Source organism: Myotis nattereri, assembly GCF_964212035.1.
Source record: "Myotis nattereri genome assembly, chromosome: 4".
Lineage (NCBI taxonomy): Eukaryota > Metazoa > Chordata > Mammalia > Chiroptera > Vespertilionidae > Myotis > Myotis nattereri.
Genome location: NC_138079.1, coordinates 984,275 through 1,205,000, shown reverse-complemented (window position 1 = coordinate 1,205,000; position 220,726 = coordinate 984,275). Strand labels below are relative to the sequence as shown.

The window sequence follows — 220,726 nt, the reverse complement described above, 5'->3', positions numbered from 1 at the left end:
ACGCTGAGTCCTCTCGTCACGCTGAGCCCTCTCGTCACGCTTAGCCCTCTCGTCACGCTGAGTCCTCTCGTCACGCTTAGCCCTCTCGTCACGCTGAGCCCTCTCGTCACGCTGAGCCCTCTCGTCACGCTCAGTCCTCTCGTCACGCTCAGTCCTCTCGTCACGCTGAGTCCTCTCGTCACGCTGAGTCCTCTCGTCACGCTCAGTCCTCTCGTCACGCTGAGTCCTCTCGTCACGCTGAGTCCTCTCGTCACGCTGAGCCCTCTCGTCACGCTGAGCCCTCTCGTCACGCTGAGTCCTCTCGTCACGCTGAGCCCTCTCGTCACGCTGAGCCCTCTTGTCACGCTGAGTCCTCTCGTCACGCTGAGCCCTCTCGTCACGCTGAGCCCTCTCGTCACGCTCAGTCCTTTCGTCACGCTAAGTCCTCTCGTCACGCTCAGTCCTCTCGTCACGCTTAGTCCTCTCGTCACGCTGAGCCCTCTCGTCACGCTGAGTCCTCTCGTCACGCTGAGTCCTCTCGTCACGCTTAGCCCTCTCGTCACGCTGAGTCCTCTCGTCACGCTCAGTCCTCTCGTCACGCTCAGTCCTCTCGTCATGCTCAGTCCTCTCGTGGCCGTGGCTTCCGCTAAGGGGGTTGCTCAGCAAAAAGGACAGGTTGGCTCCTAGTGCCTGGGTGGACTGTGGTCTCTTCTGGATTTTATATCAAAGCCACCAGAGAAGCAATGGTTTTTCCGCCTCATGTTAACGTATGTCTACCCAAACGTAGCCCTAGCCTGTTTGGCTCAGTGGATAGAGCTTCGGTCTGCGGACTGAAGCCAATAATGAGTCTCTCATCATTGATGTTTCTCTCTCTCTCCCTCTCCCTTCCTCTCTGGAGCATATATATATACTAGAGGCCCAATGCACGAAATTCGTGCAAGAGTAGGCCTTCCTTTCCCCGGCCGCCGGCAGGCACCCAGGACCCGGGCTTTCCTCGCAGCCCCGGCTTCATCTGGAAGGTCATCTGGAAGGACATCCTGAAGGACGTCCGGTCTAATTAGCATATGACGCTTTTATTATAGATTTTAACATATGTAACACTCAGAAGAGCCCTTCTGTGCCCTGCTCCCCACATCTCAGCACACCCCCAAATGCCTCTGCCGTGTGCCCCGGCAGGTCTGAAAGGCCTGTCATTCTCAAGCCAACTGAGGGCTCAGCGAGACCCCACAGCCTCCGGGACCCGAGCTCAGTCCCCAGGAAACAGCTTCCGAGAGTGGCCCACGGAGAAGGGACGGGTCAGGGCCCCGCGGGAGGAGGGAGGCAGGAGACGCACTTGCCGTGTTTGAGCTCTGGGCGCTGGCTCGTCACCTCCCGCCTTTTCCAGAGACCCTGAGCCTCATCCAAGAGGAGAATGGGGTGTGGGATGTGGGAACCAGAGTCTGTCCCCCTTCCCGCTGCTTTTCGTCGGCAGAAGCTGACGGCCTTGCCTTCGGGACCAGGCTGGGCCAGTCCCAGGGGAGGGTGGCACCTGCCCTCAGAGCCTTCCACTCCCCCGCCACCCGTCCTCTCCTGCCCTCACCGCTGTGAGAACCACATGCAGCATCCGGAGACCCCTGCCACCTGCCCTCCCCCCCATCCACGCTTAGCCATCCCTTGTCGGCACTCAGTGCCGTTGGTGGATTCCACCTGAAGGACTCCGGGGACAGTCAGGCACTGCGTTAGGCGGGTGCCATGTATCTGTGCGGGGAGGGCCCCGCTTCTCAGGCTCCTCACTTCACACCCTCCTGGGCCTGTTCTTGCAGGAAAGGGAGGTCCCAGCGAGGCCCCAAGGCCCAGGCATGGCCCTCATGGCACCACCCGCCCGGACGCCGGGCCTCCTGTGACACGAGGTTGACTCTAGAATCCCCCGGGAGGACACGCCGGGAGGCCCCGTGGGGAGGAGAGAGTGGGTTCCCAGCCCCAGGAGCCTCCGCTGTGCAGGCTGAGCTGGACGTGCAATCCCTGAGGCCGGAGCCTCCGTCCGCAGCCCTCACGCGGGAGGCGCGGGGAGAAGGGTGTCCATGGGAGAGGGTGACGGGACAGGCTTTGGTTTTCCTTCTTTGGGAAGACAGTTGTCCGCTGGAGAAACGAAAAACCGTGGTTTCTCTTTTTTGCCTAAATCCCATCATTTGACGATTCGACCCCGAGTTCTTCAGCTTTTGAGAAAATGACAAGCAGGAGAGTTCCTTTCCTAAAGCAGAGACTGGATCTCAAAGTCACAGGATAACAAACAGCAGTACACGTTTCACTGTAACTCTCACTGGTCCGCACGTTAAGCCGATCGATTTAAAAACATTAAAATATCCCCAGCGGTCGGGTTTTTAAGCGCTAACTTTCCATTAAGTGACGGTCGGTCTTAACTCCGCGCTCCGTGGCGTGCTCGGAGCTCACAGCCCCCCTCCTGTCTCGCAGGGGGATTCCGGGAGCCCCCTGATCTGCGAGGGCACCTTCCGGGGCGTCACGTCCTTCGGGAAGCCAGGCAAGTGCGGGGACCCCCGGGGCCCTGGCGTCTACATGCTGCTCTCCCAGAAGTACCTCAGCTGGATCAGGGAGACGATGCGAAGGGCGGCTTAGGTCGCTGACCGCCGCTGCACTTGCTGCCGCGCCTCAGTCCCGCCATCAGTAAAATCACTTGCGCCCTGACTGGTGTGGCTCAGTGGATAGAGCGTCGGCCTGCGGACTGAAGCGTCCCGGGTTCAATTCCGGCCAGGGGCATGTACCTGGGTTGCGGGCACATCCCCACTGGGGAGTGTGCGGGAGGCAGCTGATGGATGTTTCTCGCTCATTGATGTTTCTAACTCTCTATCCCTCTCCCTTCCTCTCTGTAAAAAATCAATAAAATATATTTTTAAAAAAAAAATCACTTGCACGACTGCGCCGGGTCCTCGTCTGTCGCTCCCGGGGGCAGGTCCCCGCCGGCGAAGCGAGGCAGGGCCACAGCCTGGCCGGGGAGGGGCCGGGGCGGGCAGGCACCCGTGTCACCCGTGTCACCCACGTCTCGGGTGACACACAGAGTCAGGATTGGAAATGGCCCAGACAGCCACCCACAGGAAACTCGGCCGCGGCTGTGCGGCTGTGCGATGGACTACGGCCCAGCGATGGAAGAGGGCGACTCCCGCCGCAGGCAGCGGCATGAACTGACCTTACAAACGTGATGTTGAGCGGGACAAGCCAGACGAAAAAGGTGGTATTTTCTGAGTGACTCCATTTCTCTGAAGGTTGGCATAAGGCAAAACTAACCCAGGGAGGCAGGTTAGAATCGCAGAAGGGTGCCGAGTGGGAGGAGGGGTGAGGAGGAGACGGAGGGGGCAGGAGAGGGGAGGAGGACAGGAGGGGGGAGGGAGCAGAGAGAGGAGGGAGAGGGTCAGAGACGGGTGTGGGACACGCCACGGAGGAAGCAAAGCCCGTCCCCTGAGCGAGAAGCTCAGAGCCGCACCCCCTCGGAAGGCCCCTCGTCCACTGGACCCTCAGCACCCACGCGGGAGACGGGCCACACCTCACTGTCGCTTAGACGTGGGCGCGGGCGCTCAGGGCCAGGGCTGGCAGCAGCGCCCCCCACAGGCCGGGCCGTCCTCTGCGGCCGTGCCCGCAGGTGTCTGGGCTCAAGGCCAGGCAGCGCCCAGCCTGGTGGCCGGTGGGAGAGGAGGCTGGTGGCCACTGTCCAGCTGGTGCTGAGGCTGGGAAGCCGCCGGGTGTGGCCACGGATCCCTCCCAGCCCCGGGCCCGGCGGAACCGCCGCCTCCAGAGCCGGCCTCCTCCGCGGTGCTGAGCCGTCGGGGACCCGGCAGCGTGGCCGGCCTAAGGTGGCGCTTGTCCCCCTCACACCCGTGTCCTGTGGCTGCCACACCGACGTGCGCACATGCGTGGCTTCAGCAGCAGGCATGTCCTCCCTGCGGGCCCTGGGAGCCAGCAGGGCCTCCCTCGGGGCTCCAGGCCCGCCCCTGCCCCTTGGGCTCCTGCAGCTCGGGCCGCCCTTGCCCTGTGGCCACAGGCTCAGGGTCGGCCCCTGGAGCCACAGGCCTCCTCTTCCGGTGTCTCTTGGGAGGACACTTGTCGTTGTTTGACGGATTCGACGTATCCATGTTTACAGTAAGTGCCTACGAGCAGTCCGCCATCCGTGCCGTCGTCCTCGTGCGTAAACAAATGCGTGCTCCTCGTGCCCCAGCAGCACCCAGGAGCCTGCTGAGCGTGAGCACTGCACACGGAGCTGCCACTGCATGAGCCCCGTGTGGGTGGGACGCCGTGCGGACAGCAGGCCGAGGCCCAGCTGGCTCCTCCAAAATCCAGCTGCAGGTGTCGGCCAGAGCGCGGGACGCATGACGCCGTTTCAGCGTCCAAGGCCTGGTCTGCACAGTCACTCCCGTCTCACCGAGGCCCCGGGCGCCGGGTCCTCACGCCTGGCTGCCGGGAGCAGCGTGCATCCCCGCACCTGCTGGGACGGGCTTGTCTCTGAGCCGTCAGCCTGCGGGGAGCCAGGCTGCACCCCCCGCGGTCCTGGGGGCCCTGCCGATCCTCGCAGGTGATGGGAAACAATGAAGTAAAGACAGTGGTCGTGCCCTGACCGGCTCAAGGGATAAAGCGTCGGCCTAAGGACTGAAGGGTCCAGGGTTCGATTCCGGTCAAGGGCATGTGCCTTGGTTGCGGGCACATCCTCAGTGGGGGGTATGCAGGAGGCAGCTGATCAATGTTTCTCTCTCGTCAATGTTTCTGACTCTCTGTCCCTCTCCCTTCCTCTCTGTAAAAAAATCAATAAAAAAAATTTAAAAAGACAGCGGTCGTCTCGATGAAACGGAGGGTCGGTTGCAGAGGGAGAAACAAAGAGGACCGACCGCGTGTTAGTCTGAACCCACGCTCCCACGAGAGCCCGTGGCCTTGCCTCAGACAGAGACTCGCAGGCCAGGCGGGGGCAACGGCGGATCCTGTGGGGAGACACGAGACGCCGCCTCACGCGCTGGGCATTCCTCCTGTCACATGAGGTTGTAAAGCCGAAGACACGTGTGCGATTCTGTCCGCCACATCAGCACCGCCGTGGGCCTGAGCCGACTCGGAGGCCCGTCAGTGAACACGGATCCACCGCCTTTGGCCCTTCTCGCTGCTCCTGGCGGGCGGCCCCCCGGGACTCCCTGAGGTCGGGACCGTATCTGGGGTTCAGTTTCAATTCTCATCAAAACACCCCAGCGACGTCAGACCACAGGCCACAGCCTTCTCATCTCTCGGCTGAGAACGACACGATCTACAGGAACTGAGCCCACCCCGGCGCCCCGCGGGCCCCTCGACCGCAGCTGAGCAAAGCGTGATCCCGCGATGCTCCCTCCACCAGGAGCAGCTGCTGGGCGGCCGGCGGCACCGGGGCACCTGCAGGCGTGGCAGAGGCGAGGCTGTTCTGGCACCAGACTCTGCCAGCAACGGTTCTACAAAACTCAAGTAAAACTTCCGGTGTGAAATTAGAAAATCGTAAGGGTGTGTTTACCGTGTTGCATATTTGAAAGTTGTTCAGAGAGTCGATCTGAAAAGTTCTCATTGATCCCCCCAAAGAGGAAACACTTGGGTAGAAATCTAACAAAAAGTGTGCAATGACTGTGAGGAAATGACAAAACTCTCATCAAAGAAAATTAAATAAATCGGTGGCCGTCCACGTGCGTGGATGAGAAGACCCAATACTGTCAAGATGGCAGTTCTCTCCAAGTTGATTTACAGACTCAGTGCGATCCCGGTAAGTTTTTTTTATGGACAAACAGATTCTGAGGTTTATCTGGAGGGAAAAGTGCCAGAATGGTCAACACAACCCTGAGTGAGAAGCGCCAAGGTGAGGGACCGGCACCATCCGACGTCACGGCTGGCCAGGGACTGTAGGAACCAGGGCAGGGCGGGGTGGCAAAGAGGAGGCACACGGGTCAATGCGATGGACAAACAGGTCCGTTACTCGGAGGTGCCCAAACTCGGAAGCAACGAGGACGTGCTTGAGCAGGTGAGTGGATGATAGACGCGATCCATCCGGGAGATGGGATATCATTTCAGTGCTCAGTACAGCGAGCGAGCCCTGGGCAGACATGGAGGCGCCCTAATACGCACGAGTGCAGGAAGCCACTCTGCACAGCTCCGGCTGCAGGATTCCAACTGCATGCCGTTCTAGCGAAAGCAAACCATGGAGACAGTGAGGAGTCTGCAGGGGTGGGAGGGGGGTGGGAGGGATGGGTGACGTACAAGGGGCCCTTAGAGCAGACACTGTCATGGCGGATGCTTGTCACTCCATGTGTGTCAGACCCACAGCATCTACAACCGAAGACTGAACCCGCTGCCCACGTGGCTGGGGTCACAGTGACATATCACACAGGCCCGTCCATTGTGACGAACGCGCCGTCTGTGTGGGGTATGGACAGTGGGAGGCCGGGCACATGTTGGGGGGGAGGTAGGAGAACTCTGTCCTTCCCCTTCATTCGCTGTGAACCCAAACTCCTCTGAAAGTAGGAGGGAGAGACAGGTAGGTAGGAGGGTAGGCAGATAACCTCCTAGGACAGTGGTCGGCAAACTCATCAGTCAACAGGGCCAAATATCAACAGTACACCGACTGAAATTTCTTTTGAGAGCCAAATTTTTTAAACTTAAACTATATAGGTAGGTACATTGTTATTAACTTGATTAGGGGACTCCTAAGCTGGCCTTTGCTAAAAATGTCCTCAATCTGATGGAGGTACGTTCGCTGAGGTCGACCCCTTCCAACTCTCCCATCCACACTCGTCTTGTATACTTGTTTCGTCCATCTCCTTTCGTTCATCCTCTCTATCTGTCCAAACCATCTCCACAAACCTTTCTCAATCCTCGACACTGCATCTTCTTTCACTCCACAACGTTCCCTAAAATTAACTTAATAAACTTTACTTAAGGTTTTAAGTCAACTTCGCACTGTACGTGCGCGCCCGCACGGGGTATTTTGTGGAAGAGCCACATTCAAGGAGCCAAAGAGCCGCATGGGGCTCGCGAGCCGCGGTTTGCCGACCACTGTCCTAGGTTATCAGAATACTAGGGCACAGTCTCTCCGCCCTTTCACACGTGCTTCTCCTCCTGTGTCAGATACTCCCCATCTAATAATGCGGAGTCAGTAACGAACGGCGTGCGGACGGCCCGGCCCCAGGGGTGGTGGGTGTGGCCGCAGCGCGGGCGGCGCCCTGTGGACGGGCGGCTCATCCCGGCGTTTGGAACTGCTGTCCCAGGCCCACCTCCCGTCCGGGAAATGCCTGTCACACAGTTTGACGTGACGCGAGCGCTTATTAACAGAGAGGAAGAGGGAGATAAGAAACAAGACAAAGGAGGGAAGAGGGCTGAATGACTCGATGCTCCACGCACATCGGCCTGGCTTGTTTACCTCGAGAGGCACGTCGTGCTGGCACTAAATCAGGAGGAATTCTGAGCACAGAGAACGTATGGGAACCGCGAGGGGTTGAAAACAAGGTCAGGAAGTAACAAAATGCAATAGGAACACACACATCTAATAGCAAACAATCTGATACAAATATGTGGAGGGCGAGGGGGGGACCCCCCACATCCCAGGAGGGACCCTGGGGACACCTTGAGGTCGAGACAGAAGTCGCCAAGATGACCCTTTAGCACCCTCGCCGGTGTGGCTCAGTGGGTAGAGCGTCGGCCTGCAAACTGAAGGGTCCTGGATTCGATTCCAGTCAAGGGCACGTACCTCAGTTGCAGGCTCCACCCCTGCCCGGGGCCCCGGTTGGGGCTCGTGCAGGAGGCAACCAATCCCTGTGTTTCTCTCACATCGATGTTTCTCTCTCTCTTCCCCTCTCTCTGAAATCAATGGGAAAATACCCTCAGAAGCATGGAACAGAGTGTAGAATCCCAGCGGGAAGGCGGGGGGAGGGGGGAGGAGGTGACCAACCAAAGACCTTGTATCCACATATGCATGGCCCGTGGGCACAGACAACGGGAGGGGGGGGGAGCCTGGGGGAGGAGGAGGGGGAGGGGGTGGAGAGGGGTCAATGGGGGGAAAGGGGGCATCTGTAATACTTTCAACAATAAAGAATTATTTAAAATAAAAGAAAAAGGTGAGGATTAACAACAACAATGACCCACTGGCTCCCAGGCATGTGTCCCCAGCCCCCTGCCCACCTGCCACGGCCACAGCCCCACACAGCGGCGGCCGGTCACGAGCCATCGACGCCAAGGTCTCAACACTCAGCTTGACCGTGATGGCCAGTCCCTCTCCTCGCGTGAAACTCAGCGCCTCCTCTTCCTGCCGGGCGTGCGGACCCTTCAGGCAGGTGGTCCAGAGACCGTGTCCCGCCACCACGCTCCGCGGGGCTCAGCCCTGTCAGCCCCCCTCCCTCCTGTCTGGCCACGGCCACGGCCACGGCTGCCCTCACGGGCTGCGTCTCTTAGCGTGGCTGGCCCGGCAGCCAGCCAGTGGCCCTTCCGGGTCACATCAGGATACACCTTAAGCCCCTTCCAGCGATTTCTTTTTTATACACACTAGAGGTCCGGTGCACGGAATTCGTGCAAGGGGCTCAGCCCTCGCAGCCCCAGATTCGTCTGGAATGTCATCAGGATGGTCGTTCAGCTGTTTGGTCTAATTAGCATGTTAGCTCTTTATTATATAGGATATTTTTTATTTACTTCAGAGAGGAAGGGAGAGGGAGAGAGAGAAACATCAACGATGAGAGAGAATCATGGGTCGGCTGCCTCCTGCACGCCCCACACTGGGGATCGAGCCCACAACCCAGGCCTGTGCCCTGACCGGGAATTGAACCCTGACCTCCTAGTTCCTAGGTCAGCGCTCAACCCCTGAGCCACGGCGGCCGGGCTGCCTGAGCTTTCTAAGTATTTCTCCCATCGCGGGAGTTTCCAGTCGCCCCACGGGAACCCAGGCTGCGCGGCTGCTTCACCTCGGGCTGTGAGCCTCCGGCCAGTGTCTGCGGCATCATCTTGGCCTCTCCAAGGCCAGGCTCTGGGTCCCTTCCTGCGAGTTCCTGGAATCTATTGTAATGATTTCATCAAAATAACCCCCGTCCGTCCCCACCTCCCGACCCCCCCATCCCACCCTCCCCCGCCCCCCCACCCCCCCCACCCCCCGCGCTGCCTGGGGACAGTCAGCCTCTCCTCCTCCCTCAGCCAGGGCCCCTGGGGGATGGTCGCCTGCCCCGTTCATGTTCACGTTCTCCAGGCGACCTGTGAATTCACTGGGGGCTGGTTCCTGGGCCCACGCGTGCACAGCCTGAGGAGCTGGTTGCCATACGCGTGTGGACCAGACATGAGACACATCTACCCCAGGGGCAGGGGCACTCCAAGGAGGCCTGTCGCTCTGGAAACCAAACAAGCGCGGCCTGACCTTTCTCAGGCCGAGTGTGCACCTGCCCTGGGGCGTGAGGCCTGGGGGGCTGGGGGGCCGAGGGGCGGTTTCTCCCCAGCGCCGGGTGGGCAGTGCCAGGCCCCCGGCCCCGGCAGCGAGGCAGGAAGCTGCTTGGCCGTAGGAGACAGGCCTCGAGGGCCCATCTTCACAGAAAAGAACAGCCTGTGGCCAGTGGGCAGACGGTACAGGGAGGGGAGGGCAGGAGAGCGGTGTGACAGCAGCACATTCTCCAGGAAGGTCCCCAGCAAGGGGAGTGGAGACAACTAGAAAGGCCTCGACCCATTTAAAACAACAGCCCAAGGCAGGAGGGGAGGAGTAAATAGCCTGTGATCAATCCATCGATTGATCGCTGCTCCGCGTCCCGCCCTCAGACACCGGCTCTCGACATGCATTAAAGGTCTTGTTTCCGCCAGGCCGCATGTCTCCCAGCCGTTGCTTGAATTGGGACAGATGGGGGTGGGGGGCGTGCCCCGGTTCTCACAGCGGGGTTCCAGGAACCCTGCTGCTCAGTGGCTCGGCCAGAGACCCCGAGTGGAACTGTCACAGTTGCCGGGTGATCGTGCCGGATACACTTTTGTTCTCTGCTGGAACTGTGTTCAGGAGACAGAGCTTCTGTTGTAGCCGCTCCTCCCGGGCCGCGAAGCAAGTGGCGTTGGCTCTGCCCGGCTGCGCTGTGGGCTTTGCTCAGCTACCTCCACGTGCCCCACGGAGGCGGAGGCAGGGCCGGCGTGGCGGGAAGGGCTCCCGTGGGGGCAGCCAGGGGGGGACAGAGATGAGAATCAGGCAGCTGGAGGCTGCGCCCCAGCAGCGGTGCCTTCTCGGTGAATTATCTGATTTGTTAAATTCCGCTTCCTTACAGAGTCCGAGGTTTTCTCACCGACAGGTCGCAGCCCATCGGTGAAACGTGAAACCGCCTTCAGAACTCAGTGCTCCAAGGTGCCCCTGAGCCGGGCGCATGGATGTGCGAGTGGGAAGTGGGCTTCGCGGAGCTCCTCGGCCACCTGTTCGACGGCAAAGCTCATTTCCTACCGTCGGTCACGACCAAAAACATGGAAAACAGGCACTGCCGTGTCCTTTCCGGCAGAGGAGGGTTTTAAGCCATCGTTTATCATCCACTTACTTCTACTCTGTCCACCGGCATGGCCTTCGCTAGGGGAGGTCGGAGCAGGAGCCTCTCAGGGGTTTTATCATCAATTCCTTGAGCTCACAGAGCGTGTGCTACATCCACGCCCGTCATGTGCCCGCCCTGCGGTCCCAGGTCATGTGCTCTGGGTACCCAGCCCTCCGCTTCCCAGGGACAAGGGCGCCACCTGCTGGGGGAATCATGTCTTTGTTGGGCGAGCGAGGGAGCTACCAACCACGTCCTGACTCCTGGCAGAAGGTGCAGATGGCATTACACAGCCCCGGGAACTCCAGGGCGGCCTCCCCGCCTCCGTCAGAGGAGGGCCGCCGGCTCCGCGGGTGGGCGAGTCCGAGTCCGTCCTCCGGGTTTTCCATGGAACTGGGTTTGGGGTTTCGAGTTTCAGCTCCTCCTCGAAAGCCATCCACTGGGCCCTCCCTCCCGATCCTCCATCCTCCAAGATGGAGCCTCTGGCGGCGCAGCCCCTGCGCTGCTCGGGGCCGAGGGCCAAGGTGCTGGCCGTGCTGCTGTGCCTGGCGCTGTGCGCGGGGACGCTGCTGCTGCTGCAGCTCAGGGCCCGCCCGGCCCCGCCCGGCGGCTTCTACGGGTTCGAGGTGAAGGACGCCGCGGGCAGGCCCGTCTCCCTGGAGAAGTTCAAAGGCAAAGTAAGTCGCTGCCTCTCTGCTTTGCCACGTGTGCTCCCCGTGGAGTCGGTTTTCTCAGTCCAGTGGCCGGAGGTTATCATTTATAGCGAAGTGATGTCGTCAGCATGTCCCGTCAGCCATCAGAGCTCACAGCTCACCTACTTCTGATAAACTCACCATCTTAACGGCTTTCACTAAAACGCTGCATCGATGCTTTAGGTTGTTTAGGACATTCTGGTAACTGTGATGTGACTGTGGAGACATCAGCATTGGACGCACTCTATCGATGAGCATCTTTCTTAAAACACCCTCCTGAGCACCTGGTGCCTTTAACGGGGGGGGGGGGGGGGGGGGGGGGGGTCTGCCTGCGTCTCCACGGGGCATCCAGGCCCTGGGCCCATCCGGGCGGGAGTGCCCAGCTGTGACATAGCCCTCTCTCCGGCCGCGTTCCCCGGGTTAGGGCTTCTGTCAGCGGCTGGCAGAGCCCTTTTCTGGTCTCTTCCCTGCTTCACTCTCTGTTCGGCTGTTTTCTCTTCCCGGGAGGTCACGCTAGTTGCCAACGTGGCCAGCGACTGCCGGCTCACCGACAGCAACTACCTGGCGCTGCAGGCGCTGCACCGCGAGTTCGGGCCCTTCCACTTCAGCGTGCTGGCCTTCCCCTGCAACCAGTTCGGGGAGGCCGAGCCCCGGCCCAGCAGGGAGGTCGTGTCCTTCGCGAGGAGCACCTACGGAGTCACCTTCCCCATCTTCCACAAGATTAAGATCCTGGGGCCTGAAGCGGAGCCCGCGTTCCGCTTCCTTGTCGGTGAGTGTCTCCCCTCCGCCCATGGGAAGCCGTTCCTTGCTTTCATTTCGAAAACAGGACCACTGTCCGACCTCATGTCCTATAAGGCCGTCAGAGCGCCAAAATGCCCTCCTTTCGAGCCTTCTAGAAGTTAGGCCTCCCTGAAATGAACGCTTTGACTTCTTGGATGACGAACAAACCCATCCCACTGTATCTTATTCCTTGTGGTCATTTCACTGACCATGTTGCTTGAGAAGTGGCCACGGAGTCCCCTGGTCTTGAAGTGGGCTTTGGGCCGGCCCCTCCCGTGAGCAGTGCACAGCCCTGTCGTCCGCACTTATGTCCGCGCTGGACTTCACGTTCCTCAAGGAGGAATAATACTCAGTTTACCGGGTCTTTGCTAAAATTCAAAACAGCATAGAACCCTCTTTTGGAGGAAGCAGTGCTGGGCCGTGTCTGCAGTCGGGCTGGCGGCAGGAGTCAGGGGCAGAAAGGCAGTGAGGGTGAGTGACGGAGGCACAGGCTTTGGCCCAGCGCGAGCCCCGGCCTTTGCTGTGCGGCTTCAGGCACATCGCCGGCCTTCTCTGTGCCTGTTTCGTTTGTAACGTGAGATGATCACTGTGTGTGTCCACCCCCTCAGGTCGCTTGGGGGATGGGTTAAGGTGAGCGTGAAGGACTGTCCCCTGCCTGCCCGGCCGACTCAGTTCCTTCAGGTGCCGTCCTCTCATCCAACGAGGCAGCCGGGTCCTCGGCTGTTTTCCCTGCAGGTCACTGGGCCCCGTGTGCAGAGCAGACACCGAAGTGACTACGGGCTGCACTGTATCACCGTCACCTAGGCGCCCTCGCTGGCTCTCCTCCAGCACAAAGCACAGCGTCTCCGCCTCTGAAAGCTGCTCCTCCTGCCGCCGCCTCCTCCTCCTCCTCCGTTTCTGAGAGGAGAGCCAGCCCCTTGTCTCTGCCTCGTCCCTCCACTCCCCTCCCTGCTCGCTGTGTCCGGCTCTGTCACGCCCCTGCTGACCAGGTGGTCCCGCCTCCTCTTCCCCCCTGCAGCGTCCTCCTTCCCACCCACCCTCACCCTGCTGCCCCCCGGGATTCGCCTGAAATCACGTGGGCTCTTCCTACCCTGCCCTCTCCTGGGCGAGGTCGGCCTCCTAAGCCAGAAGCCTCAGGTCCAGCTCCTCCTCCCATCGGGTGTCGCCTACGCCCGGGTCCTCCCCCAGCCGTCGCTCCGGGCTCCCCCTCACTGGCCACGACACCTGTGCGTGGACCTCCACTTTCCTCATCTGCAAAATGGGCAGAATGACGCCGCCCACCTCCCAGGGCTGCTGGAGAGCGCACAGGCGGTCCATTTAGAGCACCGAGTGGCTGCCAGGCACACAGCAGGCACTTGATAAATTTCAGTTATGTTTTTTCTCAGGCCAGTCAATAACAACGCGCATAAATCCAGGGTGATATAAATGAGAAAAATCTACATTTCTCATGTAAATTAAAAAGCATCAAAAGCGTGTCACAATTTCTCAAAATATGGTTATTGTAAATGTCTTGCCATTTTCAGCTATGTAATAGGTAACAATATGAAAAACTTATATTTAATATGAAAAGTACCCTACACATTCCCTTTACAAAGGACTTTTAAAATATCATTTTATCTTTTAAAATGTTAAGAAACTGAAAGCTTTGAGCTGGTGACAAGGTGATTTTTTTGTTTAGATCAGCAGATCTGAAATCAGTCACTTTAGCTCAGCGGGGCGTTGGTGGAGTCGCCGACTACAGAGGAATCAGGTTCCTCGGGTCTCGCGTTGGCTTCGTTTGGCGCTTTGCTTTTTGTCTGTGACATGATGGCAACCCTAGAGGCTGATTCTAAAGTGGGAAGGTCCTACCAGAACTGAAAATCTGGACAAAAATTGAAACCACTCCTAAAAATGAAAATGTATCCTTATCTTTCAGATTCTTCCAACAAGGAGCCGAGGTGGAACTTCTGGAAGTACCTGGTCAGCCCCGAGGGCCGCGTGGTCAGGTCCTGGAGGCCCGAGGAGTCCGTGGACGCCATCCGGCCTGAGGTGGCCGATCTGATCCGGCAGATGATCATTCGAAAGAGGGAGGACCTCTGAGAAGGCAGGAGTCGCCGCCTCGCACAGTCCGAACCCAGTGTCTGTGTCCTCGGCGGGCGGCGCGGCCCGAGTGCAAACCCGGGCAGGCGGGCACTGCGGGGCCTTCTCGCGGCCGTGCTCGTGATGAACGTCCCAAAGCAAACACAGGGCGTCCGGGGGTCCCGGGGCACACACTAGGCCCTGTGGCCGCACCAAGCATGCAGGACGGCCCCCACGTGTGTCATGTCCTGTTGCTCCACACTCCCTAGGCCCCTCCTGGACGTGCCACACAGACCACCGAGCGCCAGACACCGTGCGACTGAACTGTGTAACTGTAAATGACCGTTTTATGTAATAAAACACAAAATAAACGTTATAAAGTACATATACATTTAGATCCAAACCCTTATATTTGGGGGGTTTTTTTCATGTACTGAATTTTTTTTTTAATGTACAAGTTCATAGTATGTTTTAAATATATTTTGATTTTTTTACAGAGAGGAAGGGAGAGGGATAGAGCGTTACAAACATCAATGAGAGAGAAACATCGATCAGCTGCCTCCTGCACACTCCCCACTGGGGATGTGCCCGCAACCAAGGTACATGCCCTTGACCGGAATCGAACCCGGGACCCTTCAGTCTGCAGGCCGACGCTCTATCCACTGAGCCAAACCGGTTAGGGCAGTATGCTTTATTTTTTAATTCTTTATTGTTGAAAGCATTACATATGTCCTCCTTCCCGCCCAACTGACCCCTTCCAGCCCGCCCCTGCTCCCGCCCCAGGCCCTCAGCACACAGTATGTTTTATCACATCTGGCCAAATAGTCATTATAAATGACATTATCATCATAGTATCTGAAAAGGCCTTCATCACTTTCAATGTTTCACTATTGTTTTCCAGGAGACACTCAAATTCCATAAAGACAGGATTAACAGTTTGAGTCAGTGAAAGCCCCAAGTGTAAGGAAAAAGCCATGAGTTTCTGGTCATTTCGGTTGATGCTGGTCGCTAATCTGTAGACCGGCCACTTGGGAAGAACTCACTGTGACATCATCTGACAGTGGACATCGTGCGCGTCACCCCCGAGCAGCGCTCTGCGCAGAGGGGCGCCTGCAGGGCCCAGTCCAGCACGGGCGACCGGTATCCTCAGTCACGCCGTCCAGTTCTGTGAGCCTCGACGTTATCGGTGAGGCTGCCACGCTGGTGAGGTTAGTGGCTGCGCCCTGAAACACTCATTTCGTGAGAGAGATACGGAAGCAGGAGGCCCGGCCAGCGTGGCTCAGGGGTTGAGTGTTGACCTAGGAACCAGGAGGTCAGGGCACAGGCCCGAGTTGTGGGCTCGATCCCCAGCGTGGGGCGTGCCCTGACCAGGCATCAAACCGTGACCTCCTGGTTCCCAGGTCAACGCTCAACCACTGAGCCACACGGGCCGGCCTCATTTCTTAACTGTAGCCCATACAGCATACACCCAGCGGCGGCTGGTGAGTGACTCGGTGTGTCTGCAGCACGTGCACATACATGTGTGCATTTCCCAACTGTAATGCCCGTGACATCCATGCAGTGGGGCTGGTCACGGTTGAAGAACCCCCTCTGCATCTGCCCGTTTCCCTGGTGCCAGTGCTCCCACGTGCCAGTCTCGACCTGCCCACCGCTTCCTGACTGGCGGGCAGAATTCCTGTGAATTTCACAGCTGGTTCTCGGAGCCGCTGCGAGCAGCCTCCAGCTCACCCACAGGTTCCACCAGGCCCTCCGGAGGGAGAGCTAGGGCCACAGCGCCGCCACGCTTCATGTCCACCCTCACTGGTGTTTATGGGAAGAGCTGCTGGCAACACCCGCGTGTCAGGCTGTGGCCTGAGGACCTGGCTGACTGTCCGCAGGCAGGAAACGCTGCACCAAAGGAGAAGCAACAGCCGCTGACCCCCAGAAACAAAGCTCTGTCTCCGGAGGTACCTCCCTAAGTCCCTTCACTGCTCTGAAAGCCTGCCTGGCACCCCCTAAACCAGCCCTGGGCAAACTACGGCCCCGTGGAGCCCTAAGAGCAAGAGAGGGGGGTCCTCTTGCTCTCCCCTCCGCTCCTTCACCAGCAGCAGCGTGAACATGGCAACGTCGGGAAACACGGCCGCAGCTCCTCCTTCTGAGTCCAGTTTAAGAACCCACTGTGGCCGGCGAGTCGGAAAGTGTGCCCACCCCTGCCCACGCTGGCGAGCGGTCCCTGGACCGAAGGTCACGCTCCCTCCTGCTTCTCGGAAAGAACCCGGGGGGGAGGGGGGGCCTCTGGGCGGGGCTGGAGGGGAGCGCTGTGCACACTGATTCCCGCAGCGGATTTCATCTGCGCCCTGGAACTGATTACCCGTCCCCACTCTCCCCCACTCCCCTCCCCTCCTGGCAAAGGCCACGCCTCAGGGGGAAGCTTTCCTCTGCGGGAGAATAAAGAGCAGCGGGGAATCAGGAGCCCTCGGGAGGGTAAGGGTGGCGGTGAAAGCACAGGGCTGCCCAAAGAGAACACCCCTGGGAGATAACACTCCCCTTCAGCAGGGCTTCCCCCTCCTCCCCCCTTCCCCCTCCTCCCCCCTTCCCCCTCCCCCTCCTCCCCCCTTCCCCCTCCCGCCCCCTTCCCCCTCCTCCCCCCTTCCCCCTCCCTCCCCCTCCTCCCCCCTTCCCCATCCTCCCCCTTCCTCCTCCCCCCTCCTCCCCCCTCATCCCCCACCCCCTCCTTCCTCCTCCCCCTCCTCTCCCTCCCCCTTACCCTTACCCTTCCCCCTCCTCCCCCTCCCCCTTCTCCTCCTCCTCCCTCTTCCCCTCCCCCTCCCCCTCCTCCTCCCCTTTCCCCTCCCCCTCCCCTCCTCCATTAAGCTACCTCCTCCTTTTCCTTCAGGGTCCCAGGTGTGCCTCCCTCTCTCTCCCTCTCGCTCACAGGGAGACATTTCCTTGTGAACTCATGTCCTCATTCTCCTCCTCACTCACGCTCTCCTCCATTTCTCTTCATTGGATTCCACGTTCCCTCCTTTCTCACCATCTCAGTGTGCAACTGAAGAGCAACTGGAAACACACATTCTCTTTATTCAGGGTAAATGCTGGCATTTTACGTTCGGCTCTTTAGTTGACAAAAATTAAACCACAAAGGCCAAGCCTTCTGAATTGAGTAGGTTTTATTTTATCAACAGCTCAGTGACTTTCTATGAAAAACAACGTGCTGCCATTTCACCTTTAAGAAAACAATACTCACGCGGACGGGCTAGTTAAACACACAGATCCAGCAAATGGAATGATATTGGACAAAAAGAGGGTGAGATTTTAGAGCAGCAAAATGCACAGGAATGAAATCACAGGCATCTATTAACCCACGGTTCTAGAACTGTTTACATTTAAGTAAGAATAAAGGTTATTTTACCAATGACTTATAACCAGCACAGTAGAGAATGTGCTGTGTTTCTCAGATCTCACTTAGGGGGTACCCATCGCCCGGACCACCGTCAGTCCTATGAACACCAGCCACTGCCCACGTGCGCGCCCTGCACGGCTGGGACCCAGCACAGCTTGGTCCCGCTCCAGGCCTCAAGGGAAGGAGAAAACACAATCATATGGTCTGCTCAGCGCTTCCCCCTCCACCAGCCACACCTCTGCTCACGTCCAAACACGAGTCTGAGATTTTACAGAAAATGAAGACAAAGTTGAGGCCTAAAGTATTAGGGCCTCCACAGCATGGCCTGGGATTTGTGAGGACTCGGAGTAGCTCTCTCCCACATGGATCTCTCTGTTACACTGCGTAACTGAACAGCAATAGTGAGTCCACTGTGCTTATCTGCTGGGTCGTGGCAAGAGGCCCACACACCTTCCAGGCTCAGTGACGCTCGATGCTGTGTACGCGCAATGAGATAGCAGTTGCATGTTAGCTGATGTCATCCACACCGACCAGCTAACAATACACTGCCAGCCCATCACACACAGGCCAGCGCGCGGCGGCAGCCAGGAGAATGTACCCGAAGCAGGTGGCAGGGCCATCACGACTGCTGAGTGGGCCCCACGCAGCCACTAGCCAGGCACCGCCCGCCCGCCTCCGTCCCACTGCTATTCACGGCTGTGAGGTCACTGGGGCTGAATGTCGTGGAACATGGGCAGAACTTAAATCCTAACAGTCACATTGAAGAAAGCATAGAAAACGTATTCCTCCACAACCGTTGCAAGAAACAAAACCAATATTTCACTTAATCTAATCAAAACTTATAAAGCTTTCAAAATGCTTACACTTTAGGTCTTCCAGATTAAAAGCCTGGATATGGGAATAGGTCACTGGAGTACAAATGAATTTTAAAAGTTATACTTAACTATATACAGCTTTTCCAACTACTTCTCTTTGCCAAGACCACGGTTGCCTGTGTTAGGCAGTGAAGCTGGCCCAGGACGCAGCTCAGCTCGGGGGGGGGGGGGGGGGGGCGATATTAACGTATTCAGGGGATTGAATAACTTCCATGGTACCTGTTTGCTCCCATCACAGAGGCATTCATCACTGCGTTCTGCAAGTGCTCGCTTTATAGTGTCACCACTTATAGAAAAATTATAAAAAATGGTGCTGGGTTGAAACTATGATCTGTGTGTAAAGATGAAAGGGGTGTGAACTACTGGCCTGGAGAAGTGAAAGGTGGAGGGATTGAAAGCACCTGAGGCTGGTTTATGTGGGAAAACGTGAGAAAAGGGCACTCGGGTGTGTCTTCTTACTCGCCGGTGAAAGCCCTGCACTGGATCAGCTGGGAAATGAACGCCGTGCCAACGAGGCCGTGGGTGACGCCACGTCTCGCCACCAGGTGGCACCATCCCCGCTTTGAGGCTGAGCTGTGGGCGCGGCAGAGGGGCGCGCACGCAGCCGCTGTTCGGAGGAAACGACAGCCGCTAGCGATGCACTGCCTGCCTGGCGCACCCCGGCGGCTTCTCGCAGAATCCTCGTTAGCGTGTAGTTAGAGTTAGACCCTCCGGTCCCTGCCACCACAGAGCAGCCCCCGCCCCACACGCCTTCAGCGAGAGCGAGTGTGCGCGAGCTCAGAGCTCAGACAGACACACAGACACGCCGCGCACCCCTCGCCCCCGCCGCGCACTCACCGGGGAGCCGCGGCCTCTCCTGCTTCTGCCTCGGGCGGCTCCGCGTGACCTTCTCCTATGGAAACACAAACACGTGGGAGAGAAACTGCCCGGAACATCCCGGCGGCGGGGACGTTTCCAAATCCGCCCCCGGAACGCAGCGGTCACCCCGCGAGGCTGGGGTCGCGGCTGGGCTGTGCGCCCGGTTCTACCGGGAATCACCAGGCGCCTTCGACACGGCCCCGGGGGAGCGGGGATCACATCCCGACTCACCCCCAGCGTCTCCTCCGCGGCGGGACCCTCCGCGGGGCGGGCAGGTTGGGCTCCACCCGGGGAGCCGCCGGCCCCGGGCGCCCCGGGTCTGCAGTGTGGACGCCTCGCTCACGCCTGTGGCGAGTCTTGTACCGGGGCCCCCGGTCCCCGCACCGGCCCCGCCCGGCTCCCAGGACGGGTCCCGCCAGCGCCCTTTAAAAAGCCGGCCCGGCGGCCTCCGGCGCGGGAATCCCCGCTCCGGCGTCTCATTGGCCGGCGCTGCGGTGACGTCAGAGCCGGGAGGGCTTCCCCCGCGGGCGCCCCGCCCCCGCCCCGCGGCCGGGTCCCAGCGCGCCCTCCGGGCGCCAAGCTTTGCCGCGGGCGCGGGCGCGGGGGGCGGGCTGGCCGGGCGCCGAGGCGGGGCCGGCGGCGGGGACGCGGGGCCTGGCGGGCGGAGAAGCGGGACCTGGGGGTTCACGCTCTTCCACGTCCGGCGGCCAAAGCGTTCGCGCCGGCCTTCCCAGCCCCGCCCACCCGGAGGGACGGCCCCGTGCGCGCCCCCGCTCTCCCTCCGTCTGCGGACCGGACCCCGGGCTGACGGGGCGCGGCACCGACACCCGCTCTCCGCCGCGCTCGCCCCGGGCGGCTCCTGCCTCTCCCCCCAAAACCCGGGGCTGGGGGCGGGGACGGGAGGGCTGGTCGGGAGCGCGGAGCGGCGGGGAAGCCGGGCGGACGGGGCTCCGGGACCGGGAGGGGCCGGGACCGGGAGGGGCCGGGACCGGGAGGGGCCGGGACCGGGAGGGGCCGGCACCGGGGCTGCGGGCGGGGTGCGGGGAGCGACAGGGGCCGGGGGGCCGGAGCGCCTTCCCCCCGCGCCCTCCCGCTGGACTCGGCGGCGCTGGCTCTAAGGCAGCGCGTGCGTCTGCATTTTCCTGGGGAAACGCGTCCGGGGTGCCGGCATCGGAGAGGTTCCCTCCGAGCTCTGCGGGCGCGGAGGCGGCGCGGGGCCGGGCTGAGACGGCCTCCACCCTCGGACGCGAGGAGGGAAGCGCTGCGGGGGCGACTTACCCCTTCACGGGCCGGTTGTCCACGTGCTCCGGAGCCGGCACCGGAGGGCGCCCCGTGTCACCCCGAACCGGCGCCCCTGCGGTGCGTTAGGGGGTCCCCGGCCCGGCTCCCAGCCAGTCCTTGCGGCAAACGTCCAAGGGAAGTAAAGTGAACTGTCCCTGGGTGAGAGTCCGCCCTACTGTTCATTAAAGATCAGTTTTGCAAATGTCAGCTAAAAACAGCGACACTTTGGCGCTGATAGTGAAGACTTTTCCTTCGTTCTGTTTCTAAAGACCATTTTACATTTACCCATTTGTAAGCCCAGGTACAAGGAGCAGTAAAGCCCAGATCCATTAACGGGCTTGGACATCCGTGCCAGTTGAGATTATTTTAGAGTCCACGTTTTCACAAGGACTAAGAATAGCAAATCGCTCGTTTAGAATTCAATTATCGGTAATACACGCATAAAGTCCAATTTAGCTGCTAATTCCACAGCATATCGCACAACTTCCAAATGCCTTTTCCCTAAGGGAAAGTAGAAAAAATGTCCAATGTCTCCATTTAAAATGTCACTGTGCGTTTAAATATTCAGAATAAAATTGAACACTAGAATGATGAAATCAGAAAAAAACATCGCCATTTGGCAAACACCGCAGCGCGGCTGCAGTGGGAACCAGGAATGTGCTGGAACTCCGTGCAGGCGGTGAGGACACCTGCCTCCTTTGCTTAAACAGAAAAATCACAGCTTTTCAGGGCACCAGGCAGCAGACACCACCTTCACCAGGTCACCAGGCAATGTCGCCACAAACGACACAACACGCTGACGCTGTGTGCCCCTGGGTACGATGCATACATCATTCTTGTATTTTTTTTTTTGCCAGAAATACATAAACTGAGTTTAAAATTGAGAAAATACTAAGCAAACCCAAATTAAAGGAATTCAAAAAAAAATAAGTGGCCAACTGTACCCTTCAAACGTGTCAATCATGAATATTTGTCACAGATCAAGAAACGAAGTACTTGTGACAACTTGATCCCTGGCGGGGCCCTGGACTGAATCCTGGGCCGGAACGGGGCATTGCGGGTAGTGTAGGAGCTGGGGTGACAGCTGTAGAGTAGCTAGGAGGGTAGCGCTCATTTCCCAGGTGTGATCAGTGTGCTCTGGGTCGGTTAAATGTCAGTATTTAGGGAAGCTGGGTATGTGGCGGGATTCTTTGTAACACGTTTGTAGCCTTTGCCCAAGTCAAATTGTTTCAGAGTGTGAACTTACAATTAAAAGGCACCGAACATCCTGGGGGCACATGAGCACTAGGAAGACCTGTTGCGAGAACCTGGAAACACAGGAGCTCCTTTATGCAGATCGGCACCAGCTGAGTCCCGTCCACCGCCCAGGTGCGCGGAGGGGCTCGCTGCCCTTTGAGGAGGTTGCAGGGGGATTGGGCCTGAGGACCGGGAAGCCCCGGGATTTTGAGAAAAGTGAGCGGAGAGGCCGCGCCCCAGGAGGGCGGGCGAGGGGCTGCGGGCAGGTCTCCTGGGCTCCCCCGGGGGGCGCGGAGCCGGGTAGGTCCCCTAGTGACGGGGACCCGGGGGACCCAGGCCTCCCAGCGCGAGCTTCCTGTCCATCGCGGGGTGACGGCCTAACTGATACTATGGGAACCGTCTCTGCGATGCCCGCCGTCCCCGTCCCCGGTGAGCCCGCCAGCCCGCCCTCCCCTTCCCGCTCTGGGTGCCCCCCCCCCCCGCCCACCTACAACCGGCGCTCACGGGTGGGCGGGCTGTGAGCCCGAGAACCACCCGCAGAAACGGACCTACGGGCTCGGGTGGCGGCCTGCTGTCTCTGCTCCCCGCGTCCGCCGCTTTTCCGGAGCCGCCAGCCCAGCTCCCCGCACCCCAAGCGCCACCAACGGCCGTTCGCGCGCCCCCCGCGCGGCGGCTGCTCTCGCTGCGCCCCGTCCCGCGCGCCCACCCGCCGGCCGCAGGGACCGTTGGCCTCTCAACCGTCCCCCTGGCACGCGCCCGCCAGGAGCGGGTGGGGGTGGGGCCCGCGCGGCGGGATGGCCGGGCTCCAGCGCGGGTGGGACCGGAGGCTGGGCGCGGAGGGCGCGAGGAGGGGGGACCGCTGATCCTGGACTCGGCACCTCGGAGCCTTCCGCCCCGCAGAACCCGGGCTCTGATAGCGCTGGGAGGGAGGAGGGAGGGGTGGGTCCCCCTCGATCAGACACCGGCCTCCCCAGCCCGCGCCTGGGAATTGAAGTCCCCGAAGTAACGGCGCATCCTCTCCGTCCACAGGGCCCGTTTCTTCCGTCAGAGGGGTCTCCCTGGACGCTCACCCTCCTGCCTGGCCCCCAGGAGGATCGGGCCTGGGTGCGTGTCCCTCTCACCCCAGTTAAGCGGGAGGCACAGCCGGCCCCGCTTACAGGGTAACTGGGCGCTTCGCCTCCAAGCCCGCATCTTCCTTACGCGCTCCCCCTCCTCCTGCCCCGGGGCTACCGCAGGCCCTCCCGCCACGTTGGGGAGCGGAAGGCGAGCATCAAACTGGAATTAGTGCAAACCTGCCTGATGGACGAAGGGGTGGGGAACTGCGGGTTCCACAGCCGCCGCCCCTCCCCGTCTGATGGCGACCCGCACGCCCACTGGGACCAGGAGCCCTCATCCCAGCAGCTCGGGAGGCCTCCCCCCTCCTCGCTCGGGTCACCTCATCTGACCTGCGCTGGTGCCTAACCAAGGCTTCATCCTATGGGTGTATTGTAAGTACCAAAAATAGGTGATCGCTGAATTCCGTGTTGCACTCCATGGAACGGAAACTTCCTCATGAGACGGGTTCAAGGAGCGCAGGTGATCAAGGGGGACTGTTAAACCTCTTGGAGATAAACATGGGTAATGTATATGTGAGGCTCTAAGTACCATGTTCCAAAGGAAACTCAATTAGAAACCATTCACTTCTAATCAGTTTTTAATTGGAGTTTGAATCACAATGTCAAAGCCCACATGTTGGGTTCTGCACGGAACGCAGCCCGGCGGCGAGCATCAGCGCAGACAGCGGGGTGATGAGCAGCTAACCTAAGGGGCCTGACCTTGAGGTCCTTGGCCCCGCCCCATCCCGCAGGAGCTGGGTGAGCTGCAGTCTCTCTCCCGCAGGGGGCGCTGTGAGCGCATCTTACTCGGGAACCTGCCTGGGGCGACCTCCTGGGGTTCCGCCAGTGCAGGGGATACGGGTCTGTTACCCAGATGCCTTCCACCCTCCTCATCGCTCTTTTCCCTCCATTGGGATTCTCCCTCCCCCCTCGGGGGAGTAGATCGATGGCCTAATAAATGTATTGCCCAATAAACCTACTGTAACTGCACCCTTTAACTTGTTGAGCGAGTTTTCATATTAAGACATTGTTTTCCTTTAAAAAGCTAACAGCTAAGGTGTATTGAATGTTAACTACGTCAGCCCCTGCACCAAGCACTGCATACACTACAGTGTACTTTCACACAAACTTCAGCTGCGGAATAAAGAACGGAGCGATTTTAAAAGAATATTTGGCGCTGGCTGGTGTGGCTCAGGGGATAGAGCATCGGCCTGCGGACTGAAAGGTCCCAGGTTCGATTCCGGCCAAGGGCACATGCCTGGGTTGCGGGCTTGATCCCCCCAGTAGGGGGCGTGCAGGAGGCAGCCAATCAATGATTCTCTCTCATCACTGATGTTTCTATCATCTCCTTTCTTCTCTGAAATCAATTTTATATATATGTGTGTATATATATATATATATATATATTAAAGGACATTTGGCTCCCACAACTCTACTTACTTGATTTTGCTAGGGAAATTACGATAAAGTCATTTCTCTGTTTTTCCCCCCAGAAATCACATGTAAAGAGACATAATATGACGTTTGCCTTTATTACCTGGAGACTTGACTAAAGAACAGCCTTCCTGTACCTGCTACCAAATAGGAAGATTCACCCCAAGGACATGTTCTGTTTCCTCTTAACACCAAACACCCCTCCCCGAATCAGACCTAGTTTAACAAGACACGAGCCACTGACGTTATTTTGTCACCAAGCGTGAGAAGCCACGATTCAAACAGCCTAAAAGTTTGCAGTTACCTTACTGCTCAAGGGGCTGGTAAGACTTCCAAGAGCCTTCCAAGTGTGGCCAGCGCAGAGCTCAGGGTGTGCTGTGTGCCAGGTGCTACCAGTCTGAATCTCTTTAGAGATTTCACAGCTTTAGCTCCTAAATATTTCATCCAAAAAATGGTCAGAGCCCTAGCCAGTTGGCTCAGTGGACAGAGCATCGGCCTGCGGACAGAAGGGTCCTGGGTTTGATTCCCGTCAAGAGCACATGCCTGGTTGTGGGCTCCAACCCCAGTAGGGGGCGTGCAGGAGGCAGCCGATCAATGATTCTCATCATTGTTGTTTTTATCTCTCTCTCCTTCCTTCCTCTCTGAAACCAATAAAAATATTTTTTTAAAAGATGCCAGAAAACTTGCATTGAACCTCTTTGTGGAGAACTTGTCCCTGGGTTGCAGGACTGTCCAGTCATCACGCCTAAAGGAAACACTGCCAAACATGCTTGCCCAGTGAGCAAACATACCTGTGTACACACGGAAGCAGCCAGCCACCACTTCCTACGGCTCAACTGAGCAACTGGGTCAAATTTCCACACAATGTGTTTACACTTTGGTGACATATACACATGGACTCGATTTACTAGAGTGAGGCCGTGAGGAGCTGTCCGTCCTCCAGGCATAGACACAGAAGCACAGGTGCTCCCAGGGGCTCAAGGGGCTCCCAGGGGCTTCCAGGGACTCACAGAGGCTCCCAGGGGCTTCCAGGGACTCACAGAGGCTCCCAGGGGCTCCCAGAGGCTCCCAGGGGCTCCCAGGGGCTCCCAGGGGCTTACAGAGGCTCCCAGGGACTCCCAGAGGCTCCCAGGGGCTCCCAGGGGCTCACACTCATATGCTGGCATTTATAAAAATCAACAGAGTGACTGTGGGCAGGACTGACTCACTGCTCTCTCTCCCTTTGAGATGCCGTAACTACGCTCCACTCCTGTGCAGTCATGTCTCCTCACATGCCCTGCTGCGGGGCGGGGTGGGGCAGGGCGGGTCGGGGGGAGATGGAGCAGTGACATCCTGACATCCTGCTGCCTCTGTGGCTCTTGGACCGAAGTGGAGAGGAGACACGCATGATAATGCTAATACTGACAGGCTGGGAGAGCGAGGTGATGAGAATGCTAGCGGATGGGACATTTTTTTCTGGAAGTAAATCTAACGATAGTCATCTGTAAGCTTTTGCTTCTTAAGATTAAATCATTGCAATTCCTATTTCTCAAGCCGTTGTTTACTGCCCTCCAAATCCTCAGGTTTTCATCTTTATCTTCGACTACGGGACTAAAAACTCTGCCATTTACAGGCCCCAAAGGCTGGATTTTGGAGTTAATGCCTGGCTTCCCTTTTTCCTAGCGTTTTGTTCACTTTGGACTAAGTGCAGAAATGTTCATGATCCCAGAAGATGTCTTAAATATCCAGCCACTGGCATGGGTTAAATAAATCACTCCACATCTATATAGTAAAATGAAGTCAGTGCAATATTTAAGAAATAAGAGTCATAAAAGAATCATAAATACTGTCAGGTAGGAGAATGTGTGCACAGTGCCATATTCCTGTTCTTTTGCGTATGTATGTGTGTGTGTGCACACCGAATGTCTGGAAGTTTCCATCAAAGCGGAAGGAATGTGTTTATGTTACTCCTTCTGCTTGCAGTTATTGACTTTCCAACAAGAAAAAAAAATGCTTCATTTTGTAATAAAATTTTCACAATTAAAGCAAATTTTAGAATCTTTGTTTATTAGCCTAAGAGGCCTAACCTAAAGGAAAGTGTAAATTATTTCTTAAATAATTTCTGACATCTTAGCAGAAATTAGTGAGAGTCAAGCAGGGATAAGGCCAGGCACATGAGTGACAGGCAGAGAGAGGGGGACAGACATGTGTCCCCGCTGCTCAGAGCGCCCTGAGTCCACAGGAGGCTAAATGCCCCAGGACGTGTGAGCAAAGTAAGAGGATTTGGGGAGGTCGGAGCTCTCTGCACATAACAGCTACCATTTGCGCAAGGTAGCTGCCCTTGGCCCAGTGAGCACATCAGCTAGACACAAATGCCGTCCTCCTGCTATGCCGGGGCCCTCAGAAGCTCACATTTCTTTATGCCACAACTCCATGAAGCGCCTTCCCCAATAGAGCTGTTTTCATCATCATTTAGCAACTTGCATTCACTTCAAAGTCCTTGTAAAACAGTAGTTCTCAACCTTGGCTGCACATTAGAATCAACAGGGAATCTTTTTAAAATCCTGATTTCTGCCCTAACTGGTTTGGCTCAGTGGATAGAGCGTTGACCTGTGAACTGAAGGGTCCCAGGTTCGATTCCGGTCAAGGGCATGTACCTTGATTGCAGGCACATCTCCAGTAGGGGATGTGCAGGAGGCAGCTGATGGATGTCTCTCTCATCCATGTTTCTAACTCTCTATTCCTCTCCGTTCCTCTCTGTAAAAAAAATCAATAAAAAATATTTTAAAAAAATAAAATAAAATAAAATCCTGATTTCTGGGCCTCCTCCTCCGGAAATTCTGTTTCTTGGTTATGGGGTGGGGCCACAACATTAGTCACAAAGAAACAGAATTCCCGGAGGACGAGGCCCAGAAATCAGGATTTTGAAAAGATTCCCAGGTGATTCTAATGTGCAGCCAAGGTTGAGAACCACTGTTGTAAAGGGAATGTGTGGCTGCATTTCCTCCCCCTGCTCTTGGAGCCCAGCTGCCCTCACGCTCTCCTGGCCCCCAGGGGCCGGCCTCCAGGCCCTCGCGTGCCTCAGGCTAAGCCGCTCACCTCGGAGTGTTTACTCTAAGCCTGGGTCTCAGCAAAACTTTCCAAATTTAAACACAAACATGTCTCGCTTTCAGGCCAGAGACAAAAGAAGTTAAAGCTGGAGTTTCTGTAAGCAGCAACACCTGTGAGATCTTTATTTGTTGTTGGGCTTGAAGTTTTACAGTTTGTGCAATACTGGTGCTCACTGCTGGCAAAGTAACCTTCCGGTTTTCCTGTTTAGTTTTGCTAAGTGGTCCTTTCCTAAGTCACAGAAAACCCAGCTTCACTCTCTCCCCTCTGGTCTGAAGGGTGTTTGAAGGTCATTCTCCAAACACAGGAGATGTTAGAGGACTGAAAGCCAGCGCCTGGCTGGTGTGCTCAGTGGTTGAGTGCCGACCTAGGAACAAGGCGGTCAGGGCACATGCCTGGGCTGCAGGCTCGATCCCCAGTAGGGGGCGTGCAGGAGGCATTGGCTGGGCCAGGTTAGCCTGTATGTAGGGTGTTAGCATTTGTGAAGTTGATTTGGATCAATTTCCAAGACTCGTGTTGGAAATTTTTCCTTGATTTTATTTTTGTCTGAGATTCCATGAGATGCTCAAACCAAGACAAGGGTTTGAAGAGCATCTGTAAGAGGACACCCATTTTATCCAGCAAATTCTTGGACATTAAGAGGGAAGGCATGGCGTTCCTTTTACTTAACAGGAGGCCGGAAGCAGCGCCCACATCGCACCTGACTGGCTTCCTCAGCTCACAGGAGACCTTGAGCTAAATGATCCCTGGTGTTTACCTGTCAGTTTCAAACTCGTACCTGCCCCCCCTCCAAATAACAATTATTTATTCTATTGGATTAATTTGACTTGAAGGACCATTTCTACATGTAGCTCTTGAGGTGAAGATGCTTATAGATAAGCATTTCCCAGGAGCCACCGGGGTTCCTAACAGAAAGTTCTTCCTCATCCCACTGCAGAACCCAGAGCCAGCCCAGACTTCCCCACGGGCATCACTCCCCAGGTGAGCTACTCCTCTCCAGGTGAGCTACTCATTCCCAGGTGAGCCACTCCTCCCTAGGTGAGCTACTCCTCCCCAGGTGAGTTACTCCTCCCCAGGTGAGCTATGCCTTGTGTGGCCTTGAATGCCACACACAAACTGCTGTTTCAGCTGCAACCTCTCCCCTGAATTCCAGGTTCAACCACCAGAAATCAGAGCATGGACATCCTTGGGGGACTGCTGTTCTACCTGCCACCGCCATCTTGGCATGACTCAGGATTATCCCTCACCTCTCTTATCCAGCTGTCCTCAAATGGGTTCTCTGCTTCCACCTTGCTCTCCATGCCCACCCCACTCCAATTGTCCCAAAGAAATCAGAATACTCCAACTAAAATGGAAATATGATCACATAAACCTTTGGCCAAAAGCCTCTAATGGTTTTCCTCTCAGAACAAAGTCCTCATTGCTCTGGTAGCTCAGTTGGTTAGAATGTCATCCCTATACGCCAAAGTGGGTTCCGTCCTGGTCAGGGCACATACAAGGTTCCACCGATGAAGGCATAACAAGTGGAACAACACATTGATGTTTCTCTCCCCCGCCCCCCGCCCCATCCTCTCTCCAGAATCAACTTTTAAAGAAAGGCTTTCTCTTCTACCCAATGTTCTCATTTCCCCTCACTCACTCACTCACTTCTAGCCACACAAGCCTCCTTGCTTTTCTCAAACGGTCGGGCGCGTGCACACACACACACACACACACACACGCACCTCTGCCTGGACACTGGACCCTGAGACACCAGAAGACTCATTCCCTCGCTTCCTCGGGTCACTTCTCAAGCGTCTCTTTGTCAGGGGAGCTTCCCTGAGCCCACCCTACCTACCACATCACCTGCCCCTGACATCCTCTCTGCTGAAACCCTAAGGCTTGTGCCCCGAAAGTCAGAGGTCAAGCCCCACCCCCAATGTGATGGTGGTTAGGGTTAGACAGGCCCTAGGGTGGAGTCCCCATGCTGGGCTGTGCCCTTCCAAGGAGAGGATCCTTCATCACAGCCCCCGAGCCGGCCTCTGGCCTGTGCTTCCAGCACCTGGATCTAGGAGAATAAATGTGCTGTTTAAGCACCAGCCTCTGGGGTTTCGTTAAAGTCGCCTCCGCTGAGAACTCCCTCCCTCTCCTTCAGGGGTTTATATATTCCTTAGTATTTCTCTCGCTGTTTCCTTAGTATCTGCTCTTTCCTTCGTATCTGTATTAGCGAGATTCTCAGTAACATGCAATGGATGGACAAATCTGATTTTTAAAACTCAGCTACAGCTAAATAATGCAAAACTGGTCATTTCTGCCACTAGTTCACAGGAGAGCTGCTCCCCACGACGCCCTGCCCCCCAAGAAATGGAAGATGCTTAAGCAGTGGAGCTGCCAATGGCCAACATAACAATTATAGGTCTGTAATCTAAATGGCAGCAAGAAATGTGTTTTTAAAAAATCCTGGCATAAGGCAAATAGAAAACATGCATATAAGATTTTTAACTTTTCAATCACTGAAGTTAATGCATTGTGGAAACACCAATCAAGGAGTGACAAGCTGAGTGTTTGTTTCTTGGGACAAGGTAAGGACTTTTTTTTTCCTAGTCCTGAACGTGTTAACATTATAGTTGAGCTGATATGAATTCTGAGCCATCCAGTGTGTATTTTAAGTTCATTTGTTAGACAAAATATGAGGAAATGTGGTCTCTTTTTATCACTTTTCCTTCTGAATGGCTAAATACAGATAACAGCACTTGGGGTGAACTGGAGGAGCCGGTTCTGCCCCTGCCCAGCTCCCGTCACCTGAGCCCTGTGCTCAGTGGGCAGCTGAGCCCCAACACAAGCACCCCCACATTAAGAACTGGGTTACACGGCTGCTCACATCATTTCACAACAGAGAAGGAAAAGGAAGCCACAGAAGAGCAGTCACAGGGCAGGCGCTGCCTGGCATGCATGTTTTTCTATGAAGGGGTCACAGCAAAACGGGTGTTAGGTGAAGGCCTGCCCCACTCTACCCATGGGGTCCATATAGCTTTACTTCTGCAGAGATTTCCACTCTTGGTTTCTGGCCAAAAATATGAACACTTCCATGTGGGATATGCACGTTCTTCAAACAGCTTACGTTTCTTAAAGTTTCCCTGTGGCTCTTCTGTTCAGACAACGCTGTGTGTAAAATGACCATAAACATTTACCATCGACGTTCCAACCAGACGTGTGGAGCCGCAGGCAAGTGGAGGGGGCGCTCCTCCTCCTGTTCCGGCCTCCAGACAGAAGTGCCAAACGTCACAGAGCCTCGGCGGCCGGGCTGAGTCCCAGGGACCCGCATGGCCGGCGCTCCGTCCCGTTTCCTGATGAAATGACTTCCCCTCGGAGCCTCCTCTCCCCTCACGAAGCCGGGGCACCTTCTCATTAGAAAACAGCCACGTGGCGAGGCCCCTCCGGCTCTAAAGCGCACAGTGTCACCGGCTGAAGCTGCTCGGCTGCTGCGCGCGTGTTCATGGTCGCACATCCACGCACGAGGCTCGCTGTGGAAGGGGCGGGACTAGAGCTTCTGCACCAGAACTCTGCAGCGCGCCCGCTCCTGCGGAACGAGGCTCAGCTGGGGACCCAGCGGAATTTGTAGCCCCCGCTGGCCGTCCGGATGGTGAAGGCGTTGCCCTGGGGGAAAGACAGGGTGCGGATGGTGCCGTGGCTGCGGATGGGGGTGCAGAAGGAGCCGCCCTCCTCCAGCTCCCCGCGGCTGCAGTCGGTGCGCAGCCCCCGGAAGGCGCCGTGCAGGAGCCCGGGCCGGGAGGCCAGGCCCCCGGGCTCCGGCTGCAGGCGGAGGCGCTTGGGGTCGCGGCTGCGCAGAGCTTCCTCGCAGCGCTCGGAAAGGTCCCGCAGGAGGGCGTCCACGTGCGCGCAGTCCGGCCCCGCGGCGCCCAGCAGCTCCTCCAGGCTCCTCTTGGCTGCGGCCTTGGGCAGGCAGGGCTCCCCGCCCTCCGGGGCCTGCGTGATCATCAGCTTCTGCAAAAGACGGAGGGGCCCCCTGGGGCCAGCGTGCTCTCCCGGGCCGGCTCGGACAGCTGGGGGGCTGCCCGGGGCGCACGGCACCTGGGCGCACCTGTGCCCCCGGACAGGGATTCGGCGGGCTCCCCACGGGCCTCTCCGTCCCCCACCAGCCGGGCCAACGCTGGAAGCGGGGCAGGTGCACAGATCGTCCCGACCGCCCGACCGCGGCGCCCGCTCTCGCGCCGCTTACGTCCAGCACCGACGCCAGGTGCCGGGTCCGACTGGCAAGTTCCTTCAGCCGCACGTTGCGCTCCCGGAGCGACGCGATCTCCTCCTGCTTCTGGGTCAGCGTCGCGTGCAGCTGCGGGAGGGGCCCCGGTGAAGGCGCTGCGCGAGTCCACCCCGGGGCATTCACACGGGCGAGAAGCCGAGTTCTCTGCTGTGACTCTAACATATTGCGCTCTCGGCCCCACGCACCTCCGCCCCTGGGCGCGGGCAGCTCCGACGAGCCCTTCCCTCGCCGGCCAGGACTCGCTCAGCGAGGGGCACTGGACGGGGACACCCGTCCTGCACAGGGAGGCTCCCGAATGCCGCGGCCCTGGAGAGCCGGGCGGGGCTGGACACTGAGGGGGAGCCCAGGAGCAAGAGCAGCCCCGGGAGCCGCCTGGGCCCCGGTCCCGAGGTCCCGACACATCCCCACCCTCCGCCCGCCCCCAGGGTCGTGGCCGCCGGCTGGCCCTACTTGGTTGTTCTCCACCAGCGCGTCCCCCAGCGCCCGCTGGTTCTGGTCGGCCAGCTCCCGCCAGTACTGCTCCGCCGCCCGGGGCGCGTCCCCAGGGCTAGGCAGGGGCGGCGGCAGGGCCCGCGGGTCCGGCGGGGGCGAGAGGCAGGGCCCGAAGGGCAGTGAGTCGCCCGGAGAGCAGGGGAGGTCTCCGCCGGCCGGGGGAGGCGACATCCAGGGGGCCGAGCCTGCGGGAGAGCGGGAGCTGGGCGCGCAGCCTCGGACGGCCCAGCTGGGGCCCGACGGGGGCCGTGCCGGGTGCGGGGCGCCGGGGAAAGCGGCCGCGCTCCGCGTCCTCCCCTCCCCACCCCGGTGCACACGGGCAGGTGCTCACGTCTGCTTCCCGAGCGGGTCTCGCCGGGGCCACACACCCCGCAGCTCTGCGCACCCCGTCCCTCTCCCTACCGGTCACCTCGCGGGCGGGGCCCCTCCCAGAACCCACACGCGATTCGTCTCCGTGGCAAGGCTGCGGCCCCCAGCGCCCCGGGGCCCGGACCTGTGTGCGCTGGGGTCGCCACCTCCGGACCAATGTCTGCACGAGGCTGGACGGGTGGGGACCCCGGGACCCCCCACCTATCGAAATGCCCGAGACGCCACGTGCCTGCGATGAGCTCGTCCACCGTCGCCCTGAAGTCCCGCAGGTCCCAGTCCGCCGCCTGCGGGCCATGGCTCTGCAATAAAGCGGAGGCGGGAGTCCGTGTCGCGAAGGCGGACGTGGAGCACCGCCGCTGTCCTCCCGGCCCGCGGGCATCTGCCCGCCCTCGCTCCCACCTGAAAACCAAAGCCCGACCCGAGGCGCAGGGCCCAGCAGGCCTGCACCGCCGCCATGGCGGGGGGCGGGGAGCGGGGAGCGGGGAGCGGGGAGCGGGGAGCCGGGAGCGGGGACCGCCAGCAGGGGCCGCAGGGCGCGCACCGCGAGCGTCTGAGTCCGGCCGGTCCCTCCGCGCTCAGAGCAGCGGCCCCGCCCCGCCCGTCCGCGCGCCCTCATTGGCCGGCCGCCAGCCAATCAGCGGCCTGCGCGCTCCCCGCGCCTGGGAACTTCCGCGCGGACTCACCCGGGACCCGCCTGGGGGCCGCGCTCCAGTCCCGCGGCCGCACCCGACAGCCAGCGCCGGGGGCCTCACGGGCCGTGACTCGAGCCCTGTTTCCCGCCGAGGCTCGGTCGCAGCCAGACCCAGCCCCGTAAAGGGAGGGGGAGGGGCGCTGGGACGTGGGCGCCGGAGATGCCGCGGAGCCCGGCCGCTTTCCTGTCCTGAAAAGTCGGGGTTGCCTCCCCCAGAGGCGATGCGCCCCAGCGTTTGAACTGCTCTCCCCGTGGCTCCTGCTGTGCGCGGGGCGCGGGCCGGAAGGGGCCCGGCACCTCCCCGTCACCTTAATCCCGAGCATTGGACTTGATAAAACGCCTCGCGCCACGTGGGAAACGCGGGGATGTGCCGGCTCCGCGATGCAGGGGGAGGCCCTGAGAGCTGCGCTGCCGCCACCTGCTCCGCGGGGGACGTGCGGCCGCGTGGGAGGCGGGCGTCTCCGTCCTCCTCCCTCCGCACCCCCAGCCCCGGCGTCCTAAGGGCAGCCTGGCGGAGGGGGCTGGTGTGGCGGGCGCCCGGGTGCCCGACCCATGTGGCTGACCGACAGGTTCCTTTACTCGGGCGTGGTCTCCCTCCAGCCCTTCGTGGCGCCATCAGGGCGTTTGTGAGAAGAGGAACTTACTCCGCCCGGACTTTGCAGACGGATCCAGAGCCAGGCTCCGCCGGGAGGAGGGGAACAAAGCCCATTGACAAGTCCTGACCGCAGAAGCCTGGAGGCTAACAGGAGGGGGGGCGGGGCGGGGGCAGGAGATGCCTCCGCTGCGTGTCCAGGTGTGACCCCTGCAGGCCTCCAGCACTCAGCACCCGTCTCTGTGCACGTCCCCCAGCAGGAGGGGAGGAGGCGGCCTGGGAAGTGTGAGGGGGCCTGGACGGGCCAGCGTCTCCCGAGGGGACCTTCCCCTCGGGTCCCTCCCCTTTGCGTCAGCTCCGTCTTCCCCAGGAAAAGTGCTGGACCTCCTGGGCGATGGGTGTGAGCTCTGCCCTCAAATGTTGAGTCCTAGCTCCCCAATGAGATAAAACCTGGCATTTCTCCACGTACAACAGCAGCACGCCCCCCCCCCCCCAACACACACACACAGACGGACACAGGACATGACATCAAGCGTGAAGCTCTCTCTGGGGGCACAGATCCAGGGGAGCCCGCTGGGCTCCCGTTACCCGCAAAGTAAACACCTGGAGGGAGGGCTGTGTCGCTCGGGTCAGAGGAAAGGAGCCCAGACTGTCTTTCCTTGTTGGAGCATCTTGATCTCAAAAGAACCGGGACCGGCCTCCGCGGGGCCAGCCCGCTCTCGCCTTCTGCCTGGGGCACCCACACCCAGGCCCCGGGCTCTGTCCCTCCGCGGAGGCCTGGGAGCTCTGCTCCACCACCTGCCCCAGTTGTGGGCCGTCCTGTCTTCGGGAGAGTCCTGTGCTGGGCCTGCCCACGGGCCCCTGGTGCGGGAAGCTGGCCTGGCACCCGGCGCTGCCTGCAGCCCGGCCTGCGGGGTCCTGGCGCGGCCTATCCCCGGGGAGCAGGCTGCCGCCGCCGCCAGGGCAGGGCCGGGGCGGGCAGTGTCAGCCCTGGGGAGCAGCAACGCGGGATGGAAATAGAAGACAGGTTTTGGGGGTAAAAGAAAAAAGTCAAACGCCTCTTTGTCCCCTGTGGGTAGGTAACGCGAGCCTTTATGGGGAGGAAATATTCCAGAAGCGCCCAACTGCCCCCGGCAGCCTCTGCAGAGTCTCTGAGTCTTCGGTTCCTCCGCCGCTTCCAACTCCGATAAACTCCCTCCCATCTCCATCCCGCGCGCTCCCCCCTCCACGCTCCTTGGATGCGGGGAATGAGATGGTTCACGGGAGGCCGCAGGGGACCGCGGGGTGGGGGCGGCGTGTCAGACGCCCAGCGAGGCACTGTGCCCCCCTCCCGCCCGGCCCCTCGGGGATCGGTCACCCCCTCCTCTGTCGCAGCTCCAGGGGAGGATGGAGGAAGAACAGAGACCCGAGGCGCGTCTGGAGCAGGAGCCCTGGGGAGCCCTGCCCTCGGGGAGCCCTGCCGGAGCCAGTGCGGCCCTGAGAACGGCCGGCCGTGGAGGCGCATCGGGAGGACGGGCGTTCCGACCCCCGAGGCCAGAGTCCGGCCCGCGCCCCCTCCCCCGCTGGCCAGACGGGCCTGCGCTTCCCCCGCAAGGGCCGGTGCGGGAGCGAACCTGTAGTTTGGGCGCCGCGGGCGGCGAGGGGCCCCGCTCGGGAGGGAGGTACCTGCGAGGCGGCCGAGTCCCCGGCAGGCGGCGCGTCGGGCCGGAGGAGCGAGCAGTCGGCGAGGTCCTGCAGGTCGATGGTGGTGAAGGCTGCACGGGACCGGGACACGCGGGCGGACCGTGAGCCGCGCCGGGAGGCGGACCCCGGGACGCAGCTCCTCCCCGCCGCGCGCGCCCACCGCCCAGCAGGGGAGCCCCCGGGGCGGGGCGACGGGCTCACCGGGCAGCGCCGCGGGCTCGGCGCCCGGGGGGTCCTCGTACACCGGCACCGGGCCGCCGCCGCCGCCGGGGAAGAACTGCCGCGGGGGGACGAGCTAGGCGGGCACAGAGACGGTGAGCGCGGGCCGGCCACGCAGCCCGGGGCCTGGGGACCCGCCCGCCCGCCCACCTTCCTCTCCGGCCGCCCGGGCTTGGCGAGGGCCCGGCCGCGCAGCTCCTGCATCCGGTTGGGGCAGATGCTGCCGAAGGCCCGGCGTCCCGCCGCGGCTCCCTCGCGCGCCTGCATCCCGCCTGCCGGCCCGCAGCCCGCGCTCCGCACCCCGCGCTCCGCTGGCTCTGCAGGGCCCGCGCGGCCGGGTGGAGCCAGGGGGACGGGGGTGCGGGGGAGGGAGGGAGGGAGGACCCCGCGCGGGAGGGGCGGCTCGCGCCGGAGGTGGCGCCGTCAGCCCCGGACAATCTGCCGCGGGCGGAGGCGTTAAACCCGACCCGGCGACGGCTTCCCTCGGGACCGCGAGCGCGGGGCCCGCGCCCGCCAGCGCCCTTTTGGCGAGTGTTGGCGCCGCCGCCTCCAGGCCGCGCCAAAGGGAGGCGGGAGGCAGGGTTCCCGGCGCGCGCGCCGCCTTCCCGCCGGCGGCGGGTGACACGCGAGGGCTCTTTCCCGTGTCCTCCCCACCGGCCGCGGAGCGGGACCTAAACGCGGTCTCCGGAGGCGGGCCCCGCTGCAGGGTTTGTGGGAGATGGGACCCCAGCGGGAGCCCGCCCATCACAGCAGCCCCTCCCCCAGGATCCGGAGGGAGCGCTCAGGCCTCGACGTGCGCTCACACTCGGGAACGGGTCAGAAGCTTAGGGCCCCACCCGCACCCCTGGCCCCGCACCCCCTGGCCCCGCACCCCGACTTTCCTGGCAGCAGCGCCTGAGCACAGCCTTTGAAGGGGGGGTCAGTAATAGAAAAGTGACACCTACACATTCTCCTCCAGTTTCAGAAAACGCCTCTGCGGGCAGCCCCTGCGCCTCCCGCCCAACCAGGCTCCAGGGGCTCCGCTGCAGCCCCTGCCCCCCCCCCCCGCCCCCGCATCTCCAGGTCCTTGGGTGAGGGGCTCTCTCGGGACCACTCTATGCATCTAATTTGAACAACTGACTCCTGTTGGGCACCTTGTGTCTTACACCTGGTAGTCTTGACAGTGAACTATCCTCTTTATTTGCACCTGTTACCTGGATTAATAAACAGGACCCCTGTTATTAGGGCCTAGCGAAGCTAGCGAGCCACATGCGGCTCTTTGGCCCCTTGAGTGTGGCTCTTCCACAAAATACCACGTGCAGGCGTGTAAGTACAGTGCGATTGAAACTTCGTGGCCCATGCGCAAGAGTTGGTTTTCGGCCTGGGCGAGTCTATTTTGAAGAAGTGGCCTTAGAAGTGGGGGGTGTCGGTTGGGCGTTGGGAGACTGGGGGGGGGCATGGGCGAGTTGAGTGAGCCAGTCAGTCAGCAGTCTCATTGTGCAATAGTTAGTGCTAGTCGCCTCCGCAAATCGCCCGCGGGTGACAAAAGATAGGAAACAAGTATACAAGACGAGTGTGGATGGGAGAGTTGGAAGGGGTCGACCTCAGCGAATTGAGGACGTTTTTAGCAAAGGCCAGCTTAGGAGTACCCTAATTAAGTTAATAACAATGTACCTACCTATATAGTTTAAGATTAAAAAATTTGGCTCTTAAAAGAAATTTCAATCGTTGTACTGTTGCTATTTGGCTCTGTTGACTAATGAGTTTGCCGACCACTGGCCTAGCGGGATGGAGAGTAATAACAGGACCCCCAGCGGGATGGAGAGTAATAACAGGACCCCCAGCGGGATGGAGAGTAGCCCAGGCAGAGCTGGGATAGACTTAAAGACGCTGGTCCCTCTGTAGGTGGGGGCACCCAGCTGGGGAGGCCAGTCAGCTGGAGTCGGGGTGATGTCCCTGGGGACCAGCCCTGCCTTTGGGGTCAGCGCCTGGGGATCAGAACCAGGCTCCACCAGGTCCATGAGCCAGTTGTTTAGGGAAAACATGGCTGACTTCAGGAGTGTTGCTGTGAAGTTGTGTCACGTGACTGGTGCTTGGCGGGATGGATTCATGTTGTTGTCTTAGGAGCCTTCCAGCTGCGCCTCAGCCTCCCACAGCCTGGTCCAGGCTCTGTCTCCTGAGCAGCCAGCCACTGGCCAGCCCATCCCTGCTCCCCTCCTCACTCCAACTTCCAAGCCTGCAAAGTAGGGGGGCTCTTAGCTAAGTTTCAGGGTGATCTCTACACATGGAGACCATCACCGACTTTCCAAAACAGGGTCGTTTTCCACCAGTGAGTTCCAAATCGGGGCAGAAAAATATGGGCGTTGTGCATGGACCATACCCTAGAGCAGCGGTCGCCAACCGGTGGTCCGCGGGCCACTGGTGGTCCCTGAGGTCCGAAAGGATGGCGGCCGCTGGTTTAAGGGAACCTGTGGCAACAGGACCTGAAGAGGTGACAACCTGAGTCCCCGCCTGGAGGGTTCTGGAACCAGATCACACAGACCTTGGCTGCGTGGTGGAGTAACGCTGCGCGGACAGCTCCTCCCCATCACACCGAGAGCCTGTCCCCTCCGCCACCCCCCTCCCGCCGGGCTAGGCGGGCGCTTTGGAATTTGGAGATGATATGACTTTATCCACCTGCTTCTTAATGTCACAGACCAGCCTCTCCTCAGTCGGCGTGGGATCACCACCTCCCTCTCCCCAGCCGAGGAGGGGACCCCCCTGCAGAGCCTGGTGAAGGGGCTCATCAGGAGGGAGGGGTGCTCCGAGGCTCAGGGCGAGGGGTCCCGACTGGGGAGTGCTTGGGGGCCTGGTGAAGAGAAGTGCAAGGAGACTAACTTTGCTTTGAGTTTGTTTGCATTTTATTTGTGCATATTGATCATGCATTTAGACTTCCTCTAAATGAAATAGAAAGTCTTTTTCAACCAGAAAGAAAATGGGAATAAACAGTATCACGAACAACAGTATGTTCACCTCCGGGTGATCAGGTTTTCCTGCACCTGCTTTATCGCTGTTTCTGTCTCCACGATCCCCTCCATTCACTGTGCAGGCTGCCCCCAGCCTCCTCGGAGACTTGCCACCTGCTGGGCCCCTGCTGGGGTTCGCCTGGGCCGTCTCATTCACCGCAGGCCTCCGCCCTGCACACAGTGCTACTGTTTCCCCCTTTTCACAGAAGATACTGAGACACAGTGATGAGACTTGCTTAAGGTCACCCAGCAAACTGACCCCAGAGCCCACTTGTGTAACTGGTACTTTATACCCACTGCCTCACAACCACCTCACGTAGGCTTTAAGCAGCCTGAGAGCATGAGTGTGTGTGGGGGGAGGATGGGGGTTTAATAGGGGGGATGAGGACACATTTGTAATACCTTAACTAATAAAGAATTTTTAAAAAATAAAAAAACAGCCTGTTAGAGGAGTGCAGCCACGCCCACTGCAGCCTGTGCGTGGGGAGCTGAGCTAGCGGCTAAGGGGGCCTGGAGGCAGATCTCCTGCCTCCTCCCCACCTGCCCCACTACTCACCCCTCCCTCTGCAGCCAGAGTCCTTCTCTGAAAACGAGAAAGGAGCCGCTGCCTCATGGGATTGGGCTGCAATAGGAATGCTGAGCACAGTGCCTGACCCTAAGCGCCCAGTGGTAGCCATGGTTACCAGGGTTACCATGATGCCAGTTAACCTGGCCTCACACATAGCAGGTGTGAGAAAAGCCTGGTTGCAGGCAGCAGGGCTGGGTTTGTGGTGGCCATTACTGCCCTGCAAAGCCCTGATTTCTGGCACCTGTGAGGGCGGGAGCGCTCCCTGCCCTGTGCGTGGGCCTGTCCAGTCCCAAGGCTTCCCAGACGGGCACTGTCGGCACCAGCATGTGCACCCTCCCCTTCTCCGCAGCATGGGCGGCTGTAGGCTCTAGTCTGCCGTACACCCCACCACACCCTCTGCACCCCTGGGTGAGCCATCCTCGTTCTGCGACAGGAGGGGGGGGGGAATGGAAATCACAGGGTCTCTGCCTACCAGTGACTGACTCACCTTATAACCGGAACCAGGTCATTTGGACCTCTGGTACCTGGTGGGGTTCTTATTGATTTTTGAGAGAGGAAGGGAGGGGGAAACATCAACGTGAGAGAGAAACAGCCAGAGGTTGCCGCACAAGGAACTGCGACCCAGGTACGTGCCCTGACCCCTGACTGGAACCGGCCAGCATGTGGTGTATGGGGGACGCTCCAACCAACCGAGCCACCCCAGGCTGACCTGGGCTCTGGTACAGACATGCCACCTGGAGCGGAGCTGGAGGGGGGGGGACCCAGATTGCTGTCTGTTGCCCAGGCCTTCACCATCCTCCTGGGACAAGCACGTGTAAGAGGGACATTCAGACAAACCAGGACAGAGACAGTGGCCAGACAGCCTGTTTATTGGAGAAAGGCGCTCTCCCGGGCGCTCAGTAAAATAAATAAACAACCAGACACAACCATGACGATCCTACACTATTTACAGCCCCACGCTCCGTGGGCCAACGCTGCATGCTCGCCCTCAAAGCAGAGGCAGCGGCGGCCCGCCCGGCCAGGGCACAGGAGGCCAAGGGCGACCTCATTCCCAGCTCAGCTGGGGCTCCGGGACAGGCTGCTCTCGCCCCAGGCCTGGAGGCGCAGCATGTGGGCGAGGGGCGCGCCGTTGATGGCCACCAGGAGCCGCAGCTGCGCCAGGCAGTCCTGCAGCTCGGGCTCAGGGTGCCCGCCCAGGCCCAGGTCCACGGGGCGCGGGAGCCCGAGCAGCCGGTCGGCCAGCGCCAGGCAGCAGATGGCGAGCAGGGAAGGGGCGTAGCTGCTGAAGGCGTAGTCGGCCAGGCTCAGCTCGGCCACGGCGCGCGCCAGCGCCTGTGCCTCCAGCGCGTGGGAGGCGGGGGCCTGCCCGGCGTCCACGCGCGCGTGCGTGAAGTGCTCCAGGAAGAAGCTGAGGGTGGGCGCGCCCAGGCTGAAGCTTAGCTTGTGCAGCACGATGCGCTCCAGGTTGCAGAGCTGCTGCCGCGAGAAGGCGCCGCCGCACAGGGCCAGGAGCTGCTCCACGCGCGGCGGGTGCACCTCCACCTGCAGCACAGGGCGCTCAGCCCCCGCCGCGGCCTCCAACCCGGGAGAAACCGGGGCCCCCTCCCTTCTAGCGAGATGGCCGTGACTTCCACGTGGTCACCTGGCCGAGCTCCCAAGACCTTCTCTACCTGCCGTCCCGCTGAGAAACGGGCGAGGGAGCGAAGGGACTAGGAGGGCACGGGCCGCGGGGACGCGCGCAGCCCAGCTCAGTGGGGGCGGGGGCGGGGGCGGGGCTAGGGCTGTGGGGTGCACCGGGTGCCGGCGTCTGCCCGGAGTTCAGGGAGCCCCGCGCGAAGCCGTGCGCGCCGGGAGAGCCCGCAGCCGGGCGGCCCGGGCCCCGCGGGCAGGTACCTGTTTGCAGGCGATGAGCAGCGCCGTGACCCCGAGCAGCTGGAAGCAGTCGGCGGCCACCGGCGTGGTGGCGAGGAAGCGGTCCAGGGTGTTCACCGCCAGGCACAGCGACTCGAAGGAGAGGCCGAACCGACGGTGCACGGGGATCAGCCAGCTGAGCAGCTTGCAGCGCGACTCCGCCGTGACCTGCGGGGGAGCGGGGGGCGGCGGAGCTGGGCGGAGAGGGGCTGGGGAGGCGCCGAGCGGGGGGACCGGGCAGCTCCGTCCCCCAGGAAGGCAGGGGGAGGAGGAAACTGCTGAACGCGTGTCAACTGGGAGCCCGGACCCGCGCCCGCCCGAGAGCAGCAGGCACCGCGCCGCCGTCTCGGCAATCCCGGGGGCGGGGGGCGGGGGGGGGGCGCCTCGCAGATGAAGAATCCAGCGCAGGATCGGTAAGCAGCTCGCGGGGTCGGCAGCCGCCCGACTCCCCCTACGAACCGTCTTCATGCCCCTGCCCCTGCGCCCCGCTAACCATTCGGGTCCCTGAAGCCGGCTCGGCCCCCTTCGCTCCGGCAGCAACTGCAGCCCCTTCGCTGCGTCGGGGCAGGGCCCGGCGGGGCAGGACCGGGGCTGGCGCGGGCCAGGGCCCGGGGGAGGAGGGCGCCGCCGGAGGGCTCCACCGACGCTCACCTGCGGCTGCCGCGCCAGCGCCTCCCGCGCGTGGAAGTGACTCTCGCGCGCCTTGCGGAAGGCGTAGCAGCTCTGCCCGTAGTCGCGGAAGGTCCGCAGGTCCAGCTGCACCGGCTGCCGGGCCGGGCCTCGCGCCCGGGGCGCCGCGGGGCTGCCTGCGCCGTCCGAGCCGGAGCTGGGGGACGCGAACAGGTCGCCGACGCCCGAGTCGCCGGGGGGTGAGCGCGGGCGCAGCGGCTGCTTCCTCCGAGGGCGCGGGCGCCCGAGCTTCTTCACCGGGGCGCGCGGGTACCGGCCCTTGTCCCCTCTCCCTGCCCCGGCGGCGGGGCTGGCGGGGCACGGGCTTCCCATGCTGCGGCCGGGCCCCGCTGCTCTGGGGCTGCGGCGGGCAAGGAGCGCGGGCGAGGGGCGGCGAGGCCCTAAGTACCGCCCGCGCCTCCCTCCACCACGCCCCCCGCCTCTCACTGGCTGGGCCCGGCGACCGGCAGCCGCGCTTTCCCGGCTAAACTACCGCCGGCGCCGACCGAGAGCCCAGGAGGAGGGGCCGCCGCGCCGCGCACCCGCCCGCGCGTCCCGCGTTACCCGGGCAACCAGCGGGGTCGCGGCAGGAGGCGCCGGCGGGGGGCGGTAGTGCCGGTGGAGAGAGCGCGCCAGGTGAGCGCAGCATCCCGCTGAGCGGCTGCGCGGCTCCGGAGAGGAGATGGTCCCGGGGACACCTCCCCGCCCGGGCCGGGGCTCCGTCCCTCCGGCCCCGGTGGTCCGGCCCCTCCCGGTCGGATCCAGGTGGTAATTTTAAGGTCCGCCCAGGAGCCCCACGCGAAGGCAGCAGCGACAGACCGTCGCGGGAGTTTTCTGCAGGGACCGCAGTTCCCCGATCCCGCTGCGTGTATGGTTTGGTGAAGGCAGGACCCGCGTAGCCTGGTCCCTGCCAGCGCCCGGCTCTGCCCGGCTGTTGTCTGGCGGCCGGTCCAGCCCGAGGAGCCTCGGACCGCGTCCCCGCACTTTGCACCCTGCGCCCGGAGGCTGCAGCGGTTTAGAGACAGCATTGTCCGAGGGCTTTACCGAATGGCCGCCACCTCCTCCTCCGCCCCGGCCGGCCTTTCCTGGTTCCTCCTGCTTCCCGTCCTGAGCCTTCGGAGGGGCCGGGTCCTCGGAGGAAGTGGCCCTCCCTGCAGGGGCGCAGAGCTCAGGGGTGGGGGCTGGGGGCGTCTGGTGCGGGAGGGACCACTGACCCCCGTTCCCTGGGCCCTGCTGGCTGGCCCGCAGCTTCCGGGCCTGGGAGAAATTGGGCCCTTTAGGAGACGGGCACTGGTGGCCCAGGTAGCATCGGGGAGCCGTACAGGCATGTCCCCGGGCAGAGCGCCCACCGCCATGGCCCCCCCCCTCCCCCCCGGAGGCGGAACCACTAGGTGCCTTCCTCCCCCTCCCAGAACAAAGGCTGCCAGGTGCAGGTAATCAGAGTGTAAATCTTTGCGCCCAATGGAGTAGGTGTGAGGTGGTACCTTCTGGAGATGCAGCTGAAAGAAAAAGGACCCATCGGGCTCTGGGCAGTGTCACCCCATTTCCCTGTAAGTCTCCAGACCTCAGAGTGTGGGTTGTAACATGCGAGCTGAGCTAAGAATCACCTGTGTTTCAGAACAGAGGCCTGGGCTCCCTCCTCCTCTCAGGCTGTTGTGGGGACCTCTCGCTGGGGAGCCATGGAGGGAGGCACCCTTACATGGGTGAGGAGGGAGAACCCGGGATTCTGACTTTCCATTCGGGGGATGGCCAAGCAGGACAGTGGAAAGAGCGCAGAGGCCACGGTGAGGTGGGAAATGTCCCCCTCGTGGCCTTCAGGGAGCTGCTCCCTGGTAAATGCAGGTGTCAGTACTTGCCTGGAGAGACAAGTGCTATTTGCTATCGTAAACGCAGTCCTTGGTGAATGTGAAATGGTGGGGCCACTAAAGCTGTCCTCGGGCAGTGAGCACTGTTCCCCCTGGCGAGAGCCCGCACAGCACAGGTGCCATCCTGTAGCCCCCTGTAGGCGAGGCTGGGGGCCTTGGGGAAAAGGCCTTGCTCCCCCAGTGTGTGCCTGTGGCTCCAGTTAACCCCCAACGGGGTGCCCAGCTCTGGCCGGAGGAGCTGTTTCCAGGACAGACACTGGTTATATTGCTCTTTGCTTTGTTGCGCGTCACAGATGTTTCGTTTTCACAAATTGAAGGCAAGACCTTTCACCAGCAAAAAGATGACCAGGCGGGCCGGGTCAGAAACAGCCAGCAAGGCCGCGTGGGCCCTGCCCTCACAGAGCGGCCAGGCAGTGGGAGGCAGACCGCTCGTCATGTTTTTTCAGTGATTAATGGGCGGTAAGGACTGTGCTAGAGCAGTGGTTCTCAACCTTGGCTGCACATTAGAACCACCTGGGAATCTTTTTAAAATCCTGATTTCTGGGCCTCATCCTCCGGAAATTCTGTTTCTTTGTGATGGGGTGAGGCCACAACATTAGTAACAAAGAACCAGAATTTCCGGAGGATGAGGCCCAGAAATCAGGATTTAAAAAAGATTCCCAGTTAATGTGCAGCCAAGGTTGAGAACCACTGTGATAGAGGCTCTCCTGGGTGTAGGGGTGACATACCATACTGTACAGGACACCTGTTCAGCTCAAGTGAGAGATGGAGAATAAACGTTTAGTATGTTCCAAATACCGCATGGGACACATTATACTAAAATTATGTTTTTCTGAAATTCAGAGATGGCATGGGGCATACTTCCACCCAAAGGTTCTGTTGTTTAGCTGACATTCGAATGTAACTGGGCCTCCTGGCACGTGGCAGCCCCGCCTGGTGCCCTGGGAGCCTGGTAGAGCTGCTGGCCCGGGCGGGCGGTAGGTTCCCAGCTCAGTGCAGGTTCCGCTAACACAGAGTGTGGGGTGGAAAGAGGAGGAGGGGGATTTGGGCGGGAGTGTTCTCACAGCGGAAGGGGATGTGGGAGGTCAGAAGCATGGGTCCTGCGGCCGGCCTGAGCACAGGCCTTGGGCGGGAAGCAGGGAGATGAGAGCTAATGCTCAGGCAGACTTGCTGTGCCCGGTGCTGTCATGCTCTGTATGTGCATTGTGCCCACTGACTCTCCAGACTGTGCTCTGAGGTTGACTCTGTCTTGTCCCCATTTTACAGAAGAGAAAACGGGGGCTTAGAGTCACGTGCCCACGGGCCCGCAGGCAGTAGGGCAGAACTGGGCTCCTCAGCCAGCCTGCTCCCCGTCCCATCACCGCTGCCCGTCCCATCACCGCTCCCCGTCCCATCACCGCTCCCCGTCCCATCACCGCTGCCCGTCCCATCACCGCTCCCCGTCCCATCACCGCTCCCCATCCCATCACCGCTCCCCGTCCCATCACCGCTCCCCGTCCCATCACCGCTGCCCGTCCCATCACCGCTGCCCGTCCCATCACCGAGGTGCAAGTCCTGAAGCCCCAGTCGCGCAGAGCCTTGTTTGCTACAGTAGATGTTTGGACTTCCCCGAAGCCATGCAGGCCAGACCCGGGGGGGGGGGGGCGATCTGTCCTTTGCTTTTAAAGATCCCTGTGGCTGACCAGCCGGAAATGGAGTGGAGGGGGCAGGACGAGGCCGTCTGCGTGCAGTTTTGGTGGTATGAACAATGCGGCCCAAGTTAAGGGCTTTTTCTTTGCCCTCTGAAAGGTCTTTAAAATTAATTCCTGTTTTCTAATCTCTCTGGGACCTGGGCCAATGCACCGTAAAGGCAGTAGGTAAACCTAAAACACTTAAAAAATGTCAAACCTAATTAAACCCAGGCTTCTCTAATGAAAGCTGCTTAGCCCTGGGCCCTGCTGCGTTTCAGGTGCGAGCTAGGAAACCTGCCAGGGAATTCATATCATGGAACCAAGGTGCCTTTTGCTTTCTTTCCCAGTTTGGCACTTCGGTTTCAGCCGAAAGCACCCACCCGGCCTGAACAGGAAGAATGCATTCGCTGACAGTACCTTTTTTTTTTAATCAAACAAAACACGTAGGTTGCTACCTAGATGTGGACAACTTTGTTAGCACCTCAAATGATCCAACTCAGGTTTGATTGCCACTAAAAACTGTATTTACTTAAGACTGTATTTTCTATTGATGTACTTAAGTGCCTAAGTTGAGAAGTATTTAAGGTACTGGAAGTCAGACTAGTTTTGCTGGTATTTAGTAAAACAAAGGACAGGAATTTTCAGCACTTTCTTAAGGGCAGACATTTGACTTACGTCTAAATGTCCGCCCGAATCCACGCCTGGGGAAAGGGCCATCTCTGTTACCTGCCACTTTGCCAAGTTCATCATGGGTTCAGTAGACACGCTCAAGACCATTGCTTCCCCACCCCCATCCCCTCCACACACGTGCTCCCTCTCCAGGCTCACACCACCTGTGGCAGTCTGCCTGGCACAGGTGGTGTCGTGTGATAATAGGGCCCTCAGCTCTGGAGCCAAACTCCTTGGGTTCGAATCCTGGCTTTAGAGCAGCCAAGCTCCATAAACTTCAGCAAGTTACCCGTGACACAGTTCTGAGGGCTCGACAAGGCAGGCCATGTGCTCAGCGTGGTGGGCTGCTGCTGCCGCTCTGCTTTGTCCGGGCAGATACGTCTCCTTTTGGGAAGAATACCTGTCTCTCAGTGCGTTGATGAGTCAGTTATTGGTTAGCAGACAAGAACTTTAAATAATCATAAGTATGTTAAAGAAAACACAGGGCGAGGTGGGTAAAAAGGACAGAAAGGTAAGAATTGCATCAGAGACTTGAAATCTATAAAAAATCACCAAATGAGCATGTCATTGAAAACCATATCATCATAGCATAGCACTCACTGGATGGCTTCAACAGCAGCCTGGGTACAGTGGAAAACAGCATTAGCGACACCAAGACAGACCAACAGAAACTGTCAAACCCGCCTCACAGAGAATAGTGGGGGGAGGGGAAGTGAAGAACATAGAGCAACATGCATGACTTCGGTGTTAGACCCTATCTTAGTGATGGCGAGCCTTTTGAGCTCGGCGTGTCAGCATTTTGAAAAACCCTAACTTAACTCTGGTGCCGTGTCACATATAGAAATTTTTTGATATTTGCAACCAGAGTAAAACAAAGACTTATATTTTTGATATTTATTTTATATATTTAAATGCCATTTAACAAAGAAAAATCAACCAAAAAAATGAGTTCGCGTGTCACCTCTGACACACGTGTCATAGGTTCGCCATCACTGCCCTATCTAGTCCCTCAGCCGCTCCATCGGCCTGGCTGCCCTGGCCCCATTTCCCTAAGTGAGCATGTTCTGTCAACCCTTTCAACGGGGCGGTCTCTTTCATTCCAGGAGCCCATGTCACGTGAATGCAAAAAGCACCCCTCTCCACCTTCTCTGCTGCCCTCCCCACGGCCTTTCCGCTTGGTGCCCATATTCTCCTTCAGTCCGTGGTTGGGTCAGGGTCTGCGCTAATGTGATCCTCACTCTCTGCTGGTTATTTCTCTTTAGTCTGCAGATGAGTGAGGGTCTTCCCATCCTGAAATACCTATTTCCAACCTGTTGTGCTGTTTCTTCATCACATCTGTAACTGGTACTCTACCTTTGCATTTGTATTTGTTCCCTACAAGTCATGCTGTGTGACTGGGAGTTAACACAGGCCTCACGGCGAGGTCTTGGAAGGCCTGCTTGTGAGGGGGCTCTGGGCTGGAGCTGGAACTGGCTCTGGAGGCGCCCCTAGTTTTCAGGTAACTCTTTTGCCTGCTTGGGGCGCTGAATGCCTCCCTTCCTCTGGGAGTCTGGAGTTTGCATAGCTACGGCTTTGGTCTTTGAGCCTCAGGCGGGCTTCCCTGGGCAGGCACTGCATGTGTAGGAGCCTCTGCGTGGGTTCCTTCAGCTTCCAGGTGACGTGGCTTCTCCCTGGTTGATCCTGTGGAATATCCTTCCTCTGGTCCTCCAGCCAATCACTGACTGTGTGGGCAGCTGTGGGACCCGACAGTGTCCCTCCTTAACACCCTTTGTTCAAACTGCTCCCCAAAGGCTGCTCTGCTCATTAACCCCGTAGTCTTTCTTCATCCACAACATCTGTCAGTGATCTCACTCCAGCTTTCCTCCTCCCCCTCCTGCGCTCATTCAGCAGGCCTTGCCGAGTGCCTGTGGGCAACTGTGCTCTGGCACATCAGTGCGTGTTCCTAGCAGCACATGGTCTGTGGGGAAGACAGGAGGAAGCAGATGGTTCACGCTGACGGAGTCCTGTGCTGTCGGCGGCATTAAAGGGGCGATGCGCTTCAGAACGGTGAGCGTGAGTCAGGAGGGAGGCCTGTGGAGGAAACATCACAGCAGGAGGTCGTCTGTTTGGATAAGAGCCAGAAGCAGTGCACCCAACAGAGAACAGCTCATGCAGATGTGTAAAAAGCCACTGGGCCCTGGCAGTGTGGCTCATTGGTTGGGTGTCATCTGTACAGGGCGAGGTCTCCAGTGTGATTCCTAGTCATCCGATGCCCAGTAGGGGGCATGCAAGAGGCAGTCCCAGCAGTAGCATCTGCCCCCAACAGCACCACCACCTCTGAGCTTGGTGACAGGCTCTGGGCCCGCTGGTGTCCATGAACAGTGCCTTTCTTCAGTTTTATTTTGAGTGTCAAATCCTCAACACTCACTTCTCCTGTTGTTCCTTATGGAGCTTTACTTCCAGCTGGTGTGGAGCTCATTTTCTCTGCTGGGCAAAGGCGTCTAAACGCTCCAGGCGGCAGCGACTGAGGGAGGATGCGGTGGGACCCAGGGATCATCACGGAGTCGCACACGGCCCTGCCGAAAGGCACAAAACGACGTGGGAAACATGGGTGGCACCAAAGAATTTATTGTAAATGTGGTGGCAAGTACAATGGGGACAATCGTCATTGAAGAGGAACTAGAAAATTACGCGTTTAAAGCTGTGCTTTTCCCGCCACCTCTGCCGTGGCGAGCACCACGGTCTACGTCCTGAGAACCTCCCGGGACGGTCCGTGTTCACATCACTTGACGGCTGTGTCTTCATCTGACATTTAAAGCAGTTAACCATGAACTTCAGTTTCAATTATTCTCTGTTTTTATCAATTCCGTAATGATCTGTAGAATCTTGTCATCTGAGTGGGAGAAAAACACCATGAGCAAATTCATCACTGGCTAGTTTTCCAATGTATCCACAGGAAAACCACAGGTATCCCTCATTAAAAAACGCCTTTACATTAAAATACAAAATGAACACCAGCAATATTCACTATGAAACTACAGATGCCTATGTAATCTGTCGCCCTTCAAGTGCTGTTTGAATAACTGCCATGCTTATGCTCAGGCCAGAAGAGATGATGTGATGCGCTCAGTCCTTCCAGAGGCCTCACTGACCACAGCTCCCTGAGACAAGGCTGCTGGCTGTTTCCCTGGCTCAGCGCGGAAGCTCCCGTGTCTGCATGTTTATCCCAGGACACCGCACTCAGGGAAGCCCCACAGAGGTGCCAATGGGAGTGACAGACCCGCTACACAAGGATCCACATTCCAGGGAACGAGACAGACAAGAGGCCACGGTATTTGCTAAGGTTTTGTTAACAGCGGCTTCTCCGAGCAGCTGTTCTGATGTTGTGACTTCCGAAGACTCCCAACCGCTCTCTAGGTAGCTAAGGTGACCCTGCGCAGACAGAAATGCTCTATTCTACTAGACGCTTCAATATGAGAGGGCGCTGGGTTTGATGGCTGCAGCGGGAATTCTGATAATGGGGCCCAGGGCCTGCCAGTTAGGTTCCTGGGGAGCGGTTCTGGGGGGTTCAGAGGCATAAAAAACCACTCACTTGATACAAGGGGAATAGTTTACACAAGAGAATAATTAGGTTTGAACAACTGTTTATGAGTCAGATGGAATTCAGCATTAAATAAATTTTATTAAACTATTTTTAATCACCTGGAATTTAAGACTTCAATGTGCCACCCAGTGTACGCCAATACTTAAAAGTATACTGTTTCCTACCTACATTATAATCACACACTTACTTTCAAGGGACATCTTAGGATTTTCAAGCTTTTTTCTTAGAACAGAATCAATGAGAACTCTCAGCTGCTTGAAAATGACAGCTATCTTCACAGGGGCCTGTTGGGAGGAAGTGATAAATTGGACAGAGTTAATCCTGGGAGCGTGAATGTGTTTACATAAATCAAGATAAGCACGTATACCTTCCGCTCTGCTCAGCACATCCTGACTAACATAGAAAATTATGGGAAAAACACAGGCAAACCACTTCCTGTGGCTAAACTATGCAAACTTCAGTTTCCTTGTTAAGTATCCATAAACTTGATGGAAATTTTAAAAACAGCTTCACTGAGGCACAGTTTGCAAACCATCAAGGTTCACTCCCTGTTGAGTGTACTATTCATTCCGTGACGTCGGGGAGCCCACAGCTGCGCCGCTGTCACCAGGGTCCCGCGGCAGGACATCCGCCGCCTCGGCCTTGGCGAACACTGCACACCCTTTCCAGGCTGCATTTACCATGTACTGGCTTCTCCGGTCTTAGACTAGCCGCTGCCTGGCACAGCACAGGAGAAGGTCGCTTAGTTTAAACGGGTCAGTGCTGACGGGGTCACGGAGAAATAACCTTATTGCTGGGAGCATTGGTAACCCTAGTTTTTCCAGAGAATGCGACAACATGCAGTGAAAGCCATGAACCTCTCTCTTCATAGGGGGTGCAATGCAGCGGGAGGAGCGGGGGGCTGAGGACCAGGCTCTGGTTTAAGTCTTCTCTACAGCACCATCGTGCCATGTAGGAGGTCCCTGACTTCTCCCTGAGCTCAGGTGCGGATCCTCAGGAAGGGAACTGGCCAGGCGAGGAGGCGTGCTCTCTGGGCGCGTCCACGTAAAGGCAACCAGTGAGGCGCACGCCCGGCAACTGTAATCGTTACTGAGGATGGGCGCAGTCTGTGAGTTCCCAATTTAACAGATTTAAAACCAGACAGACAGGATAAAATAATCTTAAGTCAAATTATAGGAAAAAATGATGCAAATGCCAAAATTTAAAAACAAATCCACCTCAACGGCACAGAAGCAGGACTTGAGTGCGGCCAGCGCGCTGGCGTGGGCGTACCTGGAAGTGGATCCAGCCGTCCACGGAGAGGAGCCGCTCGCGGTGCTGCACCTCGATGTCCCCGCCGAACAGCAGCACCGGGAAGGGGCTGATGAGCGTGGTCTCCCTCAGGTACACGCGGGCGTACCTGACCTGCACACGAGGGAGGAGGGAGCCGTCACAGCTCACGCCAGCATCTATGCACCTGGTTCGCATGAACCCTTGTCATAATGGGGGCACATTTTCAGTTATAAGTTTTGTGAAGCTGCATGTTTACTTTCTCATGTGCATCCTTTGCCAACTGTATAGTAATCGCAATCACCCCTGTGCACTTAGCCCCTTGAAGACATTTTAACACTAACTGCAGGGCCGAGTTACAGGACAGGCAAAAGTGGGTCTACAGCTGTGCGTACGCGAGTCACAGGGCTTATTCTTGTTATTACTTACTTATCGTAGTGTTCTCCATTCAAACTGTAACCCTACCTTTGCTCCAGCCGTGTGCCTTGGATAAGTGCAACTATCAACGAGCAATTTTATAAGGCTAATGCTGTCAAACAATTAATTATGCAAAAATGAAATGATTAAGTTTCAATGTTCAGCTAATGCCATTGTTTTACATTAAGGTCAATGATATGCTGGAAGTTGTTAAGCCAGTACTGGATCCTCGCTACTTGAACAAGCTTGGCTTCTGTCTTTATTTCACGTAGAAAAGATGATGCTGATCACGTAGAACCTTAATGTTTTCTTTCATTAACGAATAAGAAATGAACAGCTCGAACAGCTTGATGTGAGAACCAAGTATCACACCCATTGGGCGCCCTCACTTGTTATGACTGACTTTCAGCACAGCGCCCTGCGTGCTGGCGGTAAGAATGAGCACCCACCTTCTCCTGGTATAGGAGCCACCCGTAGGTCTGCAGGTCCCGGTTCACGGAGGACGGGTGCACCTGCGCCTTGCCCTGGGCCGTCTCCACCATGCAGGCCAGCTTCTCGGTGACGTCCACGGACCTGGTGCAGAGGATCTTGCCCACGCTGTCCGAGAGCCCCGCGGCCAGCACCGCCTTCAGGAGGGCGACCTCTTGGGAGGAAAGGGTCTGGGTGGCCTTGCTTCCTTCCCAGCCGTTAGAGGTGGACGCCGAAAACCCTGCTGCCTTCACCAGCCTGATCAGTTCCTGCTTCACGTCCTAGATCGGTGTAGGTGGAAAAGAGACGTGATCAGACCTGATTAAAATAGAGACACTGCCAGATAACCTTGGAATTCACATTCCTGTTTCCTGTCAAAACCGAGAAGATGCGAGATGCTTTAGTTTACTGCAGCCCAGATTACATTAGAAAGAAAAAAAGATCCTGGAAAGTCAAGGATCAATGAGTCATCTGTTACCACCACCCTGGGACCTGAGTCATAAACACATGCATGTCTGCCTGGGACTGTCCCCTTCACTAGTGATTTCCCTCCGATGCTCCCCCGTGAGGACGGTCACACAGAGAACAGGAGGGGGAAGCCTAGAGGAGCCCGGACCCGAGACTGCCTGGGCCTCTTCATTTGTCTCTGGGAGCCTCACCTTCATTCCCTAAGAACTTCGACTAAGTTTATTGATGGCAACTTCATTTCATCTACAGCTGTGACCTACCATCTTTTTCTACCTTTGATAGTCCAATCAGCTAAAATTCTACAGGAAGATGAGCACTTTTCAAAGCAAACAGGATACAAGTGATTAAAAGGTGACGTTTACATTTAGGATTTCCTTTAGGTTTCCGGTTTGGGCCCAAGGGACTTTGCATCTAGGGAGGAAAGATCAACAGACAGCTGCGGTCCACGCAGCCCAGGCGGAGAAGAAAGGCTCTTGGAGGAAGGAGGCGGAGGCGGAGGCGGAGGCGTGGACACAGACCAAGCAGAGCTGCGGGCTCCCGCACCCTCGTCCCCAGCCTGGCTCGGAGGGGCTGTGACTTCAGTTACCCCTTTCTCCGCTCCGAGAAGGCTGATTCCACAGAGGAAGTCCCTGCTATCACCCCTGCAGTGAGGTCATAAAAAGTGACTGCTCAGATTAATGGGAAGAAATGTTTTTAACCATTTACAGTCCGAGCACAGAACAGAGGAACCAGGTGAGGCACACCCACAGGTTACTTGCCTGATGCTTTTACGGCGATGGCACTAAACACCATTCCCCAAGGGCCAGGAACAAAAGGTAAGCATGTGGAGCCCTGCCTGTCAGCATCACCTGTTTTTTCACTTTCACTGCACACGCGTTCTCTCTGTCCTCCCACACAGTCCAGCCTGAGCCTCTCTGCTGCTCTTTCCCAAGAGCAGACTGACACGCCTGCTCACAGCCAGCGTGGGCACACGTTGCCCAGGTGCCCTGCCACGGACAGCATCCCACACTGTAGCCAGGGAGCTGCTGACAGGCAGGGACATGTAAGAATTTCATCTCAAGGAGCCAGAGCTCTTAGGAAAGTGAATGCTTCCTAGCCCGGAGCATAAAATGCACGTCATCCCCAAAACAAGGAAGCACAAAGTCTGCTCAGGCTGCGTGGCCAGGACTCGGGAAACCTGAGGGGCGCCCCTCTCACTGTCCGAAAAAGGGACAGTCTGATTAAAAAGCACCCACAGAGGCCTGGAGCACGGGAACCATGTAAGCCACCAGCTTCATGACCTCTATGAGAAGCAGCACTCCCCGATCACGGGGGAAATGCTGGGAACTGGCTCGTTACGGAAACTGCCAGGTGAGGGAGCAGCAACCTTCACCCTCATGTCCCTGTACAAACGGTGTCTCAGGAGCGGCTCAGGGGCAAGTGCCAGCTCTCTTCTAGGCATTTCTTCTTCCAAAACAAGCGGTCACTCAGCCATGCCCCGAGTTAGACCTGCGGGAGACTCACCTCCAGGGTGAGCAGGGATGTTCTGTTGAGAAAGTTCCTCCGGCAATAAGCCACTTCAGAGCGAGGGCCGCCTTCCTGCCGCGCTTTCTTCCACCTACACAACAAAATGACCAAGGGCACATGTTTTCCTTGCAAACTCTCCTTCTCAGAGGTACTAATCAAATGATTCTTTAAATTAGAATCATTTAAGAAGAGGAGGAGTCTTGCTTGTAGGAGCCACCAACTGTACTTAAGAATTTTGACTTCCCAGTTACATGGCTCAGTGGTTAAGCCTTGACCTATGGACCAGACGGTCACGGTTCAATTCCCGGTCAGGGCACATGCCTGGGTTGCAGGCACGATCCCCAGTGGGGGGTATGCACGAGGCAGCCGATCAATGATTCTCATCATTGATGTTTCTATCTCTCTCTCCCTCTCCCTTCCTCTCTGAAATCAATAAAAATATATTTAAAAAAAATGTGACCAAAAGACATTGTTTTCTGTTTATGCATAACAATAAATTAATTTCAAATACAAGGTAATACACATATATTAATATGAAGTACATTGTTCTTAAATTTTTGAAAGGATTATAAAACTATGAATCTATAACGTAACTAATTATACCTTGAAGGATGATATAACTAAAAATAAAACTTTAGAGATGGATTTAAATCCTTTTAATTAAAGGCTCAGGCAAATTTCTAAAAAGGAAATCGCCCCAGGCTCGACAACACCCCGAGCAGCTCTTACCCTAGATACGCATTGTAGATGGTCAGGTGGTCGGAATTGGCTGTCGCCAACGCCGACTTGGCAAGGTCCGCTTCATCCTTCCTGCCGATGGGCGTGATAAAGGGAGACTTCTCGGTCATGACTGCGGCTAGCGTGGCCTACCAGAGAGCAGACCAGCGTCACAAGGGAGCGCCTCACAGCGGTCTGCGAAGGGGCACATCTCACAGCCGCACTGCAAGTGCATGTGTCCTCTTTCCAGTGCCCGCACGCCCTCCAGTCCCACAATCGCTGGCACACTTCCATTTTAGCTGCTTTTGTTTCATTAGATGGTGTTAAAAAAAGTCACTGAACTTGTATGCAATCTCTGTGAGGCAGTATCACCAGAATCAGAGATAAAAGAAATGGAATGGTTGAGTGATCTGTGGCTGTCACAGTGAGAAGCGATCCCAGAATCACAGCTCACACATCTCGACTTGAGCCTGCTGAATGCCCACTGCCTGCAACGCTCCTTAAACACAGGTGGGGCAAAAGCAGGTTGACAGCGGTTCGTATGGGAAACGACACAATAAAAAATAACACAAGAATAAACTCTGTTTTACGTACTCACAACTGTAAGCCTACTTTTGCCCCGCCCTGTACTTTTAGGATAACGGGGCTACAGGACAACCCACTTGTTGTTGCAGCCCTTCAGGTCGGCTATGGGCCCTCAGCACGATTCTGGTGAGTTCCCACCCCTGATCCCAGAGAAATGGGACAAGAGGAAGTCAGCTCCCTGTTCGGAGAGCAGTCTGGGTGAGCTGTCCAGGGGCGGCGCAGCTGGAGAAAGCTGGAGAGCTGGAATTGCCCGGAGACAAAGGAGCCCAGAGAGTCCAACACAGACACGAATCTGGTCAACTCAGGGGCAACTCGAGAACGCAGAGCTGTCGGTAACGCTGGTGCTGGGGTTACAGGCTGCACTTTAATCTACAAAGTGTGATGCCTGTGGCAGAGCGAAAGCACAGAGCCATAACCAGAGAGGGAAGGGAGACAGCTCCTGATTTTATGTAGGGAAGTCCAATGGGTCAGAGCTCCCAAGAACTGTCGGGACACAGCGGTTTTCGCCTGGGGCACCGCACGGAGGTTTACACGTTCTTAGCCGGGCACTGACCTTCCCCACAGATCGTCAAATAAAAATGACAACAGCCAGCACAACAGCCACCTGGTGGGAAGAGATCAAAACCCTACCCATCCTCCGTCAGGCCAGCACAGTACACTGGGTGCCGCCAGATTAGTGATTACTTTGTATGTGCCAGGAGGTGAACAAGGCTGAGAACCACGGGTCTACGACCGATTCAATTAAATAAATACCTCCAGTGGGATGTTTCATAGACAAAGTTTAGACAAGCCAAACCCACGTATAAAACAGTGCCTATAGCGTGTGTAAGTGGATGGATAAGTATGTTTTCTTGTATGTAGGTTAAATATTAAAGTCTCATTAAGTCTGGTCAGTGTGGCTTAGCTGGTTGAGCATTGTCCCATGTACCAAGAGGTTGGCGGCTCGATTCCCGGTCAGGGGACGGGCCTGGGTTTCAGGCTCCATCCCCAGGAGGGACTGTGCAGGAAGTAGCCGATCGATGACTCTCTCTCGCTGATGTTTCTATCTCTCTCTCCCTCCCCATCCCCCCCTCTAAAAATCAATCAAAACATATTTAAAAAATTATCATTAATCATTCAGACCTCCTGCATTTTAATGTCAGTACTGACATTCATAATTCAGTTAAAAATTAAAAGTTAAAAATTATTCCCAAACTTCATGATTTCTCTGCCAAAATGATATTGAAAGTGAAGCAGCAGCAGCAGCAGCGTCGTTTTTCTTACCACTGGGTCCAGGCAGCCGAATATGGCTCCGAAGATGAGCATCTTGCCAATCTTGACGTTCACGGGCAGAGCTGCGAGGTGCTGGCCCAAGGGAGTCAGTTTCGGCTCCGTCAGTTCACAAGCCCCAATTTTTCGGAGCAAGTTCATTGCATTGCTGATGACTTGGAGCTGAGGAGGGTCTAAGGCTTTGGAGAGGAAATCTTCAGGAGAACCCAGATTGCATTTCTACAGATTGAAAACGAGCGATAGGGTTTACATGAGCCAAAGAGGTCAGACTGGAACTGAGTTATGTGAAATTCTAAGAGAACAAATGCCTGAGTAAGGACACCCTCCTCTTTTTTAATAATTGGCAGTGTGTGCATGAGAGTTAATGGGTGGGCATGTGGAAGAGACCCTCCAGTCCATATTTTTAGTTTCTTCATTCCTGATTTTTATAGTAAGAAATCTAAGAACTAACGGTATTACAGACCTTTCAGACTAGGAAGCCCTTCGTTTAGGTCAGGTTTCTGAATGTCAGCCCTGTTGCTGTTCTGGGCCAGACCATTTCTGTTTTAGGGGCCTGTGCTGTGCACTGTAGGTTCAGCAGCATGGCGAACTTCTACCCACGAGATGCCCATAGCATGGCCTACTCTCCCCCGAGTCTGACAACCAAAAACGTCTGTGGACACAGCCAACTGTCCCCAGGTGAGAACGACTGGTGTAGGATGTGAGGCTGTGTTTAATCCATACAGTACAAGGGCCTGTGGCAGAATTAAAGCACAGGGGCCTCTTTATGAAAAGGTGAGAGAGGGTGCATTTAAGCCAGTGGTTCTCAACCCTCTGGCCCTTTAAATACAGCTCCTCATGTTGTGACCCAACCATAACATTATTTTCGTTGCTACTTCATAACTGTAATGTTGCTACTGTTATGAATTGTCAGGTAAATATCTGATATGCAGGATGGTCTTAGGCGACCCCTGTGAAAGGGTCGTTCGACCCCAAAGGGGTTGAGAACCGCTGATTTAAGCAGAACATCTGGAGCAACACAAGGAAGGTAAGTTTAGGTCTTCATTTCTTTTCTAGAAGGTGGTGAAGAGTAAAAAGCGGATCTGCGTTCCTGAGGGATTACCATGACGTGAAGACATAATTCCTCCAAAGGCACACGTAAGATTTCAGGGACGGAATACTCCATAAAGCCTTCAAATCTAAAAAATAAAATCACAGCAATCACTTCCCGTCACCGGCCATGCCGCGCTGCCCCGACCTGCATGTCTCCACATCCCGGGCTGCGCACGTACCTCTCTCGCGTGTACATCCGGAAGCAGAACCCGTCGCGCACCCGCCCGGCTCTGCCCTGGCGCTGCAGAGCGCTCGCCTTACTGACAAAGGTCTCCACCAAGGAGCTCATCTGGCTGCTCTCGTGGTACCTAAAGGAATGCGTGCGGTTGAGGAGATGTATGTGGATAACTGACTTAAGTAAAATCTGAAAAAGCCAAAATATTTGACTCTTAAAACTAAGTTGAAGATAGGCTAAAACATGTCCATTATCATTGTGGACCAATATTTTCCAACTTATGTTTCATATTTATACAATTTAACAAGCATCACATACTAAATCTCATACTACCAAATTAGAACTCGGCACAAGAGGAAACGCTGCTTAATTTACCCTTTCCCAAATTAACCTGACCATGGAATACTTTCTCTTTTAGTGGAATGTCTTTTAATTATGCACAAGAATTATTTGAAGTTTGAGAAATGCCATTGTGAACATAATTCACCTTACTTTTCACAAGATATAGTTAAACCCTGAAAATACTTCCTCTACAGCTTAAAAATCAAGGGCTCTTTGCCGAAACCGGTTTGGCTCAGTGGATAGAGCGTCGGCCTGCGGACTGAGGGGTCCCGGGTTCGATTCCGGTCAAGGGCATGTGCCTGGGTTGGGGGCACATCCCCAGTGGGAGACGTGCAGGAGGCAGCTGATCGATGTTTCTCTCCCATCGATGTTTCTAACTCTCTATCTCTCTCCCTTCCTCTCTGTAAAAAACCAATAAAATATATTAAAAAAAAAAATCAAGGGTGCTCTCTCTCTCTCTCTCTCTCTTTTTAAATATATTCTTATTGATTTCAGAGAGGAAGGAAGAGGAAGAAATAGAAACATCAATGATGAGAGGGAATCATTGACTGGCTGCCTCCTGCACGCCCCCCACTGGGGACCGAGCCCGCAACCCGGGCCTGTGCCCTGACCGGAATTGAACCCAGGACCTTTGAGTCCACAGGCCGACGCTCTATACACTGAGCCAAACCGGCCAGGGCTCAAGGGCTCCCTTTGTGCTGGATAGTCACACCCTTTCCAAGCAGTGCCACAGCTCCTACCCTGAGGGACAGTGTCTCCAGGGTCCCAGGCTGCTGGGCGTCTCATGCACAGTCTGATGAAGAGTCAGCACAGGGTGCTTTTGTGCCACTCACTGACCCAGGCACTTTCAACCCCGAGATTTCCTTTCCCCACTCCCACCTGAGGAGGCTGATGCTGTTACCGATAGTTACGTTACTTGCTCAAGACTGTAGAGCAAAGATTTAAGTCTGTTATTCCAAAACCCAGGTTCTTTTTTATATTCCCACAGAAAATGCTTTCGTTTAACAATTTATTTTACAAACACACATTTACAAAAATGCATGTTCTGAAAATTTTCTAAAAGGAGCAGCCCACTGGCTACTTATGGGAAAACGCATGACATGAAGTTTGACATCGGCTCTCAGACATTTTAGCTTCCCCCCGTTTGCTTTGGCAGAATTAGGACACCTGGAATTACCCTCTATGATTCTGTGACTTCTCCTAAGAACTCAAGAGCCGCAAACTCTTTCCCAGTGAAAAGTGTTTGGCTTTGGGGAAGTCCAACTTACTTATTTTCTTTTGTTCTTCCAGTGTCGATGACAAACACCACATCTGGAATTGTGATGCCTGTCTCTGCAATATTTGTTGCTAAAACAATCTGAAAATAAATAAAAAGCCAAATATTTAGTAACAACTTCAGCAACGTGCTATAATGTAAACTGCCGGGAGCCGGTCCATGCTTGCTGTTTCAAGGGACCTGGCATATATGGCATACTGTTCTTAATATGTTTGCTCACCTTCTTGGCACTATGTGTTTTAACCAAGGTCTCTGAGAAAGGTTGTTTCCCCAGGTAGGGATTTTCCCCTGAAGTTAGGGAGGGAATAAAACCTCTTAACTAAGTGCCAGGTGGGTAATTAATCACTTTAACTACGAACAATCATGCTTAAGCTACATAATCTTTACTCCCTGGAATGGAGATAAGAAACGCCCTAACCTTTGAAATAGAGATTGATAGGATTGGAATCAACTGGTATAAATACAGATGTAACAAGACAGAACTTAGAAGACAGAACCATGAGGCACAGAACCTACACAGAACGTTCTCTAGAGACAGAAGAACTTCGCTGGAGAGAACATGGCAAAAGATCCTGGACAGCAACTGGCCTCAGAACCTAGAGACAGAACCTAGCGAGAGAACATGGCAAAAGATCCTGGACTGAACCTGACTACAGAAATTGGCAAGAGAACCTGACTAGAACCTGGTGACTGAACCTGGCTGGAGAACCTGGAGAACCTAGCAAGAGAACATGGACACAGAACCTGGCTGGAGAACCTAGTGAGGGAACATGGCTACAGAACCTGGCTGGAGAACCTGGAGAACCTAGCAAGAGAACATGGACACAGAACCTGGCTGGAGATCCTAACCAGAACTTCGCTGGAGATCCTGACCAGAACTTGGCTAGAGATCCTGGCTAGGCTGCTGATCAACTGAACGCTGTCTCCGTGTTATTCCTTCTTCGCCGACTCCGTCTACGCCTTTGGGAACCCCTGGACCCGCTGGGGTTGGACCCCAGCAGTAAACCACTTTAGAGTCTGAACGGATGAATTTAAAAAGGGAATTTCAACTTTATAAAAATTCACAATGTATTACTGTGTAATTTTAATTTGCTCTAATTATAATTAGTCTTACCACCTCCGTTTGATAATTAAGTTACACATTCTTATTCTTCAAAAGTCCCCTTCCCTTAATTCTAGCTAGTCCTCTGAGAAATGACATGCGCCGAACGGGAAACTGGTCCGAGCAGCTGGGTGACCGAGGGCTCTAAGGGGGCTCTGGGAACTCCAGGGTCGACGGCTGCGCTCCTGCTGAGGAGAAAGCGAGGCCAGTGTGCTGCCCAAGGCCACAGACGGAGCAGTTCAGTGACGGGCCAGGCCGCACAGAGCCAGGCTCCTCCAGGAGCGCTGGTCCCCACAGGCCCCACCCTGTGCTCCTTCCCCTGACGAGGGGTTCACCATCTGGAAAACTCCCTTTGCCGCATCGCTCTCCATTCAGAGTCCCAAAGAGACACAATGAAAGTGCTGAGACGCCCCCCAACCTAATGGTCTATGTGTTATTAAAAAATCCGTGTGAACAGCCTAGAAAACAACCAAGAATTCTCCCTGGACTCCTAAGCTCCTGACACCCAGCATCCTTCATGATGCCTTCTTGGGGGGAAAATAGTGATTTTCCTTCTCACAGGCAACACCCATGCCATATTATTCAACTACCATGCCTCCTACAAGTCCCGTCCCTTCAGTAACACATGATGTACACTGACTGGCCAGATTATTATGACCACCCCATCAGTACTTCATTGACACTTCCAAAAATACTGAATATTGAAAATTTCCTAAGCAAACACTCTCAAGGTTTTATTATCATGATTATTTGCATTGTACTGATGGGGGGTCATAATAATCTGGCCGCTCAGTGTAAACGTTCCAACACTCTAATTGTCACTGGGTTCACGTCTGCGTGGGTTCAGCTGCGGAGCCTGGAGTCTGCTGTGCACGGTCAGACTCCGAGGGAGGGCACGCATACGTGCGGATGGGACTTTACCTTCCTGACTCCCGGAGGAGGGAGTGTGAACGCCCAGGCCTGGTCATGGGTGGAAAGGATGGAGTGCAGAGCGATCACTTTATATCTGAAAGTGAAAATCACAGTTCTTAGCAGGAGCTTCTCTTTAGAAGACACTGAAAAGAATAACAACATTCACTTGCACACTGGAGGCAACTTTAACATTTTTACTATGAAAGGTTTTAGACACACACAAAAGTCTGGATAATGGTAAATGAAACCCACGTAGTCACCAGAGAGAAAACATTTACTAGGAATGAATGGTGTGGAACTCAGGGTTTCCAGGACTTTTAAGTGTCCTGATGTTCATGTGGAAAGCATGACGGCAGCAATACGTGTTTGGGGGCGAGGAAGTGCAACCTGGTGGGGTGGGTCCTGCACACCCAGGCGGCTGGGGAGGGAGGCGGTCAGCATCCTATTCTTACCCACAGAACTCCCTCCGCTTAATCATATTAAATGTAGAAATTACACCTAAAACTTTTTGTAGCTAAAATGCTGTAATAGTGATGTAACACAAAAACATATGTGCTTCCCATGGACAGCTTCAGCTCTGATCAGGAGTTTTACTGCATGAAACGTTTTTCTATTTTAAAGCCACCAGGAACGGAGTAAAGATCTGCAGTTACCGTCCAGAAGAAAACCTCCTGTCAGCTGACAGCAGATCGTACAGCTGCTGAATGTGGGCGAGGCCAGGCAAGAAGATCAGCACTGCTCCTTCCATATTCCTGAACTGGGGGCTTCTGTCTGTGATTTTGAAAGATACAATATTCAAAAGAAGAAGAAAGATAAGGAACAGCATGTAAGATATTAATAAAATGCCTCCATTAACAGAATAAGTTTTATCAAAACAAATGGAGACCCCTGAGAAATCGGTTCGGACCTAAATACGCAAGAAGCTCCAAGACGAGGTCCAGGTTGATCTTGTGAGGGTTCATGTAGAGGAGCGCGTGCTGCGTGCGGCTGCTGTACTTCTGGTAAAAGGGACTTAAGCCAGCACCTGCTCCTGTCTGAACTGGGATGTATTCCTAAGAGAAACACAATCAGAAAAAGACAGACAAAATATTAAGTATTATTATAAGACAAAGAAGGAGAAAGATTGGCATTTTTCTCATTACCGCCATTATAGTTTACATCCGCCTCATTCTTTCTAGATTTTACTGTGGTTGCCAAGTTCCAGCCATCTCTTTTGAATACCTTTAATCTTCTGAGTCTTTAGTTTCTAATTTCTATCTCTGAAGCTTTAGGGAAAGATTTTAGTTTTTTGATTTCTTGGTTTATTTGCTTACTTGAAAGAGAAAGTAACTGTGCTTTCTTCAGACGGGTAATCTATGAAATATCATGGACAGAATGAGAACATGGAGAACAGTACCACTGGCCAAAGGCAGGATAACTTAGCTCTGTGGCATTTCCAAAAACGTGTTCGAAACTAACTCTCCAGGGAGAACTGTGCTAGCCCTGGGCAGCTTCACTACAGAGCTCGCCCGGCTCACGCCAGGCCACGGGCTGCCAGGAAACCGCCAGCCAGGACCCCGTCTGCCTCATCCTAACCACCTGGGGGGTTCAGGGGAAGAAGAGAAAATCATTATATGTTTACTCCTCAGTAACGGATCAATGCTCTGAGACAATAAAAGTTCCCTCTGACTTTTATGGTCCTTGATTTTTTCTTGTATTCCAATGTGGCCCATAACAGTGGAAGAAGACAAAATAACATAAACCAAAAACTAGACTCTATGAAACAAAGATGAAAGAAATGGCCTTTAAAATTTGCTTTTAATCATATCTGTTCCTCTTCTACCAAATTGTACTGGAATTCTCTGTGCCAGCATGATTTTAAAACTCTCCTGGCAGGTTATGTTCTGGACAGCATCATCAGGTGTCTTTCAAAATGTTCTCTTTTGCCGGCCAGTGTGGCTCAATTGGTTGAGCACCCGCCCACACTGCAGGAGGCTGTGAGCTCCACTCCTGGTCAGGGATATACTGAGGTTGAGGGTTCGGTCCCCTGAGTTGGGGGTGCATATGACAGGCAACCTATCAATGTTTCTCTCTCTCTCTCTTTCTCTCCCTAAAATCAATAAATATATCCTCAGGTGAGGATTAAAAACAAAAAGTTTTCATTTTACCTGATATTTTTTTACTTCCCCTGCTTTGCTTGTAACATTAATGGTTATTTCTTCTTCCTCCTCCAGAAATTTCTGACAATATTCTGAGTCTTTCTCCAGTACAAAGCCTGTTTCTTCTATTATATCTTCAAGATGAAAAACCTGCAGAGATTAAAGCATGTAAATGGTGAACTCAAATTCATTTCAGGAAAGATCATTTTAAAGAGAACAAGGGGATTGTTCTCTTTGAATATCACTAAGTTAGAACTGTGCCGCCCAGCACAGCCAGGTTCAGTGAGCCTGAGAGGGGGTGAAGGATTCAGAAAAGACAGACAAGAGAATGAAGCTGGGGCTGGGTGGGATGCTGCACTCTCTGATGGAGCGACAGCGCTAAGGCGAGTCTTTATTTTACAGCCAGATTCCATGAGGCAAAGCAAGGGCGTGGTCAAGATGTTTACAATGTTCTCATGGGTTTCAAATCTACTCAGTTACATGCACTGATCAAGCTTTGTTTACTTGCTGCACCTCCCGCAGCCCATATCACCCAGCCACGTGGGGCCACAGGTTTGGACCATAACCTGTCCAAACACTGTAGCCCAGTGGTTCTCAACCTTGGCTGCACATTAGAATCACCTGGGAATCTTTTTAAAATCCTGATTTCTGGGCCTCATCCTCTGGAATGAGGCCCAGAAATCAGATGAGGCCCAGAAATCAGGATTTTAAAAAGATTCCCAGGTGATTCTAATGTGCAGCCAAGGTTGAGAACCACTGCTGTAGCCGCTCTCCACATCAAATATTATGAGAAACACTTTTTCTGTATTATGTTGTATACTTTCTGCACGTGAGCACGGATGAAGAACAGGCAGCAAGGAAGCTTCGAGCCCTCCTAAATCTGAGAGGTGAGTGAGGAGGGGCTCCTTACTGCCCAGCAGCCACCTGGCTCTGCACGTGACGGTGGCGTCTGAGGTGTGTTTTGTCTGTTTCTCAGGTGTGTCTTCCAGCAGATCCTCCTGAGTCAGGGCAGCAGCCACCTGATCCCCCAGGCCCTCCCAGCCCTCTACACTTGCAGCACCTAGGAACTCCTCTGTCTCAGCTTCGGGCCCATCTGCTGGGTCTTTCCCGATGGGAACGAGGTTGCTGTTCACTCACGCGGGCTGCAGGGGACTCACCTCCACAGGATAGCTTCGCCCTGAGATTCTGAGGATGGGGCAGTGAGTAAAGTAGGTGGAGAACTTCTCGCTGTCGACCGTGGCGCTCATGAGGATCAAGTGCAGGTCAGAGCGCTTCTGTAAAATCTCCTTCAGGATAACCAGTAGGAAGTCAGACTGGACGCTTCTTTCATGAACCTGATAAAAAGGGAATAAAAACGAATCACATATAAGGCCTAGTAAGAGGCTAAATTAACCAGACACTCAAGTTGAAAAGTTAACCAACACTGAAGTGCAGTCAGTACATGTGAGGGGCAGAGGCGCTCGCTGTGTGTTGCAAGTAAGACAGATGTCAGAACTGGGACAGTCACTCGCTGACACTGGAGCCCGCGAAGGTCAGCGCCGAGTGCCCTCAGCCGCGGCACGAAGACTCCAGCTTAGCGGACGGCCCGTGGTGGGAACCTTCTGAGCTCGCGTGCCAGCGTTTTGAAAAGCCCTAACTTACCTCTGGTGCTGTGTCACATAGAGAAATTTTTTGATATTTGCAACCATAGTAAAACAAAGACTTATATTTTCGATATTTATTTTATATATTTAAATGCCATTTAACAAAGAAAAATCAACCAAGAAAATGAGTTCGCGTGTCATAGGTTCGCCATCACTGGATTAGGGCATTTCCAAATTTCACTCAGAGGCAGTTGACTCCTGGAGTTCTGCCACTAACAGAACACTGTACGGTCGCCACCAACACAAGACAGAGCCTGTCCACTTTCTAGAAGAAGGGGAGTCGGATTAGTAGGAATCTCACAGGGTCTCTATCAGCTGTCCAAGAAAAGAAGTTTATGCCCTACCAACGGCTGTGTGACCTGCACAGTTTAACCTCTGCCTCAATTCCCGAATGGCAAAATAGGGAGAATACACCGACACTGGACAGCTGGAGGGTTCAACGGGTTTACATATGCAAAGTCCTTAGAACAGCATCTAGCACGGAGCAAATGTTGTCCAGTATTTACAAAATAAACCAACACAAGACATTTGTTAGAGAAAATGAAATAATTATATGTAAAGTGTCTGGCATTTATATACACAAGGAAAATGTTGGCTTTGGCTAGTATTAATTACAAATAGAATCTTTTTAATAAAAAATGTTTAGAATTTACGTGAACATGACGACAGACCTACTCACCTCATCTACAATCACGTGAGACACACTGGTCAGGAGACCATCCTCCTGAAGCTTCCTGAGCAGAACACCTGTTGTACAGTAGAGCAGCCGGGTAGACTCACTGGCCCGAGATTCCATCCGGATCTGATATCCACACACAGAATTCTAAGGGAGCACACGGGCGAGTTAGTCTCTCACGGGACCTGCCTGGGAGCGTGGGCTAAACAGGGAGGCACAGGCTGACCTGCTCCTAGACCAGTGGTTCTCAACCTTGGCTGCACATTAGAATCTCCTGGGAATCCTTTTAAAATCCTGATTTCTGGGCCTCGTGCGTGAAAGGCAGCCAAGGTTGAGAACCACTGTCCTAGATGGGGCCTCCGAGTACCTCAACCCAGTGCAGCTGGTTATCAAAACCGTTCTCCCCTGGTCTTCAGGCTCAGATGACTGCGACACTAGTTTTGTCCATTTTAAACAAGCAAAACCTTTGTTGTTTTCAAAGTGTTGAGACAAAAAGCTGCTCTGCCTCGAGTACCATGATTATGATAATTTCTTATTAAATTATCTGGGAGCAAAGTATCGAGGCACGCAGTGACAGAAGCCAGAGCCGCCCGTCCATCTGGTCTGCTCTTCCGTCAGATTCCCGAAAAGCTGTGCCAGGAGGAGCAGCCACATCACACGGGGTGACCGAAGGGTCCTGCACTCATGTCTGCCCCCCCCCCACATTCTCCTCACTTCCTCAGACATCCCTGTTTTATTTGCGTACTTGTCTGTCATTCCCTCGTGTAAGTTCCTTTTAAGACAAACTGTCTTTCCTCCTCTTACATTCCATGAGAGGAACCCAAGCAATCTGCTACATGAAAATGTTTCCTGCAGGGGTGCCTATCTTAACGACAGAGATGGAAAGGTTAAATATCATCTCTAGGATGAACAATTCAAAGTAGAATTAAGCTGAGTTTCGTGAACTTGGGGTTCATATTTAGTTCTAACCAGGTTTCCTGGCTCCTGTAGTTAGCAGTCACTCCAGGTAATTTGTCTACTGGCGAGGCAAGATGCATAATAGATACTGAAGCACTTTTTCTATTTTGTTTCAAATTCAGGGTTTGAAAAGAGTCTAGAATTTTCTTCATTATTTTTCCCTTTTGCTCAGTGGAAATAATTAAAGAAAACCATTCAGGAATCCATGCAGAGAAAAGACCTGCAAACACTTGAGGGGTACACTACTAGCGTCAGATTTGTGTTTGTCTAGAACAGCGGTTCTCACCCTGGCTGCACATTAGAATCACCTGGGAATCTGTTTAAAATCCTGATGTCTGGGCCTCATCCTCTGGAAATTCTGTTTCTTTGTGATGGGGTGGGGCCACAACATTAGTAACAAAGAAACAGAATTTCCGGAGGATGAGGCCCAGACATCAGGATTTTAAACAGATTCCCAGGTGGTTCTAATGTGCAGCCAAGGTTGCGAACCACTGGTCAATAATCTTTGCATGTTCAATTTAGTATGCAACATATCTGAACATTCAATGGCTAAAAGGAATATGTTTTCCTTCGATAGGAGAACTGTAAGGACGGAATCGCGAATGATCCTCTTCACGTGAAGGAGCGTGGCAGTGTCACAGCCACCCAGCGTGACTGGGCCTGAGCTGTGCCAGAGACCGACCCGCAGCGGTCACTCTCAGCCGGCGCAGTTTCCTTGGGTCCCCGGGCAAAGTGCGTCCCGAGCATCACCATTCACGAGGTGGCGGTGGACAGCTTACCCTTCCTCCGGGTCCACTGTCGCAGCCCAATTCGTCACACACTCTCGTGGCTAAGCTCACTGCTGAGATGCGGCGGGGCTGGGTGCAGACAATGTTGCACTTCCTTGTCCCCGGCTCGTTGAGAAGCAAGTCCTCCAGAAGGAAATGCGGCACCTGAGTGCTCTTACCGCTCCCCGTGTCCCCGGCCACCACCACCACCCGGTGCCTCTTCAGGGTCTCCACGATCGCGCTCCTGTGCTTGAACACGGGCAGCTGCTGCCTCTCCTTCAGAAGGCCCTGGTACTTCGGTGTGCTCTGCAGCTTCCTAAAGAGGCTCCTAACCGGCTCCAAGTCTTCTGCCTTTTCTGACTCCAAGGACAAGGCAGAAAAATCCTCGTCAGAAACTAAGTTTTCCCAGGATTCCTCAGCGTCTTCAGAGCTCTCTCTCTTATCCTCGGAATGCTCCTGCTGCTGCTGCAGCTGCAGCTGCTGCTTCACTTTATTCAGAAGTTTGGCGATAAAAAGGTCCCGGGGCTTGTTGGTCTCCATTTTATTTAACTCTTCCTTTTTCTTTTCTGCATCGCTCCATTCTAGCCAGACCGCTCGGTAGGTTGGAGGAAGTAACTGGTGAACTGACTGTAAGAAGAAACAGCAGCATTATTTTCACTAACGACGGATACCAGCACCCAATCGGTTAGGACGTAGGACAGCTATCTTCCTCCTAACATGTAAATTGTCTCTTACACTAGTTACTACTGTAATGTAAAATGCACATGCATATGATGCAAATGAATAAACAGCATGTAGTCAAGCTTCTACACTTACTGGCAGTGTGACCTCGGGCCAGTGACCTACCCTCGCGTGTCTGTTTCTCTGTCAGCGAGTGGGCACACTCCGAGGTAAACTTCACTTAACACGCTGAGCGCCCAGCCTGTTTTGTCTTCCGGACGGAACGATAGTGTCAGTCACCAGTGACTGGGCGCTAACGTGCTAATACATGTAAAGTGCTTATTCCTGGAACACAATAAGCTACTGATCAGACGTGTCTTACTTATCCTGAGAGCTGCTACAGAAATACAGTTGACCAATAACGAATTTCTAACAGCCCCGTGAGACGCCACAGCGTATGACACCACAGGTGGGCTCTGTGTTACCCCAACTCTGTGCTACCAGGAGCTCACAGTCATCTCTACAACATGGACACTCGCTTCTATCAATTACCCTTAGCTCGTGGAACCTTATTTTGCAAAATAAGGGAAATAAAGGCATTAAGAACTTTACTGACAAAATGGAAAGAACTATTGTTTGGAGTTCCACTTACTCCGTGTCTGAAATTTTCAGTGGCTCTAATCTCCCATGAAGAAAGGTATACACACTTATCGTGAACAGGAAGTGTGGACAGTCCAAGAGCTTAGATGCGCTTCCTTCAGTACCACTTCCTTTCATCCTTCCTTAGACTGCAGTTTAAAATTGGTAGAAACCAATGTCTATAATATGTTCAAGTTGAGAGACGATGTAACACTAAGGAGAAACTCTTTTACAATTCTTAATTCACGCCCTAGCACAATGACTTTTATTCTGTAAATTAGCTTGGCCTGAACATCTGGGCCAATCAAAAGTCTGAGAGTCTCTGGTCTAGAACAGAAAGACCAAGCTATGTTTAGGGGTGAGAGAAAGTAAAAATTATGAATAAGCAGAAGTAAGGATGAGTCAGAAGCAGCAGTCAGGCCGAAACCGGTTTGGCTCAGTGGATAGAGCATCGGCCTGCGGACTGAAAGGTCCCGGGTTCGATTCCGGTCAAGGGCATGTACCTGGGTTGCGGGCATATCCCCAGTGGGATATGTGCAGGAGGCAGCTGATCGATGTTTCTCTCTCATCGATGTTTCTAACTCTCTATCTCTCTCCCTTCCTCTCTGCAAAAAATCAATAAAATATATTTAAAAAAAAAAAAAAAAAAAAAAAAAAAAAAAGAAGCAGCAGTCAGTAAAGAGAAAACTGGCCCAGAGGCCAAAATCCAACACGCACTGCCGTGCACACAGACATGGCTTTCTGTAGACAAATTCCGGCACGGCTGTCCCGCTCACCTGCCCTTTCACCAGGCGGTAAAGAGCCAAGGTGGCCCCCAGGTGCTGAGCTTGCATGCCATCCTCCGTCAGGATCGTAGGGCAAACCACCAGCACGTCGTCTTCAGACCTGATCACCCGCACCCTGCAAAGAAGCCAAAGAAATCCCCACAGAGCTGACACAGTAGGAACAGTGAGAGCTCCATTCACCTGCACTCCAGTTTACACTGACGGTTTAAATTTCACATTTCCGCAGACTGTACTTGAGACTGAGAAGCACCATCAACCTGACCTTGGAATCAGAGAGCTGCTTAAATGTTGACTTAACTCCTAAGAAACAAAAATGACTTTCATCTTTGGTTCTTCTAACGTTCGTTCAGGAACCAAAACCACACACCTGCATTTCCAGTACCGACCGACGGGAACTTTCTCGAAGGCAGGGTTTGGGCTCTTGGGCAGATTCTTCCGGACCCAGTCGATGAGGAACTGTTTGGGCGACTTCCCTGTCCAGCTCCGAGCAGTATAGTCAAAATTCCTCACATCCTGAGCTGCTTTCTTTTTCTCTGAAATGACAAAGATTGGTTTTTAAAGCAATGGCACAGTGTGGGCAAAAGCAGGTGTACAGTGGTTCCTACGAGAAAGAGATGGTTATGATTCTTACAACTGATTCATTAACTCTACGTACCCACGACCCTACGCCTACTTTTGCTCCACCCTGTACACAATCTCGAGGGATCAAGGTCCTCCCACCTTTGGAAACAGACTTTCAGAAGTAAACAGGTGAAGAAAGGACACAGAGAAAGGCTGTACGGAAACCTGCTGATGGAGAGAATGAATGAAATCTGACTTGTTAAGAAAAACTACCGGGTAACTTATTCATTCCTGTACTCTCCCTGTGGTGAATTTTTTAGGATATCTGCATTCCAATGTTTGGTACACTAGCACACAGGAAGGATGATCTTTTGAAAAAACAGAAATCAGATGTCATTTCTCTGCTTAACAGCTGCCACCTACGCCCTCCATGGCTTCATGCCGCGTATAAAACAAAGTGCAAGTTGTTCACACTCCCTCAAGCCCTCCGTGGTCTGCCGACAGCAGCTCATATGCTGCCGTCAAGTCCGCAAATGCTCTAAGCCCGCCAGGCCCATCAGCGGCCACAGGTGGCCAAGTTGAAATGAACTAAAACGTAAAAGTTCAGTTTCTCGGTTGTGCCAGTCACTTTCAAAGGCTCACCCCTCATGTTTGGCCAGCAGCACCCACCCTGAGAGCGCAGACACCGAACATCCCCATCACAGAGTGTTCTGCTGAGCAGGGCTGCGCCTGGCTCCCCTCCGCCCGGCTTCCCAGGTGCGTCTTCCGCTCGTCAGCAGGTGCCAGATCTCAGGGCGAGGGCTCCTCATCCAAACCAGGCCCCTCGCCCCCACCATCGTCAGAGGCCGGCTTCCTTTCGGTGACAGCTCACATCCCCACTTGCAGTTACCTCCTCGCTCAGGCATTTAAAACTTCCCTCCCCCATAGACTGGACACCTGAGGAGGGCAGAGAGTAGTTGTTCTTTATTTTTATATATTTTATGGATTTCAGAGAGGAAGGGAGGGAGAGAGAAACATCAATGATGAGAGAATCACGGATCAGCTGCCTCCTGCATGCCCCACACTAGGAAGCGAGCCTGCAACCCAGGCCTGTGCCCTGACTGGGAATAAACCCTCACCTCCTGGTTCACAGGTTGACGCTCAACCACTGAACCACGCCGGCAGGGCAAGACTAGTTATTTTGTTAACAACTGTCCAGATAGAACCTGACATTGTCAACAATAAGGACTCAGTAAATATGTGTGGAAAGAGTATACACTCAAAAGAACTGAGAATGTAGAGGGGCATGACTGACTATATTACAGACTGATAAATAGAAGACTGGCTCTCTCAGCAGCTTACCAGGCCCTCAGAAGCACACACTGCACATGCCTGGAGACAGGGCTGGAATCAGGGAAGGTTGAGAGAGGAGGTTTGAGTTGAGCTGTGAAGCGAGGGAAAGGTTGGCAAAGTAGGGGCTGCAGGATGAGCAAAGCCGTGGAGCCGGCAACGTGTGTTCTTAAGAAGGACGTGGCTGTACGTGGCCTGACGTGGAAGGAGACTGTGGCAGATGGCAAAGGGGTTTCAATGACATGAGAAAGGGTTTGCACCTGCCACTGACGAAAGGTTTTTCAAGAGGATCCCACTTAGCTCTGTGTGATGGAGAGAGAATTCTGCAGGAGTTTGGAGGATAAACTGGAGAGGGATGGGTCTGAAGCAAATATTTCTAATTACAAAATGCTACACAAGTAAGTTATCAAAATCATTGTAATTTCTTTTTCTTTTTCAATCCTCACCCTAGGAATGAGGGTATTTTTTCCATTGATTTTTAGAGAGTCAAAGGGACGGGGAGGAGAGAGAAAGAGAGACACACACACACACATTGATATGAGAGAGACATATCAATAGGTTGCCTCCCATTCTCGCCCCAACCGGGGCCAGGGATTGAACCTGTAACCTTGACCAGGAATCAAACCCGAGATTCTTAGGTCCATGAGCTGGTGTTCTAACCACTGTGCAATGGCCAGGCAGTAACGGAATTTCTTAGTTGTGTATTCCTTGACATTTTACCAGTTAGAAATACACCCAGCACGCCTTCTCTTCCTTTTACCTTTCTCTTCTTCAGTAGCAGCTGTAGACTTTTCAAATAAATTCAAGTTCAAAGCACTTTCCCCTTCTGTGGCTACAGGAGGCCTTTTCCTTTCATTCTGTTGAGGTGAAATCTTTATGGCTGGATTGAATACTGGATGGTCTTCTAGAGTTTCCATTTCTACCAAGAAAACACATGCGGCTCAGTTCCATGATTTGTTTCTTATGCCTTTCTACTGTGCAAGATGGCTTACAAAACCCTCTTTGTCCCTGTAGCCAACTGCTCAACACTTCCTACTAGGAACTGCTGACACTTTTAAAATAAGCTGTTTAACAGATGTAGGAACCTGGGGAAATTTGCATTAGAAACAAGCGCTGGTGGAAGTGAATGCACCCTCCTTGAGTGGAGGTGGCGTTCTAGGGCAGGTACATCATTCACACATGGTGGCTGCAGGCCACATCCAGCCTGTCGCCTCTGAGCTGAGAAGCGTTTTATATATACTTATACATATATATGTATATATTTTAAATATTTTTTATTGATTTCAGAGAGGAAGGGAGAGGGAGAGGGAGATAGAAACATCAATGATGAGAGAGAATCATGGATCGGCTGCCTCCTGCACGCCCCCTACTGGGGATCAAGCCCACAACCAGGAATCGAACCTGGGACCCTTCAGTCCACAGGCCGACGCTCTAGCCACTGAGCCAGACTGGCCAGGGAGATTTTTATATTTTTAATGGGATGAAAAGATAAAGATGTATTTGGTGACGTGAAAACTGTATGAAATTCATGTTTCAGTGTCTGTGTGTGAAGTTTCACAGGAACACAGGGATTTGCTCATGTCCGGTCTGTGTCGGACTTGACGCTTTGGCAGCAGAGTGAGCAGCCAGGGCCTGTGTGGCCGCAAACCTGAAACAGTCCCTCCTTGGCTTGGGTAGCCCAGCGAGAAATTGTTCGCAAAGAGCAGACATCGGAAGAGGAAGCCGCCTCCGCCCAGCAAGGCCAGTAATGCACAGACATTTATACATTGAAGAACTTAAGAGTGTTTACCTCTTTGGAATTTCCTTATTTTTTCTTGCGCTTCCTTTTGCCCTTGCTTGTTTTTTTCCAGTTTACAGGCAGCTGCTTGCTCCTTCGCATCCAGAAGTTTTGCTGCCAGGTGTAAGTACCTTTCATTCTGCTCCGAGCAGGCGAGGAGCAGAGAGTAAAGAGAAGAGCAGGATCACTTATCTCCTGTCAGTGGGCTACAGAAAGACCTGTCAGCTGGGCCCTGGCCAGTGTTGCTCAGTGGTTAGAATGTTGGCCCCTGGAGTGAAGGGTTTTGGGTTTGATTTGGACAAGGGCACCTACCCAGTTTGTAGGTTTGACCACTGGGCCCCAGTTGGGGTGTGTGCAGGAGGCAACGAATCAATATATCTCTCTCACATTGAAGTTTCTGTCTCTTCCCCACTCTGTCACTCTCTCTAAAAAAATTAATGGAAAAAAATATCCTCGGGTGAGGATTAACAAAAAACAACAACAAAAACCCCTGTCATCTTTGATATTACTCTTCGGTCCAGCAAATCTACTTTCAGGAATTTTTCATAGAGAAATACAAATGTGCAGGCTTGCAGGCACACACGTTCACTGTGGTACTGACTGAAAAGGGAATTAGAGATCAAGTGCGGCCCCAGCTGGTTTGGCTCATTGATAGAGCATCGGCCTGTGGACTGAAAGGTCCCGGGTTCAATTCCGGTCAGGGGCACATGCCCGGGTTGCGGGCTCGATCCCCAGTGGGGGGCGTGCGGGAGGCAGCTGATCAATGATTCTCATCTCTCTCTCTCTCCCTTCCTCTTGAAAATCAATAAACAAAAAACAACAACAAAAAAAGAAAGAAATCAAGTGTGGCAGCGGGAGGAAAATCCAGTAGCATTAGGAGAAGTGGGGCAGCTGGAGAGCGAGGTGATCCACACACACTCCCTGACATCTTCAACACAACAAAGCAAACTTAGGAAACACATTTCTCTAAATGTTCATCTGACACGTGTTATAAATGCCCCTATTTAAAGGCTGCAAGTGCAGTCGTGGACTGTTCATCTGAACGCTGCCGTCCCATGGCTTCCAGCTCACAGAAGGAGGCGCACGGAGAAAAGGCCTCTGGGAAAATGGACGTCATCGCCCTGAAGGACTTAACTCTGCTGAGCAGAAAGTAGCCAGGGCTTCACTTTAAACTCAGGTTCCGTAGGTGAGTTCATGACAGCAGGTGAGAAGCAGCCGCGCACGGGGTGGGGAGGTGAGGGCGCAGGCGTGCTGCTGGGAGACACACTGCTCAGACGCAGGGAGAGGCCACTGCGGAAGCACAGCCCTGGACTCGGGGGCAGGTTCGTGTGGGAGCGAACAGCGACGCGGTGGGCAGGCGGCAGGGTCACCGAGCTCCTCACACGCACCCACCTCACACTCCTTCCTCCGCCTGTGGCGCTGATACCACCATCCCGCGCCTACGACTCTCTTGCTTTCTTGGGCTCCTTAGCCTTTATATTCAGTAAATCAATTTCTACTGATTCTAGCTTTAAATGTTTCTTCTCCTTTCCAATTTCCAATTTGGGACCTTATTGTTTCACACCTGACCAAGCAAAAGCAACCAAAATGGCCTTCCTAGCCCTTCCATCACCTGAAACTCCACTGAATATTTCAAACCTTGAACGCTACTAAATATTCCAAACCACCTGAAACGCTACTAAATTTGACCTACAACGTTAAATTCTTCTTGTCAAGCCCCCAGACCTCTAGTGGCTCCTCATGATCAACAGGAAAAGTTGTCACATTCATTTTCTGGGCATCAAAATCTTCTAGTTGCAGCAGAACTCATCGTTGACTCCTATCTGCCAGTACGTAACTACACACTTATCCTCTCGTATGCTCATCTACTTCTCCACACCCAGGGCCCTGGAACCATCCACTCTGTGCCCTGGCCACGCTGCTTCACTCATGGAGGCCGCCTTCCTGCTTCTGTTGCTCATGTACACGGCACCCTTCAGGCCTCACTCTCTTCTCTGAAGTGGACCTAAGGCTCCAATCACAAGAGGCCTTTCTCTGAACCTCACACAGACTTGTACATCCGAAACGCTTTTTGCTTAGTTTAACACCAGGCACATGGTTCAAAACCTTACAGGTCCAGAGAGTATAAAAAAGAAGTCTCCCTTTCACCCTGCCACCCCAGGCCTAACACCAGTAAGGGCTTCTTGTGTGTCTTCCAAAGGGTCTCTGCACAGAAGAATGCAAATACACGCATTTCCCGTGTCACACAGCGGGCTCATCATGACATGTGCTGTTCTGCAACTCCTGCTCCTTTCTAAACCAACGGTGTTAAGGTCTGATTTACTTACAATAAAATGCACCCATCTGAAGTGTCTAGGATGAGGTGTACAACCGTGTAGGCACCACCACAATGAAGATATAAAATACTTCCATTACCCCCAAAGTTTCCTCATGTGCCTACAGTCCACCTCCTCAGCCCATCGGACTCAGGCGACCACTGACCTGCTCTCTGTCACCACAGAGACTGCCCAGGTGACCTCTCTGGTACTAAGTGTAATAAAAGTACTTAGTAAGGACTCATTTCTGTCTGGCTTTTCTCTTTCTTGTATAATGTTTTGAGAGTTGCTTGCAGTTTGGCTATTATGAATAAAGTTGCTATAAACATTTATTTGTGTACAAGTCTTTTTTGGTGGCATATGTTTTCATTTTTCTTGAATAAATAAATACCTGGGAATGAAACTGTTGGACCATATGGTACATATACGTCTAACTTTGTAAGAAAGTGCCAGTTTTCTTAAGTGGAAGTCTAGAAGTCTTTCCAGGTAGAAGTCTAATACAAATTTCTACTCACAGGGTCAAATTTTTCCTCCTCTTCTAAACTTTTAGAATTTTCACTCTTTTCTTCTTCATTTTGTTGTTCAGCATACCGCAAAATCCATTCTTTCATATTCACTTCCATATTTTTTTCTTCCTTTTTTGGCTAGAAATAAAAAACAAATATCTGAAAAATCAAAGTTAGAAAAAGGTGTCAAGACTATCACGAAGTGACATTGCTTTTACAATTCCTTTACACTCAAAAACAGTGGACGCAGAGCCTCAAAAATCATGCTCTTCAAGGACAAATAATGGAACTCACCATTACTTCAAGAAAAGTCTAAACTTGTATAATCCAAAGAATATGTTTACATAAAGGGCAAAAAAATGAAAGGACGGTTGAAAAATAAAAAACAAGTGTTACTCCTTAAAAACAGTGGTTTTATGAGGATAGTGCTTCCATATATTTGTTTTTAAGCTTTATCAAGTTATAATTGATATGTAAAAACTGCATATATTTAATGTAATGCATATGTAATGTGCATATAAACTCATCATGTTGATGAGTTTGGACATATGCATACACCCATGATACCACCACTAACATCACGTACTAAACATGCCCATCACCGCCCCAGATTTCCTTCTGTTCTTGTGTGTGCGCCTGGGCTGAGGCGAGGATGGTGTGGTCGTAAGAACACTGACCCTGAGATCCATCCCCTGAACATATTCAGGAGCATGATGCTGTGCTGTCCTTAGGGGCACAGGGCTGCACAGCGCATCTCCAGAACTTACACTTGCATAACTGAAAGTGTATCACCATGAAGCAACGGCTGCCCTTTGCCCTCCTCCAGCCCCAGTAGCCACCATTGATTCTCGGCTGCTATGAGTCTATTTCAGATCCTCGTGGAAGTGAAATCAGGCAGTCTGTCTCTCTGTGACCGGCTTACTTTCCTTACCATGTTCGCTGGCTCACCCAGGCTCCCAGATGTTTGACACTGTGCAGCGTATTCAAGTGTGATGCCCTAATGAACTATGCCTTCCAGTAATCACGCTTTTTAAAAAAATATATACATTTTTTTTTATTGATTTAAGAGCGGAAAGGAGAGGGAGAGAGAGCTAGAAGCATCAATGATGGGAGAGAATCTGACTGGCTGCCTCCTGCACGACCTCTATTGGGGATCAAGCCTGCAACCCGGGCATGTGCTCTGACCAGGAATCAAACTGGCGACCTCTTGGTTCATAGGTTGATGCTCAACTCTGAGCCTCACTGGCTGGGCCATCACGCTTCCTTCCTGCAACCCCTTCACATGGATTTTGGAAGTAGCCATGTCAGTAGTTTCAAGGTATGGACATTAGCAAGAGTGTGACAAGCAGGGGCTTGACGAGATTGTATATAGGGCTTCTCGCCTTGAAATACTTGTTCTTAGAAGCCCCATTTGTGAGGAAAGCTGAGCTAGTCCTGGCTCGCCCCGGGCCGAGGCACTGGTCATGTGACTAAGAAAACATTTTGGACATTCTGGCCACAGAAGATACCCGTGGAACCGAAGACCTAGCTGAGCCCAGCCCAGACTACAGAGTCGGGAGGAAGAATCACTGCTGGCTTAAGCACCACATTTTGTTGTTAGGCAGCAACTGAAACAGACAATGACAGAAAAGCTTGGCAAACCAGTCGGTTACGCACAATACGTGGAAGTACTATGGCAACTGAATACTAATCCTCTAATGAACAGCTGTATCTGCTTCGTTCTGACTTTATTCAACTTCAAGTGTTTAATTCTTACGTTACCTTCACCTTAGGCTCCTCTTCCTGTTCTCTGGTTTTAGGCTGCAATGGAGGTGGAACCGTGGCTGGTGCTGGAGGAGCCTGGAACTTGGGCCTGCTCTTAGGTTGCTGCTCTTCAAATTCCTGACTGAATCCCTCAGGAAGTGCATCTTAGGAGAAATTGAGATGAAAGTAAGCATGCACATGAGAATGAATCACACCAACATTTAGTACACACACACAATACTCCGTCGAGACAAAAGCACCTGATTTTCTTGCACCCCTCATCTCCTAAGACTAGAAGTCCTATGATGAACCTTGTTTATTGCAATACCAGAAGTGGGGACGTTCATCAGATGACAAGTAGCCCACCCACGTGGCCGTTCATTTCACCCTTGAATAGCAGCTCCTGAATTTTCATAAAAAGACTAGAGGCCCGGTGCATGAAATTCATGTGGGGGTGGGGGGGCAGGGGGTGGGTGTTCCCTCAGCCTGGCCTGCACCCTCTCAAATCTGGGACCCCTTGGGGGTTGTCCGACTGCCTCTCGCAATCTGGGACCGCTGGCTCATAACCGCTCACCTGCCTGCCTGCCTGCTCGCCCCTAACTACCTCTGCCTGCCTGCCTGATTGCCCCTAACTGTTCCCCTACCGGCCTGATTGCCCCTAACCGCTCCCCTATTGGCCTGATCACCCCTAACTGCTCCCCTGCTGGCCTGATCGCCCCTAACCACCTCTGCTTTGCCCCGTGCCGGGGTCCAACCCCAGCGGGTCCAGGGGTCCCCAAAGATGTGGACGGAGTCGGCGAAGAAGGAATGACACGGAGGCAGCGTTCAGTTGATCATCATAGCCGGGTTCTCTTGTCAAGGTCTCCTGCCAAGTTCTGGTCTGGATCTCCAGCGAAGTTCTGGCTAGGATCTCCAGCCAGGTTCTGTGTCCATGTTCTCTTGCTAGGTTCTCCAGCCAGGTTCTGTAGCCATGTTCCCTCGCTAGGTTCTCCAGCCAGGTTCTGTCCAGGTTCTCCAGCCAGGTTCAGTCACCAGGTTCTAGTCAGGTTCTCTTACCAATTTCTGTAGTCAGGTTCAGTCCAGGATCTTTTGCCATGTTCTCTCCAGCGAAGTTCTTCTGTCTGTAGGTTCTGTGTAGGTGCTGTCTTCTTTCTGTCTCCTAAGTTCTGTCTGCTGTTGTCTTGTTTCAACTGTATTTATACCAGTTGATTCAATCCTATCAATCTCTATTACAAAGGTTAGGGCGTATCTTATCTCCATTCCAGGGAGTAAAGATTATGTAGCTTAAGCATGATTGTTTGTAGTTGAAGTGATTAACTACCCGCCTGGCACTTAGTTAAGGAGTTTCATCCCCTCCCTAACTTCAGGGAAAAATTCCTACCTGGGGAAACAACCTTTCTAGGAGAGGCATCCCCTCCCTGACTTCAGGGAAAAGTTCCTACCTGGGGAAACAAGCTTTCTCGGAGAGGTGACCTTGGTTAAAACACACAGCGCTAAGGGGAGCAAACATATTAAGAACAGTATGCCATATATGCCAGGTCCCTTGAAACAGCAAGCATGGACCGGCTCCCGGCAGCCCCGCACCTTGGACCCAGGCTTCCCTCCCTCTGGCCGGCCGCTGGCACCCAAAACCCGGGCTGGCCGCAGTCACAGGGGACTATGGGCAGGAGGCTTCGCCCGGGCCGCAGCTGCAGGTGCCTAGGACTGTGAAGTGGGCAGCTTGTCCCTCTCCTGGGCCACAGCCTGGCTGGTCCCCATTCCTCTCTCACAAGCTCATTTGTGCCTAACTGGTCCCCATTCCTCTCTCACGAGCTCATTTGTGTCTGGCTGGTCCCCATTCCTGTCTCCCCAGTGTTGAGTGTCTGAGCCGTGATGGCATGATGGTGTGAGGGCGTGACGACCATTTGTGTATTAGCTCTTTATTATATAGGATCTTATAATTTTCACCCCTTGGTTGCTTGTTGTAGCACACAGCAATATCCTTCATGAGTCATACAAGTAATGTGCACTCCAGGTTCTCCCCTAAGGGTAAACCTTGACCCTCTCCTTAACCAAATATTACTTATCCAAGGCCAGATGGCCCTAATTTATAAACCAAAGCCAGGAGACCCAAAACCCAATAGGTCACAGACAGGCACACTTGGAGAATTTGTTGTATTAAGTGCATTGTAGCATGACTATCAACAATACACACAAAAATAATTTCTTCCTGCACAGACTACACCTCTAAGGAGAATATATCAAAAAGAATAAAAAAGAGTAAGACCATTTAAAAAATAAGTAATTATAACACAGTGAAAAACTTCTGATACAAGCCAAAAGCTTGATGCAAATATAAGGCATACTGAAAGTACTTCCAAGGTTTTAGAAACAGGAAGAGTTTTATGACTGTCTACTTACCATCGGGAAGGTTTAAGCAGAGCCAGTCCAGGGCCGAGTGCAGATCCCCTCCGTGTAACAGGGTGTTGGTCATGGCATCCTCAATGTCCTTCGTCTTAAAGGAAAATGCTTGCAGAGCCATGTATAAGTCCTACAAAAGGGAATGCAAAACTGTCACCGTGGCAATTTTCTTTCATTACTAATTCTATTTCCCCGTTCATTTTTATTTTTTAAGATGCGTTCCATTGATTTTTAGAGAAAGAGGAAGGGAGAGATAGAAATGGTGAGACCAAGCCCACAGCCCGGGCATGTGCCCTCACGGGATATCGAACCAGCAACTTCTTGGTCCCTGAGCTGATGTTCAACATCCGAGCCACACCTGCCGGCTCCGCATTCATTTTAACCTCAATCTCTGACACAATTGTAATTTCAAACACTTTTTCTGTTCTTTTCAACGGTAAGAATGAAATGTGCTCACTGTATGGAGAATTTGAGAACTATAAGTTTTAAAAGGGCTGGAGAAATTGCTGTTAGTCTCATTTTCTACAGACCAGAGGCCCGGTGCCTAAAATTCATGCACTGGAGGGCGGGGAGGGGGGTCCCCTCAACCTGACCTGCGCCCTCTCACAGTCCGGGACCCCTCGCTCTTTACTGCCCGCCTGCTCCCTGCTCCTTAGCGCTGCTGGGGAGGTGGGAGAAGCTCCCACCACTGCTGCTGTACTCACCAGCCATGAGCCTGGCTTCTGGCTGAGCGGTGCTCCCCGTGGGAGCGCACTGACCACCAGGGGGCAGCTCCTGCATTGAGCATCTGCCCCTGTGGTCAGTGTGCATCATAGCAACTGGTGTCCTGCCATTTGGTCAATTTGCATATTAGACTTTTATTACATAGGATACGTTTTGCAATATGTTTCCTTTCAGTCATGTTTCTATTATTTTGTAAAAACAAATTTCACTTAACATTATAACATAAGCATCATCTTCCCCCGTCAGCAGAAACTCTTCACCACTTCTAATTACACAACATTGCACTGGGAAGATCTGCCCTAATGTGATTATGCGCCTTCCCATCGGTGACCAGTTAGGGTGCTCTCGTTCTCCCGCGGCCGTGCGCCCGTGAACATGTTCACTCGTGAAGGAAAGCATCATGTCCTTCGAGAGCATAACCTCACAGCTGGACAGACCGGGGTTCCCACCCAGATGCTGTTTGCCTGCTACTTACTAATTCACCGCAGGCCCTAACTTGGGCCAGCTTTCCACGCTCCACTTCTTCACTGGAAAGTGGGCAACAGATCTTCTGGGACTGCAGAAAGTGTAAGGAAAATGCCCACAGGATGTAATACATAACTCTGAGAGGTTTGGTTCTCATATCATCATTTTAATGTGCACATCTGTGTCTCACACCATTCTTTCCCTGCTCTTGGAGGTAGAAATGATGTATATGAAATCTCCATGGAAATGGAAAAAGTAATTTTACCTCGTATGTGATGCTGTCTTAAAATGCTTCACTAAAAATAAGGAACTTAAAAAAAGTTTGCCTGTAAAAATACCTGTAATTTTTTGGCAGTAAGTCTTCCAGAAATCACTCCCTTGCCATTATTTTGCTTTTTATGCTCATTGATCACTCCAATAATTCTTTGTTCTAGTTTGTTATTAATCACCACCTGTTGATGCCAAGAGATCATATTAATTAGAAGCTAAATTATGAAATCACATTTAGTAACTAAATAATTTGAAGCATATCACAGTTTTCTATATTCCTGCCAATCAAGGCCAAACTTCCAGCTAAAATCAGATATAGTGATTATTATATTTCAGACTACCATTCACCAGACAACATTCCTGTCATACACTGAAGAAAAAATGGGATATGCAAAAAGCAACACTGTCCTTGGACCCCCCTGGGACTCTATTCCTCAGATTCCGCACCGTCTTCAACACGCTGCATCAGCATCCTTGGTTGGAGCCCAGGACTCTGCCTTAACGCAAACCAGCCCAACCACGGCCTGAAGGAACAGAGGCCACACTAAAAGGGGGGGAGGCACAGCCGTAAAAGTCAAATCTGTATAACGGTAAGTTGGTTACAAGTTCTTTTGGCTGCTGGAGTTTGATTCCTATGTTTTCCTTTTAGCCATTAAATCCTTTGTTGCGTCCATACTTTTAACCTAAGAGTGCACATGCATCTACCTACAAAAATCCCCCCTCTTTATGACATCTTTACTGAATGCCTACTGCGACTTAAGCACAAAACTATGCTTCAGGAATCTAGAATAGCACAGGAAACATACATAAAGAGAAGCTGTGACCCAGCACGGCAATCATTAAAAAAGACATGTGGAGTGCTGATAAAACCACCAAGGAAGTCAACCTGGTGCCTTAGAAAGGGCTTCACCAAGGTCACAGACGTGACAAATGCATTTTAGGCAGAGCCCACGGCAAAAGCCTGCAGTTAAAAACCATGTGGGATTTGGGGGAACGTGAGATGGGAACTCATGTCTGCAGTGAAGAGGAGGGAGAAGGTACACTGAGCCAGGTTGGAAAGGATATGCTATGCTTAGGAGTTTGCACTCATCCACCCTTGTTTAATTTTTTACTGGCTTTCAACACACGTGTATGATTTACTTTATTTAGTATAGATACCAGCTAGTGTACTATTTATAAAAATGTAAAATATCCATCTTTTCCTCCTATTTAAGAATATATATATATATATACATATATATATGGGATTATTTCTTGAAGTAACTCAAAACCTTGGTACTTACTTTCAAAATAGATTTATCCAAATTTGCAGGACCACCAGACTCATTTGCAGAATTAAAACTATAAATTTTCGGACCTGTATATAACAGAGAATAAACAGTCAAGGCAATTTAATGATTAATATTCATTACACTATTTTCCCTATAAAGGTTGCTAAATATTATTTGATTTTAGCTTTTTCTCTTCTTCACCAAATAATTTAATCTAGAAATGAACAATATTCCCTCGAAGTTTTCAAAAACATTTTGCCAATTAGCATTTCCTAGGTTAATCACTTTCCCATAAAGTAAGAATCCTGCAAGTGTTTTAGATTAAATCTATCTTTATCTTGTTATTTAAAAAATTAGACGCTTTTGTGCCTGGAACTTAGCTGAAGTAAGGCCTGTCAGAGGACATTCGAGTCCTGGCAGAGAAGATGGGTGTGATTCAAACAACAATGACACATGGAAGATGGGTGGGTACAGGAAGAATTCAAAAGGGAATGGACCTCTGGGGTGGGCATAGAGGACTCTGTAGACAGCGTTAGGGATAGATGGCATTCCGTTTAGAGAAAACGGCAAGAATAAACACAGGGAGCAGAAAGCCTACAGCGGGACACAGCAATTCGTAGAAACGCGGGCGGGCCCTGGAGGACGGCCCAATGGTCCGGGCTTTACCACGTCCCTGAGGGTGCTATGCGGGAGAGGAATGCCACGGTCCCAGCAGCGTTTCTGAGATCACTCTGCCGCTTGCCTCGGGACAGACGGGAGGAAAGAGGAGAGCCAGACCGCCGGCTCCGCGAGAAGGCTCGGCTGGGCTGCAGGAGCGCAGGAGTGCCTGGACTGAGGGTGCAGCGTGCAAAGGGACAGGGACAGGGACAGGGACAGGCATGGTGGGAGATGCGCCCCTGGAGACGGCGGGGCCTGGCAGCAGACGGCATGAGGCAGCCAGGAAGGCATCGCCTGTCACTCCCGATGCCGACTCAGAGGCGCATGGGAGTCGGAGGAGCGGGCCTGCGAGGTCTGAGGAGCCTGCAGGGCAGGGCCACACGGTGCCAGTCCATGCTGGTGCCAGTCCATGCCGGTGCCAGTCCATGCAGACACGGCCGACCTGAGCTTGGAGAAGAGAGGAGTGGACGCGAGCCCGGGAGTCACCTACAGAGGAGCAGGCAGACAGCCTGGAAGGAGATGCCCCTCCCAGAGGGAGGTGGACAGGAACCACACGTCAGCCCGGGCCGGTCTGAGGGGCAGGCACCGCCACCGCTTTGCATTAAAAGCGACAACGCGCGGCGGGGCCAGGAATTACCGCCCGCCCTCCAGGGGGGTCAGCGCCCGCCTGCCCCTGCGGTCCCTCCTTCTCGGCCACGCTGACGGGCGAGCTCCTAAGGCCCCGCTCGTCCCTGGCTCGGGGTCTCTGGGACCGGGGACCGTGTCCTTGCCGCCGCCAGGAACCCCGCGCCGGCCACGCTGCAGAGGCCGCACCTGGACATCCTCCCGGCTCAGCTTCGAGTCCCTTTCCCACCAGCCATCGCCCCTGCCCTCTGCGGGGCCATTCCGTTACCGCGCGAAGGTCTGTCCCTTCGCTTTGCTTTTTAAAAAACATGTTTCTATTGACTTTTAGAGAGAGGAAGGGAGAGGGATAGAGAGAGAGAGAGAGCATCGTAGATGGTCTGCCCCCCCGCACGCCCCCTGCTGGGGATCGAGCCTGCAACCGGGCACCAGGCAATCCCACCGGGCACCGGGCAACCCGACCGGCGACCTCAACTCCCGAGCCACGGGGCCCGGCCCCTCCGCCATCTCCAGGGCACATCAGCTCTGCAGCCGGGGTCCTGTGACTCCCATCGCACTGGCCAGCTAGCTCCCTGAGCGGCGGCGTGGCCCTGGGCGCACCCCCTCCCTCACGGCGGGAAGAAAGGCGGCAGGTAGGGGTCCGGTAACGATGCGTGGACACCGGGGCCGGCCATCCGCACGCCCCGCGCGAGGCGGAGTCCAGCCCGCGGGCCGTTCCCCCGCCGGCGCGTCAGCGGCACCCGGTCCTCACTAAGCCTCGCTTTCCCGGGACACGTGGCGACGCTGCGCGTGGCTGGACTCGCCGGGAGCAGCCGGTGGAAGGACGAGGCCCCGGGGCCGGTGCGGAGGCGGGCTGATGCCACGGCCGTTCTGTTCCCGGGAGGAGAGCACGGGGTGGACGGCGGCCATCGGGGCTCGGGGCGCGGACGGCTCAGGCCGACCTAACAGGGCTGTGGAACCCGGGTCTGCGCGGGCGCCCGCGCCGCCGGCCGCTCGTACCTGGCCTGACGCGGGGCTCCCGGGGACCGGCGGCGGCGGGCGGCCGGGCCACCGGCTTCTGGGTCTGGGCCTCGGCGGCGGCGCCGGCCTCGGCGGCCTTAGCTCTCGAGGCGGACACGGCGGCCCGCACCGCCGCGGCGCCCGGCGCCTTGTGCTTCTTGTTCTTGCCGCCCATGTTGCAGCGCCGGCGGCAGACGGCTCCCGGTGTTGGCCCGGCGCCCTCGGCACAGTCCCGGAGCCTCTTCACAGCGCCCGGGCCCCGCGCGGCCAGCGGGCGTCCTCCATCCGGGCGTCTCACGGGCGCCGCCTCGGGATTGGTCCGTCGCACGGAGGCCCCGCCTCCTCGTCCCGCCCCGCCCCTTCGTCCCCGCAGCGTGACAAGCTCGCTGCAGCCACCGCGCTACCCACCCGCTAGTGGTCGGAAAGGGAGAGAAGATCCCAAAGGTTGGGAAGGAAGGAAAAGGAAAGAAAGTTCCTAAGGGCAGGAAAGGAAGGGGAAGTCGGAGAGAGAAAAGAGAGAGGTCTCGCGGTGGCTGCTCGACTCGACCACTTTTGACTCCCGCGGGCCACCGTCGAGGCCTCCAAGCGTCACGGCCGGCGTGGGCGCGAAGCATTGTGGGTAGCAGCGGGTCGGACTGCATCTCCGGAAGATGGCGGACGCCTTCGGGGATGAGCTCTTCAGCGTGTTCGAGGACGACTCCGCCGCTGCGCCTGGAAGCAGGAAGGACAAGGACAAGGGGACATGGAAGGGGCCTCCGGGGCCGGCGGAGAAGGCCGGGTAGGCGACGGGGCCAGCGTGCTTTTTCCTCTCTCCGCGCCGAGAGAGGAAACGCGAGCCCCTTAAACGGCCCGAGGACGCGGGGTGTCCATTGAGTGGCCTCGGGAGGTGGGGGGGTTCGAGGACGGTGTTGAAGAGGGAGGAGCATGCGGTCCGGAGCGGGGTCCCGGGGTCCCCGGGGTGCGCAGGCGCGTGGGCTCCGGCGGCTCTGGGCCGCGCGTGGCTGCCTCTCCCGGTGTCTGCGCCGCGGGGGGCGCGGGCGGGCGGGCGGGCGGGCGAGGTCCGGTCTCGGGCTGAGCAGCACCGGAACCGCGCCTGGCGGGAGTAAAGGGTCACGAAGCGTGGAAAACCCGACGTGGGTGGCCTGGCAGGGGGAAGGGACGGCAGCCGCGGGAAAGGGGAGAGAAACGTGCCGGCCCACCCCCGGGGCTGGTCACTGCGGTGGTTCAGTGACCGTCGGCGTAGATAGAGCGCCTGACGGCGCAGATCTTCAAAGGTTGGCCGCCGTTGGGTTTGCTAAGGAAATCCTAAGGAAAGTGCCCGTCCCGCCCGGGTGTGTCCGCTGGCGGCACGATAGCCAGCGGGGTCGTGCCCTGTGGAACCAGGGAGCGGGAGCATGGAGCCATGGGGTGTCCCTCGGCCGCTTGGTCCGCGTCGGGTTGAGGACCTGGTGCCGCGGGGGCGGGGAGCACCGTCACCAGCCATCCGGGGAGTCAGCCATCCGCAGTAGGAACAGCCTTCTCTCCCGCCGGAGGGAGCGGGAGGGCTGGGGGGCTTTGCAGGGAACATGAGAACGGAGGACAGCCCCCCAACAATGATAATTCGTAGCTGCTGTAGCGTGAACGGGCCGCTGTGATACCATGCCGACAGCGCACATGCAACTTCCCACTCCCGTAAATACTGGGCTTCAGGCTGCAGCCGTTTCCACAGCCTTCCAAAGGGAAAGCTTGTAGGGTATGAAAATGACCCAATTTATTTTATTTATTTTTTTAAAAAATATATTTTATTGATTTTTTACAGAGAGGAAGGGAGAGGGGTAGAGAGAAACATGGATGAGAGAGAAACATCGACCAGCTGCCTCCTGCACACCTCCTCCTGGGGATGTGGCCGACCCAGGTACATGCCCTTGACCGGAACCGAACCCGGGACCCTTCAGTCCGCAGGCTGACGCTCTATCCGCTGAGCCAAACCGGCCAGGGCGAAAATAACCTAATTTACATTTTAGCTTTATCAGGACGTGTGAACATTAGGAGGGGAAGTATGTAAGGAAACGTAGAACGTTAGTAACTTACGGGGTTTTGTTCACGACCAGCTCTTCTGGATAGGTCTTGTCGTGTAGGTGTTTTTAGGAAAGAATCCAACTTGCCCGATTCCAAGTATTATATGTAACCAATACGTGTAGCGTGATTTCCATCAGATTTGTGTAACACAGGAGGGCAAGTCATGGAACTTAAGGGGGAATTATGTGTTTAACCAAGTGGGTAGTGTTCGTTTTTTACTTTAAAAAATGTATTTTCGTTGATTTGAGAGAGGGAGAGAGAGAAACATCAATGATGAGAGAGAATCATTGATCGGCTGCCTCCTGCACATTCCCTACCGGGGATTGAGCCCACAAACTGGGGATGTGCCCTGACGGGTTCCCCGGGAACTTCGTCCGCAGGCGGACACTCTATCCACTGAGCCAAACCGGCTAGGGCTGTGGGTAGTTTTAAAATAGAACTTTATGAGAATTGTCCAGAGAGGGAATAGTATGAAAGACTCCACAGACCCTTAGATCAGCTTCAGCAATGTCAACTTGTCGTCACCCTCTTCTCACACCCTTTTGTAAATCAGATGCTCCTCATCATGTTATTTCTCCTAAATATTTCAGTATGCATCTCTTTACTGATTTCCTTTTCTGACGTAACCATCATACCATTATTACACCCAACAACCTTTCAGTAATTCCTTAATGTCATTGAGTCTAGAGTGAAATTTTCAGTTATCGCAAAGGTTGTTTTTTTTGTTTTTGTTTTTTTGGTTGGTTTATTTGAATCAGAATCCAAAGTCCATGCACTATTTAGGTTGTTGGACCCCTTAAGACTTTACAACAGTCTCCTCATCTCTCCCTGCGCCATCAGCATGTGGTGGAGGACTGGTACGAGGAGAAACCGGTTTCTGTCCTGTTGTTCCCCACGTGCTGCGTTTGCTTCCCTGTCCTGCCGTCTAACGTCCTGAAGAATCACTGAACTGTCCTGTCCAGAGTCACACTGCCTGATACAATAGGCAGCGCCCAGCAGTAGCTCTTGAGCACTGAAAATGTCTCCTGTCAGACTTGAAATGTGCTGTGAGTGTGACACACAGGGATTTTGAAGACCTAAGAAAACGTAAAATACCTCAATATTTTTTTCTCTGGATTATATATTGAAATGACAATACTTTATATATTAGGCTATATATTAGAATACATATTAGGCTAAAGGAAATAAAGTTGGTTTCTTTTAAAGTCTTTTAATATAGTTACTAGAAATTTAGAATTACAAGTGTAGCTTGGGTTATGCGTGTACTATAATAGGGCAAGGAACTTAATTACACTCAGGTTCAATTGTTTTAAATAAGAATTCTTAGTGGTGCTGTGTGCTTGGTTTCTATTGCATTGCATGATGTTCAAGCTTCTGGGTTGTGTCAGCCTGACTTCAGCATCTGTGATGATTGCCTAACTCCGTTATTTCACTAGTAGTTAAAAATGGTGTTTTTTCTTTTTATCATTTTTTTCTGCATTTATTACCTGGAATCCACCTATTAAAAAAAGATTCCCACATTCCCTCCTCAACTGTTTGCCTTGAAATACAGTTCATAGAAGAAAGGTAGGATAAATGCTTGATTCTTTCTCTAATCAGTTTTAAGAGAAATCAGTTGTATCCCGAGGAACTTCCGATGTTGACCAACATAGGCATCTAGTTATGTGTTTGGTTTCCTGATAAATTAATGGATTTTACCAAGTCACTCTTAACCAGTACTGCAGAATTCATTTTAAACCATTTACTTCTCAGGAAACGTTCTGATGGGAATTTACAATCCGAGTCAACCAGTGTTGGAAAAGCCAAGAGAAATGTGGATTTTGAAGGCACAGATGAACCCATTTTTGGAAAGAAGCCCCGGGTAGAAGAGTCAATAACTGAAGACTTAAGGTAGTGTTTCCATTGTCGTAAATGTTAGTAACTCGTAAGTTGGTAGTTGCATGAAGTTTTGAAAACTGCTTCCATGTTGATGAAAATGCATGCTGAGATAGAGAAATGAAGACATTCTTTTTGTAATTATAAAAGCATATAAATAGAGAACATTTAACTAAGTTTGGGGAAATGGAGTCAGTGTAGAGAAGATGTTTTAATACTTTAGAATGCAATTTTGAGAAAGAATGTTGAAGCCTGGTTTTTTTAAAAAAGAAGAAATGACATACTTCATTCATTAATGTCCCAAGAAGAGTGGAATAAAACTGATCCAAGAGAAGGAGTAGTGAGCAGGGACATTAGGAGGAGTTAGGTTTTCACTCTTGTGTGGAGCAGGAGCGTGGCTGTGAAGCAGGACTACTCTCACCCAGGGAGACCCAGGGAGACCCAGGGATGTCTGTGGCTGCAGTAGGTGCTATTGCTCTGATACTGAAAGTTGGAACTTTCTAGAAGTTGATGCCAATTTCTTAAGTAATCCACTTATTCCCCTGTGATGATCTTCATGGCTTTGCGTCTCTCCTTGTACATCATGTTCTAGCTTGGCACTACCATGAAGAGCTTACGATTTTTTTTTTAACCAGTTGGCTGGTAGTGTAGTTAGCAACAGTAGCTACTGTATATGGTGGTAGATGTGTCACTGAAATATTTAATGTACACTCTTTGCTCAAGCTAGTGGAATAGGTTAAAAAAATATAATTGGCAATTTAAAAAATCATTGTTGCCGAAACCGGTTTGGCTCAGTGGATAGAGCGTCGGCCTGCGGACTGAGGGGTCCCAGGTTCGATTCCGGTCAAGGGCATGTGCCTGGGCTGCGGGCACATCCCCAGTGGGAGATGTGCAGGAGGCGGCTGATCGATGTTTCTCTCCCATCGATGTTTCTAACTCCCTATCTCTCTTCCTTCCTCTCTGTAAAAAATCAATAAAAAAATATATTAAAAAAAAAAATCATTGTTGCTTATTGAAGTAACCCCTAGGGGGTTTTATCCAAAGCATGATTGTTGATTTAAAGTAAAAATCAGAAGTACAGTCACTAAGAGATTAATGAATCTAGCCCATCTATTTTCCATATGTGTAGCTTAGGATTTTGGTGAGAATAAGGAGCACTTCTGTAACATGCAGCAGCATCTGGGTTAGACTAGTTTATTTTGTACTTGCTGTCATGTGATGGTTTTTATAACCAGCTTTATGTCGAAGTAGTGACTGCTTTGTAGAGGTATTTTTTATTCAACATAGTTACTGGAACTAAGTCGTAATTCTTTGAATAAGCCACTTGGAAACTGTTCTGTATTTGTTAACTGATTATTTTGAATTCTCAGCATATATTTGAATAATGTGAAAAACTTGGAATATTCGAAATAGCCAAACCTTTTCCAATCGGGAATACTGTTAATTGGGCATTGTTATTTTCCTTAAGAGTGCCAATGGGAGGCTCACTATCTAATTATAGAAACACAAGAGGCCTGGTGCATGAAACTTGTGCACAGTGGAGGGTGGTGTTCCCCCCTTAGCCCATCCTGTGCCCTCTCGCAGTCCGGCTGCCCTTGGATGTCCGACTGACAGCTTAGTCGGATATCCTTAGCACTGCCGTGGAGGCCAGCTTCAGCTTCTGGCTGAGCGGCACTTCCCCTGTGGGAGCGCACTGACCACTGCAGGCAGCTCCTGCGTCGAATGTCTGCCCCCTGGTGGTCAGTGTGTGTCATAGCGACTGGTAGTTATTTAGCCTTTTATTATTTAGGATCATTTATTCTAAGGTAACTTTAACGTTTTTTTTTTTTTTTAAGCTTGGCTGACTTGATGCCCAGGGTGAAGGTGCAGTCAGTTGAAACTGTTGAAGGGTGTACACATGAGGTAAGTGCAGTGTCCATCAGTAGGTTGGTGTGATAAATGGGATTTTGCCTGGGGCAGTCTCGTGTGATGGTCAGCAAGCAGTTTGGCCTTGAAGGCTTTGGAAACAGTAAGGAGTTTCTGTGGAGTGGACAGTCTAGTGGAAGGACCTGGGGCCTTGTAGCCAAGCCTGAGCTCAGATCCTTGTACAGCACATTTTCTAACTACGTACAGTCTGATAAATGTCTTATTTATCTTTGTCATTGGTTTTTTAATTCATAAACTTGGAATAATGGAATTTATCTCACGGGGTGACTGTGGGATTCTATCAGAAAATTAGGAAAGGCACCCAGCACAGAGCAGGTGGTCGGTACACGTTCACTGCATTCTCCTGAGGTCAAGTTGCAGTGCCACTGCAGGTCACAGGCTCTTCCTGTCTTGCTCTGTGGCGTGTGTTGCAGTCTCATTGCTCTGCCACAAGGTGGTTTAAGTCTTGGGAATTTAGATATAATTGTGAACTGCTCTCCAGATCTTAATCTTCACTGGAGGGAAATTTTCTGTTCCAGGAAATAGAAAGCATTATTTTATTCCACATAGTTTTCTTTCATACAGTGACATCCCCTTTTTTGTCCATTCAGCTTTTTTGAACATTCATTAATGTCAGGCAATGCATAAGAAAGGCCCTAGACCTGAAAAACAGCTTCTTCAGGGAGACAGACTTAGAAGCTCCTGGTTACATTGTCATTAGGTTAAACACTGGCAGAGGTTTTTGAGTGTTGTAGCGTTAGCATTTTGACTTGTTCTTAAAGGCAGTGACTTAGTTTCAGTGTCCAGAACTGTCAAACACTAGTTCATCACCTTTATTTTTCAAACCATCATTGGTCATGGAGTGCTGAGTGCATCAATTCTTAAATAGTAAGTTGGTGATTTATCTCTTTATTTCTACATCAGGTTGCACTTCCTGCAGATGAAGATTATATACCACTTAAACCACGAGTTGGAAAAGCTGCAAAGGTCTGTACTTTGGGCAATAACAGTTTTTAAAGTTTTGTGACTCTCTTTTTCCTAAAATATCTTGAAGATAAATTCTTTCAAGTGAGATTTTTATGCACTGTAGTGTATATATACTAAGAAGCAGCTACCTGAAATTAAATACAGTGAGAACTGAATCAGTAAAAAACATGCTGAGAGCCAAGCATCATGTGATGACATTTTAAAAAATTAATGGTTCTCAACCTTTTTAAAGAATCTCATGCAAATGACCAGTCTTTCTCCAGAAAACAATGCACGTGTGCAGTGAGCTTTGCCTGTAGTTTTAGAAGTTTAACAGCTTCCTGTAAAACCTCTGCTGAGAGTGCTAGTGAGGAACTTCACTGTCCAGGGCCCCGTTTCCATCTGTGAAAGAAGAGAAAACGTAGCTAGGGTTGTTGTGAGTGTTAGTAACGATGCATGGAAATATGCCGCAAAACGCCTGGCACAGAGCATGTCCTTGATACAAGTAATGTTTAGTATATTTCAAGGAATGTAGCGTACATGTAAGCACATGACCATATTTGGAAGATGGCACAGCAGAATTAACTTCTGTGCTGTTACTTTTTTTACTCTTCCTCTAGTGGGTGGTATATATCCTAAATACATAGAATCATAAAGAAATCTTCTAGAATGCTACTGAGGATAATGTCTCTTGATTTGAAGTCTGCTCTGTGGCTAGAATTTTCATATGGATGTTAATCTGTGTGTATTTTTATAGGAATACCCGTTCATTCTTGACGCTTTTCAGAGAGAAGCCATCCAGTGTGTTGACAATAATCAGTCTGTTTTAGTGTCTGCACATACATCAGCCGGGAAAACTGTTTGTGCCGAGTGAGTAGCTTTCTCTATGTGACGTTTAGGTCTGTTGATACATGTAGGTGCTTCTGTGTTGGTACGTAGACATTTCACAGGTGTCGATCTTGTTGGATAGCCTGTCATCACTATGTAATGCTCTTTAAGCTCTTACTGCAGTCTGTGTTTAACTGTAGTTAGTCTGACTTACTAGTAAGTATTGCTCCCCATGATTTTCAACCCAGGACTGACTTGGTAACTCTTACCTGTGGGGAAAGACTATATGTGGATTAACTTACCTGTGAAACTCAAAAGAAGAAACAGCATTTTCCAGTGTTTTCTAATTGTTCATACTCTATATTTATAAACCGACAGGCAGAGGCTCTGAACTTCTGGAGGCCCACTTATAGGACCAAAGGCTATTTTGCTTACAAGAAATAGGGTAACCATGAATAATCCATTGGTATTAGTAATTAAGTTACATTCATTCCAACACCAGAGGTAAAATTCTTTTTGTTTTAGATCACTACAATTTAGGTTTATCATAATAGTAACTAGAGGCCCGCTGCACAAATTTGTGCACAATGAAAGGAAATTAATTGGAAGAATTATCTTAGAGGCCAGGGAGGGACCACAGGAGGTTGGCTGGCCTGGGAGGAACCATGAGAGGGCTCCAGGGGGTGTCCGGCCCGTCTCACCCAGTTCCAATCTATGGACCCCAGCACCAAGCTAACCTACCGGTCAGAGCTTCTGCCTCCTGGTGGTCAGTGCGCATCATAGCAACTGGTCTAATGAACTCTCGGACACGTAGCATATTAGGCTTTTATTATATAGGATTATTACTATAACAGTTTGTCGATAGCAAATAAAAAAAGATTAATGTTTTGGAAAGTCAATTTAGGATAAATTATCAAAAACAGACAAGTTATATGCTAATAGAATTTTTTAAATCATTTTTTTGGTATTTTTTTATCATTTTTCCTTTTCAATTACAGTTGACATACATTATTATATTAGTTTCAGATGCACATAGTCATATACTTTAAAGAAAAGGCTTTGTAAATACTTTGTTCTTGTTTGCTTTCCCATTTTTAGGTATGCCATCGCATTGGCCTTAAGGGAAAAACAGCGTGTGATATTTACCAGCCCGATTAAGGCTCTGAGTAACCAGAAGTACCGTGAAATGTATGAAGAATTTCAAGATGTGGGTCTGATGACAGGAGATGTTACTATTAATCCTACAGCATCTTGTCTTGTTATGACCACAGAGGTAATTTATATGGTGCCCCATCTAATTTTTCATTTTTAATTTAATTAAAGTACCCAATTAGAACATCTAATATTTTATGATTTGCTCTATAGAAGTAAAGTATAATACTTTCTGAATAGATTTACTTGAAAGGGATAAATTTTATCTTAAAATGTTCTGATTGTATTAATATAGTTAAAAATTATCAATATTTATTATTTGTCATATAAGCTAGCTATAATTTTTTTCTCCACCAGGTGTTTTTAAAGGCTATTGTCAATGACAAAAATATTGATGGTGTTTTGTTTACATAGTTTCAAAGATTTGAATACATAGTTTTATATTAGATCTTCCTTCCATGTAATTTTTTCCTTCTGTTTCTGAATGTTGACACAAATAGGTAAATAACTGACTTTTTAAAAAGATGCCCAAATATGTTTAGTTTCTCCCATAATCACAGTTAAGTTTTGCATATACACACACAACTTCTTACATTTTGGACATAATTAGCTTTCTAAGTACTTTTATACATAAATTATATTCTTGTGCCCACAAGGGACAATAGAGCAGAAATTAGCTTCTAGTCTGCAGAGCCAGCCAGAAGCATTGCTCACTTTTCATTTTGGTGCCCAAAGTAGGTCTTATTTCCCACTCTCAAAACGTTCTGCCATTTGTGGATTTTTTTTAAACTCAAAACTCAGGATAATTGTTCCTAGAAAGTATCCTTATTGTGAGATGAGGCAGAAAAAAATGGGTAAACAGTATGAGATCTGGTGTGTTGGATAGGTAACTTTCTTTTAAATATATTTCTTTATTGATTTCAGAGAGGAAGGGAGAAGGAGAGAGAGAGAGAGAAACATCAATGATGAGAGAAAATCATTGATTGGCTGCCTCCTGCACACCCCCTACTGGGGAATGAGCCCACAGCCCAGGCATGTGCCCTTGGCTGGAATCGAACCCGGGACCCTTCAGTCCACAGGCTGACGCTCTATCCACTGAGCCAAGCCAGCTAGGGCTGGATAGGTAACTTCCAGTCGCTCGATCAGAACAGCTAGAGCACTGCACAGCACTGCTGCTCTAAGTCCATGTATTCTTCTAAATTCTGCTCCACTACGAACAACTGTCAGGGCAGGTTCCTCCTCACACCATGCCCATTGCACTAACTGTTGGGGCCAAGCCCCTCTGCCAGGCGCTGAACCTTCTTGACGCCTGGTATAGACAGAGAAGCCATGAGAAATTGTGGGTATGTAAGAATGAGTCTTTATTGTAGAAGCCCGTGGCCATAGCCATTAGACAAAACAGCTCTTCACAGCAAAGTTCCATTCAGGCAGCTGTACACCGGCTGGTGAATATGTATCTGTCCTACATAGTAGCATTAATCTCTGTGCCCACAGCTATTATCTGAGCAGCCGCACGCTGCCTCTAGACCGCTTGCTTTACATAGCAACAGTACCTGAGTGCTCCCGTAGAGCTGCAGCCTCGGTAGCCTCTCCAGCCTCTCTGGCCCAGCAGCTCTCCTTTCTCCCCTGCCCAGCACACTGGCTGGTCAATAACATGTATTATACTCCTTAGACAGAGAAGGCCAGTGGCCAGCAATGTCATCAGTCATTTGGGCTATAGAAGGGCACGGTGTACCAGGAGATCGCTGTGGCTTTGCAGCTCTTACCGTATCTTAGTCTTGAACATTCTGATGAAGATTCCCATTTTCAGAGTGGCCTTGGCCATTCCGGTGTACTAGCAACAAGCCTTTCGCCCTCTGAGTGGCCTGGACTGTCTGGGGCCTCTGGCATGGTTCCCACACTCTACATAAGGAAGGGGCTTCACATTTGGGATATGGCAAGGTGGAGGTGATTATAATTCTCTTCATGTATTCTATCTGAGTACTAGATGTTGAAAAGTCATTTATTTTGGTTTTATGAAAAAAGGAATTTACATAATTTATGGAATAGATTTAAAATATGTGTGTGTAACTTCCTAAAATTAGTTTCCATTAAATAAGAATTTCCAAAATTTCTTTTTAGAAAGAACAGCTTTTTGTTATGCTAAATCTTTTATTTTGTTTCTTTAGATTTTGAGAAGTATGCTGTACAGAGGTTCTGAAGTTATGCGCGAGGTTGCTTGGGTCATATTCGATGAAATTCATTACATGAGAGATTCAGGTATACTCTGCTGTGGTGTTGAGATGTGTGTGCCATGTGTTTTCCTTAAGAATGGGATTAAGAATTTTGCTTTGGAAAAGCTTCTGGGTTGGAGAACATGGGGAAAGTAGGGGAGGGAGGGCATGAAAACTCCATGCCCTGTCCCACACACCTTGTCCCGTGTATTCCATCTGGCTGTTCATGTGTATCCATCATCGTAAACCGGTAAACCAAAAAGAAAATTGCTTTGATATTTCATGGGCTAGAGGTCTAGTAAACTCAATTTTTCGACAACATAATGTGATATTTCCAATGGGATCGCACTTACCTATAGCTTTTTAAATAGTAACTTTTTCTGAGTAAGAAAATGCAAATTCAAATAAAACAAATGAAAGTCAATTCAAACTAGCTTGCTTTTCAAATATAGAGCTCTCTAGTTAATGTTAAATTCTAGCCAGAAAATTCTTTCTCGATTTTTTAAATTCTTTTCATTTTTTAAAATAAAATTAAGAAATATATGTTTATGGTACAAAATTGGGATTATGAAATAAAAATGATTAAAAGGAAACAATTATAAATATCTCTTGAACTGTCACACTACTATATTGGAAAAGGAAGTGTACTTGGAGTTTTGGATGGAACTGAGAGGGTGAATGTTAAACATTTAAAAGTTAAATGTTTCATCTGTACACACCTAACACTTGGTTATTAGTTCATCTAAAGCACTGGGTTGACCTGTACTTACATTGAAAATGAAACAATTGAAGAAATCATGTACCCTTTGAACATTTTACCCTTTACAAGTCATAGGCTTACGTTCTAAACAAAGTTGTTTTGGCTTTAAAATCATGAATGCTGTGTTTATTTATTTTAGGGGGAAACTCTCAAACTGATTTTCCTGGCTTTTTCCGTTTTAATAAAAACTGACTTAGAGTTTGCTGTCCATTATATCTGTCTTTTATCTCTAGAGATCATGGGTCATTTTGATGAAAGATGCCTATGGTGTGGTATAGGTGTTCTTTGAGATTTGTTGCTATAACTTTCTACAAGCCATTAAATTTTGCTTCCCAAAGTGAGATGGAGATGGTATTTCCTCTATCATGGGAATCGCGTTAGGCTCTTTGAAAAGGTGCAGCCTGAAGCTGCCCTTCCCAGCTCATTTCAGTGATCTTTGTGTAACGTGGTTTGGCCTGCTCTCTGCTGGATAAATCACGGTGCACACGGAAGCAGTTGTCAGTAAGGGTCTGTGGTCAAAAGCATCCTGTGTAGAGTGGCCTGCGTTCCTGCTTTTTGAGCTCGGGAGACGATAGCTTTGGATTCTTGTCAGTAAAGTGACACTGAAATGCAGGGTATATCTGCTTTTTTCAGAGCGTGGTGTGGTGTGGGAAGAAACTATCATTTTGCTTCCTGATAATGTCCACTATGTCTTTCTCTCGGCTACTATTCCAAATGCCCGACAGTTTGCTGAATGGATTTGCCATTTACATAAGCAGGTACTGTCTTTTTTTAATGTCCTCAATATTTAGGATGTTATAAGCCAGCCTAACTGTGTCCTGTCCTTTGTTCTTAATGCCACCCAAATAAAGAAACTGCTCAAATCAAGCAAGCTTATTCAAAACGAACTGACTTAGCTTTTTCTAAGTGTGCATTCCTGAGTCCCATCTCGGACCCAGTATGTCAGTCAATGGGAGGAGGGTCTTGGAAGCTCCGCCTTCCCAAGCTCCCAGGTTGATCCTTATGATCTGCAGATTTGGAAATACTGGCATTTTGTCGTACAGTGAGCCAGGGGGCACAACTTCCTCCATGACCTTGATGCCAGGAGAAAGCTGGGCGTGTCCAGAGCATGTGTACCTCTCCTGTACACACAGTCAGACTTTTGACTTGGTCCTTTTGCTTTTCTAGTCCAACTAGCAGTGGCATAGGACCTTATAACAGGCATTTGTCCTGTGTCATAAACTCGCTCTCGGTTTAATTCTCCTGCCCTTATTTTTCCTTAAAATCTGTCATTTTGTGGCACTCATGTTGCTTCTGTAGGATAGAAACCCAGGGGTGTTCAGAGGAGCTCCGTCAACCTGCTGCTCTGCTGAGGCTCCCAGGGCTCCCAGGGCGGGGTGGGTGGGCAGAAAGGCCCCAGGACACCTCGGGAGCACTCAGTGTGACCACAGCCTGCTCTCCGGGAACAGGTGTCGGTGATGCTGGCAGCACGGGTCCAGGTGCCGATCCGAGGTCATTGTCGAAGCTGAAATCGAGTATTTGGCCTTGAGTAGGAAATGAGTAAAATTGAACAGATGGTTGTATAATTTGATCTAATTTTTCCACATTTTCCTCTTGCCTGGTTTTAAAGTGATATTTATAATTTTTTTTTTTCTTTTTGACATGTTCATGTCCCTAAGGTCAGATACATGGTGTTATTACTGAAGAATTAAAGTATTGTGTGTAATTGTGTTTCCTTCTCTTTGCAGCCTTGCCATGTCATTTACACAGATTACCGGCCTACTCCACTGCAGCACTACATCTTCCCGGCGGGGGGAGACGGCCTGCACCTTGTGGTTGATGAAAATGTAAGGGGTGACGGTCACTTTTGTGTCTGTAATTCTTCTAGAGAAGAATTGTGGAGACCCTTTTTTCCTTAAATAGTTTCACAGTCCGAAGTTATTGTTGGCTTTGCGTGCTCTGTGTGTGTGCTCTCAAACATGTTACTTAAGACTTGTGTTTCTCTTGTGCATAATTGCATCTCCCTCCTTCTCCAGTGTTTAAAATGCTTGGAGAATAGGGACGCTGGACATGTTTCCAATATCTTACGTTTTGCCTCTCCCAGTTTTAATACCTCTATTACCTTTTATTACCTCTCAGCTCACATTTTGAACTATTCTCATGGCCTTTGTTATAACTATTAATTACTAAGTTATTTTTATTTGAGGAAGCTTTGCTTTGAGTGTGAAAGATGTTTAGATTATGATTGAATGTTAGTGAAGAAACATAGAAAAACATCTGATTCCAGGGTGACTTCCGAGAAGATAACTTCAACACCGCAATGCAAGTTCTCCGCGAGGCAGGGGATCTGGCAAAAGGAGATCAGAAGGGTCGAAAAGGAGGGACAAAAGGTAATTTTGAACTTTGTTTTGAGATAATCTTACCTGTAAGTTGTAGTTTCAAATGACATTTAAAACTTTTTATTGAACGATTTTCCTCAGGAAGCTATGCAGTTCGATAACATGATGAAAGTGAATGGGTGAAGGTCGGTTTCTTTTTCTGCGTGTCCTGTATGGAAATGTAATTCACATCCTGTACAATTCACCCATTCAGTTGTCCAGATTCAGTGGTTATTAGTATAGAGTTATGCAACCATCATGGCATTTTTTTATTGAAATGTAATTCACCTGCCACAACTGTCACCATTTTTAAGTGTTCAGTTCAGTTGGATTTCATTATATTCACAAAGTTATACACTTAAAATGTTCCAGAGCATGTCCATCAGCTCCGAAAGAAACCCCATACCCATTGGCAGTCCTTTCTCATTTCCCCTCAGCCTCTTTCCCCTCCCTTATCCTTTGGTAATTTTTTTTCTTGGACGTTTCATATATGTGGTGTTTTGTAGTTGGCTGCTTTCACTTATGTTTTCAAGGTTCATCTATGTTATAGCATGTGTCAATACTTCATTCCTTTTTATATTCAAATAACAGTCCATTGTTATCCATTGATAAGTTGATGGATACTTGGGTTGTTTCCACGTAAAATTTTTTTTTTTTTTTTAAGAGAGAGGGTGGGAGGGGGAGAGAGAGGAAGAGAGGAAAGGAGGGAGGGAGTGGGGTGGTAGAGAGAGATTGAGATTTGTTTTTCCACTTATTGATGCATTCATTGGTTGCTTCTTGTATATGCCCAGACCGGAGATCAAACTCACAGCCTTGGCATATCAGGATGCTTCTCTAACCAACTGAGCTTCTGGCCAGAGCTATTTCCGCTATTTGGTTATTGTAAATGATGCTGCTATAATCATGTGTTCTTCGTTTTGTATGAACATGTTCTTTTTCGTGTACATCCCTAGGGATGGAATAGCTGAGTCACATGGTAATTGTTTAACCTGAGTAGCTCTCAGATTATTCTCCAAAGTGGCTGCACCATTTACATCCCATCTGAAGGGTATCGGGTTTCCATGTCTTCTACAACCTGCCGCTCCGCGGGTCTATTGGATTAGAGTCGTCCTAGGGGTGTGCGGTGGTATCTGACTCCCACTTCCATTGTAGCCAGTGGTGCTGAGTATGTTTCCATGTGCTCATTGGCCGCATGTATATCTTCTTTGGAGAAATATCTATTCAAATTCTTTACCCATTTTAAAATTATATTGTCCTTTTGTTGTTGAATTGTAAGAATTCTTTTTTTTTTTTTTTAATATTTTTTATTGATTAAGATATTACATATGTGTACCCTCTATCCCCCCTCTCCCCGCTCACCCCCTCACCCCCCCGTTGTCCATGTCCATTGGTTAGGCCTATATGCTTACATATAAGTCCTTTGGTTGATCTTTCCCCCTTGCCCCCACCCTCCCCTACCTTCCTTCCAAGGCCCGACAGTCCAATCAATGCCTCTCCGTCTCTGGATCAGTCCTTGTTCATCAGTTTATGTTGTTCATTATATTCCACAAACAAGTGAGATCTTGTGGTATTTATCCACTCTCCAGTTCCATCCATGCTGTGGCAAATGGTAAGAGTTCCTTTTTTCTTTTTCCTCTTCTTAAAGAATACCTTTCAGCATTTCATATAATGCTGGTTTGGTGGTGATGAACTCCTTTAGCTTTTTCTTATCCGTGAAGCTCTTTATCTGACCTTCCATTCTGAATGATAGCTTTGCTGGATAAAGTAATCTTGGTTGCAGGTTCTTGCTATTCATCTCTTTGAATATTTCTTGCCACTCTCTTCTGGCCTGCATGGTTTCTGTTGAGAAATCAGCTGACAGTCAGATGGGTACTCCCTTGTAGGTAACTGACTGTCTTTCTCTTGCTGCTTTTAAGATTCTCTCTTTATCCTTTGCTCTTGGCATTTTAATTATGATGTGTCTTGGTGTGGTCCTCTTTGGATTCCTTTTGTTTGGGGTTCTCTGCGCTTCCTGGACTTGTAAGTCCATTTCTTTCACCAGGTGGGGGAAGTTTTCTGTCATTATTTCTTCAAAAAGGTTTTCAATATCTTGCCCTCTCTCTCCTTCTGGTACCCCTATAATTCTGATGTTGGTACGCTTGAAGTTGTCCCAGAGGTTCCTTACACTATCTTCATATTTTTTGAATCTCTTTTCTTTTTTCTTTTTCGGTTGGGTATTTTTTGTTTCTTTGCATTTCAAATCTTTGACTTGATTCTTGGGATCCTCTTGTCTGCTGTTGGAGCTCTGTAAAGTATTCTTTATTTCAGTCAGTGTATGCATAATTTCTAATTGGTCCTTTTTCATGACCTCCATGGTCTCACCATACTCCTTGAGGGATTTATTAAATTTATCGGCGGTTTCCATAAAATTCTTGACAAACCTTATAAACGTGGCCTTGAACTCTATATCCAGTCGTCTGGCCTCCTCCGTTTCTGCCAATTGTGACCTGTTTCTTTGTCTCCGCATTTTGGCTGCTTCCCTGTGTTGATAGAGTGGCCTGCGCGCCAGGTGTCCTGTAGGGCCCAGTGGCTCAGCCTCCCCAGTTACCTGGGGTGGACACTCTTGGTGCACTCTTGGTGCCTCGCTTGTTGTAGGATCACTGGGAGGAATTGACCTCCAGGCCAATTGGCTGAGGGAAGCAGCTGTGTCTGAAGTGGGAGAATGGACCCCCTCTGACCACTGGGTACAGTGGCTCCTGGATCTAAGGAGGTGCTAATTCAGCCCCTGCCTGAGGCCTCACAACCGGGGCCACGAAGAGGCTCAGCTGTGAAGCAATGCAAGCCGCTGCGGGGCCTTGGGCCTTCTCTTGGAAGTTCCGGGTCTGGCTGGCCCGGCTGCAGTTAGGTAATTATCAGGTTGCAAAGTTCTGGGGCATTCACATGCAAAAGCCTCTGCCGCAGCCTGGGTGGGGCGGGGTCTCAGGGAGTCAAAGGGCGGGGAAAGAAGCAATGGCTGATTCTCCGCGCCTGGAGTCGCGCGTCTCAGTGTCCCGGCAATGGCTGCAAGCACCTCCGAGGAAAATCCGCCCCCAAGTTCGCCCGCTGCCGCCTGAGAGAGCAGCCTCTGCCCGTATGAGTCCTGGGTCCCCAGAGACTTCCCAGAACCGGAGTTCAGAGCAGTCGGGAGCTTGTGATTCAAAAAGACAGCCGCGTCCTCAGGTGCCACCCCCTTTCCGCGCGCGCGCGAGAGCGAGCCGCCGCCGTACCTCTGCACTCAGCCTCCGCAGCTCCTCTGGCTCTCAGCGTGCTTTTCTTTTCTTCTAGTTGTAGAAATTACACTCAGCCAGCCTTCCTGTTGTTTTGGACGATGTTTGCTCCGTCCTTTGGGCTAATTTTCAATTGTTGTGGGAGGCGACTATTTCCCGGTGTTTATCTATGCCGCCATCTTAGTTTTTTTTTTGTAAGAATTCTTTATATGTTCTGATACTAGACCCTTAGATCAGATAGATGATTTGCAAATATTTTCTCACTTACTTTGGGCAAGGGTTGTCTTTTCACTTTATTGTTGGTGTCTGTAAAGTATAAAATTATTAATTTTGATGAAATCCACTTATCTGTTATTTTCTTTCATTGCTTGTACTTTTGGTATATCCAAGAATGCCTTGCATAACCCCAAATCATGATGATTCACTCCTATATGTTTTTTAAAAATACATTTTTATTGATTTTGTGAGAGAGGAAGGGAAAAGGATAGAGAGACAGAGACATTGATGAGAGGGAAACCTTAATCAGCTGCCTCCTGTACGTCCCCTACTGAGGATCAAGCCCGCAACCCGGGCATGCGCCCTGACCAGGAATTGAGCCCCTGATCTCTTGGTTCCTGGGTCGACTTTCAACTGCTTAGTCATGGGCCAGGCTACTCCTATATGTTTTTAAAGAGTTTTATAGTGTTAGTTCTTATGTTTGGGTCTATGATCCATCTTGAGTTAATTTTTGGATTTGGTTTTATATACTCTTTTTGCAGGACCATCAAATGTGTTCAAGATTGTGAAGATGATTATGGAAAGAAATTTTCAACCTGTAATTATTTTCAGTTTCAGTAAGAAAGATTGTGAAGCCTATGCACTTCAAATGACCAAGTTAGATTTCAACACAGGTACTGTGTGATTTCAGCGTAGTTTTAATGTTAGTGGAAGGAATGTAAACACATCCCTGCCAAGGCATTGCATGCTGTATGTGGCGAGGATCTGCAGCTCACCTTACAGTTCAGCAGCAGGTGCTCAGCACATTTGTAGAGGCGGTAGGAGGGGATTGATCACATCTTTCCTCCTCTGTCTTCTTTGGTGGGAGGTGTAAGTACGTTGCTCTGCAATCCCAAGGTCCCTGCTACAGAGCATAGCCTGTGCCTCTGCTTCCTGCACAGCTCCAGGCGGTGCGGCCTCTGGCCTCTGTCCGACTGCGCGGGTGTTCTCCTCGCCAGGCCTCCTCCTGTGGAAGGCCCTGTGCTCTATCCTTCTAGAACTCCCAGCCGGAGCTACCTGACCTAAGTACCTTTTGAGTAAAGTAAGAGTACTTCTAGCGAGTTCATGTTCTTCTCATACATTAACTGTGCATGGAACTCGCTTGAAGTTACATAGCTAGGTAGTAGCACAACCTCGCCAAAAACGGTGGTGTGCGGAAACCCAGCCCAATTGTAATTCAGTTCTGCCTTTACTTACGTACTCCTGTACCGTGAGAAGTTCTTCACTCATCCAACATTGAATTTCAGTTGTGTTGTTTCCAAGACAGAAATAAACCCACCCACATTAAAGCTAGTTTTTACTTATCCATGGGCCAAAGTAACAAAGGAGAGATAACTAACCTCTTGAAGCCAATACAGCAGTCCTCCAGTAACGTTTTATTCAACATCTTTTTGTTATAATGTCAGTGAGATGCTGGAGGAACTTGTCTTGCTTATGTCAGTTAGCCTGTGGTAAAATTGGTCTCATTAGCCATCATTTCACTTAGGACCTCTCGACTCTTAACGTGAGAATTTACTGTATTTCTTGTTTTGACTGAGTGAATTGCTCTGCTGAGACGTTTTCTTATAACTACGAGTGCTGAGTCTACTCAGTGTTGCAGTGTTAATATTGATTAGTTTACCCAGTACTTAGTGACTGCCTGCTGTGTAACAGACTGCACAAGCAGGCAGTGTCGTGGGTAAGTGCAGAGGCGTTCAGTGGCTGCTCTAACAGCTAAGAGCAGCAGCCATGGTTCGCTCTAACCCCCTTTCCTCAGTGGTGGATAGCGAGAGCCCGAGACCTGTGATTTTTGGACTTGAGCCCCGTATGCAGAGCAGTTAGCACAGTTAGCCACTATTTTTATATGGTAGTACTTTAATTCACAGATTAGGTCTGTTATGTATGTTTTGAAAAGGTAGTGAACTTTATTAAATAATTACAGTCATTTTAATCTACTTTCCCTGCTGACAATCTAAAGTACTGTTTTTACTCTTTATAGACTCTTGCTCTCTGCATGTTAGAAGTGAGGTATCGCTGACTCAGTAAGATACTTACGTGCCTCTGGGTGTTCTCTCTTAGATGAAGAAAAGAAGATGGTGGAAGAAGTATTCAGTAATGCGATTGACTGCTTGTCGGATGAAGATAAAAAGCTCCCTCAGGTTCGTGTTTGATAGCAGTGAGCTGTGGCTATGAGTAGGTGGCATGAGTTCACTCTTCAGTTCTTAGTTGTGTTGCTGTATTGTAACGTTTGCCCCTGCAGGGGATACGTTGTGTCATGCACTGAAATGGTGTCTTGACTTATTTTAAGCTTCTGAAAAGGTGGGGAGAGGAAAGACGTGCTGCCTGAGGCTCTCTTTTCTGAACGTGCTCATGGTCTGAGCTGCTGCTTGTTCCTGACATGCCGGGTATAAGTCTTCAGATACGTAAGGCTGTGGCAGCTCCCGAGAGAGTCTGATGGGCATCCAACCTGAGCTGCTCTGTCCAACCTAACCTTTCAAAGACCGTGTGAGAAGCTGGGAGGTCGTCCTCTGCTTACGAATGGTTGCTTTCACGTACATGGGTTTATAAGACTACAAAAGCATATTGCTGTATATTAGAGAGACAAACAGAAACATTGATTTGTTCCACTTATTCACGCATTCATTGGTTGATCCTTGTATGTGCTCTGACCAGGGATCAAACCCGCAACCATGGCATATCGGGATGATGCTCTAACCAACTGAGCTACCTGGCCAGGCCAATGTATTGCTATTTAAAAGAATATTTAACTTATAATTTTTTTTTTTTTGTAGTTTTTCTTCCCAGCTGAATGGTTAGTAGAGAAGGGATGAGCCATGTCTTTATGTATTTTGTAACCCTAGCACACTTATTAAATAGTGGACCTTAAATGGCATTGGTATAGTGTTGATGAGAATGACCTCTTCGGCACCTCACTTCCTTTTAGAGGAAGTACATACATTATGCTAAACGTGTTATAGTTACTTAATTCTTTTTTTTAAAGAATTTTGTGAGTTTATTTGAGCCAAACTGTCGACAATTGCCAGGAAGCAGAACCTCAACGGATTGAGATAATGCTCCCTACTTAATTCTTTTTGGTCTGAGTTGGCTAGTATTTAAGTTTATTTTGTGCAGACACTAACTTTTTCCTCATAAACTTTAATTTTTTGGAGGAGATAAAGTGATGCTGTACATTTGAATGAGGTAACAAAGCATTTATAAAGTTTATTTAAAACATGCCTTTCAGACTTTTTCATAAGCTGTTTTCATACAGGAAGCCTGATAGAGTTGCTTATGTTTTGGGTTTGGTCAGGGGATACAGGTTTAGTTTCTGCTTTTATTCTGTAACGCTTATGTGATGTCTCTTTAAACAGCATTCTTTCTTGATTACCCGTTTTCCTTAATTAGTTGCTTTAGGGTTTTTAATTTCCCTCTTCCTCACATTGTTAAATAAATATTCCAATCGCAGGTTGAACATGTGCTTCCTCTTTTGAAGCGGGGGATTGGCATCCACCACGGTGGTTTACTTCCTATTTTGAAAGAAACGATAGAAATCCTCTTTTCTGAAGGATTGATAAAGGTATGATTTCATGTTTGTTTATTACGCCCGAGAATTATTGTGTGAACAGTTTGGTTATATTGTTTTGTTGTTTGAACTGGGTAACACAGTGTAGCTGAGGGAAGCACTTGATTTCTATACAGTTACACAGGCCCCCTGCTGTCCAAAAGTAGGGCGCTGCTAGGAAGCCTTTCATCAGCTGAAAGGGCATAACTTGAAGAAGCATTTACGTTAATTTATATGGAAAATTACTGTGGGTTCCCAGACCCAAGATTCAGTACACTCATTGCCACCAAAACGCTTTATTTCATTGCCACCAAAATGCTTCCTTGCACCCGGTTTTATACCAAGCGCAGCATGCTTACGGGCTTGTGGGCTTTTCTGATTCCTTAGGACACGTCTTGCTGACCTGTGCACAGTCAGTCATGGTAAAGCGCAGGTGCTCCCAGACGCAGCTCAGAACTGCGGCTGATGTGGAGGTGGTTCCTGGGGAAGGAGCTACAGGGCACCTCGCCGTGCAGTGCACCAGCCTCTAACGGCTGCTGCCAAACACGCAGACCCTGCTTTTGCCTTTTGCCTTTTTTGGTAAAAGCAAAAATCCTCTTTGTTTTTTTTTGCTTCGCAAAACAGCTGCTAATAATGTAGGACTTTTGTAAAAGCAAAGCGGCAGGTGTGAAGTTTCAAACATGGGAGTTGTGCGTGTACTTCATGAATTTGGGCTATAGGTAAAGTCATTTGTACCGTTTATTTTCAGTAAGAAATGCTAACACGATCGGTACAGCGTGGCATTTTGTCAAAGGTGCTATTGAATTGTCAGACCTGCAGCTGATTCTGCAGGTGAACTCCCTTCTGTATACAGATGTAAAAGACTAGAGAAGATGGGAGAATTGCAGGTAGACTTACAGATGATATTCTGATTTAAACCAGGCAGTCTGATTTAATGTTTAAAATTATGTTGGTATCGACTTCTCCCCCGGATTCCTTGGTAATCTGTCAGTGGGAGGTCCTTGTTCCCGGTCCCTCGCATTTTTCAGCCCCGCCGAGCCCTACAAGTCTCAGCTATGCGTGAGTGCATCTCCATCCATGTTGGCCAGGCTGGTGTCCAGATCGGCAATGCCTGCTGGGAGCTCTACTGCCTGGAACACGGCATCCAGCCCGATGGCCAGATGCCAAGTGACAAGACCATTGGCGGGGGAGATGACTCCTTCAACACCTTCTTCAGTGAGACGGGCGCTGGCAAGCATGTGCCCAGGGCAGTGTTTGTAGACCTGGAACCCACAGTCATTGATGAAGTTCGAAATGGCACCTACCGCCAGCTCTTCCACCCTGAGCAGCTGATCACAGGCAAGGAAGATGCTGCCAATAACTATGCCCGTGGACACTACACCATTGGCAAGGAGATCATTGACCTGGTCCTGGACCGAATTCGGAAACTGGCTGACCAGTGCACAGGCCTTCAGGGCTTCTTGGTTTTCCACAGCTTTGGTGGGGGAACTGGTTCTGGGTTCACCTCCCTGCTGATGGAACGTCTCTCTGTCGATTATGGCAAGAAGTCCAAGCTGGAGTTCTCTATTTACCCGGCCCCCCAGGTCTCCACAGCTGTGGTTGAGCCCTACAACTCCATCCTCACCACCCACACCACCCTGGAGCACTCTGACTGTGCCTTCATGGTTGACAACGAGGCCATCTATGACATCTGTCGTAGAAACCTCGATATTGAGCGCCCAACCTACACTAACCTCAACCGCCTTATTAGCCAGATTGTGTCCTCCATCACTGCATCCCTCAGGTTTGATGGAGCCCTGAATGTTGATCTGACTGAATTCCAGACCAACCTGGTGCCCTATCCCCGCATCCACTTCCCTCTGGCCACATATGCCCCTGTCATCTCTGCTGAGAAAGCCTACCATGAGCAGCTTACTGTAGCAGAAATCACCAATGCGTGCTTTGAGCCAGCCAACCAGATGGTGAAATGTGACCCTCGCCATGGTAAATACATGGCTTGCTGCCTGTTGTACCGTGGTGACGTGGTCCCCAAAGATGTCAATGCTGCCATTGCCACCATCAAGACCAAGCGCAGCATCCAGTTTGTGGACTGGTGCCCCACTGGCTTCAAAGTTGGCATTAACTACCAGCCTCCCACTGTGGTCCCTGGTGGAGACCTGGCCAAAGTACAGCGAGCTGTGTGCATGCTGAGCAACACCACAGCTATTGCTGAGGCCTGGGCTCGCCTGGACCACAAGTTTGACCTGATGTATGCCAAGCGTGCCTTTGTCCACTGGTACGTGGGTGAGGGCATGGAGGAAGGAGAGTTTTCTGAGGCCCGTGAGGACATGGCTGCCCTTGAGAAGGATTATGAGGAGGTTGGAGCAGATAGTATTGAGGGAGAGGATGAGGGTGAGGAGTACTAACCTGTCAGCTGCGATGTTACACTCCAGTGTCTTGGGATTGTCTTATTTCTGTTCTGTGAAGTCTATTGTGTCCTAAACTTTGCAATAAAGTTGTTTTCATTTTGAATGTCAAAAAAAAAAAAAAAATTATGTTGGTATCTATACCCAGAAATGGGATGTTAAAAATGGAATACAACTTTAAAATGTAGTCATCAGCCTATATATGACTCAAATTGTTTTGTTTAAAAATTAGATTAGAAATTTATCATGAGAATTTCAGCGCTATGTAGACTATTTGAAAGAAATTTATTCATCCTAAAGCAGCGGTTGCCAACTGGAGGTTCGTGGACCACTGGTGGTGCGTGAGGTCCAAAAGTTTGGCGACCGCTGTCCTAAAGAACATACAAGAGGTATTTTAAGTGAAGAATTGGTCACTATTTATCCCTGGGTCTTGTTCAGGCTCTGAGCCATTTTAAAGTCTCTTTTAAGAAAGCATAAGTGATACTTGTTGGTTGTAAAGTTTAAATAGAACAATCGTGCATAAAGTAAAATGAAAGGCCATCATTCCCCTCATGTCCTGGACATTTCCATGAGCACTCATGCAAGTAACACGTGCTTTATTTTTTAAACAAAAGTGATTGTACTACCCATGTTATTTAATTTTGTCACATGCATAGCTCTTCATCTTTTTAGAGATGAGTAGCATTCTGCTGAGTTGATGAAATAAAGTATTTTTATCCTCTTCCCTCTTGATGAATAATTGTATAATTATTCACTAAATTAGGCGTTATTTGCGACGGAGACCTTTGCCATGGGGATTAACATGCCGGCTAGGACAGTTTTATTTACAAATGCCCGAAAATTTGATGGGAAAGACTTTCGATGGGTAAGTAAAGTTGATTCCGATATTGAAATAACTTTTACTTTTGTTTTACTTAAGGTGATTTTGGCTCATGCAATCTTAGAGACGTTTAGTTCTAAATACTCTTGAACTTGTACCTGAGCTAATACGTACAACAAGCTTATCAAGGTTAAGCTTCAGATCCTTTACATTTCTATCCTTTAGCCAAAAAGCAAACAAACAAAAAAACCTTTCAGTGAAAAAGTTTGGGAGGGATAAGTGGGCAGATGATTCGGGAATGCTTTAAATCATCATAAATACACTGATTTTCATTTCCTCACTTTAAGGTATTTGAAGCACCTAGCCCTCTCACTAGGTTGTTCTTGGTGATGAATGGACTCTACCTAACTCCAAGGACTTACACTGTGAAAGTTAGAAATAATTGTGCTTCTTTAAAACTAAGGTTAATTTTATACTAATCTCATGTACATCAAGAAAATTTATGATTGGGTTAGGATTTAGTAGTTTGGTCATTGTCTGCTTTTTTCGACTACTGTTTTTCAGAATATCTAACTTAAAGATTTTTTTATGCCAGTGAATTAGCTGATATTTCCCGGTAGGTATGGATTTGATCATTTTGGAGCTAAAATTTAAATGTTACTCTTAAGTGTTTTGCAGTTTTGTGTTTTCATTTACACTCTCTGAAAAGTTCATGTTTTTAATCATGGGTTTTGGGGGGTTTTTTGGACTATGTAACTTGTACTTGTGTATTTTATAAGAAAAAAAAAAGTAAGACTATGTTTTTTACCAGGTTCTCTCCTAAACTTAGAACTTTTCTTATGTCTGTTCAGATTTCTTCCGGTGAGTACATTCAGATGTCTGGTCGTGCCGGAAGGAGGGGCATGGATGACAGAGGAATCGTGATTCTTATGGTTGACGAAAAGATGAGCCCAACTATTGGGAAGCAACTACTTAAGGTAACAGAGTTAAGATTCTGCACCTGCAGCAGGAATTTGAGAAAAATACTTCAGGAGCAACTCTGAAATTAGTTTTGTCAGTTCAGATATCTTTCTAAGGAGATGAATTGATTTACAAAACTGCCTGGGCTGGGGGAGGGAGCAGAGGGTAAGTAATCCAAGTGCTGGTATTTTGTCTCCTACTTTCTGTTCTAATCAGCGGCTCATGGTGTGGAGGGATGTGATGATCCTCAGTGAAGGTGAAAGCACTCACTTTCCCTTCAAATTTAAGGTGACCTTGACATCTCCCTCCATTGCAGGAGTTGCTCTCCCTACCCGAACAGGAAGTGAGGCCCATGATGTCAGGGTTTGGGCAGTTACCTGCCTCTACCTTTGCAAGCCCAGGTAGCTGAATAAATTAATTCTACAATCTACCATCCTGTTTTAGCCTATTGATAGATTATAAATACCCCAAAACTAATTTAAAAATTTTAAGCTTTATTTCAGATGATCCTGTTCATTTTGCTTGTGTAGTGTTTGTGTTTTAGATTGTTTAAGATGTTTTATTTTGAAGAGCTTCTCAAGGAAGTTCAACCTGGTTGCTTTCCTTATCCTCCTCCACATTCTTAAATCCCTAGAGCAAACTATTGATAAGATAGGAAACTTACCATTAATTAAAAATATAAAATTAACTGCCAGCTCATGAGCTATTTATTTATTTTAAATATATTTTTTTACAGAGAGGAAGGGAGAGGGATAGAGAGTTAGAAACATCGATGAGAGAGAAACATCGATCAGCTGCCTCCTGCACACTCCCTACTGGGGATGTGCCCGCAACCAAGGTACATGCCCTTGGCCGGAACTGAACCCAGGACCCTTGAGTCCGCAGGCCAGTGCTCTATCCACTGAGCCAAACCGGCTGGGGCTCATGAGGTATTTAAACTAAAGGTGAAACAAACGAAGGGGTTGGAAAGTGCAGATTGGTAGCTATAGAATGGTCACAGGGATGGAAAGGACAGCATGGAGAATATAGTCAGTAATATTGTGATAACTGTGAATGGGGCCAGGTGAGTACTTGAAATTTCAGGGGGATCACTTTTTAACTAAAGTAATGTGATTGTCTAACCACTATGCTGTACACCTGAAACTATATGATAAAAGGCTAATATGCAAATTGTCCCCTCGGGAGTTTGACCACTCGCTCTGACGTGCACTGAACACCAGGGGGCGGTGTGGAATGAAGGAAGGCCCCCAGCCGGGGGAAGGAAGGCCCTGATCACCTGCCAGGCCTAGGGACTCTACCCCTGCACGAATTTTGTGCACCAGGCCTCTAGTATAAAATAATATTGAATGTGAACTGTAATTTAAAACTAAAATTTTAAAACAAAATTAAAGCTTCAAAATACGTTAAGACATACATAGGTCAGTATATTAGATTTTATTGCTGTTTTAATCCTCACCTGAGAATATGTTTTTATTGATTTTTTTTTTTTGAGAAAGAAACACTGATGTGAGAGAAACATTGATCGGTTGCCTCCTGTGTGCACCTTGACTGGGGATTGAGCCTGCACCCTAGGTATGTGCCCTGTCTGGGAATCGAACCTGCAACCTTTTTGTGTGTGGGACGATGCTCCAACCAATTGAGCCACCTGGTCAGAGCTCATTAAAATTTTTATTTTATTTTTAAATTTTATCGTGGAAGGAACACAACATGAGATTAACCCTCTTCACAACACGTTGTTGACTACAGGTGCTGTGTTACACAGCAGGGCTCTAGAGCTTGCTCATCTTGCTGGGCTGAAACGCTTTCCAGGAAAACGTAATACACTTTGTAGCGTTCCTTCACATAGAGTTAAATTATGAAGCAACCTACCAGGTGAAAACTATTGGTGTGAGTTTATTTGAATAACCTAAACTAGCGACATGTTCACTCCTCTCAGGGCTCAGCCGACCCCTTGAATAGCGCTTTCCATTTAACCTACAACATGGTTCTGAACTTGCTGCGTGTGGAAGAAATCAATCCCGAGTACATGCTGGAGAAGTCCTTCTACCAGTTTCAGCATTACAGAGCCATTCCCGGGGTGGTGGAGAGTAAGTACAACCACTCATGGCTTCGCGGCTGGGCTCCCGCCTGGGTGCTGCTTGGCCCTGGGGCTTTCTGTGAGCCAGGTCTGGGTCCTGTCATGCAGAAAGGTCACAACTGCAGCCAGTCCTCATCGCTGACCAGACGTTTCATAGGGAAGGAAGAAAACCCTGTCAGGACACTTCTCTGTGGCTGATTCTAATGTAGGTCTTAATGAAGGCCTTGGAAATTAAGGAAAGAGGAAATGATTATGATCTAGCATAACTTCTAGCTGGGCTCAGATTGTTGGTCATGACTTGACCAAGAGTCTGCTACCTGTTCCGTGAACTTAAACATTGCCACCACTTCTCCATCTGCTGTCTGTCTCCCTAAGCCCCATGGGAAGGGAGCACCTGTTTCCAGTGTGGCTCTGACTAGTGTTGCTCCTGTGCCCTGGATACTTCTCAGTTGAATTATCCCTGCATTTCCCTCTTGTTTTAAAGGAGCAGGTCTTGTTATTCTAACACTTTGAAACCAATAAACAAAAGACTGAGTATCCAAAGTATAATGGGCTTTTTAGTGGAGGAAGTAGGAGTTTAGGTGATGAGACAGGAGAGGGAATTGATGAGGGAATTGCAGCACCTTCAGTGTAGTTTTCAGGCTGCCTGGAATGAACAGGGAGCAGGAGATGGGGCAGGGGAGCTCTGTGCTGCTGCTTCACTGCAGAGCAGTTTGGTGCAGTTGGCCCTCGTTACCAGGAAGGTGTAGCTCCTTTTTGCTGTTGATGCTGCTGGAACCTTAAACATAGCACAGCCAGGATATAGACTGTTGTAATTCACCTTTATTTTAGAAACTAGAGGCCCAGTGCACAAAATTCGTGCGCTGGGCGGGTGGGGCGAGGGGCCCTCAGCCCAGCCTACCCCTCTCACAGTCCAGGAGTCCTCAGGGGATGTCCTGACAGCTTAGGACAGCTCCCCGTGGGGAACAGGCCTAAGCCGCAGTCAGGCCGCGGAGGCTGGGAGCAGGCACCCCATGTGTGTGTGTGTCTGTGTCTGTGTCTGTCCCCGCTGGGGACCTGCCCCCAGCCGCGCCGCAGAGGCTCGGAGCAGGCGCCCTGTGTGTGAGTATGTGTATGTCCACTGGGGCCCTCCCCCCAGCCGCACTGCAGAGGTTCAGAGCAGGTGCCCCTCTGTGTTGATCTCAGGCTCCAGGCCGTGCCTGCGTGTTGTTCTCTCAGGCTTGGGGCCGTGCCTGGCCCCTCCTGCTGAGCTGATTGTGACCGTTACAGAGTCCCAACCTCATTTGCATATTACTTCTTTTTTTAATATATATGTATATATGTGTGTGTGTGTGTGTATATATATATATACACATACATACATACTAGAGGCCTGGTGCACAAAAATTTGTGCACTCAGGGGGGATGGGGGGGGGGTCCCTCAGCCCGGCCTGTGCCCTCTCGCAGTCTGGGACCCCTCAGGGGATGACCACTTGCTGGCTTAGGCCTGCTCCCCAGGGGATTGGGCCTAAGCTGGCAATCAGACATCCCTCTGGCAGCCCGGCAGCCCTCGGGGGATGCCCACTTGCCAGCAGGGAGCAGACCTAAGCTGCAGCCAGACATCCTTAGCGCTACTGAGGAGGCAGGAGAGGCTCCCACCACCACCGCTGTACTGGCAGCCATCACCCTGGCTTGTGGCTGAGCAGAGCTCCCCCTTGTGAGAGCGCACTGACCACCAGAGGGCAGCTCCTGCATTGAGCGTCTGCCCCCTGGTGGTCAGTGTATGTCATAGTGACCAGTCATTCCCAGTCTTTCTGCTGTTAGGGTCAGTTTGCATATTACCCTTTTACTATATAGGATAGAGGCCTGGTGCACGGGTGGGGGCTGGCTGGTTTGCCCTGAAGGGTGATCTGGATTAGGGTGGGGGTCCCGCTTGGGTGCCTGGCCAGCCTGGATGACAGGCTGATGGCTGTTTGTAGCTGGTCACTCCCCCTTCAGGGTGGCAGTCCCCACTGGGGTGCCTGGCCAGTCTGGGTGAGGGGCTGAGGGCCGTTTTCAGGCTGGCGGGTGACTGAAGCTCCCAGCCTCTTTTTTTATTTTCTTTTTTTTTTTATTCTGGGATTTATTTACCTTCTATAGCTGTCACTGGAGCTGAGAGCTGGCTCCAGCTCTGAGGCCGTGGCTGGCTGAAAGCAGGTATCTGGGTTTGTTTAGCTTCTAGAATTGAAACTCTGTTGCCATCACTGGTGCTCTAAGCTCTGAGCCCGCTGGCGGCTGAAAGCAGGTACCTGGGGTTTGTTTAGCTTCTATAATTGCAACGTTGTTGCATCTGGAGCTCAGAGCTGGGCCGCAGCAGGCGGGGAACCTTGGCTTCCTCCATCACTGGAGCAAGCAAGCATCCTGTTCGCTTCAGCTGCGTGGCTGCCGGCCGCCATCTTTGTTGGCAGTTAATTTGCATATCCTGCTGATTAGCCAATGGGAAGCATAAGAGAGATATGGTTAATTACCATGTTTGTCTATTATTAGATAGGATACACACACACACATACATAGATAGATAGATACAGTGGTGGTTTTTTGTTTTTGGTTGTTTTAATAAGAAACTGGGAAGGCTGGCTACATGAGATGTTTTCATTTACTAAGTCCACAATAGATTTCTTAGTGAGCCATAAGAGTAGAACTTCCAGGATTGTATTGTCTATTTACTGAAAATCAAATGCAGACTTACTCTTAATTTTTTTGTTTGGTTTCATTCATAGATAATGCCTGAGTTAATACAATGGCAAGGGCTGTGGAGTTACATATGGGACTACTTGAACCTTAGTTTGCTCTTTTATGCAGTTGAGATACTATCTAGTTCATCCAATTCATGAGAATTCAATGAGATAATTTACATTAATTGCTCAGGAACTACCTGTTTAATTATTGATAATATTGCCATAGATCAGTAAAGCCTTTTAAACTTGAACTGTTCCAAAATTTGCTCAGTACTGGAGTAGCAGTCCATTTTGCCATCACTCAAGTCTGTTAAGTGTTTTACATATAATCTGATAGGAATGCATGTTTGGAACCACTGCGTCCTGCCTTCCTCAGAAGGAGGAACTTGGTTGCACAGTCTGAGCAGTTTATGGCTGTGTCTCCCCTGCTGTCTCCTGATGCTGAGGCTGAGGCTGTGCTGGGGTGGGGTGTGCACTGTGGGGAGAGCAGCTGCTCATGCTGTGTCCCTCTGCTCTTTGATTGGGAGTGGGCTATAGCTGTAGTTAGAGTCCTAGATACAAACCACAGGTGACTTACAGTCTCTCAGGCTTCTGACTCATTAGCACAGCGTGATTTGGAGTGGAGGGTGGGAACAGTGTTTAAGCAGAAATCCATGCATCTGTGGGCAGTTGATTTTTCACAAACGCTGCATGGGCAACAGGACAGCCAAGTGCAAAAGAATGAAGTTGGATCCTTACCTCACACCATACATAAAAATTAACTGAAATTGATGACAGTCCTAAATATAAGAGCTGAAACCATAAGACTCTTAGAAGAAAGCATAGGCATAAATCTTCATAACCTTGGATTTGGCAGTTGTTTTCTAGAGAATACACCAAAAAGACAATCAGCAAAAGAAAATAAATTTTATTTAATCAAAATTAAAAACTTACACTTCAGTAGACACCAACAATAAAGTGAAAAGAAAACCCACAGACTGGGAGGAAATATTTCCAAATCACATACGGATCAAGTATCAGGAATATATAAAGAATTCTTAAAACTCAACAACAAAAGTGTAATTTAAATGGGCAAAGGGTTTGGATGGACATTTCTCTAAAGAAGATAAGTAGTTTCCCACAAACATGTGAAAAGATGCTCTACATCATGAGTTATTAGGGAAATGTACATGGTAACCACACAGATACCACCTCACACCCCTTAGGATTGTTGTTTTTAAAAAGGTAGTTACTAAAATGGTGGGGTTGTGTGGGAAATAGTGTAGCACTTCCACAGCAAATTTAATGGTAGAATTACCATAAGACCCAACAATTTCACTCCTGGTACATAACCTAAAGAATGGGAAGTATGTTCCAACGAACGCATGTTTGTCTGCATAAATGTTTATAGCAGCACTGTTTACAGCCAAAAGGTGGAAATAATTTAAATGTTCATCAGCTGGTAAGAGGATAAGTAAAATGGTACCCCCATGTACTGGAATATTACTCAGCCAAGAAAGGAAGCACCAGGAGAGGCCCCAACATAAACGACATCAGGCTGCATGTTGTTTGATGTAATAAGTATGAACTGTCCAGAACAGGAGAATCCATGCAGACGGAAAGCAGACAGAAAGGCACCGGGGCTGGGGAGGAAGGGATGAGGTGTGTGCTGGATGGGGTGGGTTTCCTCTTGCAGTAGGTGAACTAGAGGGTGGGGTGGTTGCATACATTGTGGGTGTGCAGTTTCTACATGGTACATGCGTTTATTTACAGAGGTGCGGAACTCGGAAGAACAATATAATAAAATAGTGATACCCAATGAAGAAAGCGTGGTCATCTATTACAAGATCAGGCAGCAGCTTGCCAAGCTGGGTAAAGAAATTGAAGAATATATTCACAAACCAAAATATTGCTTACCATTTCTACAACCAGGTCGTTTGGTAAAGGTATGTTACTTTTTAAAAAATGTTTAGATATTTTAATATTGGATAATTTTCGAATAGCTATTCTATTTCTTTATATTGATAAAATGCTTTCTGCTACAGCAGTTGATCTATAGTAATTATATGGTTTTATTGGTTTCACATGGCTCTGCTTAAGGGGGGTCATTAATCAGATTTTATTTTAGAGGATATAAATTGAGGTAGACAGTGTTCAATTATAAAATCTATACTAATAAAAGGGTAATATGCTAATTAGACCGGGAGACATTCCAAGAGACCTTCTGGACAAAGCCATGGTGGCGGGGCCAAGGCAGAGGCAGTTAGGGGCGATCAGGTCAGGAGGGGAGGGCAGTTGGGGGTGATCAGGCCGGTGGGGGGTAAAGGGACAGTTGGGGGTGAGCAGACCGGCGGGGGTGGGTAGTGGGGGACGAGCAGGCTGACAGGGGGGGCAGTAGGGAGCGAGCAGGCCAGCAGGCAGAGTGGCTAGGGGTGATCAGGCAGGCAGATAGGTGAGCAGTTAGGAGCCAGTGTTCCGGGATTGCGAAAGGGATGTCCGAATGCTGGTTTAGTCGGACATCTCCCAAGGGGTCCCAGATTGGAGAAGGTGCAGGCTGGGCTGAGTGGCACACACACACACACACACCCCATGCATGAATTTTGTGCACTGGGCCACTAGTCCAAAAAATAAAGGCAGTTTTATGTAGGATGAATTTATTAATTATAAAACATGAAAGACTTTAGATTTCTCAGAACAAATACACCGTGTTATCACTTGTTGACATTTGCCGATTGAGAGATTCTTGTCATTGGTGTTCCAGAGACTTATGGAATAGGCAGTGATTTTTTTTCTGTAGAGTTAATATCTTTTTCCATAAGTTTAACAGTGATCTCTCAAACAATACTTCATCAGGAAGACTCAGTTTTGTTAGCCTGTAATGTGGGTATGGCTTAAAATTGCCTTTTGGACACAAATGTCCTTGTTTATGTGCTTTACTTTCTTTTTAGGTAAAGAATGAAGGAGACGATTTTGGCTGGGGAGTAGTCGTGAATTTCTCCAAAAAGTCAAATGTTAAGGTAAACTATTTGTTCTTAAAATAGAATTTTATATAAATTGTTAATGAAATGTTTTTTTCAGACTCACAAAATTGATCAAAGATGAGAAAGGATTATCTTAAGAGAAGATTAATTTTTTGAATAATCTTAAATGTCATGCTTAAAATGGCATGGGTTTATTTTCCTAACAACAACAACGGATTTTAATTTCATGATAATTTATATTTCTCCTCTGAGCTCATCAGTGCCAAGGACACCGTCCCTGGACGCGTGCAGGTCAGTGTCTCAGAGTGAATGACCTTCTCTGCTCTTCCAGCCCAACTCCGGGGAGCTCGACCCGCTCTATGTGGTGGAAGTGCTTCTGCGCTGCAGCCGAGAAAGCTTGAAAAACTCCGCTACGGAGGCTGCAAAGCCGGCCAAGCCCGAGGAGAAGGGGGAGATGCAGGTGTGTGCTTAGCTCTCATCTTGGGGTACAGAGACCCTGTGAATTATTGTAATCACTAGAGTTCCTGAAACTACCTAAATATCAGTAAAATGAGTGATGAGATTTAAGCTCTTTTTCTTTTATCAAATTATGTCAAGGTTAATAGTGACAAAGGAAAAGATAAAAAGAATTTAAAAATTTAAATTTTCTTAAAAGTTGGATTTTACCTTAGCTATAAAGAAGTCTTACTATTATTTTTACCATCAAATAATTATGCAGTTTTACTTTATCCATGTCATTTATTACATTCCTGGTAGAGGTGGACACTGTAGGCAGTATGTTCCTGCAGCTCTGTCCTGGTGGCTTTGCCAGCTGCAGGTGCACCTCCCACTGCCACTCGTCCCAGCCGTTCCATCACAGTCGAAGGAGACTCAGGGTCAGGAAATGAAGACCATAATAACTGTGAGGGCCAGACGAGTGGTTTCTGCTTCGTTTTCTCCAGGCAGAGCACGCCCAGAATCCCTCCGCATTAGGTAAAAATACCCGTAAGGGACGTGGAATAGACGATCACAGACCACACTGTACTCTTCGAGTTCCTGCCATTCTCTCCTATAGATCTTACAGACCCATCTCTCCCCTCTCCCCTCTCCCCTCTCCCCTCTCCCCTCTCCCCTCTCCCCTCTCCCCTCTCCCCTCTCCCCTCTCCCCTCTCCCCTCTCCCCTCTCCCCTCTCCCCTCTCCCCTCTCCCCTCTCCCCTCTCCCCTCTCCCCTCTCCCCTCTCCCCTCTCCCCTCTCCCCTCTCCCCTCTCCCCTCTCCCCTCTCCCCTCTCCCCTCTCCCCTCTCCCCTCTCCCCTCTCCCCTCTCCCCTCTCCCCTCTCCCCTCTCCCCTCTCCCCTCTCCCCTCTCCCCTCTCCCCTCTCCCCTCTCCCCTCTCCCCTCTCCCCTCTCCCCTCTCCCCTCTCCCCTCTCCCCTCTCCCCTCTCCCCTCTCCCCTCTCCCCTCTCCCCTCTCCCCTCTCCCCTCTCCCCTCTCCCCTCTCCCCTCTCCCCTCTCCCCTCTCCCCTCTCCCCTCTCCCCTCTCTCTCGGCATGACAGCTGCTTAAGAAGCAAGATACCCTGTAATAGTTGTGATGGAGTCAATCTAACAGTTTTATCACTTTTGAAGTTTGCATCAAAAGTGTACTATTACACATTAAAGTCAGTTTTTTTTGTGATGAATTTTGAGCATTTTTAAAACAGCTGATTTAAAGTAGGAAGTCTAATGTCTGCCCTTCCTCAGGCACGGTTTCTATTGACTGCTCTTTTCCTGGTGCGTGGACATACTTCGTTGTTTCTTTACATGTCTTGTAATTTTTTTGCTGAAACTGCACATTTAAAAAATGGCAATAGATTCCCCTCTTCCCTTCCGCCCTGAGTTTATTCTTGTTGCCAATTGTTGTTTGTTGGGTAGACTTTTCTGACTTAGTTGTATGTTGTGCATGGCCACTGACATCTCTGCTTGGTTAGCTTAGTGGGTCAGCCAATAACTAGAGACTTCCTTAAGGCCTGGGATCCGCTAAGTGCACCAGTCTTTGATAGAGGGTCTGCATGCACATTGCAGCACACCTGCAGGTCTCAGCCAGCGATGGGCAGCGCTGCCTGACCCTACTTCCTGTGTGCACACCACAGTCTTAGGGTCAGCCAGCGGTAAATGCTAGGCCAAGTGCATGTGGCCTTCTAGGTGCCCAGGAATGTGTCAGAACCTTTCAGATCCCCCTGTGGACAGTTTGCTCCTCAGCTTTATTTTAAGCTTTTTGTTTACCTTATTGCTTGATCTCATTGTTAATCATTGTCTTGGGAAGCTATGATGTTAAACAGTGGACTCTTACTATTTTCAACAAAGGCCTCAGGGAAAAAGTTGTTGGCTCTGGGGGTACTGAGTCAGGTCAGATAAGACAGCCCTGTCAGTGGAGTCTCCTGGAGCCACCTGATGGGTGAGGTAGTGCCAGTCCTCTGGGGGCGGAGCTCGGAAGCACTCCCGCTCTGCTCCTGCCTTCCTGTGCCTGCCAGCGGTTTTCACTGTATTGCAGCTGTCGGTCCCCAAGGCTCCTGGGGACCAGGTGGGGTAAATTAAAATACCACAAAGCTCCCCTAGGACCCAAAGCCAGCCATTTGTTTTTGCTACATGCTACTTGGGTTGCTGTAAGCCTTTGGTTAACCTTCCACATTCTGGAGAGAAAACTAGATCAAGGCACTAATTCAATGTTTTAAAATACAAAAGTTAATGAAAACTACGTTCGTTTAAATAAGTTTGTTTTGACTCGATTAAAATTCAGTTGGTTCAAAAAGATCTTTCTTGAATAAAGAATTTAGAAATTGTGTTCTAGCTAATAGTCTTGATTTGAAGAATTGAAATTCATTTAGAATGTATTGACTTAAAACTTACTGACTTCTGATATTATTATGTGCTTATCTTAAAATAGATTAATGGCAAATTTGCAAAGATTAAAAAGGCCTAAGAATAAAAATGCTTTCTACTATTGGTATTCTAACAAGTTTCCAATAACTGCCTATGTGGTTGTTTGGATTTATATAGATCACTGCTGCACCATGATAAACCTGAATTCTAAGTTACTCTGTAAAGGTTATTAGGTTTAGAAAGTTGAATGAACTGCGCTATGCACATATTATGATATGGTTTTACATCACTTCGAGTGTAGAGATTTATAATACTGTGGGAGCTATTCAGTTGGTTTTTGAGCATTTAACTTCTTATTTACAAAACTTCAGTCTTAGGGTCTCTCTCAAGCAGCATTAGAATTGGACAGCTTCTTTCTTCCTTCTGGTTCCTGTTTTTACAGAATAATCTTTATTCTGTTTCAAGGAGATTCTCAAGTCCGTGTGCATTCTGAATGCAGCTGCAGGTAGAGCGAGGGAGCTGTTTTCCTGCTGTGTGGGTCATGTGCACCCCTTGAGCTCAGTGCAGAAGAGCTGTCCTCTCCCTCTGGTGCTGGCTGCCTGGTGCTGTGGTGATTGTTTTTCACGTCCTGAGTCTTCTCTCCAGCCAGACAGCTCATCTGGGATTGACGAGGTTACACACTGGTGGTTGGAAGGCACATTCAGCCCACACAATGTCTTCTTTCAAAAATGTGACAGTTTGAGAATAAAATGATAATAAAGATTATAATCAAATAAAAATAAAACAAGAATCTACAGGTTCATGTGAGATAAATAGATGATGATGTTAAAAAGCCAACATTAGACAACTACCACAGATAATAATGGACTCAGATAAGAATAATACACGGATACTAAAACTAAGGAGTTGAAAGCTTAACAAGGAATGGGATATTTACAAAGTGAATCTCTCCACACATTTCTTAGTAATTGTAAAGGGCAAAGTAATAATTTCTAAAATGTGGAAACTGAAGCTCAGGTTAGGTGACTTGCTCAAGGTCACACAACTAGCTGCAGACTGAATTCAAGCCCGGATATTCTGGACTCAAACCCACGCTTAACCACTCTCATTTGTTCAATAAAACAAGATATTTATTACCAGCAGCCAGTGACAGTTGTTTGTCACTGATTGTGTGAAGGTAACCATAGGAGACCCAGACGAATTTGGACCTCAGTTCAGAGAGGCCTCCCAACTGAAAGGGAGCCAAATGGTGAGCGAAGGGTTCTTGCCTGGAGAAAGCCTGGCCGAAAGGTAAAGAGAGGTGACCTTGACGCTACGTCTAGTGGAGCACAGTGCTTTCTCTGTTTGGAGTACTGCTCTCCTTCCTGCAGCCCACCCAGCGCTGACGGGGCCTTCCTCGGCCTTTAACCCTAAGGAGTCTCCTCCCTCTGTAGTGCTCTGTGTGGTACCTTGAGGATTCCAAGTGCCAGACGTGAGGACGCACAGATGGATACGTATGGATATATATTGAGTGGTCACTTGTGTACCATTTATAGGCCTGTTATTTAGAGGTTTGAATTAGTTTTTACTTTTAAAATACAATCTCTGCTAAGATAAGAGCTTCCGCAGTGATCATTTCCTACTTATACTGTCACATATTGTAAATGCAGCTTCCTTTTAGGGATGTAAACTAAATTTAGGAAATGGTAGAATCTGACAATGTGTGATTTTAATTGCAACATTTCGTAACTTTTTTGTTGGTAGGTTGTTCCAGTCTTGGTGCATCTCCTGTCTGCTATCAGCAGTGTTAGGCTCTACATTCCCAAAGACCTTCGACCCCTGGACAACAGACAGAGTGTTCTAAAGTCGATACAGGTACACATTGACTTTATAAATTAAATGCAAGTTTCCTGCACATCTACTGAGGCTCCATAGTGAGGCAGCCGAAATGCCTCCTTTCAGAAAAGCTGTGACCACCCCCAGGAGAGGTGGTTCTGTCACAGTGGTGGCCGCCAAGCCGCGCCCTGTCCTCTCTCTGCACCAGCTCCGTGAGCCACTGGAGGGCACGAGTGTCAGTCCTGGGCCAGGGCGTAGCCATGTTCAGTGTGATCAACAAATGGTTGAAATCATTTTATTTTCAACAAAAAATTAGGACTTGTAGGAAACTTTATTTTCTACTAAAAAAAAAGGAACTTTGTTATTTAGTCAGTAAACATTTAACCCTTTGCAGTCGTTCATCTACTCTCAGCCACCAAAGCTTTTTTACCGTTCCAGTCGTATGTCTGCTCTCAGCCACCACAGCAAGGAACCGTACGAATCTTAACTCTATTCATTCCTGTATCAGTTCATCATTTCTCTGAAAGCTCTTAAGTGTCTAAGCGACCTTGTCACGAACCAAAACATTGCCCCGACAAATCGGAGCTATCGAAACTCAATATAAACAAACGCAGTCGTTCCACACTCGCCATGCGAAACACCGTGGCGAGTCAGTCGCCTTTTGAGAGTGAAGAAATCGACAAGCTTCGGAGATACTTCGCAGAATTTCAAATAAAGCTTTACAAATTACGTTTAACTGTAATTAGGCATTCTCCCTTAAGATATTTCAAAATAATACTCCAAAATGGCAAAAAGAAAGTTACCGAAAGAAGTGTACTGCGAATCTGAAAGTAATGAAGAGTTTTATTTTGGCACCTTGAATACTGACTCTGACGTAGAAAGTGATAACGTTTGTAGTGATTCTACTAGTAGTGATGTAGTTCCAAAAAAGAATTAATAAATCTTGTTTATCCTTCATAATCTTGCATGTTATGTATCACTGCTCTTTCAATGGAAATTAATTCTGACCAGTACGACACCCATGTCCAAATTTGATATGACCGCAAAGGGTTAAATTAGCATCTACTGCTCATGGGAGATTATATACTAGAATCTGAGACAAGAAAGATAAAGGAACAGGCTACTTTCACTAGACCTTTTTAAGCTGTATCTATGTATGTATTGATCTATTTATTGTTTGTTTGTTTATTTACTTTAATTCCTACCTGGCCAAATCCTATCTCATCTTTGAAGTCTGTCTTAGACCCTGAAGTCCCCCAGGGGGCGCTAGTCTGCTGTCAACCATCCCTTCTCTGAACTCACATGCTCATCATGTTCACAGTTCAGTCGTGTAAAAAAAATTAGCAAGAGGGATCTGGACCTTTTAAAATTTACATCTTTTGACTCAGTTGTGCCCTCCTTAGGTATCAACCCCAAGGAATTAATCAGAAAATTGAAAACAATTTATACACTTAAGAGATGTTTAGTACACGATTGTTTATGATGGCAAGATGTTTTCACAACCCAGATGTCAGAGAATGGCTTACCATTGGGCTGTGCCACATCCAGACATTGAACTCTATGTGCTAGGCTACTAGTCGAGTACAGTGCGCCCCTGCATCAGCAAATACTCGGAAGGAGTTTCAGAAACAAAGGCAGTGGGGAGATGCACTCACATGTAAGTGATTTGGGAAATTGCAAGCTGTATATATGTAGCAGCCTTCTTATGTTTGCACATAGAAAAGCATAAAAGGAAATACTGATTTAACTAATTTTGTCTGTAAATAAAAATTAATTTTAAATGTTTGTTTCAGGAAGTTCAAAAACGGTTTCCGGATGGTGTTCCCTTATTGGACCCTATCGATGACATGGGCATTCAAGACCAGGGCCTGAAGAAGGTCATCCAGAAAGTGGAGGCGTTCGAGCACCGCATGTACTCTCACCCGCTTCACAACGACCCGAACCTGGAAACCGTGTACACGCTCTGTGAGAAGAAAGCGCAGGTATGCAGACACGGCTGTGTATCCTAGAATTCTGTGTGTTTCACGAAGTCAATGAGGATGCATTCTTCATTTTCTTCTCCTATGGGTTTCATCAGCTATAATGAAACTCTCTTCTAAGTAGTTATGGACTCTTAGTAAGGCAAGATGAAGATCATCTTACTTTAGTTTGGCATTTGATCGGGGGAGGGGAGGGTCTTTGCAGTTTTTGTTTTTGTTTTAATCCTCACCAGAGGATATTTTTCCATTGATTTTTAGAGAGTGTGGAAGGGAGAGGTAGAGACGGAGAGAAACATCGATGTGAGAGAGACACATCGATTGGTTGCCTCCCACATGAGCCCTGACCAGGGCTGGGGAATCAAACCTGCAACCGAGGTACATGCCCTTGAACGGAATTGAACCCGGGACCCTTCAGTTTGCAGACTAACCCTCTACCCACTGAACCAAACCAGCTAGGGCAGCAGTATTTTTAATGAGATATAATTCATAGCATAATATTCACCTTTTTAAAAAAAATGTTTTTATTGATTTCAGAGAGGAAGGGAGGAGAGAGAGAGATAGAAACATCAATGATGAGAGAGAATCATTGATTGGCTGACTCCTGCATGCCACACACTGGGGATCAAGTCCGCAGCCTGGGTATGTGCCCATGACTGGAATTGAACCCCCTGGGACCCTTCAGCCTGCAGGCTGACACTCTATCCACTGAACCAAAACAGCTAGGGCAATATTCACCTTTAAAAAGCTCACAATTCAGTGTTTTTTAATTTATTCACAGCTCTCTGCAGCCATAACCACTGTCTAGTTTTGGAATATTTTCATCACCCCCCAAAAAAACCTCATACCAACTATCAGTCACCCCCCCCCCCGCCCCCGCCCCACCCCAGTCCTGCAGCCACGCTTGTGCTCTCTGCCTCTACCATGTGCCCGCACTGGAGGTTTCATCTCGGAAAGGCGTACAGAGTGTGGCCTTGTGTGTTGGCCTTCTTGCACTTGGCGCATGTCTGCAAGGTTCACCGTGTGGCCACGTGGATCCGTGCTTTACCGCAGGGCACGTATGCTGCCCGGCTCGGGTGTGGCTCCAGGGCTTGTGGGACCGCAGTGCGCTATCCAGTCGTCAGGCGATGGGCATGGGGCTTTCTCCACCTGGGCCACCACGAAGAACAATGCTGTGAACATACGTGTCCAAGTGTTTGTGCGGATATGTGTGTTCATCTCTCTTGGGTGGCATTGGGCGGAACTGCTGGGCCATACAGTAACTCTAGGGTGAACTTTGTGAGAAAACTGCCAAACTTTTCCAAAGTGGTTGCACTGCATCCCAGCAGCAGTTTATGAGAATTCCCATCTTCACATCCTGCCCAGCACTTGTCATTGTCTGCGTTTATTGTAGCCATCCTAGTGGTACGAAGCTCTAGTAGTTCAGCTTTTCATGGTCATCAGCGGAAATCTCCAAGCAGAAAAGGTGATCTTAGAGCCATTCTGAATAATGAACTCAGAAAAAGCTTTTGGAAGCGAACACATCCCTCTCCACTGTCCACCTCTCTGCACCTGGAATCTTTTGTCCTATACACGTCACTTCCTCCTTAACGTTTGTAACGGGTTTTCATAAGGTCTACATTTAATATTAGTTACTGCCACGTATGATTCTATGAGAATAATAACGCAAACTGTAAATAGGGCACATCCTTAGTTGTGAATAAATTGGCCACCATCATTGCCTTCAGAATAGCTACTCCTAAACTGAAGCTTAATATAAAGTCTGCAAAATCCAGCTTCCCAGCCCCTAGCCTGTCTTCGTGTCAGTGTTTTTCTGAGCCCCGAGCCTCTGCTTCAGGATTCTGTGGTTTCCATCACACTCTTGTCCCAGCAGAAGCGTTTGTAAGTTACTGATTAGCTGAACCTTAAAACTCGCCCCCTCTCAAGGACGGCCTCGAAGTCCTTGTACTTTGAAGCTTCCGTCTCTGTCTGTAGGATAAAGACCTGTTCTCTTTGCTGAAGCCGTTTCCCGGTTTGTGATGTAATTTGAGGACAGAGCGAAGGGACACTTTTACCCCAAGGATCATGGGGGAAATCGAGGTGGTCAAGAGATGAGAGTCCTGTCCCTGTTCTCTCCGCTCCCCCTGCTTCCCTGAGGATGAGGGGCTGGAGCTGTGGGACTTGCTGCTTTAGGGGCAAGCGTGTCAAGGAGCCCTGGGATCATGCAGACCTGGCTGCCTCCTGAGCTTCCTCCCCAGCCAGTGGCTGCGCAGCTCCTCCCTCTCGTGCCGCCTCCTGAAGCTGTTGACCCTACGCCTCCTTGCTCTGCTCCGGCTGTCAGTGGATGTTTGTGTTTTCCATAATTTCACAGTTTCCCTAGTCTTCCTCTAGTGCAGCGGTTCTCAACCTGGGGGTCGCGACCCCTTTGGGGGTCGAACAACCCTTTCACAGGGGTCGCCTAAGACCATCGGGAAACACATATATAATTACATATTGTTTTTGTGATTAATCACTATGCTTTAATTATATTCAATTTGTAACAATGAAAATACATCCTGCATATCAGATATTTACATTATGATTCATAACAGTAGCAAAGTTACAGTTATGAGGTAGCCACGAAAATAATTTTATGGTTGGGGGTCACCACAACATGAGGAACTGTACTAAAGGGTTGTGGCCTCAGGAAGGTTGAGAACCACTGCTAGTGGAAGGTCCAGGAGTGCAGCGTAAGAAACTCCTATGTCCCTCTTCCTGTTAGGGCTCTGACAGGGAAGTGTGTGGCGGAGCATCCTGGGGGAATGTTTTTGTGACCTGAGTAAGTCCCATTTTACTTTGTCCACTTTACTGAGCTTCCTTTATACTTCTGGATGCCTTAGATCGCAATAGATATTAAATCTGCAAAGCGAGAACTCAAGAAAGCAAGAACAGTCCTGCAGATGGATGAACTCAAGTGTCGCAAACGCGTGCTACGGCGCCTGGGGTTTGCCACTTCCTCCGACGTCATAGAGATGAAGGGACGAGTGGCCTGTGAGATCAGCAGGTGAGGCGGCGCGGTGGGCTGTCCGTCTGGTGGGAGGAGCTGCCGGAGGGCTGGCGCCTGCCAGCACCGTCCCGTGAAGTGCAGTGACCGTGACACTGGGAGTTGAGAAGAGGAAAGCACTTCGGTCTCTTGGATTCCGTGAACTGACGTGAACAGTTTGGCATTTTGAAGTATTTCCTTTTTACTTACTCTAATGCACGTGGGGTTTTTACGTAATTTAAATCTTATTTCATGCACAATTTTGTATCCTTTATATTTTTTATTTACCTATTTTTCATATTTTATTTTTTGTTAATCCTCACTCGAGGATACTTTTCCATTTCGTTTTAGGGAGAGTGGAAGAGAGGGAATGACAGAGAAACATCAGTGTGAGAGAAACACGTCGATTGGCTAAGGCTATCCTTTTTAAAATGATGGATCTTTTGCCCCAGCTGGTTGTTGCTCAATGGTTAGAGCAATGACCGGCACACCCAAGGGTCCTGGGTTTGACTCTGGTCAAGGACACGTACCTCAGTTGCAGGCTCGGTCCCCCGCCTGGTCAGGGCACATGTGGGAGGCAACCAATCAGTGTGTCTCTCACATCACTGTTTCTCTCTCTCCTCCCCCTCCCTTCCACTCTTTCTAAAAATCAGTGGAAAAAATATTCTCAGGTGAGGATGAACAAAAAAACCAAAAATTATGAACATTTCCCCACCTTGAAACTTAGTCTAATAACTGTTATTCTTCTATATGTACAGGAGATTTTGTTAAAATCTTGGGCTGCAGGAGGGTATTGCAGCATAATATCGTAGGCCATGGCTTACAAATGGCCGTCAGAAACACCGCCAACAAACAGAAGCAACAAAACAAAACAATAAAAGAACAAATGGCTGTAAAGTAAATGACTTGACACCACAGGAGTCCTGTCATCCTCTCTGCTGGCGGCTGAGCCTGGCTTCCTGGTCCCAGGCGAGTGCTGTCAGCCTGAGGTAGATGGTGCTGTGGCCACAGTCACGCCCTGTCCGTCGTCTTAGTGAGTCCACACAAGACCCTTTGAAACAGCTTTCTCTGTACTTGGGGCCTCAGGGACGAGGCCAGAGGACTGCGGCCGTGGCTGTGGTGTCAGCCATTGCTAGTAGGGACGGCTCCTGTTCTGTGGGTCTGGTTCCGATTCTGTAGGAGCTGGTGGAGGCTGGAGAGGGACAGTCCTCGGCCACCATGGGCCGGAGTGCCCAGACCCAGTCAGGGGTCATCCCCGAATAATGTCCTGTCAGACTCTCACTCCAGCATTTGAGGTGCAGTCCCTTGACTTTTCAATGTTCACACAGCGATTCAGTCAGGTTTTAGTCACCGTGTGAGCAAATAAAAACATTTCTTCATATTACATTTGCCCACAGGCTCCTACTTTCCCTTCAACCTGGGATGCAGTTCAGCTTTCCTACTTGGTAGTTAAAGAAACCAGGCACCATCGGTGAATAATTCACCCAGGGTAACTCTAGTCACGGCACTGCTACCAGCTCACCTGCCAGCATGAACTTTACCGAAATCATTTCTTTGTCGAGTTATATAGGACTTGATCCTGTAGACATTCATCTCTGCGGCGCCTGCAGCTGTGGATTGGTCTTGGAAGAATGGCATTGATCTTATTTTAAAATGGAAAGTTTAAAGTCATTTCCTTTCCCGCTTCTCCCTCTGGTCTCTGCTTTGTGGAATAAATCCCAGCCACTAAAAGCAAAAACTGGGAGGCATCCTCGACTCCTTCCCCCTCCGTCTCCTCACATCCTCCCAGGCTGTCCTCAGCCTCCTGCGGGAGTCGGGTCTGCATGAGCCCTCCTGTGTACCCCCCCACACCTCTGCAGTCTGTCCTTCATCCTCTCCTGGTATTCTTTCCGGAGCACACCCTTCTGTGCCCCTCTTCTCTGGGTAACAGTCTCTTGGGGATTCTCTGTTGCTTTTAGAATAAACTCCCTAATTCAGTGTGTTCTTCCCCTTCGCTCTCTAGCCTGCCTGTGGCCACGTCTCTCACTCCATCTGTCTGTCGCTTAGCATGGCCTTTCTTGTGCTCCCCCTCATGTCCTGCTAATTCTGTGTATTTTCCCCAAGGCCTTCTGAACCTTGCTCTGAAGTTCTCTGATCTGAGAATGTCAACGTTTTTAATGTAATCACCTGTAAAGCTCTTAGGTCACTGTCCTGTGATTACCTTTCTTGTCTCCTCCTGCATTAAAGTAATCTTGATCTCTCAGGTTACCATTAGGAACCTAATTTTAGTTTTTAACTTCATGTATATATAGGATATACTAGAGGCCCGATGCATGAAATTCATGCAGCCCCGGCTTCGTTCGGTCGACTTGCATATTATGTTTTTATTATTATACTAGAGGCCTGTTGCAGGAAGATTCCTGCAAGAATAGGGCTTCCTGCAGTTGGAGCAAAGCAGAGAAGGGAGCAAAGCCCACTGAGGGCTTCACTCCCTTCTCCGCTGCCTCGGCTCCTTCCTCCGCTGCTTTGCCCCCTCCCTTCTGCAGCGCTTGGCTTCCTTCTATGCTGTCTTCAGTCTTCGCTCTGCTACATATGCAGATTAATTGCCATCTTTGTTGGGTTAATTTGCATACTCATCCTGATGGGCTGGTGGGTGTAGCAGAGTGACACCAATTTGCATGTTTCTCTTTTCTTAGTGTAGGTATATATATATGTATATATATATATAATTTTATTGACTTTAGAGAGGAAAGGAGAGATAGGAACAATTAAAAAGATGGTTGGACTCAGATAATAATCGGCTGGTGATGACCTCTTCCTGGTTACTGAGAGTTAAGGGACGGTTCTTTAACTCAGGGAATATGTACAGCTTGGTATTTGCTAGAACGGGGTCTTTGTCTGAAATGCCCACTCTATTATTTGTATATTGGTAATATAATGACCTGCCGGGTCCTTAAGTAAATCTTGGTCACTCCTCATTGATTACTCCTTTGGTCAAATAGCACATGTTGTTAAAGGTTCCATTTAAGGGTGTGTGTGTGTGTGTGTGTGTGTGTGTGCCCGTCCTAATGCTGGCGCTTTTCTCTCCCGCGGGCGCAGTGCCGACGAGCTCCTGCTCACCGAGATGATGTTCAACGGCCTGTTCAACGACCTGTCCGCGGAGCAGGCCACCGCCCTGCTGAGCTGCTTCGTGTTCCAAGAGAACGTGAGTTCCTCCCCTGGCACAGCTGCCCCTCATCCCCGCCTGTCACTTGGCTGCAGTGTTGTTACGGGCAGTTCAGTTATAAAAGAATTCCTCCCTATTGACATGTTATGGGTAATGTGAGATAGAAGTCAGTACAACTTTAACCCAAGTGTAGTAAGAATTAGATGCATGTTATCAGAAAGGAGAGTGAACTGGGATTTTATTTTTGGATGATCGTTAATCAGATACCAAGTTTTAAATTTGTTCCATAACCTGACGCCTTGTTGAAGGTCTGGCCTAGAAGACAGCCCTAGAAAGAAAAAGATGAGTGAAAGTAAAATTTGGCAAAACTAGTAAAAATGAAAGGGCCATCTTGGGTTACTGTCCCTCCTCCCAGTGCGGGGGTCGCTGGGAAGCCACTCCCCCTCCTGTTCCTGTGGGCGGAGTTGCCTGGGCCGGGTGCAGGGCTGGCCCACGCTTCTCCGCTGGGTCTGCACCTAGTTGTCCACGGGACCACCTGCACTTCACCCCGAAACCAGTGTGACCTGTTTTATTTAAGAAGGTCACGTGCATGTTTCACATTTCAGATTTAAACTTTGTTGTGGTGAAATGGACAGAATCAGACTTGCCTTCTGAGCATAACTTAATGCTGCTGCCTGCTTTTGGAGGCCCTTCACCCGCACACCCAGCCTCACTGTGGGTGGGCGGTGTCAGACACGCTGCTTCTCAGTCTGCCATGGTCTAGAGGCTCCTCACTCAGGAGGCCGGTCAGAGTCGGGACTGGGTGAGGAGGCAGCGCCCACAGCACAGGTCCTGCTCCCGGCCCTCGCTGGGCACCTGGAAGTGAGGTCATAGGAGGAGGCGCTTCCTGGGAAACACTGTCTTGTTGCCCCTGGGCTCAGCTTTCTCACTGTTTCTAAGGCGGCTGGTTGTGGAGAGCGTTGTCGGTTTTCTCGGAGCAGATGGAGGTTGCAGTGCAGGGTGTGTTTCAAAATCAAACTACAGTGAAACAGCTCAGCTAACTTGGATGTAACTGAACTGCGTGTGTTCGCAGTGTCTGCTCTTCCTCGGCCCCATCCCGGCACAGGAGTGGCTCGTTAGCGCTCTGCGCCTTCCGGGGGTGAGGGTGAGGGGGCATTTTTGCTTTCATAACCTGAGTTGATGAGGAAATACAGGTCCGCAGGGACGTGACGGCGTCAGAGCGTTGTTTGAGTGGCTGTAGGTTCTCACAGCTGACCCTCCTTTTCTTTCCCAGTCCAGTGAGATGCCCAAGCTCACCGAGCAGTTGGCGGGGCCCCTTCGCCAGATGCAGGTAGGACTCTGAACCGCCCGTTTACGAGTAGTAGGTTGTAAACAGCTGCTCTGACGCATGTCATTCTGGGGTGAAGCTGTCACGTGCTGTTATCTCATCACTTAATGCTACTTACGGCATAGCACGTCACTTGTGGTTTTTACTTTATAATTAAACAGTCTTTTTCAAAAGTTAATAAATTGCACAGGTGGCTGTGAGTGCAGATTAAGTCACCCTGCAGATGCTACAGCAGCAGGTCCGTGTCTGTCTCGTTTTCCTCGCTGCTAAGAACGCCATCCTTATGGACTAGGGTTGGTCAGCTTTATCTTTTAGTTTGCTTTTCTATTCTAGTTTACAACAGAGTTTTAAAGTCTGTTTTATCCTAAGAAATTATTTGTCTCTGGCTTCTCAAAGTCACAGTAACTTAGAGCAATGAATTTGTGTCCGTTACTGTTTTCTTGGGAAGAATTGATTTTGCCCACCTTTCAGTGTCTTACAGAAGATAGGGAAGGAGGAACTGTGAGACGCTGAAGGGGGGAATGAAAAGCGCAGCAGAGAAAAGGGCCCTCCCTGCTCCTGCCAGAGCCCAGGCGTTTCTGTAGCGGCAGGTGCTTTCCACCTTCTAATTACCAAGGATAAAAGAGCGAACCTAAAGTTCTCATTATGGCAAGGAAAATCTTCAGATTTACAATTTTTGAAGCTTTATTGGGGGGAAAAGCATTATTTTGCCATATGATGTGTTTCTCTAAATCTGTTTTATTACTGTTTTTGTTTTGTTAATGAAACAAGTAGAGATTGGTTAAGTGCTACTCTTGTATAATTTTCATGAATAGTTTCTGGGTTGTTTTTTATTTTTTATAAGAATTTATTTGAGTCAACTGATGATGTGCCGGTATATTGGGGAGCAAAATCTCAAATGCTCCAGCAGTTGCTGGTTTTTTTTTTTTTTTGGTGAAAACCATGATCTTGATATATTACTTCAACGTAATGGGGAAACGTTGCTGTCTGTTCACTTAACAATGGAAAGGCACCGTGGCTGCTGAGCCGCAGCATATCCAACGTGCAGGCACGTGCTGGGTGAGAAGAGGGGACCTGGTGGAACGCTGGCGTTGGAGATGAAGAGGTGAGGTGGGAGGTCACAAGTCAACTGTAAGTGTATCTTTTATCTTCAAAGGAATGTGCTAAACGAATTGCAAAAGTTTCAGCAGAAGCCAAACTGGAAATTGATGAGGAAACGTACCTGAGCTCATTCAAACCTCACTTAATGGATGTCGTGCACACCTGGGCCACGGGGGCGACATTTGCCCACATCTGCAAAATGACAGATGTCTTTGAAGGTATGGGTCAGTGTTTATGCAGACACTGCTTTCTGATGGAGGGTGCGTTCGGACTCAGGGTGGCATTGTTTGTTTTTAATAAGAGAAAGTTTATTTAGAAAGCCCGAAGTAGAAGTGAACGGGAGAAGGAATGGGCTCAGGAAACAGGTGACAAAGGCAACAGAAGGGGCCTTGGATCTTAGGAGAGAGAAGGGTAAAGGCAACGCCCTGGGGGAAGCAGAGTGGGGGGGAGGGGCCCCAGAGTGTCTGGGGCCTCTGTCCTCAGGGCCTGTGAGGACGGGCTCTTAAGGGCGGTCCCAGGGCAGGACCTCCATAGACGCGGCATCAGCTCCCAGGTGTGTCCTCTCAGGATGCAGGGCTCTGCTGATTGGTCGGTGCCAGGGGCTCATCAGTCAGTGCAGCTGGTCCTGAGGTCAGCTGGGGCGGCACTTGTCTGGTTTGGCTGCTTTTTCTGTGCCTGGAGCTGAGAGACAACAGACCTAGATGTATCTGATGCCGGTCAGAACCTCCTTGTCCTGGGAGCTTACTGCTTCTGGGCTCCTCTCCGGCCCCGTTCATTCCCCCTCTGAGGTCGTCTAACCTGTGTGACTAGCAACCTGCCGGGTGACATTGTCTTAATGAAACATTAATTTTTGGTGATAAAGTGGAATCTTCTGCCTACGCAGGAAGACAGTACTCTCCACACACCCTGTTGTGTAACAGGCATCGTCCGCTCGTTTAGGTGCTTAGGAAACTGCTGTAATGTGTCGTCTCTGCCTAAGTCACTGCATGTGCTTGTGATGAACAGGCGATCCTGGGAAGTCACATTCCTGCACGCAGCCCCTCAGCCGGGCCTGCGCCCTCTCGCACTCCTTCCTGCCCGCCTGCACGCTGCTCCTTAACCACTCGGCCTGCTGCTCCTTGAGCCTGGCTTCTGGCCGAGCCCTGACCACCAGGGGGCAGCTCCTGCGTTGTGTGTCTGCTCCCGATGGTCAGTGCGCCTCATAGTGACGGGTCCTTCTGCCGTTCAGTCGATTTGCATATTAGCCTTTTATTATATGGGATGTGCTCCTCCAAGAAGTCAGACACGGTGACTTAACAATCGTGGCTCATAAAGGAGAGGAGGCTTTGTTTGTTTTAAGAAAAATTCTGGGTTCACAGGGCTGTAAAATGTGTCTGTTCTTGTATGTGATGGAAAAGTTCTCACAGTCGGGAAGACACGCCTGGACCTGCTGAGGCTGAGGCCAGAGTAGCCCTGTGAGTCGGCCTTTCCACAGCACGCAGCCTCCCGCCGCCTCCCGCCCTTGCCTTTCCTGGAGCCGGTCCCCGTCACCGTTTGCTTGAGGATCTCAGTTTGAAGTTTGGTCTAATGTCAGTACAGTTTTCTTTTTCTGGTCTGGGCACCACTATATCAACTCAAATTTTTCTAAAATTGGAGTAGACTATATATTAACTCTTAAAACAAAATGGCTAATTAAACAGGAACAAAAAGCTGAAGACCTTGATTTAGTTAGGATAGTATTTCCTTTTTTGAACACAGTGACGACCCCCCCCCCCCGTTTACAGGTTGTTATTCGTTCTCCTGTTGCAGAACAGCCCGTCGCTCCTCGTCTTGTCATCGCCCATCTTTATATAGTTGGAAAACACAGTAATCTGAGCACTCGCCATAGCACAGCGCGCCTTGGAACTTTTTAATGTGCTGCGCTCAAACCATATTTATTTGTTTCTAATTAGATTCTTAATTTTCTTTTTATGTGAAAGGAAAAGGTTTTGATCATTTCAAGAAGTATTTTTTAGGCATTAGCTGGGTTAAATCGTAATGATTAACCATGTGTTTGAGGGATGTCTGTGTACTGGGGTTCATTTGAGGAATTTTGAAGACTTCATATAAATGATGGTTTCTTCTTATCATCCTGAAACAATTGATAGGCTGTAGTTGTTTCTTCCGTCGAACTCGATGTGAACAGCACTTCAGAAAGTGTAGAGGCTAAAGCCTGTGGTTTGCTGGCTGACCCATGGAGTGGCTCCATTTCAGCTGAGGCAGTGCCTGTCACTGTCCATTTCTGTCTGTAAAAGCCACGGTTGCACCCACCAAACATGAAGGACTCGCTCTGCACTGCAATGCCATCGGGACCATTACTGAAACTGCTGCCCTCCGGCCCCATGTGCTCCACACCCGCCCACCACACTCTTCTCAGATGCCTTTCATCTGGCGTGGTGTCCCTGAGGCCGGGTGCCCCTGAGTCATGAGGGACTTTCCACTGGACTTGTTTTTAGAAATACTTTGCTAAAAATAACAGTGACTTTTATTAATATGTATCATCTCTGTGTTTAAATTGGGCACAGTTGGTACTAAATGACTTAGGAATGAGACCTGGCACGCACTCATTTGATGAGTTACTGAGCCCCAGTGTGAACAGCAGAGCCTCCTGCAGAAAGGGTCGGCCCCCGCCCGCGCCTGCGGCCGCTGCAGGAACACACATTCGTGATGCTGACCTCAGGGCAGCCCGTTAGAACCCGGTGGGTAGGAGGCAGGGCGGGCCCTGCGCGGCACTCGGGATGCGGAAAAGCTGGAGGCGAGATGCTGCTGGGGAGGCGTGTGCCTTTCTGTCCTCGGTGAGAAGGGTGGTTTGTTCCAGAACAGCTGCCTTCAAGCATGTCGCTCACATGTCCGTGGGGTGAAAACGTAGATTGTGGTGCCTCGTCCACCAGGACGGTGTTGGCTGGAAAGAGGATGTGCGACTGGAATGCAATGGGATGAACTTGGGGTCACATTGAGGGTGTAAGTGGTGACACAGGCAGCCACGGCACAGTGACCGTGTCACAACCCGCGTCCCCCAAAACCACTGCCTTGTCCTTTTCCTCTTGGTCCTGGCGCCTCCGCTCACTCCTCCAAACCAGGCCTAAGCAGGTGACCCTCCTGTTTGAGGGGTGGTGCTGCCCATTGTCTGTCAGGTGACCTTGTGCTGTCGTCGTCTTGTGACCAGTCTCCTGAACTGCATCCTCGTCTCATTGCTCTGGCCCTGGGTGTCCTGCAGGGAGGACTCTGCCTGTGCTGGCACTGGGCTGCTTTGCGCTGCCGTGAGGGAGGTGGCTCTGTGTTTGCCTGGGTCTCGGCTCAGAGGCCGTTCTGGGTGAGTCATCTTTGTGCTGCGGCCACGTGTGGGCGCTGGAAGGGAAAGCCCTCTGCACCGTGCACAAACTCGATAGACGCTCATGGGCCCCAGTTCAGGCGTGAGTCACAGCGGCCTCCTCAGAGCTGAGGCTGGATCCTGGCCATGGCTCTCAGCGCGCACCCAGGCCGCCCTGCTGACGGCTGCCCAGGGAGCCTGCACAGCGCAGCTTTGACGCAAGCACTTGTCTCAGGTCGAGTCCCGTGGGAGCGGCTGGTCCTCTGGGTGAGGAGAGCCCAAGGGAAGACGCCAGAGGAATAACTGTGCCTTTCAGATGGCAGACTGGACCCCTGCTTAGAATCCGTGCCTCCCTGACGGGATGGTGCCCAGGTGCTCGGGAGGCCGCCCTCCTTGGGCTCGGCCGCTGCCCACAGCCCTGTCCTTTGCTGGCCTCTGCCCAGAGCTTCTCTCGCCTGCCCCGGGCCTGTGCTGTGGTTCAGGTGCCTGTGCAGGAGCAGGTGTCCACACTTGATGGAGGCCCAGGACTCTGGCCCTTAGCAAGGATGGGAGGGCCCTTCTCTGCACCTTCTCGCCCTGGGCCTGCGTCCCATGCCCTCCGCGTGGCCTCCTCCCAGGCCAGCCGTGGCTGCCTCCCCCAACAAGTGTGTCCCCTTTCTGTGCAGGCAGCATCATCCGCTGCATGCGGCGCCTGGAAGAGCTGCTGAGGCAGATGTGTCAGGCGGCGAAAGCCATCGGGAACACGGAGCTGGAGAACAAGTTCGCGGAAGGTCAGTGTCCCTGGGTGCCTGCTGTCCCACAGCACGTGTCCATCCCGTCTCCCTGGGTGGCCACGAGCGCCCTCTAGTGGCGGTTAAGTAAAGCTTTAGTGTCCGGGTCAAGTTTTTAAGATGATGTATGTTTATGTGCCCCTCTGGTGCCCGCACTAGGGACACGGCAGGGGTGGCCCGGCCTGCCTGGAGCTCCTGTCCCAGCGCGGGAGACAGATAACAAGCCAGCCCTCCACAGAGGATGGCCGGGGGGCGGGGCCAGGGGGCGGGGACGCTGGACGACGCGGCCCTTCACCCAGGCTTGGTGCGCGTGAGTGCCGGCAAGAGGCCCCTGTGCTGGAGCGAGAGGGCGCGGGGTGCGGGGGCGGGAGAGATGAGTGTGTGGCCCGCCCTCGCCTCCTTCAGGATGACCCGCAAGCTTTGCCGTCACGAGTGCTGGGCAGACGGGGGTTCTCCCAGGCCGTTGGCTGTTGCTTTGCAGGCCCGTCTGTAGAGTAGACGGTGGAAGGAAGCGGGGAGTCCAGCTCCAGACAGGACGGCTAGAGCCAGAGCGTGGCGGGGGCCAGGCTTGTCAGTGGGCTCACAGGGTCCGAGCACTGGCCCACGTGGGGCTGAGCAAAGAACCCCACAACCTCTGCTGCCACTGTGTCCATGACACCTGCAGACACGGCCTGACGCCGTGTGCCCGAGGGGAGACCTAGTGACTCTGGTTTAGGTCTAATCGTGGGAACTGGGTAAAAGTAGACTTTATCTTGGTCCTGCCTCAGAAAGAGTTTCACATGGTTATTGAAAATGTAGTGTCTTCAGGTTGAAAATTCATGCTTTTGGGTCATCTAACTTCTTTTGACAGTTTAGTCCTTCCCCAAATAAGGTTTTTGGGATATTTTTAGACACCCCCCACCCCACTCCCACATGCGTGCGCGCACACACAAGCACACTGGGGTACAGGAGAGTCACACACACACACACACACACACACACACACACACACACACTGGGGCACAGGGAAAGTCGCGGCATCAGACCAGGGTGTGGTTTCCAGGTGGCCCCTCTCAGCTGGCTGTGAACTCGCCAGGTCTCATTCAGACCAGCAGGGTCGTGTGCTGTCTCTACAACGGGGGAATGACATTCTTCGTGGCCTCAAAGGCTAAACTGAGCCGTGTTCTCTCCTCAGGCATCACCAAAATCAAGAGAGACATTGTGTTTGCCGCCAGCCTCTACCTGTAGGAGCCACGGGACGTGGGGTGGCCCGTCGGCCTCCCGTCGGGTGGCAGATGACCACATGCACGAGCTGCGCTCGGCTCGCCCTCCCACCACAGTTGTCCTCAGACATGAACACACGCCATTTGAATCAAGCACCATGGCAGACATTTGTACATAGCGTTGCGTTTTTAATAAAAATGTACAGGTGAGGCATGTTGAAAGGCTGACATTTCTTCGTGGACTTGGAGCTTGGACAGCCGCCGTGTTGGGGAACTATGTACACACAGGGAAGTGAGCGTGGGGATAGCAGCAGAGTCCCTCCCGGGCTGTGCACACCGGACGCGCCCTCGTCTCTGGGCAGCACCCTTCTCCTCGGGCCTCGCGCCTTCAGGGCTGATTGTTCCGGAAGTGATTCTCCCCCGAGGCCGTTTCATGCAGGTTTGTGTGAGGAGCCTCCTCCTTTCTTTCCTTAAAGGAATTTCTCTCCTTGAAGAAATCTGATACATACACCACCTACAGGGAGCAGATTATACTCAGAATAAGGTTAGAAGCCATAGGCAAAGTTTCAGCAAGCAGTGTGCAGAACTGACTCAAGAGCAGGACACGCATTGTGGGTAGGACTAAGGGCACAGCCATCATGCTACCAGGCATGTCTGTCCACGGGATTCATCCCGTGGAGCTGAGTTTTATGTTGGGGGCAAAGAGCCTCACTCTGCTGGCAACTGTTATTCTTCATGTAAATTTGCTTTTTTCCAATTCATTACCAACAAGAAGACGGCTGTAGTCGGAGCCTTTCCCAAGGAGCACACGGGGACTCTGGTGTCCATCCGTGGCCACCCTGACGTGACTGGGCAGCCCTGCACTCTGGCCTGGACCCCGCGGGCATGCGCCCTGCCACCACGGTCTCACAGGACGTCTCTCCACTCAATGACCATGTGCCATCGCCACGCGGGCGCGCCTGCCGCCTGGTACTCACCACCAGCACGGCCACCAGCGCCCCCTGGATGAGCCCCGTCAGCACGTCGCTCCAGTGGTGCTTGTAGTCGGACACGCGAGAAAGGCCCACATAGATGGACGTGGCCACGAGACCGAACTGCAGTGTGGGCCGCAGGAGCCTTGCCCAGTCCGCCCGCATCCTGGCCTGAAGGTAGAGCTAACAGAGAGATCGTGTCAATGTGCAGCTGAAATGACTTCACGTCAGGTGTCCCCTGGCCTCTACAGGGCTGGTGTGTCTCAAATGACCCGCAGACATTAAATATCAGTCATTAAATAGCCGATATTTTTATCACATATGGAATAAGGCAAGTGTCCTAAAAGTTCACCCTTTAAACAGAACAAAACAAACTACTACCCAGGAACTTCTCAGGATTTACTGCCTCCGCAGGCCGCCGCCTCGCCCGTGTCCCAGGGCAGAGGGCGCCTTTGGACTAGGGTTTCAGCCCCGCAGTCTGTCCGGGGCTCACACGAAGGCGCGGAGGGAGGCCAGCGCTGCTGACAGTGCGTCTTGGGCTGAGCCTCCCCCCGCCAGCCTGTCTAGAGCAAGTCGGCTTAATGCTCAGCAACTGACACCCAGGGGCTCCACTGCCTTGGCTCACTCACAGGTAAGTGTAGTCACTGCCTAAGCCAGCGCCGCTGTAGTCCAGCCCTCGCCCCCCAGTGGGTTCGCTGCACCCCCTTTCCCACCGAGCCCTGAGCGCTCCTCCCGGCCGCCTGCCTGACAGCGCAGCCTCAGGACCCTGACGAGGGAGAAATCTGGGTTTCCTATGAGCGCCTCTTGGCAAATCTGGGCTCATTAAAAGCACGTTTTTGGTCTAATTTCTATCCAGTGAGGACATAAAAACTCAACAGAAAACTGTGTGGCTGTGCTTATTCAGGACAGGCCCGCACCCAGCTGCTGGGCACACTGTGGCTCCATTCTCAGCAGCTGGGAGCACCTGGTTCTGCAGATGCACGCCCGGCGGGGGCTCTCAGCTGTGGGCTTAGGTGCTGCTGGCTTTCCACAGTCCCCTCCCCCCCACGGAAGGGAGAGGGCAGTGACCCCTCAGGGCGGGCGGGCAGGGTTTGACCAGGACAGTCGCCACGACTCCTCGGGGCCTGGGCAGCGCAGGCCCAGGGGGTTTGCAGTGAGGGTTTAAGAGGGAAGCGGAGGGATCACCACAAGCTGAGAATGGATGCGGTCCCCACTCCCTGCCAGACCCGAAGGGCTGCGCTAGCTGAGACCTGCTGGCCAGCTGTGCCCACCTGTCCTGAGAGGAGGCGTGAGGTAAGGACACCTGAGCCTCCCACTAGAGCTGCTCCCTCCAACAGGAAGGGACGCCTCACGTCCTCCACTAGCCTTTACCCCGCCCCTCCCCAGTCTCCTCTGCAAAAGGGGCAGCCAGACCAAGGCCACAGGAGCGAGAGGGGAGGGGGGACAGCTGCAAAGCCTGTCCATTCCCCGTCTCTGGTAGGAGAAACCGACCAGTCGGTGTCCAAGCAAATCAAACCACCCCAGAGGGCGCACAGCCATGTCAGGAAGCAGGAACTAGTGGAGAAGAGCCAGCCTCAGGGTCCACCTGGGCATGAGGGACAGTCTGGGCAGCAGCCGTCACGGCCGTGGCAGACGGGCACCCACTCTAAGGAGCTCACGGCACAGCAGGGGGCAGGTGACAGGCGTCAGCTGACAAGAGTGCTTGAGGTGGCCCATGGGAGAGGCCACATGCACTCACACCGCGCACCAGGTGAGGGCGGGGGCTGCAGGGAGAGCCCTGACCTGCGTCACGCAGGCACGTACTCACCGCCAGGAACAGCATGCAGTACATGGAGAAGGAGGAGTGGCCCGAGTAGAAGGACAGCCTGGAAGAGAGGAGAGGGCTCATTCTCTCCTGGAGGCCCAGGCGTCCTCCCCTCCCATGGCGCCCCCTTCCCCTTTAGAACCAGGAGGGGGAGGCAGGACAGGGCAGGGCAGTGCGGGGCGGCTGTGACACTCAGGATGGCCGAGCCCTGGAGCCAGCCCGCCAGGCTCGCCACAGCAGCTCTGACGCCAGAACCGGCCCAGGGCCTGCGGGCTATTCTCCACCTGCAGTCGCCCCGAGGCACACGCCTCTGGAACGTCCAGAAGTGACTTTCTGTAAGACAAGCTCTGAAGTTGAAGACAGCGACAGGTTAGTGTTCTTAGTGGGCACACGTCCAGCCGTGGGCTCCCCAGGCTGTAGGGCTGCTTCCCCTGCGACAGCCCTGGAGTTGGACGTGTCACGCACCCTGTGGCCCGCAGAGCCTAAAGCATTTACTCCCTGGGCGGGAGACAGCTGCTCTTCCTGGACTACCAGGGACCTACAAGGTCTGCGCACACCATGACGCGTTGGAGATGAGAGCTGCACTAAGTGCTTTAAATCGAGGACGAGGACGGGAAATGGGGGGGACGGGCGCAGTGAGGAGAACAGAGCCGGCCCTCCACTCGGGGCCGCTGGCACCCACTCCAAGCCGCGCCGCGCCGCCACGCAGGCCCCGCACGGACACGCACCTGCCCTCCTTCACTTTCTGCGCGTTCCCCCGGCAGACATAGTTTTCAATGTAACCTTCGCTGCTGCAGTTGATCTTTGACCAATCTGGGTCGCAGACGTCCAGGAAGTGCGGCCGCAGCCTGCCGATGGAGTACTTGGCGATGTCGGTCAGGGACTGGCTGGCAGCCGCGCCGAACAGGAACGTGCCCACGGCCTTGTAAATGGCGGCCACATAGTTATTCCTAACGAAGGAATTCGAGTGCAAGAGGTTACAGTAAACACACAGGGCTTCTCCGAGAACCATCTGAAAAAGAAACAGAAGAACCTGTGAGAGCAGCAAACGGGCACTTTAAACAAAATTAAAAATAGAAAGTGGTAAATCACAATAAAATTATTTTAAAAACAACGCTCCTTTCTTTACGCATGCGGAGTCCACTTAGGATAGCTAGCACAAAAAGGGGTGGGGTCAGTGGCCAGCCAGAGGCATGTCCGTCCCCTGCAGCCTTGCTGCTTGTCTTGTGCGGAAAGAACAGTCTGAGTAAGCAGACAGTGATGTGGGCAAAAGCAGTCCGATCACAGAACACGACCCCCATTGGAGCGTCCCTGACGGAAGGCCACCTCTTCGTTCTTCCCAGCTCCGCACATCAACACAGCCATCGCGTTAAAAGGGGGAGGAAAAAAGGTGGATGAGAATTTTAAGGAGTAAAACATTGAAAATACAAGCAGGGACCTAACCCTGAGGGCAGAGGAGGCCGAGGGAGCAGGAGGGAGCAGGAGGCCTGGCGCCCTGACGCCCCTTCTCCAGGAAAACCGCCCAGGGCCGCCTCCCACCGCCGCCTGCAGAGCTGCAGGCCACGCCTCCCGGGCCCCGTGGACCAACTAGCAGCCATGGAATGAGGTCAGAGGCACAAAAAGGTCTACAAATACTTGACAAGTTCACAGACTAATACCCTGAGAAATTAAAAAAAAACACACACACCAAATGGCAACATTATAAAAATTACATTTGCTAATAAAACAAGCCACACTAGCTGCTTGAGCCCAAAGTAGAGGCCGGAGCGGCTGAGTCACAGCTTCCCTCAGCCCTGCTGGCTCACTGCACGCACAGTTCACAGTGCTCACCGCCCCCGTGCGCGGGCGAGCCCACCCCCTCGCGGAAGGAGCGCAGAACCCGGTCCCCACGTTCCTCCTTCCCCGGCCCCCCAGCTCCCCAATCCCTCCTGAGCTGGAACTGACGCTGGCCAGGAGCCCTTCCTACAAAAGCAGACAGATGTCCAGCTCCCTAGGAAGCCGGTGCCGCCACGTGGCCTAACACATGACCTCACTGGGCGCTGAATAAACTGAAGATGCCACCTCGGGGTAAACGCGTGGAGCCCACAGGAGGCTCCTGGTTGGGGTGCTCGTGGGCAGACCTCGCCTGTCCCGAGACAGGCCCCCGGGCGGTTGGGGGCCCAGCACCGGTCAGACCGGCGGCAGGAAAGACTCCAGTTTGGCTGTGGAGTTGGTCTTGGGCCGCTCAGAGCAGGTGCCAGTGTGTCAGCCCCAGTTGGGCAGCGAGACCTCACGGCCCAGCTGTCACCGCGTGAGCGGTCAGCGCTTTCCCGAAACGAGGCTGGACTTCCGGAGCCGCCTGTCACGATGAAGGATGAAGGACCGGCTCTCGCCCTGGGGACAGAGGAGCTGCTGGGCTCCGGGCGCCGTGCAGGCTGACCCACAGGAGCACGCGCTGAAGCGTGACTGCGACAGGAGGCGGGACTCGGGCGCCGTTCCGATCGTGGGCTCCGGCTCCAGTGAGAAGCGGGCCAGAGGGAGGTGCTGAACGGCTCTTCCAGGTCAACACGGGTGAGTCTGCGTGACCGGCACGTGGCGGCCATCTTTGTGTTTCGTTTACTCTCTCCTCCTGCCTTGGAGCCACGTATGTCCATTCTGAACCCCTGGGGGGCCACACTCACGAGACCTCCTCTGTGGCCTAATTGCAGAGCCGGGGCGGCGGCCACGCATTATCCACTCAGACCCGAGAGACAGAGCAAGCCAAGAACTAGAGAGACGGGAGCAGAGAGGACGCTGTGGAAGGTCAGTCTAGTGATGACCTGCTCGGCGTGACCCTGTCCATCTCTACACTGTCTCTGCGTTCGTCTTCGCTCGGGCCCACCTTCCCAGAACAGTACCCAGGACCCCTGGCCTATTCCACTCCTGCCTCAGTACCTCCGAACACCTCGTCCCCTCATCCTACTGTCTCCCTCAGAAGTCGCAGTCGTTCATCAGCGGGCACAGGTGCCAGCCCTCGCTGCCTCCGTGGGGACGCCGGCCAGCCTGCCACGCCTCCTCACTGAGCTCGCCTACCGCCATCCTCTCGTTTGTGGATTGTTTGCAATCCCCGTCCGAGGCCTGGGTGAGTCTGAGTCCTAGGCCTAAAAGGCTTTTTAAGGAGATGGTTTACCTTCGACCACGTGGGCCTGCAAGAAGCTGAGCTAATGAATAAACTGCAGTTACTTTACACGAGCACGTGAACCTCTGCCTCGAGCAGCGTCTGTCCCTGCGGATGGGTCTGTGTGAAGACTGCACGTCACGCACCGTGCGACGGGCGGGTCGGTGTAGAACCGGCCCTTGGTCTCCTTGCTGTTGTTACTCTCCATGTGAAGACAACGTGCTCACGGGGTGCGGAAACGGTCCAAGATGCGTGTCACTGACGGGACAGGAGGGCTGGGTGCTGGGCGGCTGGCACCCCGACCCGCAGTGCAGCCGTCCGTCCTCTGCAGCGACTTGGGCAGCTGCACCTGCAGAGCATCTGTTACTGAGCGAAGCCCAGGGAAGTAGACTCCTATCTGCAGCCGAGAGGCCCCTACACTCTCCGTTTAAATAGTAACCTCTCAGGAACAGACTTAACCAAAGACCCTACTCCAGTGATGGCGAACCTATGACACGTGTCACCTCATTTTTTGGTTGATTTTTTCTTTGTTAAATGGCATTTAAATATATAAAATAAATATAAAAAATGTAAGTCTTTGTTTTACTATGGTTGCAAATATCAAAAAATTTCTATATGTGATACGGCACCAGAGTTAACTTAGGGTTTTTCAAAACGCTGACACGCCGAGCTCAGAAGGTTCGCCATCACTGCCCCTCTCACTCCACCCTCAGTGGAAGGATCAGAGGCCTGGCTCTCCTCCCTTCAGCAGTAAAACCCGGCAGAAGGACCTTCGGTTAAAGGGACCACTAGTTCCTAACCCTCGCCCTCCGTCGGAGTCTCTGACGTCACTGCGTGACCCCCGCGCCAGGACCGGCGGCCGCCGTGGCAGCAGGACGCCCTAGGAACGGCACCGCTGTCTCCAGGGACCGTCTCAGGGACAATGAGCAGAGGTCTTCTGGTGTCGATGACGCACCGCCATCGCGAGCGATTCCCCTGCAGAGCTGAGGCCTGTGGTCGTTCCTGAGCAGGACATTCCATTTCTGAATGAAGAAGTGTCTTTATTTTTAATTAATTCCCAAAATGACAAACCTGAGGCTGGGATCTTGTCGGCCCATCTCCTGGATGGGACCACGTTTTCTGCTTTTGCCTAAAGTCTTGCTTCTCCAGTTACAAGTCATGAAGCACAAATCCCAGCCTCTCCTCTCTGGGCCGGGGCCACGTCCTCTCTGTGGCCTGAGGCCCCCCCAGAGCAGGCCGGCTCGCCCTCCTCGGTCACTGCTGACCACCCAGAGCGCCGGCGTTCCTCGCCGCTCCTGGTGTGGCCTGAAAATCCTCTGAAGTGACCGTGGGTTAAGTGAAGGCTTAACATCAGTTATCAAATTTTCTTTTCCCGAATCAGTAACTAGAAAGTAGGTACAGAACAGTCTACCCGGATTCAGAAAGTTATAAACTAACATCCCACCCGTCTAAAGTAGGAACATGATACAGCATCAGCTCTCGCAGGATCACTGAACGAGAGCCAGAGCTCCTCCGGGGACGCGTGGCTCTGCTCTGGTCCCGACAGCAAATAACAGCTTCAGGGAAGGTGAAAGCACACACATCGCTTAAGGGCTATGCACTCGTCATTCACAGGTAACACCAACATTAAGCCCACCGACCAAAAGGGAGAATGTGAAGAATGGATGTAACTTACGACGATGACACTGAATGGAATGAGTATTCCCCCCAGTAACGCATAAGGGATGGTGTCTTCCTTGTAAGGGTACTTGATGGACACGTCATTACAGAACAGTCCTCGCTGGAAGGGGGTGTGCCTTGAAGTGAGAATTGCAAAAGGCAATCCGGCTAGCAAAGGGAATAAATGAAAACATCATTAAAAGTGGAGCATCAGCACGAAGCAACGGCAACAGCGATCCCAGGGCTGTCAGCGCGCGGGAGGGCGCAGCAGTGCAGGCGGGAGAGGAGGTGCAGGCAGGGCCCCCGCGTCTTCCACAGGCAACGCCCTTCCAGGCCTCCTGGCACGCTGCCACCCAGAGGGACTCTGCCCTTCCTGCCCAGCACCCCATGGGGGTAGGGACGCTCCCTTCTCGTGCCCTTGTCATTCCAGCACTATTTTCAAACCCATTTGTCACAGCCTTTGCTGTCCACCGAGGTCTGGGTCACACCACACCCAGGCCCGGGCACCGGCCAGGCCACCCAGGGCCTGAGGAAGCCCTCCCCCGGGCGCTGGGACTGTCCACAGTGAGGGCACAGCGGCTGCGGAAGGAGCCGAGCTGCAAACCACGTCTCTAAGGAAAGAGCACGTCAGACACTCTGCTCCCACGGCGCTTCCCTGAGGACGGTCCCCGCTCACCGCCCGAACGCCTGGCTCCGGCTGACGTGGACTCTAGAAGCCCTTCTCCTCTGCTGCCCCGAGCTGGGCAGACCGATGCACACGGCAGCACACGGACTGGTGCCAGCTGGCACTACAGTCACAGTTTAGCAGAAACCCTCGACACGCGGCCTGCCCCAGGGTCCAAGTCGGGAGGGCCCCCCGCAGTGCGGCCCCCGCCAGGCTGACACGCTGGTGTTCACGCGACCACTCCCCGTTGTCATGAGCCCAGGGAGCCCGCAGGCCACGCCTCTGCTCTCTGCGGAGCACGGCCCCCAGGCAGGTGGGAAGGAGCGGCACGTCCCTATTTCCCGTATCCTCCCCGAACGCCGGCGCCGCGTTCATTTCTCTGGGGAAGCCACTTTGCCGTAGCGTGAACTCGGTAGAAGTCAAGGTGCTCACAAGGTTCCCAAAGCCATATTCTCATAAGAAAAACCCGACTAGAGCTGACTGTGCTGACTGACCCTACGCACCTCCCACTGTCTGCATTCAGGCTCCAACACGGCACAGCCCTTCCCCAGGCTCAGCCTCCCGCCACACCACCCCCGCACCAGCAGGTTTCTTCTGTTTGCAGAGATCCACCACGTCTAGAATGCGCTTCACTGGCGAGAACGCTATGCATAACACATTGCATGTTTCTGAACTGCTTTAAATTTTCAAAGAGCACTTCGCTCTTGGAGTAAGATATCTAGTACAGAAACTGAATCCACATCTGATTAGTGCCTAAAACTTGGTAGGTTTTATGTCCTTATTCTCAGAAAAAATTCACATTTATAGGCCCAAATACATTGGACAATGTTTTTAGCAGGCATATTAAATTGTGGGTTTTTTTTCCCGTTTGGCCACAGAAACTATGTTAGAAATTATTCTTAGATTTAAAAAAATATTTGTGGGTGTTTTTAGAATAGGAGGAAACAAAATAAAGCCACATACATGCATAACTAGTCCATTTTTACACACAGGAATATTCGAGTGGACAAACACCGAGTCAATCCATGTGCGAGGGGTCCCGCTGGACGCGACCGGACACGAAGCTGAGTGCCACAGGGGACACTCGCGGCACCAAGTGAGGGGCACGCAGGCGCGCAGTCGGTCTCGCTGCCACCGGCCCGGGCGCCGCTCACCTGCTGTCGCCAGGCAGACCTGCCTTTCGCAAAGCTTTCACCTACGTCACGTGGTGCGCGGGGTTCTGTGATGGGAGGGCCATCATGTGGGAGCACGCAGCTCGCTCCTGTTTGCTGCTGACCAGGGTCCTGCTCTAGCACACACGGCGACGTCCGCTTCATCCTCACCAGCCGACGGGCGCTCGGGTTGTCTCCAGTTCTGTCCTTTATGACTAATGACCAGGGTGGTGCCCTCGGACAGACAATGGTCACGCATCCGGCTTCCTGAGAAGCTGCCGGCTGCTTTCCGAGTGGCTGCAGCACTGCACCTCCCGCCTTCTGCTCCTCAAGGCGCCACATGGCTGGTGACGTGAGCCCACTGAGAGTCAGGCCCTCTGCACGTGAACTTTCACTCACATGGACAGTCACAGCCCCCCTCCCTCCAGTGCAGCTAGAACACATGGCAGAGAGCACGGGACACGGAAACGCTTCGCTTCCACACACTCCAGCCACAGAACCTCACCCACTGCCAGTCATCGCAAGCCCATCAGACGTGGGCACCCCTCCTCTCCAACCGTCCTGCACAGACACTCCGCGTCCCGATATGTCACTCCAATACTAACGAGCGTGTAAGTAGGAAGACTGCCGACGGGGTGTCCGGCAAACCTGAGAAACCGGCTAACCGTGGGAACTACACACCCCTCCCCCAGCGATGCCACAGGCTCACCCCCCGGGCGGAGACTGAAGCCTGCTCCTCTGACTGCAGGACAGTACCCCTGGAGCGGACAGGGAACAGCAGGTGCCCAGGAGAGAGTGGTGTGCACGCCAGAGCCCACAGCAGTCAAAACACGGGCTCAGGGCTAAAAAATTCTGACAGATGCCAGGCCCCTCGAGACCTGTTGAGAGGTCAGGTGCCACGCTCAGTGGCACAGAAACACACTGAGCAGAGAGGGCGATGTCCACTTGTGGGTTCTCAGGGCTCATGTCCCTCTCCCGACGCCTGCACCGGAAGGGGAGGCCCAGCTGCTGGGGAAAGGGCTCTGCTATTTCGCCAGCTGCCTGTGCCGCTGGCTAGCAGCTGTGAGGCGTGTGGGTGGGGAGTGCACTTTCTCCAGCAGGCCTTCTGCAGCGCTCCCTTGTTTATTCTCCCAGATGGAAAATGCCAAGAAGAAAGTCAATTTTGAAAATACATTTCTCAAAAGATGCCAGGAGGACCTAATATACAATCACACTGATAAGATAGCAGAAAGACTATGCTGATGCCTTCTTTCTTTTCCTTCTGCTTATATCTATAATAATAAAAGCATAATATGCTAATTAGACCAGATGTCCTTCTGGACGACCTTCTGGACGAAGCTGGGGATGCGAGGGAAGCCCGGGTTCCGGGTGCCAGAGGGAAGCCGGTGCTGGCAGCTGGGGAAGGAAAGCCTACTCTTGCACGAATTTCGTACATCAGGCCTCTAGTATGACAATAAAACTCTGCTGACTATTCTATACAGCAGCAATGAACAACTGAAAACCAACATTAAAAGCACAATACCATTTATAATAGTCCAAAACACTGAAATCCTTAGGTATAAACCTCAAAAACCGTGTAGGCTCTGTGTGCTGAAAGTGACAAAACACGGATGAAGTAAGTCAGAGGCCTAGAGGAAGACTCCTCAGAAGAGTTAGCAAGGGGAAGGCATCAGTTCTCTCCAGAGGAACGTGACTCTTGCAGAGATCCAGCCAGACGGCTGGCAGACACACTGACTCTAAAGTGTGTGTGGAAAAGCAAGGCAACCAGAGAGCTAAGAGAGTTTTGAAAAAGGGCTCATTCTTTGTACTGTACAGTTCTGTGACTTTCGACAAATTCAGAGTGTCCCAAAAAACGTATACACACTTTGAGCATAAAGTCAGTGTTTATTAACATACTAGAGGCCCGATGCACGAAATCTGTGCAAGGGGCTCGGCCCTTGCAGCCCGACTGCCTCGCGGCCCCACAGCCCCGCCCACTGGTCATTCCAGAAGGTCGTTCAGAAGGTCGTTCCGCGGTCTGGTTTAATTAGAATATTAGCTTTTTATTATATAGGACAGTTCATTTTCCACATGCATTCCCAGTTATCATGGTGCAGTTTAGATCACTGTAAAATATTCAGTGTCTCTTCAGGAGTTTTGTATGTTGGTCACACACACACACACACACACACACACACACACACATAGTTGGCTGTACTATATTATTTTAGGCTAAACGTAAGTTTACTAAAAGGCTGTGCTATAGAATAATCAAGACCTAAGAAAAGCAACTACTCACAGGCAATGTAAAATAACCTGGCAAATGCAGAAAGTAAGTTTTCTAGTCCCAAACTAGATCCATTTTAAACTCTAGAAAAAGGATATGCATTGCAATATAGGGGTTTGGGATTTAACTTTCATCACTCTAAAAGTTGCATACAAATTCAAGCTTCTATCTTTTTCTAGAAATGTGATATTTATGAAAGTAAATGTGTAAGGACCTGGGGAGTGAAAAGGTAAACCTACACAAAGCCAGAGGGAAGGGAAACATTTAGTGTGAAATTAGATCCTTAAAACCCCCAAAGAAACGTTAAGCCAAGAAAACATAAAAGTCTACAGTCTTCCCATTGGCTGAGGCCTTCTACATCTGAGGTTACATGTAAACTATGAAAATGAACAGACAAGTCGCTGCGGCCCGCCGGCCGCACATGCAGTCCCTGACACAGCCACATGCTGCTGCTTCTTTTAATAGAAACACATTTTCATTAGAAAATCTTTGCAGATCATTGCTCCAATATTGGGAATAAGAACACAAGGATTTACACAAGTCTTTTTCTACTACTTTTTGAAAATTTAGCTGTATTTTCCCTAATTTAAGCTGTCTGATATTTATAATAACTCAAAAATGTTCATTATACAAAGAAGTAAAAAACAAGGCACAAACTGAGTTTGCAGTGTGTTCACAATGGTATGAACACTGACCAGCTAGCCTGGCTGGTGTGGCCATTGGTTGGAGCTTGGTCCTGTGCACAAAAGGTTGAAGGGTCAAAAATTCGATGACCAGGCGCAGCACACACCCAGGATATGGGTTCAGTTCGATCCCGTGTCGGGGTGTGTACAGAAGGCAACCAATGGATCTCTCTCGCGCGCGCGCCTCTTTCTCTCTCTCTCTCTCTCTCTCTCTCTCTCTCTCTCAATGAATAAAAACATGTCCTCGGGTGAAGATTTTTTAAAAAACCTGTCCAATTAAAGGAAATACTAGTAATATAAGAACGTTAATAATTTTCTTCAGGTAGCAGAACTAATTAGGGTGATTTCTCCTTCCTTTTTCCTTTATAACAGATTTTCTTAAATTCACTAATAAATATGTATTATTTTTATAATTTAACATTTTTTAGAAAGAGATGAAATGACTAAAAGTCACTTCCTTATCCTCAAGCAATCATCTCAAGTCCAGGGTGGTTCACAGAAAACTCTACCTGGCAACAGATGCTCACAGCCATGGCTGCAAGCCAGGCCTGCACTGCACCCAGCGGCGACGGCACACCTGCTTTCCTGCGCACGGAGGCCACGCTGCCGGAACAGCAGATGCGCCCAATTATGGTGGAATTTACCTCTTGGGAAAAAGTATCTCCTTAAACTAAATACAGATGTTTCTCCCTTTTTATTCTTATGTAAGTGCTTATAATCAAATTAGAGTGTATATGCTATCTATGGAAATATTTAATACGAGAGGCCTGGTGCATGAAATGTGTGCACTGGGGGAGAGGGGTGTCCCTTGGGGATTGGGCCTAAGCCAGCAGTCAGACATCCCTCTTGCAGTCCAGGGCTCTCACAGTCCAGAACTCCTTACCACCCGCCTACAGTGAAGGTGGGAGAGGCTCCTGCCACAACTGCTGCACTCGCCAGCCGTGAGCCCAGCTCTGGCTGAGCAGCACTCCCCCTGTGGGAGCGCACTGATCACCAGGGGGCAGCTCCTGCGTTGAGCACCTGCCCCCTGGTGGTCAGTGCGTGTCATAGTGACCAGTTGTTCCCCTGTTCGGTCTATTTGCATATTAGGGTTTTATTGTATAGGATATCTTGGAACCTAACAAAATCCAAGTCCCCTTCACAACATGGTGCTAAAGACTATTAAAAAAATCGATTAGACAAAATGAACTGAGATATAAACTAGAAAACCCAAGGAGCAGGTTGTTATTCAGAGGCCATGTGAGGGCAAACCAGGGAAGAAAAGAAAAGCCAGCCTCCCTGCTGTGGAGACAGGCGCTGAGCAAGCCCACTCCCTGGGGAGACGGGCGGTCGGAGGAGAAACCTTCCGGGGCCGCAGGAGACACGGGGAGGTTCCGGAGTCGGAGCCCAGGGTGAAGGACGTGAGCGCGACAGCTGAACTGTGGGCGGCACCTGGCCTCGAGGGGAACCTCCCAGGTCTCCGACAGCGAAGCCCAGCACCAGCCAGACCGATGACCTGCCTCCAGCACCGCACAACCTCTAACCCCTGACCCGGTCTGAGGCGTCCTGAGGGTTCTGTTCTGCACATGTCCTGTTTCTCAGGTTTAACACATACATCTGTCTCCTTCATATGGCCTCAGCTTCCACGTAACGATATGATAAAACAAGCACAGTCTTAGCTTATCATGTTATTTATCAACACAAATCGCCTTCTGGGCTTGCGCAAGTGTCTTCACTTATGTCTTGAAAGGAGTTGCTCCACATGACTGAGGTGAGCCTTCCCCGCTAACAAATCACCCATCAGTTTTCAGGACGACCCCCGCTTGTTTCTGTGGCATCGCACCCCCTTTTCCCGGAGAAGCTGGCCCTGATGAACACAGCAGCCTGCTTCTCGGGCGGTGGGCAGTCAGCACACCCACACTGGGAAGGCCGGGGTGGCCTCACCCCCAACGCCATCACTCCACCACCCTCCAGCACCACACACCAGCGCCACCTACCTACACGTGCATTTACTTACAGAGGAAATGGGTAACCCAAGCCCCAGTACGGTGAGCATGGTGCTGGTGACGGTACTGTCATGGTACGGGTACCGGATGCTGTTGTCTTTACAGAAAAAGCCTCTCTGAAATGGGTCTATGTGGCCCAAATTTAGAGCAGCCATGGGCATGGAAGCTGTTGGGAAGGGAAAAAGACACACATGGTTACATTCAATTCACTTCATTAGGAGGCCAAGTCTACTGCATGGGGTGCACATCTTAAGCATGTTCTGCCCTTTCCGAAAAGGAACCCGTGCTCCACCGCCCCAGAGTGCAGCGGGCAGCAGGCAGGCCACTCGCCCCGCCCGCCCCACCGAGTACCGGCCTGCTCCTGCACCGCCCGGGTCACCAACACGGAACCGGGAAGGGAGCCGGCTGGCCGGGGAAGGCACAGCGGAGAAAACGCACGGTTCTGCATTTACATCTCATACCTAACTCGTTTTTTATTGAATTGCTTCATATCTTAAATATATTCAAGAAAAAAAGGAAACTCAGTAATAACATTTAATAATCATAATTATCAAAACAGCCAAATGTGGTTCAGGAGGAGCAAGGTATAGAATTTTGTTTCACATTAAAATTTAAAATATGGTTAGAAAACAAAAGAAACCATAAGTATATTTGATAATAAAAACAGAAAGAAACAAGCCCTTTATATTCCAAAGACAAATTAAAAGTGGTTTTTACTAAGCCCTGGCAAGCCTCCAAAATCACTATGACAAGCCAGACAGGAATGATGTTCATCTGAGATTTTTCACCCAAATAAAGTGAAAGACCAAAGAGAAATGCACTTCAATGAGTAGCTCCTGCGTCCACCCCACGCGCCGTGCTGCTAGGCTGTGCTGTGTGCACCTGGACGTTCACGTCTCTGCTCACTCACACTCGCCTCTCGGCTAGGCCTTCTAGGGGGCGAGTTAGTGTAGCAGCTGCCGGGCGGGGCCCGCACTGCACAGACACAGAATGCACGCCAGGAGCGTTCAACGTGACACCAAGATACATGTGGGGGAGGGGCCGATGAGATTGTTCCGTATCTTGACTTGATGGTAAGTCCACAACTCTAAGCATTTGTCAGACTCGAAGAACTGTACAACCAAAACCTCAGTCTTACTGTCTGTAAAGTTTAAAGGAGATACCATAAAAGACAAAACAGGTCGAACTTCTACAATGGTTTAAAAGGCCCTACAGCAGCGGTTCTCAACCTGTGGGTCGCGACCCCTTTGGGGGTCAAACGACCCTTTCACAGGGGTCGCCTAAGACCATTGGAAAACACATCTATAATTACATGTTGTTTTGTGATTAATCACTATGCTTTAATTATGTTCAATTTGTAACAATGAAAATACATCCTGCATATCAGATATTTACATGACGATTCATCACAGTAGCAACATGACAGTGATGAAGTAGCCACGGAAATAACTTTACGGTTGGGGTCCCCACCACATGAGGAACTGTATTGAAGGGCCGCGGCGTCAGGAAGGTTGAGAACCGCTGCCCCAAGGGAACGCAGATGTCAGCCGGAGCTGGAGCAGCGAGGAAAAAAGAAAAGGCCAACAGAACAGAAACGGCAGGTGAGCGGGCAGCAGGAGCGGCCGGGCAGAGGCCAGCCGGGCACACGCACACGAGCGCAGGGGCCGCTGTCCAGCCAGCACGCACTGCGCTCACACCGGCCGGGCAGGAGCGACAGGAACTAACCAGCCCTCCCTCACCCTGGAATAGGGACTAGGACCCCCCCCCCCCCCGCCCCAGTTGTCACATCCGTCACGGCGAGGCGCAGAGCTGCGAACCCTGTGGGACCGGGAAGCAGTGCAGCTCAGGACCAGGCAGAACTGGGATGAGCGACAGGACGGCGGGGAGACCGTCCTTCCGAGGGGCTCGCTCGGTACAAAGACAGGTACCGGCCACAATAAAGAGCAAAGCTGACGGAACACCGTCTGTGCCGATGACTGAATCCTGCAATTCTGTCTGTGAATGGGAGAAAGCGGGCTGCAGATCTGCCTTGACAAAAGGAACGCTTGTCCTGTAGGAAGGCAGTGTCACTGTCCTGCTTAGGGTCGCCACAGGGTGAATACGGGGCGCTGTAGCGCAGCCCTAAAATAACGCAGCGATTCAGCGACGAGCGACGTGCCGCCTGAAAACAGAAAGGGCGCCTGGAGAGCACTCGGAACAGAGAAGCGACAGCCCGCTGACGGCACTGCGGAGGCAGGCGGGGGCACCCGGGTCTGGAGACTGGGGGTGTGAAGTTGGGGGGGGCTGGTTCATAGTGGAAGAAAATAGTTTAGTGTGAAGAATACTGACTTTGGGGTGACCTGGCACCTTCTTAGACGCTCAGCCTCATCTCTCCTCCTCCCTCACCCCAAGCCCTCGAGGCCCAATCACACCGAACCATGTGCTGCTGCCTGAACATAAAGTTTTCAAAACCAAGGTGCCACCTGGGCGGCGCGGCTGACCACTGACCTATGACCCAAGAGGTCACGGTCCAATTCCCGGTCAGGGCACATGCCGGGTTGTGTGGGGTGTGCTGGGGGTTCTCTCTCATCATTGGTGTTTCTCCCTCCCTCCCTCCCTCCCTCTCCCTTCCTCTCTGAAAGCAATACAAATATATTCTTTAAAAAACCATAGGTGCCGTAATAGATAGGACTAGAGGGAGGCCCGATGCATGAAATTTGTGCAAGGGGCTCAGCCCGCACAGCCCCAGCTTCGTCCGGAAGGGCGTCCGGTCTAATTACCATATTACGCTTTTATTAAAGATGGGGCAAAAGTAGGTTTACAGTTGTGAGTACGTGAAACACAGAGTTTATTCTTGTATTATTATTACTAATGAGTGTATTATTTCCCATGCAAACAGCTGTAAACCTACTTTTGCCCGCCCTGTGTGTTCTGGTAAGACACCTGCCCTCTTGGTTCCCTTGGAGTCCAGCGCTCTCCATGTACACCTGCCTCCTCCGCCCACAGAACCTGTCCACATGCCGGTGACACTGCATCTTCAAGCCCCTTTGCACTGTCAGCAACTTAAGGGCAAAGACGATCTCTGTGTCCTGTGTGCCAGGCACACAGCTGGCTATGAAAATTCTGAATGGCTAAATATATGAAATTCAGGATAAAGATCAGAAGTAGACAGAGATATGCAAATTGCTGGCTTTAGAAGTGGTAACTTAAGCCAGAAAATGAAACAGTTCTCAGAGAAAGCAAAGCCTGAAGTCAGGGCTGACAGAAGAAAAGCAACCAGCTTCCGGGGGGAGCGGGCCTAAGCCAGCAGTCGGACAGCCTTAGTGCTGCTGCGAAGGCGGAGAGGGTCCCGCCACTGCCACTGCACTCACCAGCGTGAGCTCAGCTTCTGGCTGAACGGTAGCTCCTGCGTTGAACATCTGCCCCCTGGTGGCCAGTGCGCATCACAGGGACTGGTCGTCCGCCCTTGGGTCGATTTGCATATTAGCCTTTTATTATATAGGATCCATGTGCACCTCATGAACTGAACCTGCCTCCCCAAAATTCTTACGTTGGAGTTCCAACCACCAATTTTACGGTATTTGGAGATAGGGCTTTTAGGAGGTAATTAAGGTTAAATAAGGTCATAAAGGTAGGGTCCTGAGGAAAAGGGAGAGGAAGAGGAAGAGGGAGAGGGAGAGGGAGAGGGAGATGTCTCTTTCCAAATGCACGCACCCAGGAAAGGCCATGTGAGGACACAGAGGTGGGTCTGCCAGCCAGGAGGAGAGCCCACACACGCCTCACGCACAGGCGTGTCCACCCGCTAGAGTACACACACCTCTACTCTAGGAAAAGGGAATGTTCTCTCCTTACTCTAGAGATTACGTTCAATGCCATTTTTTAGGGTATAATAGAGAACTCTGTGTCAAAGTTAATGTCATAGGAAGATTTTCTCCAAATAAACCCTTTCATGTTCTCTCCTTAATATAGACAGGATACAGAAACTCTTTTTGACCCTACTAATTCTAGAGTATTTTTCTCTCTCTTTTTTAAAAAATATATTTTATTGATTTTTTACAGAGAGGAAGGGAGAGGGATAGAGAGTTAGAAACATAGATGAGCGAGAAACATCAATCAGCTGCCTCCTGCACGCCCCCCACTGGGGATGTGCCGCAACCAAGGTACATGCCCTTGACCGGAATCGAACCTGGGACCCTTAAGTCCGCAGGCTGACGCTCTATCCACTGAGCCAAACCGATCAGGGCTAGAGTATTTTTCTCTTAATTAACATCCCTTCTTCAGAGAAGTCACGTTCACTGCGCACGTTTGATAGCCGTCTGTCCACCCTCAGTGCCCCTTTTTCTAAGATACACAGAGGAAGACGCCGCCCACACCTGGTATGTGTTTCCTATATTCTCCTCCAAGTACGTGGTCACTGAAATCTCTCCCGTTTTATATGGAGTACATACTTGCTTAAAAATATGCTGCTACATTTCAGTGGAATGAATCTAAAATGCACTTTAAAGAGAGAGAAAGACTGAGGTAAACTGTGAGCTGCTAATATGCAGAAGCAAAAGTAAAGAAAAACAAGTGCGAAGTTTGCTTTCTGAAGGAGTGACAGAGAATTCCGGATATCGTTAAAGTGATGACTGACTTCAGTATCCACCGCCTTCCTCCATCTCCTCGAACGATCTCCTATCAGACATCAAAGTACACGTCACGCTGAGCCACGGGAGATTCACGTGTCCGGCTCTGGACAAGCCCCCTCCTCCTCAGCAGACATTCCTTCCCGATTCCACGGCAAGAGGACGCAGGGCAGGAAGGAGTGAGGGGACCTCAGCAGCGTGTCGCTGAGGAGGGTGTCGCTGAGGAGGCGCTGGAGCTGCAGGAGACCCCGCAGGCGGAGCGAAGCTGATGGATCAGGCTCCGGAGCAGGCCAGCCCCAGGGCGCGGGCCCAGAGCCCAGGGGGGAGCTGGAGGCCCACACAGCACTGCCCAGTGCTCAGCGCGGCCCCCACCCAGGCAGCTGGCGGGGCGGGGCGGGCCGTGGCGAGGCGCCGAGGGAAGCCCAGCTGGGCCGGGGCAGGTGGCAGCTGAGGACCATCGGGGAGTATTTGCTGAGACACGAACACGTGAGCACACAGGGTGCAGGAGCCTCGGAGGCACATACACCAGCAACTCAGGTCCCGAAAGGCTGTCAGTGGCTTTTCTCTCCAAAAGACTCAGGTTACAACAAACCAAGAAAAAGAGGTCAACGCTATGGAGCCCAAGCACAGGCTCGGGAAGCACGTCTAACTCTGTGCCAACAAGCACTGCGCAAGCTCCCCGGGGAGCACCCCTCACATGGCAACTGCTCACAGGCCTGCCCGACAGCCCGTCCCCACGCACTCGCACAGCCCAGCGCCCACGAGCACTGCTCTCCCCCTTCTCTCGGAGAAAAGGCGGCGGAGCCCCACTCAGATTTCCACGTGAGGCGACAGCGTAAAGCAGGGACCTTCAGATGGGACTTCAACACACGATCCTCTGCAGGCCCATCTCCAGCCGCTTCTCTGGAGCCACTAGACACCGTCAGAGCCACAAAGCAGCCACTGCACTCCCTAGTCCGTGGCAGTGCCCATTCCACCCCTTCAGGTCAGCGGAGGCCGAGCTCCAGGCCCGGGTACGGCATTCTCACCCACTGTGCGCTCTCACCCACTGTGCGCTCTCACCCACTGTGCGCTCTCACCCACTGTGCGCTCTCACCCACTGTGCCCTCTCACCCACTGTGCGCTCTCACCCACTGTGCGCTCTCACCCACTGTGCCCTCTCACCCACTGTGCCCTCTCACCCACTGTGCGCTCTCACCCACTGTGCCCTCTCACCCACTGTGCCCTCTCACCCACTGTGCGCTCTCACCCACTGTGCGCTCTCACCCACTGTGCGCTCTCACCCACTGTGTCCGCCGTGCACTGTGCTGCCGTGCTCGGCACAGACCACGAATCACAATGGGCCCTATTCCCCAGCAGGAAGCACCTAAAATCATCAGGCCGCCCAGCTTACGAGACTCTTAAACAGCAATCCTGCTGGCCCTGTAGCAGTTTATAAACCGGAATCGCAAACACACATGCGTAAGAGCAAGGTGTGCTTTACAGCGAAGATGAATGGCCGGCTGTGTGGGGACTGACTGAGCCTCAGTGTCACTGCTTCTCAGTCTGCAAGAACAATGCACACTGACAGCAGTGACACAGCACACCGCCCGGCATCTTCATTTAAAAACAGGTATTTGTCCTTCAGAATCCGGAAAAAAACTCAAAGCCTAAGCCAGTGGTTCCCAACCTTCCTAACGCCGCGACCCTTTAATATAGTTCCTTATGTTGTGGTGACCCCCAATGTCATTGTTACAAATTGAACATAATTAAAGCATCGTGATTAATCACAAAAACAATATGTAATTATATATGTGTTTTTCCGATGGTCTTAGGCGACCCCTGTGAAAGGGTCGTTCAACCCCCAAAGGGGTCGTGACCCACAGGTTGAGAACCGCTGTCCTAAGCAACAGTATTAGTATTAGAATAAGCAATACATACATAAAAATATGTTCAATATACTACTAAAGAGGCAAAATGAAAAAAAAAGAGGCAAAATGATCTGTAAAAACATTATAATTAGTATTTCATTTATATGAAAAAGTATTTGTGTTTATGTCTAAATATACATTAGAAAGCCTAGAAAAATATATAACCAACTTTCAGGTGGTTAACTTTAGAGATGGTACTTAATATAAAATGAGGTAGACAACTCACCTCCTATTGTATATATTTCCATATTTGAATGTTTTATAATACAACAAAAGATCAAGATCATTAATTTTGAATTTTAAGAACTGCTTTATCACCATGAAAATGATGGGGTGTTGTTTTTTTTGCTGTGTTTCCTGAAATTATGCTATAAGTGGCACTTATTGAAAAAGTTCTAATTTCAAAAGCATTTAATTTTTCTAAGGAAAAGTGAGAGCATTTGCTGAGTGCCCACTGTTGCCAGGTGTTGGCCGATATATTATCTCTAACAATTTCACCAAGGGGAAGACAGTCCCCCAAAATCTGGACATTTGAAAACTTAAAAATCACTAAGTCATAGGTCTAGAAAAGCTAAAATGTAAATCATAAAATAGTCTGAAATGAACATGAAAATACAAATCAAAACTTAAAGTACATAGCTAAAATACTACACATAAAAATGTAGAGCCTTAAATGTATACCTTAGAAATTCATGAAACAGTCAATAACTTATTTTTTAAAAGCTCAAGAGAGTAAAAGGAATATAGACCAGAAATGAATAAAATAGAAAACAAAGGGAACACCAGATTAACAAAACCAGGTGAGTTTTTACTGGTTAATGATCGGTCTTGTTAAGGCTTAAGAAAAAACAAAAAGGAAACACAAACACAGATTATTAAAATTGTTAAGGGCACTGACTCTGTGTCTGGGCTAATTTATCAGAAACTCAGAGACACGAAGTCTCGTGGGCGTGGACGAGGGTGGGTAAGCAGTGACAGGTTGGCAAGCAGGAAGCCGGGATTTTGACAAGAGTTCCTCTTCTCGCACATCTCCCGGCCTCCGGCCTGTCTTTTAGGAGGAGTCGAGCCCCCAGGGTCCAGCTTCCGCGTCTACAAATGAGGAAGAAGAGAGGCCTTCTCTCAGGTCCCTGCCAGCCCCTGATCCCACCAGCCCCAGCCGGTCTGCACACAGACAAACCACAGGCTTCCTTCTTGGGCCGCATGGGTGAGGGGAGCTGCCCTGTGTGACCCAGACACATCCTAACCAGGGCGCGGGCGGCTGGCCATCCTCATGTCTCCACGGTGGGCAAACCAGGGAGGAGACGGGCAACCTCAGCACAACGCACAGGGAAACGCAGCCCGGGAACTGCCGCCAGGAACTGATGTCTCCCAAAGTGGAGGGGACAGAACCCACGCCTGAGAAATCTCCTCCTTTCCAGCCACCCAGCCGGCGAATGCGGGCCGTGTCTGCGTTTTCCTCGTGTATATTTGGGTCTAACAACTGAGCCCACAGCTACTTTTGTAAAACGCGCGCCCACGAACCCTCTCATTTTCTCCTTTTAGCAGTCAAGGTTGAAAGTAAATAAAGCTTTTGGCTCTATACGACTTTGTGCTACCTGAGCAGTTTTTAGAAAGTTCCACTCATTCCAAACTTAAGGAATGTCCTTTATTTGGTGTCTAATTCAGTTCTAACAAAATACACATTTTCTCGCTTTCTCTGGAAACAGGTGTTGCGAGCTCTGCCCAGACCCACCTGGAAAGGCCTCCTGCGGACCGACCGGAGCTCTACGCTCCTCCGCCCCCGTGGGAAGGGCTGGCAGGTCCATAGGGGAGTCACTCAGGCTTTTACCAACTTGAGTGAAACGCACAGGTTTGCCAGGGGAGACCGCCCCCTGCTGGCCAGCCCTGCCCTGACGCAGGCTTCGCGTGGGCGCACAGCGGGGTGCTCAGGAGACGCAGCCGAGAGTGAAGTTACCGAGCGCAAAGGGGACGCTGCCCATGCGAGGAGACTGCGATCACTCGGTGACAGCAGCCGTGACCTTGGAAAGAAAACCAAAGTCGACCGGCCGGCTAAAGGATGAACTCCAGGAAAGGGTGGGGACACCGTAGGTGGTGCCAGGGAAAACGAAGGGCCACTTGGTGAAAATGTCACCAACAGTAGGTGCCTTTCACTGAACGCTCACCCTGCATCCTGACCGTTAATCCTCCTACAACTTTAAAAGGTAAACATGACATCGTTTTGAAGATGAAGAAACCTGCCAAAGCCACTCAGGCTGAGACTTCGGTCAAGAGGCCATGAGCCGCTGACCCCACAGGCCTGCGGACAGACGCCACCACAAGGAGCTGAGTAACGAGCACAGGCAGCAGGCATGGGGCTGCCAGGAGGCAGGGGTGCGGCAGCAGGGGAGACCAGTGCGCCCACCTTCTGGTACAAGGAGGGAGGGGAGAGCCTGCGCCACTCAAAGGAAAGTGAGGGAGGAGAAGGCACAATTGTGTTGCCTTTGTCTGTATTGCAAAGGTCCGAGAGTGGGAGGAGGTGATGGCCTGGGGGGGGGGGGCTTAGAATAAGGACGGAGGCGCTAGATCCAAGGGAGACGCAAGCACAGGGAGGCAAGGCCCCCAGAGAAGGGCCACCTGAGGTTCCCCCCTCCCCCACAGGCGGCTTCTCAGCTGTGCCGCCCGGCAGCGCCGTCAGGCCCGGGTCCTCCGTGGAAAGGCCAAGTCCAGCTGAGTGTTGGCTCCACCTTTCCCAGGTTGCACTGCCCTTGGCCCTCTGGCCCCGATGGCCCAGGAAGGCAACGGGGAAGAAAGGGCGAGAACACGTGGGCCCCGTGTCTGCACCATGTGAACACGTATGTCACTTGCATCTTCCCGGCGCGACACTGGCACACAAGCTCCGAGGCGGAGCGGAGAGCTCTGCGATGTTCACTGACAGCCAAGCACCCAAGTCAGTGCTCAAGCCAGACAGGCCCTCGGCACATACTTCACACAAAGAGCCACCTTGTAGAACAGGTATTCTCACCCCTGCTCTCAGAGGAGAGGGTGACTCAGAGACGACCAGGAGGGACAAAGCCACACGTGTAACAAAGGTGAAATCAAACATGCCCACCACCAGCACCGCCCGCACTGGCCGCTCGGAGCGGGGCTCGGCTCCGCGGCAGGTGAGGCCCGGGAGGCCCACGGGAGGGGTCAGGGGAGCAGTGGGTGGGAAGGGAAGGCTCACATGCAGACTGGCCGTCAGCCCTGACAGTCAGTGGGGCCTCCAGGATTTAAACAGGTACTTGTCTGACTCGAAGTCCTAAGTGAGCTGGAAACAGTCCGCCTGCTAAAAAGGGAGGCGGGGGATTCCCGGGGGTCCTGGAGGAGGAAAAACACCCGCCGGCAGTGGGCCACGGAGTGGGCCAGGCACTGAAGCTCGGAGCGGAGCGCAGTCGCCCCACGTGATGAGCTAAGGGACAAACAGGTGCCCCCGCTACAGCAGGGTAGGGCACGAGGAGTCACAACACGACGGGCAGCGAAGCTCCAGCAGGAAGGGTCTGACCCCCGGTAAGTGATGCGAGTGTTTCCCGGGCAAGTGAGACGTCAGCACCGGCTCTGAGCGGAAGGCCTGGAGTCTGCGAGGCAGAGGGGAGGGGCAGGGCGGGCCAGGCGGGAGGCCAGTGACAGAGGTCAATGTATACACAAGGTCCCTTCACCCCCACTATCCTGGGTTTCACCTTCCGAGGTTTCAGTTACCAGTGGTCAACCTCGGTCCAAAAATATGAAATGGAAAACTCCATGTCATCACAAGAAGGCGAGCCAGCACCATCAGACACCTGAGAGCGACCACGGCCCTATAATTCGTTAGTATGGTGTTATAACTGTCCTCTCTTACTGCTGGTTACTGTTGTTAATCTTAGGGTGCCTCACTTATAAATAAGGGAAAGGTCCGTGTGCACAGGAAAATACAGTATATATGGGGTTCGGTACTATCCGCGGTTTCAGGCACCCACTGGGGTCCCGGAAGGCACTCCCTGTGATGGGGGGGGGAGTACTGTATTTGAGAATGACTCAGAGATGGCACCCCAGGCGTCCAGGGGCAAGAGGTCAGAGCAGGGGCGCCTCAGCTTCTGGAGACACCTACCTTCTGGTCACGGGCTGCGGGCACCACCTCTGTGGCCGACATGGTTTTACTATAAAAAGACCAAGTTATCTTGCTGTTTTGTTTTGTGTTTAAGTTGGGACAAAGGGGGGAAAGACACTGAATGTAGGTGACATTTACCAAAGAAGGCTTTCACTGTGTGTGGCTTTCTGTCAACAATGACCTGCAACATCCTCCACCCTGGCGTCTCTGAGCTCATTAAGACCCTTAAAATAAGCACGTATATACTTAAAGAAACATCCAAAATGGCCACGCGGTTCTCACTGTGAGCTCAGATCTCTGCACAGAAAACAACCAGCCCATTTGTGCCCCAACAAACATAAAAACAGGGAGTCGGTCACCTGCTGCTTCCCTCCCCAGAGGCGAGAGCCCGGCCACAGCTGCTCCTCCCTCACTGGGAAGGTCACAGCCCCAAACTTTCCATGGGCTGGGCTCCGAGGGCGGGCGGAGGCTGGCGGACAGGGCGTGGGAGACAGCTGATCTGTTTTCTACTTTACTTTCTCCTCGGCCCTGATCAGGAATCTATTTTGGGCTTCTTTGGTATTTGAAGCTACAACTATAATCATTTCTCAGCCAAAACACACTCTATTTACATGAAATTGGAGTTTGGGGTGATATCGGCACATTCTGAAAGAGGCAAAAACGACAGCAAAACCGTCGGGTCACACTGATACCTGCGTGGCTGTCTCACTAGAGGTGAGCCACCCGGTCCCATGTACGTGACGCTGGAGGTGCTGCCGGGGGAGGACAGGGAGAGCTGCCTGCAGAAGAGCACGCGGGGGCCTTTCCGCTCCCTGTGTCTCCATTGTGGGGCTCCCTCCTCTGCACCCTAAGGTGCCTGAATTCAGACTGGTACCCGGCAGTGAGTTTCACTAGGTGTAGACTGTAAACCCACTCGAATGCTGGCTTCAGCTGCCACCCCACGTTCCACACTCCTGCCCCACGCCCATGCTCCACCTGCCCCACCCTACATCCTCCCCTCGCCTGCCTCGGTGCGTGCCCAGGGCGGGTCCTGGGCAGCGCTGGCTCTGCAGTCAGATGCCCTGGCCAGGTTTAGCCCTGGCACCTCCCATGCCTCCTGAGCACATGAGCAAATTACTTGCCATCTGAGCTCAGTCTCCTCTTATGGCGAAAGTGAATAAGTACTAATTACGAACCTCCCAGCACTGCCCACACTCAGAGCCCAGCAATGTGCCTGACGCAGCACCTGGCACAGGAAGAGCCCTTCATAATAAATGCTCTTCCCTGACGGTTCGTTGCCGCCCCCTTCACAGCCCCTGCGGTCTGAGTGCCCGGGGCCTGGGACACACACAGGCCTGTCCCGACATGGAGTCCTGCTGCAGTCATTTCTCTCCAGCAAACAGAGTGAGTCTGGGTCACCTGACCCCCGCCTCCAACAGAGACCAGCATGTTCCTGCCGACAGTCAATCAACTGCCTGAGAACAGACTGCCCGCTGACGTGGTCTTACTGTTAGAGAAGGAAGTGCTGGGAGAGAGGGGGGCACAGGAAGGCGAGAACGCAGTGAGATGGTCTGACAGGTGTCCCGAGAGTTTCCAGAGTTTACACAAGGATGTGGTATACTGAACAGCAGCACAGAAATGGCAAATCATCTAAACAATAAAAATGAAAGTTAAAGTGGATTATGTCAAAATACAAAGAGTATATGCAGCAATATCCCACTATTTTTTTTAAAGCATGTGTTTTTGTTGTTTTTTTAAAGTGTGAATTCATACACATGAAAAAAGCACTGGAAAGATATATAACCAAAATGTTAAAAAGGGTTTTCTCTGGGCGATGGGGAGATTAGTAGTAATATTTTATTTTCTGGGTTTTCTATTTACCAATTTATTACATGTTAATTTTACAAGGTTTGGAAATAAATAATTATTTTTAAAGAAAAAAGCTAATGGAGATCTCACTAATGATGATAGTATTCCATAGCCAATACGTAAGTACATCATGCTAAACGCACACAAGGAAACACCATGTATTTCCAAAGCCAAAGTCGTCTCTTCCACACTCTACCACGATGAGAAGCGGCTCTGGTGAAAAGGCGATTCCTCGCCTGGAAGCCTGTGAGCGGATGCCCAGGACACTCCCTCCAGCACTGACCTCCTGCACGCAGTCACCTTCGCTAAAGCAGGGGCACGAGGCCCAGGACGCACTGGGTCTGCCCCGCCAAGGCCTTCGGGGTGAGTTCGTGAGACGCGTGGCCACACAGAGGCTGATTCTTAAGCTGACCGTGCGTCTGGCCCGTGAATGGTGCTGATCAGTGGGCACCTGGTGGCCGGCAGAAACAAGGTTCCCCACCCGCGCCGAAGGCTGGCCCACAGCCACCCACCTCACAGGTGGCGTAGGCGGGCATCAAAGCGCAGGCTCCTCTTTGAAGTCGTGTCAGTTTGTTCAGTCTTTGGTTTAAAGGAAGTATGACCAGTGGGTTCATCGGAGTGTGATTTAAGCTTGTAAAACGAAGCATCCTGCACCCGGTGAGAACACCTTCAGGCTCAGAAATCCCACCCAGCCAGCTCCCTGACCACAAAGGCCTCGGAGAAGCTGGCGAGAACCTCTCCTGCAGCAGCAGGCCCGTCCCCAGCACACGCCACCGAGTAAAGCTGGCAAACGCTCGTCTTCTCCAAAAGCCACACACAGAGCCTCTCAAGAGGCGGGGTGCGCATATGTAATAACTTAATCAATAAAAAAAAGAAGAGGCTGGGTCTGGTGGATGGGGCCGGTTTTCAAACCGATAAGGAGACGGCGTTAGCAACTGGACTTGTAAGGAAGAAATCAGACTGGCTTGATGTCACCATTCCGGTACAAAAATAGTTATCTCCGTGCCCCAAATATACTAGGAAATGATTCAAGAACCAAAACTACAAATAAAAATGTTTAAATAAACAACCAAATAAAATCCAGACCTGAGCCCTCAACCGCGTTTCCTTTTCATGCCCCTCCCCACTGCGAGGATTTGTGTTTTAAATCTTAAGGGTGCTTATGTAAAGTGCATCGTGTCTAGTCTGAAATTACGCCAAACGGCAAGGTTCAGAAACCAAAATAAAGTCACACTAAGGTGTGTCCCAGAAGAAAATAGAAAAACACTCTGGCAGGAAGTCTCCAAAGTGGCGTATCTAAATTAGTAAGCTTTGTTTAAAATACACACACGCTTTTTTTAAAGGCACACGAGCCAAAAGCGTTTGGTAAAGTTCTTTTTTTACAACGGTTATGATTATTGCAGCAGCAAATCATATGTTTCCCCAAAAATGTACGTTTGTATCACTCAGGTTATTTTCTATGGAAGATAAGGTGGAGGACGGACGGACTCCCGTGAACTGTCCTTTAAGGCTCCGCGCGCACACACACACGCATGCACACACGCACGCACACACACACACGCGCGCACACATGCACACACACACGCACACGTACACACACACATGCACACATACACACACATGCACGCACACGCACACACATGCACGCACACGCACACGCTTGTTCCAGGAGGAACGAGAAGGACTCAGGCAGGAAGGCCCAGGGCCGCGCAGTGCCAGGGCGCAGTGTCCTCTCTGGTGCGAGTGAAGAAACGGAAGCCACGCGAGACTGAGTAACACGTGTGACCCGAAGCAAGAACTGTAGCAAAGCAGGTTTGAAGCTTCCGATCCCACCTGGTCCCAGCTACTTGGCAAACAGCAGCATCAAGGAACCCACTGTTCTCGGCAGATCTGTCAGAGCAGTTCCACCATCCCTGTCCCACTGGCTCAACATGGTACCCGCCTGGCAGGGTCCTTCTTCCCCGCAGCCTCCTGCCCCTGCGCCCCTGCGCCCTGACCTCGGCTCCCAGCCTCAGCGGTGAGCCTGCCCGGGCTCTGCTCACGGCTGCAGGAAGGCCCTGAGGCGCTTTTCATAGGTCGGCCAGTCAATACTTGGGCCTCTTGCCCCTTAAGCTACCACACGCTCCCTCTCAGCCCCCTCCGTACAGGAGGCAGCAATAGCCCCATTCCCACTCCCCAGCCCCTCCGATGTGGAAACGGCTTTACCTACGGTTAGTTACCGGTGACCCCGCGGAGCCACCAGTGGACGCTTCCCAGGCGGAAGCGGAGAGAATGCGGGCATCGTCCGTCCCCTGCAGCCAGGCCCTCTCTCTCGGGGACCGTGTTCCCTCCAACCAGTCCGAGAGGCTGGTGTTTCTGAAGCGCAGTCCTGAGGCCTTTTCCTTCCCACTGTCAACTGGCTGTGAGATGTCCTCCATTCCCGTGACGGTAATTACTGAACCGGCCACTGGCTCCCCGTCCAGGGCGCTCCTCGGAGCCGAGGCCCACTCACCCGCACGAGCTGGCACTTCCTCTGGGAAATCTCCAGGCGCCTTCAGCAGCACGCTCCCCACCGCCTCCCTCCCCTCCGTCTCCCCAGCTTAGGAACGGGCCTGTGTGTGAAACCCCCAGCTCAGGAACTGGCCTGGAACCAACATGTCCGTTAGACAAGCCACAACTTTCAGAACCACGCCTCTGACCCCACATTCAATGTCACCAAAACCTGTCTGTTTACTTCTGTGATGTCTCAAACCCGTCCACTCCTCTCCATCCTCACCCGCTCTGTGGTCTCGCTACCACGATCTCCTCTGGACCTCACCGATCCCCTCGACCTTTTCTCCCAGCTCGGAATGCACTGCTCTACCCCGAACCAAAGTCATCTTAGAAAGCCACCCCATTCCTATACAGAACCCTTTCCATAAAACACCACAGGACCCATATTTCCCATCATACACTTACTGGTTCATTTTTGTTCATTTGCATCTCAACCGGCTAAGACGGTGGTTCTCAACCTTCTGGCCCTTTAAATACAGTTCCTCATGTTGTGCCCCAACCATAAAATTATCTTCGTTGCTACTTCATAACTGTCATGTTGCTACTGTTATGAATCATAATGTAAATATCTGATCTGCAGGAGGGTCTTAGGAGACCCCTGCGAAAGGGTCATTCGATCCCAAAGGGGTCGCGACCCACACGTTGAGAACCGCTGGGCTAAGACAAAACCAACTACTTTCACCGCTAGCTCATTCGTCGAGCCCTTTAAGTTACATAAGCAAATTGCCACTCACTGGAAAATCACTCGCAATGTTAAACCCTAAGCAAGGGGGAGTCTGTGCAAAACCAGCATCCTCATGGAAGGTAACCGGCTCACTTGCTTTTGGATTTGGTCAGTAACGGGACCACGTCAGCGGCGGGAGCGGGGGGCGCTGGCGGAGCTCTCCACCACCAGCTGTCAAGTGGTGCCCATAACCTGTCCAACAAGTTTCCATAACATCACAATTTAAGAAGCCTTTTCTCCAGCTGGGCTAATGGGTCAGAGAGAGACAACGCTGGAAAGGAGCCACGGACAATGCCTTTCTCCTAGCCACGCTGCTCGAAAAAAAGCGAAAAACCGCCTCTGCCGCGCGCTTCGGCCGACGGCATCCTCTGCTCGGTGTCTCCCAGTCCGACGGGCGCCGCTCGGTGCGGAGGACGCTCCAACCAACGGAGCTTTGGGTTCCGTTCCGGGTCAGGACACAAAACTCGGCTGTGGGTTCCATCCCTGGCAGGGCATGTGCCAGAGGCAACCGAGGATTTTCTGTTTCCCTTTCGCTTTCTCTGTGCCTCTCTCCCCATGTCCCCCTCCCATACCTAAAATCAGTAATATCCTCAGGTGAGGATTTTAAAAAGTGTTTTTTTAAAGCAGAAGCTCTACCCAGCAAGTGTGGCTCAGCAGCTGAGCGTCAATCTAGGAACCAAGAGGTCACTGGGCTGTGGACTCGATCCCCAGGAGGGGGCGTGCAGGAGGCAGCCAATCAATGATGCTCCTCTCTCATAGATGTTTCTATCTCCCTATCCCTCTCCCCTCCTCTCTCTCTAAAAATTAATAAAAACATGTTTGTTTGTTTTTTTAAAAAAAATCAGATCTGACTGCAGTATCTGCTTCCAGAGAGAAATAGGTTAGAAGTAATCAAAACGTTTCTTACAGTGATCTGGGCACTAAAAACTGAATACAAACCAGGGCTCAATTTCAATGCTGTTTCAGCTGAAGCTGGAGCTCCACTAAACAATGTTCCAGAGGAGAAGCAGCCAGCGTGCGGCACCAAATGTGAAGAACAGCCTGGTCAGCGGGCCGAACGGCTCCCTGGCTTCCTAGCCTCACGATGACAGCGATGACAGCGGCACCGGCAGGACTGGCCACACCCCCACGCCCTGCCTCAGCCTCAGCCTCAGCCCAGCTCAGCCGCAGCAAGACCGGGAGGCACTGAGCCTCATCTTGGTCCTCGTTAGAGGCGGACGGCGGACGGCGGACAGCGGACAGCGTGAGCGCCTGCCACGCCGCACAGTGAGTGGGAGGAGACGGGGAGGCCCGCACGGTCTCTCTCGACAGTCAGAGCACGGGTCTCGGGAGCGATCGCTGAAATGCCCGCTGCCCGTGCTCCTAGGAGGGAGGCCCGCTCTCTCCCGGCCTCGGGCTGCGGCGTCTCAGCACCAGGACACACCGCAGGTCACTGCTCAGGCTCTCGCACAAGCCAGGAGCCGCTGAGGCCGCGGGTTCGTCTTACTCTCCCACCCTCCTGGGAAAACAGTGCCCAGTGCCAGGAAGAGGAGGCGGCCGCTGCCTGAGTTTTGTGAGGGCCGCGCGAGTTCACCCACGACAGTTACCGAGCTCGGTGAGGCGTCGGGGAGTACGGCTCTCTTCCCCTCGTTTGCCTCTCCAGCAGCAGCCCCAACTCCTCTCCCTCCCAGCGGAGGTCCATGAAGCCCAGGCAAGGCCGGCGGCTTACCGAGCTGCCAACCACCTCCAGACCCCTCCGCGACGCCTCCTGTATGTCATTTTCCTGGGCCCCACCCTGCAAAGACTCCTGACACACTTCCCAGCAGTGACCGCTGGGCGCTCCGCCACGGGTTCTGCGTGCCTCTGCTGGGCTGAGGCACTGACGGTGGCTGCATGGGACTCGAGTGGAGAGCAGCGGAGGTCAGGGTCTCCCTCCTGGGCAGGGATGCCCAAGGGGCGGCGCTATTGAGGAAGTCTGTGGCTATGCGACTCAACGGGGCACCTTAGCTCCATCTTGCAGGATGCACGCCCCTGGCACTCTCAGCAGTCGTCAGGAGTGTGAATCAGAAAAATTAAAGCGCCACCTTCAGACAGCAGACACAGCTCAGAGTACAGGGAGCAGCAACAGCCCGGAAGCCCTCATACAGAACCAGTCATAGGCATCCCGGCCGCCTGAACTACAGCCAGCGAATCCTGGTCCCTCCTTCCCCGCCCTCTCCATCCACAGCCACCTTTCCCAAACCCAGACCAATCTGCTTTCAGAAGTCACCTCCTCAGAACTGCATTTCCCAGCTCCGAACCGCACATCTCACCTGGTTCCACGGGTTTCCAACTCTCCCGCCACCTGCAGACGGACATGGCCTAGCCCAGGGGTGGGCAAACTTTCTGACTCGAGGGCCACAATGGGTTCTTAAACTGGACCGGAGGGCCGGAACAAAAGCATGGATGGAGTGTTTGCGTGAACTAATATAAATTCAAAGTAAACAGCATTACATAAAAGGGTACGGTCTTTTTTTTTTTTTAGTTTTATTCATTTCAAATGGGCCGGATCCGGCCCGCGGGCCGTAGTTTGCCCACGGCTGGCCTAGCCGCTCCCTGAGCGAGTGGAGCAGAGACTGCACAGGCCCGGTGGGCGCTGAACAAGGGCAGTCATCATCCACACCGATGTTCAGAAATGAGTTCCAGAGTCACTGCTGAGAAGACCACAGCTGCCACCACACTCCAGCCACACGGCCTTTCTGTTACAGATGCCCTTTGCCCCTTTGTCCCTCGAGCCTCCCGCGGCTGGCCTCCTCTCCCCGCCCCTCACTCCCACTGGCTTTCATCCTCAAATCTCGCTCAGATAGCCCCTCCCCGGAGGAGCCTTCCCCGAGGTCTGCCCCCAGCACCTGCCTCCCAGCCTGTTTTACTTCCTTCAGCGCGTGTACAAACACCTGTAGTTGTCTCACACATTATTAGAGACCTTATCTTCTGCAGGGATAGTGCCAGCTCCTAGCACTGCAGTAAGCACACAATGGTGTTCACTAGATAAACAAGTGAAGAGGAAGACAGGCCAACACTTTAAAGCCTGAACACTGCTCATGCACCACCGCCACGCATCACAATGCTACCACCTGACTGGAGAAGAGGGTAGGAGGGAGGGGGGAGAGGTGCTGCACAGTGTCCCCCGCCCCCCTCCTCAGCTGCCGGCTTCATTGCAGAGAGGAATTAAGTTCATAGAGTTTACACAAGTGAGGATGTACAGTTGAGGTCGTTAAAAACGTCAGGACTGTTGAGCCCACTCTTTACCGGGGGAGGACGCTCTCCGAGGCCCGGGCAGGAAGAGCTGCGCCGGTGAGCAGAGTGCAGCAGCTCCTTCCCGGATGAAGCCGAAATCCAGGAATTCCCTCTGTACAAAGCAAGAGCTTGTCCACTTGTTTAACTGCACACAGCACACTCCCAGACAGCTGTTCCCACCACCACGGGATCACCACCCCCCGGAGGTCAACATGTGGTTGTCACACGACTGATAAAACTCGCCCCCTCAAGATGCCGTCAGCTTCAAGACATTCCACGACGGCTCACGGGGCAGGTTTTAAAGGGTTTGTGCCCCTAATACAAAACTAGTTGATGTTATTTCTACTAAAATAATTAGGTTACAGTTGGTAGGGTTACAGAGAAATAATTTCTAGGACAATCATACACTGCACCCCAGTGCGGGCACTGTGCTCGGCCCTTCCATGTGGACTCGGTCAGGCCTCCGGGCAACCGTGGGAGGCAGGGACTGGCGTCAGCACGGTGCGGACACGGGGCACAGGGAGGACACTGGGCCCGAGTCCCCAGCTCCTGAATGGAGGTGCAGGAACGGGGATCCAGAGTCCATCACTAGACTCTGAGGTCTCTCTAACGTTTTAAAGAAAAATGTAGTTTATAAAGAGTAAGCCATTCCCAACGTTAGGCTAGTTTCCATTAAGTAAAGACAACTCCAATCCTCCGGGGCTTTAAACCTGGACAGCAAGAAGGTGGAAGGCAGCAGGAGAGCAGGAGGAGGAGGAGAGAGGGGAAAGGAGTGAAAATGAAAAATAGGGTCAACAGAGAAGCGGAGGGCAGAGGGCAGGCGTGACCACTGCTCACAATAATACATGGGGAGCGCTTTTCTGAAGAGAGACCAGGTCAGGCCGATACAGCCCCAACTGCTTGTCACAGGACTGTGTTTCTATCCTAAAGCTGAATGAAGCTCCTAAGTTAGGAGGAAGCAAACAACTAACATCCCAACTCCTTCCCATCAACGGAAACTACACGGGAACTGGGTTCACTTAAAATCCTGGAGCCTGGGGACTTTCTAGCGTCTGCCTTTAGCGGGGGGCACAGGAACAAGGGAACATCCATCCCTTACCCCAAAGGATCAGGATGGCCCCAAGCCGGGTAACAGGTGGGAAACGTGGGAAAGCTCAGCCACAATGACTAAGCAGGAAAGAAAGCAACAGATTCACAGGACGCACATGAGTCTGCAAAGCATGTAATTCAGAGCGAGTCTGAGGAAGAGTTTGCGTTTCAGAAACCCAGAGGGGAGCCTGTCGGCGCATCTCCGTCGCTATCCAAGAGGACCAGCCTAGTGAGCCCTCAACCGCATAAAGCCAACCAGAGCCACGCAGACCGGAAAAGCCGTGCAGCAGGGCCAGCCTGACCCCAGATGCCGCCAGGTCTCACCAACTGCTGTTCGTTTTCTGAGAGTCCTTTCCGTTCTCGGGGTGGGGGGGGGGGGGGGGAGAGGAACAACCCAGACGACCTTCCGCAGCAGCAAAGCAGTTTGGTTCATAGATGCCGCCGGCAGGCGACCAGCACAGCACTGTCCTAGCTGCTCATCTGCGTGGTGAAGTCCCCGCAGGCCCATCCTCAGTTGAAAATGCACGGAATACTCCGACCTGCGAACCTCACAGCTCAGCCACGCCGCCCTGAAGCGTGCTCAGAACACGGACACTGGCCTGGAGTTGGACAACCATCTTGAATTTCAGCCCGTGGGTGACTGCCGTCCTCTCCTCACCCGAAGCAGGAGGCAGGATGGGCGCTCTGTAGACACGACGGGATGGGAGAGCACGATCCCCAAACCGCTGGCGGGGGAGCACTGTGGAGCGCCTGACCTTTCCCCTCGCGACCCGAGGCGGCCCCTGCCCAGCAGCGCGGAGGACGTCCGCCTGTCACTAGACCAGGAAAGGACCAACATTTAAAATCCCAAGGATGGTTTCTATTGAATGTGTTCGCTTTCACGCCACTGTAAAGTCAAAAAATATATATATATAGAAGTCGCACTGCCCTAACTGGGGGCTGTCTGTACCTAACACAACGCACGGCACCTACTAAATATTAAACCAACACGCGCTCGATGATGAGTGAATGAACAAATACATGTTCAGAGAAAAGAGGGCCCAGAGTGCTCGCAACTATTTAGCAAGTGACTCTCGCTAACTACATGGTCACCCCCGCCCCCGCACCCCGATGGAAAAGGGCCCAGGCTGCGGGTCAGGAACGAGACCACTCCTCAGGGATACGACTTAGGGGGCAGAACGAGGTCAGCATTCTGGTGATAGTGACGGGGAGGAGAAGGCACAGAATTCCACAGCCCCTAGTAGTCGCTGCCCAGGTCTAGCTGCCAGATTTGATCTGACCATTGACTCTGATTCGGCATAATGGTGAGCCCACACCCGGAGCTCAGCCCACACCTGGAGCTCGCCGAGGAACCCCCGCCCTTCCCGGGAAGCCCACGCTGGGGCCATGAGCTCCTGTTTGCACCTGCTCTTAGGGCAGCTGTCACTGGCGTCAAACGCAGCAAGTGTATGCTCAGGAGTGTCCAGGCAAAAACAAAACCAAACACAGCGCCCTCCAATAGGGGATTCAAGAGAACGTAGTGAAGGACCCATCTTCAAGGTGCAGGCAGGACCTAAGGAGGACAGCAAGGGGGTGAGACACGCCCAGGCGAGCACGATCAGGAGGCCATTATCACCGCAGGCCCACGGGGACCAGAAGGGACCAGACCCAGCAAACTCTGTAACTGTAGCCGGCAGGGAGCCACTGATCGCTGTGACCTGCTCACGGAACACAGCAGCTCTGCAACACACACCAGGCCCTGCCCATGTCCACTGGCCAAGGCCAACCAGCACCGAAAAGCAAGGGCTCAGCGCAGTCCACAGAGGTCACTTCCCCGAGCACAGGGCAGGCGGAGGGAGGCCCTGGAGGCACAGTGACCACCTCCCAGCAGACACAGGTCCCAGAAAGGCCGCCAGCTCCACCGAAGCCTCCATCTCGCGGGCAGCCCAGGGAGTCTCACACACAGGCACCTCCTGAGTCCGACTACCCTCTAGCACAGCCGTGGGCAAACTACGGCCCGCGGGCTGCCCGTTTGAAATGAATAAAACTATTGAAAAAAAAGACCGTACCCTTTTATGTAATGCTGTTTACTTTGAATTTATATTAGTTCACACAAACACTCCATCCATGCTTTTGTTCCGGCCCTCCAGTCCAGTTTAAGAACCCATTGTGGCCCTTGAGTCAGAAAGTTTGCCCACCCCTGCTCTAGCACCTGGAGAAGGGACAGACGGATTCTGAGAGTAACTCCAGGTGCCTCTTGTCATTTCTGCTTCGCTACGAGTAAACAGATGACCATTTACCTGTAATGAATCATATGAGGAAACGCCCTTCCCTACACTCAAAGGGCACCTATTCCAAACCCCATTATTATCCTTATCGGGATGGACTATAGCCTCGTTTGCTCTCCCTCATTAGACCCTGAGCGCCTACAGGGCAGAGGTCGTTTGTCATCTTTGTACCCCTAGCGCCTACCATGGGCCCGGCACAGAGGGAGCCTTCCTTCAGCGTGCACTGAGTCGATTCGTGGACTGGGAGTCCCTTTCCTGGCAGCCTAAAGCCATGGTGGGTGAAGTCTGGAATGACCCCCAGCAATGAAGCACCAGTAAGTTTTATTCGGGACGTGGTTTCACCCCTGGACAAAACACGCAGCTCCTGCCCTTCCAGCCCTCCGCTCGCTGGGGAGCAGCTTCCTGTGTCTCTGAGGCCTTTCCTACCATCACCGAGCCCATCATCCAGAGAGCGAAGGAGGGCAAGACGACCCTCTGCTTCAGAAAGGAACCAGTTCACAGCAGCTCTCCCAGGTCTCTCTTCCAGGACTGGCCCCACTGAAGACACGAATAGCCTGGCTGTGGAATTCATGTTTCCAGTGATGATACCTTGACTTGGGGGCAGAATGCTTGCTTGCACGCACACATATGCCCGCATACTCACACACAGAGGACACGTTTAATGGTCACTTCAGCAGACATGACCGTCTCTGAAATTATAAAGCAGCGTGTGACACAATCACAGAGCCCTGTCCCAGTACAATGGACACACCGGATGATGTCGGGGTGTCATTATCAGAGCCCGAACACATTCGCGTTATAATTATGAGCCATTCTCACAGAGCCCTGTACTTAGGAAGTGCCCAGTCATCTTTCTGTTGGCACAGTCAGCCCTTACCTGGAGATGCCCCCCAGGAAAAAAGCTCATGCCAGGTTGATAACCCCCTTTGGCTCCCATGGCTGTAGGCTGCCCCATCTCCTGCCGCCAGGAGGGTGAAAAGGAGCAAACTTAAAGTGACCCAGACCCCACTAGAAGGGGAGTTTGCTCTAAAAACACATTGTCTTCCCAAACGCCACACGCAAAGGGCTCTCTCTGCTGCATGTCAGTCGTGCGGTTACGTCTCCTGTCACCTTAGAACCACACTGAACCGGGCAGTACCTCATTTTCTGTTTAGAAAAGGGGAGTTTGGGTCTTATCACAACACACTGAATTGCCTTAAACGAAGCTCTAGTAACACAAAAACAGACGAAACACGGTTCAAACAGATCTTTTCCTAAAACATACTTAATGCCTAAATCCCCACAACAAGGCTTTTCCTAAACCATCAAAGGCACTTCGACCCGAGGCACAATCTTATCTTCCTGAGCCATCGGCTGTCCCGTGACTCTCGGCCAGCACAGACCCGGCGGCTGCATCACGCTGAACACAGACCCCGGAGCTATCCTCACTCAGACCGCAGGCACAGGCCCTCCCGCCGGCACCCGGGCCCTCCCGCCGGCACACACTCAAGATACAAACAGCATGGACACCCACCGTGCGGCACTGTGGGTAACAGCACGAGCCTCAGCACCTCAGAGCGTGGAGTCTCACTGCCAAGCAGCACAGGTGAAAACACGCACGTTGTCTCCTGAGTTAGTAGCTCCCCTCAGGGAGGAAAAGGGGGAGCTGATGTGTAATTCTGACAGCACACCCCACCGGCAGTGACAGTGACGGGAGGCTACCCAACCCGCCAGAATTGTCCAGATCGGCTCTGGCTGAGATCCCTCTTCCTTCGCGGAAATGTAAGTGAAGTGCGGCGACACTGAGGACGAGTTAAAGCCCATCTTAAAACTTAACATCTTTACCGAAGGTAAACTTCCTGTTGAAAACAAGTAAATTTTAATGTATGTCATGCAATCACACGGTCCTGACACCCGAGACGACTACTTGTCTTTCTATAAAAGCGGTTCCAAAACTGCGTTTCCTCTTCCTAACCTCATCCCTACAACTCGCTGCGGAACAGTACAGTGTCCCGGTGAACAGTGAAGGTCTCATCGACAACCAAAAGGGATTTTTCCTCCAAAAGACCCACCAGGGAGCAGACTGTGTGAGTCTTCAGCAGGACTGCAAGCCCTGGGCGGCCGGCCCGACCTGGGGATGACCTATTCCTGACGCTACCGGCCCACAACCCTGTACCAGGATGCTCTGAGGTCACAGACCTGCCACCCCGGATGCTCTGAGGTCACAGACCTGCCACCTGGATGCTCTGAGGTCACAGACCTGCCACCTGGATGCTCTGAAGTTACAGACCTGCTGCCTGGATACTCTGAGGTCACAGACCTGCCACCTGGATGCTCTGAGGTCACAGACCTGCCACCTGGATGCTCTGAAGTTACAGACCTGCTGCCTGGATGCTCTGAGGTCACAGACCTGCTGCCCTGGATGCTGTGAGGTCACAGATCTGCCGCCTGGGATGCTCTGAGGTCACAGACCTGTCGCCCCAGAAACTACCCGGCCTGACGCCTGAACTGAGCGGGGCTGCCTGCACCTCCAGGGTCCTCCCGGGGTCTCCACGTGCACGGGCAGCTTCCAGCACACTGCCTCGCAGGACACACGCTGGAGAGGGCGACGTGCCTCGGGACGGCTCCAGTCCCGCGCCTACAGGCAGGAGCACCAAGCAGCGGGCGCCAGCGCTCCCGGGAGGGAGGACCGGGACCATCGCGGGGCAGGTGAGCGCGGGCAGCTGAGCGCGGGCAGGTGAGCGCGGGGCGGGGCGGCGGGGCGGGTCTGGGGCGCACCCCCAAAAGCACAGGCAAGCTAAGCTCCTGCAGCTCTGGGGCGGAAAGCTGGCCCTGCACCCCTCAGCGACTGACCGCGAACCACCCGGGAACACCTTCTGATGAGGGGCGTCCCGGGCTTTTACGGACGGAAAACGAAGCTGCTTCCCGGCCGGGAGAGGCAAGCGGCGGGCCGGCCTGCGGGACCCCGCCCCCGCCCGGCTGCAGCCAGCGCCCCGGTCGCTGAGACCCACGGGGCGGGGGGCGCCCGGGCCGGAGCAGGGGGCAGCGCGGGCGGCGACCTACCCAGCAGCACACACAGCAGATCCAGGGCCACGAACGGCAGCCGCGTCTTGTCGAACATGGTGGCGGCCCGGGCGGGCGGCGCGCCGCCTCACGCAGGTCCCGGCCGGGCAGCCGAGGGGACGGGACGGCGGCGCTGGACGGCGACGATGGCGCCGGACCCTCCCCTCAGCGCCGCTACCTCCCGGCCTGCGCTCCTCGGGCCTGTGTGCGGCCCGCCCGCCGCCGCCGCCGCCGGATCCCGCGCCTCCAACAGGCGGGGCCAGCGCCCGAGCTTTAAGGATGGGACGCGGGAGGGGCCGCGGGGGCGGGGGCCACAGGATAGGGGCGGGGCCTCGCCGGCGCCGCGAGCGTGGGGGCGGGGCTGCGGGCGCTCTGGCCAATCAGCGCCGAGGCCCCGGCCCGAGCAGAACGCGGCGCGCGGGTGGGGCTGGGGGCGTCTCCCACGCGGTGCGGCCGCGGCGCTGCGACCTGCGCACGGGCCGCCGGGCTGGTCGCCCCGCAGGGACCCTCGGCCGCCCGGACCCCAAGGGCGGCGGCCCCGCTCCCCCCGGTGCGCCGTGACGGCCTGGTCCTCCCGCGCGCCCGGTGCTCCCCGCGCCTCCGCCGGGGCCTGCCAGGCGGGCCGGACCCTGCTGCGCCGCCCCGGCGCCTCCCGCCCCGGCCCGCTCCTGGGGGCCGTCTCCATCCCCGGCTCCTGGGGCCGTGGCCAGGTCTGGGCGGACGTCCCCGCCGCTGGGTCCCGGTCGGCGGTCTCTCCCACGGCAGCGAGCGGTGCTCCCCCGGTGCCGGTGCCGGTGCCGGTGCCGGTGCCGGAGCCGGAGCCGGAGCCGGGGGAACGCAGTGGAGACGAGGCATCTGCTTCCCGATCCGGAACAGGGTCCTGCCGATCCCTGTTCGGCGCTGCAGTCGCGGCCTGGGAGCCGGGAGTAGGCGGAGGGTATGGAAGGTTGACGGCGGGCCGCCTGCGAACCGGGTCAGGGTCACCCCCGGTCCGGGCACAGGCCCGAGGCGGCGGCCGGCAGTGATTCTCTCATCATTGATGTCTCTCTCCCTCTCTCTCCCTCTCCCTTCCTCTCTGACATCAATAGACGTATTTTTTTTTTAAAGACGAAACCCTCTGTAATGTCTCGGTGTCTTTCCTTCTTACTCGGAGCTTCCTGTACAAATATGAAAGGTGCCAATGAAAAACTGAGCGCTACCTCGAGGGCGTTTCTAGCGAAGTACCCCCAAAACAAAATCGGCGAGAGAGACAGCATGGCTCCCCCGGGGGGGGGGGGGGGTGCTAAGCGGACCGCCACCCCCGCAGCCGAAACAGGACTTGAAGAAGCACGCTTTTCTTGGAAAGGAATGTGAATCTTGGGTTTCACCTTTTATTTTTATCTCTTAAAAGCTTTAATTTATCCCTGAGAAAGATACGCCAGCGTCCGTTCTGTGGCTTCTCTGCCTCCCAGGTTAAAGGACCCCAGGCTGCAAGGCCACAGGAAATGCAACCATCAGGTGTTCGCTCCCAACGGGCCAGGCACAGGCTAGGGGCCGTGTTTTATTTAAACAGCTTTTGAAACAAACAGTTACTTTTAAAAATACCTTTTCAGAGGGGAGCATTCAGAAAGCCTCACGCCTGTGCTTGCTGTTCGCTCCCTCGCTCCTTCAGCATTCATTGAGCCCCCAAGAGAGGAGCCGGCTGCACAGCCGGGAGACGGGGAGACGGGGAGACGTGGAGGAGCAGGACGAGACCCCACGTCTGCTGGGCTGCGAGTGAGACGCGGGGCGTGTGAGGAAGGGAGTGCGGGGGTGCAGGGGCCTGGTGCAGGGCGAGCCCGCGGGCAGGAGTGGCATTTGCCGGGAGCTCTGGTCTCTCCCACACCAGCAGACGTTCCCTTAGCCGAGGAGGCTGCAAAGAGAATAAGTGATATATTAACAGATTTTTTTTTTTTTTGCCCTTTGGAAGAGTTACAGAGAACAGCTTTAAAAATAGATCAACAAAGCAAAGTCCCTTAAAATGTGTTAAGTCATGATGTGCTGTGACTTAAAATGGGGCCTGCGATTTGTGCCAAAGACAGGCCACGAGGTCCCCCGTGGAGGAGAATGACTAGGAAATGTCATTTTGCCTTGAGACGAACTTTCTGTTCTCCGTCATTACTAGGCGTTTTGGAAAGGAGACCGGAGCTTCCGCCCTCCGTTTCCACTTTCTCTGCCCCCACTCCCCTACGTGCACTGACACCCTCTCCCTGGGCCGCCCTCGCCCGCTCGTCCTCACAGCTGCTGTTGGTTTCATAAAGTGTCTGCCCAGCCATGAGAGTACAGGCCCTTAGGGCAGCGGTTCTCAACCTGTGGGTCGCGACCCCTTTGGGGGTCGAACGACCCTTTCACAGGAGTCGCCTAAGACCATCGGAAAACACATCTATAATTACATATTATTTTTGTGATTAATCACTGTGCTTTCATTATGTTCGATTTGTAACCATGACATTGGGGGGCACCACCGCATGAGGAGCTGTAGTAAAGGGTCGCGGCGTTAGGAAGGCTGAGAACCGCCGCCTTAGGTGTTGTGTTGTGTGTGCTCATGTCCTTTCTCCCACCTGGACCGAAGCAGCTATCGTCTCTCCTCTCAGGGAGCCGGTGGACTCACAGATAGAGCTGCCAGTGTCTGTTCCCCAGTGTGTGTCCCCCCCCCCCCCCCCCCGGCAGCTTCACGCACAGTATAACCCTCTAACACTCGTTGCCACGGCTGCTTGCTTCTCACCTTATTAAGGTTTCACGTCATACCCGACATAAATACAGAGAATGTAGACACGTAAGGCGGTTCTGACGGGTGGCACCGTAAGGGGGACCTCCCAGCCCACTGCGGACTGTCATACCTGCAGCATCTCGGTCGGTGTCCTCGACGGTCGGTGACCTCCGGGCCCTCACACCCCGCTGCAGCCAGGTGACCACGATCCTGAATTCTCTGCTTCGCTTCCTCCTTGGCCATTTCTGTTTAGAAAAACACAGCGACATGTGCGTGTACCTTTAAAAATAGAGATTATTTTTTAGCTTTTAAAAACGTTACGCCATGTATGTCGTCATCTGCCCTTGATTTTTTTCACTCAGAATTATCTTTTTTTCCCCTTTTTTTCTATATATGTTTTTATTGATTTCAGAGAGGAAGGGAGAGAGAGAGATAGAAACATCCATAATGAGAGAGATTCCTGGATCGGCTGCCTCCTGCACCCCCCTCCCCACTGGGGATCGAGCCCGCAACCCGGGCATGTGCCCTGACTGGGAATCGAACTGGGACCTCCTGGTTCCTAGGTCGAGGCTCCACCACTGAGCCACCCGGCCGGGCGGAATGCCCCTTCTTACATTCATGTTGCTGCAGTAGTTGCAGGTCTGTCACATGAACATCTTTTACCGAAGTGTGAAAGTTCTTTCTGTATTTTCGATACGAATTCTTTGTGTGACAGTTTTCTCTCCCTCTGCTGAGTGGCCCGTGGTTTGGCCTCCTTTCTGGGCAGCTCTGCGGCAGTGTTTTCGTAAACGTAATGGAAGCAGAAGTCTCCTGACCGGTTCCTGTGAGAGACCTTGCTTCCCTGACCGAAGGGGAAGGCTGGCTCCCCCACCTTCCCTTTCCACCATCCTTGGTGAGGACGCGGCAGGTCCTTGGTGAGCCACAGCAGCCGTCCCTGGTCCTTACAATGTTGAGATAACCACCGCCACAGCCCCCCCCCCCCGCACCCCCTGCACCCCGGGTCTTCAGGTGTGAGCCTCAAAGAGCCTCAGCTGGTCTGGCTCCGGAGCTATCGATCTGTTACCGAGAAACCACAGGCCATGTCGCTCTGAGACAGCCTTTCGCTCGCGCTAACGTAGCGGAATGTCTGGCCCTTGCAACCACAAAGCCCTGCGTAGAACCATCTGGGTGGATGGAACAAGAAAGCGCCAGGAGAATAAGCTGGGAAGACTGCAGAGCGGTCTGAGCATAGAAGCCAAGCATAGGGCATCCATAGCCCGAAGCCCTGAGCAGGCAAAGCTTGGAAACAAGGAGCTCACATTGAGGGCTAGTGGAAGGTTCTAGAAGGTACGTTTGTTGCTAAAAAGTGTGTCTAAAGGCAAAGAAAAATGGCTAAAAATACATAGTGACTCGCTGAAGACAATCTCCTATTTTTTTATTACTTCTTTTTTGAATTATTGGCACTATTACAGATGTCCCCCAGCCTTCCCAACCCCCCTCCCCTCCCCCCGCCCAAACTCCCTCCACCCAGCCCCACCCCTCCCTCTGGCCACCACCACGCTGTCCTATGTCCGTGGCTGTGCCTGTATGGCTTTGGCTCATCTCTGCACCTTCTTGCATCCAGGCCCCTCCCCTGTCCCCTCTGACCCCGGCCTGTCCCACGTCTCCACGCCTTTGGCTCTGCTTTGCTCGTCAGCTTATTTTGTTCATTAGACTCCACATGTCAGCGGGTCCTGTGGTCTTTGCCTTGCTCTGAAGACGTTTTGTTTTAAACAGGCGCAGTGCCGGGATCCGATAGTGCAGTGATGGTGAGCCTCTGACACGCGAACTCATTTTTTTGGTTGATTTTCCTTTGTTAAATGGCACTTAAATATATAAAATAAATATCAAAAATATAAGTCCTTGTTTTACTATGGTTGCAAATATCAAAAAACTTCTATATGTGACACGGCACCAGAGTTAAGTTAGGGTTTTTCAAAATGCTGGCAGGCCGAGCTCAAAAGGTTCGCCATCACTGCGATAGTGAGAGGCAGCCATGACTCCGTTGGTGGCTGGAAACCAAAGACCAGGGGCCTGAATTTGCAAACTGGGTTGCGTAGCTTCCAGTCCTTTTCCCTGTTGGCTGTTGCCCCCACCCCCCACCCCACCCCGTCTTCCTAGAGTCCTGTGACGGCTCCCAGCCTCCCCGCAGGGCCTGGAGGAGAAGTCTGCCGTGGGCCCTGGGTCCCATCTACCAGGGGTCCCTGAGACCATAAAGCCTCTGCGCCCAGGGCTGGGGCCTCCTGGGGCCCCCTGCCCCCGACACTCTCCCCAGGCTCTCCTCAGGGCGGCCTCGGGCCTGGGTCTCACTGTGTCCTGGGAAGACAGCGTTTTCGTAACAGGCTGCTTGTGAGGACGAGCAGAGCATGGAGCAGCCGCCTGGCGAACGCGCCCTCGCACGTCCCTTCTGGGGCGTCTGCGGATCCCGGCCGCTGCCCTGCCGCCCACTCACCGCCGCCGCCCGCTTCCCCGTCCGCCACAGCCACCGGCTGGTCCGTGCGACTCGTTCCTGGTAAATCCACAGCTGGCCCTGGCACCACCACTTCCTTTCCCCAGGAAGCTCACAAACGCTGTCGTTAGCAGCCTCTGAAAACACAGACCAGTATCCCCAAGACCCAGGCGTTAACTACCAGGGAAACACCTGCAGGCTCCGAGGCATCACGTACGTTTTTCCTGTAAAAAAATATATTGGGTGAGATTGCCACCCAGTTCCAGGTCTTCAGCCGGAACCCAGCTTCTCCATCTGTTCTAGAATCAGTACAGTCCCCCCTCCTCCTGTCTTCTGATTCTGTCTTTCATGCACAACCCCCCCCCCCCAACTCGTGCCCTTCTCACCTTGTGCCTGTCCCTCCCCTGGACCTCATCCCTGCCCTGACGTGGAGGAGGGGGGGTGGGGGGGAAACTGCTCCCCGAGAGGAAGGGATGGCCTCCTCCGCATTCTAGTCTCAGCTCCGAGACTTGTCCTTGGTGGTGACCTCACTTGCAGTTGAAAAAGTGGCCTGAATAAACCAACAAATGAGAAAAGGCGAGGTAAACAGGAGTCCGGAGAGAGTCCCGCTGGGCGCCAGCCCTGTGCCTGCCCCTCGTGCAGGTCTGAGCAGGTCCTGGGTGCAGGCGGGAGCAGGGCTGGTTTCCTGCCCCTGTTCTCACGGGCTCAAGACACGGCTCAGAAGTCCCTCCCCGCGTCCCCCACAACCTGGACCCCTTTCCAAGGCGGATCTCTCCCTTCTGAGCGACTGGCTCCGGGACACTCTGAGCGACTGGGCAGCCAGGGACTGCGAATCCACGTCCTCCCGCCCTCCTCCCGCATAGAGCCCCTTCCCTCTCGGTTCCTGGCCATGCGAATTTCGTGTCACTTTCCGTGGGCCTGTGAAAAGGGGCCTTTGTGGACTCCGCAGGCTGACACGGAGGCTCCGACATCAGGGTCCCCCTGCGCTGGTCAAACCGGCAGCGCCTGGCTCCACCCCGGGGCAGTGATGCCTTGAGGAAGGTCTAGGATGCGACCAGGCGAGTCTTGTTATCAGGAGACAGAAGCCCATCAGAATTTGAAAACCGCAGGTCAAGTCACTCCCCAGGCGAAAGGTGATAAGATAGAGCCGCTCTCCTGCGCGTGATGGCCACACATTGCGAGGGGCTGCAGCACGCAGGCACGCACCTGGCTGGGGAAGCAGGCCCTGCGCCCTCCAGCAAATCACGTTTTCCAGATGAGCAGTGTCCACCTCCAGGGCGTGCTGTGAGGGGCGAGTTGGATGCGGCTCGAATTCAGCGCCGAGAGCGGAGGGAGGGCCTCCTCCGGCATCTGCAGGTGCCCCTAAGCCGCTGTTCCTCCCCCGGCCATCACTTCCTCCTCAGAGCCCGGCTGGCCTGTGTCCAGTGAGCCTGAGGACAGTGTGGGGCCTTCCACCCCTTTGCAGTTGGACGCTACACTCTATGCTCCTGCCGTTTGCTGTGAAATACACCTACAGGTCACCCTTCCCGGGTGCGCAGAGGGCCTGTGACAGGCAGAGCGCTAGAAGCTGGGGGCTCACACAGGGCCTGCCCGGCCCCAGGCTCGTCAGAAGGCTGGCTCAGCCTCGGCCCAGGCCGAGTGCACAGGGTGTCAACAGCATCCGAGTGAGTCTAAGCACATTACTGTTGGAGAAGCCCTGTTCCAGAAATTTCCCTGTTAATGGCAATCTCCCAGGATGCTTATTAACCATGCCGATGACCTGGGGTCTTTCCTAGAAGTTCTGATTCATTATAGCTGGTCTTTAAAATATATATATATTTTTTAATGCCCGGTTGGCATAGCTCAGTGCTTGAGCATTGACCTATGAACCAGGAGGTCATGGTTGGATTCCCGGTCAGGGCACCTGCCTGGGGTGCAGATTCATTCTCCGATTGGGTCAAGTACAGGAGGCAGCTGATTGATGTTTCTCTCCCACCCACGCCCCCCACCCCCACACCAACCCTCCCTCTCTCTAAAAGAATCAATTTTTAAAAATTTGAGAAAAAAATCACCAAAGAATGTGGGTAGAGAGGTTGGGTCTCTGTTGCCCGGCACATGCTCAGGCCATCACTTCGCAGCTTGTTAACAACAACCGGGTTCCCTGCTTGGTTGTCACCCGCTTGCTGCTGGGGACCTGGGAGGCTCGGTCGGGAGGCAGAGCGGTTCTCAGGCGCAGGATGGGGTTTAGGGCCATTGGCCCGCCCCGTGTCCGCCGGCACGGCCGGTTTCCTGACTTGTGAGCCCACCTGTGTCAGGCCTCCGCGCTGCCCACACGCCTCTGCGGGAGCCCGCGGCCACCTGCCCACCCCTCGCGGGCCTCGCTCCCGCTCCGCTGCTGTGACTCGGCGCCGCCCACCCCTCTGCGCCCCCAGCCACCAGCGCTCGCTCGGATCATGGAAGCGGGGAGCATGCGGCCACAGGAGCTGCTTCCCTGACCGTCCGGAGGAGGGGCGGTGCTGGTTTCCTACGACGTAAAAAGGCTGCGTTTCCACCAGCAGGAAAGGAGAGTGCACTCGCTGTCATTGCTGCTGCACCAGTTACTTGAAGCCCAGCGGCTCGAGCTGCACAACCTCCTCATCTCGCAGGGGCCGGGCCTCGCGTACCTGGGCCTCGCAGGCTGCGTCCAGGTGCGGGCTGCGCCCCCGCGGAGGAGCTGGGGGGGCCCGTTTCTTCAACAAACAAAACGTGATGTGTGACTAGTAAGTGTACCAGCCTACACTGAAAAGCTAACCCTGAGGCTCCAGACATTTTGTTTTCTCCCAAAGATATTAGACTCTCTCTTTCTTCGGAACAGTAACACTTGACTACAAACCGGGGTAGAGCCCGGGGGTCCGGCTCAGCGGTTGAGCGTTGGCCTATGAACCAGGAGGTCATGGTTCAATTCCCGGTCAGGGCACATGCCCGGGGAGTGTGCAGGAGGCAGCCGATCCACGATTCTCTCTCATCACTGATGTTTCTCTCTCTTCCTCTTTCTTCCTGTCTGAAATCAAGTTAAAAAACAAAACAAAAACCAAACTGTGTAAGTTGCGGGGTCTGCTCTGTTGGTGTTTCTGAGAAGCAGGCCTTGATCCGTGCAGACATGCATGCCTGAACAGGCTCACTGGTCTGCATTGTAACTTTAGATGTTTGTTGCTGTTGTTAATCTCACCCGAGGAAATTTCCCCCCATTGCTTTTCAGAGAGAGTGGAAAGGAGGGAGGGAGAGAGGGGGAGAGACAAAAGGAGAGAGAAACGTCGATGTGAGAGAGACCAAGAGACACATGGCTTGGATGCCTCCCGCACACGCCCCCACCGGGGCCAGGATCCAACCTGCAACCCAGGTACCTGCCCTTGACCGGGAACCGAACCTGAAACTGTCTGGTGCGTAGGCTGATGCTCTAACCGCTGAGCACACTGGCCAGGGCTAACTGAAGATTTACCGATGACGAAGGTGTGAACACCTGACAGCTGTCAGCAGGCCCATGAGCCTGTGTGTAAACCAGGGGACCAGGGACAGACACAGTGGTTTCCTGGATTAACTGCGAAGGTGCTGTTTTAGCTGGAAGCCGCCTCTAGCTCTGACATGACTATTTTAAAGAGATTTTTCTCTGAACTCTTAGGTGGCTTGGATTTGCTACCAAGAAATTAGTCATCTTAAAACATGGGCGTCGTCTCGTAATAAAATGATGGAATGAACTTTCTTGTATCTTTTTCTTATCTTTACAGACTTAACACAATCTTTAAAAATCACTTATGTTTGTTTTCTTTGCCTCCAGCAAGACATATTCAAGAGCCACCTCCAGTCTCGGGGTGTGGCTAACGGGGCAGCCACAGAGCCAGTAGCCGAGACCCGCGAGGGGTGCTGTCTCATGTGCACAGTATCCATGGGGCTGAGAAGTATGGGTTCCCCTGGGAGATACGATGCAGCCATTGAAGTGACTTTTGCAAAGTTAATGTGATATCATGACACGATACAATCTTTAGTGGAAGGGGAGGGCATCATATTATATGATGTAATTATGATCATCTTGTAAGATATATGCACAATGTCCTTTGATCCAACAATTTTATTTCCCAACCGGCTGTGCGAAGCTAAATATACAGAACGGCCACTGCGTTGTTTGTAAGAGCAAAAGCTTAGAAATGACAAGCCTTCACCAGTGGGAATTACAGAAGTAAAAACGGAACATCCATGCAAAGGGATGCTGTATAGTAACTTTTTAAATGGAGTAGAGACACATCTGGACTTAGAAAGATGTCTAGGTATATGTGAGAAAAAGCAAATAACAGGACAGAATGCACAGTGGAAGCCATTTGGTAAAACTATCAAGTCAGTACTGCCTGGACGGCATGGCTCAGTGGCTGACCACTGACTCATGAACCAGGAGGTCAGGGTTCGATTCCCGGCCAGGGCACATGCCAGGGTTGCGGGCTCGGTCCCCAGGAGGGGGTGTGCAAGAGGCAGCTGATCCATGATTCTCTCTCATCATTGATGTTTCTCTCTCTCCCTCTCAACTTCCTCTCTGAAATCAATAAAAATACATTTAAAAATATATATCAAGTCAGTATACATAATAAAGAATCTGTAATAGATATATATCAGATACTATATATAGTATCTAGATTATATATTATTGCATAGTAACATATAGTCAATTTAATATGCATATAATAATGTTGTCAAACTTTTCACAATAGTTATCTCTACAACTATTCTGGGTTGGGATTATAGGAAATAATTTATCCTTTATTTCTGTATGTGAATTGTTTCTAGAAAGCATGCCAATTTATAATACATTATGATACATGCATTATATAACACAAAATTAATGAAATTTCAGTATAGGAAAAAAATAGAAGAAAGTACACTAACACAATTACAATAATTGTTTCCAGTTGATGGAAGCATGAAAGATTTGAAAGTTACTTGTGCCCCATGAGCTTTATTCCAAGTGTATGTGCTGCTCTTTGTAATTTAAACAAAGGAAGACAGGACGGTAGGAAGGCAGGGGCGGGACTTGTTCCCGGAAAACTTCTAAATGTCTGCTGGCTTTGCTTATTCTCCTGGGTCCCTGCAAGGGCGCATTCTCAGAAGCCACAGGTGCTGTCGGTGGGCCGGCTTTCTAAGGAGGCTCAGTTATGGGGGGCCTCAGGGACGGAGCGGGGTCCCCCAGTGCTGAGGCCGCATGCTCACACAGACGCCCACTGCGGGTCCCGCAGGCGGAGGACCCTCGTGGCCGGGCACAGCTTCCCAGGGTCTGTGAGGAGGCCCCGAGGCCCGGACGCTGGTCGTGCACTGGGAGCCACTGATTTGAGTTCCGGTATCAGTCCTTCAGCCCGGGGTGGGGGGGTGGGGGGGCGCCCTGCTTTCCGGAGCGCGCCCAGCCGCGTCTTCCTCAGGGATGCTCCCTGTCCCAGGCCACGGTGTGGGCACAGCTCTCCTCCGGTCCCTTTCCTGGTAAATTCTCTTGCAGGCAGACTTCAACACGCCAGGCATGTTTCTCCTCCTCCTCCTCCTCCTTCTTTTAAACTCTATTGTTGACAGTATTAGATGGGTCCTCCTTTTCCCCCATGAACCTCTTCCAGCCCGCTCCCCTCCCCACCCCCAGGCCTCACCACCCATTGTGTCCCTGGGTTATGCACGTACGCCTACACGTCCATTGGTTGATCTCTTCCCACCGACGATCCCCTGCCTTCCCTCTGAGGTTCAACAGTCTGTTCATGCTTCTGTGTCTCTGGGTCTGGCTTTCATCATCAGTTGATTTGGTTCATTAGATTCCACATATGAGTGAGGTCGTGTGATGTGGAGAGAGGCTCCAGCATTTGGGTAGGTTCAGGCTTCGGACTAATGAGCTCTGGCTGTGAGCTTGACCTGATGGTCGGAGCCTGTGGGCCCCCGTGGCTGAGTGATGTGGGCTGCGGAGGGCAGCAAGGAAACAAAGCTGGATCAGGTGCATGTGACTGAGTGGATCCGAAATAGCGAGAACGTTGTAAACATCTCGACCCGCCCTCGCTTTGCCGCGTGCGATCGGCTATGAAATAAAGACGCGGCTTGCAGGCTGTGTCACTGTCGCTGTGTCTCCATCAGTGAGGACAGCGTCCCACCCAGCCCCGGCTTCATTCTCTTGTCTGTCTTCTTTAATCCTTCACACACACCCCGCCCCCTCCCCTCAGGCTCACCCATGGCCGTGCTGGCGCCGCACAATGTGATCCTTGTCTTTCTCTGACTCCGCCAGGCATATTTCTGCAGCGGACTAGCGACGCCCAGGATGTGAGTCCCCGACATCACAGTCCGTATACGGCACCCCCTCGAGAGCCTCTCCCAGGGCCCCGTCTCCCAGCCCCGCGGCCCCTGCAGTGTCCACCTCTCCAAGGAGGAGGAATGGGGGACAGGGGGCGACGGATGGCAGTTAGACTGAAAACTGAAGGTCACCCCCAAGGCCACAGCAGGTGGAATTGACCACAAAACCAGAAAGACAACCAGATGCGTGGCACTGGAGTCACCAAATCCCAGCACGGTCTGCCGGGAGCTGGCTGGTGGAAAGCCCTTCGCCGCTGCCGCTCCCAGCCGGCACGCCCTGCGCCCGGAGCCCTGGCTGCAGACCCATAAACAAAGGCCGTCCTGACAGCCAGCCTTCGCAGCCGGAGCCAGAGCAGGAAGGGCGAGCAGAGCTGATCCCAACGCGGCAGAGACAGCAATGCGCTTTTCTGGGACAAAGGAGAGTGAGCGATTTGACTTCGTGGCAAAGTGCAGTCTCATTTGCACACACGCAAATAATCTTTTTAAAATAAATGCTGTTCAGCCCTGGGGTCCAAGCACATGCTGTACCCAGGAAGGTCAGATGTCGATGATCATTATTAATACCCTTGTTTTCCTCACTCGCCCGTTGCCAGATAAAACAGGGACTGAAGCCCAAGCTGCCGCAGGAACACCGCCAGGAGCATGAGTCTCCGGAGAGAAACGGCCGGTCAGCGTTTCCGGTTCCTGCGAGGCGTCTTCCCCGAGGGTGACCCCGAGGTGAGGTCACCGGGATGTGTCACACTGACTACCACTACCGCTCCTTCCCCGGGAAGCTTCCTGCATGTCCCCGGGACGGGGAAGGGGACACAGCCGGCCTCCTGAGAGGGGCTCTGCTCTGGGCGCTGCTCTCTCAGCCCGGGGTCAGGTGTGGTTTTGCACAGACCGCTCCCTCCCTGCCCTCTCCCTGCGTTTGCACAGCCCGCTCCCTCCCTGCCCTCTCCCTGCGTTTGCACAGCCCTCTCCCTCCCTGCCCTCTCCCTGCGTTTGCACAGCCCTCTCCCGCCCTGCCCTCTCCCTGCGTTTGCACAGCCCGCTCCCTCCCTGCCCTCTCCCTGTCTGCTGGGTCTCAGCTCTGAGGCATGCGCTGGCCGGGAGGTATGCAGCTCTCAGCGAAGTGGCCAGAGGAATGTCCCGGCCCAGCCCGCCTTTCCACCAGCTCAGGCTGCTGCCTGCTTTTTGGAACTTTGCTGAGCTGAGCTGTGGAAGGAAGAAATGAGTGTGGCTCCCTTTTTCCTTTTTTTTTTTTTTTTAAAGGGAAACAGAAGCAGGCCTGTAGCTGTCCCACGCTGACTACATATATTTTTTACAGCCCCGAAGCCTTTCAAAGCCCTGGAACGTGGGTGAGAGCTGATGTTTATGTTGGGGCCTTTACGTTGGCGGAGGGGGTGTGCCGGCCGCCGCCCGGGCTCCCTCGCAGGGGGAGAGCGCCCCGCCCCGCCCCGCCCGCCGTGGTCTGGAATAGCTCAGACTGCGGAGAAATGGACGTCAGCATCACAGTCAGACGTGAGCAGTCAGGATGAGGCCTGCAGCGAGCCCGGGAAAGCCTTGACATTCAGACCAGGCCCCTAGCCGCCCCGACAGGCAGGCCTGTAACCCTACCTGCCGGGAGCCGGGCAGGGGCAGAGCGCAGCCCCAAGGCCTCAGATCCCTGGGAGGATCCTATTTCCTGGAGCGCAGCCTAAGACCCAGTTGCAGAGGGTTGATTTCCACCCTCTCCTGTAACAGAAGCCACCAAATTAGCCCTGGCTGGTGGCTCAATGGTTAGAGCGACAGCCTGCCCCTGAAGGGTCTAGGGTTCGATTCCCGGTCAAGGGCACCTACCTAGTCGAGGGCACCTGAGGGAGACAACCAGTCGATGTGTTTCACATCTCTCTCTCTCTCTCTCTCTCTCTCTCTCTCTCCCTCCCCCCTTACCCCTCCCTCTCTCCCTTCTAATCCATCTGAAAAAGCAATGGAAAAATATCCTCAGGGGAGGATGAACAGAAATAAAAAGCAGCATCAGCCACCGAATGAAAACTATAGGAAGAGGGAGACAGTGTGGCCGGAAGTGTCTCTGTAATGAGGTTTACCCCTGGGCGACGGAGCTGCCTCTAGCGCAGTGGTTCTCAACCTTGGCTGCACATGAGAACCACCTGGGAATCTTTTTAAAATCCTGATTTCTGGGCCTCATCCTCCAGAAATTCTGTTTCTTTGTGACTAATGTTGTGGCCTCACCCCATCACAAAGAAACAGCATTTCCGGAGATGAGGCCCCGAAATCAGGATTTTAAAAAGACTCCCAGGTGATTCTAATGTGCAGCCAAGGTTGAGAACCACTGCGCTAGTGACTGATTCCAGGTGAAAACATGTTTTTAAGCTCGTCCTCGGATCTTTTGTGAAACACCCGCTGTCGGCAGGGTGTTCGGACCTGTTCACGCCCGAGCTGACCTCTAGGAAATGGAGTGTGACTGGACGGCCATGACCTGATGTGGACAATGACAAGGGCTGGCTGCTTCTGCTTGGCCAGTAGGGTCGTCTTTGTCAAAGTGTAATTTTTAGAAAGTGAACAACACGGTCTTCACATGAACAGTTAAATGTCACGGGGAGGCCTGGGCGCCCGCGACGGAGCGCGGCCTGGGGACGCTCACACTCGGAGGCCGGTGGGTGCCAGGGCCCGGAAAGGCAGGCCACCATCCTTCCGCCTCATTTTGGTTTGGAATATTTTCCCTTAACACGACAACAGGTCCCACTCGCTCGAGTAGACAGCTTTGCCGCCTGGAGGTCAACCTTGCAAGTCAATTTCCTAGCGATGAGCCCGCTCCCGGTGTCAGCCGGTCCGACCGGGAGTCAGAAACCACCCGGTGACTTCAAGCGAGAGCGTTGGCCGTAAGGAACCGATGACCAGGGCTGGGGGACATCAGGAGGCCCCAGAGGTCGTACCTTCGGAGAGCGCTGCCCCCCCCAGGACCAGAGATACTAAGAGCGGAGGCGGCTTAATAACCTGGGCCCGGGTGGGGCCTGGGCCGCGTGCTGTGTACCGATGGCTAGAGGACCCTGAGGCCGGAGGCTCTGAGGGCGGGTGGATGGAGAGGGGTCCCTGCGGGTGCAGTGAGGCTGGCTGGGCCTGGGACACCCGGCATCCCCTGAGCTGCTGGAAGGGACTGCCCTGGACGAAGAGCCGTTCCGGGGCGACCCTGGCAGGAGAGGAAACACTTGTTTCCCAGGAGACTGCCTGGCCCCCCAAGGCCTCCTGCCGGTAGGGCCCGTTGAGGAGCAAGCGGGCAGGAGCTGAGGTCCGTGTGGAGAGCTGGGACCAGAGGGCGGGGCAGGCGGAGACGGTAGCCTAGCAACCGGCACCGCTCTAACGGGGACACGTGTAATGAATAGCCTCGCTCTTGGGGACAAGCCTGGGTTTTGGGCTCAGGCAGACCTGGTTCTGAGTCTTCGTTCCAATGGCCACCAGGGCGTCACTCGGGGCAAATCCTGGGTTGCATTTCGTTCTCTGAGGCCCGTTTCCATATGCAAACAGGAGCAGGAGCACCTGTCTCCCGGGCTGTGTGTGTGTACATGACCAGCGGCTTCCAATCCGCGTGCAGCACGAGTGATGAGTCAAAGAATAACAGGGTTTGGGTGAGGAGGGAAGCGTGTGTGGCTATGGAAAGGCCAGATCAGGAATCCCCGTGGTGACGGGCATGTCTGCACCTTCACTGTGCCCTGAACACACAAACTGCACGGATGACAGCAGCGTGGACGTGGAGGCACGGCGTAAGCAAACGGGGGCACGGGCGAGCTCGGGTTGCATCACGGGGACACCCTGGGTGTGATGTTGCTCTGCACGCAGGAAGATGCTGTCACCGGGGGACGGGGCCACGTGCACCAGGGATCGCACTGTATTCGTTCTTACACCTGCATGTGGACGCTCGCTTGTCTCAGTTAAAATGTTTACATTAAAATACAGTTTCAATTAAGAATACAGTTTGTTGTTCATGCTGAGACGGCCTTCCAGGATGCCCTCGCATTAACTGCAAGATGAGAAAAATACCACGTAGATCCACGTCACACTGAACGTTTTAAACCCTGTTTCCGGGGACATACACATGAATGGTTTGAGGTTTCGATGCCAATGGATTTAACTTCACAAACACAGGTAAAGGCCGTATTACTTTGCAAGAATATTTGGACTCTGGGAAGCAAATACATGGGATATTTGGAAAGATTTGGGACGACATCCCACCACACACATGCAAAGCTGGGAGCCGCACGGTCGTTTCCCCTGGTCCACGTCCTCCCATCGCTGAGCCGGGCTCCCGTTCCCAAACGAGCTCTTTTTGGCCCAAATCATCCAGAGGTTTTACCTAAACTCTCCCCTCCAGCTAGCGTTTGGACGCAGCCGTCAGCCAAGCTTTAATCATCCTTTTGAATGTCAAGATGAAGCAACAGCTCAAGGAACTCAGCTAGCTGCACAGATAAGAAACGTTTAAAGGGTATGCGTCCAAAAGAGCTTGCCAAACGGCCGAGGGAGCCCACAAAATCTCGCTGGCTTCCTGCGGGTGTTATCTCCTCTCCCGGGCCTGCTCTTACGCAAGCCGTGGCGCGTTGATCAGGTTCTGGTATCTTCCCGCCGCGTGACTGTGGTGGAGTTCATCAGTCGATCTGACTTGTTGCCTAACCTCCCGGCTGCCCTGTGACGGGAGATTACTCGCAGCGGCCGTCTCTGCCGACAGCCGGCTTCCTGGCTCAGCAGTGATTGAGAGCAATCGAGACACAGCAGGCTCCCGCCCCCGGGAGACAGGTCACCCCGAGAGCGCGCCTTCCTCGTCTCTGCTCCCACTGAGCCGCCCAGCTCTTCTGGGGGCTCCGAGCGTCTCTCCCACGGCGGAGGCCGAACAGGGGGTGAGACCAGCCTTCTCCCGGGGGCTTCGTGTCCAGGCCCCGCTCGTTCGTAGCAAACGGAAAATGTATGATGAGTCATGCTATAGGGCGCCCCATGGTGCTACCGTTGAAATGCAGCCAGTGGCTCAGATAGAAGCGGCTGTTACCAAGGGGAAATCAAACCAAACTCGCTCATTGGGTTCGTTGAATTAGCGACTTGTTTTGCACTGTAAACAACGGCGCATATTATTGTGCTCGGAACAGAGTGGGTGTTCTATGAATTCGCCAATGTCTGGGGATGGGAAGTGAGAAGGAAGAGATTCACACGGGAACTGTCCCCGATGGAGTGTGATGAAGACACGTGGCTTAAACAAAACTCAACCCTCTTCCTTAAAAAAAGAAAATCTATTGATTTCAGAGAGGAAGGGAGAGGGAGGGGTTGAGAAACATCCATGATGAGAGAGAATCATGGATCGGCTGCCTCCCGCACACCCCACACTGGGGGTCGAGCCTGCATGTGCCCGGACTGGGACTTGAACCGTGACCTCCTGGTTCATAGGTCGACGCTCAACCACCGAGCCACACCGGCTGGGCCCACCCTCTTCTCTGAAAACATGTTCTATTATTGCCTTCATTCTAATGTAAGGTCTTGTCTGGCCAGCAGGGCCAGGACTCACATCTCAGAATGGATTTCCCGATTCCTCACAATGGTGGCATCAAGTCAAACCCCGGGAAGGACAATGGAGGGAGTTGATGGACCGAGAGGAAGCTGCTGCGAGTCTGGGCCCTTCCTCCCGGGCTCCCACCAGCTCCTCCGGGAGAGGCTGCCAACCAGGGCAAAGGGCTCCCTTCGCTGCAGATACGGTTCTATTCCGAGGCCTGTGAGCTGCACTGGGTCGTGAGGAATTTCAGATCCCAGCAGGGCAGCTCTAGGGAGCCAGCCAGATCATGGTGACGCCAGCCTTGGGTCAGCGCCTTATAAAGCTGTCTGAGCGGAGGGGGGCGGAAAGCGGGAATTCACGACCTCCGTTTCCCAGCCTGAGCCCCACAGGGACCAGCTGGCTTGGCCCGGTTCCAGCCCAGAACTTTCCGTCTCCTCCTAGCAAACTGTCCTGACGACGGCGGGAGGCGGGGCAGCAAGGAGGCGGGAGTCTGCGCACACCCCGTGCCCCGAAGGCCACCTGTGAGCCCAGCCGCTGTCTTTAGGGTCAAAAGACAAAATGCTAACGGGGAATCGGAAAATTACGGCAACATGATCTCGAGTGAATCTTCCCCCTGCCATCGTGACCCGAGGGCCAGGCCGTGCCGGGTTCAAGGGGACCGTAGTGGTTGGTCATCCGGTCGGCACGCTTCCTCGTGCCCCTGCTTTTGCCAACGAGGCCTTCACTCACCGACCCTGAAACCTGGAGCCCTCACCTTGAGAGCGGCCCCGCTGCCAGGTGTCACAGACCCAATACAGGCAGCGCTACCTTCCTCTCGCAGCCTCTCTCACCTCCGCACCTGTTCACCTCCCCTCCCAGGCCAGCCTCTCAGCCCAGATACGGGCCTGGCCGGTGGCAGCCCAGCCCCTCCGCTCCGAAAAGTCCTCTTGCTGACACCAGGCCACCGTGTCCCTCCTTTGCTCAAAAGCTCTGTGGCAAACACCTCTGCTCTTTTACGTAGAGGCCCAGGCACCACGGGCTATAAAACCGGCCTGGGTGCATTTTCCATCTTGTCTCCCTACAGAACCGCGTAGTCCCTCCAAATGTCACCAGGACGCTTGCCTGCGGCTGTTGCTTTTGCTTCCAAGGTCGTGTCCGGTCCGGAATGCCCTGCCTGGCCAGTGCTTAGTCACACGCCCTGGGGCCAGTGGATAATGTGTGTGCGCGTGCGTGTGCGTGTGCGTGTGCGTGTGTGTGTGTGTGTGTGTGTGTGTTACTCTTGCCTCCCCAGCTCAGCGTCACACGCAATACGGGGCTGGTCCTGTGGTCTGTGGCCTTGGTTTCGAAGAGCTTCTTTATTAAATTGGTGTTCTTTTCTCTTATTGTTATTGTTTATTTTTATTGATTTCAGAGAGGGAGAGGGAGAGAGAGAAACATCAATGATGACAGAGAATCATCGATCAGCCTCCTCCTGCACGCCCCCCACTGGGTTCGAGCCCAAAACCCGGGCATGTGCCCTCCTGCTTCATAGGTCCACGCTCACCCACTGAGCCATGCCGGCCAGGCTGGCGTTGCTTTTTATGCTTCAGTCTTTGACACTCCGGCAGAAAGTGACACGATCCACGCTGTGGGCAGCTGTCGGTCCTGTGGCCTGTGCCTTCGGGGGCCTGGTGGGTTCTGGATGGTGAGTGGCTTCTCTCCGGGATGAGCTTGGGTCGAGGTGGAAGTGCCGGGCTGTGGGACGGCTGCCGAGGGCTGAAGGGGCCGCCGGGGGCTGTGCTGCCCGGACGAGGCCCCGACGCCCCGCTCACGTGGGAGCAGCGGACGCTCCCCTGACCTGCGGGCCCGAATCCACACTGACGAGGTCCCAGGGGCCGGTGTGCGCAGCGAAGGCCCAGAGCGCGAGGACAGGCCCGGGTCCAGAGTGACCGTGACCGTGACGAGGGAGAGAGAGGCGGGACCACGATGCAGAAATCGCTCTGAAACAGGAGCCAGGAGCCAGGAGCCGGAAGCCGTGCGTCTCGCGTCACTGACCAGGCGTGACCCCGAGAGGCACCAGCCGCCTGGCCTCTCCCACTTTCTGGGGAGCAGCTCCTGCAGACCGTGCAGTGCTTGCGAGGTGGGGGGTGGGGTGTGGAAGTCATTGAGAAACCACTCAAGTTCTACACCTACTTTTAAATTTACAGGGTGTCGCCCAAAATGCAGACATGCTGAGTGATTGTTAATTCCAATGGGTTAGATCTGAAAAGAAAGGTCAATTGAGCTATTAACATGTTTATGTACACATTTGGGGGGCACCCTATATTTTTTCAATTGCCTTTCTCGGGATCACACAGCTGGTTTGTGGCTGAGCAGGGAGCACAGCCCAGCTCTCCGGACTGCGGCCGGGTCCCCAGTGAGCCCGGCTCCTGCCGCCTGGGTCCCAGCGGCTCCGGGCACAGCCAGGCAGCTGGCACCATCCTTGCGGGAAGGACCTGGACAGTAGGTCGCAAGAGTGACTGTGTTGCCCTGACCGGTTTGGCTCAGTGGATAGAGCGTCGGCCTGCGGACTGAAAGGTCCCAGGTGCGATTCTGGTCAAGGGCGTATACCTTGGTTGTGCGCACATCCCCAGTGGGGGGTGTGCAGGAGGCAGCTGATCGATGTTTCTCTCTCGATGTTTCTGACTCTCTATCCCTCTCCCTTCCTCTCTGTAAAAAATCAATAAAACATATTTTTTAAAAAAAGAGTGACTGTGTTGATGCCACCCGCCCTCCGAGCGCGGTGACAGGGGTTGTCATACGTCGCAGCTGAGCACACTATGCAGCTGCCAAAACTGTCGTCCGAGAGTTCTTAAGGGTTTGAGATGTTTGACCTACTATGAAGCCAAAAAAGAAAGTGGTGGCCATGAAGTGACACGGTATGACCTCAGCCCAGTCTTTAAAAACGTGGGGAGAAGGTTTCCAGGAAACAGGGCAACTCTCCCTGCGCGGGTCTGGGCGCTCGTCCTGCCTCCGTCCAGCGCGAGGCCGCTCCGCCCGGGACGCCAGGACCCGGAGCAGCGCCCGTTCCTCTCACCGCGGCGCGGGGGGAGGTGTTTGTAGCTACTTTTTTGTTGCTGTGAATCCTCAGCTGAGGATAATTCTCCGTTGATTTTTTGGAGAGAATGGAAGCGGGGTGGGGGGGGAGAGACACCCCATGTGAGAGAGACGTACGGAGTGGTTGCCTCCTGCGCGCTCTGACCGTGCCCACAGCCAGGGCGTGTCCTCGACCAGAACCTAACTCGAACCACCGAGTCACCCGGTGGGCGCTGCAGCTCCTTTTAAAATAAGCTTCTCTCTCTCTCTCTCTCTCTCTCTCTCTCTCTCTCTCTCTCTCTCTCTCTCTCTCCAGTTGCTTATGTCCTGGTAGGAATGGGCCTTTCTCCCCCAAGGGCGTAGACTGCAGGCTGCTCGCACCTCGGTTCCTTTCATTTTAAACTTTCTTTCTGAAAAAATGCAAACCTTCAGAAAAGCTACAAGAATAGCAGCATGAATTTGTACGTCTTTTACCCACATTCATCGATGAGCATTTGCCTCCATGGCATTCTCTCCCCACGTGTGCACCATTTTATTAGTGTTGCTATGGCTACTCTCATTGCGGCTCCACCTCGGAGTGAGCTGCCACGTCGTCGGCCTGAACACGTGTTTGTGTGTCTCCTAAGAAGGAGCAGAGGGCCCGGTGGTCAGCTTCAGGAAAGTCAGTGTTGGCACAACACAGGGTGGGCAGAAGCAGGCTTACACTGTGAGTATGCAAAACGCAGAGTTTATTCTTTGTTTTGTTTTGTTATATTTTATTGATTTTTTACAGAGAGGAAGGGGGAGGGACAGAGAGCTAGAAACATCGATGAGAAAGAAACATCGATCAGCTGCCTCCTGCATACCCCCCACTGGGGATGCGCCTGCAATCAAGGCACATGCCCCCGACCGGAATCGACCCGGGACCCTTGAGTCCTCAGGCGGACACTCTATCCACTGAGCCAAACCGGTCAGGGCTTTTTTTTTTTTTTTTTTTTTTTTTTGAGGGTTGGAAATACACAGACATTTTTAATTGAAGGAAAATGGGGCAACGCCGTCACGGACATCAGGGATTGAGCTCAGGTGAGGCAGGGCGGGCACTGTGCCCGTGTCATGGCAGCCTCAGCAGCCTGGAGGCAGAATGAGGGGCTGGCCGTGGGGGGCCGGCGAGGAGCCCAGGCTGCCAGCTTCATCCCTGGGCAGGAGCAGAGGCTCTGGCCCAGCTGGTTCTGCGAACACGCCGAGCGAGCCGAGCGCAGGCAACTGGCGGCTCCCAGAGCCTCCTGAGCTTAATTATTCAAGCACACACCATGAGTATTTAAACACACCCACGCCGGGGAGCCTGCGAGCTGGTGAGGGGTGGCGAGCTGGTGTGCATGGTTAGCCAGGAGGGGTTTTTTAAATTATTTTATTGCTTAAAGTATTACAAAGGGTACTACATATGTCCCCTTTTTTCCCCCCGCCCTTGACAATCCCCCGGCCTCCCCTACCCCCCAGTGTCATGTCCATTGGTTATGCTTATATGCGTGCATACAAGTCCTTCGGTTGATCTCTTACCCCCTCTCCTGCCCCCCAACCCTCCCCTTCCCTCCCGCTGTAGTTTGGTAGTCTGTTCGAGGCTGCTCTGCCTCTGTATCACTAGGCCGCACCGCATTCTGGTCCTCATCTGCACGGTCACGGGCTCGGCCCTCCTGTGGTGGGCCTTCAGCCTGCCCACCTGGGCGAAGGTGGACGTCCCCGACAGCCCCCAGGTCCTGTTCAGTGCCCTGTTTGCCATCTGCAGCCAGGAGGTCCGGTGCTGGGTTCCTCCATCCAAGCCATGAGTTCTCTGCTTCGTCAGCGCCCACCGCTGCTGGTTTCGGTGTGTTGTGCAGCGGCCGATTCCGGTGAAACCCATGCAGACACCCGTGGCCAGTCCTTGCCCTGTAGCCGTCACCGAGAGCAGACCGGGTGGAGGCAGCTAGCCTGCCCTCCGTGCGAGCGGGTAACCGCGGAAACCTCCCGTCTAGCCTGCACCTCCAGACTTCCCAGCTCCACACTCGGGTTTAATTGCTGTGGGAGACGAAGTGCTGGCCTGCTCCTGGCCACCGTTCCGATGAGGGTTAGGATTCCGGGCACTTGGGTTTTCACGAGAGAGAAGACACAGTCGGGGCTGGGCAGTGATGCGTCTGCTTTGGGTCTCGAGGACTTGGAATGAACACCTCCTCGCACCTGGAACCTGACCAAGGCCCACCCCACCATCTCAGTGTTTCCTGTGTCCTGCAAGGCGTGTCCTAACAGCGCGAAGCTCTTTCTCCACCCGTGTGGCCTGAGTTTTGATATAAATTCTCTGCCCTCTGGTAATTCGGTGCGTGTAAGCTTTTCACTGTCATATAACTCAGGGCTGTGTTGCAGGAAACACAACCTCATCCAAACCCACTTAAGTGACAACAAAAGAGGGAACTTGTCGGACGGTCGCAGGGATAGTCCATCGACCCAACAGAAGTCCTGGTAGGATCAGGGCTGCACAGGACACGGGTGGAACCTGAAGCTCTCCTCCAGGACACAGCACCACTTTAACTATTCCGTGATGGAATGTCCTGACTCCTAAGTGCAAGCAGTCTCCTAAATCCCCTTGCTCATCGCGTTCAAAGCCTGTCCCTCCCCAGCCAGACCTCTGCTCCCGTCTGAGCCCTCCACACACCGTGGGCCAGCCGGGCCCAGGCCACCCCTGCCAGGCCAGGGGCTCTGAGTGGCTCCCCACTGCGGTCTGTCTCCACCATGCGCCCAACCCCTCGTCTTAGAACACAGAGCTGGGAATGTTCCTTATCTTGATAAATAAAGATCTTTGTAAGTTGATGCCAAAAAAAAAAAAAGAATGGCGAGCTGGTGAGGGTGGCGAGCTGGTGAGGGTGGCGAGGCTGCGAGGCGGTGGGAACTGCCTTCGTTCTCGCTCTCCGAGGGCGAGCACAGTCCGCGCTGGCGCCTCGCTCTCTGGGAGGCTGCATGGGAGCCGGGGCAGCGGCTTCGGCCAGAGGCAGTGCTCCGCACCCTCTGCTCTCATCTTCCTGTGGGAACAAGTTCAAACAGAGACACCAACGGCAGCGAGCGCGGCGGAATTTATTCGTAGAGAAAGAATCCCCTCAGATATATCCGAGCGGCAAACTCAACGGGCCGAAGCCGGGGCCTTGGGGGATTTATACCCCTACGCTGGACTGTCCCTAAGCAAGCCCCCTCCCTGTAACATATATGTGACATATGATAAGGCATATAAATTCATGCAAGGGGCTCGGCCCTCGCAGCCCCAAGTTCATCTGGAAGGTCGTCTGGAAGGTCGTCCGGAAGGCCGTCCGGAAGGTCATTTGGCTGTCCGGTCTAATTAGCATGTTATGCTTTTATGATTATAGCTCTTCCAGCTGTAAGACTCCTTCACAGGTGCTGTGCCGCCGGTTAGACAGGTCCTGGCGCTGCTCTGAGTCTCTCCTCCTCACTTTTGGGTTCTCACCCCTCTCACCCTTTGGGCCTCACCCAGCTCATGTCTGCCCAGCTGCCCACGCTGACGTGCCCACAGCGGAGGCCTTGTGTGCAGGGAGCCTGCGGTCCTTCTTAGCAAGGCTTCCCGTCGCCTCTGCTTTCACGGGCATTGCTGCCACGTAGACGCCAGGCCTGCTGTCCGCGGGCCGCTGCTCCGCACACCCAGAGTCCAGATGGCACAGCAGCCCCAGAGAGATCGGGACCCACAGTGTCCACGCAGCTGGAGCGCCCCAGCCACGCCCTCTGCACACACACCTGCTCAGGTGACGTCGGCGTCTCCCCGTCGCTGCCCAGGGAAGCTGTTCCATTTTGCTATTATAAAATGAAGTTATGATGAACCTCTCTATCCATGGTGCCCTTGCCTAGATCGTTCCTTAAAATAAGTTCCTAAGAGTGTTAATTGCTTGATCAAAAGCAGCTATATATTTAAATATTGGTGCAAATGCAGATCGACTTCCAGAAAACTTGTTCCGGTTGGCATTCTCACCAGCAGCACTTATTGCTTCAGATTCTTGTGGTCCTGGGATTCGTAATTTTCTAAATCTTTGCCAATCTAACAGGCAACATTTTAAATAAATAAGTGTTCTCTCCCTCGGTCATAAACTGACAGCTCATATCTTTCGCCTTGGAATGTCCGTCTTTTCCTTAGTGATTTGTCAGAGTAATTGTGTACATTAGGAAATGGTCATGCATTTTACAAATATTTCCCAAGTTCTTGTTTGTCTTTGGATATGCTTTGTGGTAGTTTAAAGCCATCTAAAGCTATTGCCCCCCCGCCCCCCCCCCCCGCCCCAAGGAGTAGATGGAGAAATGGAACCGCTGTGGTCAAGCTGCTAAATTATTAACTTCAAGCGGGTCGAGGCATAAGGAAATGATTATTTTTGTTTTAACTCATCGGGAACTTGAACTTTTGCACTTCCCGGAGCTGCGTGAGTGCCTGCACGCACATCAGCGGGTTTCGCATCCCACCTGCATACGCGGACCCAGGTCACCAGGTCACCGCCGAGAGCCCACAGGCTGCCCCCTCCCCCCACCCCCCCCCCCCCCGGACCCTCCGGGGCCAGGATGCAGAGCTGGTTCTTCTCAACAAGGTGCTTTCACGTCGTGCGCTCGGGTGGCGGCCCTAAGCCCTGACAACTCGGCGTCGTTTTACTTTTCAGCCAGAGCCACCGACTCCTGTGGAGTCCATTGGGCACCATGTGGAGCCATGTCTGTGAGGCTCTCCGGAATTTTTAATGCCGAACTAAGAAGCCTGCTGAGTGGGGAGAGTGGGAGGGACGGGGTCGGGTCTGTGGTGCACCCGCCGCTCCGAGCCTGCAGGCGCCTGGGTGTTCCTGGCGGGGCCACGAGGCCCTCAGGTGGCCGCCATCTCCTCCCTGTGTGTGTGCGTGTGTGTGTGTGTGGGGGGGGGGGTAAAGAAAGGGGTCGGGAAGAGAGGCAGCCGCCCTGGAGGTCTGGGAGGAGGAAGGGTGGGGAGCAGACGGTACACCGTGGCTGCGGTGAGGGGTGCGGACCCGGGAGATCAGAGGCTGGAAGGTGAGCTCTAGGGAGTCTGCGGGGTGATGGCCGGCCTCACAAACCCGTGCCCTAGACACCGCAGCGCTCGCCACACGCGGGGGTTGGACTCGGACATGTTTTTGGACACAGATGGGGGAGGCGGGCCCAGGGCAGGTGCAGGTGAGCGTGGGGCCAGCCCGAGGCACCAGGGTTGATCCCCCAACACACAACCCGCTGCTGGCAGGTGTGGGGCGCGGCCACAGTGTTTGGCCAGGTTCAAGCCTCGGACTAATGAACGGACAGGGTCCTCTCATTGCCACGTGCAAGTCCCAGCTGGAGGGCAGGGCCCTCCCAGCACAATCATAGCCAGCGGCTGTGGTTGTGAGCGTGAACCTGTGGTCCGAACACGTGGCCCCGCGTGCCTTGTGCTAGAGTTCGGGTGCATGTCGTTGAGTGAGGCTGGAGCTCAGGAGAATGCTGTAAACAACGTGACCACGCCCCTGCTTTGCCCCGTGGCATCCGCTATAAAGACACGGCTTGTGGGCGCCGGCGCTGTCTCCTCATCAGGGAGCAGCGTCCCACCGAGACCAGCTGTCATTCTCTGGTCTGTCTTTTCTCAATCCTTTCACCCCCCCCACTCGGGGTCACCTTTGGCCATAACAAGTGGCGCCCGAGCGGCCCCTGTGGCCGTAACAGGAAGGTGGATCCAGCTGCTCAGGACCAAGCGTGGTCACTGTCGCGGCTCGCTCAGGGATGGGTGCCCCGGAGGAGAGGGGCGGGCTCAGGACAAGAGGGACGTGTCCCCTTCAAAGGGGAGGGAAGCATGATCCTGGTCATGTGTCCTGCAGGGGAACATGCATAGAGAGAAACTAAAGAGGCAGATAGCAGAGAGGGAGAGAGGAAGAGAGAGAGAGAGAGAGACAGGGGCTGGATCCAAAGGACATTGCTAAGCCAGCGAACCTGCCCACCCTGACGCCCCCCAGCGTCTTGTCTGCCTCTCATCTGCCAGCCTGGGGGTGGGACTCTGTCACCTGCAGCGGAATACATCCTGCCACTCGGATCAGAGCAGCTCCGAGATGAGCAGGGCCCCAATGGAGCCCTGAACCCCTGAGCGCGAGCTGGCCGCACTCTGACTGCATTTGGACGGGGCCTCCTGACTGCGTCTGGACGGGGCCTTCTCTCCGAGAGCCGCTCCAGCTCCGGGAACTGCCGCCTCCCTGCCCACCAGGCCCTCCACCGGCTCTTCCTCTCTGGGACTCTCCTGCCTCCGCTCCCCGTGTTCCTGACTCGGGCTCAGGGTTCGGGTCCCAGGAGTCCAGGGCTCCAGAAGCACTTCCTGGCCCTCAGGTCCGGGTGGGCGTTCCTGCCCTGTGCTCCCCCCCAGCCCTTTGCAAACCCTGCCCCCTGACAGCACCTGGAAGGCAGGGCAGGCGCAGTCACCACTGTCCCGCCCTCCCACTCCGCGGCCTTTGCGAAGGAATGAGTAAAAGAGCCTTCATTCTCCCCACTCGGGCCTCATGGAGATTCCGCTTTCACAATGACGCTGCGACGTGTCCCAAACAAAGGCCAGGAGGCAACCATTTCCTTCTTTTCTGTAAAAAGTGGACACGGGGGCACGCGCTTCTGTGTGAACACGTCTCGGGGTGGAGCTGGGGGCCCACAGTGACCCCCGTCACTGCTGTGGGAGCTGCCGGGCGACTCCCCGTGGCTGCCCTTCCAACCCCCGGCGCAGGGCGAGGGTCCCATTTGTCCCACCCAACGAGGGTCTGTCCTAGGCAACAGCCTGCTGACGTGGGTGATGGGAACGGTGCCCTCCCACGATGGTCAGTGCACGAAGCCCAGCGGTCAGGCTGACCCCCCAGGCCGCCATGGGCTCCGCACTCACAGGACGGGGGATGCGTGACCGATGTGAGCAGGGGGGTCTGTAAAGCAGAAGCGTGCGGGCTGGGCGGGCGCCTGCAGAAACCCCCTCCAGAGCCGCCCGCTGGGCTGTCTGGGCCCCTTGGGGGGACGGTGGTGCTGGAAACGGGGTTTTCAGAGGGAGAGTGAACTTGGGAGAGAGAATCCATTCCAGGGAAGAAAGGCTGGAGCGGAGAAGCGTGTGCAGGTCTCGGGGAGGCGCCGTTCTGGGGTCCCGGCTCCCCAGGCCCTGGTCTCGCCTCCATGGACCCAGCACCAGGCCCAGAGCAGAGAGGCTGCGCGGAGACCGGTCGGCCTGTGTGTCCCCCCACGATGCGTGTGAGCACCCAGGATCCAGCGTGTGAGGAGGAGAGACCTCTGAGGGGTGAGGTCATGAGGGTGGGGGACCCTGACTGGGACGAGAGAGATGATAGAAACCCCGAGACCCCCACCGGCCGCCCCGCAGTCTTGGCCGCAGCCCCACAGCTGTGACACAGCGATGTCTGTTGTTCGGGGCCCCCCAGGGCGTGGCATTCCCGCGACAGCCCCCAGCGGGACCGAAACACTCATCCTCAGAAAAACCCCAAGGGCCCGGCCGCCTGGCTCAGGGGTTGAGCGTCGACCTATGAACCAGGAGGTCAGGGTCCAATTCCCAGTCAGGGCACAGGCCCGGGTTGCAGGCTCGATCCAATCCCCAGGGTGGGGCGTGCAGGAGGCGCCGATCCATGACTCTCTCATCACTGATGCTTCTCTCTCTCTCTCTCTCTCTCTCTCTCTCTCTCTCTCTCCTCCTCCTCTCTCTCCCTCTCCCTTCTTTTCTGAAATCAATAATAATATGTTAAAAACAAACAAAAACACCCTCTGAGACGCTGGGTCTGCGGAGCTGTCTCGCATACATGGCTACACGGAAGGTAGAGAGACTTCCCCGCACGGTCCCCGGTTCCCTGACCTGCAGAACATTCATCACTGCCTGGACGCTGACGCCGTGTGTCAGGGGCGGTGAAGGGGCCGGGGCCTGCGGGGAGCGGGTGGGCACCTGGGAGGCAGCCGGGGGCAGCGCCACAGCTGCTGGGACAGGCAGGGAGGAGCGGGCAGCAGGCAGCCACGTGGCCCTGACCATCTGGGCGAACCAGCAGCGATGCTCTCTGGGGCCCCGGGAGCGGCCCTGATGGGGTCAGAGTGCGGCTGAGGACAGGGACACCAGGACCGCATCGCCGGTGTGAAGAGCGCAGTGTCCCGGGTGTGGACTGGGGACAGCCTGTCCACCCGCGAATGGCTCCAAACGAACAACAGCTCGGCCGCCGAGGAGGGCGTCGGACGCCGGAAACGGACAACGGAAAACACCGTGTTCTTTGGGAACGACGGGGACGCCCGTAAAACACACAGGTTTCCCCCACGAGGCCTGGCCATTGTGCGGCCGGAGTCCTAGCCGCCCCGTGGCCTTTCCCACCCTCGGTGGCCGTGTTGTGCTCGCGTTCCGGAACTTTCCATGACTGCGGCGGTGAGCTTTCCCACAGCCCTCGGTCCAGTGGGACATGGAGGGCATAGATGGAAAGGTAGCTCGCGGCCAATGGCAGGAAACGTCAGCTGCGGGCGCCGTGTGTCACAACCAAAACATGAAGATGGTCCGTCCCACTGCGTCCCAGACGCTGGGCCACAGGGAGCCGGCGCGAGGGCCTGGGGGCTGGTCTCCTCCCCACACCCTCCCCCCCCCCCCGCCCCCGTCCCGAACCGGCTCTGGTGGCGGTTCTGTCTCCCCGCTCCTGCCCCCAGTATGTTTGTATTGATTTCAGAGAGGACGGGAGACGGGGAGAGACACAGAGAGAGAAACATCAATGATGAGAGAGAATCACTGATCAGCTGCCTCCTGCACGGCCCCTACAGGGGATCAAACCCACAACCCAGGCACGTGCCCTGACCGGGAATCGAACTGTGACCTCCTGGTTCATAGGTCGACACTCAACCATGAGCCATGCTGGCTGGGCAAGTTTTTCTTCTTCCTATGCACACTCACACGCACACACACGCGCACACACAGACACACACGCACACACACGCGCGCACACGGACACACACGCACACACAGAGCAGAACTGTCCCACTCGTGACTTACGGCTACGTTCCAGTTCAGGAGCACGCATTGCATTAGCTGTCAGGTCTGTACTTCTCTTCGTCCGGAACAGCTCCTTTGGTGTTTAAACATCAGTAATTTTGACAAGGACAACTGTTTTGTAGAACGTCTAGAACTTGGGTGTCTGATTAGGTTCAGGTTAAGCATTTTGGCTGCAACACGCCACAGGTACAGGTGTGCCCAACGCCCACACGCCTGCCCTGCAGGTGGCTGCCCAGTAACCCTCCCGGCCCCGCCCGGGACGGCAGCAAGCGGCGCGAGGAGCTGGTGTGGGGCAGAGCTGGGCTCCGGGGCAGGAGGGCGGCGCCCCCAACCCCACGCCGACAGTCAGACTGTGGTTCAGAGGAAGTAGCTCAATGTTCCCGTGATTCCCACCTTCCATTTCTTACGGGCGCGCCCTCAGACCTTCTGGGGAGCTTAGAATTCGGCCTCAGTGCCGTGGTGGTCAGGCTGGGGGACCCCGAGGACAGGATGGGGTGGAGAGTCCCCAGGAACATGGCTCCCCAGGCCTGGGCTGGGGCGTAGAACCGGGATTCGGACACGTCGTCCGCTGGAGCGGAACCTTCAGGCAAAGGGGTCGTCACGCTGAGCTCCGGGGGGCAGGAAGGACCAGACCTGGGGACTGGGCGCCGGGCCAAGGACAGGGACTTGGCCGGTGCCCATGCTCTGCCTTAGCAAGGAAGCCCAGGTCCCTGGGAGAGGAAGCAGGGCACCATCGGTCACGGTCAAGGTCAAGGTCAGACCAGAGCCCTTGGGGTGGAGGGAAGCTTGGACTCGCTCCACTCCTGGGGCAGGAAGCCTTTCCTGTTAGTCTTCCTTTGTGAATCCGCACCCGAGGGCGTGTTTTCACTGATGTTTGGAGGGAGTGGAAGGAAGGGGAGAGACACAGAGAGAGAGACATCGATGTGAGAGACACATCGAGCCTGCAACCGAGGTCCGTGCCCGTGACCGGAACCAAACCCGGGAGCCTTCAGTCCAGGCTGTCTCTCTCCACCGCCAGGCCAGGCCGGCTCCTGTTGGCGTTCTGTGGCCGGGCCCTGCGCGGGGCGGAGACGCCAGGCCGTGTCCCCGATGAACGGACGTGATTTCCGAAGGCTCGGGGCCAGGTCAGTCTCCCGGAGTCCGAGTCGCTTTGGAATCATGTTGCTTCACAGAGCGCTGCTTCATTCGCGGACAAACCGCAGTCCTCTCGCCGCGCACCCCCTTTGCCTCATTAGTCAGCAGAGCCTGCACGGTGCCCTCACCTGCCCCCGGCTCGGTCCATCCTCACCCACAAACGGGAGGCGATGCCCCTCCGTCTCCTCGCCGGGGGCAGCCGCCCGGAGCCAGTGGCCAGGCCGCTCTCTTAGGCCGTTCCTGTGCGAGGTTCCAGCCGTCGGAGCCGTGTGTCCGGAGCAGCGTGACTTGATCCTCGAGTCTTCAATGTGAACGTGCCATTGACTTTAACCTTCTCCCGTAGCAACCGTTCAGCACCCCAAAGCGCCCTCGCCCCGGGGGGAGGCCCCACCGCGCAGGCTGTCCTCGGAGACTGGGCGGCGTCCTGCGGGCCCACGATTGGAGCACCCAGAGCCCAAGGGCCCGGGAGGGTCTGAGAGTCGGCACCTGGGGGCGCGGGGGCGGGGGGGGCGGGGGGGGGAGGGAGACAGCAAAACGCAGCATCTCCAGGGACAGTCAGTCAGGGACACCCCCACAGGGAGACGGCCGAACCAGCTCAGCGGGGCACTGGGTTGCAGCGCGTCCTCGGCCCCCTGCTCCGGGTGCTGCTGGGAACGGGCTGGGAGCGGCCTGGGGGGGGGGTGGGGGGGTGGGGGCTCCTCCTGCTCCGCGGACGTGGTGGAAGCAGAAGGTGTGGACACACGTGTGAGATCCAGGCCTTTCGAGGTCATGGACCAGCATCCAACCCCCTCCCCCAACGGAAAGCTGGGAGGAGGCCCCGAGCGGGTGGAGCAGCCGGAGAGGAAGCTCAGACGCAGCCCTGCTGGGCGGATGGGGGCCCCCGCCCCAGGATGTCCCTTCCCGGATGTGAGCCCTGGGGGGCGGGGGGCTCAGGTGACTCAGGAGAGAGCAGCCTGCCATGGTGCCATCAGCGCCACATGCCGAGGAGAATAGAAAAGGCACAAAGACCGGAAGCGGCGCTGGGAGTGCAGCCACCGGCTTCCTCCGGCTTCCTCAGCCGGGCTCCTGCTCACACGCTCTCCTCGCGGGTTTATTTACGGTGAAGCAAACCCCGGGTTTCCTACACACGCTCTGCAGGGGTGCTGCTCAGCCCCCATCTGTTACCACCACGCCCAGCCCCCTTCCTCCCTTCAGGCTGAGGCCCTCGAAGAAGCTGGGGGCCTCGTAGTTTCCATAAACGTCCCAGCTTCCCCCCACCCCTCCCTTCCACTCCCCTCCCCGCCCCCCCCAAGTCTGCCAGCGTGTCAGTGCTGCTGAGCCCCGGCTGCCCCGGCTCCAGTCCTCCTTCCCGGAGCTGATGTCAGGGCTGGAGCGCAGCCGGCAGCTGCTCCGAGCTAAGGGCGGGCGGGGAGCAGCCTCCTGGAGCCCCTTGGGCGTCTCTCGCTGCAGCACAGAACCCGGGTCCGGGTCCGGGCGAGAGCCAGAGCCACCGCTGGCTTATTGGCCTCCATGCCCCGCGCCACGCCTGCTGCCCCTGGTTACAGAGCCCAGGAAAGGGCCAAAGGTCACGGCACCCTCCGTCAGCCCCGCCTCCCCTCCAGGGCCCTGGCAGGCCCCCCTCAACATTCTTGTCTTTATGATCCTGCAAATGGGGAACAGGCAGGGCCCTAGCCAACCTGGGAGGACAAGGGTGGAAAGAACCCCACGGCCCACACCCTCCTCCCAAGATGGGGAGCCGAGGCCAGAGCGGGTCCCCGTGTTCTAAACGGAGCCCTAACCCCGCCTCCCATGCAGCCTCCTGGGCGCAGGGTCTGGGGTGGGTTACGGCGGGGATGGGGGTGGGCCCTAATCAGGACGCTGCTCTAAGAGGGAGAACGCGACACAGGGACCCGCGGACGGGAGGTGCCGTGTGGGCGGGAAGATGGCCACCAGCCGAGGAGCCGGGAGCGAGGCCCCGGGTCCTTCCTCAGCGGGAATGGCCCTCCGGTGCGGCTCCCCCGCCTGCGGTGGGGCTCGTGCGTCTTGTGTTGAAGCTCAGTGGGTGGGACGTGGTCCCTCAGCCCCGCAACGTGCTCCCCGCGCCGGGGCCCTCGGTCCCAGCCTGGCCACGCCGCGGCGCCCTGGGGGGTTCTTAGCTGCTGCGGGCACTCACACCCCCGTCTGGACAGTGTCACCTACAACAGGGTCCCCCCCAGAGGCACCCCTCCCTTCACAGCTCCCTCCTTCCTACAAGAAGAGATGCCCCCGCCCTGGCCAGCGTGGCTCAGTGGATAGAGCCTCGGCCTGAGGACTGAAGAGTCCCGGGTTCGATTCCGGTCAAGGGCACAGGCCCGGGTTGCGGGGTCGAGCCCCTGTGTGGGGCGTGCAGGAGGCAGCCAGTCCATGATTCCCTCTCATCATGGATGTTTCTCTCTCCCTCTCCCTTCCTCTCTGAAATCCATACAAATATATTTTTTTAAAAAAGAGAGAGATGCCCCTCCCAGAAAAGCTCGAGTCTCTTACAGAATAAAGAGTAAAATGTGTTCTCGGTAGCTCCCCCATGGCGTAGCTCCCCAACGCGGTAACTAGTCTCAGCGCTCCAAGGGAACACCTCCCTGCCCCCTCCCTGCCCCCTCCCTGCCCCCCTCCCTGCCCCCTCCCTGCCCCCTCCCTGCCCCCCTCCCTGCCCCCTCCCTGCCCCCTCCCTGCCCCCTCCCTGCCCCCCTCCCTGCCCCCTCCCTGCCCCCCTCCCTGCCCCCCTCCCTGCCCCCTCCCTGCCCCCCTCCCTGCCCCCTCCCTGCCCCCTCCCTGCCCGCCTCCCTGCCCCCTCCCTGCCCCCTCCCTGCCCCCTCCCTGCCCCCCTACACAGGTGGCATCCTCCGGCCTCAGGGCAGGGTTCCTGCAGCAGCTCTGAGACAGGGCTGAGGGCACCTAGGCCCATGGTCAGCAAACTGCGGCTCGCGAGCCACATGCGGCCCCTTGAGTGTGGCTCTTAATTAGGAGTTCCCTAATTAGGTTAATAACAATGTACCTACCTATATAGTTTAAGTTTAAAACATTTGGCTCTCAAAAGAAATTTCAATCATTGTACTGTTGATATTTGGCTCTGTTGACTAATGAGTTTGCCGACCACTGACCTAGGCCATTGGAAGGCGACCTGCAGGGGAAGGGACGGGAGACAGGAGAGAAGGGGCCGCGCAGGGGCCCGCAGGAGCCTGCTCCCCGGCGCTGGGAGGGAGGCACCGGCCCCTGCACCTTCACTCCGCCTGGGCGGCTGGTCCTCTCCGGAGGGCGGACAGCCAGCAGCTGCCCCCGGCCCTGAGCACAGCACGGAGCCCCGGCAGCCAGAGCGACCCCAGGCCGGGGCGTGCCAGAGGGTGGGGCGCCAGGCGTCTGCGGGGGCCCCCCCTCTGCCTCCTCCGAACCCCTGAGATGCAACCATCACACAGACGTGGCCCCGGACACAGAGTAGGGGACTGTGACTCACCTCAGCCCTTAGAGGAACAAGGAAGGCTTCGTCCCCAAAGAGCCACATCCTGCTTTCCATGGCGGCCACACCACCCCCAGGAATCGTCTCCCCGTGGGCGAGACCACGGACACACACCGTGGCGACAGCGTGCCCAGAACCGAGACAAAAATCTCCGGCCCCACAAGGAGCACTCGCCAACCGCGGCGGGACCAGCAGCGGCAGAGTCTCTGGTCGGGGCGCTCAGAGCCTAGAAGCCCGTCTGGTTAACCCCGAGGGCGTATGTGACGGCTGAGGCACCCACTGTACAGTCCCAGGGCCCTGCCGCTTGCCCGGGGGCCCCAGGCGGGGCCGGGGGCTGGGGCTGCAGGGCTGTTACTTTGCCGAGGGGGTGGGAGCCTGGTGGGCGCCGGTGGCTGCGTTCCCACATCCAGTGCCCGCACCGCCTTTCAGAGTAAATATTGACAGAATGAGTGAGTTAGGCCCCAGCGCACATCAGACGGAAGAGTGAGTTTCAGACAGATCAATGTAAAAGACCAAACCTACCTTAGAAACTGAAATCCAGTGAAAAGTTTGACAATCCCTGTTTGAGTCGTGGGCACCATTTCATAGGACGACTACTTCTAGTAAAAATTTCTACTTCATTTCTGGTTATGTTTCCTGTGAAAATACACCCTGAACTACAGCACGTGTACAAGGTCATTCCTTGCAGCATTGTTTACAATTGTGGGAAATTGGAAATAACCAAAATATTCCTCAAAGAAACAGGACTCAATAAATTAAGGTGGCCCGGCCGGTGTGGCTCAATGGTTGAGTGTCAACCTATGAACCCGGAGGTCATGGTTCAATTCCCGGTCAGGGCACATGCCCGGGTTGTGGGCTTGGTCCCCAGTAGGCGGCCAATCAATGATCCTCTCTCATCATTGATGTTTCTATCTCTCCCTCTTCCTCTCTGAAATCAATAAAAATATATTTAAAAAATAAATTAAGGTATATCCTTATAGAATGTTGCACAGCTTTAAAAAAATAAGGCAAACTTATACACACAGATATAAAAATAGCTCTAGCTCATGTCTCAACTTATTTGAATTCAGTTCTTCATCTGTTAGATGGAGAGGTTGGACTAAAAAAAACAACTGATTCCTTCTAACTTCATTCTATGAGAAGAGAAATGTCATACAGCTCAAGAATTTTGTGCTCTGGAAAAATAGAATTGTCCCTTTTTTATCTTTTTTTCTTGGGAACATCTAAAATTCACAAAACTGCCCCACCGGTGTGCTCAGTGGTTGAGCGTCAACCTATGAACCAGGAGGTCACGGTTTGATTCCCGGTCGGGGCACATGCCCGGGTTACGGGCTCGATCCCCAATTTGGGACGTGTAGGAGGCAGCTGATCGGTGATGTTTCTCTCTCAGCATTGATGTTTCTCATCATTGATGTTTCTATCTCTCTCTCTCCCTCTCCCTTCTCTGAAATCAATAAGAATGTATTAAAAAAACAAACAATTCATCATATTCTTAAAAAAAATAATATAAAATTCACAAAACCAATTACTCCCTCTCTGCTTTTTCTCTCCTTTTCAAGGTTAAATTCTCCTTCTCTCAGATGATCAAATATCTTGGAACTAAAAGTGAGTAAGAAAACTCAGGGCAAATAGTTTAAGCTTTTCTAAAAAGGAAACAACACCAAGCCCCGAATGCGTGGGCGTCCGAGACAGCAGCCTCCATCCGGATCCAGCTGTCGCAGCAATGACTCTCAGCTTCTCGATCCTGCGGGTGAGCTCTCTCGGCAGTGCCCTGGCCAGCTGGGCCCCCCACTCCTGACTGGGCGTCCTGGAGAAGCCGGTTTCAGTTTGAGGGGCTCCACAGGGGAGCGTGCAGGAGCAGTCTCCCGGGGACAGATGACGGACAGGACGGGTCCCGAAGGGAGCAGAAGCCTCAGCTCCACGTTGGCCAGATTTCCACGGCCGCTCGAGCCCACCGTCCCCCTGGTTGCACGAGCAGGACCTGGCTTACCCGGCTGGGGCCCCGCGTCCCCACGTGCAGAGCAGGTGTGGAGCGTGTGACTCGTTTCCAGGGTCACTTTGGACGATGAGAGACATTAGAAAAACCTCCTGAAACAGCAGGGGCCACCGCCCTTCCCCGGGGGGCACCGGGACACGGGGCACAGCAAAAAGTCCCCGGCCGCCCTGGCTGGGGTGGCTCGGTGGATAGAGCGTCGGCCTGCAGACTGAAGGGTCCCGGGTTCGATTCCGGTCAAGGGCACATGCCTCGATTGCAGGCTCGATCCCCAGCAGGGGCCGTGCAGGAGGCAGCCGATCCATGATTCTCTCATCATGGATGTTCTCCCTCTCCCTCTCCCTTCCTCTCGGACATCAGTAAAAATCTCTGTATAAGTTCTCCGCTGCCGGAGGAAGCCCTGGGCCAGTAGAGACCATCCTTTCGGCTCTTATTTCCAGACAGAGAGGCCTCTGCAACTAGTTCGCGCCTGGAACGACTTCCTACACGGGCTGCACGTTTCAAAGGAAAACTTCAGAAATTGTGAAGGAAATTTCCAGATCCGCCAGCTGGTTTGTTCTTCCCGGGATGTCGGCCGGACCCTTTACATTTGAAAATCAGGCCGGTTCTGCACCTGCTGAGCCGAGCCTGCCCCTGTGTGCTCTGAGCAAGGCCTGCTGTGTCCCCCGGCGAGGCCCGGGCAGGGGGCGGCCTGGCCCATGGCATCGGGCCCAGGACAAGCACCTGTCCTCAGGCGGGGCGGGCGGCTCTGCCAGGTCAGCTTATGTGACGAGCTCCAGCTCTTGGCGTGTGATCAGCAAGCACAGCACAAAGCAGCGAGATCCTGAAACGAACATGACTGGCCATTTTTCTGTTTTAAGGTCTGAGCTAATTTATTAACATTTACTCAGAGAGAATAAACTCATCGTTTTTTGTCTTTTTAATTTTCTTGTTATGGATTTCAGAGAGGAAGGGAGAGTGAGAGAGAGATGGAAACATCCATGATGAGAGAGGATCATGGCTCGGCTGCCTCCCGCACGCCCCACGCTGGGGACGGAGGCCACAACCGGGTGTGTGCCCTTGACCGGAATGGAACCTGGCATCCTTCAGTCCGGAGGCTGACGCTCTTTCCACTGAGCCACACCAGCCAGGACTCAACTGATAGCTTTTTGAAAGAGAGAAAAGATTTTGAAAGAAGACATTTTCAGCCGCGTTACATAGCTGTCCACAACAATGCTGACCCTCATTGCATCCTTCCCTCTGGGCCTTTGGGAAAACGGTAGCCAAATCAATAATCCTGCTCAACCAATTTCATAATCATTGTGGCGACAGGCAGAGCACACGCCTCAGATTAATGACACGTATTCGACCTCTGCCTGTTGTGACAGAATAGCTACTATGCATCTGCAGCCTTTCCAAGTCTCTGCCCTCCCATCGGCCACCGCTGTAGGCGCCGGGGGGCTGTGTGAAGCTACCCCCAGGGAGGGTGGGAACGGCTAAAACGCAGAAAAAGAAACTGACCTCCTGCCTCACGTGGAGCTTTAAGAACTTGGCTCTGAAGAGAAGAGCCGAGCAGGAAGGGGGCACTCAGCTCCCTGAACCCCGTCAGCAACAGAACCATAACTCGCTATTTTCTGCTTGTTTGTACCAGTTGTTAGAAAACGGTAGTTCGTCATCTGATGGCTGTTGGTCCTTCCTCTCTTGTGAATCGTCTGCTTTTACGCTCTTGTCTCCTGTTTGAACTGGAACTTGGATTCCCCCTCTGTGCTTCCAGATTGCTCTGCCACTCAGGAGCCAACATCTCCCTGTTTGATATTCCTCTTTTGATTGAGTTTATGACTTGTTAGGTCTAGACAGCGTAATAGTTTTATATGGTCAAATCTCCCACTTTTTCCATGTAATTTCCTCTATGCTCTTTTTATAAAAAGTATTTTTACTGATTTCAGAGAGGAAGGGAGAGGGAGAGATAGAAACACCAATGATGAGAGAGAATCATGGATCGCCTGCCTCCTGCACGCCCCACACTGGGGATGGAGCCCGCAACCCGGGCCTGTGCCCTGACCGGGAATCGAACCTCGACCTCCTGGTTCACAGGTCGACACTCAACCACGGAGCCACCCGGCCGGGCCTCCATGGCTCTTAGCCTCTGCGTCCACCCCCGCAGTCTCGAGAGAAACGTTCACCGAGTTTCTTCCATTTTGTTTGTAGTTTGATTTGTTACAACGAATTCGTTATCCTCTCGGGCATTCTGCTCTCCCCACTAACAGCTCCCCCCACTGCCCACGCGCGTCTGACCAGGCGCCAGGGCCAACAGCAGGCGAGAGGCTGCGGGTGGGGAGAGGAGCGAGCCGCGTGGCTGGTTTCCAGGCCGCCGAGGAGGTGGCAGGGCTGCGCTGGGCGCAGTGTGGAGCCTCCTGGGGTCGGTCGGTCGGGGCTCAGAACCCTGGGAGCTCCCCAATCTCAGCTTCTTTTCCTCCGAGATTTCGGCGAGTTAACTGGATAAACCAGAACCGTTCTGCAGCGGCTAAACCTGGGTGGCCGTCCAGCATTAATCACGCTCCCGCCATCAGGCAAGAAGTCATCGGACACCAAGGAGCCGCGAGAGCCATTGGAAAAGGACCAAGACAGCAGCAAGACAGGCTCCACTGAGGCTGCATCGGGCCGGAGGAGCGGCTGTCGGAGATGGTTCAGACCTGGCTCTGCACAATGCACAATGAGAGGAAACCGCAAAATGCCCGTTCGTGTGAGAAAGAGAACAATCTCACATGTAATCAGAGGCTCCGTCCCCTGGGAGAGCTGTCACTCACACGCGACCCGATGCTACCTTTCGGGGTCAGCCTGAGGCCGGGGTGCTGCCCGCGGACCTGCCACCCGAGACACCCAGGCCCCTCCCACGGCCCGCCCAGCGCCCCCCGCACGCCCACAGCTTCGGGAGGAGGAGGGCGAGGGTCCCAACCTGCCCTCCTGGTGTGGGAGCTGGTGAGTGTGACGGTGAATCCGGTGTCACCGTGTCAGGCCCCGCGAGCCAGGCGTTGGTGAAACACGTCTGGACGTTGCTGTGAAGATGCTTCCAGTGGTTCTCAACCTCCTGGCCCTTTATACGGTTCCTCATGTGGTGCCCCAACCATAACATTATTCTCATTGCTACTTCATAACTGTCATGTTGCTGCTGTGATGAATCGTCATGTAAATATCTGATATGCAGGGTGGTCTTAGGCGACCCCTGTGAAAGGGTTGTTCGACCGCCAAAGGGGTCGCGACCCACAGGTTGGGAACCGCTGCGTTAGACGAACACAGAAATCCATGGGCTGAGGGAAGGGCTTCTCTCTCCATGGCATGGACGGGCCTCGCCCAATCACCTGAGGGCCCTTGAGAAAAACCCGCCTCTCGAGGAGAGGGCTCCTGCCACTCACACCTCCGACCCAGCTCCCCACCACCTCTCCCGGGCCTCCAGCCTGCCCCCCACCTCGGACTCGCCAGCCTCTACAGCACAGTCTCTCTCTCTCTCTCTCTCTCTCTCTCTCTCTCTCTCTCTCTCTCTCTCCTACCTCGTGAGTCACAGGCTCAGGTACGGCAGCTGCGACTGGGAGTGGGGTTATTGGCACGGAATGCAGTCATGGTTTTGCCAATAAAATTGGGACTAAACAGTCCTCACTTGTGTGATGTAGCGAACGCACCAATCGTTGCTACGATTTCCAGGCGTCTCCGCGCTCCCAGGACAGCCCTGATCTGAGCTACAGGGAGACGAGGTTCTTCCCCCGCAGCTCCTCCCCAGCGCCAGCGAGGGCGGCCGCGGGGCGCCCCGGGGACATAGCGATAGACGCCTGACCGCCTGACCGGCACCTGCGAGCTACAGTGAATGAGGTGCTTCGGTGCCCTGCTGCTCTGAGGCGGAGCGGCCATAGTGGAACCGCCCGCGTCTGCAAAGGAAGAAACGCAGGGTCCAGAAGCCGGTTCGGGTCCTGCAGCGGGTCTGCCTGGTGAGCCTGCGGCAAGGCCGGCGCCCGCGGCCAGCCCTGTGCCTCTCCGGCACTTTTCCTGCCCCCGTGGGCACCGGGCCGGTCAGCGCGCTCTGCCAGATGCGGCTGCCAGCCCAGCCTCCGAGCAGGAAGTGTGTCGGTGCTTCTGACAATGAGAGGAAAGGGAAGCCGGGCCGTGGGAAAGGGCTGAGGATGCAGGGCTGCAGGGCGGGCTCAGGGGGCCACTGGCCGGGCACCCGCTCCTTCGTTCACGGCCAGCAGGGATGCAGGCTCTCCTTCCCCACCTGGTCACCACAAGTCTAATTCCAGTGGCCCTCCGCTGGGCAGCACTTCCTCATCCCAGGCACACCCCTCACCGCCGCCTCGGGGGCTCAATCCATCTCTTATTACAGGACCAGCCGTCTACCAGGCAGACAGGACCTTCCCCCAACTAGGCCACAGGCCTGAGGGCAAGGCAGGCCGTTCTCCACACTCACCGACCGAGGCCGACTGCGTTCCTCGTGGGGCAGGGGCGCCCGAGGGGGACAGAGGCGCCCGTGGGGGACAGAGGTGGCCGTGGGGTACAGAGGTGGCCGTGGGGGACAGAGGTGCCTGGGGGACAGAGGTGGCCGTGGGGGACAGAGGCGCCCGTGGGGGACAGAGGTGGCCGTGGGGGACAGAGGCGCCCGTGGGGGACAGAGGTGGCCGTGGGGGACAGAGGCGGCCGTGGGGGACAGAGGTGGCCGTGGGGGACAGAGGTGGCCGTGGGGGACAGAGGCGGCCGTGGGGGACAGAGGCGGCCGTGGGGGACAGAGGTGGCCGTGGGGGACAGAGGCGGCCGTGGGGGACAGAGGCGGCCGTGGGGACAGAGGTGGCCGTGGGGAACAGAGGTGGCCGTGGGGGACAGAGACAGCCCAGCCGGGGGACAGAGGCGGCCGGCACGTGATGTCTCGATGGGACACGCACTGTCCCTGGGGAGGCCTGGCAGAAGGATGATGAACTTCAGCTGCTTTCTTGCCCGGGTCAGGCAACAGCATTTCCCAGCAAAACGCAATTAAACAAAATCCCAGAGTTGTTTTTCTTCAAAACAATGTTGATTGCATTTCTCTCATTAAAGAACAACACAGGACATTCCCGGGAGCCCGTGGGTTACGAGGTTCCCGCCAGGCGTTGTGCAACGCGTGCGTTTACAGGATCCGAAGGGAGGTCGGGCGCAGTCGCCGGGGACGGGCCAGCATCTCACTTTCAGTAGAAACCCGATGGCAGTTCTGCGGTTTAGGTGTCAAGCAGACTGGGGCAGCGTGTGGGACACGCAACTGGGAGGAGAGAGCACCCCTCCCACCCCCCCTCCCCCGTCCGGGCTCTGACAGGCAGCAGGCCAGGCCTCCGTGCAGAAAACACGCAGCCTCGAGATTTCTGCTCAGCAGGAGCGCCCGCTGCTGCCACGCTCAGCGCTCAGTAGGCTTCGGAGGAGGCTCCGTGGCATCAGTCGGGTTGCCCTGCCCGCGGTGCGGCCGCTGTGCCCCCGCTAGTCAGTGTGCTTTGCCGGCCAAGAGGCACCGAGGGAGTCACACAGTGCTAAGGACAACACAGCAGACAAGCCGTGGAACACGCCTCGTGAAACTCGTCTTCCACGGAATTCGCCCATAAAGGCAGCCCTTCCACAAGAGCCTCCTGAGGTGATGCATCAGGGTCTGAAGTTCTGGGTGGTCGCTAGGAGACGTGTGACAGAGATCCTGGCATGGTACTCGCGTGGTCCCGGCGTGGTCCTGGCATGGTACTCGCATGGTCCCGGCGTGGTCCCGGCGTGGTCCTGGCATGGTACTCGCATGGTCCCGGCGTGGTCCTGCATGGTACTAGTGTGGTCCCGGCGTGGTCCCGGCGCCTCTCGCAGCCCCCGCCGAGCGCCCACTGGGAGGGTCAGTGTCTGTCTCCAGCAGCCCCTGCTCACAGCCAACCATGCACACGGCGCCGCCACTGGATCGCACGTCCTCCGTGACATGAACGTCTCCACACCTGTGCGTCCTCCCAGCACTGACAGTTCCCTCAGTTATTTATGAAAATAAATCAAAACACAGACAAAACCTCTCCTCGTGAACTCCAAGTAGAAACAAAAACCTCTCCACCCCACGGAGTAGCGGACTGTGTGTGTAAATACACTGACTGTCAAGAAAGACTCCCTTTAAGGTGCCCCCTGGGCAGTGGGGTTTCTCTCTCTCCAGGACCTCTCGGGGCGGTGACGACGCTGGTGGGATGGTCACTGATCGTGTCAGTGTGGGTCCTCTGACCGGGACCAGCCGACCTCCACCCACCCAGAGCCTCTCGGAGGAGGACTTCTCCAGAAAACCCACTTTAACATTATAACGTCCTCAGTTGCTTGTTAAATAAGCTAAATCCACAGAAACTAAAGTTAACCACATCAGAGCAAAAAGTAAAAGAAACGGAATTAGAAAATGCGGAGCGATGATGGCAGAGAAAGTCCACAGTTCATCACGGGGGTCTGAATGAGCCCGTGTCCCTCAGCCTCACGTGGGCGCCAGGCACACCCACCGCACAGAGGGCCGGCCAGGCTGAGCCCCAGGCCGGGGTGGTTTTCAGGACAAGAAACTGAAGAAGGCAGCGCCATTCAGCATGAGCCAGAGTCCGGTTTCACAGTCTTTCGGAGAAAACAAAAAGCAAATGCCCACGTTGCCGTTTTGTTCAGTAACGAATACATTCATCGTCCTGTCCACTTTGGTCATTCAATGGGCAAGAACAGATCAAATCATGTTTCCGTGTGTGAAAACCGTCAAGCGTATGGACAAGAGGCCATGCCAACTCAAGTTTTATTATTTATTCACTAGAGGCCCGATGCATGAAATTCGTGCAAGAGCAGGC

General features: G+C 53.1%; 8 protein-coding genes across 12 annotated transcripts in view; 4 read left to right on the top strand and 4 right to left on the bottom strand.

The window, feature by feature from the left end:
- The window catches only part of GZMA (granzyme A), a gene marked incomplete at its 5' end in the record, with an annotated part of 9,923 nt that extends 7,055 nt beyond the window's left edge, over window positions 1-2,868 (top strand). The window contains one exon of the mRNA XM_081090118.1: window positions 2,431-2,868. Coding sequence (XP_080946244.1) covers window positions 2,431-2,592 — 162 coding nt within the window. The 3' untranslated portion in view covers window positions 2,593-2,868. The remainder of the gene's footprint in view (window positions 1-2,430) is intronic.
- Window positions 2,869-10,715: 7,847 nt separating this feature from the next.
- Window positions 10,716-14,403, top strand: GPX8 (glutathione peroxidase 8 (putative); the record flags this gene model as incomplete). 3 transcript variants are annotated; one of them, XM_081089936.1, is made up of 3 exons in its annotated part: window positions 10,716-11,161; window positions 11,684-11,945; window positions 13,872-14,403. In XM_081089936.1, the coding sequence occupies 3 exons, from the start codon at window positions 10,958-10,960 to the stop codon at window positions 14,033-14,035; spliced, it is 630 nt and encodes a 209-aa protein (XP_080946062.1). In that variant the 3' UTR covers window positions 14,036-14,403. The 3 variants fall into 3 exon arrangements, with proteins under 3 accessions (XP_080946062.1, XP_080946064.1, XP_080946063.1); XM_081089938.1 differs by having other exon boundaries at window positions 10,958-11,161; window positions 11,750-11,945; XM_081089937.1 differs by having other exon boundaries at window positions 10,958-11,161; window positions 11,694-11,945.
- Window positions 14,404-29,929: 15,526 nt separating this feature from the next.
- MCIDAS (multiciliate differentiation and DNA synthesis associated cell cycle protein) lies at window positions 29,930-35,835 on the bottom strand (the record flags this gene model as incomplete). Its single annotated transcript, XM_081088775.1, has 7 exons — window positions 29,930-31,245; window positions 31,481-31,591; window positions 31,973-32,199; window positions 32,613-32,682; window positions 35,332-35,420; window positions 35,551-35,644; window positions 35,719-35,835. 7 exons carry the CDS (start codon window positions 35,833-35,835, stop codon window positions 30,835-30,837), a joined length of 1,119 nt encoding a protein of 372 aa, XP_080944901.1. The 3' UTR covers window positions 29,930-30,834.
- Window positions 35,836-39,961: 4,126 nt separating this feature from the next.
- Window positions 39,962-42,207, bottom strand: CCNO (cyclin O). The gene is made up of 3 exons (XM_081090415.1): window positions 41,683-42,207; window positions 41,014-41,199; window positions 39,962-40,662 (listed from the first exon to the last, which is right to left on the bottom strand). The coding sequence occupies exons 1-3, from the start codon at window positions 42,031-42,033 to the stop codon at window positions 40,177-40,179; spliced, it is 1,023 nt and encodes a 340-aa protein (XP_080946541.1). The 5' UTR covers window positions 42,034-42,207; the 3' UTR covers window positions 39,962-40,176.
- Window positions 42,208-48,495: 6,288 nt separating this feature from the next.
- Window positions 48,496-85,291, bottom strand: DHX29 (DExH-box helicase 29). Its single transcript, XM_081089692.1, has 27 exons — window positions 84,988-85,291; window positions 82,723-82,796; window positions 81,508-81,621; window positions 79,982-80,111; window positions 77,600-77,745; window positions 75,848-75,976; window positions 73,030-73,156; window positions 72,001-72,159; window positions 69,718-69,883; window positions 69,342-69,465; window positions 67,279-67,893; window positions 65,546-65,689; window positions 64,381-64,557; window positions 63,233-63,373; window positions 61,993-62,137; window positions 61,739-61,856; window positions 61,095-61,179; window positions 59,064-59,152; window positions 57,458-57,586; window positions 57,289-57,364; window positions 56,181-56,405; window positions 54,345-54,481; window positions 53,613-53,706; window positions 51,623-51,922; window positions 50,760-50,891; window positions 49,675-49,771; window positions 48,496-48,776 (listed from the first exon to the last, which is right to left on the bottom strand). The coding sequence occupies exons 1-27, from the start codon at window positions 85,160-85,162 to the stop codon at window positions 48,724-48,726; spliced, it is 4,101 nt and encodes a 1,366-aa protein (XP_080945818.1). The 5' UTR covers window positions 85,163-85,291; the 3' UTR covers window positions 48,496-48,723.
- A 67-nt stretch (window positions 85,292-85,358) lies between these two features.
- On the top strand, window positions 85,359-138,781 carry MTREX (Mtr4 exosome RNA helicase). Its single transcript, XM_081089693.1, has 27 exons — window positions 85,359-85,765; window positions 88,798-88,935; window positions 90,756-90,822; window positions 91,750-91,812; window positions 92,549-92,661; window positions 93,718-93,892; window positions 95,940-96,030; window positions 97,378-97,502; window positions 98,472-98,570; window positions 99,011-99,113; window positions 103,105-103,236; window positions 104,660-104,739; window positions 106,047-106,157; window positions 109,311-109,412; window positions 110,219-110,344; window positions 112,264-112,414; window positions 116,853-117,025; window positions 118,028-118,096; window positions 118,392-118,520; window positions 122,643-122,753; window positions 124,508-124,696; window positions 127,549-127,712; window positions 130,770-130,875; window positions 132,110-132,166; window positions 133,320-133,482; window positions 137,258-137,362; window positions 138,537-138,781. The coding sequence occupies exons 1-27, from the start codon at window positions 85,638-85,640 to the stop codon at window positions 138,587-138,589; spliced, it is 3,123 nt and encodes a 1,040-aa protein (XP_080945819.1). The 5' UTR covers window positions 85,359-85,637; the 3' UTR covers window positions 138,590-138,781.
- LOC308518141 (tubulin alpha-1C chain) lies at window positions 106,353-109,274 on the top strand. The gene has a single exon (XM_081089696.1). The coding sequence runs from the start codon at window positions 107,198-107,200 to the stop codon at window positions 108,545-108,547; it is 1,350 nt and encodes a 449-aa protein (XP_080945822.1). The 5' UTR covers window positions 106,353-107,197; the 3' UTR covers window positions 108,548-109,274.
- PLPP1 (phospholipid phosphatase 1) lies at window positions 138,729-178,504 on the bottom strand. Of its 3 annotated transcripts, none has more exons than XM_081089698.1 (6): window positions 178,257-178,504; window positions 152,895-153,049; window positions 142,068-142,351; window positions 141,343-141,400; window positions 139,542-139,718; window positions 138,729-139,078 (listed from the first exon to the last, which is right to left on the bottom strand). In XM_081089698.1, the coding sequence occupies exons 1-6, from the start codon at window positions 178,312-178,314 to the stop codon at window positions 138,953-138,955; spliced, it is 858 nt and encodes a 285-aa protein (XP_080945824.1). In that variant the 5' UTR covers window positions 178,315-178,504; the 3' UTR covers window positions 138,729-138,952. The 3 variants fall into 3 exon arrangements, with proteins under 3 accessions (XP_080945824.1, XP_080945825.1, XP_080945823.1); XM_081089699.1 differs by lacking the exon at window positions 152,895-153,049 and adding an exon at window positions 146,151-146,302; XM_081089697.1 differs by lacking the exons at window positions 152,895-153,049; window positions 178,257-178,504 and adding exons at window positions 146,151-146,302; window positions 147,994-150,626.
- Between the last annotated feature and the right edge of the window lie 42,222 nt (window positions 178,505-220,726).

Bases quoted from the DNA above. Each gene is read 5' to 3' on its own strand.
- LOC308518141 (XM_081089696.1), top strand. From the start codon at position 107,198: ATGCGTGAGTGCATCTCCATCCATGTTGGCCAGGCTGGTGTCCAGATC.
- MTREX (XM_081089693.1), top strand. From the start codon at position 85,638: ATGGCGGACGCCTTCGGGGATGAGCTCTTCAGCGTGTTCGAGGACGAC. The intron at 93,893-95,939 runs GTAATTTATATG...TTGTTTCTTTAG, and splicing joins GTCTTGTTATGACCACAGAG to ATTTTGAGAAGTATGCTGTA. The intron at 97,503-98,471 runs GTACTGTCTTTT...TTCTCTTTGCAG, and splicing joins TTTGCCATTTACATAAGCAG to CCTTGCCATGTCATTTACAC.
- CCNO (XM_081090415.1), bottom strand. From the start codon at position 42,033: ATGGGAAGCCCGTGCCCCGCCAGCCCCGCCGCCGGGGCAGGGAGAGGG. The intron at 41,200-41,682 runs GTGAGCGTCGGT...GCTCCCCCGCAG, and splicing joins CGCTGGCGCGGCAGCCGCAG to GTCACGGCGGAGTCGCGCTG. The intron at 40,663-41,013 runs GTACCTGCCCGC...CCTGTGCTGCAG, and splicing joins TGCTCATCGCCTGCAAACAG to GTGGAGGTGCACCCGCCGCG.
- PLPP1 (XM_081089697.1), bottom strand. From the start codon at position 148,393: ATGTGTTCTAGCTGCACTGGAGGGAGGGGGGCTGTGACTGTCCATGTG. The intron at 142,352-146,150 runs GTAAGTTACATC...TTTCTTTTTCAG, and splicing joins TTCCATTCAGTGTCATCGTC to ATGGTTCTCGGAGAAGCCCT. The intron at 139,719-141,342 runs GTGAGTACGTGC...TCTCTCTGTTAG, and splicing joins ACTGCATGCTGTTCCTGGCG to CTCTACCTTCAGGCCAGGAT.
- DHX29 (XM_081089692.1), bottom strand. From the start codon at position 85,162: ATGGGCGGCAAGAACAAGAAGCACAAGGCGCCGGGCGCCGCGGCGGTG. The intron at 64,558-65,545 runs GTGAGTAGGTCT...CCTTTTTATCAG, and splicing joins CTCACGTGATTGTAGATGAG to GTTCATGAAAGAAGCGTCCA. The intron at 59,153-61,094 runs GTAAAGTCCCAT...ATTTATTTTCAG, and splicing joins CTCCTCCGGGAGTCAGGAAG to ATTGTTTTAGCAACAAATAT.